Source organism: Ambystoma mexicanum, chromosome 9, assembly GCF_040938575.1.
Source record: "Ambystoma mexicanum isolate Mex_15411 chromosome 9, UKY_AmexF1_1, whole genome shotgun sequence".
Classification (NCBI taxonomy): Eukaryota; Metazoa; Chordata; class Amphibia; order Caudata; family Ambystomatidae; genus Ambystoma; species Ambystoma mexicanum.
In genome coordinates, this window is record NC_090931.1 from 1,429,130,218 (window position 1) to 1,429,418,575 (window position 288,358).

Consider the following 288,358-nt stretch of genomic DNA (forward strand, 5'->3'; position numbering starts at 1 on the left):
AGAAGAAGTAGTGAAGAGACATTTTGACAACGAATGTGAACCTGGCTGAGGGATGTCCACAGGGGATCGTTGGCGAAAAGAACAGTAAGACCGATAAGTGATATGTTTCTGAGTGAAAGGCCATAGTGAACCCGACTGAGGGAGGCTATTGTTGCAAGAAGGATCAGAGCCCCGCTGAGGGGGATCCAAGAGGCGAAGAGCAGTCGCCCAAAGATTGCAAAAGGAACTTTTTGTTTGTTTATTGTTTTTTGGTACAGCCCGCCTTCTAAGGCAAGAGACTTTTGTAAGAAAGAGAATTGGCCTCGTAAGGTCCTGAAATCAGCTGAGAGGAACTGTGACCTTGTGCTGGTGAGGCCCAGGAGTGTGCTGTTCTCAAAGGTCCTGCCTTGTCCCGTGCTAAAAACATGGGGAAGGGGGACTTATGGCTATAACATCCTGACTTATCATCAGTGAACACTTCTTTCTTTTCTTGAGAACATTATCCCACATTATTTTGTAACTTAGTTGTAAGGATTGGCAATATTTTTTTTCATTATCGGCCCTTTTATTTGACAAGACGCCACTAGGACTTCTTTATTATTATTTGATGGTCGTGGCTTGCTCCCATCTTGGATTTAGGTTTAGATTAGGCATTTTTCTCACCCATTTATACAGTTTAATAAACACCCTTGAACTGTGATATCGTGTGTCTGTCTTTACTGTTGCCACCGTGCGTTCCTTACAGTTACAGTTCTCTATTGATTGATAGGTGTGGTGAGCGGTTGTCTAGCTGCTGTGTAAATGCCTATGTTTTCCTCATGATCCTCTAGGCACTATTCCTACCTTTAATTTACCCCAATTTGCTATTGGTCCCTGTTTGATTAGTCAGGCTTGTGGGCTTCGCTGACATTCCAGGTGGTGTTCCTCATCCACGTGAGGATCGTCTTTGAGTTACCTTATATAATACTATCAAGGGTGTGTGACAGCGTGACAATGTGACAATGTGGAGACTATCTGTTCACTGTCTGTTACGTGCCTGAATGTTATAGTCCGCAAGATCTTGATCCCAAATACAGGAAGTAAACATAGGAAAATGTTGATGTATGGCCTTTCCTCCAATGGTGACTCTCTGCTTGGTTACCTAGGAGACAAGCGTCTTGGAAGGAGAGGAAAAAAACCACGGTTACAGCTGGGCGTACTGAAGAGAGAGGCAGTGAAGTGAAAAAAGGGAAATCCGCAGTTGAAATAGTTGTGTGTTGGTGCCGTTGCGCCTTATTAAGAGTTTCCAGTTGAATGTTTACAAGCGAACAATATCGCTCACCAAAAGCCAGCGCTGAGGAGCGGGTGCTGTGGCCGCCGGCTGCAGCGTAGCAGGAGGCTTGAAATGGACGAAGGGGTCGTTGTCCCAAGAGAGCACTGAGGAGCTGAATGGGTCGCGACGCAGGAGAGGAGCTGTAACGGGGAAAGTGACAGCGAACCTGCCCAATTGAACGTAAGAAGAGGTTGACGATGGGTCATTAGCTGTGCCGCAATTAATTCACGAGAGAAGGAACTCTGGTCGTAATCGGAACGAGAAGCTTGCCGACGAGAAGGAAGTTACGGGCTGTAAGGATCTCAGTGAGTTCGGGAGCAACATTGAAACCTCCGTCTACAACAGTGAAGGTGACACCTGCTAACCGATTAGAGGCAACGTGCGGCAGAGCGAGTCGGGGATACTGTTATAGTGAGGGATAACTGTTACCCTAACAATGAGCCTATGAGAGGGCAGTTGCGAATTAAAGAAGGACTTTAAGTAGTCAAGCTTTCTAGAACTACCCGAACAAACTAAAGAGAATGAAAGAAAGAGGTTGTTTACTTACGAACTAACCAAATAACCAAGGATGTGCTCTGAGGGGTTGAGAGTTCACTCCTTCTGTTGAGGGGAGACAAGACCTTTGAGAGACCCTATAAGGAAACAAGTAAGAAGAAGGGAGAAAGAGACACTACTATTCCAAGAATTGAGAACTCAGTGTCAAGAGTGAGAAAGCCAAAGGTAGAAAGTATCTTCTCGCACATTAGAAAGTTTGTCAAAGAACAGAAAAGACATACAAAACCATCAGTGACCAATACTTGCCAGCATGAATCCAGAGGTTGCCGGGACCTAAAGAAGACGTATCCTTTGTGTTTGTTAGCCGATCCTCTGCACACCAGGCCACTCCACATCAGAACATTTCCCACATTCCCCCAACATCTCCTCCCAAGCTTCGAGGCTCAAATGACTCGGTGAACCCAAAGGGCCGAAAACACCGTACCAGCTTTGGTGTACGGGCTCGATTACAACCCTTTCTGCATTGGCAATTGCCTTGGAGAACATACAGCAGAAAGGGCGGCGTTACGTCTTCACGTCGGTCACGTGATCCAGTGTGGCGTTCCTCACGTGACCTTGGTGGACGTCACATGACCCAGAGATGTCACATGACCCAGGGACACACAGTATAAAGGTCTGAGAGACAGAACGCTCATTGCTTCTCAGCTGGCTTCAGACCCTGTTTGGCGTTACTACTTGCTCCTTGTTACCTCGATCACGGAACTCTACCTCGGACTCCCTCGGATACCCCTTTGTACCTTTGCTTGGAACTGTTTACCTGATTGTATTGTGATTGCCTGGTACTTAACCTCGTTCCCTCTTGACAGCAGCATCGGTGTTCCAGAGGTTCCGTGGATCTGGGAAGACATCTCTCACCTGTGGCCTCAAAGGTCGCACAGCGGGTTTCTATTAGGTCCCCTGTGCGTCACTTGGGGACAGAGGTCTCATCGGTCTACACGACACTCAAGTCAGAACAGACTGAGAAGCCGCTTAGTCGTGTTTGACGATGCAGGGATCCACGGAAGAACCCATAGCTGCCTTAGTCCAGGCAATTACAGTATTAAGGGCAGATATGGCCGCCGCGAACACGGTGATCCACCAAAGGTTAGATTCCATACAGAGTGTTCAGCATTCCCTTCCTGCAGACCCTGAGTTTGGAGATGCTAGCTCCTCCACTACACCCCCTCCCTTGGTTACTTCTACAGTCCCAACTCCGGTGATCCTCCCAACCCCTTCCCCCCTGGCTGCTCCTGAACGCTATCAAGGTGACCCCAAGAAGTTCAGAACCTTTGTTAATCAGTGCAAGTTACATTTCTTATGCAGACCTCTGGCCTTTCCTACTTCCACTGCTAAAGCCGCCTTCGCCCTTTCCCATTTAGCCGGGACAGCTGCCGCTTGGGCTAATCCCCTGCTGGAGAATAATAGCCCAGTCCTTTATGACTTTGATCTGTTGGTTCTAGAAATGTCTCGAGTATTTGATACCCGACACAAGTCACAGTCTAGGGATTTGGAGTTGTTAGAATTGACTCAGGGTAGAAGGACTTTGATAGACTACATCACCCGGTTCAATCAACTAGTTGCTGAAACATCATGGCCAGAAAACAAGCAGGCGGTGGTCTTTTATAGGGGGTTGAGTAACATCATGAAAGATGCTTTAGCAGTGATCCCTTCTATGCCTACTCAGTATCAGGAATTGGTTGATCTCGCCCTGCAGGTAGATGCACGACGATCGGAGCGTAGAGCCGAATTGGGGGTCTCTTCCCATCTTACTCTTGCTAGTGCTCCTGCTTCTAGTACAGAAGAACCTATGCAAGTGGGAGGGTTACGTAGTCCTATTACAACATCTGAGAGGGAACGTAGAAGGGTGGATAATGCATGCTTTTATTGTGGCACCACTGGACATTTTGTGAAAGAGTGTCCTCGACGTCCCAAGAAGAGCCAGGTTTTTCGGACGGCTCGACCTTAGATCCGGAGAACAGGTCGAGTGTCCCGTCATCATCTCCGGGTACCCCTCTTGCCTTTGCTCGTGTTCAACCCATCTCTGTAAAGGCTACTCTATGTCCCTCTACAGGCCTTCTTCATGCAGTCAATATCATCATTGATTCTGGTGCTACTGGTAACTACATAGATATTGGGCCTCATTACGACCCAGGCGGTAAGTTACCGCCTGGGCCGTCACTTTACCGCCATGGCGTAAACTACGTTTACGCCATGGCGGTAAGGGATTTACCGCCCCATTCCGACCTTGGCGGGGCGGTAAATCCCCAATCCCCATTTACCCTTCCCCATTCCCATTTTTGCCCCATAGGGCATAATGGGAGTGGGGAAGGCGTTAATTACGCCACCGTAAATTACGGTGGCGTAATTAACACCAAGTTCCCTTACCGCCATGGTTTTTTACACCTGCTAAAAGCAGGTGTAAAAACCGCCATGGCGGAAAGGGAACTCGGAATTGGCGGAAAGGGGTTGGCGCAGCTAACGCTGCCGCAAACCCCTTTCCGCCAGGGTCGTAATGAGGCCCATTGACTTGGCCCATTCCCTCAACCTACCTCTAGTGGTAAAAACACGACCGGAACATGTTCAAGCCGTAGACGGCTCTGCGTTAGTTTCTGGTCCTGTTAGACACCAAACTGCACCTCTCTTGTTGACCATACAAGAAATTCACACAGAGACCTTAAGTTTTGATTTGATTACCACACCTCAATTCGGTATCATATTAGGGATTCCATGGTTACGTGAACACAATCCACTGATCAATTGGCAGTCAGGCACTGTGCTCTTCGAGTCCGAGGTCTGTCAAAATTATTGTCTCCCGGTCCATCAAGCCCCTGACACACCTTCTCGGGCCTTGGGAGCCTTAGCTCAACTCACACTGACTGTTGACGATCCAGAGATTGTGCATTCACATACTGTTGGGGGGTTGGTGTCTGGGATTCCGCCTGAGTACAAAGCATTCGAATCAGTTTTCGATCGTGGCTCTTCCGAGGTACTTCCTCCACATAGACCATATGACTGCCCAATCGAATTACTCCCTGATTCCACTATTCCTTCGGGCAGGATCTATTCTTTGTCCCCTTTGGAGGAACAAGCGTTGAAAGAGTATGTACAGAACGCCCTTCGTTTAGGACACATCCGCCCATCCACTTCACCAGCGGCAAGCCCTATTTTCTTTGTAGCCAAGAAGGAGGGGGATTTACGTCCTTGTGTGGATTATCGGCGTCTTAACGCTATCACAAAGAAGGATAGATATCCAATCTCGTTAATCACCCCACTTCTAGATCACTTAACACATGCTTCTATTTTCACCAAGCTTGACCTACGCGGCGCATACAATTTAGTACGCGTTCGCGAGGGAGACGAGTGGAAAACTGCTTTCTGTACTCGTTACGGCTTGTACGAATATCTAGTCATGCCCTTTGGCCTTTGTAATGCCCCGGCCACATTCCAACGATTCATGAATGACATATTCAGGGATATTCTGGATGTATACTTGGTTGTGTACTTGGACGACATCTTAATCTTTTCTCGTGATCTTGATGACCATGTAAAGCATGCCCGAGAAGTATTATCCCGTTTGAGAGAACATTCCTTATTCGCCAAACCTGAGAAATGTCAGTTTCATAAAACTTCTGTTGAGTTTCTGGGTTTCCACATCACCCCTGGGGCGTTATCCATGAACGAATCTAAGGTCAAAGCAGTATTAGATTGGCCAGTACCTCAAACACTCAAGTCCTTGCAGGCCTTTTTGGGATTCGCCAACTTTTATAGACGTTTCATTTCTTCCTTTTCCACAATTGTTGCCACGCTCACGGCTCTGACCAGTCCTCAGGTACCCTATCGTTGGCAGAGGGAACATCAGGAGGCTTTTGAGGCTTTGAAAACTGCCTTTACTACCGCACCGGTACTCCAGCATCCCAATCCTGATCTTCCGTTCATAGTTGAGGCGGATGCCTCTTCCTTTGCCCTCGGTGCGGTACTATCTCAAACATGTCCTACAACAGGCAAGTTACACCCAGTGGCATACCATTCCCGTAAGTTTTCCAGTACTGAGTCTCATTACATCGTTACGGAGAAGGAACTCTTGGCTGTCATGGATGCCTTCCGTGTTTGGCGTCATCATCTTCTGGGGGCTAAACACCCCATCACAGTATACTCAGATCATCGGAATTTACAGGATCTGGCTTCACTGAAGTGCATTAATAGCAGACAGGTCCGATGGCATCTTTTCTTTTCCGCTTTTGATTTTCATATTATGCATCGTCCTGGCACTTCACATGGGAAAGCAGATGCCTTGTCACGTTCCCCAGGGGGGGTCCAGTTGCCTACCTTCCCTGACACTGTTCTCGGAAAGAGTCATGTGATTTGTCTCTGTACACCCTCATTGTCATTATTAGACTCAGTCCGATCTTGGACTAGCCATCATTCCGATCAGTTGCGAGAATGGGATCCAGTGTACTCTGATGGATTACCTTTCGTACATGAACCTCTGTTCCTTCCCACACCTGACACTCGTAACCTGGCCCTTGAGTGGTCTCATGATGCCCCCTTTAATGCCCATTCCGGTCAAGAGCGCACTTTAGATCTTCTCAAGCGTTGGTGTTGGTGGCCCTCTATGAAGCGCGATGTAGAATGTTATGTCAAATCATGCGCAGTATGTGCTCAGGCTAAACATCAAAGGGGTCGACCGGTTGGGTTGTTGCTTCCGCTTCCGGTACCTCCCAGGCCCTGGCATACATTGACTATGGATTTCGTTACCGATCTCCCCAAGTCGAAAGGCTTTGATTCCATCTGGGTAGTGGTGGACACGTTCACTAAAATGGCTCGTTTTGTTCCTTGTAAAGGCATTCCTTCGGCCCCGGTCTTGGCGGACTTGTTTTTTGAACATGTCTTCATGTTATTCGGCCTCCCTTCGGTCATTATATCCGATCGGGGATCACAGTTCACCTCTCGGTTCTGGAGATCGTTAACGAAATTGTTGGGAATTGATACTAGGTATTCTTCGGCCTATCATCCTGAGACCGATGGGCAGACCGAAAGGACGAATCAATCCATGGAACAGTACCTTCGCTGCCTTATATTGCAACATCAGACCTCCTGGTTGGCCGTTTTACGGCTTGTGGAGTTCGTGTACAATAATGCGGCTCATTCAGCTACTGGTTATTCCCCTTTTTACGCCCTCTACGGCCAACATCCCAAGGTCTTGCCGGTCCCTGATGCTTCTAGCTCTTCGAATCCTGCGGCCACAACATGTCTTAGGGATCTATCTGCTGTACATGCTAGTACTGTGGTTCATCTCACTGAAGCGAAGGCTTCGATGAAGGCCCGTGTGGATGGCAAACGTCGAGCTGCTCCCCCTCTGGTGGTGGGTTCTAGGGTCTGGTTGTCTTCACGTCATCTTCGCCTAGTGGGTTGCCGGAAGTTGCTACCTTGTTTTTGCGGCCCGTATGTGATCTCTCAGGTTGTGAATCCGGTGGCTTTTCGTCTAGTGCTTCCCAGTTCTTGGCGTATCCATCCTGTGTTTCATGTCTCCCTCCTCAAACCTTGTCCTGATTCCGTCCGTCTTCGAACCCCTGTTGCGCCGGTGTCCTTGACCTCTCCTGATGTTTTTGAGGTGTCGGCCATTTTGGGGTCCAGATGGTTTAGGGGTAGGCTCCAGTATCTGGTAGATTGGAAGGGTTACGGCCCGGAGGAGCGTTCATGGGTTTCCGCCTCAGATCTGAACGCCCCTCGGTTAGTAGCCCGCTTCCATAAGGATCATCCGTCCTGCCCACGGGGTCGTGGGCCGTTGGGGGGGGCTATGTTAGCCGATCCTCTGCACACCAGGCCACTCCACATCAGAACATTGCCCACATTCCCCCAACATCTCCTCCCAAGCTTTGAGGCTCAAATGACTCGGTGAACCCAAAGGGCCGAAAACACCGTACCAGCTTTGGTGTACGGGCTCGATTACAACCCTTTCTGCATTGGCAATTGCCTTGGAGAACATACAGCAGAAAGGGCGGCGTTACGTCTTCACATCGGTCACGTGATCCAGTGTGGCGTTCCTCACGTGACCTTGGTGGACGTCACATGACCCAGAGATGTCACATGACCCAGGGACACACAGTATAAAGGTCTGAGAGACAGAACGCTCATTGCTTCTTAGCTGGCTTCAGACCCTGTTTGGCGTTACTACTTGCTCCTTGTTACCTCGATCACGGAACTCTACCTCGGACTCCCTCGGATACCCCTTTGTACCTTTGCTTGGAACTGTTTACCTGATTGTATTGTGATTGCCTGGTACTTAACCTCGTTCCCTCTTGACAGCAGCATCAGTGTTCCAGAGGTTCTGTGGATCTGGGAAGACATCTCTCACCTGTGGCCTCAAAGGTCGCACAGCGGGTTTCTATTAGGTCCCCTGTGCGTCACTTGGGGACAGAGGTCTCATCGGTCTACACGACACTCAAGTCAGAACAGTGTTAAGCCTGAAAAGAAAGAAAGAGAGTTATTAATAAAAGAAGTGGATTCTCCTTGAAATCCATACATCTACTTATTGGCTCAGAGTATTTATTCACAAACTAAGCAAACAGTGACATTTGGTGTCAGAAGTGGGATTGTGAGAGCGCCATGGAGGACCTTATTAAAACCTTAACTGAGGGCCAACAACTATTACAACAGGCCCTACAAATGCAAACCCAACAAGCTCAAGCTGACAGACTCGCATTCCAACAAGCGTTACAAATGCAGCAGGCCCAACTTTTGGAAGTCACTAATGCCAGAAACAACACTCAAGTTCCCACCTCAGTGTTACAAAAATATTCGACTTGTGAAGACCCGGCTCATTTTTTTGTAAACTTTGAAAGAGTAGCTCGTAATGCACAGTGGCCCGCCGAGAGATGGTGCCATTACATCACACCATTAATGACCGGCGAAATGCAGTGTGCATACCAAGCGGCGAATCCCGCAGGTGATGCCAGTTATGGAGACATGAAGAAAGTGGTGTTGGAGCGAATGGGTCATGACGAGGAGACATATCGAATAAAATTCCGAGATGTTAAATTACTTGGAGAGGAAACGCCGAGGCAAATGTTTTACAGAGTAAAAGAATTAGCCGAAAAGTTGTTACAACCTAATATGTCTTCCCCGACAGAAATAACTGAAAAAGTGATTTTGGAACAGTTCATTGAAGCACTTCCTGGTCCAGTACAAAGGTGGGTTAGACAACACCATCGTCTAACACTATCTGAAGCTGTGGAGGTAGCCTCTGCTTATCAGAAGGCTGGACAGGGTAAAGCTTGGTCCTACACAACAAATACGAGACCTCATACGTTTGCGAATAAAGTTATGACACAACCAAGGTGGCCACATTCGATGCTGAGGAAACCCGAAGGGGAGATTATACGCTCCAGACCCAACAGTGAAGGTCCTAGCAACTATCGTCAGTCACCAACAGCTGTCCGAGACCACAGTGTTTCGATTGTGGGGAGTGGGGCCACTTTGCCAGGTTCTGCCCGAAGAAACCAAAGACGGAACCAATGGACGTAGGTGTTCTTGAGTCCATTAAGGAGGCTGACACCTATGAACAAACACCGGGAAGGCAGTCACAATATCTGTATACTTGTGATGCAGAGGTGGAGGGGAAACACACCACGGCCTTGGTCGATTCAGGAAGTCTACAGACCGCCATAACAACCGATCTGGTAGGTGAAAATTATTGTTCATCTGGGGAGATACCTATTCGATGTGTCCACGGGGACATAAAGGCCTATACTTCAAAGAAGGTTCAGATAAAGATGGCCGGGGAAACTGTGAATGTTAGAGCTGCGGTGTTACCTGTTTTACCCAAACCTTTATTAATTGGGACGGATATACCAACATTTTCTAAATTAGTCCACGAAATAGAGAAGAGCTGGTTGGAAACGGCCCCTTTCCATAAAGAAGAAATACTTACGCCAATGGTTAAGACCCAGAAAAGTAGGAAGATAAAAAGGGCGTTAAAACAGGAATGGAAGGAAAAAAATATTTGTCTGATCGCAGTTGACTGGAGGCTAGATGAGGATGGAGATAGCTTTAGGTCAGCCCAGAACTTAGATCCATTGTTGCAATACGCCAGAGAGAGGGCATTAGAGGACCCACCTGGGCAAGGTCCACACTTTATGAAAGAAAATGGGTTGTTGTACAGAGTAACCAAATCCCGGAACGGCGAGGATCTAAAACAACTGGTGATACCCAAGAAATTCTACAAGACTGTCCTAGAAGTCGCCCACGTACAAGTTGGAGAAGGTCATCTGGGAACGGAAAAGACTACTAAGAAGATTCTGGACAGATTCTATTGGCCAGGAGTGTACAATCAAGTGGTTAAATTTTGTCAATCATGTGAGGAGTGCCAAAAGAAGAATAGGGCCAATGTAAAAAAAGCACTGCTACAACCGATGCCTCTCGTTGTAGAGCCCTTCAGCCGGATAGGAGTCGATATTATGGGGCCTCTAGAACCAACAAAGAGGGGCCATAAGTATATTCTGGTAGTAGTAGACTATGCAACCAGATATCCGGAGGCATTTCCATTAAAAGCCACGAATACACAACAGATATGTGATGTGCTTATTCCCTTTATCGGACGAGTTGGAATTCCCCGAGAAATCATCACCGATCGTGGTTCCAATTTCATGTCCAATGTCCTTGAACAAGTATGTGCGACGCTAAAAATTGAACACCTAAAAACAGCGGTTTACCACCCACAAACAGATGGTTTAGTTGAACGCTATAACCAGACTATCAAACAAATGTTAAAGAAGACAACTGTTCCTGGAAATAAAGATTGGGATAGAATCCTACCATGGATACTGATGACTTTAAGGAACACTCCTCAATCCTCAACAGGATTTTCACCGTTTGAGCTGTTGTTCGGAAGACCGGTCCGGACTCTGCTGGACATTCTAAAAGAGAATTGGGAGGAACAATCAGAGCAGGAGATAACCCTAACAGAATATGCGTCTCAGCTACAGGAAAGGATTGAGAAATTACAGGCTATAGCTAGAGACAATCTACTTCAAGCTCCATTAAATCAGGAAAGACATTATAATCAGAAATCACAATTAAGAACCTTCAACGTGGGGGAACAAGTATTAGTGCTATTGCCTACATCAGAGAACAAGATGTTAGCGGCTTGGACAGGGCCGTATGAAATACAAGAGGTCCTAGGCCCTTTGACGTATAAAGTGAGACAACCCGGGAGAAGGATACCCTGTCAGAAGTATCATGTGAACTTACTTAAAAGATGGATACCTCCCAGCCAAACCGTCGCCATGATAACACTAGATGTGGCCCCAGAAGAACATTTTCCAAAATTCAAAGAGAAGATAGGTCTAGAAGGCCTGAATATTAATCCGGAGCTAACAAATACCCAGAAAAGGGAATTATCCCATTTGTTGCAAGGCTTTTCGGAGATATTCTCCTCACTGCCCGGAAAGACTATGTTAACTCACCACCAAATCGTTACCAAACCGGAGACAATAATAAGACTCAGACCATATCGAATTCCGGAAGCAAAAATAAAGGCCTTCAATCAAGAGGTACAGGAAATGCTAGAGTTAGGAATCATTGAGCCATCCCATAGTGAATGGAGCTCTCCTGTAGTACTAGTTCCGAAACCAGATGGCAGTGTAAGATTTTGCATGGACTTTAGGAAACTAAATGAAATATCTAAATTCGACGCCTACCCCATGCCAAGGATCGAAGATTTATTAAATAATCTAGGAAAAGCCAAGTTCCTGACTACCATTGACTTAACCAAAGGTTATTGGCAGATCCCATTATCACCTTCAGATAAGGAAAAGACAGCATTTGCCACTCCTACGGGGTTGTACCAATTCACAGTGTTACCCTTCGGTTTACATGGAGCACCAGCAACGTTTCAGCGATTAATGAACTACCTCACAAGAGGTCATGAACAATATGTCGGAGCTTATCTAGATGACATTATAATTTATAGTAACACCTGGTCAGATCATCTACAACATTTAGAAAGTATGTTTAAAACCCTAAAACAAGCTGGTCTACACATAAATCCCAAGAAAACCCATATGGCTACATATCACACTAAATACCTAGGATATTATGTAGGTCAAGGTATAATCAAGCCCCAGGAGGAGAAGATAAGCGCTATTAAGCAGTTAAAATTCCCGGGAACTCCAAAGCAAGTTAGAGCCTTCTTGGGATTTGTGGGTTATTATAGGAGGTTTATCCCACATTTTTCTACATTAGCCGCTCCTCTAACAAATTTGTTAAAGAAAACCTCTCTCACGGAAAAGAATTGGCAAACCAAGGAGACTCTGCAAGCTTTCAATGGACTAAAAGAGGCCCTGACCACTAAGCCTGTTTTACACTGTCCCGATTTTGAGGCCCCGTTCTTCCTTCAGACTGATGCGTCAGGTACAGGCATTGGGGCAGTGTTGTTCCAAAATCAAGGAGAGGAAGAAAGGCCAATACTGTTCATTAGTCGGAAACTCTTACCGCATGAGTTGAGTTACCCCACAATAGAAAAAGAGTGCTTGGCAGTCAAGTGGGCCATTGATGCCCTTCGGTATTACCTATTGGGAAGAGAATTTACTTTAATAACAGACCATGCCCCCTTAGTCTGGCTTGCCCGTAATAAAGACTCAAATCAGAGGATACTCAGATGGTTCCTTTCCCTCCAGCCCTTCTCTTTCAAAACTGTTCATAAACCTGGAAAACTACTGACACAAGCTGATTTCTTATCCAGGGCTGAAACCCTTCCCGAGCGTAAGGGCTTAGTAGAGGGGGTGTGACAGCGTGACAATGTGACAATGTGGAGACTATCTGTTCACTGTCTGTTACGTGCCTGAATGTTATAGTCCGCAAGATCTTGATCCCAAATACAGGAAGTAAACATAGGAAAATGTTGATGTATGGCCTTTCCTCTAATGGTGACTCTCTGCTTGGTTACCTAGGAGACAAGCGTCTTGGAAGGAGAGGAAAAAAACGACGGTTACAGCTGGGCGTACTGAAGAGAGAGGCAGTGAAGTGAAAAAAGGGAAATCTGCAGTTGAAATAGTTGTGTGTTGGTGCCGTTGCGCCTTATTAAGAGTTTCCAGTTGAATGTTTACAAGCGAACAATATCGCTCACCAAAAGCCAGTGCTGAGGAGCGGGTGCTGTGGCCGCCGGCTGCAGCGTAGCAGGAGGCTTGAAATGGACGAAGGGGTCGTTGTCCCAAGAGAGCACTGAGGAGCTGAATGGGTCGCGACGCAGGAGAGGAGCTGTAACAGGGAAAGTGACAGCGAACCTGCCCAATTGAACGTAAGAAGAGGTTGACGATGGGTCATTAGCTGTGCCGCAATTAATTCACGAGAGAAGGAACTCCGGTCGTAATCGGAACGAGAAGCTTGCCGACGAGAAGGAAGTTACGGGCTGTAAGGATCTCAGTGAGTTCGGGAGCAACATTGAAACCTCCGTCTACAACAGTGAAGGTGACACCTGCTAACCGATTAGAGGCAACGTGCGGCAGAGTGAGTCGGGGATACTGTTATAGTGAGGGATAACTGTTACCCTAACAATGAGCCTATGAGAGGGCAGTTGCCAATTAAAGAAGGACTTTAAGTAGTCAAGCTTTCTAGAACTACCCGAACGAACTAAAGAGAATGAAAGAAAGAGGTTGTTTACTTACGAACTAACCAAATAACCAAGGATGTGCTCTGAGGGGTTGAGAGTTCACTCCTTCTGTTGAGGGGAGACAAGACCTTTGAGAGACCCTATAAGGAAACACGTAAGAAGAAGGGAGAAAGAGACACTACTATTCCAAGAATTGAGAACTCAGTGTCAAGAGTGAGAAAGCCAAAGGTAGAAAGTATCTTCTCGCACATTAGAAAGTTTGTCAAAGAACAGAAAAGACATACAAAACCATCAGTGACCAATACTTGCCAGCATGAATCCAGAGGTTGCCGGGACCTAAAGAAGACGTATCCTTTGTGTTAAGCCTGAAAAGAAAGAAAGAGAGTTATTAATAAAAGAAGTGGATTCTCCTTGAAATCCATACATCTACTTATTGGCTCAGAGTATTTATTCACAAACTCAGCAAACAGTGACAGGGTGTCACTTCGGATGCCATCCAAACCACGTCATAGATGATCATAGAAGCCCCACAACTGCCTGCGAGTGAAACGTGGGAGGGGCTAATTGGAGTTTTTAACACTGTGTGCCAGTGGAAAACTGCCTCTGGGAAAAACATAGAGTTAGATTGGCCAGAGCCGTCAGGTGTTATTAGGGACCAATGGGAAAGCAGAGGAGGCAGAGAACAAGGAAGGCTGGCTGCCAGAGTATAAAAGACTTGCACTCACAAGCAAGGATTAAGGGTGTTTGGGTGAGGTGTGGAGGAGAGAGATCTTGGAACGAGAGGCCCGGTGGAGGGCGGAGGTTGGAGCGGAGTGCGGAGGAGTAGCTGGAGTTAAAGGATGAAAGTGCAAGCTTCAGAGAGCGGAATGGTTGTTGTGAGAGTGGACGTTGGAGTGAGTGGTAATACAGAGAGAGTGGGAGATAGGAGTGAGTGAGAGTAGAAGGTGAAAATAGTGGAAGGCTAGATTGATACAGAGAGAGAGGGAGTGAAAGAGATAGGAGACAGATGTAGGGGGAGAATAGGAGACAGCAGCAGGGAAGGGAGAGAGAGGGAAGAGCGAAGGGAGGAAGAGAGAGAGAGGAAGCAATAGGAAGGAGAGGGAGAAGGGCAGAGAGTGAGAAAGATTGGAGGGACGTGTAGGCTGAGAGAGACAGTGGGAGCAGTATGAGAGAAAGAAAGACGAGAGTGAGAAACACTGGAGGAGGGAGTAGCAGGAGGTTGAGAGAGGCAGAGGGAAGAAAAGAAGCTAGGACGCAGAGGGCGACAGGAGACGGAGGGAGAAGGAGGAGAACGAGAAAGAAAGGAGGATGGACAAGAGTAGGAAGAGGGAAGAGAGACAATGAGGTGAGTGAGAGCGAGAGTGACAGAGTCAGAAGGCACCATCTTGAAGGGAATTTGTTATACCGTGGGACAGCATCAGAGTAGGAATTCCTTATGAAATCCTGGAGCAGTAAAGCAGATGTAGGCCCTCATGGGAAGCCCAGGATAGAGCCAGACAGGGTTACAGGTCATTTGGTCGAAAATAAATGGTCGACAGGACAAATGGTCGATGCAATTTGGTCAAAAGACAAATGGTCGAATTTTTTATTTTTTGTATTTTCACATTTTTTTATTTCTTTTGTGGGGTCCCCTCAACTCCTTTTTTGCTACAAAAACCCTTTTTTTCCTAAACGAAAACCTGAAAAATATATACATAAATAAAATAAAAAATTCGACCATTTGTCTTTCGACCAAATTGCGTCGACCATTTGTCTGTCGACCGTTTGTCTGTCGACCAAATGACTGGACAGCGCCAGACAGTAGGGATTGACTATCGCTAGTCTTGCATGCCAACCGGCTGGGAAATAGCTAAACCTGGGATAGGGTCAAAGGAGCCCATGGGGGTGGAGAAGTAGACCAGGCACCCCCTTAATCTGGCCTTCCTGCAGTTCATCATCCCCCAAATTATGAAATCTAAAAATAAAATCTCGACACTGCCTAACCGAATCCTTGAATTATTGAAGCCATCTGTGGCCCCAGTCCCCAGCTCTTATTATACTCTGGGTGCTGCTGCCTTCAGAAGACATACAGGCTATATGGTCATTAGTTTATGTTCTAGAAAATTGCAGCCATGAACCTGATTGTGAATCAAGAAAACATATAATTGGTAAATGCTGCTAAACCATTTTTTACGGCTAATGCATGTCTTGAACGCAGTAGGGATGAAGGTGAATGTAGGCTATGTGTTTGCCTTGCCAGCATCACAGAGATAGCCCACCAGCTTTACAGATTGTTAATGCGGTGTGGGAGTGGGCGTTGGTTACAATGATTGTCTTGTAATTCAAGATAGACATACATGCCCTTAGCACTTGAGGTTTTAAAAGTCATTGGGCCTCATTACAAGTTGGGCGGTGTGGGTAAAATGCAGCGGTATTACTGTATACCGTCGCATTACCGCACCGCCCAATTATAACTTTGGCTGAAAGGTGGAGGATTCGCCTCCAGCTATGAGTTGGAGGTAAATCCGCCAGCTTTTTGCCAAAAGTCCCCCACAAAGTCCTCTGGGCTCCAATTAATGGGGACTGACACCACCTACCGCCGCTTGTAATCCGGCGGAAATACCCCCGGACCAAGTGTCAGTAATGGTAATACAGTTCGGTGATATGTCGGCGGATTTACTGCCGAGATACCACCAAGCTTATAATGAGGCCCATTGACTTGCCATGCCACATTACTTTCCTGACATGTGACATTCCTCTTACCAGTTTTTAATTTCTGACTGCAATATGTTTATGGTTTTCCAAGCAAACATGCATTTTCAAATGACTTTATCTTTCAGGGCAATGATGTTCTCTACCAACTATTAGTCCCCGGCAAGGGGGGTTCGGCAGCACCCCAGCCAATGAGGAGGCTTGGAACGGGAGCGTTACCAGACGGAAATCCCTCCGTCCTGAGCCTCCTTAGGGCTGGAGGCCGCCATCTTCCCCGCTGGGAAAAGGTAAGTGCTTAACCCCCCACCACCTCCCTTTTTCCTCAGATTTTTCATCCTCCCTCTCCTGCCCCACTAACCTCCTTCATTTTGGTCCTGATTGGGGAGCAGACGCGCAGTGAACACTTCTATCCCCTGCGCGTCCGCTCCTGATCCACGACACACAGCCATGGAAAGGGAGAAGGGACTACGTGAATTAAGCTCACTGCTTAATTCAAAACCCCGTTTTTTTAGGCAAGTAAAAACAAATTCTGAATAGGTCAAATCCATGCTAATGACAGCTGAGTTCCAGGAATGCTTTCACTGGATGTAACAGTGAAGTGTGACTAGAAGGGCCACCATCAGGCATGCCTTTCCCAAAGGACACATAAGTGATTTGGGGCAGTGTCAGGGGTCTACATCAGTGCTTTAAGTGGGATAGGAAATCGATGGCAAGCGGGCTCTAGAAAGGGGGTGTGAACAAATCGTGCTGGGCATAGCCTAAAGGTGGAGGTAGAGGGGTTGTGGTTGGCTACGAAGGACCCCGTGCATCTTCAGACAGCTGATCCTGAAATCATCCATGAGAGCGCCCGTGAGAAAGCACCAATGTAAGCTACTTGCTGCTTTGCATAAAATCAAAGAGCATTTTAGGAACATAAGATTGAACACACATTTTTAAATGTGACCTATCCATGAAAGGGATTCAAGCCTGCTGACCCGCCAACTTAAAGCCCTGTCGGCACCTGATGTTGAGGTAGCTCAGGAGGTTGGGTGACTGTTGGTGAGATGTTATATGTGCAGAGCTATGTTTTTTTGCCACTTGCATCTGAAAAAATTAGCTTTTGATCACGGGAGCGGTTGAGCTCAGTCGTTTCCTCATATTCTGCAGAAAGTAGGGGTCTTTCTGCCCATTGTAAAATACAAATACAAATACAAAATTAGTAAAAATCCAAAGTTGACACCTATGTTTATCGCCATTGTGTTTTGGCACCGTGCGCACATTCCTCGCGCTGCAAATTGTATGTTGTGCATTGCTCTCTGACCCTGCGTAATATAACTATTAAGAACGAGCGCCGCAGGCGGGGATTCCCCGTGCACACGAGCTGCGGTTGCAGCCTCGCCTGTCTGCCGGCCGTGGCTTCAGCACACAGCGGGCGGAGTTGTGTTTTCGCTCCCCTCTCCTTCCTGGTTCCCCTTTCGCTATGAGTTGGGGTGCGGTCAAGGCGCCGGTACCCCGGCAGGCGGCGCCGGTGGCGGGTGAGAGCACGAGGAACGGCGCTGAGTTCGTCAGTCGAGGTGTCGTCTCAAATCACGGGGACTTCCTCTTAATTCTGCCACTTCCAGCACTCTCGGTGCCAGACGTCACCTCACCCACGCCCTCACATGCTTTTAACAATCCCGCGGTTTCTGCATCGGCTTAGTGCAGGAACGCCGGGCACCAGTGTGGCAGCGCTCCCTCTGCGGCCGGATCGCTGATTCTGTGCCCGCCTGGCATGGCACCTCCTGAAGACACAGGTACATTCTGCTCCTTTCAAAGCTTCTCCCCTCGGGGGCATTGATGCGTGCAGGTGGGCCAGGTAACACCGTGCCAGTGGGGGCGCATGTTGTATCCCGATCTTGAGAAGTTCTTTGACACGTCACTGCTGTCAGGTTCAAAGTCCAGCTGGTACGGTTGACCTTAACCTAGACTACAAATCCCAGAGTGCCTCAATTTCGGTTAGCCAAAGACAGAAAAAAAAAGTGGTATGGTATCCGAGTGGCACAGATGGCGCGTGCAGTGCAAATTCTGTAGTGTCTTTGATATGTACGTGCAACCTGCAGTAACAGGTTCAGCCCTTCAGACTTTCCAAGTCAGCTAATACTATATAGCGCCTAAATGCGGGAGAGTTCTGACATGAAGCACTATACAAAAGGGATATGTTAGTGTTATCTGGACAGCTCATTTTGTAAGATATATTAATTTAATTATTAATATGGTTTGTAGTTCTTCAAAAGTAAGTAGACCGGTTGGGTCAGTGGATTCGAATGTCTACTTTTCACAGCTAAGACCCACACTGAAGGTCAGAACTAGAGCTTAGGTGCACCAGGGTTTTGTGCCCTGAAATAAATGCATGCATTAATAAATAAATAAATAATTTTGAATTCCCGGTCAAGCGGTCCAATGTTAGGTGTGAGTAGTGCAGACCATGAGTAGTGCAGACCGTCCTGGCTCGTTCTATGCATATTCTGGAACCTGCATTTATAAAAACCGACTAAGACAACGTTGGCGAGACAAAAAGACAGGCTTGTTAGACTCACTAACAGCTGCCATGGGTCAACTTGAGATGTCAGGGGGAATTGAATGGAAAAAAAGTCACTTAATTTAAAAATGATCACTGAGTTTTTTGTGAGTCCATAAAATGTTGCATTACCCTGTGTAGTAAGGTGTTGATAAATTTGTGGTGCTCAACCAGGGTGAAAGATAAACCCGATTGGGACATTACACACTGTGATGTTAATCATTTATCATTATTCTTAGTTCTTCTTTTTAGGCGGGAAAAACAAAAACAAATGAGCAATATTGTCATACGGGTATCCGGTTAAATTCGCGAAAACATATTTTCAAAATACCATTTTGTCAAAAACAATTTGCTGGAAAAAAACTTTTTGAATGTAATATTTTTTATTTAATATGTTTTTTTTTGTTTCGTAAGTAAAAAAAATTGTCAATACAAAAACCGGGGGGTTGGGGAGGGAACCCCGCATTAAAATGTTTCTTTTTTTTAAAAAAACATTCAGAATTTTTTTTTCAGGCAAATTTGTGCCGACAAAATGGCATTGCGAAAATATGGCATTCGAAAATGTCACTATAAACCTGTCATACGTTGTGATCTATTTACAACCTTTTGCAGTTAAAGAGGCCTACCAGAGAGAAAACTGCAGGATATTAAGACATTAAGACCTACAGCGGTGCGTGGGGTTGGTGAGGCTTTGGGCAGGCTCTATGGTAGGATGTTCATGTTTCTGGGGGTTGAATCCCTGGTGTGACAAACAAAAGGCCGACCTTGCAGATTTCTGATTGAAAAGTCTGAACCGGCCTTTTGTTTGCAGCCCACTGGCAGTCCCTTTGGAAGGAGGGGGGTCCCCGTCACACCCCTCCCTCCCTGCGTGGCCCCAACCCCTTGCCCAGTTCATGCCTACCACCCCACTTACCTGAGGAAGCTCGAGCAGCTGCGGCACCACTCTTCTGGCTCCCGCTCCAGCCTTCTGTATGTAGGGATTTAGGGGGCGTGATGTAAGAGGATTCAATTCAGCACTACAGCTAAGTCAACGCCTAGTCTAGAATACTGAATGAAAACCCTTATTGATATATCTTTATGTCCAGTTCATGCGTTCTGGATGACTACCCCTATATAACACCCCTCTGTTGGAATCCCCCTGACCCCACTGAGCCAAGAAGTAGTTCTGTTTTGCAAGTTAAAAGGTTTATTTGATAATTTAAACAATAGATATATATATCACACCTTATAATAAATTAATAATTGAATATCACACTTAATCTGATATGATAAAGATTAACAACTGAGAATCTGGCACTAGCACACTTCTTTATAATCACTAAGGAGTTGACATGAAATGGATAAGGTAGCACACTGGTAAATAGGGACAGAAGAATAATGTGGTAGAGAATGCTTTATAGAGTTCAAATGGATGCAATGTTGAATGAAAGGCAGTACAGAAAATACTCAATATGATTTCAACAAAACAATGTAATCACTTTTCTCTGGCAATCCACTCCCCCCCCCTTTATGCAATGCAAGGAAATGGAAGGAAGGCACACAGTTCTCAGAAATGCAATCAAATGTGATTCAGTTCACCCCAGCAAGCTTAGACTACAGAAGTTGAAAACACAGGCCCAAAATGCTTTTATATGTGCTGGCAATGAAGTGAAAAATATATGCTAAAAATGCTTTTAATTCCCTCTAGAGGTTCAGGGTGAGTGAAATATACTTAATATTAGTCCAGGCTCACTCTTGCAATGATTCAGGGATGATTAGCAGGTTAAACGAATTTCTGGCCAATGAAAGTAAGGAAGCTGCTGTTTTCACACGTGGAGGAATTTGCAAATCGCGGCAGATTTTTCCGAGTGCGCCGGGCGCGATTATAGAGGAACTACAAGGACAGCCTAGGATCTCAGCTTCCAGATGAAAGTTACTGCAAGTCTCTAAGACAAACGGTCGCGGAGATATGAGCGATATGGTAAAGGTCGTTTTTCAGATTTGAAATTTTAAAGTTCAAAGTGACAAGTGACAGTTTTGCAAAATGACAAGGTACAACTTCTAGGAGACAGTTCTGGTTAGATTAAAATAGATTGAATTATATTATTTTAACTAAGAGATGGGTTCTGCACAGTTCTACTAGGTACTCACAATATATTTTAAAATAGAATGGGCCTCGCCACGGATCTGGTCAGGTTTTGGACTGGACTCCGGTTCAGCTCTCTGGTTCTGCTAAGAGCGGTCTGGGTCAGCTCTGCTCTGCTGGTCTGGTCTGGGTCTCTGGTTCTGATCAGGTCTGTGGGTCCGGATACAGCGGTCTCCGGTTCAGCTGGTCTCTCTCTGGATACAACACTGCTTTCTGTCAAATGGCAAGAGTTCTTGCAAAGAATTCAAACAGCTCGCCTGGCTGTGATAGTGGCAATGATTTGAGGCCTGCTAAAGAGGGATTTAGCTTGTAGTTGACCTCTCTGCTACAAAGTCTGAAGTAAAGTCTTGGTCTCTGAAGGTGGATAGATTGAAGCCTCTATGTTGGCTTTCTGGAGCTTGATGGAGGTAAAGTATGGATTTTTCCAGCAGAGCGTCCCGCAGCAGATGGAAACGAAGGTCCCTATCTGTCCTGTCTGTCTGCTTTTATCTGTTTTTAAAATGGGTGTGTGTGCAGCATCACTAGACCCTACCTCTCTCTCAGCTTCTAATTGGTCAAATTTCCCTTTCTCACTTGATTGGGAAACTGAAGTGTGTGTCAGTGTCACGACCTCTCACACAACTCACACAACTCTTGCCTCTTCACACCCCTCCTCCTCATCAGGCGCTTCTCGCCGTCGTGTTTCCCATTTACACCATCAGCAGGGAAAACACGGCAGGCGGAATACCATGTTGGGCGGACCTGTTACTTTTCGCCCTTTTCCACGTTGGCGACTGCCATGGCGCCTCCTGCACAGCCGGCAACGTCAGGAGAACAGGAAGTGCCGGCAGCCCCAATCGCTGACCGCGTTGCGCTCCACGCAACGTACGCGAGCAGTCACGTGATGCATCACGTGATATCACTCGCCACTTCAAAAGCAGCCGGCAAACAAGACTCTTTGCTTCACAGCTACTTCAACTGCCACGGAGGACTGTCACGCATCACCCTTGCTCTTGTTTTCTTCGACCTTGGAACTCTTTTCGGACTTGCTATTGGATTACCCTTGGATTTGGCGTGCTCTCTGATTTTCCGGACACTTGACCCTTGCTGTACCCTGGACTTGCTTCTGGATTGCCCTTCTGTTTTGTAACCTTCGGGTTGCTTCAAGCTTTGCTACAGACCCTGCCATACTCCACGAGGTACTGGGAAGGAGTGCCTACATCATCATTCCAGCCTGCCGTGGATTCCTCTGCGTAGGTTCACTACCTACATTCCATTCTATTAGGTAAGCTGGTGTCACTGCATCTTGTTTCAACACATGCTATTAATTACCCATTGCCATTGTCATACTAGAGTATTCCTGATTATAACTTTTGCATTACAGCATTCAGGGGTCCTTCCGGCATCCTCAATACCAGGCTGACGACAACACTCCAACACTCCTTCCTGTGGCCTCAAAGATTGCTAGGGCAGTGTTTATATTCTGCTCGAGCGGTATTTGGGGACGGAGGCATTTAATAACTGCACGACCATCAAGTCGGACCCATCAAGTTAGAACAGACTGTGAAGCCTTATGGTCGTCCAGTTATGGATGTTTCAGCCGGGGATCCTGTGACTGCTTTAATGCAAGCAGTGACATCGCTTAGGTCAGATATGGCAGCTGCTACCACTGCCCTCCGTACTGATTTAGCCTCTGCCACCACTGCCCTGAACCATCGTCTTGATGCTATGCAAAGCACCCGACACCCCTTACCTGCTGACGCTGAGTTCGGCGATGTTGCCTCATCCCAAAACACGGTCCCCATCACCCCACCTACTTTGCCAGCCCCGTCAGTGGTGGTTCAGACTCCATTTCCTCTAGCAGCCCCTGAGAGGTACCAGGGAGATCCTTTGAAATATCGCACTTTTATAAATCAGTGCAAATTACATTTCTTATGTCGACCTCAAGCTTTTTCTGATCCAGTCTCTAAAGCGGCTTTTCTTCTCTCCCATTTGTCGGGTGTGGCAGCCACATGGGCTAATCCGTTTTTAGAGAGCAACCACCCCGCTCTGTACGATTTCGAATTGTTGACTCAAGAAATGGCCAAGGTTTTTGACACAAGGTATAAAGCCCAATCCAGAGACTTGGAGCTCTTAGATCTCACTCAAGGTCGGTCTACTCTCATTGAGTATATTACCAAGTTTAATCAACTCGCCACCGAGACCTCATGGCCAGAAAATAAGAAGGCAGTAATCTATTATCGAGGTCTGTGTGGTTCCATGAAGGATGCTTTGTCTGTAGTGCCCTCCCTTCCCTCACTTTTTCTTGATCTGGTAGATTTAACCTTACAAATCGACGCCAGGCGGGCAGAACGTAAGGGGGAAGTAGGGATATCCCAGACCTCACCTTCAGTCTCATCTAGCACCTTACCTGAACCTATGCAGATCGGCGGGGTACGCAGTCCTATTACACATGCCGAACGAGAGCGCAGGAGGGCAGACAATGCTTGTTACTACTGCGGACTCAATGGGCATTTTGTAAAGGAGTGTCCACGACGACCAAGAAACAAAGCTCCGGGTTTTCCGAAGACTCGCCCTTGAGATCAGGGGTTGGGGCGAGTCCTATACCTAATACCTCTGATATTGCTTTTGGTCCCATTCGTCCTGTGGTGGTGCAAGCTTCATTAAATCTAGCTGCAGGAGTTTCCCATGCAATACAAATAGTGATCGACTCTGGTGCTACTGGTTGCTATATAGACATAGCGCTAGCCAATGCTCTAAACCTACCTCTGGTCCAAAAGAAACACCCTGAACCGGTTCATGCAGTAGATGGGACATCTCTAGCCTCTGGACCGATCTTACACCAAACTGCCCCTCTGGAAGTAGTCATACAGGAGGTCCATAGAGAAACCATGTCTTTTGACCTCATAGCTACGCCTCAGTTTGGTGTTATCTTGGGTATTCCGTGGCTAAAAAGGCATAACCCATTGATCAACTGGGGAACAGGTCAGGTACTTTTTGAATCCGAAACATGTCAATACTATTGCTTGCTTGAGACACCTCGGGTTTCCAGTCCCGCAGACATCCTAGGGGTAGTCGCTTCATTAGACATAGAAGACAGGCCCGAGTCCCCAGACACACACATAATAGGGGCAGTCACGAATAACATACCTCCTGAGTATCATGAATTTCGGGCAGTGTTTGACAAAGGATCTGCAGAAGATCTTCCTCCACATCGATCTTACGACTGCCCCATTGATTTGATCCCAGACGCCCCTATCCCAAAGGGGCGGATATACTCCTTAACCCAAACAGAGGAGCGAGTCCTTCAGGATTACATACAGCAGGCTCTGCGCCTAGGTCATATACGCCCATCAACCTCTCCAGCTGCAAGTCCCATCTTCTTTGTGCCAAAGAAGGAAGGGGATCTCCGTCCCTGCATTGATTATAGGCGTTTGAACGCCATCACAGTAAAAAACCGCTATCCTATTCCTCTCATTACCCCGTTGTTGGACAAACTTACTCATGCCACAGTTTACACCAAGTTAGATTTACGGGGTGCATACAATCTCATACGCATGCGAGAGGGAGATGAATGGAAGACGGCTTTCTGCTCACGACAAGGGCTGTTTGAGTATACAGTTATGCCGTTTGGTCTCTGTAATGCTCCTGCTACGTTCCAGCGCTTCATGGATGACATATTTGGCGATATCCTGAACGCATACGTAGTAGTGTATTTAGATGACATATTAGTCTTCTCTTCCTCTCTCGAGGAACACATCAAACATGTCAAGGAAGTGTTGTTACGTCTTCAAGCCAATGCACTATTTGCTAAACCTGAAAAGTGTATTTTCCATACCAACCAAGTTGAGTTCTTGGGGTTCCATATCTCTCCAGGAGGTCTCTCCATGAATCAGTCTAAAGTTCGGGCAATAAACGATTGGCCGATTCCAACCACACTCAAACAATTACAGTCGTTTTTGGGTTTTGCCAACTTTTACCGACGATTCATAGCTGGGTTTTCTTCTATTGTAGCACCACTCACTGCGCTCACTAGCCCTTCAGTCCCCTATGTCTGGTCTGAAAAACAACAAAAAGCTTTTGATTCATTGAAAACTATGTTCACCACTGCTCCGGTGTTACAACATCCCGACCCCGAACTTCCGTTTGTCCTTGAGGCAGACGCATCCTCTTATGCACTTGGAGCTGTACTGTCCCAGCCATGTCCTGCTACTGGTCGGTTACATCCGGTGGCATTTCACTCTCGCAAATTCACAACAAGCGAATTACACTACACAGTCACAGAAAAAGAATTATTAGCCATTAAGGACGCCTTACAGACCTGGAGGCATCACCTTCTGGGAGCAAAACACCAGACGGTGGTGTTCTCCGACCATAAGAATCTCCAAGACCTTGCCTCCTTGAAATGTACCAATAGTCGACAAGTACGTTGGCATCTTTTTTTTGCCGCGTTCGACTTCGTGGTCAAACATAGACCTGGTGTAGGGCATGGGAAAGCAGACGCCCTTTCCCGTTCCCCTGGGGGGGATGTTCTACCATCCTTCCCTGAAACCTTGTTGAGTGAATCTCACGTGGTTTGTGTTTGCACACCATCACCTACATTGCAGTCCACCATACGACAATGGGTCTCCCGATATCCACAGTCACTAACAGAATGGGATCCCGTTATGCAGGATGGGCTGCCCTTTGTACATGGGAAGCTTTTTCTTCCCACAAGTGAAACCAGGAATTTGGCGTTGGAATGGTCTCATGATGCTGCCATAAATGGTCACCCCGGACAGCATCGTACCCTAGAATTACTCAAACGATGGTGTTGGTGGCCGGCTATGAAACGAGACGTACAGAATTATGTTAATACCTGTTCGATCTGTGCTCAGGTCAAGTCACGTAGGGGCCGGCCTTTGGGTCTTCTTCTTCCTCTCCCGGTTCCTCCACGTCCCTGGCACACGGTCTCAATGGACTTGATTACTGATTTGCCACGCACACAGGGTTTCGATACAATATGGGTTGTTGTCGATTCCTATACCAAAATGGCTCGTTTTGTACCTTGTAAGGGAGTACCCTCAGCCCCGGTTTTAGCCAAGTATTTTTTCAAGTCTGTCTTCTGTCTCTTTGGTTTGCCCCATGTTTTGGTGTCCGATCGAGGCACACAGTTTACCTCTCGTTTCTGGCGGGCCCTCACTTCTCTGTTAGGGATTGATGCTCGTTATTCCTCTGCTTACCATCCAGAGAGTGACGGGCAAACTGAGAGGGTTAACCAATCATTGGAGCAATACCTACGTTGCCTAACGTTACAATATCAGGACACTTGGCTTAATTTATTGCATCTTGCCGAATTTGCTTATAACAATTCTTTGCATTCTGCTACTGGTTTTTCACCATTCTTTGCTCTTTATGGCCAACATCCTCGTACCCTTCCTCTGCCAGATTACTCCTCTTCTGATACCCCCGCTGCCTCGGCCTGCACTAGGGATTTAGTCTCAATCCATGCCCAGACATTGATCCATTTACGTGAGGCCCAATCTTCCATGAAATCCACTGCTGACAGGAAGAGGGCGGATGCTCCTGCGTACAAGGTGGGGGACAAGGTTTGGCTCTCCACTCGTCATTTACACATTCCTGGCTGTCGCAAACTTCTCCCTCGTTTTGTGGGTCCTTACAAGGTGGCCAAAGTTCTGAACCCGGTGGCTATGCGTCTGGCTGTACCTCCTGCTTGGCGTATCCACCCGGTTTTCCATGTCTCCCTGCTTAAGCCTTGCCCTGGTCCAACCCGATTGGTAGCCCCTCCTGCTCCGGTCTCGGTCTCTTCCCCTGATGTCTTTGAAGTTCAGGGAATACTGGGTTCCCGTATACACAGGGGTGGGCTACAGTATCTGGTGGACTGGCGGGGTTATGGCCCAGAGGATCGCTCCTGGGTTGCTGCTCGAGATGTTCACGCTTCTCGCCTGGTGGCCAAGTTTCATCGGGAACATCCTTCCAGCCCACGCGGTCGTGGGCCTTTGAGGGGGGGCTCTGTCACGACCTCTCACACAACTCACACAACTCTTGCCTCTTCACACCCCTCCTCCTCATCAGGCGCTTCTCGCCGTCGTGTTTCCCATTTACACCATCAGCAGGGAAAACACGGCAGGCGGAATACCATGTTGGGCGGACCTGTTACTTTTCGCCCTTTTCCACGTTGGCGACTGCCATGGCGCCTCCTGCACAGCCGGCAACGTCAGGAGAACAGGAAGTGCCGGCAGCCCCAATCGCTGACCGCGTTGCGCTCCACGCAACGTACGCGAGCAGTCACGTGATGCATCACGTGATATCACTCGCCACTTCAAAAGCAGCCGGCAAACAAGACTCTTTGCTTCACAGCTACTTCAACTGCCACGGAGGACTGTCACGCATCACCCTTGCTCTTGTTTTCTTCGACCTTGGAACTCTTTTCGGACTTGCTATTGGATTACCCTTGGATTTGGCGTGCTCTCTGATTTTCCGGACACTTGACCCTTGCTGTACCCTGGACTTGCTTCTGGATTGCCCTTCTGTTTTGTAACCTTCGGGTTGCTTCAAGCTTTGCTACAGACCCTGCCATACTCCACGAGGTACTGGGAAGGAGTGCCTACATCATCATTCCAGCCTGCCGTGGATTCCTCTGCGTAGGTTCACTACCTACATTCCATTCTATTAGGTAAGCTGGTGTCACTGCATCTTGTTTCAACACATGCTATTAATTACCCATTGCCATTGTCATACTAGAGTATTCCTGATTATAACTTTTGCATTACAGCATTCAGGGGTCCTTCCGGCATCCTCAATACCAGGCTGACGACAACACTCCAACACTCCTTCCTGTGGCCTCAAAGATTGCTAGGGCAGTGTTTATATTCTGCTCGAGCGGTATTTGGGGACGGAGGCATTTAATAACTGCACGACCATCAAGTCGGACCCATCAAGTTAGAACAGTCAGCGTGATGTCATTTTATGGCTTGCAGAGAGGACACTCCCCTGTCAAATTGCACACAATCTATATTTGATCAAAAAAACATATTTGCACAGGTACACATTTGTTTAAAATTACATGCACCCATCACATATCACAGGAGGTATACCCTGTCCAAATCTGCTCTTCCTGGGGGCTTGCATTCAGAAATGGCAATATTTTGCACTTTTTAACTGGTTTGCAATATCGGACATTAACCCAAACTTACACACATGTGCGCAAGGAGTATGGACATTAATTGATGAAGTGTCTGATTTTTAACATGCAGACATTTTAAGTAATATCCTCTTAACTGCTAGCTTGCCCCCAGATCATACCACCGGTTCTAAAAACCTCTTAAAATGTGGGCAGAAAAATCACAAGAATTATGGTATCATTTATAATATTTTCACATGTCCGCTCTATGAATGATCCATCTTTTTAGAGTTATGTTCTGGCCCCAAAGGGGTGTGGTTTCCCCCCAGCACAAGGTTGAATTTCTGGTTTTTCCAGTTCTGCCAAGCCAGCTTGCTCTCACAGGCAGTGCCCCTCCCCTGTCCTTCCAGGAGGAAGCTACATTTACGACTCCCACCAATAAAACATTTGCCTGAGTCAGGACAGGGCTTTGTTCCATTTCCTGCAGAGCCCAGGTAATTCAATCAGAGAAGTGTCATATCCCTTTTGGTGGGATCAGCAAAAAGGCAGCTAGGCCTGGGAACACAGCTGTTGTGCAAGTCTCAACTCCTGTCGGGGGTAGCTGGTGGGCAGAATTCAGTTCCTTAAGCCAGGCCCCATCTAATGTCACTTTTAGTTACCCAGTTTTCTGCATTCAAATAAAATTAACAATTTTTTTACATATGCAGCTAGAATGCTGATTCTAAGTTTAAAACTATGACATTTAAACAATTTCAACCTATGTGACACTCAAAGTAGGTCACTCATTTCTTTTAAACATTTAGATTTTTAGTGTCTTTCAGTCCAAATTTACTTAAACTGCTGAAATCCACAGCTCAGCCAGTCTTGTTATAAACCTTCAAGTCACTTCAGAATATAACTTTACATTGGATCCACCTCTCAGTAAGTCTTTCTTTGGCCTGTTTTGGGTTCATTTATTCAGTTTTACACAAAAAAGTAAAATCTGGTGTTGTTTTAAAACGCCGGCTTTTGGATAGTGGTGAGTACTGGTAATGCACCCATTTTTGGGATTTAAGAAGTGAATTCCCCACAATTCTAGGTTGCTTTTGGCAATCAGCATTGCCATTCCCAATGGTTTCAGGCTACTGTATGGGTAGTCCAATGGTGGTTTTAGGCAGTGCCCTTCTGTGCCTATAACATCGGCAAAAATGGGTGGCAGCCTATTCTTCATGCATTTCCCTGGGCATTTTCTGGGAAGCTCTGGCCATCATGATGTTTTCAATGCCAGTACTGCACAGTTTTTGAGGTAGGGCTCGGATGCATGGGTAAAAACATCCCACAGTGACCCGCGTTACTTCATTTCGAAAGGTCTTAGACCCACAATGTATTGCTGCTAGAGTTACCTTGCTGCCCAGCAAGCTTTCCCTTTTCACATCCACATAACGCTGGAAATACACTAAAGATGTTCTCAGTAGGAGCCAAAAGCAGCATGATAGGTATCGGCCATCAAGCGGGAACTATTCATGGGGAACAATGAGCTATTACAGAGCATTACGCAAATGACCTTCCACCTGAGCTGCAAAGAATTCATTCTCGTCCATAACATATGATTGCCAATGATTTAAAGGTCTTCTAGGTGACTCTGAATGCTCCATTGGACAGTTTCCTCAACACACAAGAGTGAATGCCCTGATGAGGCACCGGTAATCGTCAATTACACCTTGTCCTACTCCTCTTGCCCCCAGCCACCACTTCTGAGAGAGGTCTCGCTTGCTTATCCATGTCCCGTCTGTGTTGCCTGGCCTTTCATTTGTTGCTTCTTCCTCTGAAATGGAGCAGAAAGAATGCATTCCACCTCGCCATGATACTCCTGCTTTGCAGAAGTCTCACAGGCTGATGCCACAGGCCAACCGGGAGGGCGAAGATGGCATGCGCCCGGCACGGGTGTTGCTAGGTCTGGAAAAGATCTGGGGCTACGCTAATGTCGGGATTGTCAGCACTCGGGGCTAGTTAGGCTTTTGGTTGTAGACCCTGAGATTCGATCCGGGGCTACAACCAAAAGACCCGGGGATATAGCCCCCTCTGCCCCCCCTAGCAACGCCTCTCGTATGCGGACTGGGACTAGGAAGCGTGGCACTAGGAGTAATGACGATGGACTGCAAGGAATCGCAGCAATACCACCAAGTCCATCCTCCTTTTCCCACCCATGCCCCAAATGTTGAGGGACACTGGCACATTGGAAACCCAAAGAAACAACCAGATCACAGAGAAGTTCTCTCAAAAATGGTATAGTTTAAAAATATTGTCATAATAAAACAAATATACAAATCTTTAACAGAAAAAGTTCCAGGGTAAAGTGAGCAGCACCTTTGCTCCGAAGTCCTTCTTTCTAAGACCTTGCAGGCATCCATTTTGTAGCCAGAGTCAGGGAAAGCTGTTTCTTGAAGCCCCTTCCGGGGAGCTCGCGCTTCTTACTCCTGTTAGGGCAAATAATCTAAACACATACACGTTCGCAGGAGCCAGTCCTTGAAGTGCTCTTCTAATACAGCAAACAACTCCTTCTCGGCCGAATGAAAGTCATCTGCTGAAAAGGGGTTGTTTGCTGCATTAGGAAAGCATTCATAGTGCTGCGCTGTCCTGTTGCTTTAGTTAAACAGGCTGTTTTCGCCTCTCTCTTTGAAAGGGACTCGCTTGGCCCACTTGTGAAGGGATAGGCCTTTGAACAGAGTGACCTAGGCTTGAGTCCCAGCCAGTCTTTTTTTTCTGGTGCACCACATTAAAAAAAAATATATAATATTCGATGCCCCAGAAAAAAACAGACTGGGCCTCAAATCCAGGTGGCGTGGCTGAAGGGGCTAACCATTCACCACTGGGCCACACGAGTCCCTAGGAAGCACAGGGCTCTTTGCCGTGTTGTGTTTCAATAGAGCAAACAGTTCTGTGAAAGGAACGAAACCGCATGAGTCCCTTAGAAAGGGGCTTGTGTGGTTCTAGTGCTTTAGCTGTGAAAAGGCAATCACAGCACTGTGAGTGTTGCACAACTAAAGGAACTTGACCACACGAGTCCCTTTGAAACTGACTCGTGTGGTCTATTTCCTTAGCTGCAATCATAGGGCTCTTTCCTGTGCTGTAACAGTACTGTGATTGCCATTTCACATAGGTATTTTAAAATGGAGTCTGTCTGACTATACCAGGACAGGGCAAGGAAAATAAGGCCTGGTTCTCTTTAATCGGTACTTTTCTTTCTTTTTCACCTGGATTCACTTACAATTGCCTTTCAGTCTAACTTCTTTTAAACCTCCATCACTCAAAGGAAAACAAATTGCAGTGCGGATACTGAAGACTAGTGACACAGAGGAGAGAGTGGCCTACCACCATTATGATTCCCTTCCTGGATCCAATCAGCCCCTTGGAGCCATGTAGGAGACTGCCGCCAAACACTGGCAATATATCCTTATAATTGGTTTTTTTATAATGCGCTTACTACCCAGAGGTTTCTAAGCGTGGACCCGGGGATCGAACCTCTGTTGCTCCACATCGATGCTTCTGGTTTGTGTGCGCTTTACAAATGTCTAAATAATTAAATAAATAAATAAATACATTGTCTTGCTTCCAAGGAGCGCACGTTGCTGCTGAGCTATACTCCCGACCCAAAGGTGGGTCTCACCTGATATGCTATCAGGTGAGACCCAGAGCGGGCGCATTGCAGAGGGGCAACCTTCAGCCATAGTGCTCCACTCTCCACGTTATAAATGCCATATCATATCATATCTTTCTGAAATGATGTAATCAATCTGGCGTCCTCACCGAGCAGGGTCCCAGAGACGTGTAGCATCAGCTGGGAGAGAGACATCTTGCGTTAAAACTCACGACTAAGACGAGGAGGAACATGAGGGCCTTGTCAAAGAGGTACTTCTGTATGACACCTGTTGGCCTGGGGAGTCAAAGCGCCAAGGTAGCTGTTACTTTCAAGTTAACTAGGCTCCTCTAGTCACCAAGCAGAATCTAAATAGTTCCCAGCAATTCTAATACCTGTAATGACAGAATATGGGCCTCATTACGAGTATGGCAGTGTGGGGAAAAAGCGGCGGTAACGTAATTACCGCCACTGTTCACGCTCCGTCATACTACGAGGCTGGCCCTGGAGTGGGGGATTTACCTCCAGCATCGTGCTGGAGGTAAATTCTCGCACAGTCCGCTGAAAACTCTCAAAATTCGGCATAATTGCCACCACAGTAATTCCGCCGGTGGTAATTCCTCTGAAATCCCCAATGGAATCCTATGGACTCCGAATTAATGGGGACAAATTAATGGTCTCCAACTAATGGGGACCAGATTACAAGTGGCTAGCCCCACTTGTAATCTGGCGGTAAATCTGCTTGACCAAGTGGCGGTAACGGTAATTCCATTGGGTGGTATTCCAGCAGATTTACAGCCAGGAATACCGCCCAACTCGTAGTGAGGCCCTCTAGTCTTTCCATGCTAGCACTCCCTGGAGCAAAGCACTCATAATTTGGGACTTTTAAATGATAGCAGGGATTGCAACATGGAAGGTGCCTGGTTTGCATGCTGTACACTCTGCAGGCAAGAATTGTTTAGCTATGTATTGACCTGTATTGGAAAGGGAACACTACTCTCAGAAGAGGCTGTGCCCGCGGTTGCTGCTTTACTAAACAACCATAAACGAATCAGCACATGCCTAGGAGCCATAAAGACAGCACTGTTCAAAGGGCAGCGCCGTGTGTACTTTGCTCTGGTATTCATAGAGCGCCAGGGGACCACTCCGGTGGTGATAGTGTGCGGTACAAACATCCATTAACATTAAGATAGCCAGGTGAGCTGTGTCACAATATAGAAAAATAAGTCTTGCCCCCGAACAGGAAAGACAATTTGCTGCACAATTCATGTGGGTCGACTATTGTTTCGCAGCATGTCGCTGCTTCTTCAAGGACTTGATGAAGATGCAATAGGTTCTGAAAGCGCTACTATCCCCTGTGCGAGATGCACTGCTTATGTAATGGTTACACTTCGTATAAGTCTGAGTTTGGGGTAATTGTATATCTAGGGAGCAAGCACATACCAACGAGCTGGTGTCAGGGCGCTAATACCAACCTCTCCCGCCCCTCCGCAGTACCAGTAAACCATTTCCCTGTCGGCGACATTCCTCTGGTCTGCCTTGGCTCAGGTGTCCAGGAGCAGGGGTCTAATTGGAATCCTAGTGCTAAAAAGCAGGCGCCAGCCTTATAGGCACTGTGAAATTCTGGCTAACTCAAGGCCTTGACCGCTGAGGATCTTAGGAAAGGGGCAGTGTGTGTAATGAATGCATGTGGGAGTCCTAAAGAATAGGCCTGGGGGGGCAACACGCTATGGCCATACATGTTACTCTTATGGTCACCGAGAGCCAGTGGAAAGCACTCCCCTTTGGATAATGACTCCCCCCTGCCGACTTTAAAAAGGTGTAAAATCCGTGCATTCTGAACCCAAAGATATTGCACACCTCATGCTCTCACTGCCGCTTTGCAGTGCTATTATTATGATAGGATGGGTTATTTATAACGTGCTTAACACACAGAGGCTTCTAAGCGCGGACCCAGGGATCAAACCTGTGTTTCTCCATGTCGTCTTGCTTCCAAGGCGAGCACATTGCCCCTGAGCTATCCTCCCGAGATGGTATTTATTGAGCGCTGGCCTAGCTTTGAGAAGCAACAAAGCGCTGTACAGAGGTGTACAACAATACAGATCCACAATGGAGCGCTTTACAGAGGTCACAACAGAACAGATATACAGCGGGGGAAGGTGGTCGGAGGATACAGAGGGGCACAGAGCAGAGATACCAGGTGGCGGGGACGACAGGGGCGGGCGGCTTCTAGCAAGTCAGGTGGCACGAGAGGTGACGTGATGGCCTAGGTGTTGAGGAGGAACGATTCCATTGGTGATCCATCCCCTTCCCGCGTTCAGCCGTTATGGCATTGCTTAGTTAATGTTGTTCCAAATTGATGTTTCATGAGTTGCGCCCGTTCCTTGTTAGAAGTTGAGATAGTCTAGTGGGCGAATTTGTGGATAGGCAGTGTTATGGGGGTAGGATTCTGTTGTAGCTCAGTTTAACAGGAAGTGCAGACAGGCGCAGGTATGATCAGCAGGAAGGTTGAAAGGGAGAAAGGATAGCTCAGGGGCAACACATTTGTCTTGGAAGCGAGACAACGGCCACAATACAGGTTCCAATCCCGATCCTGCGCTTAGGAACCCCTGGCTGGTATTAAGCGCATTATAAATGAACAATCACATTTTTAAAAGTATTAGATAAAGGTCTTTGTTGTTCAAGCATCAGTTCTATGAAAGTCTTTTAGGCCCTTTCCAGTCACGTAGACACAAGGAGACACCAATCGGCCGCCTGACTCATACCAGCTTAGCCCCCAGCTGACATCCACATGGAAAATTCCCTCAAACACTCTCCCAAAATTGTCTGGGGTGCTAATACATTCACCCACATTCCAACCTCACTCACTGTGGCCAGGACAAACACCCAAGACACGACATATCTTGCCCCCTCGCACAGTATCTCCCATGCACACACTCAGGCCATGCATGGTGAGGCATACACCTCCTCTCCTTCTTCACGCCTATCTTCGTCATCGTGCGGATTTACTCTTATCCTATGGTGTGCGGTTTTAAACCTACGCCGATGACACCCAGCTGATCTTTCACATTAACGCCCCTGAATCCGATCCTCCGAGCAAATTACGATCATTCTTGGCGTCTATTGGGGAATGGATGGCGCGAAATTGGCTGACGTTAAACGCAGAGAAGACAGAGATTCTGATGATTGGCTCCCAGCCGGATAACGACCTCTGGAACTCTGACTTCTGGCCCGATTCCTTGGGCCCATGCCCTGTGGCCTGCACTTCAGTAAAAAAGTGTGGGAATTCAATTGCAATCGTCTGGCTCCAGAGAAGCACAGATTGCTTCTGTTTGCAATGATGGGTTTCTCAAACTCAAACTTTAAAAAAAGGTTTGACCTTTTATTCCTGTACATCTTCTGCCCCGCATAGTACCAGCCTCAATAATGGGATCACCTGACTACTGCAATGGTATTCACCTAGGGCAGCTGGAGTTGTTACTACACCGTCTGCAGACATTGCAAATGCTCCGAGACTTACTCATCCTCTGCCTCTACTTCGCCAGCTCCACTGGCTCCCGATTAAGCAGCACATCGAATTTAAGATTCTATACAGTGTGCAGTGAGCTGGCCAACACCCTGGCCCTTCTTTTCTTGAACATAAACTCTTACGCTGTTCTCCTTCTAGAACTTTGCGTTCGGGTTCTCAAGTTTTGTTCACTGTTCCTAGATTTCATAGGACTCGGGCTGAGGGTGTTCTTTCTCAGTGTTGGCTCTGAAGCTGTGGAACGCTTTCCCATCTCAGCTGTGAGAGCTGTCGGACAATTTTTCTTTTCGTAAAGCTTTAAAAACATTACTTTTTGTTTAAATTCGGGTTGGGGATCTTCGGCGGTCTGCCTAGGTAGGCGAGACCTCCTGACAACGTTGTTGTTTTGAGGTTTTTCTTGAAGGCACATGGACTGCATGAGGATCTCATGACTTGACCCTTTAAATTGAAAGTTGGCATACTCTTTTGCATGCGCTGCACCCATACTGGTTGGGCTCAGGTGTGGCGTGTGGACAGAACTTGTAGGTCCCTTGGGGTCTTACTCAAGTAAGCCTTGAACATGAAGATTTTCTATTTGGTCCTCCATTCCTACAGAAGCCCGCACTTTCCACTCTTTCGGGGTGGGTTTGATATGGTCCTATTGTGATTTACACAGAGTCTGGAAGCCAGATTGTGAATTTGATGTCATTTCATGGCGGGCTGATAACCTATGTTACAGCAGTTTCCGCTGATACAACGGTAATGCTTTTTTAAAGCTAAATCCAGTACTTTGACTGGAGTAACACAAGGACCATCCTTGGGATGAAGAAATGGAAGTAAGTGTTTGAATACTCCCTATGCGTTTAGGGTTCTTCCCAGAATTTGGGCCACTCGAAAGCATTATCCAGTCTATAATGTGTCTCAGAAATAAGATCTCCGGTTTGAACCCATACATACAGAAAAATGTTCTCGTTCAACCACATGTGATGGTATGAGGAAAGGATGGAAACCCTGTCTGTGTTGGTGCTGGATTCTTGAAGTTTTCACGAATGCCGTGGTGATATGGGTGAATGATGAGTCTTGACACTTGATTGTACGCGTAGTCTTGATTTAATGGGCAAAGAATTGCCACGGTTTTGGGAGCACCTGTAGAGCTATTCACATGGGGAAAGCCAACAGGTGTTTCGACCAAACGGTCTTTCTCAAGGCTATGCTGTAAGAGATTGTAGTTATGGGCCTTGATTAAGGAAGCTGGATAGCCACTGTGTGGCCACAGAGGCTTCTGGATACATGATGTTGACCTGGTATGTGTTCCATTCGGAAGCAAATGTGTGTGTTCACAGCCCAAATCTGAATGTTGCCTATCAACTCATCTGGCAGCCACACGTAGATGTTAAAGAGGACCGTTGGCGGTGGCCAGACATGCAGTACTCTGCATATAACATTTACGGTTGACGAGATCCTCAGGCCAATTCTGACTCATTGGCTTTGCTCGGAAATGTACGAATGGATCCAGTTTAGTCAATTACGTACACAAATCTATGAGTATTTGATGAGCCATGTCTAAGACTGGAGCCATGTCATGCAAGATCTGGACTCAGAGTTGCCTACTTTGAGAGCTCGTAGGAGGCCACCTCCCACCTGTAAGGTAGGGTGGTTTTCATGCCCCTAAATAGACGGAAAGCTGCATTTGTTCGCAGGAACCCTGAGATCTAACAGATTCAGTGCTTTCACCCATCATGGGCAGCCACGGTATCGTGAGCCTAAGTTCGAACCAAAGAGAACCAGGCTGTGGGCCTGATCTAAATATCAGAATACAAGATGAAGAAGGTTTGTGCAGCGAGAGTAATGGGGCAAGTCGCTGCAGAGATCTCAACAGCGGACTGTGCATTACATCCCTGATGACCCCCACTTTCTTCTCGAGCCATTGCCTACATATATACTGTTCTGGCAGTCTGTGCTCCTCAAGCCCATTCTTCCTTGGAGCCCATGTTCCCACACGCCAGCAGGAAAGGATGGCTGTCTTTGTTCTCAGAAGCTCCCTCTGGACCTCACTGAACTAGCGGAATGTGGCTGTTCGCACACCAATGGCCTACCCTCTGCTTATCTCCTGCACAGCCTCCTTGGTTCCCTGGAGCCATGCTAGTGGAGTGTTGGAGCGTTGCAAGTCAACATACCATAGCTTTCAATGGGATAGCACAGGCTCATATTAGTGAGGTTCCGAAATTGCGCAGTAGCAGTGATAGACAGAAGGGGACCCATACAGAACTTTGAATTGGGCAATGCCAGTGCATTATTTATTTATTTATACATTTGCATAGCGCACTTAACCTGTGGGCGTCTAGGCGCTGGTTACAGCTTAGTATGTTACCAAACAGTTAGCAGGACAAGGGCTGTGTTACGTTGGGTTCCTGGCCAAGCATGACACTGACACCAGTGTAGGAACAGGAAACATCTTTGCTGAGTTCCAGCTCTGGGTACAGGGTACAGGATTCAATTCAGGCCCCATCAGGTAAGTTACATGGACAGAACATCCACCGCCATCCTCTCTCGCCATCTTCTCAACTGCACATTCACAGAACATAACATTCTCACACACAGCATTCCATGTCAGTCACTCACAGCATTCCATGCATGCATCGTGCAGGGAAAGACAAGACACAACAGGCTGCTATTGAAATAGGTGAGTTTTCAGGTTCTTGCGGAACACGCTGTAGCAGGGCTCGGATCTCAAGGTAGGGGAAAGGCAGTTCCAAAGCTTAGCCAGAGAGACGGCTTCTCAGCAGTACTGCTGTACTTTGAGGGGGAATTGCCCGCACTTTTCAATAGTACCGCTTTTGGATTGTGATCACACCCAATTTACATATAGGTTTTTCCCTTCACAGCAGGCTGAAAAATAATGGGTTGAAAGACTGCCCAGAGCATTTTTCAGTCGTTATGATTCATTCACGCGTTTCTATCGTACTCTGGTGTTGCATAAGTCACCCTATGTGTCACGAGTATGCTCAGTCATGAGTATCAAGCCTGCTGGGGCTAGACTCCCGCACTTCCCCCTCACTGATGACACTGAATGAGGCGAAAACAAGTCGGATGTTGCTTGCAGTCTTGTGCTGAAGTGATGCAACCTAGGATATGATATGATAGGTTATTTATAACACGCTTATTATCCAGAGGTTTCTAAGCGGGGACCCGGGGATCGAACCTGTGGTGCTCCGTGTGGACTTGCTTCCAAGGCGAGCACGTCGCCTCTGAGCTATCTTCCCGAGACAAGAGGTTCAGACGGGTCTGCCTCTTTTCGGATAGGAACAAGCTTGATTTAAACCCAGGTTTCCCCCCTTCTGCAATGTCATGACAACTATGGCTTGGAAGGTTGTCGGTTATAGTGTTACTACCTATCAGTCTTCAGTATTGATTAATCAGACCCCCCCCCCCCTCAACGTAGAGTGATTTTGCAATCAATAGAAAATCTGAAAAATCTGCCTTTTAAAAAAGAAAAACATGAAAACAGACTTTTTTGCAGCAACACCCATGAAAACAGCAATTTTTGACAAAAATTGCGTTTTTCGAAAAACCCAAAGTGCCAGAGGTCAGAAGGGAGGGATGTACATTAGGCCAGAGGCCAGAGAGGGAGTGATGGGCCAGAGGCCAGAGAGGGATGGATGTACATTGGGCCAGATGCCAGAGAGGGAGTGATGGGCCAGAGAGGGACTGATGGGCCAGAGGCCAGAGAGGGAGGGATGTACATTGGTCCAGAGAGGGATTGATAGGCAAAATACCAGAGAGGGATTGATGGGCCAGAGACCAGAGAGGGATTGATGGGCCAGAGGCCAGAGAGGGAGGGATGTACATTGGGCCAGAGAGGGAGTGATGGGCCAGAGACCAGAGATGGGGGGATGTACAATGGGTCAGAGACCAGAGAGGGAGTGATGGGCCAGAGACCAGAGAGGGAGGGATGTACATTGGGCCAGAGAGGGATTGATAGGCCAAAGACCAGAGCGGGATTAATGGGCCAGAGACCAGAGAGGGATTGATGGGCCAGAGGCCAGAGAGGGAGGTATGTACATTGGGCCAGAGAGGGAGTGATGGGCCAGAGACCAGAGAGGGGGTGATGGGCCAGAGACCAAAGAGGGAGTGATGGGCCAGAGACCAGAGAGGGATTGATGGGCCAGAAACCAGAGAGGGATGGATGTACATTGGGCCAGAGAGGGAGTGATGGGCCAGAGACCAGAGATGGGGGATGTACATTGGGCCAGAGACCAGAGAGGGGGTGATGGGCCAGAGACCAGAGATGGAGGGATGTACATTGGGCCAGAGACCAGAGAGGGGGTGATGGGCCAGAGACCAAAGAGGAAGTGATGGCCCAGAGAGGTAACCGTGGATCAGAGAAGCAGCATTGTGTCAGTGGTCGCGGGGGTGGCGTGCTGGGGGAGTGATGGACTAGGGAGGGAGTAACTGGAAAAAAGAAGCAGCGAGCAGCAGATTGGGGGGCGGCAGATAGGCAGGAGAGGGCAATAGTCTAGTGGAAAGGATGTGAGGTATAGAAGGAGCGAGAGATTGGGGAAACGAGGGGAAGACTGGAGGCAAAGAAATACTGAGAAAGCAGGAAGGGCTGGAGAGTGCAAGCGGATGTGGATAAAGAAATACAGAGAAAGCAGGAAGGACTGAGGAGTGCAAGCGGATGTGGATAAAGAAATACAGAGAAAGCAGGAAGGACTGAGGAGTGAAAGCAGATGTGGATAAAGAAATACTGAGAAAGCAGGAAGGACTGAGGAGTGCAAGCGGATGTGGATAAAGAAATACTGAGAAAGCAGGAAGGACTGAGGAGTGCAAGCGGATGTGGATAAAGAAATACAGAGAAAGCAGGAAGGACTGAGGAGTGCAAGCGGATGTGGATAAAGAAATACAGAGAAAGCAGGAAGGACTGAGGAGTGCAAGCGGATGTGGATAAAGAAATACAGAGAAAGCAGGAAGGACTGAGGAGTGCAAGCGGATGTGGATAAAGAAATAGAGAGAAAGCAGGAAGGAATGAGGAGTGCAAGCGGATGTGGATAAAGAAATACTGAGAAAGCAGGAAGGACTGAGGAGTGCAAGCGGATGTGGATAAAGAAATACTGAGAAAGCAGGAAGGACTGAGGAATGCAAGCGGGTGTGGATGAAGAAATACAGAGAAAGCAGGAAGGACTGGAGAGTGCAAGCGGTTGTGGATAAAGAAATACAGAGAAAGCAGGAAGGACTGAGGAGTGGAAGCGGATGTGGATAAAGAAATACTGAGAAAGCAGGAAGGGCTGAGGAGTGCAAGCGGATGTGGATAAACAAATACTGAGAAAGCAGGAAGGACTGAGGAGTGCAAGCGGATGTGGATAAAGAAATACTGAGAAAGCAGGAAGTACTGGAGAGTGCAAGCGGATGTGGATAAAGTGTGGAATGAGTTGGGAGCCTGATTGGGAGTGTGGCAGTGGATGGGGAGTTTCAGTTGTGACTTGGAAGTGTGTCAATGCAAGTGAGTACATGCATGACGGGCAGAGTGTACGTTGTGATGGAGAATTGGTGAGTGTGAGCGGTGTGGGCGACTGGGGATGGGAGAACATAGAAAATGAATATTGTTACCATTGCAAGTAGATACACACATCAAAAAAAAATGATAGAGCAACAATAAACACTGTTCTGCTATGCCTCGCACATCTGGGACTCTTTCATTAAATTAATATCAGAGACAACATCCACATCGTGCAGATAATGACAACCTGGCTCTCTTCCAGCCTCACACACACTGCCTCTTTCTTGCACCCTGCCTCTCTTACCCTCCCCCCTACCCCCAGTCAATACAAATGTGCTGCAAACATGTAGCAACAAATATAATTTCTTGCTGCAAATATGTGTTTTTCTAATGCTACAAAATGTTTCATTTCATGCCTCAATGTCATGGAGGGTCTGCTTAATGTAAATGGGAGTGTACCAGCACTTTCTTGAAGAACTGCTGTTCACGCACTTATATATTTATTGATTTTACATTTGCAGGAGTGCACATAACCCTGGGGTGTCTAGGCGCTAGTTACAGGCAGTTAGCATCTAAGCGCTAGGTACAGGCAATTAGTGATCTTTAAGGGACACTGATTGAACAGTAGAGTCTTTAATGGTTTCCGGAACACACCGTGAGAGGGTTGTGCCTTCAGGGCGGAAGGAAGCGAGTTCCAGAGGGCGGCAGAGACAGGAAAGCTGGATCCTCTGGCTTTGGCGCGCTTGAACCTGGGAACGGTCATGCGGCAGGTTCGGACTGGCTTATAGGGCAATAGGCCCATGACCGAACCAAAAACACAAAATGGTGGTATGGGCCGGGTTTTTGGTCAAAGTGGGACACTTTTTCGACCAATGTGGACCAGTTTAATGAATTACTTCACTACGCGGCTAATAGTTTTTACCAGTTTTGATGAATAAATATTCTTTAAAATGCACAATTTGCATCACATTTTATAAAAAATTCTCCCCCTTGTGGACTACTCAAACAGTGTCACAAAAGGAATGAATAGCCATTTGCAACTGTGGCCACTTTTTTATTGGTGCCCGAGACAATTTGATGGCCCAGTCCTACCCGGTCAGGCGGTTGCAGTAGGCAGTGCGTGTTGGTCTGGTGGGGGATGGTCTGGCAAGTCTCTGGGCCAGGTAGTTGGGGGCAGTGTTTGAGAGGCAGTGATGTGTAATGGTGAGGATTTTGAACTTTTTTCTTTCTCTGATGGGGAGGCAGTGTGCCTCTTTCCTTGCAGCTGATCTGTGGCCATGTTGGTTGAGGGCAAGGGCTACGTGGAAGGCCGGCTTCCGGTAGGTTAGATATACCTTTGTGGCAGTGTCAGCACTTAGCGCCTGTGACGCTCCATCTTTACCAGCTCGCTACTAGCATGACTCAGCAGGCGTCTTTACTTTTAATGTTCGATCACCCCTCAGAAGTGCTGGTATTCATTTAATTGGGTGGTGCCCCCTTTTTAGGAGTGCCAGACCAATGGAGAATAGTGACAGCGCTTCTCTGCAGCCAATCACCTTCCAGCCTGCTTGCTAATATAGGAGTGGGAAGAAAGGGGTGCCCAGCCAACACGAGACACGCAGCAGCACCCCTCCTTACCACAGCACCCCACCAAATCCAACCTGTGCTCAAAGACCGTTGGGCCAGGTGGCACACGGCATTTAGGAGCAAGCAGCACGAGGTTCACACAAATACACACGTACCACTCAACAAACACACACACACACACACACATTGGTTTGTTGAAAAGCAACATTAACTAGAGGTTCCGTTAAGGCCTAGGTCTTCTCGCAATATACACGAAATACATCCTAAACATTGTACTAATATATGCAGTAAAACGCCCTCCAGCACCTAGAGACATTAACCCCGTGAATAATGGTCTCCCCCTGGATCTCCTGTCTTTTTAAGGACTCCCCAACTTTTTCCTATGGCCAATCTGGCAGTGTTTGGCCTTTTTCCTATGGCCAATCTGGCGGTGTCTGGCCTTTTTCCTATGGCAAATCTGGCGGTGTCTGGCCTTTTTCCTATGGCAAATCTGGTGGTGTCTGGCCTTTTTCCTATGGCCAATCTGGCAGTGTCTGGCCTTTTTCCTATGGCCAATCTGGCGATGTCTGGCCTTTTTCCTATGGCCAATCTGGCAGTGTCTGGCCTTTTTCCTATGGCCAATCTGGCAGTGTCTGGCCTTTTTCCTATGGCCAATCTGGCGATGTCTGGCCTTTTTCCTATGGCCAATCTTGCAGTGTCTGGCCTTTTTCCTATGGCCAGTCTGGCAGTGTCTGGCCTTTTTCCTATGGCCAGTCTGGCAGTGTCTGGCCTTTTTCCTAGGGCCAGTCTGGCAGTGCCTGGCCTATTGGACTCCATTTTCTGTTCCCAACTTTTGAACTTGAACTTCCTCTTCTTCTTGGCTCACCAGACCTCCCTGCCACCTCAACCATCCGAACGCAAAGCGCCCCTCCCCCCCCTTTACCCTTGTGCCTAGACGCATTTCACCCGGACACTTCAAAGGCCTTAACAAACGTTTACTTAAAAACAACCTTGGAAAATCGTCCTGATAGGCCACATTTTCCAGGATCTGATCACAAATTACAACAACAAATAACTCTGCACGGTGTGCATGCGTTCCCTCTGCAAAACAAAAATATAGTGCTGATTGGAACACAAATCATAGTCTGGGCGCTACGGATTGAGGCCTGAAGATGAAAGTGTCAGAGGGGGATATCTTGAATGAGTGCGAGTCCCTATTAAACACTTAGATTAACACTACAAACTTTAGGAATGCCAAGCAATGCACACGCAACACTTAACAATTGTTGTGCAAACGGATGGCTTTATTGTGTGTGTCTGGGAAAGAGTGTGGGGCAAAAGCCTATAGGGTTTAGGGAAATGTCTACAAACAATATTATATGATAGGTTATTTATAAGGCGCTTAATAACCAAAGGTGTCTAAGCATGGACCCAGGGATTGAACCTGTGGTGCTTTGTGTTGTCTTGCTTCCAAGGCGAGCACGTTGCCCCTGAGCTATCCTCCCGAGACAATAAGGATGTTCTGAAAGCAAACAGTGTCAGGGATGGTGAACGCAAAGTGGGTCTCTCTCCGGGTGCCCATCACCTTCAAAGATGACTTAAGAGTCCTTGTGCCTCCTTGGATACCCTATTTCAGAAAACAATCTGCAAAAGATGTGGCCAGCCGAACGTTCCAAATCCTAGCCTTAACAAGTCGTTTTGCCTCCTGCCTACCCTTATATTTCAACACAAATATTCCCAGTCTTGGCCCAAAAAAAGAGTTCACAAATTCCAATCTCTAATGTACAGCACAACTCTAACAAAACTGATACTAAGTCCTTGGAGGGCTCTTCCAGGGTGCACACAGAGTTTCCCCAGGCTTTACGTCAGCCTCTGGTTTCTCCTGCTTGCACTGGATTTCCTGTAACACTCCTTTTAGAATTTGTTTCTCAGCATTCATGCTAGATCTCTCCCAGGCCTTGGGTTTCTCAAAATTCCCAGTGCGTTTCTAACAGACCTTTCATTTTTCAGGATTTGACAGTGAGTCTCTCCCAGACCTTGGGTTTATCAGCATTCACTTGAGCTCTCTCCCAGACCTTGGGTTTATCAGCATTCACTTGAGCTCTCTCCCAGACCTTGGGTTTATCAGCATTCACTTGAGCTCTCTCCCAGACCTTGGGTTTATCCGCATTCACTTGAGCTCTCTCCCAGACTTTGGGTTTATCAGCATTCAGATTAGGTCTCTCCCAGACCTTGGGGTTATCAGCATTCAGATTAGGTCTCTCCCAGACCTTGGGTTTATCCACATTCACTTGAGCTCTCTCCCAGACCTTGGGTTTATCAGCATTCACTTGAGCTCTCTCCCAGACTTTGGGTTTATCAGCATTCACTTGAGCTCTCTCCCAGACCTTGGGTTTATCAGCATTCACTTGAGCTCTCTCCCAGACCTTGGGTTTATCAGCATTCACTTGAGCTCTCTCCCAGACCTTGGGTTTATCAGCATTCACTTGAGCTCTCTCCCAGACCTTGGGTTTATCCGCATTCACTTGAGCTCTCTCCCAGACTTTGGGTTTATCAGCATTCAGATTAGGTCTCTCCCAGACCTTGGGCTTATCAGCATTCAGATTAGGTCTCTCCCAGACCTTGGGTTTATCAGCATTCACTTGAGCTCTCTCCCAGACCTTCGGTTTATCAGCATTCACTTGAGCTCTCTCCCAGACTTTGGGTTTATCAGCATTCAGATTAGGTCTCTCCCAGACCTTGGGTTTATCAGCATTCAGATTAGGTCTCTCCCAGACCTTGGGTTTATCCGCATTCACTTGAGCTCTTTCCCAGACCTTCGGTTTATCAGCATTCACTTGAGCTCTCTCCCAGACTTTGGGTTTATCAGCATTCACTTGAGCTCTCTCCCAGACCTTGGGTTTATCCGCATTCACTTGAGCTCTCTCTAAGACCTTGGGTTTCTTAAGCATTTATATGAAGTCTCTCCTAGAGCTTGGTTCTTTTAGCATTCCCAATAAAATGTTCTTTCCTGGTCATCCACCACCTCCCTTCGTATCTTTTCCTCCTTCTAATCTCTCTATTTCTTCCGCAGCACGCAAACTTGGCCTGTACTTGGACTCTAATCTTACTTTTGCTCATCACATTTCTCTCACTTCTCGTTCTTGCCGCTTTCACCTTTATAATATTCGTAAAGTTCCTCCTTTCCTTATTTTTCAAGCCACTAAACTTCTCATTTCCTCTTTAATCTTTTCACGTCTCTTCTATTGCTCCCCCACTCTCTTTGGCCTCCCATGCTCCCATCTTGCTCCCTTGAAATCAATCTATAACTCTTCTGGTTGTTTACTCTGTCTTCTCTCCTATCGAGATTCTATCTCCTCTTCTCTGACCTCACTTCGCTGGTTACCCTTTCGCTCTCAACTCTAATTTTAATTTCTCTGCATAGTTTTTAAATCTCTCCATCTGCTTGCTCCTGACTACCTTGCTGCACTCTTACCTTTCTATTCTCCATCTCGTTCCCTTTGCTCTTCTTCTGTCTTCAGACTGAGAGTCCCTCCTCCTCCATGTGCTCAGTCCCGGTCCCGATCATTTCAGCTTCTCGCTCCTTTAAACTGGAATGCTCTCCTACTGTCCATCCGCTCGATCACTGACTATTCTCTCTTTTGTCTTTCTTTAAAAACTCATCTTCTTCATTGCCCCTGATTGCCCGCTACCAGTAAGAATTGATGTTCAGATCTATCTATCACTATTATGTACTTGTATCCTGTGATAATGTGAAGCGCTTTGGCTTAAGGCGCTATATAAAAAACAATAAAAATACAAATACAAAATGTATTTCTCCCTGCCACCAGCCAGGGTTCTTTTCAGGCAGATGACATGATGTCACCCTCTTGCCAGGGTCTCTTGTCTTTAGGAAGCACTCTGCCTTCATCAGGCTTCCTTCTGCTTGGCTCTGTAACATTTTTCTGGACTGCCTTTCTCTCCGCAGCATACCATCCTGTGCGGAGGTTTCTGGGTCAGTCCTCTCATAAGTAACATCTGTAGGCTGACCAAGATAGGAACGACATCTTTCCAGTTTGGTGTAGCATGGTGCTTGCACCAGCTAATTGGGATGGAGGTCCCATGAGTGACTATTGGTCATCCAGGTTCTGGAAGCCTAGCTGGAAGGATGCCTCTCACCTGTTCCCCCTCTTTCCTACTAGCCTGATACATATTGAATACCCTATTCCTTAATACTCACACGTCCCGGTTGTCCTTGGGTCCTTCCTGCCTTCATCAGATGAACACAGAAGGGTGCACATTAACTTCCCCCCACGTTTCCACTATTTTCTATATTCTTATAGTTTCTCCCAGCACATGAAATTAGGTGGCAGGGGGGGGGGGGGGGGGGGAGGGGGTTTTGGGGTTGGCACACTGCTGAAGCCAAGTTATCAGTGTATAAGCAATCCACATTTCAACAAGCAGACACTTTCTATAGACACTGGAAACTAAATACAGAAACAGCCAAAGCCTCATATATTTGTTGCACCAGTCGAAACGGTTATATATGTCCTGCAATGCACAGCTATTTTTTTGTTACGGTGGGTAGTATGACTAATCGAAATTGAAGACCCCAACTTCCATTATTCGTTTAAAAGGGTTTCTTACTGAAGCACTAGAAGACATGTTTCACATTTAAAATTCTGTACATTTTTATGTTCCCATAATGCTCTTTGCTTTCATGCAAATCACCAGGATTGGGTTCTATGAAGAGATACTGGATTGAGTGATCTGGCCTGGTGCCCATCCCCTCGGACTTGCTCCCTCCTCCCCATGGCCCTGCCCCTCCAAGGATGAGAGGGTTCCTCCAGTTCATTTTTTTTCCATTTCCAGCACTGGTTTCTCTGGGGTTTTACTACTTGTCTCAACCCTGGGGATTGGCTGGGCCCATCAGGGGTTTGTTTATTGGCTTTTGATCTGTTCCTAGTTTGCGTTTACAGTTCCCGATGACCAAATAGGCAAACTAGGCACTGGCCTATGGACCCCCCTTTCTTTTAGGGGCCCGCACCAATGGATCAAAAGAATATTGATTTGATCTTGAAAGAAACTTACAATCCAGCTTTCTTAAATTGTTTCCAAAAGATAGAATAAAAATGAATTAACTCAACATTTCCGCTGCCTTGGGGCCTCCAAATTCTCGTATCTGACTCTCTCTGCATCGTCTCATTAGGTGATTTTCGTCAGCTGTTCGTTCTGTCTCTTTAAATGCTCCTCGTGGCGCTGCTGCCAGCTGGAATCCTGCGGATGCCTTTGGAGGCGTCCCCAGCATTCCAGCGGCAGTGGAATGAACGCGTCACTTGATGAATTTGTTCCGGGCATGCGCATTTCATGCCGTGTTTGCTCATTGCCGGGAAAGAATTCACAACAAGGGGAAGGGTGATGCAGTTTGCTCAGGATATATTCAAGTTACTAGAGAGTAGCCATACAAGGATGCCTGCAGAATTTGTACCTGGGTTTCTAAGAAATCCTTGATTGTACCTTCTGGCAGAGCCGGCACTAGGGGGGGGGCGAGCCGGGAGACCGCCCGGGGCGCCACACCCCCCAGGGCGCCTTTTGCCCCCGCCACGCCAGTTCCGGGGAGTCTTTCAAGGGCTCCCCCGAGCAGGCGTAGTGGCAGGCGCCTCATTGACATTGAATGAACACGCGGCGGCCGGCTCATTCAATGGCAATGGGGTGCTAACGCGCCCTATTTAACCTCCTCGCCTGGGCGAGGAGGTTAAAAAAAAAAAAAGTTCCCCCCCAGGCCCCGCCTCCTTCCGCTCCGCCCCCTGTTAACCAGGGGGGGTGCCAATTCGCCCAGGGCGCTGCTGCCCTTAAGGCCAGCCCTGCCTTCTAGAGTGTTGTGAAAGCAGGGATCTGCAACATTCCTGAGGGTGTAGTACTTACCTTTGGTGGGAGTTGGGAGCCTGTGGAGTCCCACTCCTTCCAGCCTGTGGGAGACATATTGTGTGGCAGCTGGAACAAGCTACTTCATAGCGGCACCTCCAAACTTGCCAACAAGACCCATACAAATCTGTAGGTGCTTATCCAGTCCTGGTTTTTTCTTTGCATTCTGGGATTTGTAGTTCCACTTTTCCTATTCTAAAACTCAGACTACAAGTCCCAGAAATGGGACTGGATAAGCACCTACAGACTGGAAAGGGCCATGCTGGGAAGTATGCACCTCCCCCTCACAGGTCAAGTTGGTGAGGTCACTCAACTCACCAGAAAGCCCTAAATCTGGTGCCTTAAATATGTAATTTTGGCGAGAGTGTAAAATTAAATTCCAAGTTATGCAACTACGTCATAAAGTTTGATATCCTCATGTAATTCTGTTGAGTAGATGGATGAAAGAATAAGGGCCAATTAATTGTACATTATTACACCCACGTGGTAGGTATTTAAATAGCATGCCACCTGTGGCGACGAAGGGACAGCACAACAGTAATTACTTGTAGGTATTTACAAGGGATCAAGGTTCATATATGCGTGTGTGTGCGTGTGTGCGTGTATATGTGTGTATAAACTAGGCATGACAAAGCAAAAACGTGGGAAGATGATGAGTGTGTTCAAAGAAAAAAGGCCAGTAGATTTATAAGTGATACCATGTATTTTTGTTGGATGATGTTGGATGATGTTGGATAATAGGTGCGGTGAAGCACATTATAAAGTGTGTTTATCAGTGTGTTATGTTATGTTATTTCAACTTATAAAGCGCACGGTCGCCCAGGGGCATCATGGCGCTAGAGAGGAAGACTGCTTGGTGAAGGAAAAACTAGCAGAGAGGCCAGAGACTAGAATAGATTAGTTTTCAAGGCTCTTCTAAAGCATAAGTGGTTGGAAGTGGCCTTAAGTGGCGGAGGGAGACTGTTCCAAAGTTTGGATGTGTGTGTGTGTGGTGCACAGAAAGTGTAATAAAAAAGTGATATGAACAATTGCTGCAGAAACTAGATGAAGAGAGAAACGTGTGTTGGTGGTATGATAACAAGTGTACAAAGAATAAAGTACTGGACGTAGACAAAGATTTCACAAGTCTAAAGAGCACCATCAATTTAGGAGGGTGATATGCCAATATGTGTTGATGGATTGAGGATAAATCTATTCTGCACTGTTATTATAGAGATATTAATTGGGGATATCTTTGCAAAATGAGTACAATTTAAAAAGATTAACATACGCTCTGGTGCATTTGGAGGTTTCCATGACAACGGGTGCGCTCCATGCGGCAACAGACGCGTCAGGACCCCCTGCGCCCAGCAGAACTACCGCTCGATTAAGAGGCACACTGGACACAAACGCAGAACATCTGTATCGATCCAACAGAAGCTAGGGACATTTACTGTGAATTTCTGCCGGATCTGTTACCTTGTCTAATGCGGTCTTGAAATATAAACATGCCCGGTATCCATCAACGATAGGATGATTGGAAAATAGTGAAGCCGATACACACAGATGAATAGGAGGCAGATGTGATGCCATAGTACAACAAAGAGTGAAAATATGATGAATGTTCATTTTATTCTCTAAAAACACAGAGTCCGTCCTGAAGATCGACCATGGGGCCTCATTACAAGTTGTAACAACGGTACCAGTAAGCTTGCCGGTATCGTTTTTACCGTCCCGGCAAACTACGAGTTCTGCTCACGGGTGTCTTTTCGCTCGCCAGATCTCATGTGGCGGGCGGACCGGCACCCGCGAGCAGAGCATGTCGGATGCACCGATACCATTCTGAATGGCGCCAGTGCATCCGGCCCCCCCTCATTCCCATTGAGCCCTTTTAGGCTCAATGGGAATGGGGAGCATTTATTACCGGCACCCGGGAATGGCCAATTACAGGGTCCGGCAGGGCCATAATGACCCGGTAATTGCCCATTCCCGGATGCCGGAAAAATGTGCACGTTCAGCGCCGCCTGCCGGTTTTACCGGCAAGGCTACGACCGAACTTGTAATGAGGCCCCATGTATCTGAAAATGCATCGGCTTTGACTCCTGCACTAAACAAATCAAAAATTCTAAAGAGAAATATCAGACTACAAAACACTTAAAGGACTACTGAATTTCTTTTGACAACTCAATTCTACAAAATGTAACTATTGCAACCTTTTGAAGTAGTATTTACTACATAATAGGCGTCTCCAGGCTGAAGTCAATGTTTCACTGAGCACTTTTCCCTTTCAGTTTTTGGAGGTCTTAACATAAAGTTGAGATGGATATTTTGAGGTAGAGTTGCTTTGCTTCTTTGCGGTTGACCACATCACAAATGTTCTAGGATTCAATTACACCCCAACGCAAAGCAGGATGTTATGAGGGAAAATGGCTAAGATGGATGCCAAAGGGAAAATGGTGGCATCAGCGAAAGTGACTGGATAGTGCAAAATATGTCAATTTCCCAAAGATGCCAGTGAAAGTATGAGGTGCTTGAAGCAGCATCCAAAAGATGTAAATCCAACATTGTCTGTAATAAAGGCAGAACCTGTAGTGATTTATCAGAGGGACAGTGTTCAAGTTCACAAACTTATAATGAAGTGCAATTAGTATTTATAGGAAATTAAGAATACTTGGGGAAGAATGCAACAGACCTCAAAAAGAATGCATAATATCATCCGGTAACACATGTTAATGTTGAATGGTTCAAAGGGTGGTAAGTAGTAAAACATAGGCAAACAACATGAAAAGCCTATGTATTCATCCTCATTTGTCATGTCCATTGAAAAGCATTACAGACCCTCATTCAAAGCCCCTATTTGAAGCTTATTTTAAAGCTCTTATTTTAATGACAATAGTTTCGGCTTAAAGGTAGCACTTTCACCGCCACATAATACCCAAAACTAAAAATGACAAGACTCGGGTATTGTAACTAATATCCAGATCCTTGCCCTCACTGCAATAACTATCGAGGCAACTCTCTGATACATCAATATCAAGGCAACAAAAAGTCTGCTGTACACCTAGACCAGTAATCATCGACCTTTTATTCAACAATTGTGTTAAAAAGGATTTAAAACCAAAATGGTTTGTCTAGTGCCATGGGGTATAGAAATATAACATTGTCGTGCTTCAATTCATCCATCTGATATTCTACACAATCTCACCACAAGCCCAAATGTGGTTCAGTCATCAAATAAAACATTCTGCAAGTGTTTGCAGTAACACAGATTTTATAGTGTTTCGACAAGTGTTTCAGTCCTCTAAGAGCTTCTAATCATATAGCTGTGATTCTTGGGACCTTCTTCAGGGCATGAACACATTATAGCCATAATAAGTGCTTCCCGCGTTGGCAAAACACATCTCGTGTTTGCCTCGGGCTATGTTATTTTCCGAAGTGTTGAGTCCATCATGCTAGCCTGTAGTATTTGCTCATAGTTGCCTCGATAGTTATTGCACCGTGGGCAAGATTCGCTGAATTAGTTACAATAACCGAGTCTTGACATTTCTTTTGTGTTTAGGGCCCTGGGGAGTCAGGCAAAAAATAATAGCTACATTTTCCTTCATGGTTCAAAAGGTGAAAAAAATTATCTAGAGGGTAGGAGTAAATGGAAGTGGTGAGAGTTGGATCCCTGATATTTCCTCCTCATTCTAGTATGACAGAAATCCCTCTTGAAGTGTTAAGATGTGGGAAGGTGAATAATAAACGACTTACGGCATGGTTAAAATGAGCAGAAAAGATACTGTTAGACAATGAGTCTCCAGTACCGTACAGAAACTGATCTGAGCCGCAAACGACCGTCTGAGCTTGCAAATACTTCCCAAAGAGATAACTAGCTGCATCAGAAAAAAGAGCATGTCAGGCCCACTTAGGCTCGATAGGACAGGAGTGGTGAACTGGGGTGTCCGACCCAGCCCTTTAAAACGAGGTAGCAATACTGTGAGATGGATGGAGATGCAGAATATACTCAAACGTCAATAATCAAACTAACTCAGGAAGTTGGCAAAGTATAACTGTTTTAATATCAATTATCTAAAACAGGGAGTTACAACGAACATCCACAAATTTGCTCGATCTTCACACTCAATGCATTTCATGAAAAAAACTACTTTTATACCAAAAACTCATCATCGTTGTTGTCAACCTACGTTGCAAACTACAAAAACCTACTTGGGAAAGTGATAGGATTACAGGGAACATCTAGGTACACGTTCCATACTTGTTGGGAAGGTGATTGGGTCTCTAACATAAGGTGGGGCAACTAAGACCTCCCTTAGTGCAAGTCGCTACAAACGTCATCAAATACACGATGTCTCATTGGTTATACAAACTATAGGTCTCTTTATTACGTGGACCTCTATAATTGGTTGGCACCCATGTACCCCTCTGTAATATTCCACATGCCCAAGCAGCACGCAGGCTAACATCCAGGTGTTGGTGGGCTGGTCATAACCATAGCTTCCCACCAATTAGCCTGTTCATCCATCATCACCCTTGCAGTTTGCCAATCAATTAAGCTTTGAATTTAGCCTTGAAAATGTTCTCTGAGCCCGAGAATATGAGGCAGTATAGGCACACTCTGTCTTCTTGGTTTCGATACAGCTCGTCCCAGTGTCTATTTTCATCCAACCACGTGACTGGAGACCAGGTTTTTGAGTCTTTCTGCATTTAAAATACTATTAAATGATGAACCTCTGACGTCTTCAATGTTCTCACTCCTCATCTAAGACAGGAGTTTTGTTCTTTCAGACGTTCTGGAACTACTGTGCGGACATTCGGGTCCAAGGTAGCCTTGACTTCTTGGTGTTGAGCCAGCCAAACCCTTCCTTGGTTCACCTCCATGGTTACGTTTTCGATTTATAACTGCAATACACTGAAAACCTTCCTTTTCACTGGATCTAGCTCTGCTAAAGTGCGTTGTGGAATCATCCGTAGTTCAGAAGTTTCCTATGCATATACGTTGGCGCATCGCCGCAATCTATTCACTATATAGCTAGCCTATAAGAATACTTTGTCTGCTTGCATTAAGGCTTATGTAAAATTGTAAAACGACTTGATATCTTCATCATTATTTCTGTTAGCATGAGCATTTTCATCTCGAGCCCGAAATGGTGCTCACCTTTGTCATCTCCTCTTCAGAGAGCCTATAGAATGTTTATGTTCTCTCGTCTCTGCATCTCTTCTGGGTGCGTCAGCTCTATTCTTTATGACGTCAGCAATCTTCTCTTTTGCTCAGTTTTCACACTTCTTCCGGGATTTCATTCAAATGGCCACCATATTGTCGTGTATGCATGTATGGCTTTCTCAATGGGAATCTTACTTCCAGGATTCTCTTTGGTATTGGTACTCTCGCTGGTATTGCATGTGTTTCACACACTGGCTCCCAACATATAGGCTACATGGGGGAGTAGCTTTGCGTGGGGGTACTTGGCTCCACCTCTACAGTGGCGTCTATCATTGAGTGTGAGGCACAGAGGCAGAAAGGGGGTGTTCAGAGCCCAGACTCACCCTGATGCACGGTTCGACAAGCAACCACACTGGGCAAAGAAACAATGGAGCTGGCAGGCAGGAAGAGACGTGCAACAGTGAAGAACTTGGCTGAAGGCAGCATCAGTGATGGAACACGCAAACTAAGCAACGATGGACCAAGTATTTCAATGGATTCACAGCAGGCGTCTCAGATTCAAGATTAATGATGTTGCAAGGAAAATGGCATGGACAGAGAGACAGCTACTAACCATCTTCATGTGGATGGCTGGACTAGTGCAAAGAAACTGAGACAGAGTTAACTCTTGGTGTATCTGTAAAGAGCACCGAAGACCCTGGACACTGTGCCCTGTGACAAGACTGGCCCTTGCCCTGATTCCTGACCGATAGGGAAGGACTCAAGCGCAGGTGGAAAAATCAACAATGGGCAGTGATATGATTAGATAGGTTATTTATAACGCGCTTAACACCCAAAGGTTTCTAAGCGCGGACCCAGGAATCAAACCTGTCTTGGTCCGCGTAGTCTTGCTTCCAAGGTGAGCACGTTGCCCCTCAGCTATCCTCCCGAGACCCACAAAAACTGTGAAAGCATTTCAAAAGTCGAAGCTATTGTGATAAATAGATTTGCTGGATGAATGAAGAAGGACAGACCAACTTTTCAGAGCCGAAAAGAAGCATTGGAGTGTCTGCACCTTGCTGGGAATTTGTCTAGAGTGCCTTTGTGTGATCTTAGTCAAATGGCTGTGTAAGGGAGATGCTGTGTTCAAGAGGAAAGGTAAAGAGGGAGAATAACATAACAGGAAGAACAAGAACGTCAGGGAAAAATAAGGAGTCTTTAGATGTACATGAGTTAATGGCAAGCACAGAAACCTGGAGGAGCAGGAACTGGACCTTTTGGAGTCCTACGTCTGTTTTTGTTATTGCTTTATTCCATATTTCGTTGTGAAAGAGTGAGATGTTTGGTATCTTGCATTTGGAGTGAAAGAAAGTGTGATGCTAATGAAAATAGAATGTACTTTGAGAGAGAGGTCTACTCGTAGAGAGCGATCAGTCTGGAAGCATTTTCATAAGGTTTAAAGAATTTATAATGAAGGCAATTCCATTGGAATGGACCGTGTGTTTTTGCATTATTTCAACACGGTTTCATAAAAATATAAAAAAGCAATCTGCAGCTTCTCAAGACGCAACGAGGGCACACAGGGGCAGGTATTGCACGGTGCCCTATGCTTGGGAAAGGGGCCCGGCTTCTGCTTGTGTGGGGTGCACAAAGTAACCGAGGTTATCATCAAAGACCAGCACGTGAAGCCCCACTCTGGGTGTGGGCGTGTCTGTGTCTCAACTCTTTAGTATCATTTTTTTAATTATGGCATTTATTGGGCACAGATCTGGCTGGTACAGAGTGAAAGCGGCAGATCGCAAGGGATCAAAACAAGAGAGCGTGGAGCTAAATATGGGGGAGGGTCAGGACAAGGAATTTGGCAACAAGGGTTTTAGGAGCAACCAGGGGAGGAAACAGTGGGGAGCAGATTCCAGAGTCTCGGGTTAGGATGGTAGTGAGGGGGTGTGCACTTAGATGTTGAGGAGGAGCCATTCCTTGAAGGGGAGGGTCTTGAGCTCCTTCCTGAATTGTAGAAGTGAGGGCGCGTCTTCGGCTGATCTGGAGTAGGTTCTAGAGTGTCCGGGTGTAAACCGAGAAGGCCTGTCTTCTGATTCTTCCCTTCCTGCATCAGTGGAGTTCAGGTCTGCACGTGTCCTTACTTCTGGTGAATCGTAGTCCGCAGGGCATGCTTAGTTCCTCAGAGAGATTGCGTGGGGACTTGAGGGTGACGGCCTTGTAACTGATGCAGCAGAAACATCTGCCTTATAATCTGTGCCCCACACAACTGTCTCAGAGAGGGTCAGGAGGATTACCAAACATAATTTGTCCTCATGCATCTTCAGCTGCCCTTTGATCACTGATGAGAAATGGTCGGGAGAGAAATCCCACCAATGTAAGCTACTGGCTGCTTTGCATAAAGTAAAAGAGCATTCTGGAAACTTTACAATGGCCACCATTGTATATGTTTGAGAAATATGTCTGTGACTGTGATTAAAACCTGCAACCCGTCTGAGCACATAACGCACCCTGGCTGTGCTGCTCATTTCATCCGTGAGAACACCCTAAGGGTGAAATGTTTGCAAAAGTCACATGTACTAATTTGGAGACCAGCAGCTTTTTTGGGTCAGACGTTGGCTGTCCTGCTTGGAGGGGGAACAGCTTCTGGTTTCTCTGCACGTATGGATTTCACAGCTTGTTCTAATATAAACTAGCGCAAGTGTCCTGCGCACGCTTCCAGGCACATGAAGTGCTTTAAGCGGGAGTAGAAATCGGGGAGCTGGGGGTACTAAGAGGAGTGTGTGGCTGGCTGTGGCCCAAGTGCTGGGCTTGGCCTTAACTGCAGTCAGGTGGATTAATCAAGGGACGCCTATCCCAAACAATACATATCTTTGAGAGGGGGCGTGCATAATGGTAATGCAAGTACCATTTACATAAATAAATAAATAAATAAATAAATAAATAAATAAATAAATAAATAAATACATGCAGAGTCAGTTACAGAAAGCAATTGGGCGTTTCAGTTTAAGAAAATCGCTTAAGTTTGTAGAAGTTTATTGTTATTTAGCCTTTTGTTAGAGAAGTTGGAAACATCTTGTTATCAAGAGGAACAGTGCAGATAATGTCCTACGCTACAAACAGCAAAGGACCTTGGCGGTTAATAAATACTAGCTCACCTGTGTAGATCCTGCGGTGTTTTTTGCATTAAAAACTATTTTTCAAGGTTCGCCCAAATAACACGGTATTCCAACTTCTCTAAAAAGAAGCTACAAAGTAAACCATTGAGTTTAGCCCGTGGCAGCCGAAGCAGGGTCCTCAGCTTGTGAGGTAGCACTCTCAGAATGAAATCCCCACCGCCTGTCACAGACTGTTAGCAGCCGCAGACTGCATAAGTGCATGTGCAGTTCTCATCAGCTCACAGGTGGGGATTTTCCCCCGCCTTGCACAATCTTGAGGAGCCAGCTTTGTTGCCACAGGCTGCCCATAATCACTGAGGGCTGCAGCCAGAGAGGACCAAGAAGCAATGCAGACAGAGCCGTACTCCCCACCCCTGCACAATGCTGCGACTCCTCCCCTGTGTCTGGCTGTAGACTGAGTGACCTGACTCTTGCGAATAGGTCTGAAGCACGATTATTTGCCCGGTTCAAAGGGAATTTGCACTGCTGATAATTGACTTTGCACTGCCGACACAAACCCTGATTCATGTAACTGTGCAAAGTGTTTTTTTTGCCGTGCAAAGTCCGTGCAAAGTCAGCGCATAGTCAAACCCTGAATCATGGAACCGTACAAAGTGTATTTTTGCAGTGCAAAGTCCGGGCAAAGTCAGCGCATAGTCATTTTTGCAGTTCAAAATGACTTTGCCCAGACTTTGCATGGAAAAAGACTGCCTACCGTAGTATTTTCATAAAATGTTGGTGGTATGGAACCGAGCCTGGCTAGCCCTGGCCCACTTAAAACCCTGTCCTTAGGAAAATACTGCTGGGTGTTTATTCGTGGGGTGCGAAGACTGTCTTGAATAGCTGGTGCCTTCCCAGTCTCTGCTAAACATGAGTCCTTCATCTTGATCTTTTTCCTGAAAACAATTAATTAAAATGGCTGTCGCTCGGAACAGTTTCACCCCAGGTCACCATCGCCCAACCGACAGTCTTCCTCAATTAGAAACAATTTTTTTTTAAAACATATTTTTATTGTTTCTGAAAAGTAACATCATAACATCAAATCCTCGAACTCACCCTCCCCCCCCCCCTCCGCACCCCCCAGAAGAGTGGGATCACATGCTATCTATTTCCTGGGAGAATTATGTACTAAAAATGTCTGAGATTTTGATATTGTGCGGGCACCATTGATCCATATAGTCCGAACTTAAATACTCCATCACCGCCCCCCATTCCTTCGTAAAAGAGTTCTTCTGGACGTGGAGGTGGTGTGTAATCTTTTCCATTGTCATTTGGGACCACACTTTTTGCAGCCAGGTAAACACTAAGGGCTGATCCTGTTTTTTCCAATTTTGGGCAATTGTGGCCCAAGCTGCAATAACTAAGCCCATGAAACTTCTCCATTGTGCTTTATGGAGTCTTTTGGCCTGTGGGTCCTTCATTCCGCATAACCAGACCCTTTCCCCCATTAGTGCTGCATCCGGAAATATTTTTGTCATCTCCGATTGGACTTCCCTCCAGAAACCCTTCACACCCTGACAGTCCCACCACATATGCCTCCATGTGCCCCTTTACGTGCACCCTCTCCAGCAGTAATCAGACATTTCCGGGTACATTGATTTGATCCGTTCTGGGGTGTAGTGCCACTGGGTGATGATTTTGAGCCACATTTCCCTTGTTTGGACGGCCCGGGTGAGATTCGGGATACCGACCCACAGATCCTCCCACTGTTGTCTTGAGATGACCTCCCCCAGCGTGCCCTCCCATCTTTGCATGTATGACCATTTAATTTCTTCTTCTGGCGCGTTCATGAAGTGGTATAATGTTGACACCAGTTTTCTGTTGCCCGAATTGGATATTATATAACTTTCAAATGGTGTTAGATCTCTCGTGGCTGCCTGAAAAATCTCTGGAGTAATGAGCCAGTGCTTTATTTGCTCATGTTTATATCTGTCTGCATCCGTCAGTTTCCACATTTGTTTGCACTCCGCAAATGACCTTAGTTCTTTGTCCTGGAACATTTCTCCGATTTTTCTACACCCAGCCTCCTCCCATTTTTCAAATCTCCCTAATTCGCATCCTGGAGGGAACAGTGGGTTTCGGCATATTGGCGTAAAGGGGGCCAAAGGGGTGGTCCTGATTCCTTTCCTGGTTTGTGCATCCCAAGCCTCAATGGTAGTTTTCAGGACCTCACTAATTCGGAGATTCGGGTGTCTGTGCTGTTTGTGTTTCCACAACAGGTCCTGCAAGGGAGTCCTAGCCCCTGCCCTGTCCTGTAGTACCCAGGTGTTGCAGTGGTCCTCTGCCAGCCATTCTCTCAGGATCCAGAGTTGTGCCGCTTGGTAATATTTTTGAAAGTGCGGAAGAGCTAGGCCCCCTGCCTTGATAGGTGCCGTGAGGATGGCCCTGGCCACCCTGGGGGGTTTTCTGTTCCACACAAATAGCGAAATGGCCTTGGACAGTGCTTTGAAGAAAGAGTTTGGGACTTTAACAGGAAGGGCATGAAAGTAATAAAGCACCCTGGGAAGAATGTTCATTTTAACCGACTGTACTCTGCCCCACCATGAGACCCTAAGTGGGGACCATCTGTCTAGGTCCTTCTTTACATTATCCAGCAGTTTGGGATAATTATTTGTATAGATCCGGTCTACCCGGCTCGTGAGCGTCACCCCTAGGTACTTAATGCCTTCTTCTGATATTTTTAGATCTAGCTTTCCCGCCACTTTGCCCAAAGACCCCCTATCTCCCACCAAGAGCAAGAGTTCAGATTTTTTCCTATTTATTTTTAGACCTGACAGCCCCCCGAATTCTTCCAGGTCTTTTAAGGTCTGTACTAAGGAGTTCTCGGGATCTTCCAGAGCCAGCAGGATATCGTCTGCGTATGCAGTAACCTTGTGTTGCCTGCCCGCCATCTCTATCCCCCGTACTCCAGCCGTTTCCCTGATTTTAATTAGGAGGGGTTCTAAGAAGATAGCGTATAGGAGGGGGGATAGGGGACATCCCTGTTTCGTACCTCTTGTTATCTCGACCTTATCTGTTACTTCCCCATGTATTGCTATTCTTATTGATGGGGAGTTGTAGTTGGCCTTTACCATGTTGATAAATTAGTCCCCAAACCCCATGTGTTTCAGCGTTCGAAAGAGGAAGGACCATTCCACCCGGTCGAAAGCCTTTTCGGCGTCTAGGGAGAGTAACACTGATGGGGTGTGAGTGAAGCCTATTTTCCTTCTTAAGTTATCATGAGTTTGTCTACCGGGAATAAAACCTGATTGATCAGTGTTAATAAGGGATGGAAGGAGGGGTGACAGTCTGGCGGCAAGTATTTTGGTGTATATTTTTGCATCCAGATTAATCAGGGCTATTGGGCGATACGAGCCTGGGAGGGTTGGGTCTTTGCCTGTTTTGTGGAACACTAGTACTTTCGCCTCATTCATGGATGGGGTTATATTGCCGCTGTCCTTGAATGTGTTGAACAGCCTAGTTAGTATCGGGACTAGAATGTCCGCATATTTTGTGTAGAAGGGGGCCGTGAAGTCATCTGGACCTGGTGCCTTATTGTTCGGGAGGCCCTTTATTGCCCTGTGGACTTCTTCTTCTGAAATCCTGCGTCTAGGAGCTTTTTGTTCTCTTCCGTTATTGCTTGGATAGGGAGAGAATGCAGAAACCTATCTTGTTCTTGTTCGTTCGGGTGCTCCGTCGCATATAGGTCTTGGTAGAAGGCTTTGAAGGCCTCCCCTATGCCCCTGTTGCATGTTTGGGTCTCTCCTTTGGCATCCATCACTTTCAGTATTGCCAATGTATTTTGTTTCCCTTTGAGTTGTTGTGCAAGAGATCTGTCCGCCTTGTTGGCCTTGATGTAGTAGCGTTGCTTTAAGTACAATAGGGATTTCTCTGCTTTTTGATTTCGAAGCATATCTAATTGACCCTGCACGTGCCTCAGCGCCTTCTTGAGGCTTCTATTGGGATGATCTACCATTTCCTCATGAATGTCCGCTATCTTCTTTTCCAATGTCATCTCCCACTCATAGGTCTGCTTGTCTTTGGTAGCTTTTAGGGTTATTATATGCCCTCGTGTAACTGCCTTAAATGCTTCCCAAACAGACACCAACGGTACCTCTCCATTGTCATTTAGATCGAAGTATTCGCTAATTTTTCCCCCCACAGTCCCGTCCAGCACTCTGTCCCCCAGAATGTCTGGAGGCATTCTCCATCTCCATAGGCCCCTTTCTCTGCCTGGGATCTGAAGGTCCAGGCATAATGAGGCATGATCTGAAATGGTAATAGCTCCCAATTCTATGCCCTGGATCATCCCCAGCAGACCCACCGACGCCCAGAAGTAGTCAATCCTTGACATCGTGTTATGCACGTATGAATAATACGTGAACCCGCTGGCCTGACCCTTCTTTTCCCTCCAGACATCATGTAGTGCCATCTTCCATCTTTTGTTTCAATTGTTTGGATGGGGCTCCCTGAGCATGACTTCCCCCTGCGCTCCTATCCAGCTTAGGTTGCCAGGCTAGGTTTAGGTCTCCACCCAGTATTATCTCCCCCCTCGCGAATCCCTCTAGTTTCCCCAGGGTGTCTCTCAAAAAACCATCTTGTCTCGTATTTGGTGCATATAAAGTCACTAGGGTAGTCCTAAAACCATCTAACGTGAGGTTTGCAAAAGCAAACCTCCCCTCCTGTCCACCTGTGTGTCTACGAGGATTGCCCCAAAGCCCCCCCTCACTGCAATCATCACCCCTGCTCTTTTTTCTCCCGCATTCGCCTGCACCCATATCTTGTACCCTTTCAGGAAAATCTTCTTTTTATCTTGCGCTTTAACATGAGTATCCTGAAAGAGCAGAATATCCGCCTTCTCCCTTCTAGCCAGTCCCTCCATTTTTTTCCTCTTCACTGGCGAATTTAGCCCCCTTACGTTTAGTGACAATATTCTAAACTTCCCCATCTCGTCTACTGTGTTGCAACTATCTGCCTTTCTGTTGTTTGTGATCCCACCCCGCCCCCCGAGTCTCTCCCCTCCCTTCCCCCCAACCCATTCAACTTTCCCCCAACTAATACCAGAAACTCAACTTTGATCCCGAGGAGGGCCCAGGCTCCTAAGGTTGCTAGGGCGTTACGCCTATCGCTCCTTGCCCTCTCATGACTCAGGACTAACTGTGCGGGGAGTCCTAAACCCCACATCGTTCACAGACCCAGATAGTGTACCCGCCGGAACCTCTGCCTGGCCGTCACCTTTATGGTATCCGTGATGCGTTCTAGCCCGTCCACACCCGCCTTCTCCGTTATGAACAACATCCCCTCCATGTTCCTTATAGAAACAAAAAACCTATTTCTCACCCGCGGGGTGCCTTGCTTTTCCCCCACCTTTATGATTTTTCATGTTTTTTACCACCTCCCATCCCCGAGGCCCCTTGTGCCGTGCTCCCCTTGACCTATCCCCTCTTACGCCGCCCTCCTCCGCATGCAGGCCCATTGTTTGGAGTCCTTCCTCACAGGTAGTCACTCGTCTCTGTTTTCTCTCCCACTCAAACAGAAGGCCGAATGGGAACGTCCACTTGTATCTGATCTCTTTCGCCACCAGTTCTTTCACTAGAGGGGCCATCTCCCTTCTTTTTAGGAGTGTCGCCGAGGCCAGGTCTTGATATAATTGGATTTCCACCCCATTCATCCTTATGTGGTCCAGCTGCCTTGTCTTCCTTAGTATCCGTTCTTTTTGCGGGTATGATGACAGGGCAGCTAGCACGTCCCTTGGCCGCTCTCCTGGGGCCCCCGTTCTTTTCGGACCCACCCTGTGGACTCTGTCAATCCCAATTATCTCCGCGTCCTGCTCCTCTAATATGTCCCGAAAGACTTCTTGCACCGCACTCTTCAGGTCTTTGTCCAGCACAGATTCCGGCATATATTTTATGCGGATATTGGACTTGCGGGAGCGGTTTTCGAGATCCTCACATTGAATTTCCAGGTTGTGAGTCAGCCTAACCAGATTTTCCTGTGCTTCACTGTAGTGTTTCGCCTCCTCTTCCGCATTTTGTACAATTCTTTCAAGGATGTCCGTCCGTTCCTCCAGCTGGGCCACCTCAACCCTTAGCTCTTGGACCGCCTGCTTCATGTCGCTCCTCATTGAGGTAAACTGTTCCTGGACCGTGGACGTGAATTTGTCCTGCAGCTCCACAAACCAGGCCCGCATTTCGTCCTTTGTTGGCTGCAGAGAGCTCTGGTTAGGGGAGGTGATATCTGGTACGGGTTCTTCACCCGGTCGGTCCTTTGAGGTCATTGTTGCATCCGTGGACCACATTTGTAACAGGTTAGGATCCTGTCTGAGGGGTTGCGATGCGGTCTGTGCCGGTCCCCCCTTCCCTTTAGCCCTTGACATCTTTGCTGGTCGTGGGTTGGGGCCCGCTCTGGCTTCCCTGTGGTGGATGTAGGAACAGAAATGTCGTCTATTGGAGGGGAGCAACTTCACTCTGTTCTGGGCTTTCACCCCGGAGGACCGGTCCCCAGTGGGGGCGGGGGGGCGTGCTTAGTGCCGCCTCGATGTGGGGTTTCAGTGCTGCCCCCCCTGTACCGTCTCCAGGGAGGCCCTTGTCCCCGGAGAGACTTAGCTCAATTGCCCCTGATGCAGTTTCCCCCCCCCTGCACAGCGCCCCCCCGACGACAAACAAGGGCGGCGGATGGGTGCGTTCCTGATACTGAAGCGGTGCTTGAAGGCCTGCCAAGGAGCGCGCACGCTGGGGAGAGGTGGAGTGCTATATCTGCGCACTCACCTCTGCTCCCGTACTCGCCGACTCTGCTGCCTCTGCTCCTCTGCTCCGGTCCTCAGCTGGGCTCCTCCCCCACGCGGCCATCACCACCGCTATAGAGATCGGGGGGGACCCACAGCGGCGTCCCTCTGTTGTGTGTCCCCCGTGGAGGGGCGGTGTGGAGCGGCAGTCCTCCCGCGGCCTGCGCCCCGGCCCCTGCTGACTCTGCCAGTGGGAGAGAGCCGACACGCTCCTCCGCTCTGCCCCCAGACGACAATCGCGGGTCCGCCGCCTCCGGATCCGTTATGTTTTTGGATGCACCCTCGGCGCAAGCTGAGTGCCTTGTGACGGCTTCGGGCCCCCGGGTGCCGTTCTCCTTCTTTCCCAGCGCCTTAGACCAACACCGCAACCTGGCAGAGTTTCGTCGGTGGGGGAGGGGCCGCTGCCTCTCATCGGTGTTTCTTGCGGCTAGACTCATTTTTCCCCGCCGATTCACAGACGGCCCTGCTCGCATCTCCTCACGGGCGTTCCAGCGTCTAGCTGAGTATGTGCCACATGGAAATCTTCATTTTATGGTGCTTTTTTGTTGGCGGCCAGGCAGAGCGCGACTCAAACGCGACTCCCTCTACAGGCGGCCATCTTGGTAGTCAATTAGAAACAATTTTGAAATGTTTTTACTAGGTCCGTATTGCCCAAATCCTCACGGGCGTACGCATTGTATTACAAATTATTTTAAAACGAAATGTTTTTCTTATATTTAATTGAATTCTTTTCAAGCGAAGTTTTCAAACTACAGATCTCACCTGGCGCACCAAAGCCATTGAATATCCCAGGTCTTCTTTAATTTCCGCCTGTTGGGGCCACGCGGGTCACTTTGACCCTCACAAGCATCATATTGCTCATTATGGGTTATTGTTTCACAAAAACACGGTTCCTGTTTCATAAGTGATGAGTTCAACACACTTGTGTGGTTCAACACAACCTTTTCTCCAAATGCTGAAAAAAATTATATAAAGCCACACAGAGCCTTAAATGAAGTAGAAAAGGGACACTACCCAGAGGTAGAAGTGGACCAAAAAAAGTAGTGGAACTGTGGTCTCGGCAGGAGAGAGGGCAGGCGGGAGCATAGTGCAGCATGTGACCAGGTGGTGCAGCCGGGGCATTGCAATAGTCTAAGTGACTAGTAACTAAGACTCCTATTACAACTTTACACATGCACAGGGACATGCATGGACACATCCTGTGCATAGAATGGTGAATATGGTCCTAAAATGTACAGGAATGGTAAACAGATACAAACAAAAGTAGAGGAACGCCGCTCCCGAACGTTCCCGCTCACTTCGATCACTGACACTACCTGCCATTAAGGAGAGGTAGAAGTGAAGAGAAGATGACAAACGTATAGAATGACTTTGAAGCTGCTGTACCGCCACTCAAGGAAGTCAAGCCCGTGCACTCAGCAGAGTGGAGGAACAACTTAATTAGGAAAGGTCTGAAATAGAGACAAATAAATATGTACACCTCAAAAGGACCCTAAAGATCAAAACGTCTTTTGCCAAATGCGGCGCTTTTAGGTATCCGTGTCAATTTGCCTTTTAAATGCCCTTTTGCCCTTTCTTGCCCACAAGCCAACATCTCCTTAGGGACGAGACCCCTCACAGGGGTGATTCTCAAGACACACAGGCCACTCATCCTGGAAATTAGGCAAGAAGGATCAGAGGCGATGCTAGAGGGTGGGGGGCTGAGGGGGCTATAGCCCCGGGTCTTTTGGTTGTAGCCCCGGATAGAAGCTCAGGGGTTACAACAAAAAAGGCTAGCTAGACCCCAGTCCTGACAGTCTCAAAATTAGCATAGCCCTAGATCTTTTCCAGAGCTAGCAACACCCCTGAGAAGGATCACAACCCACCCCCGCCCATGCCTGTTTATCTGCCCTGGCCTTATCCTCTCTGGGGACATCCTGGGGAGATCCTCCAGCAGGGATGGAACCTCTGGAGTGAATGTCAAAGTTGGGCCACCATTGTGGGTGCAGAAGTGGCTTTTTCTATGTACCGTGTTCATGACTCGGAGCTAGAAACGCCAGGCCAGGGCCGTATGGAGCTAGGCACACCCTGGACAGCACTGGTGGGGGGCGGGGGGCATTCTTTCCTTTCCCACCAAGCCACGAGATTCATAGGCTAGCCTGTCGGGGGGCAGCTACCAACTCCAGCCCCGTTGTCTCTCTTGTAAGAAGCTGTCACCTCAAAGATATACATGGCCCTTTCCAGGGGGCAGTTTATTTAACACATCAACTCACTGTGGGTCCTTTTAAGATCCCCACAGTGCAAAAGGAAGGTGTATAATATGATATGATAGGTTATTTAATACCCAGAGGACCCGGGGATTGAAGCTGTGTTGCTTCGTGTCGTCTTGCTTCCAAGGCGAGCACGTGCCCCTGAGCTATCCTCCCAAGCCGTTTCCATTTTACTTTACTCCCCAGGGCCATTTACAGCTGCTTAGAGGTGCAAGGGGGACCCAACATTTCCGTCATGCCATCCTCCTCCACCTTCACTGGGTGCCTGGGGTTTTTCATGCAGCAGTAAAAAGAATTCAGTCTTAGGAGACCTGCCTGTTTTTAGAACATGCTCATTTGAGGCAGATTCCCTTGTAAATAATTTGCAGGCACCATTTACATGTTTTACAAGAAAAGCAACGATGAATAGAATGTGTGCCTGTTTCCCCACTTCACCCTTGCACTCCACTTTCTAAAAGTAGAAAATGCCACGCAGAGCACTGGAAAGTGTGTGCTAAGGTTGTCCGACCCCTGCATTCAATTGGCAATGTTTTCAAAATAACCCTCATTGTGTTAGTAGCCATTTTTTAAAAAGTATTTATTTATTTATAACGCGCCGAACAGCCCACGGGCATCAGGGCGCACATCAACACATAGGACAACAAAGAGGACAGGAGAGGCAGTGCTTAAAGTGGGCCGGGGCCTGCCGGGGCCGGGCCACGGCAGTCTCCAAAAAGTGGGACTGAGCCGGGGCCCCTGTCCAACCGCAACATTGGCGGAATGCATTATCCCGTTGCGGCCGCAGCCGCGACGGGAGATGCGCCTGCCATGAAGTCAGGCGAGCCGACAGAAGTGGCAGCCAGCCACAGCGACGCTGTGACTGGCTGCCACTTCTGTCAGTCATAGTAACTGCCTTTGGTGACCACCTCCCGCGAGGTCACCAGAGGCAGTTACTGTCCCTTTGTTTCCCCAGGTCGCCGAGGCGTCTTTAACCCTCGGCGAACCTGGGGATTCCTTGACGTTTAGAAAAGATGGCTTTGAAAGTACACATTTCAAGCCATCTTTTATAAAGCTTTGTCGACGGACAATTTTGTCCGTAGTCAAAGCTTTATAAAAGATGGCTTGAATTGTGTACTTTCAAAGCCATCTTTTATAAACCCGAAATCTTTAAAAAAAAAAGATGGCCTGAAAACTAGGCAAACCGTAGGTTATGCACACAAATATATATAAATGTTATATATTTGTGTGCGTACCTTACTATGGTTTGTGTACTTTGCAAGCCATCTTTTATGAACGTAGAAATATGTTACATATCTCTATGTTTAGAAAAGATGGCTTGCATAGTACACAAACCATAGTAAGGTACGCACACAAATATATAACATTTATATATATTTGTGTGTATACCCTACGATTTGCGTACTTTTTAGGCCAGGCCCCTCCCACAAGCCACGCCCCCAAATGAGGCCCCCCCCCTCGATTTCTTACCCCACTTAAAGCCCTGAGGAGAGGGCAAGAAAAGGGTGCGTGTGGCAATTATCTAAATAGTGCAGTCTTTGCGTTTTTTCCTGAAGCTTAGGAGATTCTCTTCCTGTCTCAGGTTTCCCGGAAGGGAGTTCCACAGCTGAGCTGCACAGACTGGGAATTAAGTAGATCTCACTGGGTCACCTTTAGCAGTTGCTCCAATATCAACATTGGCAATCATCTCTCACACATGTCATTCCATGGCCAGTCCCGTAGTGTTTACACCCATTGTTCCAAGCACAGACGGGAAGATATCCAGCTAGTGGCCAGTGGGCAGTTCTATGCTATCCACATAAGCACCCACGGGAAACTCCCACAGTGCTGGCTACACGCGTGTGTTCATAAACTATTGCCAATTACCATATAAGAGACGCTCACTGGGATGTAAAGCCACTTTCGTAGTTGTGGCTCCTGCTTTAAAGGTTTCCACTGAGTTTTGTAGTTAGGCACTCAGTGAAAGTAGGCCGTGTATTATTCTCATCTGCATCCCTGTGCATAGCCGCAAGTATTTGACCTCAGCTGTTCCCTGAACTCCACTGTGTACCACTGTATCGAACCCAACCCCCTGCTGAACCCAACTCCACCTAAACTCTAGCTCTAAGTTGGGCCCAACTACAATTGAATCGCCCTACGCTGCTCCAGCGGCTAATCATTTGGTTTGACCCTCTATCTTGCCTCTCACAGTGCAAAACCGCTGTAATATATTCTTCCTCCGTCCCAATATAGCCCGGTTCTGCAATTGGCTGCATTCGTGATGTCAGCTCTGATGTCCTGGGTGTTAGTCTTAGCAGTGCGCGGAGGTGGCGCGAGTTATGGTTGCTAATCTTACCATAACTGGCAAATTTCTGTGGGTTTTCGGTTTTACTTGTAACCATGACATCCAGTTAACAATGTTTTGTTCCCTGAATTGCATAGCTTTTTATTAGTGCAACTTAATCATTACGTCCCTTTAACAATGTTTTTTCACTGTATTTCACAGGTTTTTATTAGTGCAACCTTAATGTCCCTTTAACAAAGTTTCTTCTGTGAATTTCATACGTTTTTATGAGTGAAAATGTTTCATGATGTTACATCACTGGATTTAAGTTATTAATAATTCCTCTTTTAGCATATATGAAAGAACTGTAAACCTCCTTCAACAAACATATTTTTGCAGCGCATACTGATATGTGTCGTTATCAGCAGCTCATGCTGGGGATGCAAGTCATGGTTGAATTGCCTAGTGCATGAGGCTCAACCATGACCTCAGCCCCACCAAACCACCCCCATTATCCACTGCACCTGCCCTGCATTCTAGTTCAGTGTCCACTTTACCCTCATAATGGGACCAATGGTCAGTGCTCTTGGCTTGCAGCCATGGCCAGTTTCCACAATCCATGGGGCCTGGGCTTCGGCCATGCCTCATTCTCCAATAGGCAAATCAGAGTAGACATGTGTCCTTGGCGAGGGCCAGGCCCACTGCCCAGGCAGCAAAGTTATATCACTATTTTTTGTAATTACTTTTTGACACTTTCAAAAAAGTAAAACACAGTACAGATTTGCAAAAGCATGCTTTCAGGTCCTTGCAGATGCTACTCGTGCAAGTTTGCTGCAATCCCGTCCCGCACTTCGGGCTGCAGCCGCAAGCAGAATATTTATTTTTTCACATTTAAACCTAGTGCTTTGGCCATGCAGCATTCCCCAATAAGTAAATCAAGTAGGCATTCATCCTTGCCGAGTGCCAGGCCCACTGTCCATGCACCAAAGTTATATCACTATTTGTATTGTACTTACATTTGGACACTTTGGAAAAATAAAACACAAGACAGATTTGCAAAAGCATGCTTTCAGGTCCCTGCTGATGCTCCTCACGCAGGTTTGTTGTAATCCAGTGCAGCACTTCAAGCTGTAGCCACAAGCAGAATATTTGTTCCCATTCAAACCTAGGGCTTCGGCCATGCTGCATTCCCCAGCAGGCAAATCAGAGTACCCATTTGTCCTTGCTAAGGGCCAGGACCATTGCCCAGGCACCAAAGTTATATCACAATGCTTTGTACTTACATTTTGACACTTTAGAAATATAAAACAGGACAGATTTGCAAAAGCATGCTTTGACGTTGTTGCTGAGGCTCCTCGCAAATGTTTGCAGCAATCCTGTCCAGTACGTTTGGGCTGTAGCCATGAGCAGACTTTCATTTCCCATTCAGACCTATCCAGTTTTTGAAAAACTTTACCACAAAGTAGGTCCTTGGTGCCATGCCCACTTTAACCTCATTGCTGGTCCCTCGTGGTGATGGCCAGTAGCCAGATTGCCCATGGCCACACGCTATATACATCAGTCACCAAAGGTATATAACCATTTTTTGTACCTACATTATGACACTTTTCAAAAAATAAAACACAGACACATTTGCAAAACCATATTCTCAGGTCCTTGCCAACGCGTCTTGCACAAGTTTGCTGCAAATCCGTCCATGTTTCATTTTTTGAAAAGTGTCAAAATGTCTGTACTTAAAATAGTCATATAACAGCACCCACTTGCAAAATCCATTCAGGCTTTGCACAAACATTCAACGTTGGGTCTATAATCTTTCTGAAAACTTGTGTGCACTTCGCCAAACGGCAACAAAGTTATAAGCCATCTAAAAATGTTGAGATCCCCCCGCTGATATTTTCCCCCTCTTGACAAAATCCCACCAGACTTTGCAAAAACATTCAAATCTGGGTCTAAACTCTTTTTGCAAACCTTTGTGCAGTTCGTCAAATGGCACCAGATTTATAAGCCTTTCAAATATGTTGGGACTCCCCCTCTAATTTCGGTCTCTCTTGGCAAAACAGCACCAAACTTTACAGAACCATTCCAGGTCAGGTCTACAATGATATTGCAAAATTTCATTGAGTGGCGCCAAAGTTATAAGCCATCCAAAAACTGCTTTTCACCAACCCTTTATTTCAGAAATAGGCATGGATGCCCCCGAACATCCGAGATGCTCGCGAACATCACAGGACTGTCCCAGAACATCTGTAGTATTTGCGGACTTTGGAGATGGAAAAACACCCGGTTTTTGGCTTTTTATGGCTATATCCCATCCCATCCTCATCACTCCTCACCTCACCAGAGATTGTTTCATTAGTTCGACAAGTGCAATGTTGTGTTTCTAATTATGTTTTTACCGCAATGTCTGCGGACAACGGTGGCTGTCCATGAATCCAACATGGCAACCATTTCAAAATATCTGACGCAGCTCATGTTTTTTACCATCCAACCAGCGGGCGGGTCCGATTTCTGTGGACATCACGCCGGTCCTCACTGGTCCAGAGGGGTGTCCGCAGACCGGACCCAGATATCACTAATGTTTTTTAACATACTTTTTGGCAATTATTTTAAAAACTATTGAACGGATTTACAACAAATTTACAAAAACATGCTTTCGGGGCCATGCCGCAGCTCCTGGTGCAAATTTGGTGAAAATCCATCCAGCGGTTTGGGCTGTGGGCGTGAGCAACACATTATTTCCATTGCATCTATGAGAATATCCACATATTTTGGGATGCCCCCTATACCTTTGCCCCCCCTGGATGAACCCATACCAAACTTTGCAGAATCATTTCAAGAGGGACATATACTTCTTTCGCAAAGTTTGGTGAGGGTTCATCTAGGGAGGGTGAAGTTATAAGCCACCCCAAAAGGGCTCTTGCAGATGTTTCTCAAACTCTTACTAAGCAACCCATGCACATACAATTCTGAAGCAATGTCATTAATTCTACCAAACTTTCTTTTTTTAAATTATTTTTTGGGTTCCCTGGAATGTGAAGACCTTTTGAAGAAGAGGAATCCACGCTATGGCTCCATCAAACCTCCAGAGGAGGACGGTCATGCGGCCAGTGACCAGAACAACCTGGATCAAACCATCAGCATCCCAGATGCGGGGATGGTGAGTGACTTCCGAGATGCCTACAGCTCGGTCTGACATTTTCTTCAAGTGTATCAGGATAGGCATTTATAATTCATCTACCGCCTAAATATCTTGCACACCTTAATGCATTGCCATGTTAAGTAACACCCTAGTGCCACATTATACATACTTCACAAATGTTTCAATCAATATGTCAATATTTCTTTCACCATTTAATGGCATATATCTTATGTATATAATTCTCTAAGGAAATCTGTGCATTGGGGACTGGGCAGGAGAACCGTCCCATACCCACAGACATCCATACCCACAGGCATCCATACTCACATACATCCATACCCTGAGACCCAGCCCCTCCTCAGCAAATTCATTGTGAGTTTCTCCCATACCCAGCAAGGCGCACTCAAAGAAAGGAAGGAGGGCCCTCAGACCACAATGGAGTCACTGTTGTCACAGCAATTTTATCCTCGCACTGTAATCCTGACTCTGTTATAAGTATATATGGTTCTTAGCTACAAACTCTTTAATGTGGGGTGAGTGTTGTGGAAAATGTAATGCACACCAAGCCCTTGTGCTTTATGCACTTAGTGATTCAAGCATAAAACCCTTTATCACAGACATATCTATCAAACATAACGATCTGTATTAGTTCCCATTCCCAAAATGGCCTTTGATTTTATGCAAAGCAGCCAAGAGCCTTCCTGGTGCTACTTATTTGTTCCAATCCCCTTTCTTATAGGGGTAGCTTGAAAGAATACATTGGGAGTGTACCAGACTGTGCATCTTGGAATTATCACCTTCTATCAGAAAAGAATGTATGTGGTTATTTTAGGTTTTGATATTGTGCTCAGTAAGAAAAGTTTGACATTCTTATTATGACTCCAATATATACTGAAAGTGATCACTAGAAATGAACATTGCACAATTTTAAAAAGAGAAAAGGGCCAGTTTACAGTGTTAGGGCCTCATTACACGGTAGGCGGTAAGGGCACCGGTACCGGTAAACCCTTACCGCCTTACTACGAGGTCCCTTTGCGGGACCCGACCTTAACGGCTGGTTTTACCAGCCGTTAAGGAACGGGCCTTCAAAGGGACCTTGGTGCTAATTACGGTACCGCAATTTGCGGTACCACAATTAGCGTCTTCCCCATTCCCATTGAGCCCTGGTGAATGGTGAATTACCGCCCCCGCTCACCTTGGAGTAGGGCGGTAATTCCGCCATCCACCAAGGCCGACACGGTTAAATACCGGCAGCAACCATGGCGCTAATAGCGCCATGGTTACCGGCTACCATGTAATGAGGCCCTTGGTATAAATAAATATGTTCCTTTTTAATAGCTTCTTTTTCTGAGAATGCACACTATTTTTTCAAAATGTCCTTTCTTGTTGGAAAGAGTCACACTCAGATTAAAATCAATGATCTGTTACTTCTGTGATTCAGGGAGCACCCGGGTCCTTTTATCCCTTACTAGGTCTTTCATAACCTCAAGACTCCCCCGCAGAGTCAATCACCATGCCATCATTACCGCCGCGTGGGCAATGTGCACTCAGCGTGATGGCAACATTCCTGAAGAACACACACAATGACAATATTTGCCTCCCAGGATCAGGCTGGTCATCACCTTGAGGATGTCTCTGTCACTGCTACTCTCATTCTACTTTTAACCATACAAATACCTCCGCACTCAGATCCACCCCTACAAGATATATGTTTTTTTCTCTGGTTGAACTGCTGTCAGCAACAGCTGGCGTCGCTCTAGCAAATGGGCACCTTACAGCGTGACTCTCGCCACCGGAACAGATAGAAAAAGCAAGCGAGACAGGGCAGACACATAGAGTGAGACAGTGAGAGAGAGAAACAGAGAGAGAAACAGAGTCCTAAGATAGAGAGAGCGAGCGAGTGTGCGCGTGCGAGCAAGAGGTTGTTCTAATCGGCAATAGCAGTTTTTGCCACAGTAGAATTCATCGAAGGAGAATTCATCGAAGGAGAATTCATCGCAATTATTTCATCGGATTCTGCCCAAAATATATGTGGGGGTGGGTGTAGGCAAATACAAAATGTAAGAGGGTTAAGGGGGAGGGGTGCGGGAGTCTCCCCCGGATATAATTGGGCAAAATCCATCGATAAAAAAAAAGAAATTCAATGAATTCTATTCGATAAAATCAGATAGCACCATGTAAATTAGCAGATGATAGACCAGGTACAGCTAGCTCAAATTAATACCATTAGTAATACCTCATTATTATCCCATCTCAATAAACTAAAGTCACAAATCTAATGGTGTTTCAGTTTTTAAAATAAAGTTTATTTGGGGGATTTAGGTAACACAGAATGAAGGACAAGAAGTACACACACGGTAAATTGCATGCTGATAAGTGTATTGCATAGAATGACTAGTGAGCCATTACTATTGAGCATTTTCCAAATCCTATCAAGAAATCTATAACTAAGGCAATATAAATACACAAAAAGGAGATCATTTTCTATAAATTAGTAATTTGGCAGCAGGGAGCCGTTACGTATGCACAGCAACGTAAGCAGCTCCCAGCTGTCAAACGTTTGTCAGTTGCACTGGGGGGTGCAAGTGCAAAGGGAAAGTGAGTAAACCCTGCCTGGCATGCTGATATGATAGGCAGTGTTTGCTTTTCATTATGAGTGCTGCTTGCCATGTGCTCATGGTAAGCAGTTTCACAAATACAAATAAACTCTGCCTGACATGCATGTATGTCGGGCAGGGTTTAATTGTAATTGTGAGTGCTGCTTGCCAATTTTCACATGGCAGGAAGCAGAGGCGTTGCTAGGTGATGGCTGAGGGGGCTATAGCCCCAGGTCTTTTGGTTGTAGCCCTGGATATAAGCTCAGGGGTAACAACCAAAAGGCTAGTTAGCCCCGAGTCCGAACAGTTCTGACATTAGAATAGCCCCAGATCTTTTCCAGACCTAGCAACAGTCCTGTCAGGAAGTGTGTACAATGGGTCCCTGTGGGGTCTGTCTGCTTTATGCTGGTGCATAACTGGCGGACCACATAGGGATCTCCAGCATTTGCACTGGCATGTAAATCCATTGTTTTGGTGGAGCGGAAAGTATCAGCGGAAATGCAAGTTGTGTTTTGCCCCTCCTCTCTGCTATAGAAATGCTTGAAAATGAGCTGTGGGATGAATGCAAGGCGTTAAGCGCTTACTCAAGGCTTTTACGCCCTGCATTCGTGTTATTGCTCGCATGAACATGAGCCCCAAAGAAGTCCCACTTTTGCCCGTCTTCAGAAACATGACTATGTGCAGGATCGCAACAGCTTTTCCCCACCCCACTGGCCTTACCCTCCGCATGAAGGGTCTTATTTTAGTTTGTTTTGTAGCACTGAGTACCATTTCCTGCTGCAGTCGAGCAGAATTCTCGATAACGGCCACTAGGGCGGAGACATTACTCAACAGGACAAAGTCTGGATGTGGATTCAGCTGGATCCTGAGGGGATATCGATTATATATTATATAATTCACATCTCAGTGATAGTTTAGTAACATTTCAACACTGTGTTCTACTTTTAATCACCTCACCTCATAACCTTCTCAACATAATCCTAATAACCTCTTGAAAGCATAACATTAAATGTGAAACTAAGTGTCATATTGTAATTCTTAAGTCCTATTATTAACACCATGACTATCTTCTCAGCCACCTCTTCATAACAGCTCAATAGCATTCTATTACAAATGACCTCTGCACTCCTGGTACCTAATACTGCTGTGTTTCCCTCCTCTACACCCAGCCTGGCTTTAGCTTCTGGAAGCTCTGGGCCTTCACCGGTCCTGGCTTCCTCATGAGTATCGCTTACCTGGATCCAGGCAACGTGGAGTCCGACCTGCAGAGTGGGGCCGTTGCCGGCTTTAAGGTAAGCTGGTGTTCCTGCATTGCACCGATACGCAGGGTCCTGCACTGCTCTGGTGCACCCTAGGTGGCTCCTGCGCTGCACTGAGACTTACCAGGAGGGCACTGCACTGGCACACACAATGGATGGATCCTGCAATGAGTACTGTATGATGAGTGCATTTAGGCTTTATGAAGAGCTGCACAAGGCTTCTTGTTTTAGTGTTGCAGTACAGCTAGGAGGGAGATGACGTGTGTGGTGTGAAGGGACACACCACTTGAATGTGGTGTTTGGTTATTTAACCACCCATTGACTGCCCATAGGCCTTGCTAATCCCTTTGGCCAGCCCCATCGACTACCTGTCCCTCCAAAACACATCTTCCTGCGATCTCTTTGAGATAGATTTATCACGCAGTAATGTTATGTTATGTTATTTTGCATTCGTATAGCGCCTTATGTACCATTGGTATGATCTCAAGGAGCTGGTAGGTTGAACGCACTAGGGAACCGCAGTTCAAGTCAGTTGAGAGAGTCGTAAAGTGATTGGGCGCACTAGGTATGTGTGCAGCCGGTGTGGTTGTTGCATGATAGCTGCTTCGTAGCGGTAGGTGTGGTGCTGAGGAGATCAGTTGAATGTGTTCAGTCTGGAGGGTGGACATCCAGACTGAGTTCTGGCTGCGTTAGGCCTGAGGAGACGCCTACGCTAGCCGGTGTGTGCTAGCTGGCTGTGTTTTATTAGGATGATGGGTGGTTTGATGGGCCATGTTAGTATGAGAACAGCTTTGCCGAATGTGTCATAGTACTGCTGTGTTCTAGTTGAATGGTGGTGTATAGGAGAGAGTAAGCGTAGTAGTGTGATATTGTGGTAATCAGTAAAGTGTATGCAATCAGGCACAATCTACCTACTATATTTAACTTTTAACAGTGACGAATTTAGTGTACATTCAATGTTGTTGGTGATACTATCTTAATTCAACTCTAATACAGTGACTCTAATAGGGGATGCTTCTAGTTTGAACTTTAACACAGTGACGCTATTGGCGCACACTCAATGATGTTGGGAATACCGTCTAGGTTCAACATTAACACAGAGATGCTACAAGGGTGCGCTTTCTAAGTTCAGCTTTAACACAGAGACGCTAATAGGGCACACTTTCAAACGTTGGCCTGCCAATGTTGTTTCTACACAGCCTGCTGAATGTTAATGGATTAACGGCAGTTGTAAAAGCACTAATGGTGTAATAAAAATGTCTTAACCAAGTGTACCTTCCACTGCTCGATTTATAGCTTTTCCTTGCACTGAAGCCTGTTAAAAACAGGCATGGACAGAGCCACTAGGTTTGGTTTTTTTTGTTTAGATATTAAATATGCATTTGTCGAGCTCTGCTACCATATGCCTGGATAGTCACACCATTCCCCAGAGGTTGCCATTTTATGGCCAGGAAGTACCATTATGGCAGTGCCTGGCAAACGCCCATTGCATGCCTACACAAAAGCCACAACTGTTGGCTTTGCCAATGCTTGTTTTAAGGGTCGATTGAGTCTGGGTTTTATGAAGAGCTGATTGAGTCTAAGCTTCATCAAGATATAAGTGGTGATAAGCTTTCACAAGAGTTAATTAAATGAGCTTCATCAAGTTGTGGGTCAGGATGGGCTGAGTGGGATTGGGCTCAGTGGGATTGGGCCTTTTGCACATGGATTGGCAAGGATTGAGTCGTATCCCGTTGTTTCCACGAAGTAAATTACTTCAATGTAATTTACTTTGTGGAAATGACTTCGAAAATACCACAAATTGTATATGTATTTGTGGGATAAGGGGTAAAAGGAAAAGGGTGTGTGGAGGGGTTTGGGAAGAGGGTGTTGCGTGGTAGTGAAGGGGAACGAGGGCATGAAGGGATCCCCCCACCCCCTCCAAAACAAATTGAAGTCTGTTTTCAAAGTAATTTCAACGAAGTAAAGTACATCCAAGTGATCTAGGTTGTTGAAATGACATGGAACCGGATTGAGGTCATACACTCTCAGACCGTCCGTCCAGAGAGGTTATATTTCCTGTCGTGACATGGACCTTTTATGCAATATCCTGTAATATGGAATAGGGGGCCACTTCTTTTAACGCAATCTTCCGTGGTGCCTTCCGCGGGCTGCTCGCATGGCATCCTTTCCTGGAATGTCACCAAGGCCAGAGGTCATCTGATCTCATTTCTTGTGAAGCCACTGTAGCCCTGCTGTTTTCGGGCACACCAGAATACACTTGCCCTGAGGTCTCAGCAGTGAGGGGGTGCTGCTGTGCCAGTGCCGCCGGGAGATTTAAGTATGCAGGGCTGTGCCACTAGGCTGTGCAACAATGGCAGGACAAGGCACAGGCTCGTGTGATTCCTCCATCTGTGGAGTAAGATACAGGCCAGTGGGAGTTGCAGTGGCCATGATGTGACATATGTATAGTGGCTTACACCTACAACGATCAGATGTTCGCATACATGGCATAGCAGGAATATGCCAGCAGTACTTGGCTATTAACGCTGGAAACATGAATTAGAATGCGAGCAACTTTTAATAGCATTCCTTCAGGGAGGGAACTCTGCCCTGACCCCTGGACCTGACAGTGAAGGTAGCCCACGTTTTCCTTGATGCTGAGATGCCCCACTTCCTTGCCCGAGGTGCTGAAGCAAACTGGGTCTGACTTCTGCAGCACTGGCAGTGCTCCCTCTGTGGTAGACAGTTCGGATAAACAGTGTGATATTGGGCAAACTGGCTCTTCAAAATACAGTACTGCCCGGCAGTGATAGGACTAAGGGATTTAGGTATGTTGGGTGCCCTTTAACCGTATTTATGCACAATACACTCACCCTGCGTGCAAGTCTCTTGACGAATGCAGATTCGGATGACCAGTGCGGGATGGCTTTGCTTAACCGAATACCTACAGTGTGCTTTGCAGCAGGAAGCTACCTTGGGTATGCTCTCCACTGCATTCCTCCCTCTAGAAATAGACTGGCCAGGGGTGACTGCCCAGTGCTGCCTGACAATAAATAACTGTCCCCAAGAAACATCGCCACGCAGGGCAGTATTGTTCCGTTTTGCTGGAGTTGCAACAAGTAACAGTTCTCAGGCAACACTGCCATGCAGGGCAGTATTGTTCCTTTTCTCTGGGGTTGCAACAAGCAACTGTCCTCGGGAACTGCCACCATTCAGGACAGTATTGTTCCTTTTTGCTGGAGTTGCGATAGGTAACAGTCCCCAGGAAACACTGCCATGCAGGGCAGTATTGTTCCTTTTCTCTGGGGTTGCAACAAGCAACTGTCCTCGGGAACTGCCACCATTCAGGACAGTATTGTTCCTTTTTGCTGGAGTTGCGATAGGTAACAGTCCCCAGGAAACACTGCCATGCAGGGCAGTATTGTTCCTTTTCACTGAAGTTGCGATAGGTAACAGTCCCCAGGAAACACTGCCACGCAGGGCAGTATTGTTCCATTTCTATTGAGTTGCAATAAGAAAAAGTCATCAGGAAAATACTAACACGCAGGGCAGTATTGTTCCTTTTCTCTGAAGTTGCAATAGGTAACAGTCCTCAGGAAACACTACAATGCAAGGCAGTATTGTTCCTTTTCTCTGAAGTTGCAATAGGTAACAGTCCCCAGGAAACACTGCAATGCAAGGCAGTATTGTTCCTTTTCACTGAAGTTGCGATAGGTAACAGTCCCCAGGAAACACTGCCATGCAGGGCAGTATTGTTCCATTTCTATTGAGTTGCAATAAGAAAAAGTCATCAGAAAAATACTAACACGCAGGGCAGTATTGTTCCTTTTCTCTGAAGTTGCAATAGGTAACAGTCCCCAAGAAACACTGCAATGCAAGGCAGTATTGGTCCTTTTCTCTGAAGTTGCAATAGGTAACAGTCCCCAGGAAACACTGCAATACCAGGCCGTATTGTTCCTTTTCTCTGAAGTTGCAATAAGTAACAGTCCCCAGGAAACACTGCAATACCAGGCAGTATTGTTCCTTTTCTCTGAGGTTGCAATAAGTAACAGTCCCCAGGAAACACTGCAATACCAGGCAGTATTGTTCCTTTTCTCTGAGGTTGCAATAAGTAACAGTCCCCAGGAAACACTGCAATACCAGGCAGTATTGTTCCTTTTCTCTGAGGTTGCAATAAGTAACAGTCCCCAGGAAACACTGCAATACCAGGCAGTATTGTTCCAGTCCCCAGGAAACACTGCAATACCAGGCAGTATTGTTCCTTTTCTCTGAGGTTGCAATAAGTAACAGTCCCCAGGAAACACTGCAATACCAGGCAGTATTGTTCCAGTCCCCAGGAAACACTGCAATACCAGGCAGTATTGTTCCTTTTCTCTGAGGTTGCAATAAGTAACAGTCCCCAGGAAACACTGCAATACCAGGCAGTATTGTTCCTTTTCTCTGAGGTTGCAATAAGTAACAGTCCCCAGGAAACACTGCAATACCAGGCAGTATTGTTCCTTTTCTCTGAGGTTGCAATAAGTAACAGTCCCCAGGAAACACTGCAATACCAGGCAGTATTGTTCCTTTTCTCTGAGGTTGCAATAAGTAACAGTCCCCAGGAAACACTGCAATACCAGGCAGTATTGTTCCTTTTCTCTGAGGTTGCAATAAGTAACAGTCCCCAGGAAACACTGCAATACCAGGCAGTATTGTTCCAGTCCCCAGGAAACACTGCAATACCAGGCAGTATTGTTCCTTTTCTCTGAGGTTGCAATAAGTAACAGTCCCCAGGAAACACTGCAATACCAGGCAGTATTATTCCAGTCCCCAGGAAACACTGCAATACCAGGCAGTATTGTTCCTTTTCTCTGGAGTTGCAATAAGTAACGTTCCCCAGGAACCATGCAGCATTTCTCCTCTTCTCCGGAGTTGCAATAACTCCAAACTTGGCCTGCCACCATACAGGAAATAGTGCACGTGGGATCCTTTGTTTAGTGTACATCCTCTGAAAATCTGACATTTCTGCATGTGACTGTGAAAGCTGCAGCATGACTAGTGCATGAAACCTACAACATACCACCTCTAGTCCATTGTGGCATAATGTTGGCTGTAAGCCACACCAGAGATTGGCATAGTCACATGTCCCCTGTGATCGGATTGCAGCCTGAGAGGGAACCGGAAGGTGTTGTGCTATTGTTTTCTGTGGGCAGTGAGTGGTGCAGCGGGGTGGAGGGGTGCCAGCCAAGCTTCTTCCTGGGTGCTTGACATGTCTTCTTCTGCCACTTCCTCAGCTCGTGTGGGTGCTGCTCTGGTCTACAATCTTGGGACTGCTCTGCCAGCGGCTGGCGGTGCGCCTCGGTGTCGTAACTGGAAAAGACTTGGGCCAGACCTGCTACACCTACTACCCAAAGGTAAGCAAGGGAACAGTATGCCAGCCTTGCCTTGGTATATCTCTTTGGCATGTGATGATTATCCTGCAAAGCAGGAACACTTCAGCCTGATGAACCGCAAGAAAACCGAATGATGCCAAAGGCACAAGTGTGTTAAGTGCAAGGCAGAGGTGCATGTGTTAAGTGCAAGGTAGAGGTGCATGTGTTAAGTGCAAGGTAGAGGTGCATGTGCTAAATGCAAGGTAGAGGTGCATCTGTTAAGTGCAAAGTAGAGGTGCATGTGTTAAGTGCAAGGTAGAGGTGCATCTGTTAAGTGCAAGGTAGAGGTGCATCTGTTAAGTGCAAGGTAGAGGTGCATGTGTTAAGTGCAAGGTAGAGGTGCATCTGTTAAGTGCAAAGTAGAGGTGCATGTGTTAAGTGCAAGGTAGAGGTGCATCTGTTAAGTGCAAGGTAGAGGTGCATCTGTTAAGTGCAAGGTAGAGGTGCATGTGTTAAGTGCAAGGTAGAGGTGCATGTGCTAAGTGCAAGGTAGAGGTGCATCTGTTAAGTGCAAAGTAGAGGTGCATGTGTTAAGTGCAAGGTAGAGGTGCATGTGTTAAGTGCAAGGTAGAGGTGCATCTGTTATGTGCAAGGTAGAGGTGCATACTTAGTTTCCAGACCACAGGAATAGCTCTACGCAATGTCGCACAGGTGACTCAGACCAGCAATGAGGCCAAGACCCAGATAGTTATGCTTCTAGTGCTCTCTTTATTTAGGTTCTACAAATTATGTGTCAGGAGGGTAATATCAAGGTTAAGGTGAAAGTTCAAATGTAACTCTTGGACGGGCATTATAACCTGTGGATTTTGGGATAGCAGATGAAAGTACAGTTCCAAGCCAAAACAAAGATCCTAGGCTGCCTTTGGGTGGGAGTAGGAAACTTGGGTAACTTGGGTATTGGGACAATGACAAAGTTAAGTCCCAAATCAAGACAAAGTTCCTGGGCAAAACAAAGTTCCTGTCGCAAGCAAGTTTCAAGTCTGGAAGTAGGCGTCCTCCAGCCTGTCACCCCAAAGACCCCAAATGTCTCTTGGTGTGGGCTTATGGGTTCACAAACGCTGCTTCATTTAACTCACATTACAGATTTACATAGGGTACCGTACCAAAAAGCCTTGTTTGTCTCATAGATTGTGTCCTTCTTTTCAACAGCGGAGCATTCTTTGTCCTGAATCTAGGGGCCTCCACTCGTATGACCTTAAGGGGTTTACCAAACTCCTATCTTCAACCCTGACCAAGGTCCTCTCTCTCTCTCTCTCACTGGGAAATGACAAGCCCACTGGCTGCCTGTCCGCGAACGTGTCTTCTTTAAAACACTTGCCCTTACCCATAAGTGCAACCATCACATAGCCCCTTCCTACCTATCTCAAAGAGTAAACATACCCCTCTCCTCCAGACCTACAAGAACACCCTACGCTAACATGATGCTTGTACCCAAAGTGAAGCGCGTCAGAGGGGGTGGCATAATCTTCCCTTTCATCGCTGCTAGGTCCCGCTCGCCCTCAGATCTGAACCCTCACACCTTCAATTTCACAAGGCTATCAAAACTAGGCTATTTTCCTAAACCCCATCTAAACCAACAGCGTCTCCATGCTAGGCCGTGATGTGCTTTCATGTATTAACAGCTAAATGTTCTGTGCTATGCCACGATATGCTATACACCCTGTAACCGTACGTATAGCCATATTGCCTTCCACATAACAGATCATGTACTTATGTATGCACACCGACCTGCAACTGTAACTAAACCAATTCCATGTAACAGCGCCACGATGCCTGTGGGCTGTTTGTGCACTTTATAAATGCAAACAAATAAATAAATAATCTCTCTCTTTGATGTACCACCAACCTCTCATGCCTCCTTATGCCCCTAGGTCCTGCCTGGGGCTACACTGGCACACCAAAGCCTTCCTGTGCGGGCTAGCTCTGCCCTTTGATCGTTTTCTGGACGGTCCCTCCTAGCAACCTGCTGACCTTCTCCTTAAGCTTCATTATAAGCACGTGGACATTAGAAGACTTTGCCAACAATACCTCGCTATCCTCCTACACAAGATGTTCACACATGTGTTTCTGGCCCCTCGTCTCCACAAAATGTCCCTCTGGCACCCCCTGGCCATTCTCCTCTTTTCCCTTTCTCCCTTCAGGTCTCTCATCGCCCTCCTCTTCCTGTCTGTCGTTGCTGTCCTCCTCCCATCAATCTCACAGGTACTCAAGATCCTCCCAAATGGCCTCTCTGGTCTCTTCCCTTGGCTAGTCCCACGACTCAATATACTTTAGACGGTTACATGTCTTTATACCGAAGTAATTTATAAAGAATGCACATATATCGAATATTCTATATTGAAAAATGTTATAGTGGATGCAATTTTTTTGTTTTTGGGGGGTTCCCTCCAAATCCCTATTTCCCTCCCCTAAAAACCCATCCCAACTGTTTCCCAAAAATATGTAACACTTTACCCCCCCAAATGCATTCACTATAACATTTTTCAATATAAAATATTCGATATATGTTCATTCTATATAAAAGATTCCATATAAACACTGTATACCCTTTAGACCAGGTTCCTCCTCTCAATGCTCTGTCTCCTACACCAAACTCTCTAAACCAATCTCCTCCACAAGATGCTCCCCACCCATCCCTCCACCCCAGACTTCCTTGCCAGATGTGTTCCCTCCTCCAATCACTTTCACGCCTTCCTCGTCTCTTCTTCTACTCTTCTACATCTCCTTCCTTCTCCATCTCGCCAACCTTTGGTCTCTCAATTTTTCTCTGGTTGACAACCACCACCAAAACTCAGATCTGCAGCGCCAATAATCTATACACTGAATTAATGATGTTGTGGTCTTTTAAAAGAAGTAATACCCTCCCCTGGGTGGGTGTCTGTTGAATGCTCGGTACCTATGTTCTTAAATTACTCAGGCTTGCTGATTGGTTGCTGGAAATGATCTTGGCTGAAGACACTGAGTGGTTGGGAGCCCTGGGCAAACTTATAAAAGGACTTTCTGCCATCTTGCAATTCACAAGTGGACCTTGGGGATAGCTAGTCTCCAGCCCATTTGCCTTTATAATGGCCAAGCCTTTCAGCGTGCCTTCCGTTGTGTGTGAGGTTTGTGATGTGTAAACATGAGAGGAGCAGTGGCGTAACACAAAATGTGGGAGCCCCTCTGCGAGCCATGCTGAGGGCCCCCCCCCATCTCAGCAACAAATCACGGTTGTGCCACACTCTGGGCTGGCCTAGATTATCACGCTTGCACAATACGCATGAACGTGCTGCTGAAGGGTATGCCGCACACTGTACTAGGAGAAAGATAAAAATATGTGTTTTAATGCAACATACAGCACACTTTCTGAGAATAATTGGCCAAAAAGCCAGAGTGTTTGCAATTGTTTTGTAGGGTAACACCAATCCAATAGATGCAAGTCACCAACAGTGCACAGGAACATTAATTCTTTGCTATTAAAAATGCCATGCCACATTGAAAACATGTCCCACTGGCTGCACACTGTAGACCAGTGTAGACGCGGTATGAAATTACAGTAAAGCATGCCAGGCCACATGTATACAGACCTAGACTGGATGCACAAAAATGGCAGTCGAAGCAATAACACTCATCAAGAAGAGAGCACACATTGAAGCCCGGGTCTCTGCTGCCTCTAACAACACGGCCAAACTCTTTAAAATCTTCATGGAACTGGTCAATCCTGTTGCGATCTCCACCTCTCCTGTTCCCTCCCAGGCCCTCTGTATGGCTCTGGCCTCTCACATCTCAGCTAAAACTAAGGATATCCTGTCCACTATCTCCTCTTCCTCTCCCTCTTCCTCTCTCGGCCCCCCTTTGGCCATCTCTACCTCTCCTCCTCCTTTCTCCTCTTTCTCTCTGACAACATCTGAGTAGGTTTCTAGACAAGTCCGATCCCTGAAAGTGTCGTCCAAACAGGTGCTCCCCTGCTCCTCCAGAACCATCAAGGGCCATATTGACACCCTCGCGGCACCTTGGCCAATTTCTGTAATCACTCTTTCACCACTGTAACGTTCCCCTCTCCCCTTAAGCACTCCCTTGTGCACCCACTCCTCAAGAAGCAGTCTGCCAATCCTACCTGTCTTGCAAACTATCGCCCAATCTCCATCACACCTTTCCTAGGAAAACTCTTGGAAAAAAGCTGGCCATCTCCCAGCTTACTCTTCACGTTGAATCTGTTGGTTGTCTCCATGACCATAAGTCTATCTCCAGAGCTGCCAGAGGCACGGAAACATCTCTCCTGAATACCTGTGATGATCTGCTCTCTATCCTTGATTCCAGCATTCCGTCTGTCCTAATCCCCTGTGATCTTTCCTCGACTTTCGACACAGTCAACCACGCCATCCTGATCAATCGACTACGTGAGAACCTAGGCATCACGGATCAGGCTCTGGAGTTGCTGACCTCCTTCCTCTTGGACTGCCCCTCCCAGGTCCAACTTGGTCCCTTTTTTTTCCATCACCTCTCTCTCTCTTCCTGTGGCATTCCCCAGGGCTCCATCCTCTCACCCTGGTTTTTCAACCTCTAGTTGGCCCCTTTGGCCCACCTGATCTCTACCTTCTCCTCTAACTTTCAGTGTTATGCGAATGGCACTTAGCTTTCCTTCAGGCTCCTCTCATCTCTTGCTCATTCCTGATTGTCTATCCGTGATTCAGGATTGGTGGACCTCCAACGATATCGACCTTAGTGCCATTCTCATTGGGACCCCTGCCCCTGCTTTCCCTCTCTCACTCTGGCCACCCACCTTGGGCCCTCTTCCTTCGCCTTCCTGCGAGGCAAAAAACCTTTTGTGTCATCTTCGACTCTACTCTCTCTTTCTCTCCTCGCATCTCGGACGTCGCCAAGAGGTCCCACTACCTACCAGCTGCTCCTCCTCAAAGGGACTCTTCCCTTTCTCACTTTCCCCCAGAAGCTCACTGTCTCCAGAGCCCTGTTTCTCTCTAGGCTGGACTACTGCAACAGCCTCTTTCTCAAGCTGCCTTCCTCTACTCTCCGCCCTCTGCAACTTATCCAGAACAGGACAGCGAGACTTGTCCTTGGCCACAAGCCCAGGGATCATATCTCTACAGCCCTGAAATCTCTCCACTGGCTCTTGGTGGTTGCAAGAATAAAGTTCAAGGCCCTTTTCATTGTCCACAAGGCTTTCTGGGGTCAGGCCCACACTACAACCAACACTCTCTTCCAAAATACCTTTTTCTCTAGCCCTTCCACCGGCTACCTCCAACTCTCTAAGGGCTAGATGCTTCTTCAGGCAGAGAGTGGGGGTGGTAGATCTCTCTCCTCTGCAGAGGCCTCCCTCTGGAATGGCCTCCCTGCCCCTCTCAAACTTTAGTGGACCACCTGATGTTCCGGAAGCAGCTCAAAACTTTCCTCTTCTCCTATGCTTTTGCTCTCTCCCTCCCCTGCTGACCTACCTGACCTACCTGTCTGCTGTACCAACTGGTTGCTTGGCTACCCTCAGAGTCTCACTGAGTCCAGGCTCTTTCTTGATCAGTCACCCTTGCACTGCCGATGGCCTACCATGCACATAGGGACTGTAACTGTAACCCTACAGTCCCGTGTTCTCCTTGCACTACCCAGAGCTGCACTGTCCTGGCTGCACTTACTCAGAGCATTACAACCCTGTTTTCCCCGCCCTTCTTCCTTGCACTCCCCCCTCCCTTTCCCCTTGCATTTCTCATTTTCCCACTTGCACAATTTAAATGACACAAGGCCTAATAAGATCATTTGTCTTATCACTCCCTCTATCTTCACGCCATTGCTTGTCGCGCCAAGAATCACTTGTGGACAGGCGTGTTATAATAGACTTCTATCATATCATTTTATCACAGATGCTCAAAAAAATATACAATGCTGCAGTAAGAAATGGCAAGACTGGCAGCACCCAAATGCCAATCTAGCCAGGTAATTATACTTAGCAGGACTGCTTTATAAGAAATGTGCAGTTAAAAAAAAGTCATACCAAATTGAGGAATAACTAGACTGACTGCACCAAAATGCCCCTCTAGCCACTAATACCACATATCATGTCTGCTTAGCCTGGACATGGACAACCATCATGATTTATCGCACAATCCCACCTCCCACACATGCCCTCTCCCTCCCATGCCCTACCCCAACCTCCAAAATCAGCTCATTGGACCAGAATTACCTTAACGTCCCTCCTCCTTGTCCTAGAGCTTACGTTTGAGGCTCCTGGCCTCATAGGTAAGTACTGGGATGAGAAAGAGTGGGATTAGGAGTAATGAAGATACAGGTAGCTAAGTCAGGCATTGCCTCCATGTACCTCTACCTCATCCCAGTGCTTGTGTATGAGGCACGTACTGCCTCATACACAATTACAGGGACAAGGAAGAATAGGGCTAGGAGTAATGACGATTACCAATAAGTAATTAAGGCATTAAACACAAGTAGGGTCTTAACAATATTCAGTTGACTGGGCTGCAGCACTCGCCCCCAGTAATTTTGGGCTATGTTGACTCAACCTGGCTGACCTTCAGAGCAGTTGCCGGACAGAACAGGACACCGATGTTAAACGGCACCTGGGTTAACAGGGGCCAAGCAGTTACTAACATAAAGCATTTCACTGTTAGTACCTGCATTCAAATGCCAAATCATTTAGGCAATTGATATTGTGATGTGTGTTTAGCACTTTCATGGCAGGGAAGTGACTGGAAGTGTAGAAAGGGAACAGGAGACCGTTCATTCTCACAACAGTTCATAAGTGGGTGCTTTCACACTTAAAGGAGAGAGTTAACTGCTTGTAACATTGAAGCTGCACTAGAATAGTCTCATTAAAATGTGTAAAGAAGTTGGATGCCCCCACACAAAAAAGTTTGCCTCCCCCACCACCCGTGAAGTTAGCACCTCCCCCAGCCTTTGAAGCATCAGCCCCCTGAAATGTAGGTTTTGTTGCGCCACTGAGCATAAGCACAAACACCATTCACCATATACACGCATGCACACCAGCCATCCTTACATTTAAGTGTGCACTCTTTCACCATGCAGGCACCCCCAGGCAGCCACCCATACATTTAAGTGTGCACCCTTTCACTGTACACGCACACACGCACACCCAGTCACCCATACATTTGTGTGCACCCTTTCACCATACACATACACGTCATGGGGTTGAGGGGAGCCCTATCACTTCAAAAAGAAATTGGGCCTCAGTATAAGTTTGCCGGTCTGGTAACAACGGTACCGGTAAGCTTGCCGGTAATGTTCTTACCAGACCAGCAAACTATGAGTTGTGCCAGCGGGTGCCTTACCGCCCGCCAGGTCTGACCTGGCGGGCGTTCCGGCACCCGTGAGCAGAGCATGTCGGGTGCACCGACACCATTATGAATGCTGGTGCTGGTGCATCCGATCTCCTCATTCCCATTGAACCCTATGGGGATCAAATGGGAATGGGGAGCATTTTTTTCCACCGCCCGCAAATGGGCAATTACCAGGTCCGGCGGGGCCGTAATGACCCGGTAATTGCCCATTCGCGTATGCTGGAAAAAAGCGCAAGTTTGGCGGCAGCCTGGCGGTTTTACCAGCAAGGCTACAGCCAAACTTGTAATGAGGCTGATTGTTTCTTTTTGAAGTCACTCTGACTTCATAAAGACATTATTTCTGTTACAGAAATAATTTCTTTATGAAGGCAAAGTGATTTAAAAAAGAAATAAAAAAAAAATATTTTGAAAAAAATATTTTCTTTCATTTTTTTTCAAGTGGGGGCCCCCATCCAGGACATGTGCTTGCGGGGCCCCCCGCACCGCAGGGGCTGCGGGTGCCCCTGTTACGCCAGTGGTCCCCCCAACATTTGTGGCATGCCTTTTTGTCCCCCCCATCTTTTGGTGGGAGGGCTGGGGGGCCGCATTGTGGATGCTGCATTCTTTGATCATGTAATAGAACAGCTCGAGCATGGGTGAGGTGCCCAGCCAGGCTCACGCTGTCTCATTACATAATGCTGAGCTCAGCTCAGCTGCGTGCATGTTTGTTGGAGGCAGGGTCGGATTGGCCCCTCGGCCTTCGTCCCATGGCCGGGCCGAAATTGTCCAGTGGCCGGGCCGAAATCGTCCCTGGGGAGTGGGGGCCAGTTTCTGACCATGCCGGTGCCAGATTGAGAGAAAAAAAAAGTTTTTTGTTTAAAAATATATTTTTTTTCTTTCCAAAAAGCCTTTCCTCCTTATTAGGTCGATAAATAAGTACCAACACAGGTAGAGTGATATTGTATGCATATGTGTTCCATAAAAAAAGAGCTTAAGCGTAAGTGCTATATAATAACATATTATCATTTGGCCTTGGAAGTCTGCTTGGATTCACAGTAATTTAGTGTACTTTGAAACAATGCTATTTGATGCCACTTCCTGTTTTGTCAAGGGGTGAAAGGTTGTGTTGCATCGCTTCCCGGGTTGTCACTTTGGGGTGGGGTCAATTGACATCACTTCTGGTGATGTCATCAGAGGTCAAGGGTCGTGAGGCAAGGGGTGGGCCACTTTTTTGACGCGAGGGGTGGGCCACTTTTTTTTGGGTGACCGGCCATATTTCTTGTCCCAGTCCGACCCTGGTTGGAGGGCTGAGATGCGGGCTGACCCTAGTGGAGAGGCACATTTAGACATTCACATTTGGGGTCACTGGCAAATCCATCATTGCAAGAGTGAGTGGTGAGGTGAGCCACGAAATGCAGTGCATGTAATAGTTTCACTCACACCCCCAAACCGCCCATCCCTGCCCCAATCTACTTTTTTGGTAACATTAGTGGCAGATGGCATTTTTACACATAAAAGAAAAACTGGATCGTTGCAGATAAAGGGAACACATCTATCAGAGCTCTGTCCGGCCCTCTGGGGCAAAATACATGGAAACCTCCTAATTTTCATATGGATTGCACCAACAGAAGTGACTTCACAAAAACAACATTCTACGGAGCATCATTCATCTTTGATACCTGGAGGCACTATGGAAGTGACTTTAGAATAAGTAACCATAAGTAAGCCAAGTGGCAAATAACTTTGTGGTGCAAAATACATACATTGCACTATTGTTATATATGGAGCAACTCTATAATCATTAGGCTTTTCTATTATAATAGCATGATATATTGACATAAGCTTTGAAGTGAATCAGAATCACGTACAGAGCTTCAGGTAAGATACAATGGGCTTCATTACGAGGAATGCGGTAGTGGGATAACGGGGCCGGTAGAGCTGCCGGCCCCGTTAACCCCCTACGCCCCATTACGAGGTCTCCTCGAAGGACCCGCTAAACCAGGCGTCCTTAGCGGGTCCCGCAAGCGGACCAGGATGCTAGCAACGGGCCCGTCATTAACGGGCCCGTTGTTAGCATCATCCCCATTCCCATTGAGCCCTATGGGAGCTCAATGGGAATGGGGATGTACTGGGGTCGGCTTCCCTGAATGGGGCAATACCGGGCCCTCCAAGGTTGGAATGGCCCAGTAATTCCCCATTCAGGGAACCCGGACCCGGTACCTGGAATGGAGGTAGCCATGTCGGTAAGAACGGCATGGCTACCTCCATTCTCGTAATGAGGCCCAATGTGATTAAATGAATTGCCCAGGATCACACTCTTTGGTTAAATGGTGAAACTGGGATATGGACAATTTAAGCAACTGTGCTCATCTTCACAGGCTTAGTTGATGTAGATATTTAATAAGATTTTGCTTTACATTTCATGTGCTTAAATAATTATTTCTGGCATTGCCTCGGAAGCAAACCACATTACATAATAAGCTAGCATTTCATAGTAAACTAACTGTACACTGTGATGTTGGAAATGCATCGGAGGGACAGGGCCTCCGTATCCTTATCATTTACTGCTTTTTATCGTGTGTTCTGTCGTGTTTTCTGCACAGGAGTTCATGTGGGGCTCCTGGTGGTGCAGCTTTCTCCTTTGGTTTTGGTGAACAGACCCATGGGATACCCTTATGGCACCCATGGGTAGGGGTACAACCCTGTGCCCTAGTGTATGTTTTTGGGCACCTGTGTGTGGCCCACAGAGCAGGGTACGGGCTGGTGGCAGCTCTGTGCTGAATTGACTGGTGCCCTGAGCATCCTCCATTTTGGGATGCCCAGGCCCTGTCATTGGAATCGGTAGATTCCTGATGGAGACAAAATGGCCCCTGTGGCCTCTTGGCTCCCATCGCCTGTTACCTTGATCTTCCCGAAGTCCCGGGAAGGCCTGACGCTGGCCTCCCCCCTGACTGGCTGTTGGGTGGAAGTTCCATATATGGTAGTATGGGGAAGTGCTGACCAGACTGGCTGGAGCCTTCTCAATGACCGTATGTTGTGGGCACACCTGTGGGTGGGACCTGGGTGAATGGAGTGTGTGACGAATATGCATTCTATGTTGTGGGTGTCTAGCATCTGGTGTTTGACACAATCACTGAGAAACCGGTATGAATGCAGTGTGAAGTGTTGAATGGCTGGGTACTTGTCCCAATACACATAACTTGTTGTGAGTGTCTGGAGAGAAGTGAATGGCCTGAATGCACCGTGTGCCTGATTGGCTGCTTGCCTGAATGCCCTTAGTCATGATTGGATGCTTGAGTATGACCCAGCGGAATAAAAGGGAGATCAACAGTATATCTGGGGACCTCTCACTGCTAGGAATCATGTTCAGAAGCTGAAGTCCACTACAAAGAGTAACTGTAGTAACTGAAAATTGACCTTGAAGCCCTGCTGGACGAGAAGAATTGCTGTTGCTCTCCTTGATAATCTGAAAGCTGCTGTGCCTCCAAGGACTGACCCAGAGAGGACCTGGTAAGGCGCCCTCTCCCCAAGCTACGAGGGACCATCGTGCACCAGCCGATCTTTGCCAAAGCTCCCTGGTAGACAGGCCTTCAACCGGCTGCCTACCCGAGACGGGGACTGCTGCGGAATCCCAAGGAGAAGCGCCTGGACTGTTATCCGCCACTGTCGACGACCAGAGCCGCCATCCTCCCGTTTGCCTAAGAACTTTCGAGTCCAAGGACGCTCTCATCAGCATTGTCGCTGCTGTATCCTGCTGGAGAAGGCCTGACTGTCGATGCGCCAAGGAGCATCCACTGGTGGGTTTCCCGCCACCCAAACACCACAGAGACGCAGACGGCTCGATGCCCTTGCTGGGCCACAGTTCTTCAAACTCGTTGCGGTCCAGAACTATCGACACCGAGGTGCCCCGCACACCTCTTCCTTGCAGGACATTTACGCTTCCCCATCAACGAGCACCGCTAGGAACAAAGCTGCCACTTCACCGTCGTAGCTCACCCTGTTCTCCGTCAGACGTTCGACGACCCGTGACTCCTGCCTTAAAGGGAGGGCACTCAAGAAGGGCCGTCAATTCCCCGACGAGGAACGCTACAACGCCAGGTACTTTGGGGTTGCAGAACTATTGGGAAGTCTATTGTGAACAATATATGGACTGGGTTTATATCTTTCTTCTACAGGTTGCCCAGGTGGTGGATCTCCACACCGAGCTGTGTTTAACGGTAGTAACCAGTATTTCTGCCAATTGTTCGTATCAAATGCTTTCCTCTTTTCTCTACTGTTGGTTTCCTTCATGGCTTGATTTGTGTGTCATTTAACCGTACAGTTTATGCACTTTAAAGAGATCTAAAAGTAACTGTGGTACCACGTACAATTGTATATATTTGCCATTGTTGATTTTCTGAGCACAAAGTGAGTTATCGTGATATTGTATATAACCTTGAATATTAATTATATAAAGACTGTGATTTAACCGATACAGTGTGTGGACATTCCTTTGTGGGTGCTTGGGGACTACACTGTACTTAAGAACCAGCCCGCATCACCTTCCTGAGAAGCTAGGCCTTGATTTCTTGGCCACGTACCAATATTGAGAATCTTGGCAGGGGTCCTCTCTGCCTCTCCTCTACCAGATAGAGAGCGGAAGTACAGACACCCCCCTCCGGTCCCTCACATACACTATATACATTGGGCCTCATTACGGGTCTGGTGGTAACCCTGCCGGTGATACCAACAGGTTGCCGCCAGACCCAAAAAAAATGGCCGGCGCCTGGCTTGACAGTGACACTGGGGTATTACAACCCCCGGTGGCCGGTAAATCAGGCGCCAGTAGTTCTGTTAATCCCCATTCCCAAATGGGGAACATGGAAGCATCAGCACCGCTAATAACAGTGCTGGTGCTTCCATGCCGGTCTGCTTACCATGGCCGCTGTGTCCGGCAGAGTCAGACCTGCCGGGCACAGTGATTCCGGCAAGCAGACTTGTAGTATGCCGGTCTGGAAACAATGGTGCTGGTAAGTTTACTGCCACTGTTGTTTCCGGCCGGGCATGCTCGTAATGAGGCCCATAGTCATAGAAATATGTTGAGGAATGACAGCATGGCTTTAGTTTTATTCTCCCCATCGTGAATGAAGTCACAATAGCATCATGCAGATAAATGTGAGCCTAACAAATCCCCCTTGGGTGTTAAAGCCGTAGGGCCTCATTACAAGTTTGGAGGTAGCCATGCCTGTAATACAGGCAGGCTACCTCCTAACTTGTGAAGAAATCCGGCACCCGCGAATGGGCAATTACCGGGTCATTCTGAGTTTGGTGGACCCGGTAATTGCCCATTTGTGGGTGCCGATAATAAGGGACTCCCCATTCGGCCCCATAGAGCTAAATGGGAGTGGGGAGGGTGGTAGCACCGGTACCGTTAATAACGGTACCAGTGCCACCATCATGTTCTGCTCGTGGGTGCCGGTACGGCCACCAGGTCAGACCTGGTGGCTGCAAGGCCACCCACGAGCAGAACTCGTAGTATGGCGGTACGGTATTAACGGTGCCGGTAGCGATACCGGAGCCGTTGTTGCCTTGCCGCCATACTTGTAATGAGGCCCATAGTCATTAATTCATAAAGCATGCAGCATTCTGCACCCTTATAACTTCTGATCCCCCCCTTCACATTTCTAAAGGGACAGTGCCTAATGGCTCGCAGTGTAATGCTCTGTTGACACAGAGCAACGTGAGGACCCTCTGCTTCCCAGAACTCCTTGGGACATTGTCCAGACAGTGGGATACCTGTACGGTTCGGAATGGGTAAGTTATCCTGTTGCCAGGACAATAAGCGTGCTGAGCAGGAATTGCTTGGCACACATTGGGCCTCATTACGAGGTGGGCGGTAAGGGATTACCGGCACCGGTAAGGGCACCGGTGCCGGTAATCCCTTACCGCCCTTCTACGAGTTCCCTTTGCGGGTCCTCCCTTAATGCCTGTTTTTTCCAGGCGTTAAGGACGGGACCCGCAAAGGGACTTTGGAGCTAAAAAGGTACCGCAATTTGCGGTACCGTTATTAGCACCTTCCCCATTCCCATTGAGCCCTATGGGGGCTCAAATGGGAATGGGGAAGGGCCCTGGTGAATGGGGAATTACTGCCCCCGCCAATCTTGGAATGGGGCGGTAATAGCTCCATTCACCAGGGCGGAGTCGGTAAGGGTTTGGAGGCAGCCATGGCGCTATTAGCGCCATGGTTACCTCCAAACTCCTAATGAGGCCCATTGTCCTACCAGTGGGCCACCTTTTTCTGTTGGGCACCGTCTTTGAGGTGCCGAACAGGAGTGGCTTCCCACTGACAAATGTCCCAGTCGGACCTCCCGCTCTGTAATGAGTCCGAATGTTGCAATAAATTAATGAAATCAAAATAAGCAACATAATGTGCTGTGTTTAAAATCTTGCAGGCATCCATTTTGTATTATGTCCATATGCTTGTTTGAGTCAGTGCCCTGGTGGCAATAATCAAACACCAGGTCCCTTCAGCCTGCTTGCATGCCCTCTTTAGGTAGAGAGGGCACAGGCTTTTTTTTTACTGTTGTCAATGCAGTGAATTCTAAAGACCAACTGTAGTGTTATATGTTTCAGAAGACTGGAGTGTCGTTAGAATTGAATTTTAAAGATACACCACCAGTCTCATGAAAGTTATAACAGAGCGTCAGCAATGGACTCTTGTGGTGTAGTATGCTATTATCCCTCAGAGCCACCGTCCACCCTTCCTCCAATCTGCCCCTTTCTTTCAGTTGTCATGTCCCCCCCAGCATTTTCAGCAAAGTTACTCCACTGCTTCTAGAGCTCTGCAATGATCCATCCCCTCTTTTCACTTGCCCACAGTCGGCACTTCCGCGACCCTCCATTTTGTCGCTACATCCCTTCTTGCATCCACCAGTCCCGTGTGTATGAGGTTTTTGTCTCCTCCCGTGTTCACGTCGTCCCCAAGAATCTGAAGGAGGGTTCGTTTGGGGCATCAGGGTATCTCGTCCCCCACCAACCACTGGAAATTTAAAATGTTTACACGTGAACGCCCAAAAGACACGGTTTAAGGGATGAAACAAGATATGTGCCCAAGTCCTAGATCAGGTAATCCTGTCAGTGTACAGTGGGTTCACACATGGCTGGAAAATTCCATGTTTAAAACTGTGACCTGACAGCGCCTCTCCTTCCCTAGTACGAGGTAGAATGAGTAGGCTGGTATCTCTACATTAAGGTGTACTAATATACTAACTAGCGCCTAGATACCAAAGGGTTCAGTGCGCTGCAACGAATACACAAATAAATATATTTTACTTGAATGGATGTATGATGGCTATTTCACAGTGGTGCAATAAGAGAGCCACAGTAAGTATTTATACAGTAACTATTGTCTGATAGCGTCATGAAGACGCTAGATCCAGATTGCAAGAAGACTACTATACACGTTACACCTTTGTTTGATGAGTTAAATATGTTCTCTTCTATACAGTTATTGTCCTCTAGATTTCACAATACGTACTGTATAGTTCCTCGATATTGTGCCCTGGTTCACAATCATCAAACATTAATTACACAAGCATTCAAGTGCCATTGCTGCTTCATATTATGTACTGGAGTAGTTCAGAGTGCGGTTTCCCCCTCTGTTCTAACCCTGCTTCCCTATTTCACAGGGTAAAAGGAGGGCGCTGTGTTTGTATTTTTAGGGCTGTTCCAGCCCCCGTTCCTTTTGCTTGAGTCTTATCCTGTCTATGTTGTATATTTTTGTATTTGAGGTAGTTCTTGAAGATGAGCGTGCTGAACTAAACGATACCTGTTTCTTTTATATCAGCTGCTCTGCCCCTCCCTCTCTTCTATACCCCTCTTTGTTACCAGAAGCCTTGATGCCTTTGGGTTTTTTCGTGCTTTGTAAATGCATAAATAAATAAGTAATAAATTAGCATTGACATCTCAGAGCACATGAACTGTTAAATCGGTAGTACTGACCCCTGAATATTGCAATCGAGCCTGACAGGTGGTTCACAAGCTGATGCTGGTAAACTAGTTCAGCCGGTTAAGCACTTGCTGCTGCGATTTAGATGTGATCTGCAGGTCACAGGTTCAAATCCTGACAAGGCCAACTCAGCCTTTCATCCTTGCAAAGTCAATAATTGAGAGCCAACTTCGGTTGGCATGAGTGGTGTATGTAAATATGTTCGTAAGTACGCTAGATAAATATCAAATTATTGTCATTGAGAACCAGCTTCACAAAAATATTGGTTAGTTTTCAAAATGATAATAAAGCAGAGAAAGGCATTTTTACAGCCGATTGCCTGGACTAAAATGATTTTTAAAATAAGTGAAGGAAGTGTGTTTATTCCTTTGTCATGAATGGCCTCCGGTGCAGGCTGTACTGGCCAGTGAAAGCCTGCTCGCCTAAGGTAATGGTGCGAGTGAAGGGAGGACCATTGGGCTGGGTTCCCTTATAGACTGGTGCTGCCCAACCTGAGGTGTTTCTCATGCAGCCAAGGCACAATAATCGCAGAGGAGGTCTATACATGACCACATTACATTACATTAGCACACAAGAAAAACGTTTCTTTAAAAAGGTTTTGGTATAAGGAAAAGATGCTCACGGGTGAGTGTCCTCCCATTATAGATAAACTGACACAAAGCAAAATGGCCGCCATTGAAAAAAGAGCCCATTTCTATTTCCATGACAGGATTGATGCACACAAGGTGGCGCAATGGATCGCCTCGCATATGTCTGTCTGTAGTTCTCACCTCACACGTCTCAGATTCATACCAGGCACTTGCGACATGCAGGCTGTGTGTGTGTGATGGACTCTCAGCCAGCCCCTCATTGTGTACATACATGTCAGGCATGTTCCTGATTCCGAGGTATGCACTGGATGTCCGGATCACTGACTCCTTGTGGGTGGGGCACTGGGGTCCCGTATCTATGAAGGGCCACTGATCACAGCTGCAGTGATGGGCTTTATGGGCCAGTGATGGGCTTTTAAGCATTTCGATTTTGCTTTCTAGTCTGGGTGTTTGTGTTTTGGCCAGAGGAATGCTGCTAGGGACTTGAAAAGGCCTCTGGCAACATTGCGCATTCCTCTGCACCTGGCGTGTGACTTTGAGACACGCCCTACTATTGCAAGGGCAGGCACAGTTCAAAGTGCCCAGTGAATCAGGGTGCTTGTCCCACCTCCAACACGCAACCTACCTGCATTCTGAGGGTGCACTGCACTGAAGCTGCGAATCTACGTGCACACAGGCATGTGCCTACATATACTGGCTTTTGTCTATCAGTGTACCTACAGTATGTGAGATTCTACACCTGGCGTTTGCCCTAAGCATGAGTTGTTCCCATAGTGCTTGCCGAAGATCACACAGCTGCACCTTAATGTATTTTGTCCATTTCCTTGTGCCAGTAGATGTTCTCCATTAGGCTACAGGTGAGGCAGCTTCAGAGATTCTAGGTTTGTGGATGGCAACAGGGAAAGAGAGGCACCGCTTAAACGTTTTGGGGGATTTAAGTAAGTGCCCTAGATGGAGTTAGAGAGGCAGATCGTGGAGTTTTTCTTCTGCACTTATCAGATCTACCCTATCTGACAAACCACCCACTGGCCTCTGCGGGATTCATTTATTATTTATTGCACTTACTATTTATTCTGCTCTCTCCTTGTGCCGCACTCTCAACTTCTCCCCTCCCCTCGCACTTTCCTCCTTTTTCCGTGCACTTGCGCGTTCTTAATGTCACTGGGCCTAGTACGATCGTTTGTTTTTATTTCTCCCTTGTTCCATTCCCTTTGCTTGGTCGCGTTCTGAAACACCTGTGTATGAGCGCGATATAAATGAAATATCATATCATATCATAAAGTGTCCCCACTCCCTTTTCTTCAGGTTCCCCGGCTGCTGCTCTGGATTCTGATAGAGATCGCCATCATCGGTTCCGACATGCAGGAAGTGATCGGGACAGCCATCGCCTTCAACTTACTGTCAGCTGGACGGTAAATCCCTTTCCGGTATTTTCTCCTGACCCGGTTGTGATTTTCTGAAAGAACACCTGGGTGCGTATATTACTACCTGAGATACCGGGGGCGGGGGAGGAGGGGCTGTGTGTGGATAACGAGATCCTTGACAAAGGCCACAGCAATCCCGGCCTTTCTTTTCACAAGCCATACTCATCTGTTACTTTAGTCCTTTGTAATTGATTTAAATGAACCAAGACTACAGCTCCCAGAATGCAACTGTAAAACAATAGGACCATAGGGGATTACTGACAGCCGAGTGTGAAATTGCTCAGTCGAAATTTCCCTTGCGAAATTCTCCTGGAGGTTGGTAGTATAAACGGGTGACAGCATGACCAACAGTGTTATCCCAGCGACAGCTCCATAAGGTGTGCTGGATATAATAAAAGTATAAAAGATAGCTCAGCTAGTTAAGCGCTCCCAGCTGAGGTGTGTGTGTGTGGGATCTGCAGGTTTGAATCCTGGCAAGGTCATCTTTCCCAGGTCGATCAAGCGAGTGCCAATTTCGGTTGGGTAATAATTGTATACAGCGAATTTGCGGCAGCAGCGCCCCAGGCAGTGAAAGAAAAATGTTGCGCCCCCTAGGAGCCCTTGGTCAATGCGGGGGGGGGGGCACATTTTATTTAACTCCCCACTCTCACACCGAAGCAAATGTTAATCACTGGAATAGGGTGCCGATGTGAAAGCATCAGCACCCTATTCTAATGAAAACGGCCCCGCTCCCACGCCGGAGCAGGGAGGTAATCAAAAGCATCAGCACCCTATTGTTATTAAATGCACCCCGCTCCCGCGCTGGAAAGCCTGACGCCAGCACAAGAGCGGGCACATTCTATTTGAAAAGGGCACCTGCTGCACCTTCTCCCACCATACCATCTCGGGAGAGCCCTTTGAAATACTCCCCCGAGTTGGTGGGCATGGCGGGGAGCTAGCCCCCGGGAAGGTTGCCTGTGCAGCCCCGCCCTAAGGCCAGCCCTAATTGTATACAGAAATGTTCTATGTAACGTGCATTGGCGAAAGTGCTTTATACATATCCTATTATTAATATTATGGTGACATGAGTGTCCTTGAGAGAGGTTAGGAGTTTGATTGGTAACTTTTAAGAGTCAAAAAAGAGGACACGCTCAAGGCAATTTCAGAGATAGAAAGACCTGGGTCACGATGGGAACAGATGAGGAAGAGACTGGCAAGTGGAGAAGTGTGAAGGGCACGCCAGGTAGATGCCAGTGCTACTGGTTGGCATGAGGGGAAGGAAGCAGAAGTCCCTGGTAAAGAAAGGAAAAAACACGCCCCACATTAGGGCCACTTTAGGGTTCTTTGCCCGTCCCACCCTTCACATGATACTTCCGCCCCCATGGTGCTGGATGGAGCAGGCATCCAGTGTGTGCCATACTGGCGATCAGACAGTCTGAGTAGTGCCTCATGGGAGATCGCTGCGCGCCTGTGGGAGGTCAAGCACTGCAGCAGCACTGCAGAAGGGAGGAGCTGACGTGACTGACTGACCAACTACATCGCAGTTTAAGTGCGTCACCGACTTGGTTGGTCAGAGGATCAAATAAATCCAAGAATGACAAACTCTTTAAAAGCTAAATGTTCTCATTGAAGGAACAGCACTCTGCTTTAAATTGCTGTGTGTGGTCCCTTTGGCTCCTATTCCTGGAGATACCAACATGCACCATTACACAGAATGGTGCATCGGCGTTTGCGGATGCTGTGCTAGTTCAAATCCTTTAACACAATCAACTCTAGCATCTTGCTGGTCCTTTCTTAGTTTTAACGTGGATGTAAGAAAAGCAACGCCATATTGGAGTAGGAGGAGGGGTCACTTTGAGTTATAACTCTTTGCCTGCAACTGCTTTATGGGGATCAAATGGCATTCTCTTGTTGCTAGTTAATACCAAGTATTGAAAAATAAAAGACTTACTCGAGGCTGTGGCGCTGCCCGATGACGGGCACGCACGCGGCGGCGTGACGTTGCACGTCGCCGCGTGCAACATAAATAAACGGGGCGTTTCCCAGCCGCGCAGAGCGACCGGGAAGCCCGAACAGTAAGGACGCGTGTGAGGTGTCGTCCTTGCTAGCTGGGGGCTACGGGACCGCATGGGGGCATGGTCGACCCCTCAACAGTGGCGACGGGTGGGGGAAACGATGCCCGGACCCGGCGGTGACTATTAATCATAATTTTTCACCGAAACAAGGTGGATGCAACACTTCATTTCTTTGCCGTGGGTAGTGCGTTACCCACGCGGCTGGCGGTCATTTTGGCAAACAAGCTGTGGGACTTCACGAGGCTCCGGTTTCGGCTCGGAAGCGGCCCCAAGCTTAATTTTTGGAACTCCTGACAGCAGGAAGGCATACCTGCAAGAATATATGCCTAATTTCAATTTTGGCTTTTCCTTGGGTTTACTACGTCGAGTGAAAGCAAGAAAGAAGGCTTTGGGCCTAGGATCTACATGACCCACACATTTTTCTTCTTCTAATTTTTGGAACATTTGAAGGCTGAACAGTTCATCCTCATCTCTTTCATCATCAGGCTGATGGATACACTCTCAGAGGCCACCTATTTTTATTTTTATCGCTACATTGATATTAACTCACTTGTGCTTGGGAGCACATATTGAAGTACCGGTGCTAACCTCAGATTGTCGTGCAGATGTGATGTTCTGAACTGAGGTGGTAATGACTCTACTTAAACAGTCACATGAATTTGTTGTATGCCGTTGTTTCCTTGTTTGATCCATCTAGGTGTGTGGATTTATGAATGAGCAACACATGGGCACACATAAGATGGTGATTTAAAATAATACTTATGAAGTACAATGACACAAATACAACATTGCACAAGAGAACACACACTGTTATTGTGAGACCCCATGGGCCCATTGAGTCGCCTTCAGTTTTTAAAGTTTAGAGGTAGGATTTCCCCTGACCATCACATTGCTACCTTTTCAAAGGTCCACACCCCAGAGCAGGTGGCACGAAGAGGATCGCAAATACAGCAAAGTGTTTTCGCATATCTACCAAGTGGTATTTTTTTAGTGCATTTTGGCCCTCAACTTTGATTGTAGAAATAAGAAGGAACTTTATATGTAGTGTAATTGACACTTGCTTTACATTGTTATTTTCTTCCATGACTTTATTTCGCAGGAAAATCTCTTGAAAAATAAAAAGTATGAATATAAATATCACAATATAAACATATTGTCTATGCTACAGTTTCTAAAAAATGTATTTCAAAAGTTATGAAATTATATGCATAGACTAGAAACAAAGAAATGCATATCAGAGTAAAAAACATATCTAACCTAGTGAGAAAAAGCCAATCGTTGCCATGAATACGTTATAATAATAACTTTCCAACACATTAAACAAAGAAAATACATAAATAAAATATTCACATCCCTGAATTAAAACAGATGATATGCGACAACTTCAGGTATTTCAATCTCTACATCCAGGCCTTACATAAGTACTTTGCTATCATCATGGCAGAGGTGGGGTCCTTAGCATATGATTACCGTCCTCTTTCTCACTATATTCAAAAAGGCACCACTCAATATCTTCTAGTGTTTCATAAAGGACTTAGAAAGAGGAGTAATGTTTCATTGGAGCAAGGGCAAAAAGCACACTGTCCAAAAACCTTTGGGACCAGATTACAGAACCTTTGCGTCAGTGCAAGGGCAAAGATGCTCGGTTTAGCACTAGGGAAACATGTGCATTTAAAGTATATATATTTTGCACTAAGGCAATGTTTGCCTTTGTGACAAAAACATTGGGACCATATTAAAAAAAGCTTTGTACCATGACAAGTGCATGTTTGCCTGGCATTAGCACTACAGAAACGTTTGCCATTGGCCAGAAAACTAATCTTTCATTGCATTCTTGCACTATGGCAAAGTTTGCCCAAGTGCTAAGTCAGAATGGTATTAGCACTAGTGCAAACTTTGCCCAGATGCAAATATGCATTGAAAGTATATTTTGTTTGCACTAGGGGAATTTTGCACCTGCACCAGAGCAACGTTTCTGTAATCTGGCCCTTGATTGCCATTTCACTGTGCATCTAGCCAATGAGAGATTGCAGAGACGAAACATTACATACAAAGGAAGCTGCATAACATCCTGAATTCAATGAAAGTCGTTTTTAGGGCCTCCACTTTCCTTACATATCAGGGATCTTTTGGTGCACGGATGGTCTGTAGCACAAGAAACCATATCCCATGTGGAGGTCAATCTTCTCCTTTACTGACCTCACATGCTCGAGCCATGCCCAAATGGGACCACCTCAGGATTCAATGACATCCCATAGCGCCGGGGTCAGAAAAGAAAACCGGACACAAAGTTATCATATTTTTGGTTAAAGACTTTTATTTAAAGGCAAGGGGGATGGGAACATGCCTCTATGACCCTGTTCTAAAAAGTAGTTTCCCGACCTAAAAACCAAAAACTATGGATCCGTCTGTGTCAGGATGTCAATAACTGAAAAGTCGCCCTTGTGTCCAAAACGTCCTATTCTGACCCTCACACTACAACTACAACACTAAAGTGTGAATGGAAATGTCTTCAACCTGATGTTGGCTCTGCCCAGTGCCTATTAGAGTAACAGCACCTATTGAAGTACCGACACCTAAGAAAACCTGGACAGTAAGGTACCCATTAAGAAAACCATATCTACAGTCGAGACAGAATGACGGTTGTCAGAATGGAATACCCAAAGAAGCCAAGAAAATAATGAAGGAAGATGAATGGTGACGTCATAAGAAATCGGACTGACGCACATATAGAAGATATAATGACCCGAAAATAATGACAAAGAGACGAAATACCATGGATAAGTGACATCATGAGCCTAAGGTGAAGAAGTTGTTGTCAAGATGAAGAAACTTATCCCATATACAAGATAAAGATATTCAGTCAGTTTAAACGTGAACAGATGCAAGAAACGGCAAGAAGCAAAGAAATCGTGAAGCTTGCTTATGCTTAGATGTAAAATAGACTGCGGTTTGCGCCAACATACACATATATATACCTCAAAAGCACTTTATACATGAGTACAACTCCACTACGTACATGAGCAGAATTGAACAAAGGTTACTAAAGGTCTCAAGAGGAGAGTTTTGCAGCAAACAAATCAAGAATTAAGACAGAGCGAAACTCAGCCGAAGGTAACCATGCCAAGAAGCCATGGTCGTATCTGGTTGGAAAAGGCTGACAGTGGATACAATTAAGGAGACAAGAACCGAGTATCCTGTTCAGAAAGGTCAATATAAGCTACAGATTGGAGAAGACTGGCAGAATTAAATCAAATACACGAAAATACATGAAGAAGAGGCAGATTTCACTGTGTCCTAGTCACGTGACAAGGCAGACTGGAAGAGTAAGACTTTCACACCTACACATGGACCTCTGCCAAACCCATACTCCTTAACAGTTCTCAGACCAAGAAGCAGACTCGAGGCCAAACTACAAAACAGTAATTGACGCATGATCACTGAGGTGATGATTGATTGTAACCTAATTGGCAGGAAGCTGGGGTGCAGACGAACTCCCTGCACCTGGCTGGTTGTTCTGCACGCTGCTAGACGAAACAGGACAAGTATGAATGGGGCTGATGCCAACCCAATCATAGTGGACCGTGTAATCTAGGGTCCTATAGAGAGTAGAGCCAATGTGACGTCATACTTTCAGTGACGTTCATAGTGGCCATTTTGAAGTAAGTGCTTAGTTGCCCCACCTGACTTGTATTGTCCAATACCCTCTCCCCGTAACCATATACAGATATAGTACCTATGATAAAGTTACCTTTCTATAACCAATCACGTTGCATGTTAGGTTTTTAAGATTGCACGTCAGTGATGACGAGTTTTTGCTAAAAATACTGTGTTTTTTCTAAAATTAAGTTGGAGTTGGAAGAGAGAGAGAAAATTGAGCGGTTGATGATGTTAATTGAACTCCCCGTTTTATGTACTTGTCATTAAATGGACTCCTTTTGCCAAACTATTGAGTTGTCATAGTTATTCGATGCATGAGTACGAATCTGCATCCCCATCTATCTCGAAGGTACTGCTACTCATCTTAAAGGACTGTTTGGAGATCCCCAGTCAGAGTGCTGGCTGGAGACCATCCAGTTCACCTCAATGGAAATGTTCTCCAAGATAAAAGACCTTGGACCCAGAGGGTGGTTACCTTCCCCTGGATTCTTGAAATGGGATGGGAATGTCTCTCTTACTAACAGTTCCCTTGTGTCTCTTCTTGACTCAGAATGTTCCTGTAAGGCAACAGGTTCTGAAACAGTCATTCCTCAACACAAGTAGTTCTAGCAAAACACTGTTTGTCTTTAGTATGCCTTGTAGCTTTGCAACTCTCCTGGTATACTCCCTTGCCAGGACTCTTCATGCAATTGCAACTGCCTGGTGTACTCACCTGCCAGGACTTCTTATGCATTTCAAGTGCCTGCTATCCTTCTCTTGCCAGGACTTCTTATGCATTTTACAGTTCCTTTGTATCACCAAAATTGCATATGCCGTGGTGTGTTTAGTATATTTGTCTGTGGTAATATTTGTTCAAACTTTGTCCCACACTTGCATCTCATGCATTTGTATGTTATTGGGGCCTGACTCAGTACTTTGCCTTTTCTACAGTGAAACAATCTTCTTATTGGGACTAGAAGTGTACTTTGTCTTTTCTGCATTCAAACCAACATCTGCTAGTTTCTGTATCAGCAATCTCATAACATTCGAATTGTTGTTGGCGCGGTTGCCAGAATGCCCTGGGGTCCCCACATGCTTTTGACTGACTCACTGCTTCTCTCCAGTGTCTCTGGTACTGCTCGCACTTCTGCAGCGTGGCTCTGCTGCTCGCTTGCCACTCTGGATGGTGCAGATGTCCTTCTTCGTGACTTCACGGTCACACTCCTGCTTCCCCTCAAGCCCCATCTGGAGGATGCCGTGCATCCAGGAACTCACTTGTGGCTCCCTGCGACTCCCCAGCACTTCCTGCCATTGATCTGCCTTTCTCCTTCTGCCTCTGTGGACGCCTCTGCTCTGCAACACTGATACATGTCTCCCGCACTCAAAAGCCTTCTCATAGGAGTTGATGTCTTCTTCTGCACTACCACACTCAGTAATGCTGTTGCCATCTTTAAATGTCCCGCGCACAGGTATTTCTGTAGAACAACTAGTCTGCACATTGAGCTTCAGGCTTCTGTTACCTTGTACCAACTCCTTCATTCTCCTCGTCTCAGTACTTCAGGAATTATCGTAGTTGGAGTCCATAAATGTCATCGGCTATACAGCATTTAAGTTGTTTTTCTCCTTAGTTTTAAATGAGTGGACATCTTCATGTAAGAGGATTCAATCCCGCACTACAGCTAAGTCAATGCCTAGCCCAGAATACTGAATGAAAACCCTTATTGATATATCTTTATGTCCAGTTCATGCGTTCTGGATGACTACCCCTATATAACACCCCTCTCTTGGAATCCCCCTGACCCCACTGAGCCAAGAAGTAGTTCTGTTATGCAAGTTAAAAGATTTATTTGATAATTTAAACAATAGATATATATATCACACCTTATAATAAATTAATAATTGAATATCACACTTCTGAGATGATAAATATTAACAACGGAGAATCTGGCACTAGCACACTTCTTTATAATCACTAAGGAGTTGACATGAAAATGGATAAGGTAGCACACTGGTAAATAGGTACAGAAGTATAATGTGGTAGAGAATGCTTTATAGGGTTCAAGGAAATGCAAGGTTGAATGAATGAAAGGCAGGATAGAAAATACTCAATATGATTTCAACAAAACAATGTAATCACTTTCTTGGACAATTCACCCCCCCCCCCTTTATGCAATGCAAGGAAATAGAAGGAAGGCACACAGTTCTCAGAAATGCAATCAACTGTAATTCAGTTCACCCCAGCAAGCTTAGACAACAGAAGTTTAAAACACAGCCCAAAATGCTTCTAAATGTACTGGCGATGAATGAGAAATATGCTGGAATGCTTTTAATTCCCTTTCAGAGGTTCAGGGTGAGTGATAGCTACTCTCTATGAATTCAGGATCACCTTAACAATGCTTTAGTAGTAACTAGCAGGTAAACAAAGTTTTTGGCAAGGAAAAGCAAAACTGCTGTCTTTTTACACGTGGAGAAATTTGCAAATCGCGGCAAAATTCGCGAATGCGCCGGGCACTATTACAGAGGAACTACAAGGACTATCACTAGGATCTCAGCTTCCAGATGAAAGTTACTGCAAGTCTCTAAGACAAACGGTCGCGGAGATATGAGCGATTTTGTGAAGGTCGTTTTTCAGATTTGCAACTTTAAAAGCTCAAAATGACAAGTGACAGATTTTGCAGCTAGAATGACAGGTGACAGATTTGGAGCTATCAGGCAGTTCTACTTAGGTTAAATAGATTGAATTAGATGAATTTAAACTAAGAGCTTTGGTTTGGTACAGTTTGGCGGTACTCACAAGAGATTCAAACAGGAAGGCGGCTTTGTCACGATCTGGTCAGGTTTTCTTCACTCGCCACGGACGGTCTCTCCGCACAGCGGTCTGGTCCTGCTAACATGGGTCTGGGTCAGCTCTGCTCTCTCTCTGGGTACAGCACTGCTTCAGGATTTTGGATATTGAGGGATTTGAAGTCTCTAGTTTGGCTTTCTGGAGGTTGATGAAGGGAGAGTATGGATTTTTCCGGCAGAGCTTCCAGCTGCAGATGGAAGTGAAGGTCCCTACCTGTCCTGTCTGTCTGCTTTTATGTGTTTTGAGAGTGGGTGTGTATGCAGCATCACTAGACCCTACCCCTCTCCACTTGCCATTGGTCAAATTTCCATTTCTCACTTGATTGGGGAACTGACTGTGAGTCAGAGCGATGTCATTTTATGGCTTGCAGAGAGGACACTCCCCTGTCAAATTGCTCACAATCTATATTTGATAACAAAAGACATATTTGCACCGGTAAACATTGATTTAAAATTACATGCATCCACCCCATTTCACACGAGGTATACCCTGTCCAAACTCTGCTCTTCCTGGGGGCTTGCATTCAGAAATGGCACATATTTCACTTTTTAACTGACTTTGCAATTTCTGACATCAACCCAATTTTACACACATGTGCGCAAGGAGTATGGACATTGACTGATGAAGTGTCAGATTTTTAACATGCATACATTTAGAGTAATATCCTCTTTTCCGCTAAAACCCCCCTGAACATACCACCGGGTCCTAATACGTCTTAAAACGTGGGCAGAAAAATCACAAGAATTATGGTGTCATTTATACAATTTTCACATGTCCGCTCTATGAATGATCCATCTTTTTAAAGTTATGTTCTGGCCCCCAAAGGGGTGTGGTTTCCCAGGTCACATGGTGGAAATACTGGTTTTTCCAGTTCTGCCAAGCCAGCTTGCTCTCACAGGCAGTGCCCCTCCCAGCTTCTGCCAAGAGGAAGCTCCATTTACGACCCCCGCCAATAAAACATTTGCCTGAGTCAGGACAGGGTTTTGTTCAGAGCTCCTGTATTCTGTGGGGGCCCGCCCCCCTTAATTCAATTATCAGAGAGATGGCATATCCTTAGTGTGGCCAGCAAAAGGCAGATAGGCCTGGGAACACAACTGTGACTCAAGTTTCACTCCTGATGGGGGTAGTTGCCAGGCAAAATTCAGTTCCTTAAGCCAGTTTTTTCAGCTAACTGTCATGTTTTTTTTTGTTGCTTTTTAAATTAACTTGCAATTTTACACATGCAGCTAGAATGCTGATTGTAAGTGCAAAACTATGACATTTCAACAGTTACAAAGGCATGTGACACCAAACATAGGTCACTCATTTAATCTAAACATTTTCGATTTTAGTGTCTTTAAATCCAGTGCAACTTAAACTGCTGACTCCATAGCAGTTTTGTTATAAGCATTGTTCTGGGCTCTTCATTTCCCAGATTTTGTAGGCACACAAAACTCCATTCTGCCAAATGTCTGCTGGTGTTCAGTGAATATTTTGCACATGTTGCAATGTTTGAAAATAGGCATTTTGAGCCTGCCTTCAGAGAAACACAGGGTGGTTTTAAAACGCCGGCTTTTGGATAGTGGTGAGTACTGGTACTGCACCCATTTTTGGGATTTAAGAAATGAATTCCCCACAATTCTAGGTTGCATTTGGCAATCAGCATTGCCATTCCCAATGGTTTCAGACTACTGTGCGGGTAGTCCAATGGTGGTTTTAGGCAGTGCCCTTCTGTGCCCATAACATTGGCCAAAAATGGGTGGCAGCCTATTCTTCATGCACTTCCCTGGGCATTTTCTGGGAAGCTCTGGCCATCATGATGTTTTCCATGTCAGTACTGCACAGTTTTGAGGTAGGGCTCGCATGCATGGGTAAATACATCCCACATTCATATGAAGGTGTATTAGAAGCAAAAAGGGTTGTATTGGAACTTTGTGTGTCTAGGTCAAAGATTGGGTTTTGACCCAAGGAATAGTGAGAAGATGCTTGTTTACTCTGTTTACAACCAACACCTGATAATATGCCATTAAGGCTTTGGGTATTAGAGGGACTTCCTCATGGAAAAGGGAGTATACCACATCTTGTCCAATGTAGTTATGGAATCTCCCCAGTAGTTGTCTCCTCCCTTGTGATCCTCCCTCATATAACAGCCCCCAGGGTCAGGATAAGGTAGCAGCTGCAGTCCCCTGGCAACATGAGAGGAGGTCATCTGTGGGGAATCCATGATGACTAATGTTGCTGGTTCTTTCAGCACCAATTGGAAAACAGGAAAGTAGGTACGCATTGCCCTGTTCTCTTCCTTTCCTGTGTTCCACTGTAAAACAATAGGGTTGTAAATCTAAGAACCAGCACATGACTCTTGCATTAGTGTCTTTGCGGAAGCTCATCCATGTTAATGGGGCATGGTCAGTGATTAGCCTGAATTTCCTGCTTGTTAGATTGTATTTGAGGTAGGTTATAGCCGACTTTGTTTCTAAGGCCTCTAACTCCAGAGTTGTGTAATGTTTCTCCCTTGGGAATAATTGTCCACTTAAATGCTGGATTGGATGCTCAATGCCATCGTTATCTTATGAAAGAGCTGCCCCCAGGATAATTTTCGCAGCGTCTGTTTGTACGATGAATTGCTAGTTGAAATCTGCCACTTTCAACACAGGCTCGCTACACAACATGTGCTTAAATTGTCAAAACACAATTGATCTTCCTCTCACCATTAAGCATTTTTGAGTTTATCCGTAAGGCAAGACGTGCTGGATGACAAATTAGTGATAACACGTCTGTCGACTAAACTCAAAAAGGCTCTCTGATTTTTCTTTGTATTGGGACTTGCGTTGGGACATGCATTTTGTTTTAACTGCCTTTCTCCGTTTTGGGATTGACCAGCCATTTCCCTATGAAAAATCCAAGATTCTTGACAGCTGATTTAGCTAAATGGCATTTCTTTGAATTTTCTGTGAGCCCAGCTTTTCTTAGTGCCCTGATAACTAAATATAGGTGATAAACATGCTCTCTCCAGGATTTGCTGATGATGATGACATCATCGACGTAGGCTCCACAGAAAGTGTCATAGGGCTGGAGAATTTGATCTATTAACCTTTGAAAGGTAGCTGGTTCCCCATGGAAACCAAAATGTAGCACTTTAAACTGAAAAAGACCAATGGGAGTAGAGAATGCTGTTTTTTCCCTATCTTCTGGATTAACAGGGACTTGCCAGTACTCTTTTGTCAGATCAGTCGTGGAGAGGAAAACGGCAGACCCCAGTCAATCAATAAGATCATCATTTCTGGGCATGGGGTTGCTATCAAATTGGGAGACCACGTTTACCTCCCCGAAATCAATGTAGAACTTCCACGATTGATCTGGCTTGGCGACTAACACGATTGGGGATGACCATGGGCTCTGAGAGTGCTCGATAATATCAGCCCCTAGCATACTTTCTATTTCCTCTACAATGTTGTTCTTTCTGGCTTCAGGTATCCGATATGGTTTTAATTGGATCACCTTCCCTGGGGGTGTACAGATATAATGGTACATTCTCTTTTCCCAGCCAGGTTCAGCTTTGAAAACATCAGGGGACTGTTCTAGGAGGTCCATTAGATCTTCCTTTTGATTTTGAGCTAAATCGGCATGAATCAGAGTATTCGTATTGGTTCCATCAGAAAACAAGTTGGTTAATACCTCAGTAGTGTCTTCAATGGGGTCTTCTCTCCTTTTGTTAAAAATATTCACGTGATAGATGTGAGTCTTCATCTTTCTGTCTGGTTGCGAGATTCTGTAATTATAAGGCCCTGTCTGCTCTATTATTTTGTATAGGCCGTGCCACTTAGAGAGCAATTTGTTTTCAGGTGAAGGAAGGAGAACTAGAACCTTTTGCCCGATAAAAAAGGATCTTAGTATAGTACAGCTTTTCAGTCATGATATCCTTTTTGATGTTCTTGGGTCTTAATCATGTTGGCTTGTACTATAGATCTAGCTGCCACCATTTGTTCTTTTAGTCTTTGGGCCGTTTGGTATAGTGGCAAAGTAGCTTTCAAACATTCCTCCCAGGTTTCACACAGCATATCAAGGACATCTTGTGGTTCTCTCCCATATTAAAGTTCAAATAGGGGGATCCATTTCAGGATTGTAGGGTCTTTCTAGTGGCAAAAAGGGCAGAATGGGTCATTACATTCCAATGTTTTCAATCAGCTTCAACCAGTTTCTTTAAAATATGCTTTAAAGTCTTGTTGAACCATTCCACAAAATCATCAGTTTGAGGGTGATATATAGAAATATGCAACATTTTAATCTGGAGAAACCCAACTCTTAAAAAAAAAAATGGAATTAAATGCTTGATATTGTGTCGGTGTGTGTTATTCCGTAAAGTAAAGGCTTAATGGTAAGAGGTTGCATAGTCTAAAATAACCAGTATGTATCAGTTTCCCAACTTTGATGGCTCAAGGGGGTCCAACTATATCCATACCTATGCGTGGAAAAGGTATATTAATGATGGGCAGAGGTTGTAATGGAGCTGGAGGGGGCATTTGGATACTGATCTCTGGCATAGGGAGTAAGTGAGCACAAGTTATTGACATCTGCATAAATCATGGGCCAATAGAACCAATTCAGGACCTGTGCTTGAGTTTTGGTTGTCCCTAGATGTCTGCCTGTCAGGTGGGAATGAGCAATTTCTAGTACAATTTTCTTGTGGCTTTTGGGCACCATAATTTGTAATCTAGAAGTACCATCTGGCCCACTATGCCCTCAATATAACAACCTGGGTCTTAAGAAAAAAATGGCCCACCATTCTTCATCCCCTCCTCTTTGGGTAAGACCTGAAGAAAAGGCTCAGCAAGCAAGGGGTCGTTCCTTTGGGCAAAGGCTAAATCAGGGATAACTTCAGTCTCTTCTCCTGATATTTGAGGTGGGACTGCCTCTGGTATAATGTGAAACTCTATATCTGCCTCCCCAAAACCCTTGGTCCCTCTTTCGGTTTTGTCAGAGGTCTTAACTTCCTGGGGTTTGGGAAACAGAGCCTTTTCCAGAATCCCTTGGGCTATTCTCTACCCTGCTTTCACTTGATGTGCCACTTTGTCATTATTTTGCATCAAGATGTGTATGTCCACTCTATAGACAGGGCCTATGATGCCTGGTAACACGTCCAAGCCACGCCGGCAGGCTTAACCCGACATAGAGGCAAGACTAATGTAGGTTCCAAAAGGGAGAATGAGGACTAATTCAGTAGGTATTAATACTTGTTTGCCAGGTTGGATCAGTTCTTCCCTGCTACTGCACAAGTCAAATCCAATAGAGTGTCCTGTGGAAATTGATTGATCGGAAGCTCAGTTACCGAGTTTCTCAAATTGAAGGGTTCCCCAGTTTATGTCAACTGAGCCCGATCCCACAACTGACACCATATCTGAAGGGTCAGAAATGAAAGCCAGACACAACGTTGCCATGTTTCTGTTTAAAGACTTGTATCTAAATGAAAAGGGGTTGGGAAAATGCCTCTCTGACCCTATTCTGAAGAGGTGTTTCCCTACCTATAAACCAAAAACTAAGGATCTGTCTGTGTCAGGATGTCAGTAACTGAAAAGCCGTCCTTGTGTCCAAAAAGTCCTATCCTGACCCTCACACTACAAACAAAACAATAAAGTGTGAAAGGAAATGTCTTCAACCTGATACTGGCAAAAAGATAATCACAACTAAACATTAAAAATGATCCAATGGAAATGTTCTCCAAGGGAAAAGACCATGGACCCAGAGGGTGGTTTCCTTCCCCTGAATTCTGGAAATGGGATGGCAATGTCTCCCTTACCAATAGCTCCTTTGTGTCTATCCTTGATTCACAATGCTCCTGTTAGGCAACACGTTCTGCAACAGTCTTTCTTCAACACAAGTATTTCCATTAACTAGCAAAACACTGTCCTTCTTTAGTATTCATTGTAGCTTTGCACCTCGTCTGGTATACTCCCCTGCCAGGACTCTTTGTGCAATTCGAACTGCTTGGTGTACTGTCCTGCCAGGTCTTCTTTTGTGTTTTTTATTGACTGGTATATTCCCTTGCCAGGACTCCTTATGCATTTCATTTGCCTGGTATCCTTCTCTTGCAAGGACTTCTTATGTGTTTCACAGTTCCTCTATAATCACCAGAATTGCATACACTGTGTTGTGTTATCTGTCTGCGGTATTATTTGTTCAAACTTTGCCCCACACTTGCATCTCATGCATTTGTATCTTATTGGGGCTTGACTCTGTACTTTGACTTTTCTACATTCAAACAATCTTCTTATTGGGGCTTGAAACGGCTCTTTGTCTTTTCTGCATTCTAACCAACTTCTGGTGGCTTCTGTATCAGCAATCTCATAACATTCATATTGTAGTTGGCGCGGTTGCCGGAACGCCCCGGTGTCCCCACTTGCTTTGGGCTGACTCGCCGGTTCTATCCAGCATCTCCGGTCCTGCTTGCGCTTCTGTAGCGTGGCTCTGCCGCTTGCTTCCCACTGTGGATGTTGCAGACGTCCTTCCGGCCTCATTCGTGGCTCTGTGATGTAACAAAGTACTTAAATCCTCCGCTGGTATTCTTTTTCCTGTCCACGAGTCAAGCCCTCCTGTGTTTCCTGATGATGCTGTGTCGTCACCGGCGACCAGCCACCAACTCTACCAATAAGCCTCCATTCCACAGAGGACCACTCCTCTCCCGCCTCCATCCATGGGTTCAGGTGATTAACCGTTGGTAATGAACATGGGACATATGTATACAGAGGAGTGCTTTGTGTGTATGGTACATAACTAACTAGGTCTACCCTGACAGTGGGAATGGGCCAAGGGTTGCTGGAGAGCTCTGTGTGATTAGCTGGTGGAAGAGCTGTAGAGTTTGGATGGGGTTAGTGTGTGTGGGAGAGAGGGGTGCTGGCTGGTGTTCACCTGAAGTGTGTGAACGGCTTGTCATTGCGTGTAGTATAAGGTGGAGAGTAGAATGATGAATATGTTAGTTTAAGCAGGTGTCTGCAACCTTTCGCCCTCCAAATGTTTTAGACTACAACTCCCATTGGCCCTAGCCATCAGAGTCAATGATGAGGGTTCAGTGGAGTTGTAGTCCAGAACATCTGAAGAGCAACAGGTTAAAAACCTGTGTGCTTTAAAGAATTTTTATTGAGATAAATATGACGTTAACTATGTATTATTACTCGCACAAAATGGTGATGCAAACTACCATTCAACCATAATACACTAAATAACTGAACCCCTCCCAAGGTTCCTTGCAAGGGACTCTTGGAAGAGGTCCAATCAAAGCCCACGAGATACCGCTTCAGAGACTTCCGCATTGAGGTTCTTAGGCCGTCATGAGGTACTAGAAATGCCCTCACTGTGTTACCCTGAGGTTTCTCGTGCATAACTAAGATGCGACTAATTTCTCGTTCGTCCTTTTCGTGTTGTATATTTCTTTGAAAGTTTCCCTTACATACCGTAATGACATGTTTATGCGTATAAGTCTTTTGGGTCTTATTACTTACGTATTTGTTTATTCAATCATGAATAGTCGGTGCTGTTGGATTGAGTTATTTTGTACTCGTTGGAGTTTTGGTAAACGTGACGTAAAGCAAATAACTATGATAGTGATGAAGTCCTAAAGGTTATGCACAGGTTTCTGCAGCAGGTGCTGTAACCCACTGAGTTGTGTTAGCAGAAAAACACGCACAGGTCTCAAGGTGAACAGAGCCCCATTGCACAGGTTTGGGGAGGGTATGGGGTCAGGCCCCGTGAGCAGCCTGCCCGGCGTATAGCTCAGGGGCGGGCGAGTCTAGCTAAAAGATAACAGGGTTTCAGACAAGCCAATGGATTTCTTTAATCGTACCAGCACCGCTCCATCCTCCCCGGTGCATTCTGGGAAATGAAGTAGGCGGTGAATAACAGACAATGACACTCACGCTTAGCAGGAAAGGGCCTTCAGCATTTACCATGCAAAGCAAAGTGTTCTCACTTTGGAATGAGCAGACTTCTATTCATGCCAGCCTGGAACAGGGTCACATCCACGTTTGAGACATGTGTCCCTTAGAGCTCATTAGGAGAGTATAGCGTAGTCCAGACATACGTGTGGTACACTGTGCATGCCAGGTCAGACCAGAAGAGCGATAATCCCTTCCATTTTCCAATAATTACCCGTGTCTCATATGCCAAATGCAGGCTTCGAGGAGCTACGAGGTGGCCCTGCTATGCAGGAAACACCTTCAACTCTGTCCCCATGCACCACTGTGTCAGTCGAAGTCAGCCACCCCGGCCCCTCCGGCTCCTACATTTAAAGGATTGCTACCTGCATCTGCTATATGATTGCACTCATGTATTATGGACAAGCCATGACGTGGCTTATCACGTATCCCCTGCACCCTTGTGCACTTCCCAATATGAATCTGCAATGCATATCTTGCGGGTAAGGCTCGGTACACATACCGTGACACTATATTGCATGTTGACGGTATCGTATATCTTGTTTCAAGTCCACGTGTCTCATATTGTTCATAGATTCCATGCAAGCAAGAGGGCAGGCACAGAACACTGGGCAGGGGTCTAAGCCGCAGGATCACAGACATGGCATTTTTGTACAACAAGCCTTGGGGAATTGTTTGAGAAATGTGAAAGAAGTGTCAACTTGCAACAAAATATGATACACTTTCCAAAGGTGTTCTGGTGCCTGATATGTGAAGTCATTGAAAACAACATGGTCAACAGGCTATGTGTTGCATCGACTGTTGGGCCGTGTGCAAGAGCCCATGGGTAGTTGCTATGAAACATCTCCTGCACTATGGCAGAACGGGCGCCCGTTGTTCTTTTTAATGTCTTACAGCCAGCCACATAGAAGCAGCTTCCACATTACTTCTAGGCGCTAGTGCACTCAGTGCTGGAAATTGAATTTTTTTGCCGGGAGAATACTCTCATCCTTGGAGGGGCGGGGCTGTGGAGAGGAGGGGGCGGGGGCGAGGGGCCTGGCCCTTGGCCAGGTCACGCAATACAGTATCATAGTTCACTTCATAGAACCCAAACCTGGGCGATTTGCATAAAAACAAAGAGCATTGTGGGAATAAGAGCCACCCTTTTTAATTTGACACGTCTTATAGTGATTCAACAAGAAACACTTTTGAGTGAATAATGTTAGTTGGGCTCTGCAGTTTCGATTGGTCACACTACTCACCCTAAGAAAAAGATGTCTGTATACCGCAGGGCATATACCACAAGTATGTGTGGGTTTGGCTGTTTCTGTATCCTGTTTCCTGTGTCAAATCTACTTTTGCTCGTTGACGCAAACCCTGATTCATAGAACAGTACCAAGTGTATTTTTCCTGTGCAAACTCATTTTCTTCTGCAAAAAATGACTATACGCTGGCTTTGCCCGGACTTTGCACTGTAAAAGTACACCATGCACGGTTCCATGAATCAGGGTTTGTGTTGGCAGTGCAAAGACACTTTCCAGCAGCACAAATTCACTTTGAACCGGGCAAATATTCAATGAATCGGGGCCAAAGTGTCTGTGTGTTGAAAGGAGGGTTGCTCATGTATGTGATCATTGGCGTAACTTGTTCTGGGGCCGGACTGCGGTCCAGAGTATCCTGCCTGTTGAATGGCGGGTCTCACGTCTGTGAGATAACGCTGCGTCAGAGCACGCCTGTGAGTGTTGTAGTCAAGCCTGTGGCCGTGGGGACAGAGTGGTGCGTTTCCTGCACCGAGTGCACTGAAAACATTGCCGCACTCCTCCTCTACACAAGTGCAAGGCATGAAGCGAGAAGGCTCCTGAGATTGTCAGGTGAAAGAGAGCCTTCAGTCCCTACTTGACACCCTGCGTTCTGTGTTGTGTGTCTTAATTCAGATTGCGCATAGAGTACACTGCTTCTTGCACACAATAACCGAATTATCTTGACTGTTATTCTAAGCAACTCTGCCCCTCCCCGCCACCCCCTGCGTGGCAGCCGGCCCTGTTGAGCAATCAGAATTAGTAGCAAGCGAAAATGAAAACATGGTTTTCCCAGAATGTTGCAAGTGTGCACGAGGCAATGCCAGCTGATGCGCCGTCAGCTGGCGGGTGTTACCCAACAGCAGGTGCCAGGTCACATGAACTGGGCGAATGGAGGGCAAAGTAGCACCAATATTTGAACAGGCCAAAAAGTGCAAAATGTGGTTCTGGCACCCACGATGCTGGGTCTGCACTGTGGTTGCACCGTTCACTGCCATTGTTGCACAGTTCTTTGCCATTGTTGCACAGTTCTTTGCCATTGTTGCCGGTGCAAATGTCGTTTCAAGTCACCCCTGGACTGGGCTAAATTGCCAGGGCAGTGTTGCACTTTGTGCCAGGGGAGGGGCAGAGCTGGCCCGCATGTGCTCATGACTCCCTCTTATTTGCAGGATTCCTTTGTGGGGCGGTGTGCTGATAACCATCATCGACACCGTCTTCTTCCTCTTCCTGGACAACTATGGTGAGTATTTGGCAAAAGTGGCAACCAGCGGCAACTCAAGAACACAGAACTCACAAGCTGTCCTTTCATACACACCCGCAGGGCCTCACTTGCTGTAAAATACCGGCCCTCACATGCTTCAATGGAGTCTCACTCATGTCCCCATCAGTGGCAACAGACACATAGTCTCACCCATTTCCAAGTCACTGACACTAGCTCCTATGTTACAAGGTATTCGCATGGAAGGGGTATGCAATCTTTGGCTCTCCAGATGTTTTGGACTACAACTCCGACAGACCCTAGTCATCATAGTCAGTAATGAGAGGTCATGGAATTCGTAGTCCAGAAGGTCTGCAGAGCCACAGGTTAAAGACCTGTGATATAGCATACCATCTGCCTCTCATCCTCTTTGCACACATGCAAGCTTCATGGCAGACTAACACCTGCCGGCATTTGTTATCCCTATGGATACATTCCCATGATATGATATGATATGATATGATAGTTTATTTATATAGCGCCTATACACAATGTGTTTCAAAGCGCTTCAAGGAGGGAGGGGACATAGGAAAAATACAGTTACATTCAGCAAAAGTCCTTGAAACAATACAGAATGTGAAAAAAACTATCATAATAGGCCTGTCGACATTTCTGATAGTGCAAGTGCATAGAACGAATAAGGCAAGAGGTAATGGAAAGGAAGGAAAACAGAGCAAGCAGTAACATTACTAAGTCTGACGACAATTTACGCAGTGCAGGTGGTAACAAGAGGTGGGGTCGGAGGGGGGGCAAGTGGAAGGAGGGGGGAAGGAGAACAAGACACGCTACTGAGCAAAAAGTCAGTGACAAATTGAAAAGTAGGGGAGGGGGGAGGGGGAGATCAACAGGGGGGGGACAGACAAGCTGCTATCAAGAGTCACGGGACAGATGATAGGAGTAAGTGCTAGGAGGCGGAGTCTAAGAGGGGGGAGAAAAGGAGGGGGGAGTAGGAGGGAAGTTGAAGAGGATGGAAATGAGGAGGGGGTGGCGCGCAGAGCAAGAGGGGGGGCAAGCAGGGTGAGGGCACACAGATACTCACGGGGGGGCAAACAGAATCTCAGGGGGGGCAAACAGACACTCACGGGGGGCAGGGGGGTGTAAACAGATACTCACGGGGGGCAGGGGCAGACAGATACTCACAGGGGGCAGGGGGGGCACATAGAAACTCACGGGGGCAGGGGGGCACACAGATACTCACGGGGGGCAAGGGGGGCACACAGATACTCACGGGGGCCAGGGGGGGCACATAGATAGTCACAGGGGGCAGGGGGCACACAGATACTCACGGGGGGCAGGGGGGGCACACAGGTACTCACGGGGGGCAGGGAAATTCAAAACTGCAATGTTCAGCCAGTGGGCCTGCATCACTGTTCTCATCCGAGGCCGTTCCTGCTATGGGCACTGTGGAAGAAGTGCCCACCTTTTTATCCCTTGAAAGGCCCTCAAGGCACCAAACCATTAAGTAGCTCCTCCCACATTTTTCCCGCTCTTTTCTGAGCTTGCATGGTGAAGATTTTGAAAGTATAGAGGGATGGTTTTCTGTAGTGGGTGGGGGCTGGGTAGTTTGCTCTTGTAACTTTCATTAGCACCCTTGTAGGGGGAGCCAGCCAATCAGGTGGCTAGGAACGTGGGCTTGAACCGGTGGTGAAAGCCCATGTTCCATACCGCTTGATGGCCAGCTCCCCCTGCTGCCATATTCCCCCACCCTCCGTCCCCTGATTATTATATATTTTTTATTACCACCCGTCCACTTACCTTATTTCGGCTGCAGCGGCACTTGCCACTGCACCTTCTGCTCTGCTCCTGATGGCCGTTATGGAAAGTGAAGACTTCCCTTTACAAGGTGGCCATTTTGGAACAATCTTTTCGTTTCACGAAAGGGACACCGTGAGGCACCCCATTCATGGAGCGAAAATACTGTAAATTAGCCCGGACGGCTGCTAAGGGCCTTATGCACCTGTTGCACGGCAATCACTGGGGGTAACAGCCCAGGGCTCACGTTCACTGCCCTCACTTCCCTCGGGCTGTTAACTCGTGCCCCGGGCTGTTACCCCCTGGTAAGGCCCGTGGAACAGGTACATAACGTCACATTGAAACCCTTTAGTGTGTTGTAAATTGTAGTGCGCCTTCCACCCAAAAGTGTAGCCGACCATTACGTGTTTGCTTCGAAGTTTCATGCTGTGGATTTTACTTCTGTGAGATGTGTTAAATGTACCTCTTGGTGGCAAGTCACCTTCAAATCTTTTGGCCTACAACTCCCATCAGCCCCAGCTAGCATAGTGAGTGGCAGGGGTTCATGGAAGCTGTAGGCCGTAACATGTGGATGGTGATGGATTGCCTACCTAGCTCTTTTGCACTCTTCCAGTGGCATATGGTTGCATGTGGTGCATTGAGTGTGTGCTGTGTGTGGAGTGTCAAGTAGGTTGTGTTGATCAGGAGAGTGTCATGCACTTCTAGATTTGACGTGTGATCATCTGATGGGGAACGTTTTCTTGATAAGTTGTATTGTCTGTTGCTAGGTTGTGTGTCTCCTACACTTGTGAGCATGTACAGTAATTGCCGAACCTACAACTTGCCTTGATGCAATCCTGTTTGCAAGTTGTGTGTAACTCTCTGCATCGTCCACAAGGCCTTCTGGGGCATGGGGCCTCAATACCTTCAACTCTCTCTCCCTAAATACCTTCCTTCTCGAACTCTTCGCTCATCTACCTCAAACTTCCTCAGGGTCAGTCACTTCTCTAAGCAACGTGTTGGTGGTAGATCTCTTTCTTCGGCTGGGGCCTCCCTCTGGAACAGCCTCCCTGAAACTTGAGGAGAATCATTACCGGTTCCGGAAGCACCACACAACCTTTCTCTTTGCTTCTGCTTTTTCTCCTCCTCTCCCTTGCAGACTTCCTGGCTGACATTGAAACTGCACTGGTTCCTGCACCCTCTGATCTCAGGCTCATGTCCCCTCCCCCACCAGTCGCACTCCTACACTGCCTTCCCGGCAACCCCCGCACATGGGGACTGTTTTCCGTATCCCTACAGTCCCATTACCAGCACTTGTCACCTGATGTCTGCACTTATCCTTGCACTTGCCACCGGCTGGCCGTACTTATACTTATTGTTTATTTTGTTTTTCTTCTTATCCCATGTACTGCACTGTCCTCTCCCCCTTGCCCCCTGTACTTCTACTCCCTCCGCTTCCCATGCACTTGTGCAATCTGAATGACACCTGGCCTAGTAGGATCGCTGTCTGTCTTCCCTCTGTTCCCCCTCCCTTGCCTCGTCGCGCCTTGAAACACTTGTGTATAGGCACGTTATAAATGCCATATCATATCATATAACGTGTGCAGATTGTCATTAGTTGTGCGCATTGAGCTTGAGGTTGGGTCATATCATATGTTGGTTGGTTCAGGTCTGGGGTAAGTGTGTCGTAGCGTTGACTTACGTCCCTGGGGGTTTCCTACCTGGACCAGTGTGTTTTACCATCCTGTCATTCCAATAATGTCTTAGGGGTACAGGCTACTTTAAACCAGGCAATAGGACATTTATAAAGTGCAGTGTTTTAAGTAGACCATTGGCTCTGACAGATCTCTTGTTTGTTAGGGGGGAAGGAGGGTGTGTGTGTGTGTGAGAGAGAGAGAGAGAGAGAGAGAAAGAGAGAGAGAGAGAGAGAGAGTTGCTTTCTTCAAAACCAGTGTCTTGTGTCCTCTGCTCGGTCCTCCGGGTTGTCAGTTGTACAGGAATTGGTTGCCAGTGGTGAACTGTGGTAAGAGAGCTTGAATGGATATGGTGGGTTGTTGAGGAAGGGTATCTAGGTAGCGCATGACGTTTCACAACGTGTGGAGGGCTCTGGTGGCTTTGTGAGTTGTGTGGGTGCTGTTATCCTGTCTGTGTGATCTGGAGAGAGTGATGAGTGCAAGGTTTGCTGATACGAGGTGTCTGGAGGTTAATCGTGCATGCTTGCACACAGTGTTGCTGCATTGCGTGAGTGGTGACTCTTCCCTAAGTAGAAGGGGTTGTGATGGTCCTTGTGGGTGACTCTCAGATGTTCCCCTGGTGATGATGGCCGGGTAAGCAGTTATGCCATTTTACCTGGTCATGGGAGGATAGCTCAGCGGCAACATGCTCGCCTTGGAAGCAAGCTGTCACGGAGCAAGACTGGTTTGATTCCCCGATCCGCGCTTAGAAACCTCTGGGTATTAAGTGTGTTATAAATAACCTATCATATCATATCGCTCCCCCGATGAACATGTTGGCTAAAAAAACGAATAAAAAATATGGGGCGGTGGGTAAGGGTAAATAAGGCATAGGGGGTGTGGGAAATAGGGACTAGATAATAGGGAAGGGGTACTTGTGGGCGGGAAAACAAAAATAAAAAAATACAAACATTTTAAGAGTTTTTTCAGCTGAAAATAAACCTGACAAACTAAGAACACAGAAGGGACATGCGTGCATGAGGGTTGAGTTTAGGGGACGTTTGAAGGGATAATGATCTCATGGTGATGTAACTCTGACTTGTGGGCCTCAGGCACTCACCCATGTGCAGTGGGGTCATTGTTTCTCAATATATACTTCAGTGGCGTTTCACTACTTGCCACTTCACTGGCCCACTGTTCTTCAGTGGCGTCTCATTTATGCATACGGTGTCTCGTACACTTCAATGGAGTCTCACTCCTTACACACACATAAGAAAATGGGGCCGTACTGGACACACAGATGAACACACACACACAACATATTACGAGTTGGCACAGCGTCATGGCCTACATTTAGCGCTATGACAGCAGTGCAATGACTTTGAGTCAACCTGCAATGCCTTGATGTGTGATTGATTTTGCTTGAAATATTGTTTAGCTTCATTTAGAAATGTATGACATCAGTAATAACAGACAGCTTATTGGCATCACACTCAGTCTACGCACCAATGGCCCTTTACACATTAAATGCATCACACTCCTCCCATCACTCCCTCATACACCGGAGTAGGGTCTCACTCATGCCCACGTAATCAGGCTCATCACTTTAATGGAGTCTCACTCACTTGCTTATCACTGGCCGTATGCATTTCAGAGGAGCCGCACTCATTCGAACACGGCTCGCTCCTTTCACATCAATGGGGTCTTCCACCTCTCCCCCGATCCTTGCAGTAATGGGTATTGGAGTAGTGTGCCTATTACAGATTATCCCGGCCACTTTAGCTCAACCTTATCTCATGGATGTTATTTTTACGATTATCTTTGATCCGGATATTGGATCCAATGGACCTACAAACCATTTCCCCCTACCCTAGATAAGTGCAGCAAATTGCCCTAACTTGGGTCCTACTCTCTACTATTTATTTAGATCATCCTGGTTGTTAACGGCTGAAGGACTCGCTTAAATCCTCCCCTGTAGAAGTTGTGTTGGCACCACAAAGCCATGTGAACAGCCAGGCTACGCCGACCGATTCCCACATCGCAGAACAGAGTAGAACCACCAGGATCAAAGACTTCCTAAACTCGATTACCTGGTTTTTAACACTGTGTGACTTCTTGATTTCCATCAATCTACCTTCCAGCAAGAAACTTGCTTCAGAGGGTACCTTCAAGTCAAGAAGACTCTTCTACCCAACTGGGTCTGCCAAAATCCTAGAAGACAACCTTCTGGATTACCAACATGGACCATGAGTCCAAGGCCCTCCTTGAAGACCTGACCTCAATCCTCATGAGAACTATGGTCACTCTTGCCCCTGGAAAGTTGTTCACGGCATGCACTGTACCCTACAGTGTGGCAAGGATTTCCTCCCTAGAATTTGGGGCAGCAGTGGGCGTTTCTGGGTTTGTTTGTTTGTTTGTTTGTTTGTTCACTTTTATTGCGCACCAGACCCGTAAGTAACCGGGCGCAGTAAGTAAGGGTGGTTCTCATTGATTAGGGTTTGCCCCCACTACGTATCGCGGAGAAGGATTTTCCGCATTCCATTTTACTGATCGTGTTTTGTCGTCCATGTCTACTTCCTTCTAGGTCTCAGGAAGCTGGAAGCCTTCTTTGCGTTGCTGATCACCATCATGGCTCTGACATTTGGCTACGAGGTAAAGACGGCAATAACTCACACCGGCTAAATGGGGGCACATTTCCAAAGGGATGGATGCAGGAACCCACCACCAAAGGAAGGAAATAAGAAACATCACACGTGAATTGACGTAGGGACACATTTTCTGGTGACCTCCACTTTTACCAGATCACTGAATTATATGTGATATGTTTGGCCTTGAAGTGGTGGATTTATCCCCAGGTGCTGGAGGTGAACACTCCAATTTTAAGCCAAAAATCGCCCCATCAAAAGTGACCTGCAGAATGTATTCATTGGTAATAGTGTTACTAGAGCATGCCAGGAAGTAGGCCTTCCCATGAGGGGAGAAGGAGAACATGGTTTTCCTGGAGGTGGGCAATGGAAGGAGCCTTCCTCTCCACTGGAATGTGGACATGGTGTTTATGCTGCAGGAAAGCCTCGGATGCGTGGTCTTCTAATACGATTCTCCTTGTCCATCCAGGTGGAGGTGATACAAGGTAGTATGCCCCAGGGTCTAAACTTCCATGTCTTCTCTCCCCAGTATGTGGTGGTGAAGCCGGACCAGGCAGAGGTTATGAAGGGTATGTTCATCCCATACTGCCCTGGCTGTGGATCGGCAGAGCTTCTACAGGCTGTTGGCATCATTGGAGCAATCATCATGCCACACAACATCTACCTCCATTCCTCGCTCGTTAAGGTAAGGAGTCAATATGGTAATCACATTATTCGTAGGGGTTGGGAAGCGAGTGGCATGGGCTCACAGTGAAAGATTCATGGGTGAGAGCCTTGAAACTGGAGCGCCAGGTTGTCTATGTATGAAGAGCGCGCGTGTCCGGACATCGCGTCACAAAATCTGCTGTGCTCGCCCCATACCCCGGGAGTTCCCATGTAACTTTCCACAGCTACTTACCGGGGAGTGCTGAGGTTCTGGCCCCGGTTGCAGGTTTTGCTGCGCTGTCCTCATACCTGTGAACTGTTATGATCTAGCCTGAGTTGCAACATCTGGTGTGCTGTCTCCATAGCCGTGAACTTCCAGGATGCGGCCCACAGATCTAGAATTCTGTGTGCTATTTCCAGCCTGTGAATTCTCACAGAGTGGTGAGTCTCAGGAGTTGGCCTACTATCTCCATAACAGAGCACTCTCTGTTTAGCCCCGGTGTCCAAACATGACAGTTTGTGCCTCACAGTTCCATGGCTTTTTACTGCCAGAGTCGATCGGCAGGAACAGAATTTTGCAGCCCTGTCTCTGAAGTAAGATCTTATAAACTTCCTCTATAAACTATAAGCCCAGGTGCTTTCTCTGTGCCCATGAACTTTCAGCATCCGCCAGTTGTCCCAGTATGGGCGGTGCTATCTCCGTACCTGCAGTCTAACATGAAGAATACACATTTTCGGATCTATGTGCTGACTGCGACCCCCATAATTGTGACGGCTGAAAATACCAAAATCAATTTCTTTTTTTTAAACCCCTTTACACCACATACATATGCAGCGGGCGACCCCCTGCAGGCCCCCATATCACTATGATATCATGTTAATACCCACCTATATATGTGGTGTAAGGGGGGGGGGTCTAAAAAAAAATAAAGTCGGAATTTCGCCCATCGGAGTTATGAGGGGGTGACATTTTGAGCCATTACCAAATTTTCTGGTAACATGAAAACTCTCAAGGTTTGACCGCTGCTCTCATGATTTCCTCTAGACGGGTTCAGCCCTGACTGTCTAAGTTTTCTGGAATCAGTGTGAATCTAGATCCTTCTTCCTGTCGTCCTCTTTCCTGGCAAGATCCCACGCTATCCTCTGGGCTCTGCTATGATGTTCATCACTCACTGAATCTCCCGGTCTGACCTCAATCCACAAAATCCCTGCCATCTTCCTACTTTGGCGTGTCATCCTGGCTGGAGTCTGTCGGCAATTTCTACACTAGTTTCACACTCAAAGTATGGCCTTTGATTACTTATATGAATTCAAGAAATGTCAATGGGATTGTTATGAATCAGGGGATCTGCAAAGGAACCTGCATTCCAGGAGGCTTGGCCAATCCTTCTGCATCCAGGTCCTCGGTGGACAATATCCGGGCAACTTCTTGAGCAATAGCCAATGCTTAAAATTCTATATTTTTATCCTTACTATTGCTAACTGTGCCCAAACCCCTGTACTTAAACCGTTCTCTGGACTGCATGTGTAACATCTGGACATGGCATTTATGAATGATTTTTCAGTGACCTCAGATCAAAGGTCATTCATACAACATCACAGATCACGTGAGGCTTTTTTCGTGCCCTAAATCATAAAGGTGTCTCTGCAATTTATCAAAGTCTCTACAACTTATAAACTTATAGGAAAAGGTATAGCAGCCATATTGAATGCTCTCTTGAGAGTTCAATGTACAAACCCCAGCCCCTCCCGAAGAGAGGCGAGTTACGTCTTTATTTCTCTATCTGCTCCCATGGGCGGCCATCTTGTCTAGTCCTAGCTATCAGCTGTTTGTGCAGTGAAGAGCAAGTGATGCTGACAGAGGCAACATAGCATACCATAAAGTGGATGTTATCTAGAAATGAATAGTTCTCCCCTTAATAAAAAATGGTTTTTGCTCACATTTCAAACTGAAATTGTCAGCCAAGACATCTACCTAAGTACCCGTTCTGGCCCTGGGGTCCCAAGTTATAGCCCGAGGCTGGGCCCTGGTGCTGTTACCAGCCGGTGAAGCCTCCAGAAGTGGTACTTATTGCTATTAGCACCACGGATTTCCAATGACGAAACCTGGGTTGCTAATAGCAATGTATTTTGTGTGAATGAACGGGTAGCCATTCAAACAAAACACTTAACCAAGATGGCCGCCGTGCATCTCGAAGACAGGACTCCATACGGAGCCCCTTTTCCATTTCCATTGAGGCCGGGGAAGACACAGAGCGGCGGCTGGGCGCCGCCACCGAAGGAATCAGGTAAGTGGGGTAAAGGGTGGGAAGAGCTCTAAAGAAAACAGAGGGGAATTCAGGGGACTGTGGGAAGATGTCAGGGTGGGGGAAGTAGCCATCAGGCTGCTTGGAACGTGGGCTTAGGTCGTGGTATTCAATCTGCGATCCAAGAAACCTGATTGGTTGGCGTCCCTGCCCCAGGTGCTAATATATAAACACAGGCTAGAACTCTTTAGAAAACTCTCTGATAGATTGCAAATGAGAAATCTTGCTTAAGTAAAGTGTTCCTCGGAAATGCATATCAAACGGTGTATTTGATAAGGTGCTCCTAATTTGAATGATAAATGGGATAAAGGACCCCAACAGTACATAATCAGGATATTGCAAGTCACTGGTGTCTCGCATTTTCATATACAGGCCAGGAGAACTTTAACAAAGCACGTGACAGCACGCTGACGAGCAGTATCCTTGAAGCGCGGAGCCTTAAACTAGCATTTTCCTATGTTACGCTGTAAGGCATTCAGAAAGAAACCTTGATAAAGGGAAAGGTATTAGAGAAGAGCCTTTGAAACCATAGTAGCGGTGAGGTGTCAAGCACATAACATTGTCCTAGAAATCTTGAATTAAACTAAAAACAGAAAAGGGGGGAATTGAATGAATGGGAGGGAGGGCAGACATTAAAACGCTGGTGTTAGGAGTTGTGGCGTCCAGCCCTTGTGTGTACACAAGTAGAACACTCTGAAATAAGGCCACATTTGAAATTCTAAATCAAAGTAAATGGTGGAACAAAGCTGTAGTGTTGGGAACTATGGGAGCCTGAGGTGGCTTGAAAGCAAAGGGAAGACTCTGAAATGAAATAGATGCTTGAAACCCAGTATAAGAAAGCAGTGGCACACGCAAACTAAAAGAACCCAAGTGTCGACAACTGTGGAAGAAAGGAAGGGAAGTGTAGCTCTTTATAGAGTGGCAACCACTTTAGGAAAACGACTTGGGCCTCATTAGGAAGTCCCCGGGCTGGTGAAATTGCTGGAAAAATTGCTGGTAATACCGGCATCAGCATTTTTACCGGACCTTGGAAACCCGAGTTTGCTGGCGGGAACTCTGATCCACTGGCAGGGCTGACCTGCTGGTAGATCAGGCCCCTACCGGCAAAGAAATATCAGAACCACCAGTGCCGGTCATTACGGCAATCCCATTGCATGTAGTCCTATAGGATTTCATGGAATAGGAACTTTCCGCCGTCTCTGCCGCCCGTAATATCCTGGTCATACCGGGATAGCATGCGGCGGAAACGTTTAGGCATTTTTGCCGGTGTCCCGCCTGTAATTCCGGCGGCATACTAGCAAAACTGTAATGAGGGCCGAGGTGGGGACCTATCGAGGCGATATGCCCCGAGGTGGCAGGCCCACCCTATAGGTAACTTCCTGCCGCCCAAGTGAAGAGCCTGAGTGCAGCGAGGGTCCCTTAACGAGGGTGGCGGGCCGTTACCTACAGGATGGGCCCAGCCATCGAGAGGCATATCGCCACTAGCACCCATGGAGATCACTACACAGGTACTAATGTTTTTATTTTGTAAAAATGAAAGAAAACCTTACCTCTATCTCCCGTCCGATGCAGCAGAGTGCCTTCATCCAGGAAGCCCATCTTCAATGTTGATGACTTATGTCATCAACATTGAAGAGAGGACTGCCTGGTTGAAGGCACTGTGCGACGCCGTGCTGCGAGATAAAGGTAGGTTTTTCTTTTTTTTAACAAAATAAAAACATCACACCATTAGCACCCGTGTAGTGATCTACATGGGTGCAAATGGGATGGGGAAGAAGGGGTCCGGGAAGGGAAGCGCCCCGACGCTAATGACATTTCTCAGAATGCGGGCTGTCCATTGTGAATAAAGCCCGCATGCCGATCATTTTCATTGGCTACGGGCACCTCCCAGACTGCTAATGAAATATAATGGCCCAATGGAAGATGAGGCGATTGAGGCAATCATTGAATGTCCAACGAAAAACACCTGGAGTCACGTGCAGTAAGGAATGAACTTTGATTCTTCAATAATTCCACCTATGATATGTTAAATTGGGGTTTCTGTTTTCAATTGTGTTGCATTTTGGTCCTCATACCCCCATCTATTGTCCGTTAAAGCCCAGTATAAAATCACTGGAATCAAGCCTCCATTTTAACATTGATGGATATAATATGATATGATATGATATGGCATTTATAGCGCGCAGATACATAATGGTGGACTGTCAAAGTAGTAAGATTACTACTGTAAAGGTTATTTAGAATGTCTCTATACAAATTAGATTTGATTGTGAAGATGAATGGTAGAATGGTGTGTTAGTGATATACACATAGGAGAAATGTTTACACAAAAATGTGCTATTTGCACAAAAGAAACTTTTGTTCACAAAAATATATGTTGATTGGAAATTAATTGTTGTCTTATAATTGTTCAAAAATGATGTATTTTATGAAATTGTAACAGAATAAAATGATATATTTTTAATAAGAACACATTCTCTGGTCCTCAGCATGCGCTTTCTGAAACACATTTATTGAATTTTTCAGCACATAGGGCAACCTCTCTGTTTAGTATATATGGAACTCATCCCAGATGCCCATGTAGGGGTCCCCACCTTTGTTTTTGGATTTATAACAAGCCTATACACAAGTGTTTTAAGGCGCAACGAGGCAAGGGAGGGGAAACAGTGGGAAGACAGACAACGATCCTACTAGGCCAGGTATCATTCAGGTCGCCCAAGTGCATGGGAAGGGGGAAAGAGAATAGTGCGGGGGGGGGGAGAGGAAGGTGCAGTGCATGGGATATAAGAATAAATAAGATGAATAAAAGCGGCCAGATGGTGGCAAGGTGAGAGCAGACATAAGTGCTGGTAGGGGGACTGTAGGGATACAGAAAACAGTCCCTAGGTGCGGGGGTTGCCAGGGAGGCTGGGCAGGTGTGCAAAAGGCGGGGCCTGGCCCCAAGATCAGAAAGGGTGGCCAGGTAACCAGTGCAGTTTCAGACAGAATTTCAGCAGGGGAGAGAGGCAGCGAACGCAGAAGCAAAGAGGAAGGTTTTGAGGTGTTTCCGGAACCGGAGATGGTTCTCCTCGAGTTTCATGGTGGCAGGAAGGCTGTTCCAGAGTTAGGCCCCTGCCAAAGAGCGAGATCTGCCACCATCTCGTTGCTTGGAGAAGCGACTGACCCTGAGGGAGTTGGAGGCAGATGAGCGAAGAGCCCGAGAAGGAAGGTATTTGGGAAGAGAGAGTTGAAGGTATTGCGGCCCCATGCCCCAGAAGGCCTTGTGGACAATGCAGAGGGTTTTTAACTTAATTCTTGCAGCCACTGGGAGCCAGTGCAGAGATTTCAATCCTGGAGAGAAACGATCACTGGGCTTGAGGCCAAGGACAAGTCTCGCAGTCCTGTTTTGGATAAGTTGCAGAGGGCAGAGAGTAAAGGCAGGCAGGTTTAGATAGAGGCTGTTGCAATAGTCCAGCCTAGAGAGAACCAGGGCTCTGGAGACGGTGAGCTTCTGGGGGAAGGAGAGGAAAGGAAGAATACCTCTGAGGAGGTGCAGCTGATAGTGTGACTTCTTAGAGACGTCATAGATGTGAGGAGAGAAGGAGAGTGTGGAGTGGAAGATGACCCCAAGGTTTTTAGCCTCACAGGTGGGAGCAGGAAGAGGACCAAGAGAGGTCAGCCAGATACTCTGTTCCCCCACCCATATTGAGGCTGACATGCTCTCCTCCTCCAATTCTCTGGTGGTAGTCTCTGCCGCCAACCCCAAATTCCTAGTGTCACAAACCCTTATCGCCTCTGTGCGCAGTCTAGGATGTAATGGTTAAAATTCAAAAATCCAGTCAGCGCTGACCTGTAATAACCTATTACAGCCAGTTCTGACGTAACGATCCCATGAGCACACAGCTGTAGTCGTCCTCCGTACTGACTCTACCACCAACTGGACCATAGCCACACTCTACTTGGCAGAACTGCCTAATTGTTGCGTCTGGACCTGTGATCAAACAGGCCAGACAGACCAGTGCAGGAAGCACCCAGCATACGCTTAGCAGTTACCTTTGTGGGCTGGCTCACAGGCACATGGTACAGCCCAGGGGGGTGCTGGAGGCACCCAACACACTCTAATCATTGCAGGGATCATCCTGTGAGCTGTGGTCACACGGCCAGACCTCAGCTGCCGGGAGCTCCCGGACAAACAGCTTGTCTGGGATCACCCAGAGGAACGGTGGCCTGAGAGCACCCAGGTTACATGGGCAGCAGGACTGTGATCACACGGTGTGGGCCTGCAGGTAGGGTGACCACATTTTTTTAAAAAACCGGGACAGGCCATAGATATAGAAGTAGGACTAATGTACACACAAATAAAACGGTAGTCCTACTTCTATGTCGCTGGCCTGTTGCGTGGTGCGGGGTGTGCTCACAGGCACACTCCTCTCATTGGAGGAGAGCGGCTGGGGAGGGAAAGGGGGAGAAAAAGGGGGCGTGAAAAGCATCACGCCCTCATTCACACACAGGAAGAGTCGCGCTGGGCCAGATTTCGGGATTTCAAAATCGGGTCACAGCAAAACCCAGGACAGTAGCCACTCACCCTTCCAATCCAGGGGCGGAGTTTATAAAATGACCCTACCTGCAGGCCCTATGAAATGAGACACATAGTCAAAGTGTCATTACGTGGAGTCTGCCGCCGTTCTGAGGCACGTGCGTGCGGAAGCTCCTTTTATTTCCAACCGGTCATGACGTTGCCATGACACATCCTTAAAGGGGCAATACATGTTCTTCAAAGGGAAACACCACACTAATCACCTTCCTGCCCACCATCCTCTCATTAGCTGGCAGCGAGGGGAGGTGGGCGCTCCGTGCCGACAGTGCATTCACTGGAGACATTGTGATGCAAAAACTTGTTTGTGATCAATTATTTCATGGAAATTCGTACTTCATGTTCTTATTGTTGGGGAGGTTTCGCTTCAGAACTTGCGCAGTAAGGAAAGTTTGCACGGGACATTCCACTGATAGTAAACCATTAGCTGGAGTGCTCGAGAACGGCATCTTCCCCTGACTGGAAAAGATGCCGTCCCCTGCACTAGGTAAACATACGTTATGTGCCGTGACTCGCAAGTCACGTGTACGTACGTCTCATCTCGAAGAATGATGGTACTTGGAGTGAGAGAATGCCGCAAGTTAGTGCAGGGTGATCCATACATATTATTGGTTAAGCGTGTTCACGAATACTTAGAGGATGAATTAAGGTATGCCTCTACAGGCACGCTGGTTTCAACATGTGCAACAATTGCCTAGATCACCTCATCTTTGTTTGTGATGTACAGATAGAAGTCACATCGTGGTAGAGAATATACCTAGCCATATTGTGCCACTATGGCCAATCGAATCAAAAATGTCGAATGTCAAAAAAGTCGAATCAAAAATGTCGAAAATAAAAATGTCGAATAATTTTTTTTTTTGATCTTTTTTTTTTGGCTCTAGTTTATATTAAAAAAATAGGTAAAAACAATCGGAAAAAAAGTCATAAAAAAGCAATTCGACATTATTTTTTTCGACATTTTTATTTCGACTTTTTGACTTTCGAAATTTTTGATTTCGAAATTATGTGTATAAACCGCCAACGACACTTGCATCTATGCATTAATGTGTCATCATTTTGTACCATGGACTATACATTTACATTTAGACCAAAATGCTCCATGCCGCCATGGGACTTTGAATCTGTTGAGCATAAGTAAGCCCATAAAAAACACATTGATGCAATAACGATGCATTAAATTCCCAATGAATCGCTCCTGTGGTGTCTTATAGGACCAGAGATGGAAACAGGTACGTAAGAAAAGACCCTAGTTCTCAGGTTGAGGCAGTATGTAGAGTACACTTGGATGACCGTGCATAGTGTTATCAGGCGAATCACATGACAAATATTTAAACACATTAACCACATCATGAAATACGTGTACATGTACATAGGTATCTCTACACATCCTGTGAATAGAAGTGGTTATCACATGGAATACATGTGTGTCTGCTTCAGATAGCATTTTCACAGGGTAGCCAGCGTCTGCCAAGATGTAGGTTCATTCAGGCCTACGATATCAGTTTTCAGTCTAAATATCCATTGTTGTCTCTTCTGAACAGGTTGTTATGTAGGTTACCACCTCTTGTTGAAATTATGACCTTCTCTATAATTGTTCACTTGAAATCATTTGGACCATGTTGCTCCTTTACAAAATGTTCTACCATTGGAGTGGATATTCTCTTAGTCCTAATGCAAGAGCGATGTTCTGCCACCCTAGTTCGAAATGGGCGGGTGGTCATCCCTACATATCGCTGAGCACACAGGAAGGTAATGAGATAGATCACATTCTTTATGTTGCAGTTTGTTAAATCTCGCTGGATCCAAGGGTATTTCCACCCTTCATATCTATGGTTTTTGACCTTGTGGTGCTGGCGCATGTACTACAGGAACCACAAGCGGTATGTCCTGGTGGTTTACGTTGGTTCCAGATAGTCTCTCGTATTGGACTGATTGGTTCTCTGTAGGTGTGGATCAAGGCATCTTTGAGGTTCCTTCCTCTTTTCATCGCAAAGCGTGGTGTTGTTAAGGTAGTTTCGCCTACATTCAGAATAGGCCACAGTTTTAGTACCTCTTTCTTTATTTTATTGAACATTGGCTAGTAGGTAAAGACAGCTGTGATTTTATCTTCTGAGTCAATTTTCTCATGTTGTTCCAGCGTAGAGTCCCTCGGGATATTTCTGGCTCTTTTTCTCGCCCATTTGATAGCTCATCTTGGGTATCCTGGATACTGGAGTTTTTTGGTCAGTAGGTCTGATTGTTGATCAAAATCTGCAGTGCTAGTACAGTTCCTGTGGTATCTTAACAATTGACCAAAAGGCAGGTTTTATTTTAAGCTGGCTGGATGGAAACTTGAAAAGCTCAATAAAGAATTCCTGTCCGTAGGTTTATTGAGCAGACTGGTTGTAATCATGTCATTCTTTATTTCTAATCGTAAATCTAAGAAATGAACCACGGTCTGGCTATGTGTTTCTGTGAATGTCAAATATGGGTTCTGTTAATTCAGTCAAGAGAAGAAGGCCAGTAGGTCTTGTTCCATCCCCTTAAATATCATCAATATATCATCAATGTATCTAGCCCAGAGGTCAATGTGACCATTCCATGGATTTGAGTCAGGGTAGATGGATTGTTCTTCAAATTCTGATACGTGCAGGTTAGCTAAACTTAGTGCGAAGATTGCACCCATCGCGGTACCTGAAATCTGTTCATAGAAGGTTTCTTCATACAAAAATTAGTTTTTGGTAAGGGCAATCTCTGCAAGTTGCATTATGAAATTTATTGGAGTTCTTACAGGAGGTTGTGCTGTTCGTATTACCTTTTTGACAGCCTGAAGAGTTGCCATATGTGGAATTGTAGTGTAGAGTGCTTCGATGTCCAATGTCACTAGTATATGTTGTCGTGAGTCAAATGGGCGTTCTTTCAGGAGATTGAGTACTGCCGTGGTATCCTTCAGATGAGATCTAATTTTGCAAACCATTGGTCTAGGGATGTGTTTCAACAATTGTCTCTAGAAGAACATGAACATAAACACGATTCTCAACCAGACTGCATTCTCTTAAACAAAGCCAAATTTTCAAACATTCAGGCTTCATCACAACATGGTTTACTATAGTGCTTTAGGCCACCGGCTACAGCATTCAAGCACTGTAAATAACAAATACTAATATTATCTGACCACAGCGTTCTGTGATCCGGGCAACTCACTTTAACTTCCATGTGCCTTGGTCATGGCTTTAAGCTCCTAAAGCTTCAATCGAGCGAGTGCACTGCCGCGGTTCCTGCCACCCCAACCGCAACAAAATCAGCTTTGTTAAAAATGTATTTCCCATGCTGGGGATTCGAGCTGAAGCTGTGCTGGTGATAAGCATTGCACTGTGTTATTTTGTCGGTGCTGGATTTTCTTTGTTTCATTCAATAGACTGCGTGTCAAGCAGTCTATTGAATGAAACAAAGGAAATCCAGCACCTAGGAAATAGCAGTGTGATGTGAGACTGGCTTGTCACTGGCAGGGCTCTGATTTGAACCCCCAGCATGGGAAACTTAAAAAAAGGTTCAATAGGCTGCTTGACACTGCCCACAACTAGCCTTATGTTTCAAGCAGTCTATTGAAGGAAACAAAGGAAATCCAGTATCTGAAAAATAGCACAGTGTGTGCTGTTTCGTTGGTGCTGGATTTCTTTTGTTTCAATAGACTGCTTGACACATAATGCCCGCTAGGGGCTTTATGTGTCAAGCAGTCTATTTAACTGATCCAAAGAAATCCAGCCCTACGAAATAGCACAGTGTGTGCTGCTTCGTAGGTGCTGGATTTATTGTGTGTCATTCAATAGTCTGCTTGACACATAAAGCCCATTATGGGCATTATGTGTCAGGCAGTCTACTGAATCTTTTTTTTTTCTTTTCCTGTGGTTCTCCCACTTGACTCCAGTATGCATTTTGAGACATTATCTGAAAACATGATACCCAACACTCTGCAACCTGCAGGTGAAGGGGTCAAAAAAATCCCCTGAAATGGGAGCAAGTTTGCTGGAAAGACATCATGGTGGGGGCAAGGGCCTGACTCACTTTCCTGTCCATAGCTATGCTGAATAACAGGATTTGTGAAGGAGTCGGATCATTTGCACATGAAGAGTAACAACTCCCAGATCGAACAGCAGGCAAAGAACCCAAAGAGAATCCTCAGCTCCCAGAGATAGGCGTCTGACCAACAATGAGCCCAGGAAGAGGCACATAGGCACTCCAACCCTCAAAACCTCACATCTGAGGCAGTGGTAGAAGTGCACTGAAATAAGTAGGGAAGGGGAGAGGGTAGGTGGAAGCATAGTGCAACATGTGACCAGGTGGTGCGGCCGGGGCATTGCAATAGTCTAAGTGACTAGTAACAAAGTACTTTACACTTGCACAGGGACATGGATGGACACATCCTCTGCATAGAATGCTGAATATGGTCCTAAAATGTAGAGGAATGGTAAACAGAAAAATATAAAAGTAGTGGAACACTACTCCCGACCGTTCCCGCTCACTTCGATCACTGATCTGAGGTCCCAGTAGCCATCTTAGTATTCAGATCAAAGGGGCAAGGTGGACACGTATTGTGCATCAACGTGCAGGAACTAGCTGTGTGGGTTCCAGATGGGGATATAGGACCAATAACACATATCCCTAATTTCAGATGTCACGCTGCACTGCAATACTCACTATAATGTTTGTTTGCTGCTAATGCAATAGACAGAGTTAGAAATGCTGTTCTACATATCCATGCCCACAGGACGGCTGCCAAAACACAAATGCAAATCATAATCGCTGCACAATAGACATGGCCCTGGTGGCCCTTACTCATTTCTATATTGAGATCTGTAATGTGCTACAGGTAGCAAGGCCTTTCACTGTGAGTGATGTTCTGTAGGTGCTGGATTTCTTTTGTTTCATTCAATAGACTGCTTGACACATAAAGCCCACCGGCCCATGCTATTGTGTTAGTTGCACTGATATGCACAGCACACTTCAGGCCACACCCATCATTTAGGCCACCCCCCTCTATTTTGCTCCCCATTTAATCAGAGACGTCATTTCACCAAAATGCCAGGGGTAGCGGAAGTGACATCACACGACGCTTGACCCCTGATGACATCATAGGAAGTGATGTCATTTGACCTCACCCCGAAGTGATATCGCGGGAAACAATGGAACACAACCTTTCACCCGTTGACAAAACAGAAGTGACATCACATAGCATTGTAGACTACGAAAAATATGGTTACGATATCACTATAATGTGATGTACATTTCATGCAAGAATGGATCGCCATATGTAGCGTTAAGATCAGTGTGTATAGGCCCATATGATGAAATTACTGTGAATGCAAGCAGACGTCCGTGACCAAATGATAATGATGTGTAAAAATATACACCGGATATCATCCAACCTTGTGTATAGGCGCGTTACAAATGCCATATCATATCATACCTGTGACGGTACTCATTTATTGACCTCAGAAGCATGAAAGGCTGAGTTGAGGCGTTTAAGAACAGACTAAATCAGTGACTCATCCCCTGAAGTGTGCCTGAAATAAACCTTTAATTTCTTATTTTTCTTATTTTTTTTTAAAGGGCCTGAATATGAAAGCCAGCCACTCCAGGAGCTTGCATTACAAAAAAGGGAAGAAAAAAAAAAAGTTTTTTTTTTCTTTGTTTTTTTTTTATTTATTTTTTTACAGAGGTCGCAAGGGAGAGCACAGAGGTCGCAAGGGAGACCTCAGAGGTCGCAGTTGCGACCTCTGGCGACCCCCAAATGACGTCCCTGCATTTAATGCGACTCTGGCCTCGATTCCCTGGCAAATCAGGGAACGCTTTGAAACATCCTGAATAGAAGTATTAGATTCAAACATGAAAACATGCGGGACGCAACAGCCCGGGCATGCAAGTGACGTGAGTGGCCGTGGGAACCTGAATCATGAGCCTGACACAGAATTGCATGCAGTGTGTGTTGGCACAGCCACAGCGTGACTCGCCCGGAGCTGCGCCAGCATCCTCTCCGAGCCTGCCCCGGTGGTTTCCCAGGTGTAGCTACATCTAGCGACCGGGTAAAGGTCACAGTGATTCACAGCTCATTTACTGAATCCGCTGCTGTACCCGATAGCTGGAGTTTTCACAATTTCACAATAGGGCCACGGTATTTGTCAAACACTGTGCAGTGGGTGCCCTCTGCTGGCCTTAAGCAGGACTGCAGCGGTATGTTCTATTTTCAGAGGACTTGGGCAGAGATCCACGAAAATAATGTTTTATTTGTTAATGTTAAAGGTACCTACGTGGTCTCTAATTGACAACTCACTGAAATCACGAAACGTTGATGACAGGCTTCATTATAAAACATTGGCTCCGCGGTACTCGCTTGATCACCCTGGTAAGCACGGAAGGCCGATCTCACCGGCCAGTGAATGACCTGTAGTTACCACGCATTTTTTGCTGTCGTCTCCTTACGCCTCCTCTGCGCCAGTGGTTTCCAAACCTTTGATGCTGCCTGTTAGATCCTTTCCCTGTTTGCCTGTATGTGTGGGTGGAGCTCTGGCATGACGGAATGCCCTGCAGGCGCTAGAGCAGGTGCTGAGAATGTTATGGTTTGTCTGTGGAGTTCCACCCAGAGCAGTTGGAGACATGTAGCCCGGGTGGTGGGAGCCAGTGGGGTCTCCTGGAGATACTTGACAGCTTGAATGTAACCTGATAACTATGCATCCCCTGCACTTGGGGACTGTTTTCTGTATCCCTACACTCCCACTACCAGCACTTGACACCTGATGTCTGCACTTACCCTTGCACTTGCCACCAGCTGGCCGCACTTCTTTTACTTTTTGCATTATTTATTCTATTTATTTATTTCTTCACTGTCAATCCCATGTACTACACTGCCCCCTCCCGCTCCCTCATTGCACTTTTCCCTTCCCCCCTCCCTGCACTTGCGCAATCTCAATGTCACCTGGCCTAGTAAAATCGTTGTCTCTGTCTTCCCTCTGTTCCCCCACCCTTGCCTCGTTGCGCCTTGAAACACTTGTGTATAGGCGCGTTATAAATGCCATATCACATCATATCTTAATAAAGAGCCGTGGTCTTACCATGCTGCCTACTGAAGCACTTCATTACACCGCCCACCCCTAAAACACTGCTGTCCTTGAGACACAAATGCCACAGTTGCTTATATTTTCTATTAAACACAATTCATTATCAGATGCTCCAGGGTTTCCACATTTTTTGGGGTGGAGCCCAGCCTGATTTTCATATGGTCTTTCCCCTTCTGTAATGGCTTGGCAGGCGAAGAACGGTGGTCTGGAGGGTCGCCCAGAGCAATGCCAGTGCTTAAGATTCATTCTAAACCTTCCAGCCATCACCTCTTTGTTTTTGCTGGGGTTTCCACATAGCAAGTACTCTTGCAATACCGACGGTTTACACTTTCAATCCCCCCAATTTTCCTATTAAACAAAATCTCTCTTGTGAGAAGGATATTTAAACGACACCTTAGAAGGTCACGATATTTTGGGGTGGGGAATTTAACCATACATTTCGTAGTTCATTAACTCACCCCCGCTCCACAGACAGTAGTTCTTTGGACTTTAGACCACTGCACTGATCCATAGTGGTAATGCAATCTCGGAGCAACAGCTTCTTTCTCACACTCATTGGATTACACAGTAACAAATTTACGGACACATCCTTATCCCACATGAGGACTTCCACCTTATTTCTCCACTCTTCAAATGGTCCTTTTACCACCCTATTATCCAAGGCCAAGATCTTAAACGGTTTCTCAACATTCTCTAAGGCACATTTCCAATACAGTGATACCGTCTTCCAAGCTACCAATGACTCCAAGGACTGGAGCCTCAGTTCAAACCTGATTCTGCACATTGGGAGATCATTTGGCAGGCGTAATATCTTACGCCAAAAATGACCCTCCAATTTCTCCCAACAGTCACATGAGAGGCGGAGAACCGCCTCAGCTCCATAAGTTAGGGTCTGTGCCACCTTTTGTTTGTAGAAAAAAATGATGGAAATTAATGTAAATTTACCAAACTTCTGGTGCAGCACCCTACCCTGTTTCACCATAGGAATCCTTCTCTGCCATAGATATGCATAGTGAGCAGCCTCACCAGCGATTCTATTGACAGTGACCCTCAAATAGACTATTGAATCCACCGTCTCTAGGGGAGTTCCTCCCACCCTCCAGGTAAAGGTCTCTTTCTTCACCCTTCTTGCCTTCTACATCGGGAGCACATTAGATTTGCTTGCATTGATTTTCATACCATTGCTCTTAAGATATGATTCAAACACTCGGAGACGGCGCTGAAGGCCTATGGGAGTGCAATCAAGAAAGATCAGGTCATCCGCGAAGAGAATCCACGGTACATGGGCTCTGTTTACTGACAGTGGAAAGGCATGTACATTCTCCTGGGACAATCCCAAGTTGGATATATATGGGCAAAACAGTAGCGGCGCAAAGGCACACCCCTGTTTCAGTCCCCGGAAGGTGGAGATTTTACTGGATAGCGTTCCCCTTGCACAGAGCCTAATTCGCACCGAGGTGTCAGTATAAAGTGCTTCAATTGCTTCTACGAGATCCCCCGGGCAACCCCACAAACACAGTTTTGCCCACAGATGGCTCCTAAGAACACTATCGAACGCCTGTTCGAGGTCCATAAAGGCCAAGAACAGCATCAATCCCTTCTCAAAACTCTTTTCCTTAAGTAAATTCAATAGGGAGAGGTTTAAGGAGGTGCCCACTCCCCTCACAAAACCCGTTTACCTAGGGTCCAAAATACCACTCCTATCTGCCCATATCTTCAATACGCGCAGGAGAAGGATTGCAAAAAGCTTTCCCAACGCATCCAAAAGGACGATAGTTTTTAGGATCAGTCCTATTGCCCTTTTTAAAAATGGGCACGATTAAAGCCTCCTTCCAAGACTCGGGGATAGGGCTGTTAGTCATAATTAGTCATAATTTGTCTAAACATTTGCCCAGTTGTCTTTTTTTTTTTATTCGTAGTTCGAAATCCCATCGGGACCAGCCGCACGGGAGGCGCTGAGTTTTCCAATGATAAGGCTTACATCATGACCATCCAGAAGAAAATTCCACCCCCCCCTATCCCTGACTTTAGGGATAGTTGAACCCTCACCCGGCTCAGAAAACAAGGACTGATAGTGGATAACCCAGTCTCTCTCCGCCACCATCACCAAGGACTTCTCATGGCGGAACACCCCACCATTGTTGATTAGTTCTCATGTAGATGTAGAGTCCTTCTTACAGAGCGCTTGTAGCATGCACTCAGCATTGTGCTGAAGACGCAAGTGTTGAGTGCTTCTACACCGGTTTTTATAGGTCTGACAGACTTTTCTTACCCTTTCTTTTTTCTCAGAGCCAGAGTCTCCCCTTATTTGTTTCAATGCTCTACGCATAACTTTTCTTTTTATAACTAAATCACCGTCATAGACATGTTTTTTTGACCACAGCAAATCTCCTTTCTGTACTCCTGGCTTAGAAAACTCTTTAAGGAGCCCCCTATAATCAATATTCTAGGGGTCAATCAACAATTGACTATTATAACCTCTATCAATCCTCCTGACCTCATACTCTTTCAATCTTAGGCGAATCCCACAACTCCTTAATTCAACCTCTTCCATTACATCCTTCCGATCCTTGACTCGTCCATCCCCAAAACTTATGGTCAGTAAATCGTAATCACTTATGGACTGGGGACTCACCACAAAGGTCTCAATACTCTCCTTGAGATTGTTGGAGATAAAACAATAGTCAATGCAAGATGTCAATGATCCATTCCTCCATGTCGGGCGACCAGGGATATCTCCCTCCGTTTGACCATTTACCAGGTGCATTTCTCTCAACTTCATACTTCTCGTCCAATTCTTCTCTCTTTCATTCCATTCCTTCTTATCACACACTTTCCCTGTCTTGTCCAACAGTTTGATATTAAGGTCACCACACAGCACTATCTTAACTCCCTCCACTTCACAAATAGCCTCATCAATCAGATTAGTTACAGCCTTCATAAAATCGCGTTCCTTCCCCACATTGACTCGCCAATAAATGTTAATCAAAACACAATGAAAGATCCACACCATCCTGTTAATTTTTTAAGTAGATTGCTTGGACATAAGGATTCAGGCATTTGGTTGCCATCACTGACCAACCCAAATCGTTCTTCATCATCATCAATAATCCAGAAAATGGGCGGCCCAACAACACTTTTGGTGCCGGGTTTAGAGACACCACATACCCATCACACTGAGGAGGCTCCCTTAACCAGGTTTCTTGGAACACGAGGATATCAAAATCCACCAAAGCCAGCATCCCACCCCCAAACAGGCTTCGGAACCCTCTAGTGTTCCAACAGCCTATCCTCTAAGGTTCGACTTGTTTTCCCCCACAGTCTAACATCCTCCGGGACAGCTTGATGCCCCGGCCAATCATGGCCAGGGTGGTGTAGCAGCAGAGGGTGAAGTTAGAGCCTTCAGCTTTCCATGATTCGCGACTGTAAACTTCTGAGAATGTACATCTTTCTTGAGGATCACCTGAACCCCCTCTTTAAATTGCCTTCTGGATCCTTCGTTACCACTTTCATTCCTCTTTCCTGCATCCTGAGTTGAATTTCCAAAATTCGGTGCCCTTGTAGAGGTCGCCAATTTCCAGTTCATTGTCAATTGAGCATAGAAGTCTGTTAGATCAAATCCGAGGGGTAAGAATGTATCTCTGATGCCAGCAAGGAGTCCTTTTTGCCTTGGGAGGAGAGATGCAGTATAATCCAGTCTGTCTTTTTTTCTTCAACGAACTCCACTATCTTAATATCCCCCGTCACGAATTTGAAGTTTGGGGCTATGGTATTAACCAACCGCACAACATTTCCTCTGTTCAACAAGAACATCTTTGAATCACTCTTAATCCTTTCCAAACAAACATTCGGGCTCAGTTCTTCCATTTTTTGTGACGGGCGGAGATTTTCCATCCCCCCACCCTCCTGACAACCTCCCATCTCAGTTCCTTGTCTGCGACATTGGATTTACCGAATCTTACAGCCTTATTCCTATTTGTGGCCCCCAAACCACCTCTTCTCATTTCCTTCAGGGACCTCAAACCGAGATCCTTTTCATCAATAGGTCTTTGGCTGGTGCAGACCAAGTTCTCCTTAGTTTTAAGGAGGAGATTAAGCAAGGCCATCCTTCTTTGTTCAAGAGTTTTGAAGAGTCCCAGCTCATTATCCGACTTATTCACACCCTTTTTAAAGAGAGCAGAGGCTTCACCAGGCTTCAGCTTTTCTTCTGTATTATGGTCCAGCGGCAGAGTTTTTGCAGGAACTGTAGCCGGCAACAACATTTCCTTTGACGCTTGATCTACCCGGTGAAAACCTGTAACCCTTGATTTCGAAAGGCCTTCCATTAGTTCCCATTCAGAGTTACTAACGTCTTTCCATTCGGCATCTTCATCAGCTCTCTCCAGTTCTTCCACTAACAGGCTCAGCTCCCCTGTGGAGGTATCAGGTAGGGGGGCAGATCTCTCCCAGGTTTCTTCACAGCCGGAAGGCTAAGCGGCATAGGAGGTGATCTAATATTCCTAAGGAAGGCTCGAGAGCCCTTCGCCTTCCTTTTTGCATTCAATGGCATGTTTTTTTGACTTTTAAGCCGCTTTTAATTTTTGCTTTCCCAGGGGCATACCCACAGCACTATCCAAGCCATCCTTCAAAGGACTTTCCTCCGTTACCCCCCATCTATCCTGGATATCAGTACATCCCTCATATCGGGTTCCATCAGAGGCAACAGTCCATTATTCGTTATGTTGATTGCGCCCTTGCTTTGCGGAAACACACAGTCATCATCAGCAGGCTCCAAACCCACCACTCCTCTCCTTACCTGCTGCTGAGTTTTTGCACAATGCAGTGAGGAAGATCTTAATTTCTCCATTCCTTTCAATGACTTCCCGCGGCGCGCCACCTCTGTGCCACCTCAAGCCAACTCCTGCTAACTCCACTTATCTCCACTTCGCCTCTCCAGGCCAGCTCTCAAAAAATGGCAGTTTCCGCCCTCAGGCAGATAGGCAGCCAAACGGACACGCAGTCCACGCAGTCCAGCCCAGCCCACTCACAGTGTCCTCCTCCCCTCCCCTTTCATATAACAGGGGTTGAAGGTTATTGTAAGGACCGTAGCAGCAGCAGTCGGCAGCAGTCATGCCAGCAACGAGGCAAGTGTGCTGATTCCTGGCACTCGGCACCAGCCTCTCACTGCCGCTCCACTTTCAACTAAACTGGCTGGCAGCAGTTTCAAAATTCAGAAAAAGTCCAGCCTTAACAGCACCAATTCTGCAGGTACCTCTGCAAGCCCCTGCTAGTTTTCTGACAGACGCTACCGTTGCAGTTTCTGAGATTCCACTAGAAGAAAGGCCCTCGTAACGTGGGTAACGTGGAATCGTCAAGCCGCACTGAGAGAAACAGAGACTCAGACGATATTCCATTAGCTCCATCTTAGTGTAGGGACGATTAACCCTGAATGATCGTTCTGTTCTATCCAGTGTGCAATAAACCCTAAATGCTGTGTTCATCTCCCTATAGAATCGGCCCTGTGACGTTGCTAATTTCATTGCCATGTACAAATGATGCTTTATGGACCCTAATTTGCATAGTGCTTTATGAATTGGTGTAGTCTTTTAAGCGCTTTAAAAGTGAACTGACCCCAGTGGGGGTCGAACTCTGCGAGAGGTGAGAGAACTAGGTTTCCTTGTCGTTACCTCTTATACCTGAGCTGCACCCAGACACCATGACATGCTCGTCCTCTCTGCCATGTATAGTCGGCCTAATGTATGCTGTTCCCTAATGGATTGGCTCTATGGAACCACCAGTCCATATGTCCCATAGAGCGGACCATAAGGGAACTCTGGGCTCTGCATCCTAGGCCCTGCTGCCCTGGACTAGGAGAGTTTGTCCTGTTCATTATCACCCAGGCTGCGGGTGACCTCCCTTCAGCGCCGGCATCCTTGTCCTTCCAGAAATCCCATCTACCCAGGGCACTGCTGTCATTGGGCAGGATCTGGCAAAAAATGTCTCCCCGGATCCCAGATACGCATCCCCAATTCTGGTGAATCCATTTGCACTCCTGCGTGCACTTTACATTTGTTTTCGAATGCTGCGGAGTGTGTTTATTCCATTTCTTAACTGAGTGCTCTTCAATCCTTTTCCTGGCATACCCATTCTAGTTCTATTCTCTCTTCATTCCACATTCTACAAGACACAACAGAGTGTTCATATCGGGCCGGGATTTGAACCGTGGTCGCTGGGTTGAAGAGACACTTCACCACAAGACTACTTGTGTTTCTGAGCAAGAGTGCTCTGAAGTCCCATCTCAGTGTTGCACTGGCCAGAAAATATTGATGCAGCATTGGCCGTAGGTTGAAGATTTTAGAGTGAGGTGTTTCAATATTTGCAGAAGGTATGACTTTTAGTGGGAAAAATAATTAGGCCTAATCTTTTACATGTTATTGTTTGAATAGGAAATATTGTGGAAATTATAAACTGTGTGTGAGTTTATGTGGCCATTCTTGTCTAGTTCTTTTAGGAAACATATTATGAATTTGTATCAGAGCTAACTGTGGGGTTTTTGTTTTGTACTTTTGTCCTTTTCTCTTTTTTGACATATGTGAAGAATAGTCCCACGCAGTTGCCAGTGAGATAAAATAACCTTCATTACAGGTCATGAAGTACAGACCCCCGGCTCAACCTTACACCTGGCTGGCTAGTGCAAACAATAATAGAATCAACATTAAGAGTGAACATTCTCTGGCCACAGGCAGGCTATGACACCCTGCTCAGAACTATCTTATACTGTGACATTCCACATAGAACTATATTACATCATGCACAATGAACACCCTGCTCTCTGTGAATAGCAAGCATGGCCATAACTATTTACATACAGTGAGACAACTTCATAACATTATGTAATTAATTGATGCAGTTTGTTTCGTAAAGGTTGAAATTTTTTTAACCACATACAATAAAAATGTAGCAAGTGAATTGATGTGCATTTTATTTAGCGTTTAAAAGGTGTGCGCATTTTAAACTTTGCTGACAACATTATAAGAAATTCTGCTATTTCCCAGGTGTTTGTGCTTCATCTTCGAAGGGGCTAAGAGGCAAACGTTTATAGGAGTGATAAAAAAAATGGCACCCACGGCACCTGCGCTATGTGGGATCCACCAATAAAAAAAGTCATTTTCCCCCGCTGACACAGAGAAAGGATAGACTATGCCAACTGCTTCCCTTCCCCTGTGGGCTCCCCAGACTAATATCCCACTCCTGAGGGGGCAAGGGAACAGGGTGGGCATTTCTGGGCTCTGTCTTAGTCCCTATTTCACTATGCTCCACAAATGTAACTCGCTGTCAGACCCTGTTTCTTTTCAATGCCACCACCTTAAATTTCTCTTTATGCCGCACTCTCTTCCATGCTCCTGTGCATTAAACTTCATTGAATGATTGATTCAACAAACCTCGTTGATTGAGGTAAAGACTGCGTTTGAAAACAGGAGCGCAGCTGAACAGTCATCTGTAATTTGTTTTCCATTGCAGGAAAAGCAGGCAGTTTCCTAGCGCTTTGCTGGAAGTTGGCAGTATTTCATTTGTGACTAAATATTCTTGTAATTAACATCTTTTGACTGCAAGGAGCTGGCCAATCCTGCTGCAGTCTCTACATCTGTCCCCTCCCAGGCCCTCTGCATGGCTTTTGCTTCTCATTTCATCTCTAAAACCTGTCCTCTCTCTCTTCCTCTCCCCCCTCCTCCCTCTACTCCCTGCTCTTCCTCTGGCCCTTCTTCGGTCACCTCTCCTCCCTCCTTCTCTGCCTTTCCCCCGTTCTCCCCCCTATGAGGTTTCTAGACAAGTCTGACCTATGAAAGTCTCGTCAAAACAGGTTCACCCCTGTTCCTCCAAAACCATCAAGGACCACATTGACACCATGGCTCCTGCCCTGGCTGACTTCTGCAACCGCTCCTTCACTACTGGAGTCTTCCCATCCCCCTGAAGCACTCCCTTGTGCACCCTCTTCTTAAGAACACCTCTGCCGACCTGTCCTGCCCGGCTAACTATCATCCAATCTCCATCACTCCTTTCCTGGGCAAACACCTGGAAAAGCTGGCCATCTCCCAGCTTAATCTTCACACTGAACCTGTTGGTTGTCTCCATGACCATCAGTCTGGCTTCAGAGCTGCCAGAAGCATGGAAACTGCTCTACTGAACATCTGTGAAGACCTGCTCTCCAACCTTGATTCCAACACCCCTGTGTCCTCATCTTACTTGATCTCATTTCTGCCTTTGACATGGTCAACCATGCCATCCTGCTCAACCGTCGCCGTGATAACCTGGGTATCACCGATCAGGCCCTGGCTTGTCTGACTTCTTTCCTCTCCGATCAACCCTCCCAGGTCATACTTGGGTCCTTCCTCTCCTCTATCTTTCTCTCTACCTGTGGTGTTCCCCAGTGGTCTAACCTCTCTCCCTGGCACTTCTTGGCCACCGCGTTGCTGCTCTCTGCCCCAACAGTGCTATGCGGATGGCACTCGGCTCATTTTCAGGCTCCCTTCAGCCACCTATTCTCCATCTCTCATATCTGACTGTCTGTCTGCTATCCAGTAGTGGTGTGCTGCCAATGATCTCGGCCTTAATGCCAGTAAGACTGAGATTCTCCTCATCGGCACACCTGCTCCCTCCTTTCCTGCCAATTTTTGGCCAGCGTCTCTTGACACTCTTCCTGCTCTCACCTGTGAGGCTAAAAACCTCGGGGTCATCTTCGACTCCACACTCTCCTTCTCTCCTCACATCTCTGATGTCTCTAAGAAGTCACACTACCAGCTGCACCTCCTCAGAGGTATTCTTCCTTTCCTCTCCTTAACACAGAAGCTCACTGTATCCAGAGCTCCGGTTCTCTCTATGCTGCACTACTGAAACAGCCTCTTTCTAAATCTACCTGCCTCTACTCTCCGCCCTCTGCAACTCATCCAAAACAGGACTGCGAGACTTGTCCATGGCCTCAAGCTCAGGGATCTTATCCCTCCAGGACTGAAATCTCTGTACTGGCTCCCAGTGGCTGTGAGGTTTAGGTTAAAAACCCTCTGCATTGTTCACAAGGCCGCCTGGGGCCTGGGGGCTCAATACCTTCAACTCTCTCTTCCTAAATGTTTATTTATTTTATTTTATTTTTTTGAATTTGTAAAGCGTGCTACAGCCCAAGGCATTGAGGCACTGTTGCATGATTATGTCTTAGAGACAGAATTTAGGCTTAGCTCGTGGTTACAGTGAGCGGAGGCCTAGTTTGGTACCGTACAGTCACGTATATACAGGAAGTTTGTAGCAGCAACCGTTCAGTATTACAGTTAAACAAACAATACAGATCTTCCTTCTCGAGCTCTTCGCTCATCCGCCTCCAACTCCCTCAGGGTCAGTCGCTTGTCCAAGCAACCAGTTGGTGGCAGATCTCTTTTTTCGGCAGGGGCCTCCCTCTGGAACAGCCTCCCTGCCCCCCTGAAACTTGAGGAGAATCATCTCCGGTTCCGAAAGCACCTCAAGACTGTCCGCTTTGCTTCTGCTTTCTCTCCTCCTCTCCCCTGCTGAATTCCTGGCTGAAACTGTAACTACACTGGTCACCTGGCTACTCTCTGTTCTCAGGCCCAGGTCCCCTCCCGGCCAATTGCACACTTGCACTGCCCCCTGGCAACCCTTGCACCCGGGGGCTGTTTCTGTATCCCTACAGCCCCTTAGCAGCACTTAACACCTGATGTTTGCACTTACCCTAGCGCTTGCCACCAGCTGGCCACACTTCTTATTTATTGCTTTAATTATTTTAATGCGTATCCTATGTACTGCTCTGCTCCTCCCTCTTTCCCCTTGCACTTTTCCCCTTCTCCCCATCCCTGCACATGCACAATCTCAATGTCACCTGGCCTAGTAAGATCGTTGTTTCTGTCTTCCCATCTTCAAGGGAACTACAGTTCCCAGGTGCCCTAGCACGCTACTTCCAGAAACGACAGGCGATTCAGCGCTGGCTCTTCAGGAGCAAAGCCGGTCTTCGCCGGTCCCACCGTGACTCGGCTGCAAGGCCATTTCTGCTTTTAAAACCTCTACTGCGGATCATAGCGGTAAGCACAACAAAAATCATCGTCTTTGATGACGCTTCGCATAAATAATTTGGCGCTCATTGACGCTCTAAAAAGGACAATATTAGACAGGCATAATGATAATGCACCTGAGAAGGGAGACTTGAGTGGACCACTACCTCCCATCATTAAGCTGGTAAGATAGCTCAGCGGGTTGAGCGCTCGCTGCTGCGATCTGAGCGTGATCTGCAGATTGCAGGTTCGAATCCCGGCAAGGCCAACTCAGCCTTTCATCCTTCCGAGGTCGATACATGAGTACCAATGTCGGTTGGGTGATATTGTATGTAAATATGTGCTCTGTAAAGCGCTTTGGATTAAGGCGCTATATAAATAACACATCATTATCATTATCATGCCTTACGCAGGGCTGGACATCCCCCAGTAGGCCTCTGGCCGTAGGGCATCTTTGGAGCAGAAGGATACACATACACAAGCACATCGCATGATTCCGCCTACGCGTGTGTGGTTTGCCTTGAATTGGCTGCCTGCAGTGCCAGCTGCCACCACCGACCGAGGCAGGCGCTGCAAATAAAAATGTCTTACCTGCAGGCGTGGGCCCACGCCTGCGCATGAAGGCCTCCTGGACTGGGCACCGGAACCGCACATGCCCTGCAATGCACACATTGGCAGCGCAGCGGCAGGTCATCAGGGCGGGCTGCAGCCGGCCCGGGCTGCGTGAGGCATCCTTGCTTGGCAAGATCCATGTCGAATGATTGTTGACTAAGGTACACAAGATGCTGAATGATTTCCCGATATCATGAAGGAGCCTTTGATATGAATGGTTCCTACTGGAAGGACACCTGGGTGCTGCGAGGGGTGCATGAACATGAAGACTTCCACACACCCCATAAACCATTTCAGAGATGCGACGGCCGCACTGTCTGCAGTCCGCTCCAAGACACAGGTGAGGGATGGAAGCAAGCAGCAGTGACATCAGACAGGCATACATGTACCCGGTCAAGGCCAGAGAGGACATGCCAGAAACGGCGCACAGTGACTCTGTGTCACGTACTACAAGTGTGCACTGCTACACCGCACTTCAGGTGTGTAGGGCTTGGAGGTTGAGGTGCTTCTTTGGTGGGCACCAGTGATTATCCGCCTATCCCTCTTACCATCACTGATCCCCCCCTCCCCACACAAGCAGACTGCTCCAGGAGTGACAGCCCCTCGAGGGCAGGGCGGCCTGGGAGCCGAGCAGTGAGTAATCTCAGGGGAGATGGCTTTATCTGTGCCACTTCCTGTTCAGTTCCCCCTAAACCCCCCTGTCTGATGAGCTCATCAGAACTGATCAATAATTCACAGAGGTAATATGAATATCCCGTGGGGGCCGGGCCCGCCCCACCGTGCACGTGAGTTTGAAAGGCGCCACCACCTGACCCGGGTACAGGGGAGGGGGCGAGGGGCGCGTGGCCATTGTGGGGGGTATTGCCTTTGGCTGTGAAGGCCTGCACCATGGGGTATAATCACTCATCACCGGAGGCCTGCCCTGCTAGGGGGCCCAGGGCGAGCCGGGGAATTGCCCCCATCCTTCCAGCAATGTCGGGATATTCCTTCCTCTGCTATCAGGTCGCCCCCTGCCTAGCGGGGCACTCCTGGGGACGGGGGCATCATTATGCACTAACTAGCAGGGTAGCTCCGGGCAGCACAGTGCGCCCGTAACCATACTCCACACTTCCAGCACAGGGAGTGGCTTTCTTTTTAATAACACCAAAATCTGTTTTTCATATATAGCGCACTGCACATGGTTTGCATCTTCAAAGCACTCTAAATAACAAACAATCCTCCCGGGTGTACAGTACCACAGTCTTCTTTCATTGACCTGAGAATGGTGAAAGGCTGGGTTTCCACCTCTGGGATTCAGAGCTGCGTCCTGTGCCTTGCAACAGGCGTTGACTCCCAACTATCAAGTTCGGTCCTAGGGTTGGCAAAAGAGACAGGAGGTTGGAGGACGAGAGGTCATTATTCGCTGACCCTCACTTGCTTCTGCTCCGGTAGCACTTTTGCCTCCTCCTTTGCTCTCCTCTCCAGGTTTACCTGCCCTCCTCTCTTCTGGACCTCCCAGCTGCCCCCCACCCCCTGTCTATCTCCTTCCAGACCTGTCTCTGCAGCCAACCCGCCGTCTCGTAGTCGCCTCTTCTTCTTCCTCAGTCCTCAGCTATGTCCATTCCTCTTCCCATTCTCTGTATCCTCTCCTTTAAAGTTTGCCAGCTCTCGAGTCGGTTTCTTTCCCCGTTTGTCACTCCTTCCTTCTTTCACCCGCAGCGTGCCCCTCTCCCATTGTATCTTCTGCTAACCGATCCAGCTTCAGCCGAGGAGAAATACCCCATCCCACCCCATACCTTTCCACCATCAGTTTAGCGCCACACCCTTCCTCACACCTTTGAGGTAAGAGAATTAACCATCTGCACATATTTAAAATGTGAGGAAACTGCTCAAATGAAAAGTCCCTGTCTGACAACGTTGCCGTGGTAACAGAATATCTGCGTATTGCTTAAACAGTGTTTGAAGTAAGGCATATCGGTGGGTTAACGTGCCTGCGCGTGGCTCTGGGGGGTCTGTTACTAAGTTACATAGCCTAATTTAAAGTGTGCAATAGGCAATTTCGTTTGTGGGGTTTGCTAGCAACCTGTATAACGTGTTTGTTTATATTTCAAATAATTCATTTAAAATGATAACGATACCTGAGTGGGGAACTTCTCGGAGAATGCTGGAAGGTGTTCATGTAACTCACGAGTAGATGCACTTGCTGCAGAGATCTGTGTATATTGTGTGGCTCCTGTGTTTGAAACTTTCATCCTTCTGAGATGGGTATACTTGCTGCTTTTCAATCCAGTGACGAATCATTGAGCCACTGACTCCACCCATCACCAGTGCTCCAGAAGAACTGCATTGCATTGTTGTACCGCATTCAAGCTGACTCGTCTGATTCGAGACACCAACTTTAGCCATTGCCTACCCCTTCTTCACCTGATTCGAGCCGATCACCACTACAGGACCGCACCACATCGCTGGACTGTCTTGAGCCAAATCGACTGTCTCGAAACCCTCGATCCATCAGGAACAAGAGACTCAAAATGTCTCAAAGCCAATTTGCGCCATTGCAAAGTCCCTAGAAGCCTGACCTGGTGCTGTTGAGCCCCAAGAACAAGCATTAAAATCATTTTAAGTTGTTCCGTCCCCTAGCCTGCCTTAAGGTGCCCTGGTAAACATTATAAAGTTTGCACATTCGGTGTCTTCTCCTACAAGGGTGGGTTATAGCGTTTTTGATCAGTGTGTTTGTAGTTTCATTTTAACTAAAGGATCCTGTTGTAATATAAAGTTGGCTGGACTTTCTTTCATCTTGGTACTGTAGTACTGTTGTTGTTTGGAGTGCTTCTGTGTTAGCTCACAGAGTATAGCCTACCCTCTGCCCGTGCTACCTTAATGAGACGAAGGAGATACACCCGTCTGGCTGTGCTTGTGTCACCTCTATGGTTGGGATTATTGCTGGTTTAGTAGTAGCGTGGGGCTGAGTAGGAGATGTATCCATTACCCATTCATGGACTCGGGCAGAGCAATCATCTTTTTGTCTCACTAGCCTGTTGGAGAAACTTCTGGTTTTCATATAGGTAATTATGCTGCGTGTTTCTTGGCCTCAAGTTCCTCATCAGGGCCTTAAAAAACGTGCTGCATTTTGGTGGTTCACTCTACTCTCTCTTGTATTCTCCACAGACCAGAAACGTGGATCGATCCAGGAAGCCAGAAGTGAAAGAGGCCAACATGTACTTCATGATCGAGTCCACCATTGCTCTCTTTGTGTCCTTCCTCATCAATCTCTTCGTCATGGCCGTCTTCGCGGAGGCCTTTTACAATAAATCCAACCAGGAGGCGGTAAGTCAACCTTTCTGTTCCTTCTATTGCCATCTCCGGCCGCACTGCGTGATTGGGTGGCCTAGGGGGAAGGGACACTGGCTACAAGGCATATTCTGAACATTCTAAACAAGTTCTAGGAAGATTCCCCTACCATGACAGCCTTCAACATGGGGAAGGAGGTGCATTTTCTTCTCAAGTTTTGACATAAAACCATGCTTAGGTGTCCATTCATGAGCAGGCCGCTTGGGTAATCCAGATTTTCCACCAGGCAACAGCCAGTCATTGCATGAGGTTCAGGTGTGGATGGGTGAGGTCTAGCTGAGATGACATTTGGTCTCGCCTACTCACCCCTCACCCACATGTCATGGTGGCTAGCAGATGAAAATGACCATGAAATAAAGGCGCATTTCTATTTGTGACAATGTCATTTCATTTCTAATCCAGTAATAAGTGTGAGTCCAGTCAATGGCGCCCATTCATATGTCTTTTCAAAAACTGTTTTGCAGTCAGAGAAAGTCACACGGAGGACATATTTATAACAAGAGCTCTGCTATCGCTCTCTCTAGCCAGAGCTAAAAGAAATCCCAAATTGTGAAAATAAGTACACCAAAGCGAAAGGCAACAGAAAAAGGGGAGGTGATCTTAGTTTCCAAAATAATGAGATATACCGTGCTGCTGATGTCCAGGGAACATCACATTCTGACGTGAGAACACGTTTCTAGTGTCCTGTAAGCAATTTCAGGTGACAGGGGCTAACCGTCCTATAGCGAGGTCAGGAGATTTCCTGACCCGGTGGTGCTTTGCCAAATGTTTACCATTTTCATAGTCCCCCCCCCACAAAAAATGTAATGATCTCCTGTAACGTGAAGTTAAGTGGGGTATTAAATCGAGGGGGGTCTCAGGAAAAGGGGTGTGGTCAAAGAATGATGGGCGTGGCCTAAAAGAGGGGTTGGAGGCTTGGTCAAGAGCTACCTCTCCTAAACAATACGCCACGAGGCCCTGCAAGCATGTATTTTGGGGTCAGCATTGTCTCGGGTGGTCTTCCCTGTATACTGTAAATAAAGCTCCCTCTGGTTCAGTTTATAAACAAATGTTATTTGTAAATAAATGTCTCACTCAATATACACGTATTTCAATCAGTGAGTAAATCACCTTTATTCTGTAAACATAATGACCCAGGCCCTTCTCCTAGGTGCTCATTGAGGACTTAAACTCCCATGCTGGCTGCCTGTCCCGTGATAATCTGCCGCTATTAACCCCTTGATGTGCATTTTTTAGGTTTAAAAAGGGGTGCAGATTTTGAACTTTGCTGACGATAAATCCTCTGAGTGGAAGAGGCAAATGTTCATGGGGTGACTAAATACCTGCCCTGCACCCTCCTAATCCTCCCGTCGCTGGGCCGTCCTCTTTCACTGCGGTAGGAGGGATGCACCAGAAAAAAAGTCTATTTCCAAAACTGTCTGTTCGCTAAAGCAATCGTTTTGGCTTATTGGTGGCCTAATAACCCAAACAAAAAGAATGCCATGCAATGGCGTCACACCATTGAGCAGATCGGGCTCTAGCCCCCTCCTGAAATGTTGGGCTTTGCTGACTCGACCTGGCTCCAAAGGAGGCGCCAGCCCCTGGCCACTTTGAGGCAGAAGGCCTCTTTCGATGTGTCGCCGGCCCGTAGCACTCGTTAAAGAGCAGCATCCGCATCAAACATGCAGAGCACAAAAACCTATCCATGCTATATGAACAGACTCACTTTGATAAAGCCAAAGTCTTAACTTCTGGTCTCAGCTTTTAGATAGCCCACCTCTCCAGAGATTAGCATAGCATTATGAAAGTAAACAACCTCTGAATTGGGGTGAAAGGTAAGACTAGTGGCCAAAGGGAAGGTGAAATAGCTTTTCAGCTTCCTAGCTGGGCTCAGGGAATTCGGAGGGAAATGGGAGCAGGGATGGCTGAAGATGTGTCAGGGCTGGTGGGGTCCCATTTCTTTTTGAAGTTTGGGGCACCCATTACTGATTGGAACAATGGTCCAAGGCACCTGTGGAGTGCTTACATCAATAATGAAGTCAAAATAATGCAGCAAGGAGGTTTAAAGCTGCAGATTATCAGTAGGTTTCTGTGTCATAAGACTGCCAACATGGGGGTAGCTACTTGGGGGCCCATTTCAACTGTAAAAGGTGAAAGGCCCAGATGCCATCCCTCAGTGGGGAGACCGAAAGTGCAATGAGTTTATTGCCCTCACTCACTATCCACTTTCAAAACGGTCATCCAGCCCCTGCCAGGTTGACCGCCAGAGCCGTGGTCAGACCGAAAAGGACACAAACGTTAAATGGTGCGTGGCTTCGCTGTTAACAAAGGCCCTGCAATTACTAACATAAAACATTTTACTTTTAGCACCTGCATTCATATGCATACATTTTTAGGTACTTGAAATCGTGATGTGGGGTTAGGATTTGCATGCTAAGGGAGTGATTAGAAGGGAAGTGGTGACATGAGACATCTCATTCTCACAGCAGTCTTTAAGTGTGACGTTTCAGAAATGAAGGCGAGAGGTAGCTGCTTGTAACATTGAAGCTTCACCAGAATAGTCTCATTCAAAATGTGGAAAGATGTTAGGTGCCCCCACACAAGGAAGTTTGCCCCTCCCTCACAGCCTCTGGCGTTAGCGCCTCTCCCAACATTTGAAGTGTTAGTCTCCACCCCCATCCCCCCACCCCCCTGACATTTTAGCCTAGGTGCACCTCTGATGCCATAAACCCACCCCTTAATGAAGTGGTCCCCAGTGCGGCTAAATTTAGGGGTGGGGCTGAACACACATTCACATAAAACACTTTCAGACATGCATTCATCCACCAGTTACACAACTCATAAATGCATGCATACATAAAACCAAACACAGCATTGACACACACACCAACATGCACACATGCATTCATACATACACATATACATATTAATTTAATTTAAATACACATATATACACATTTAATTTAAAATAAAAATCAAACACTTACCTTACCTCCATATGCCCTTCAAAAGCATCCACGCAGCTGACACGTAGACATGCAGCCTGACAGGAGAGAACTCCTCTCCCATCAGTCAGCATGGTCACACTGACAACATGAACACACTGACTGACAAGATAGAACTCCTCTCCTGTCAGTCAGCGTGGTCATGCTGAGCAACGTGAACACACTGACTGACAAGAGAGAACTCCTCTCCTGTCTGTCAGCATGATCACGCTGACATGAACATACTGACTGACAGGAGAGGAGTCCTCTCCCATCAGTCAGTGTGGTCACACTGACAACATGAACACACTGACTGACAAGAGAGAACTCCTCTCCCATCAGTCAGCCTGGTCACGCTGAGCAACGTGAACCCACTGACTGACAGGAGACGAGCCCTCTCTTGTCATTCAGCATGTCCACGTTGTCAGCTGAATAACGGGAGGCACTTCTGAGCCCTGCTGTCTCCCACTATTTTGCTGTTTGTTGCGGAGCCAAACGGCTTTGCAAAAAACAGCAAAATCATTGCAGGGGCAGAGAGCAGACAGCACGGTCCCCCATGTAAATAAAGGACACAGGAGACTGTGCTGCCTTCTCATTAGGAAAGGGGGCCGCAAGGCCACCCACAAGCGCGAGGCCCGGGACAGTTTGCCCCCCATGTACCACCCTTGTGACGGCCCTGAGAGGAGGTGCAAAATAGAACCAATGTAAGCTACTTTGCATAAAATCAAAGGGCATTTTGGGAACATAAGAATTTGCATGTATGTTCGATATGACATATCTGTGACAATGATTCAAGCCTGCAACCCTTCTGAGAACATACTGCCTGACTGCTACGTTGATGTATGATAACAACGTGACAGTAAAATGACTGGAAAGCATGAGCCATGTATGCAGATTTAGACAGCTACACCCTTTGGGAGTCATGTGCTGGCTTTCCTGCATGCTGCTTTCCGGCACATCACCGACAGACTTGCGCGGCAGCTCAATGCTGCGTGTTTGCATGGGGGACTGAGGGAGGCTGTTGTAATGTAAGTCAGTCTTGTATTGCATCTCTGGCCAGGAATGCATGCTGATGGAATGTTGATGTATGCATGATAGACAGCGCAGGAGAATGCTGAGTGAATGTGCGTGTGAGTGTTCTATGAATGTCAGTTGGGGGCCTGAGCTGGGAGTGAAAGTATGGCCGATGGGGCTGTTCCCATGTCCACATGCGTCTACCTGAACCTGTGATGTACATACTGCAAGTAACTGGAACCTATACAAATGTATATATGTACAATAAAGCCTTCCTGGACTAAAGTACATGGCTCCACAGCTGGTCTGTGTACTTAAGGTCAGAGCCCTACCTTACAACATAACATAGGCCCATCTCAGAGGACGTTTCAGAGACTGCTGGGACAACGCCTTCATTTTTAATCATTAATACCTGTTAAACTGACCATTTCAAGCTTTTAGTTCCGGGGTCAAAAAAAGTGAAAAAGGCCAATTAATTAAGCAATATGCCCTGAGCAGCCGAGGCATTACCGACTCAGGTAATGCCCCAGGGCCCATAGTTATAGGCCCCGGGGCATTACCAGAGTCGGTAATGCCCCCGCTGCGAGGAGCATATAGCTATTAGTACCCCGGCCCGCAAGATCTGCGTGACTGGGGCACTAAAAGCATTTTTTTCTGTCCCGAAACGCTGCAGCTCTTCGAGACAGAAAAAATAATAATAATAAAACAGCCAAGAAAATGGCTGCCGGGAAAAGGAAATCCGTTTTCCCTTTCCATGGCGGCCATTGGGAGCGGATGCGCTGGGAACAGAAATGTTCTCAGCGCGTCCGTTCCCGAAAAACAACAGAGAAGAAGGTATGTGGCACACCTAATAACCCAAACAAAAAGAATGCCATGCAATGGCGTCACACCATTGAGCAGATCAGGCTCTTGCCCCCTCCTGAAATGTTGAGCTTTGTTGACTCGACCTGGCTCCATGGGCGGCGCCAGCCCCTGGCCACTTTGAGGCAGAAGGCCTCTTTCCATGTGTCGCCTGCCCGTAGCACTCGTTAAAGCAGCATCAGCATCAAACATGCAGAGCACAAAAACCTATCCATGCGATATGAACAGACTCACTTTGATAAAGCCAAAGTTTTAACTTCTGTTCTCAGCTTTTAGATGGCTCACCTCTCCAGAGATTTGCATAGCATTATGAAAGTAAACAGCCTCTGAATTGGGGTGAAAGGTAAGACTAGTGGCCAAAGGGAAGGTGAAATAGCTTTTCAGCTTCCTAGCTGGGCTCAGGGAATTCGGAGGGAAATGGGAGCAGGGATGGCTGAAGATGTGTCAGGGCTGGTGGGGTCCCATTTCTTTTTGATGTTTGGACACCCATTACTGATTGGAACAATGGTCCAAGGCACCTGTGGAGTGCTTACATCAATAATGAAGTCAAAATAATGCAGCAAGGAGGTTTAAAGCTGCAGATTATCAGTAGGTTTCTGTGTCATAAGACTGCCAACATGGGGGTAGCTACTTGGGGGCCCATTTCAACTGTAAAAGGTGAAAGGCCCAGATGCCATCCCTCAGTGGGGAGACCGAAAGTGCAATGAGTTTATTGGCCTCACTCATTATCCACTTTCAAAACGGTCATCCAGCCCCTGCCGGGTTGACCGCCAGAGCCGTGGTCAGACCGAAAAGGACACAAACGTTAAATGGTGCGTGGCTTCGCTGTTAACAAAGGCCCTGCAATTACTAACATAAAACATTTTACTTTTAGCACCTGCATTCATATGCATACATTTTTAGGTACTTGAAATCGTGATGTGGGGTTAGGACTTGCATGCTAAGGGAGTGATTAGAAGGGAAGTGGTGACATGAGACATCTCATTCTCACAGCAGTCTTTAAGTGTGACGTTTCAGAAATGAAGGCGAGAGGTAGCTGCTTGTAACATTGAAGCTTCACCAGAATAGTCTCATTCAAAATGTGGAAAGATGTTAGGTGCCCCCACACAAGGAAGTTTGCCCCTCCCTCACAGCCTCTGACGTTAGCGCCTCTCCCAACATTTGAAGTGTTAGTCTCCACCCCCATCCCCCCACCCCCCTGACATTTTAGCCTAGGTGCACCTCTGATGCCATAAACCCACCCCTTAATGAAGTGGTCCCCAGTGCGGCTAAATTTAGGGGTGGGGCTGAACACACATTCACATAAAACACTTTCAGACATGCATTCATCCACCAGTTACACAACTCATAAATGCATGCATACATAAAACCAAACACAGCATTGACACACACACCAACATGCACACATGCATTCATACATACACATATACATATTAATTTAATTTAAATACACATATATACATATTTAATTTAAAATAAAAATCAAACACTTACCTTACCTCCATATGCCCTTCAAAAGCATCCACGCAGCTGACACGTAGACATGCAGCCTGACAGGAGAGAACTCCTCTCCCATCAGTCAGCATGGTCACACTGACAACATGAACACACTGACTGACAAGATAGAACTCCTCTCCTGTCAGTCAGCGTGGTCATGCTGAGCAACGTGAACACACTGACTGACAAGAGAGAACTCCTCTCCTGTCAGTCAGCATGATCACGCTGACATGAACATACTGACTGACAGGAGAGGAGTCCTCTCCCATCAGTCAGTGTGGTCACACTGACAACATGAACACACTGACTGACAAGAGAGAACTCCTCTCCCATCAGTCAGCCTGGTCACGCTGAGCAACGCAAACCCACTGACTGACAGGAGACGAGCCCTCTCTTGTCATTCAGCATGTCCACGTTGTCAGCTGAATAACGGGAGGCACTTCTGAGCCCTGCTGTCTCCCACTATTTTGCTGTTTGTTGCGGAGCCAAACGGCTTTGCAAAAAACAGCAAAATCATTGCAGGGGCAGAGAGCAGACAGCACGGTCCCCCGTGTAAATAAAGGACACAGGAGACTGTGCTGCCTTCTCATTAGGAAAGGGGGCCGCAAGGCCACCCACAAGCGCGAGGCCCGGGGCAGTTTGCCCCCCATGTACCACCCTTGTGACGGCCCTGAGAGGAGGTGCAAAATAGAACCAATGTAAGCTACTTTGCATAAAATCAAAGGGCATTTTGGGAACATAAGAATTTGCATGTATGTTCGATATGACATATCTGTGACAATGATTCAAGCCTGCAACCCTTCTGAGAACATACTGCCTGACTGCTACGTTGATGTATGATAACAACGTGACAGTAAAATGACTGGAAAGCATGAGCCATGTATGCAGATTTAGACAGCTACACCCTTTGGGAGTCATGTGCTGGCTTTCCTGCATGCTGCTTTCCGGCACATCACCGACAGACTTGCGCGGCAGCTCAATGCTGCGTGTTTGCATGGGGGACTGAGGGAGGCTGTTGTAATGTAAGTCAGTCTTGTATTGCATCTCTGGCCAGGAGTGCATGCTGATGGAATGTTGATGTATGCATGATAGACAGCGCAGGAGAATGCTGAGTGAATGTGCGTGTGAGTGTTCTATGAATGTCAGTTGGGGGCCTGAGCTGGGAGTGAAAGTATGGCCGATGGGGCTGTTCCCATGTCCACATGCGTCTACCTGAACCTGTGATGTACATACTGCAAGTAACTGGAACCTATACAAATGTATATATGTACAATAAAGCCTTCCTGGACTAAAGTACATGGCTCCACAGCTGGTCTGTGTACTTAAGGTCAGAGCCCTACCTTACAACATAACATAGGCCCATCTCAGAGGACGTTTCAGAGACTGCTGGGACAACGCCTTCATTTTTAATCATTAATACCTGTTAAACTGACCATTTCAAGCTTTTAGTTCCGGGGTCAAAAAAAGTGAAAAAGGCCAATTAATTAAGCAATATGCCCTGAGCACCCGAGGCATTACCGACTCAGGTAATGCCCCAGGGCCCATAGTTATAGGCCCCGGGGCATTACCAGAGTCGGTAATGCCCCCGCTGCGAGGAGCATATAGCTATTAGTACCCCGGCCCGCAAGATCTGCGTGACTGGGGCACTAAAAGCATTTTTTTCTGTCCCGAAACGCTGCAGCTCTTCGAGACAGAAAAAATAATAATAATAAAACAGCCAAGAAAATGGCTGCCGGGAAAAGGAAAAGGAAATCCGTTTTCCCTTTCCATGGCGGCCATTGGGAGCGGATGCGCTGGGAACAGAAATGTTCTCAGCGCGTCCGTTCCCGAAAAACAACAGAGAAGAAGGTAAGTCGGGTAGGAAGGGCCGAAGGGAGGGAGGGAGGAATGCAGAGGAAAAAAAAACAAAGAAAAAAAAACGTACCTGAGTCCCCGGCGGGGGACGATGGAAGCTTCCAGCCGTGTGGAGGCTCGGAGCGGGGATGTCCCTGCTTCGAGTCACCACACAGCTGGAGGCTGCCTTCGTCCCCCACTGGAGACAAAGCAGGCAGAAGGTAAGCGGGGGTGGAAGAGCGGGGAGGAAAAAAAAACATAACTGAATTCCCAGCGGGGGACGAAGGCGGCCTCCAGCCGTGTGGAGGCTCGGAGCGTCGATGCCCCGTTTTGAGTCTCCTGATTAGCTGAGGGGCTGCCACGCCCCCTCACCGAGGACAAAGGCATGGGATCCGAGGGATTCCTGGCCGGGTAATGCCCCAGCAAGGGCAAATCAGAATGGTACTTTCATTCTAATTGCGCCCTCGCCGGATACTAATACTCGTTAATGACTGCAAATACAGCAGACGATAATGCTGTTAGCATACAGTGTGGAATTTTATTGGCTGTTTTACTTTGTTTCGGGGAGGGCAGCGGGTTCTTGTGCTCTGGCACTTGTTGCCTGTGTATCATGGTGGCCCTGTCTGTGTTCAGTTGCACAAAGCAGATGCTTAAAAGTTTTTTTATAATATATATAATATATCGTGGGTAGTGGTTGAGCTATATATGCAGACTTGTATTGCTATATCAGTGAAGGAAACAAAACACAAATGTTTCATTTAATAACATTAAGGAGCAAAGTCAAGTTTCTCTCAATGTCGACTTCGGAATATAAACATTCATAACACCACATTTCTATTAAGACATGTACAGCTTGGGCAAAAATATGCAATCCCTTTTCATTTCACCATGTTTCTACGTGAGATATGGACTTTGTGTGTTATCCAATGTTTTTCCAACAAATAGTCCAGCTGGTGCAATAAGACCCCATGTGGAAGCCAGATACCCTCCCCCCCTCACAGCCCCCATTCACATAAACTTATCCAAGTCAAGACTTGGGTCCTCATTATGATCTTGGCGGTAATTCGTCTGAAAACCTGCAGAATGACCAACACAACCATGTACCCTTACCGCCGCTCGACCCTGTGGATTGACCAAGAGATTGTGAGTGGTGGTCAATCGCTACTCGTGTAATCCACAGGGCTCCATGGGGATTTTTTCAGATTTACAGTAAGCGGTAATTCCGCCACAGATAATCTGCCCATTTTTGTAGGTGGAGAATTTACCTCCAGCTATATTGTGGAGGTAAAGCCACAAAACTCGTAGCATGGCTGCGCGGAAAAGTCGTGGTAAAATGGTGGTAATTTCATTACCGCCATTTTACGAACATTTTAACACCGTTTTTACCCGTGCCGCTGTATTTTTTATTGAGGCACTTTATTTTTGTGCTCTCTTTATTTTTGGATTCTTTATTTTGCCGCATTTCGTGTGGTTATTCTTCATTTGGACTCACTTTAATTTCCACTTGACATTTAGAGCCACATCACGGGTTTGGTGGGAAATTGGAGGTAAATCTGCTTATTTATCACGAAATTAATTTACCGTTACAGCCGCTAGATACTGTGGCACTAGTTGCGGTGGAAATCCCTGTTTGTTGAGTCTATAGGACTCTATGATGGAGATTTTCAATTAATTTACCGTGAGCAATAGTAGCAAGCAGTCCTGCATTGACCACCTAGACTACAATAGGGCAGTGCGGTAATGCAGCGGTAAAGTAGCGGTAATGAAATTACTGCAACTTTCCCACCGTTTTCATGCACCAGTTGCAAATGCGTGTTATTACCTCCGCGCCACCCCCAACTCAATGGTACTGATTCTAATGAAACTCAGAAATACAGCAGTGACGCCTCCAACATGAGTTTCATAGTAATAGTAAAAACAGGCGGTATTTTGAATACCAAAAACGAGCAATAGGCCAACTGACATTGAAGGGGTCAAAGCGGGGAGGGGGAGCACTGCCATATACTGTGTGATCTTTGAATAACTTCAAGAACATTCCAAAAACTCCTCAAGTAATCATGTGGCAATAATGATTAGATTGACATGTTAAAACGACTCTATTAAGTTTGTCACTTGGCGTTTATTCAATTTCTTTCGTGGTCTTTATACATATCCAAAAATAAAGATCATTTTTATAAACGTTTGTGATCCAGCACTGTGGCTTCATTCTTTTTTTCAAACGCTCAACGCAAGCTCCTCCTTCCGGAGTATTTTGTAGCATTCTGTAATGCAAAAAAACCCAAAACATACATAGCTATTTTACAATGTGTTTCACTCTTGTGCTCGGGTACTGAATAAGCCCGCATGATATTGTTCGCCCGACCCCTGAGTCACCGGATTTTGGGGTACAGTGACGTTCAGCAGATGCTTCGAACCTTTAACAAGTTCGGGGAAGCGATGTGTTTTGTTTGTTCCTTCATGTTTTGTTTTAGAGCCCAGTGGGGTGAGTCCCGGCCTTCTACAGGGCAGTGCATCTTTTAAAAATGCCCAGCACCCCCAGCCAGACTTGCTTCGGTTCTCAGCAGCAGAAAGCAGGGCCCTGTCACTATCACGGGAGTAAACATAGAAGAAAGATTAGATGAAGAAAGACTAGCTCCCGCTAGAGACGCTAAAACATTGCATGAGGGAGCCTTTCTAGGTTAGAAATCGGCGTGATCGTGGCAGTGACAGGCCCTCACTTTCTGCTGCACTTCACTGTGGGGGGCCTGACCTCGCCCGAAGTTGGGGAGTTAGAATACGGGGTTTGGGGGAGGAGTGGTAGAGCTTGATTTTACTCCCACAGTTGAGGTGGGGGGTTCATTCATTTTTTCTTCTTTTTTCTGAAAATAACAAATTTGGTACAGTGCAGTTCGTAAATTGTAAGTGAGAACATGTCTTGTTCAGTTCAATCTGGGATAACTCACCAATAAAGTTTATTTGAAAAAAAAAAGAACATATATGTTCCTGCAGTTCATGCTGGTCCTCCTGAATATTTCGGGAGACCCACGCACCCCCGTATATTCGTGGGTCATCCCCATTTTGAGACACTGACCTGCAAATATTTGTGGATGCCTTTGCACCCAGGCCTAGTAGTGAACTGCACAATCACACAGCACTAAACCTCTCATGCAAATCACCAGGTAACCCAAAATGACTCCCCTTCATCCCCCAGGCAAAAAGCCAGATTTACAGAAATCCGAAACAATGGCCATGTGACATGCCAGGCCTCGCCGTGCATCACCCACTGCTGTGCCCACATCTCTGGGTCAACCAATGTCTCCGTGAGGCCGTGCAACAGCCCCCGGCCCAAGTTCATGGAGTCAGGCAGGAACACTCAGACATGGCTGCCATGCAGGTGAAATGACCCCCTCACTCTCCTTCAATCCTTCACATGTCCACACGTCGCTCCATCCCCACAACCCACCTCCTACCATGATGTGAAATGAAGACAGCACTGTCACTCCCATGCCCTGAGGTGTGTGGTGGAAGATAGAAGGCGCTGAGAGTAAATGCATGGCTAATGCACCATAGTGGGATTATATGTCTGTGTGTTACGTCGCCCTGAGTGCATATGATTGAGCACTACAGGTGAGGATAGGTAACCACACCTGCCCTGGCCCCTCTCCCCTAGTTGTGACAGCATGTAGTGACCCACAGCTGAGCGCATCTTTGGACCTCTGCCCCCATAGAGTTGGGATGTCGCCTCCTAGTGGCTCAGTTCCAATAACATCATACCAGCTGCATGTTGCAAAATATTGAAAACAGGCATTCAGTGTCCATGCCTAGACCGTAGCCTAGAGATCATAGGGTGACCTGGAGGATGAACAGGAATTGTTCAAGTTTCGCAGCCTAAAGGGCAACCTAGGGCGAGTTTGCTTGATTTGTAGTTCAAATTTGTTTGTTGGTTGTTAGGGGCTGCGGTCTATGGTGTTGACACTAAGGCTGCCCACTGTTAAGTATTATGTCAAAGTGAAAAAAGTCACCAAATGGTGATCTGCGCCCTTAATTATGAAAAAATATTCAAGGTGGAGCCATTTTGATATTTGCAATTGTTGTAATTCAGCAATGTGTAGTTTCTCCAGCAACATTAAAGGCTCTTTACTTTCACTTACAATATATTTCAACAGAAAATAAGCATCTTATTAATTGAACTGATTTTCTTCAAGGTTAGATCCACATAATTAGAGAGAAATAGAGTTGTTGTTGCAAGTTTTCAGAGGGTTTCAATACAGTTTGTTGTTCCTCTGATTCCACCGTGTGAAATATGACAATTTGAAGTGTATCTGTATTCCTTGTTTGCTCCCTCAACACGTGTTTCTCCAGATTATATAGTCTGGTTCCTCAGGAGGGTTTATAGGTTAAATATTTGAAGTATATGGTGTTGTGCTAGATAATAGCAAATTCAAAAACATCCAGTGGCTCTTGTGTCCTTCCTTTTTAATATAGGTTAGGTACTGACAGTGTTCAGGTATATGTGGTTCAAGTCCTAGTATTTCCTGGTAGGTTGATCTTTCTATTAATGTTGTTGATCCTTATTTGCGTTTGGCCCTTCTCTGGCCTGTTTGCCGTTCCGCCTTTTGACTCTTTCCTTAATTGGAAGTGTGACGGGCATAGTATATTCTTGAAGTTTCGTGCTTTGCGGTATGTAATATTTGGATTGTCTGGCAGGTGTGGTCTGAGATCTTCATCTGTTATAAGGATTGGCCAGTATTTTGATAGAATTTCTCGAACTATTGATACTTCCGAGTTGAATGTTGTGATGAATCTAATGTCTGGGTCGTTTGATTTTTTGATTCTAGGTTTGTTTTGTAGTAGCTCGGCTCTTGGTCTGAGTAGTGTTTTTTGATAGGCTTTTTTAAGATTTGAGTTGTGGTATCCTCTTTCACAAAATTTTTGTTTGGCTCTGGTTACATGTTTTTCAAATTCTTCTGTAGTTGTGCAGTTCCTTTTGATTCTAAGGAATTCTCCATAAGGAATATTTGATATGGTGTGATGGGAGTGATTGCTCTTAGCATGAAGCGTACTGTTGCCTGCCGTCGGCTTGACATAAAGTGTTGTCTGTATAATGTCATTTGCTACATACAGTTCCAGGTCAAGAAATTGAATTCTCTCTGTGCTTTCTTGTATGGTTAACTTTAAGTTGTATGGGTTATTGTTGAGGTACTGATGGTATTCCCTTAGTTGTCTTGATGTTCCATTCCAAATCAACAGAATATCATCGATGTATAGACCCCAAAATATGATGTTGTTGTTTTGCGTGAAGGCCGGGTGTTGCCAGGCATGTTGTAGTTCATAATGGGCTACATAGAGGTTGGCATATGCTGGTGCAAATTTGGCCCCCATCGCCATGCCTTGTTTTTGTTTATAGATCTTGTTGTTGAATAAAAAGATATTGTTGTTTAATACAAAATCAAGCATTTCAAGGACCATTCCATTTTGTTGCTAATAGGAGATTGAGTATGTTTTCAAAAAATATTCAGTTGTCTCGATGCCCCTATTGTGTAGTATACTGGTGTAGAGTGAAGAAACATCGAGGGTGACCAGTTTGAAGTATTGTATTGTATTGTATTGTTTATTTGATAATGCGCACAAAACCCAGGGGTAGCCGGGCGCAGCAGGTACAAGGTTACTTAAACTTGGGTTACATACAGAGTATAGGCAAGAAACAACATAACAGTACAGTAAGACAGATCAATACTTGCCGTGTGGCAGAAGAAAAAGAAAACTAGCATATTGTAGTTTTGAGGGAGTGTGCAGGTCTGAGAACAGAAGTCATTTTGGACAACGGTATCATGGTCATTGGGTGCCTCAGGAGTTAGTTGTCGTTTGTCCAGAGCCAGTTTTTTACCTTGCATCTAAAATTGGAGTAGGGTAAGTTGGCTCTTAGTGCAGTGGGTAATGCGTTCCAGGCCTGGGCAGCTTTGACAGGGAAACTTGCTCCGCCCGCTTTGGAGCGTCTGAATCTAGGGGTTTCGAGCAGGTAGTGGTTAGTAGCCCTGGTATGGTGTCTAGATGATTTTCTAGTTAGTCTGGCTGAGATGTAGGGGGGAGCAGTGTTGTTGAGCCCTTTATGGGTAAGCGATAGTGTCTTGAGCAGGACTCTGTCACTGATTTTGAGCCAGTGGTGGTCTTTCCTAACGTTTGAGATATGTGCTTTGCGGGGTATGTCAAGGGCAGCTCTAAGAGCGTTGTTTTGAAGGATTTGCATTTTATTTATGATGGATTTGTTGGCCACTGCATAGAGGGCATTGCAATAGTCTAGTTTGGACATGACTAACGCATTGGCAAGCATGATGCAGTTGGTTTTAGAGAGGTAAGGTCTGCAGGTCCTGATTAGTTTGCAGGTGTACGCTGTAGAGGATGCCAGGGTGTTGACTTGTTTTTTGAGGGATAGAGTGGAATCGAGGTAAAAGCCCAAGGTTTTTACCTCGGTAGCCACCTTAATTGTATTGCCATCTATGTTAAAGTTACGATAGTTGGGGCTCAGTTTTTTTAGGTTGGAGTCGGAACCCAGTATTAGTATCTCAGTTTTGTCGTCATTTAGGCAGAGGCCGTGGGAGGCCATCCATGCCTGAATGAGGAGGTAGATTTTGTTTACTAGAGCTGTATCTTCGACAAAGTTGCCTGATAGAGGTATGAGAATCTGCGTATCGTCTGCATAATTCGTGTAGGTTACCCCTAGTTTGTCAAGTTTGTCGAAGAGAGGCTTAGTAAAGATATTGTACATAGTCGGGGAGACACATGAGCCTTGTGGGACCCCACAAGTGATCTGGATTGGGTCCGCTGCTGCTACAGGGGAGAACACTCTCATTGAACGGTTGGCTAGGAAGGATTGTACCCATGCTATAGCTTCACTTGAGAAGTGAGCGGCAGACGCTAGATGGTTGCATAATACTGCGTGATCCACCAGGTCAAAGGCCGCTGACAGGTCAAGGAGGAGGAGCATAGCTGTATTACCTTTGTCCTTCAGCTCGTCAATTTGTGTCTTAAGGTCGATGAGGGCTGTTTCAGTACCGTGCAGTGGTCTGAAGCCAGATTGCCGTGTACCTAACAGTTGGTACGTCTCCAAGTGGTTTTGGATTTGGAGGTAGGCTACTCTATCAATGATTTTAAGGAGGAATGGGACCGTAGTAATAGGCCTGTAGTTAGTGGGGATAGCTGGGTCAAGTGTCTGTTTTTTGAGGAGGGGGAGAACCCAGGATCCTTTAAGGTTGGTGGGTACAGTGCTCGTGTTAAAGGAGGCATTGATAAGTTTCGAGATGAAGGGTGCTAGATCTCTAGCTGCATCCTTAATGATTTGCGCAGGGCAACTGTCGCCTTGGCAATTTGACGGTTTAAGGGACAGAATGACCTTTTCCGTTTCCAGTATAGAGATGTTGGTGAACCTGAAGGGTTTATCATTGTTTTGGTGGGGTGTGCAGGGTAGCTCCTTCAATGGGGTGGTGTGGGTACCGTGAGGGTGCAAGGAGGCTTTTTTCTCAGCAATTTTAGATTGAAGGGTTATGATTTTATTTGCAAGAGCATTTTGGATGCTAGTGCACCAGGATTTGTCCTTGGGGACATTGTCTGTGGGGGCAATAGGGTTTTCCAATTCACGAAGAATAGTGAAGAGCTCTTTGGAGTTAGAATTGGCTTTACTGATTCTAGGATTGAATGAGTCTTTTTTCGTTTGAATGATTTCCTTTTTGTATTTTTTGGCAAAGTTGGCAAGTGTGGTTTTATTGTCGGCAGAGGGAGTATGCCTCCAGATAGCTTGAAGTTTGCGTTTTTGGATACGCATTTCTTTGAGATGGGGGGTAAACCAGGAGTTGAGGTGAGTTTCCCGTTTACTTTTGTGGAGTTTGGTAGGGGCAATCAGGTCTAGCGCTTTGGTCATGGCGTTGTTAAATGATTCGACTAACTCACTGGGGTTGGAATCATTTGGACTAGCTATGAGAGTTGGTAGGAGGAGTGGGAGTAGTTTTTCAGCTGTGATTTCTTTTTTACTTCTTGTTGGCATGGGGGGTGCTATTTTATTCTTATTGGGTTTGGGAGGTTCGATGTTGGCTGTGAAGCAAATAAGATGATGGTCAGTCCATATTTGAGGTAGGATACTGGAGATGGTGATGTTGCAGTTGTGGTTGGCTATCCAGTCTAGCGTGCGGCCTTTTATATGTGTAGGAGCTAGGACATTTTGGGTAATGTCGTGATTGGCTAGAATAGATTGGATTGCTTGTGCTTGTTTGTCTTCAGCGTCATTAAAGCCTAAGTTAAAGTCGCCTAGTAGAAGGAGCTGAGTGGAGTCTTTGATGCTGTAAGTGAGGAGGCTAGATAAGTCTTCCTCAAAATTGCCTAGTGGGCCTGGTGGTCTGTACACAAGAAGTATTGTTAGTGTGCTGTTGTTTGAGATAGGTATTTTAGCTGAGAGAAGTTTGCATGATGTGAGAGCTGGGTGTGGGGTGAGTCTGGCAGCTAGATGTGTTTTGGTTATGATGGCTAGGCCACCTCCTCTAGCGTTGGGACGGTCGACTCTAAGGATATTGAAGTTATCTGGTATGGCAGTCGAGAGGGCAGGGCCAGCTGCATCATGGAGCCAGGTTTCAGTGACAGCAAGGATATCTAAATTGTCCGAAGACAGTATATCTGCTATTTCGGTGTTGTGTGCTATAATGGACCTAGCATTAATGAGGGCTCCTGATAGTGTTGGATTTATCTTGTTATCTTTGGCAGTTCTGGGATTGGGGTGGTTGTGTCTCCTCTGTTTGTAGTATGGGTAATCAAGTGGTTGAGGACGATTTATCGTCGCAAGGTCTGGGAGGTTAGGATTGATGGTAGTGGGGGTGCGCGTGGATACTGGTGGGTTGGTTCTCTTATTTTTGATGTCATAAAGTCGTGGGAGCCTAGCTCTGAGTCGCAGGTTTCTCTCATGCAAGTTGCAGGGTGTAGAGTTGGTGAGGGCCATTATGATGGTGATGGTTAGGAGAGTCCAGGCTATGGTCCCACGTGGGTGTGAGACGCAGGTAGTAGTGTGCATATTGTGGGAGCGATGAGATAATGCTTGTATTTGGTGAGTTTGGAGGGGATTGGGGTGCAAATGTGCTATCAGTCTAGGTTGGTAGATCCTGTTAGTATCTGTAAGGCGGATATGCTACAGCAAGGGTTCAGGCTTGGGATGTCCTAATCGTGGCTAATAATGCCAATGTAGTGGGGCATGGCACTTAGAAATTGACAAAGGCATGAGGCACACACAATTTAAGAGTAGTCTGAAAGCGACCATAAGGCACAACACAATTTAAAAGTGGTCTAAAAGCGACCATAAGGCACAACGCAATTTAAAAGTGGTCTAAAAGCGACCATAAGGCACATCACAATTTAAGAGTAGTCTGAAAGCGACCATAAGGCACAATTTAAAAGTGGTCTAAAAGCGACCATAAGGCACAACACAATTTGAGAGTGGTCTAAAAGCGACCATAAGGCCCATCACAATTTAAGAGTAGTCTGAAAGCGACCATAAGGCACAGTTAAAAAGTGGTCTAAAAGCGACCATAAGGCACAGTTAAAAAGTGGTCTGAAAGCGACCATAAGGCACAACACAATTTGAGAGTGGTCTAAAAGCGACCATAAGGCACAGTTAAAAAGTGGTCTAAAAGCGACCATAAGGCACAGTTAAAAAGTGGTCTGAAAGCGACATTGGGAAGTTGTCTTCCCAATGTACTGATGTCAATTGTTGGATGATATGTTTCGTATTCTGTATATAGGAGGATAGGCTTGCCGCCAGGGGCTGAAGATGTTTATCAATACATTCTGAAATTGGTTCTGTTAAAGAGCCTATACCATTAATAATTGGTCTAGTTGGTGGTAGGTCCAGGTAAGGCTTATGGATTTTTGGTATAAAATATGCTGTGGCTGTGATTGGGTAGTTTGGTGTCATGTAGTTCCTTTCATCTTCAGTCAGAAGTCCTTGCTCGCACCAAACATTATTCATTAGTTGCCAGTCTTCTATAAGTGTTGGTATTGGATTTTCCTGTATTTCCTCATAAAATTCTGTGTCTTGAAGGTGGATGTTGGCCATTGTGATGTAATCCTTGGCAGTGAGTAGGACTATTTTTCCTCCCTTGTCTGCTGGTTTGAGGATAATGTCCTGGCTATTTTTTAGTTCTCTTATGGCTTTCATTTCCATGTTTGTTAGGTTCTATTTCATTCTTTTATCCTGTTTTTTGTGCTGATTCAAGTAATGATGTCTATGGTCATCAGTGACAAGTTTTTGAAAGATGTCTATTGAGCTTGTCATTGGAAGATTCGGATTAAAAGTTGATTTGGATTTGAGTTTAGTTTCAAATGCCAGTCCAAGGTCTAAGTTGAGTTCTAGTGCTAGAGTTTCTATTGATTTAACTTCAGAGTCATCTTGTAGGCTCATCAGCGTGATGGTATGTTCTGCCATTGTTGTTGTCAGAGTTGAAGATGGGGGTGTTATTTGCTTAGGTTTGTGGGGTTTATTGGAATACAGTTTTTTCAATTTAAGTTTTCTGCAAAATTTGAAAAGATCCACATTTGTGTGGAAATAGTCCAGTTTGCTTGATGGACTGAAGGAGAGGCCTTTGTTTAGTGCCTTAATTAGGTCGATGGAAAGGTTCAGTCCTGTTACGTTCATGACTATGTTGTCCATATTTGGAGGATGAACAGCACTGCCATGGCCAGCATGGTACTTGTGATGGGCGCAGCATCTGAACCGCCTGACGAAAACATCATGTCCTGTCGTGAGACAAATAATGTCGCAGAAAATGTAGATGAATTGAAACCATGGACACCAGTTTATCTGAGCAGACATCTTATTTCCATCACAAGAATCGAACGCCCGAAAGCCCTTCCACCTTAACGCCAACAAGACCCTATCAGACAGACTCTCAACACACACTATACCCTCAAGAAGACCCACCCGGTGCAGGTGTCCCACAGTTCCTCCTCGGAGGTTTGTTCACACACTGTCTTGCAGTTGAGCTTCTTTTGAAATCCTGCACCGGCCTGCTGTATTCATTCGGGCAAATGACATCTTGAGAAAAGCTAGACCGCTCACTCGGTTTCTTCTGAGTGATCCTCAGACTCTCCATGATCTTCTTCGTCAAAATACTGGTTTTGAACTCAGAGGCAAGATACTTAGCATTCTCTTGTATCTTAGGTTGGTCAAGTACATTGAAGTGCCTAACATTGCAACCGAGTAGCTTTGCTGTATCTACAAGGTGGGGGGGAGGATTTGGTATTTTAGGAGGGGTTGAATGTATCAAGGCAGTGGAATATGGCGTACCCTAAGAATAGTCGTCCCCAATCCCATAGGGGGCTTCCCTTCCCATGTCATCATCCCTCGGTGCACCACCCCGAGGGGGACTATTGTACTGTGGAGGCACCACCCTGGACCCATTGGAAAGGTCTCCCCATAGGGAAGAAGGGAGGACATACTCCGATTCGTCACAATGGATACTGATAACTGTTTGGTAATGGTGGAGTGAAGGACGTCAGCCTTGTATTAAGTAGGATTTTGTGGCGCAAGGGTATTCTGGGTCGTAGTGGGTGAGTGTCACGTGAATGTTGCCCAGAGTTATATTGCTCAAGGTGGGTTCTTGAGTAGTGGGGCTATTCGCTCTCTTGGTGATGAAAACGTTGCTAATTGTCTTACATTTTTTGTGGAACCAGGGATTACATGGTCGAGCAAAAGGTTGCAGCAGTGTTTGACTGCCATAGCCTCCTGCTAGAGGCTGCTGTGATCATCTGGAATAATATGCAGCTTTAGCTTCCGTTATGTGTGCCAGTAGGTACTATATATTGCCTTTAAGGTGAGCAGGTCCTCGTGCTTAAGTGTTTTGTGCCAGAGTTTTTCTTGTGTTCGGATGGGGCGGAATTCCCCTTTCCCTTACTAGCCGTGGAAAGTATGTGTAAGGTGAATAGGGATGGCAGCCTGATCTGTCCAGTCAAGTGGGTTCCGGTTGAGGCATTTTACCAGGGGAGATGCAGAGAAGATGAGGGTGTATGCATCTTTCCCCTGATGTGGTTGGGATTCAATATATGTTGTTTTCTGTTCATGGATTCCCAGAGGTGATAGACTCCCTCATGCTTTGGGTTGCTTTGGTTCCTGGTAAATTGAGATCACCAAGAAAGGCGTTTGTTGAGTGTGTGCTGGACACCGATGTGAGGGGATCAGAGACCCACACCTGTTAGATGTTTGATAAAAGAGATGGAAAGAACTTTCACACATGCTTCATATCAAGCCTATTTCTCCAAGAGGAAAAAACCAACACAACATGGCCTATTGGGAATAAGAAATAGAGCTTAAATGAAATAAAATTATATTTTATTTATATCGCGCTCGTACACAAGTGTTTCAGAGTGCGAAAGGAAGAGCGCTCTTTCTATTTCCATTGAGACAGTGGCGTGAACTAGGGGACTCAACGAGGAGTGCAGTGGATAGACGGCAATAAGCAGTGGTCGAATTGGGCGGGAGCGGTGCTCCTCTATTTCTTTTAATTAAGTTTTACTGTTCCTATACTTTTATTTTAAAAAGAAAGCATTCCGGAAAGGTTTCGTTTTAAAATAAAAATGTTGGAAGAAGTTGCAACTTGCACTTTCAGTGCAGTGCACTGAACGTACCCCTAAACAGCAGGCATATGTGTTTTGGGGTTTATATTGTGCGTTGGAGGGGGCGTGGTGATGGGGTTAGTGGGGAGCAGTGAAGGGCAGTAGGGAACATAGTTGCACTACTTCTTTTCGCACATTTCGACCACTGGCAATAAGGGAACAGCAGGAAAATATGTGAAGATGAGCAGGCAGGTAATTGCAAAACCCTGACAGTGAGAGGTTCTCAGCAGTCAGAAAGATTGGATTGCTAATTATAATGCCAGATGCAGCCCGCATTCTACACTTTCTGATTGGTGTAGATGCACCTTCCAAGTACTAATTATATGATACCCTATAAAGAAATTAAAACGACAGTAATAGCATCTGTGATGAACAAGGAGAAAACCCACAGAGACTCGGCACGGCCACAAGATATCGCTATATTTATTTATTTATTTATTTATACATTTATAAAGCGTGCAAAACCAAACAGGCATCAAGGTGCTAAAGCTTAGGGCAGAGGGTAGGGGGGAGAGGCGGGAAGGGGGCGGGGGGAACAGATAGGTAGTAGGAGGGAGGGATGATGTTACAGTAACAATGTTTTTGAAGTCCTCGATCGTAGGGGCAGATGTGTCTTCTCCTAAGGATCAAAGTCAGTTAAACAAGCACGTTTTCAATTGTTTTCTGAAAGGCCATTAGCGAGGGTCTGCCCGCAGGTGGGTGGAGGAGGTTGTTTCAAAGGCGAGCTGCTCTGACCGGGAAGCTAGAGCCACCAGGTCTGCTGCGTTTGAAACGTGCGGTGGACAGTAGGTTACAGTGGGACCATCATGTGGGTCTGGAGGACTTGGTCTTAGAGTTTTTGATATGAAGGTTCTTGATTTAGAAGATAGTCACAAACGTCTTGTCTTTTCCTTCCAGCATGACATGTGCCTGAACAGCACCAGCCCCCATGATGGGGTCTTCCCAGCCAACAATGAGACCCTCTCAGTGGACATCTACAATGGGGTAGGTACTTGCGGTTGGAAGACGAAAGAAGAATCAAACACCCTCTTCAAGTGAATCCACAGCAGCAAAAGAATATCTAATGCTCTGTGTGGGTCATCCCCTGGGCTATGGGGGTCACACCACCTCTCAGTGGGTCACCACCTTTCTCTTTGCTTTACCTTTTCATCCTGGATAATCGTCTCTTGTCTCTCTCTGTGAATTACTATTGTCTCTCTGGGTCTCCCTTTTCCTTTGACGTTCACTCTTACACAGTTGCCCAATCTATCTGTGATCCCCTCTTATCTGTTTATTACCCCTTTTGCTTGGTGACTTTTTTCTTTTCTTGTCACTTCTTCTCTCTCGCTCCTTGTGTTGATACATCTCTCTCATGGTCACCCAATCTAACTGGTCACATCTCTTCTCTGTTAGTGACCTCTTCTTTATGCTGGTCACCCCATCCCTCTGCTGGTCAGTTCCCAGATCTCTTGGAGATCTGGAGATCATCTCCTCTCTCAGATGGTCACTTTGGTGGTCTCTTCTCTTCTTGCAGGTCCCCTTTTCTCTTACTCCAGGCCACCTACCTCACAGTAGGAAATATATTGACTCTGTTGGTGACCTTTGTTTTCCCAGATTCTGTTTTTCCTGCACTCGTCTCTTCTTCTCTCTGCTGGTCACTCATTCTCTGTGATCCCCTATTATCTATCCATCGCAGAGTCTTTCTGCGATCACCTGGGATCTGTGGTGGCCTTTTGGGCCTGTTCACATCTTCTTGCTCCTTTGCGTCTCTTTTCTGTGCTGGTCACGTCTTCCCTCTGGTAATCGCTTCCCTCTCATCTCTCTGAAGTTCATCTCTTCTCTCTACAGGGCACCTCGTTTCTCTGCTGGTCACCACTTCTCCTTGTTGGTAACTATTCCCCACTCTGCTGGTCACACGTTCGCTCTGGCCACTTTCATTATCTGGCCATCTTCCTTTTGCTTGTCCCATTTTCTGACTGTGGGTCACTTCATTCCTCTGCAGTCACCTCCCACCTCTGTTATTCCCCTTTTCTCTGTGCTGGTCATCTCTTCTCTCTGTTGTTCATTTCTTTTTTGGGCTTATCACCACATATCTTTAGAGGTCCTCTCCAATCTCTGTTCACCTTTTCCCGTTGCTGGTCACCTCTTCTCTCTGGACATCTCTCCTTAGTACTCATCTCTTTTCTCTGAAGGTCATCTCTTATTTCTGCAGGTCACAGCTTCTCTCTACAGTCCCCGCTCTGGTTACCTGTTCTCTCGCTTGTGGGCACCTCTTTTGTCTCTGCTGGCTACCCCTTTCCTACATGGTCCTAGTCTTCTATCTGATGGTTCCCTGTTTTCTCTCTGTAGGCCTCCACGTCACTTTGAATTCCCCTTTGTGCGGTATCCCTCTGCTTCTCTCACTGCGGTGAACCTCTTCTCTCTAGTGACCTCTTCTCTCTGTTGGCCCGTCTTCTCGCTTCTCACCTGTGTTCACACCTGTGGTCACCTGTGCACTCTCTGTTGATTGCTGCTTCTCTCACTTGCTCACGTCTTCTATCTAGTCTCACTACTCTCTGGGCACCTTGTCTCGGGAGGATAGCTCAGGGGCAACGTGCTCGCCTTGGAAGCAAGTCCACACAGAGCAACACAGGTTCGATCCCCGGGTCCGTGCGTAGAAACCTCTGGGTATTAGGCGCGTTATAAATAACTTATCATAGGATATCATATCACCTCTTTTCACTGTTGGCCACCTCACCCCTCAGGTCACTGCTTCTCTGTATCTTGCTCAGGTAATCTCAGTCTGTTGGTTATGTCATCTCTCTCTGTTGCATGTCTCTTCACTCTGCCTCCTTCTGTCTCTGGGGTCTCTTGTCTCTCTGTGGTTCATTTCTTCACACTCTGCTGGTGACACTCTTCTGGTCACACTCTTGTGCTCACACTCTGCTGGGGACACATTCTCATAGCACTGATCCATCTATTGTATCATTTTCAGCTGCTATTCTTCTGGATCACTTCTTCTATTTGATTCGATTTACAACAGGTGCACAACCACACTGCGACACAAACAAGGATTTGAGGTGAATACAAATGTAATGGAGATGAAAACAGCTGACACGTGTTTCGACCACAAGGTCTTCTTCCAGGCTGATAAACACCTAACAAATATCACAATAGTTTGATATCCATAACACATAAATAAAAGAAAAAGTACAATGCGGTTGAATGCACCAGAAACAAAAATAATTCGGGGCATAAGGGTGAGGGAGGAAACGCAAGGTGGACCAAATAGATAGGTTGACAATATTACAATATAACAGATTTGCTATTCATGAGTTAAGGTCAACAAAATTACAAAATTGCAAAGAATACCTATATCACATGTAACGTTACATGGCAGGGAGACAGAAAAAGATACAGACACATATCGAAAGAACAATTAAATCCATTATCACAAGATAAAAATGAACATAGTCTGCCTTACATGATACAACTCTATTGAAAGGGTGACTCCACCATTATATCATTATTCTTAGTGATTGACCGTATGATCGAGCCTAATGGGTGACAGCAGAACCAAGGTAACCAAAAATCATGCTCAATCGTGCAGTTAGTATCCCGTGACTATGCAAATGCAGTTGATTACATTAAGAAAGGTGCATTTTGATAAGAAAAGTGTCGGCCGCAGTTAACTAATGTTTGTAACGTTAAAGGAACGACGTAATGAATTCTCAATGGCAGCCTACCTTTACTGTATTCAGATCCCCCACTTTGAGAACTTAATGTGTACTAGAATTAAAAACACAAAGGCTTTTGCTCAATTCAATGCCACCAACACTAACTAATTTAAAAGTGAATCCCTCTACACGCACGCAGCCGAACTAGGCATACCTGGTTTCTATGAATTATTTGGACCGCAAGTGCGGACATCCCAAATCTGATAGAGGTCCAGGAGGGTCTGGAAAGGAACAAGAAAGGAAAAGTGAACAATTACCCGTCACTCATGTCAATACAGCCCCAGAAGTCATAAATAAGCCAATTGGCAAATCCCTTTCTCTTTGGTTCAGCTTGCGGGTCTTTCAGCCACTACCAACCAACCCCAGCTAATGTTGTTCTCGCTTCTATCCCCCACTGCAGGGTGTTATCCTCGGGTGCGTTTTTGGCCCGGTTGCCCTCTACATCTGGGCGGTTGGAATCCTAGCTGCGGGTCAAAGTTCAACCATGACCGGTACCTATGCTGGACAGTTTGTCATGGAGGTAAGCGTCAACCGTCTTTCAATGCATTTCCTTAGCTTTTATTTTTCTCAAGCCAGGACTGTGCAGCAGTTTCCTTTGTCCGACCATGTAGCCCAATCGAAGGACTGTTTTATTTTCTCCAATCATGTGACAGAATGCCACCTGCGAGAATGCACTGCCCACACCTCCCATGACCATAGCGGCCATTTTAGTAAACGTGCGTCCTGGTCAACTGATGAAAATCCTTATTTTTTGTAACACCCCGGGTTACTGCTTTGGTATCCCGGGGTGCTAATGGCGTAACCCTCCGTTCCAAGGGTTGGAGAGGGGGGTAACATCCTGGTACCCTCATTGTAGGCCCTGGCTAACGCCATTTTATTACAATGCTTAGAACAGGGGATAATCCGGAACCTTGCCCATGCCACGCTGAATCTGTCTTTGTGCTCTTGTAGTCAGTGTGTGACCTTTCCATAACAGTACATGTTATGTTTTTATCGCATAGTTGGCGTTTTATCCGCACTGAGCAAACACTAATGATTAGTACGGATAGTAGTGGGGGGTGGGGGGGATTTATGAATACACATTCGCCTTAGTGAGGTGTCATTATTCCCCTATTTTTTGTGCTTTACTAAAAGGTGAACATTCTTTGTGTGCCTTTGGTTCTCACCATGAGTTTGGCGGTAGTGGTACAAGTAGGCAGAAATACTGATACTGCCTGTTTTCCAACTGCCATCCATGGGTAGTAAGAAAACCTTGTGTTTTGTTTGAGTGGCGGTATTGCTGCCACTTTCTACGGCGGCAATGGCGCTAGAGGTATTAGCCTATGTAGTAATACTGCCACTTTTGGACTTCAGAATGGGGAGTAACAAGCACCCATAATCAGGCAGTGCATTACCATTGCCACTCGCAGTAATGGTCATTCACTTCGGCGGTATTAGCACCACTTATACCGTCAAACTCATAGCGGGTCCCTTAGAAGCAATTGGTGCCCTCTGCTATCAATGGGCCTCATTACACGGATGGCGGTATTAGCACATGGACCAAGGTGCTATTAGCACCTTGGTCCATGCCGGTAAAATACCGGCACCGCCTTGGTGGAAAGGGGAATTACCGCCCCATTCCAAGGTTGGCGGGGCGGTAATTCCCCCTTCCACCACTGCCCTTCCCCATTTTTGCCCCATAGGGCATAATGGGAATGGGGAAGGTGCTAATTACGGCACCGCAATTTTGCGGTGCCGTAATTAGCACAAGGTCCCTTAGCGGGTTGGTTTTTAACGCCTGCAAAAAGCAGGCGTTAAAGCACCAACCCGCTAAGGGACCTCGTAGTAAGGCGGTAATGGTTAACGGTCACCGTTACCATTAACGGTGACCGTTAACCATTACCACCTTCCGTGTAATGAGGCCCAATGTAATAGAAGGAGTCCCACATGTCCAAGGCTTGACAGAACAGTGATTGTTTTCCCCTGCTTTGAAGTGTGTGTGCCTTTTTTGTGTTAGATACTTAAGTCATTGTTATCACGTGTACTGGCTTGAACGTTATTGCTGTCGTTTAGTCATGACACGAAGCTTATTGGGGGATGTGAGGTTGCACTCGGCTTTGCCAATCATTATTTGCCTTTCTGTTAGCCATTTGTTTGCCAGTGTATTCTAATGCATTCTAAATTTGCCTTTTCAAATAATTGTTTACGTTTCTGCTAGCCATAATATTCTAGATGAGGTGCTTTGTTGCTCAGGCTTCTGGCCAGACAGCTCAAACTAAAATTACTTGCAGAGAACAGTAAAGACATCTCATCTTCATCCATTCTGTTCGTGTGGGAGAGATAGAGTGGCAATGTCGCAAACGCCTGTTCTGACACCTGTTCTGCTCGTACTCCACACTCCTTCACTAACCCATGCCTTCTATTCACACCCACTTTCAAATTCGAGCCATTTGCATCCGTTTGCTTCGGTGAGGGATGTTTATCAACCCACGTTTCCGGAGCAGGACAATACACCGCAGCACTTTTGGACAGCAGCCATTTTGGCACCTTGGCCAAACTGGTCCTTTTGACGTGTCCTGTTGCCTGTGGCCAGCAGGGTGCAGGCACCTAGCAACGCTGTATGTTGCCCAAATACACTGCCATCCTAAACACTACATTTATTAGTGTTCAGGATGAGGGAAGCAATGCTACGTTCGTCAGAATGCCACGTCCAAACCGGATGTGCTACTCACATTTGGGAATGACTTGTGAGCTCAGGCAGTAAATGGACCACACTGATCTAATTCGTGTCAGCGTCAAAATTACATGGGCAAGATTTTCAGTTCTGTCACTAGATGTCGCTGTTTGCACATATTACAAACCACAGACTGCGGGCTGACAACGAAAGTTGAAATGCATAGTGTCCTAATGGTTAAGAGGATAGCTTGATGGGTTAAGCCAGTGGTGCACAACATGTGGCCCTTCAGGACATTATTTATGGCCCTCCAAGTCACATGAGCTTAACAATTAAGTGTTAAATGGCCTAAACTCAGCCAGTCACTAAGTCTGTCATGTCAGGTTTGGTCTTTGTATCAAGATGCATGTACAGTTTCACTTCTATTCAAAAACAGAATTTCAGTCCCATAGTACAAATAGGTAGAAGTGGTAATGCCATTAAAAAGCTATGCATCACGTGTTACAGTACACAAGTAATGAACAATACACATTTAAACTCATTTAAAACAAAATGTATCTCAAATTGGCATACCAATGACCCTACCAACCTGCTCATTACCATGGAGTGTTCGGCCCACTCGATGGGACATGTGTACAACCTTCGGCCGTCCAGCGATACACATTGTGCTCCCCTGGGTTAAGCACTTGTTACAGAGATCTGTGTTCACGTTCCAGATCACAGTTACAAACCCCAAACAGGCAGACTGTTAATATCACCTGTATCAAAATCTAATCAAGACCTGGGGTTTTTGAACCTGGTAGGGATAGAAATAAGGGAGAATAAAATGAAAGGCAAATACCCACGAACGCAAGATAATGACCCAAATAATGACTATACTCTAATATGGCTTAGCTGAGGGGGTAGTGTAGGTAGACCATTTCCTTACATGTTGCTTGCGGATAGAAGTTAAAGTCCCGCTAGAGGATGGAGTTCAGTGTCCTGAAGAATGCAACTAATAACTGTCGCAGAAACCGGTCGACGCTTCTTTAAGAAAATTGCCTGTTATTTACTTTAGGAAATTCCTTGATTAATTAAGTTGTGTGTTTTAATTGGATGTCATCGTGGGTAATAAGGATAAGGGGAGGTGCCCAGAAATGGGATAGCAAGGAAGTTGTATGAACCTTTGTTTTCAGGGTCGCCCATGACCATATATTTTTTCTGTTGGGGTGCTTTTCACTTTTGGTGTTTTAGGTTAGTAGTTAGGGCAGTGAATGTAAGAGTCTCTTTTCTATCACATAATATAATTGCAAAGTTTAGCAGGTGTCACATCTAGAAGGAATTGTGAAGTTTAGCATGTACCACATCTAGACAGAATTAGGAAGTTAAGCATGCACCACATCTAGACAGAATTAGGAAGTTAAGCATGCACCACATCTAGACAGAATTAGGAAGTTAAGCATGCACCACATCTAGACAGAATAAGGAAGTTAAGCATGCACCACATCTAGACAGAATTGGGAAGTTAAGCATGCACCACATCTAGACAGAATTAGGAAGTTAAGTTAAGCATGCACCACATCTAGACAGAATTGTGAAGAGAAGCATGCACCACATCTAGATGGATTTGTGAAAATTAGCAGGTGATAAATCTAGATGGAATTGTGAAGTTTAGCATGTACCACATCTAGATGGATTTGTGAAAATTAGCAGGTGATAAATCTAGATAGAATTGTGAAGTTTAGCATACACCACATCTAGATAGAATTGTGAAGTTTAGCATACACCACATCTAGATAGAATTGTGAAGTTTAGCATACACCACATCTAGATAGAATTGTGAAGTTTAGCATACACCACATCTAGATAGAATTGTGAAGTTTAGCATACACCACATCTAGATAGAATTGTGAAGTTTAGCATGTGCCACATCTAGATGGAATTGTGAAGTTTAGCAGGTGTCACATCTAGATAGAATTGTGAAGTTTAGCATGTGCCACATCTATAAGGAATTGTGAAGTTTAGCATACACCACATCTAGATGGAATTGTGAAGTTTAGCATACACCACATCTAGATAGAATTGTGAAGTTTAGCATGTGCCACATCTAGATGGAATTGTGAAGTTTAGCAGGTGTCACATCTAGATAGAATTGTGAAGTTTAGCATACACCACATCTAGATAGAATTGTGAAGTTTAGCATACACCACATCTAGATGGAATTGTGAAGTTTAGCATGTACCACATCTAGATAGAATTGTGAAGTTTAGCATACACCACATCTAGATAGAATTGTGAAGTTTAGCATGTGCCACATCTAGATGGAATTGTGAAGTTTAGCAGGTGTCACATCTAGATAGAATTGTGAAGTTTAGCATACACCACATCTAGAAGGAATTGTGAAGTTTAGCATACACCACATCTAGATAGAATTGTGAAGTTTAGCATGTGCCACATCTAGATGGAATTGTGAAGTTTAGCAGGTGTCACATCTATAAGGAATTGTGAATTTAGCATGTGCCACATCTAGATGGAATTGTGAAGTTTAGCAGGTGTCACATCTATAAGGAATTGTGAAGTTTAGCATGTGCCACATCTAGATGGAATTGTGAAGTTTAGCAGGTGTCACATCTAGATAGAATTGTGAGGTTTGGCATGTGCCACATCTATAAGGAATTTTGAAGTTTAGCATGCACCACATCTAGATGGATTTGTGAGGTTTGGCAGGTGCCACATCTATAAGGAATTGTGAAGTTTAGCATGCACCACATCTAGATGGATTTGTGAGGTTTGGCAGGTGCCACATCTATAAGGAATTGTGAAGTTTAGCATACACCACATCTAGATAGAATTGTGAAGTTTAGCATGTGCCACATCTAGATGGAATTGTGAAGTTTAGCATACACCACATCTAGATAGAATTGTGAAGTTTAGCATGTGCCACATCTATAAGGAATTGTGAAGTTTAGCATACACCACATCTAGAAGGAATTGTGAAGTTTAGCATGTGCCACATCTATAAGGAATTGTGAAGTTTAGCATACACCACATCTAGATAGAATTGTGAAGTTTAGCATGTGCCACATCTATAAGGAATTGTGAAGTTTAGCATACACCACATCTAGAAGGAATTGTGAAGTTTAGCATGTGCCACATCTATAAGGAATTGTGAAGTTTAGCATACACCACATCTAGATAGAATTGTGAAGTTTAGCATATGCCACATCTATAAGGAATTGTGAAGATTAGCATACACCACATCTAGAAGGAATTGTGAAGTTTAGCATGTGCCACATCTATAAGGAATTGTGAAGTTTAGCATACACCACATCTAGATAGAATTGTGAAGTTTAGCATGTGCCACATCTATAAGGAATTGTGAAGTTTAGCATACACCACATCTAGAAGGAATTGTGAAGTTTAGCATGTGCCACATCTAGATGGAATTGTGAAGTTTAGCATACACCACATCTAGATAGAATTGTGAAGTTTAGCATGTGCCACATCTATAAGGAATTGTGAAGTTTAGCATACACCACATCTAGAAGGAATTGTGAAGTTTAGCATGTGCCACATCTATAAGGAATTGTGAAGTTTAGCATGTGCCACATCTAGATGGAATTGTGAAGTTTAGCAGGTGTCACATCTATAAGGAATTGTGAAGTTTAGCATGTGCCACATCTAGATGGAATTGTGAAGTTTAGCAGGTGTCACATCTAGATGGATTTGTGAGGTTTGGCATGTGCCACATCTATAAGGAATTGTGAAGTTTAGCATGCACCACATCTAGATAGAATTGTGAAGTTTAGCATGTGCCACATCTAGATGGAATTGTGAAGTTTAGCATACACCACATCTAGATAGAATTGTGAAGTTTAGCATGTGCCACATCTATAAGGAATTGTGAAGTTTAGCATACACCACATCTAGATAGAATTGTGAAGTTTAGCATGTGCCACATCTAGATGGAATTGTGAAGTTTAGCATACACCACATCTAGATAGAATTGTGAAGTTTAGCATGTGCCACATCTATAAGGAATTGTGAAGTTTAGCATACACCACATCTAGAAGGAATTGTGAAGTTTAGCATGTGCCACATCTATAAGGAATTGTGAAGTTTAGCATACACCACATCTAGATAGAATTGTGAAGTTTAGCATGTGCCACATCTAGATGGAATTGTGAAGTTTAGCAGGTGTCACATCTAGATAGAATTGTGAAGTTTAGCATACACCACATCTAGAAGGAATGGTCAAGTTTAGCATGTACCACATCTAGATGGATTTGTGAGGTTTGGCATGTGTCACATCTAGATAGAATTGTGAAGTTTAGCATGTGCCACATCTAGATGGATTTGTGAGGTTTAGCAGGTGTCACATCTAGATAGAATTGTGAAGTTTAGCATGTGCCACATCTAGAAGGAATTGTGAAGTTTAGCATGTGCCACATCTATAAGGAATTGTGAAGTTTAGCATACACCACATCTAGATAGAATTGTGAAGTTTAGCATGTGCCACATCTAGATGGAATTGTGAAGTTTAGCATACACCACATCTAGATAGAATTGTGAAGTTTAGCATGTGCCACATCTAGATGGAATTGTGAAGTTTAGCATGTGTCACATCTATAAGGAATTGTGAAGTTTAGCATGTGCCACATCTAGAAGGAATTGTGAAGTTTAGCATGTGCCACATCTAGATGGATTTGTGAGGTTTAGCAGGTGCCACATCTATAAGGAATTGTGAAGTTTAGCATGTGCCACATCTATAAGGAATTGTGAAGTTTAGCATACACCACATCTAGATAGAATTGTGAAGTTTAGCATGTGCCACATCTAGATGGAATTGTGAAGTTTAGCATACACCACATCTAGATAGAATTGTGAAGTTTAGCATGTGCCACATCTAGATGGAATTGTGAAGTTTAGCATGTGTCACATCTATAAGGAATTGTGAAGTTTAGCATGTGCCACATCTAGAAGGAATTGTGAAGTTTAGCATGTGCCACATCTAGATGGATTTGTGAGGTTTAGCAGGTGCCACATCTATAAGGAATTGTGAAGTTTAGCATGTACCACATCTATAAGGAATTGTGAAGTTTAGCATGTGCCACATCTAGATGGATTTGTGAGGTTTAGCAGGTGCCACATCTATAAGGAATTGTGAAGTTTAGCATGTGCCACATCTATAAGGAATTGTGAAGTTTAGCATACACCACATCTAGATAGAATTGTGAAGTTTAGCATGTGCCACATCTAGATGGAATTGTGAAGTTTAGCATACACCACATCTAGATAGAATTGTGAAGTTTAGCATGTGCCACATCTATAAGGAATTGTGAAGTTTAGCATACACCACATCTAGAAGGAATTGTGAAGTTTAGCATGTGCCACATCTATAAGGAATTGTGAAGTTTAGCATACACCACATCTAGATAGAATTGTGAAGTTTAGCATGTGCCACATCTAGATGGAATTGTGAAGTTTAGCAGGTGTCACATCTAGATAGAATTGTGAAGTTTAGCATACACCACATCTAGAAGGAATGGTCAAGTTTAGCATGTACCACATCTAGATGGATTTGTGAGGTTTGGCATGTGTCACATCTAGATAGAATTGTGAAGTTTAGCATGTGCCACATCTAGATGGATTTGTGAGGTTTAGCAGGTGTCACATCTAGATAGAATTGTGAAGTTTAGCATACACCACATCTAGAAGGAATTGTGAAGTTTAGCATGTGCCACATCTATAAGGAATTGTGAAGTTTAGCATACACCACATCTAGATAGAATTGTGAAGTTTAGCATGTGCCACATCTAGATGGAATTGTGAAGTTTAGCATACACCACATCTAGATAGAATTGTGAAGTTTAGCATGTGCCACATCTAGATGGAATTGTGAAGTTTAGCATGTGTCACATCTATAAGGAATTGTAAAGTTTAGCATGTGCCACATCTAGAAGGAATTGTGAAGTTTAGCATGTGCCACATCTAGATGGATTTGTGAGGTTTAGCAGGTGCCACATCTATAAGGAATTGTGAAGTTTAGCATGTGCCACATCTATAAGGAATTGTGAAGTTTAGCATGTGCCACATCTAGATGGAATTGTGAAGTTTAGCATACACCACATCTAGATAGAATTGTGAAGTTTAGCATGTGCCACATCTAGATGGAATTGTGAAGTTTAGCATACACCACATCTAGATAGAATTGTGAAGTTTAGCATGTGCCACATCTAGATGGAATTGTGAAGTTTAGCATGTGTCACATCTATAAGGAATTGTGAAGTTTAGCATGTGCCACATCTAGAAGGAATTGTGAAGTTTAGCATGTGCCACATCTAGATGGATTTGTGAGGTTTAGCAGGTGCCACATCTATAAGGAATTGTGAAGTTTAGCATGTACCACATCTATAAGGAATTGTGAAGTTTAGCATGTGCCACATCTAGATGGATTTGTGAGGTTTAGCAGGTGCCACATCTATAAGGAATTGTGAAGTTTAGCATGTACCACATCTATAAGGAATTGTGAAGTTTAGCATGTGCCACATCTATAAGGAATTGTGAAGTTTAGCATGTACCACATCTAGATGGAATTCTGAAGTTTAGCGTGTACCACATCTAGATGGATTTGTGAGGTTTAGCAGGTGTCACATCTTGATAGAATTGTGAAGTTTAGCATGTACCACATCTAGATGGAATTGTGAAGTTTGACATGTGTCACAACTAGATAGAATTGTGAAGTTTAGCATGTATCGCATCTAGATGGATTTGTGAAGTTTAGCAGGCGTCACAACTAGATAGAATTGTGAAGTTTAGCATGTACCACATCTAGATAGAATTGTGAAGTTTAGCAGGCACCACATCTAGAAGGAATTGTGAAGTTTAGCATGTGCCACATCTAGATATAATTGTGAAGTTTAGCATGTACCACATCTAGATAGAATTGTGAAGTTTAGCATGTACCACATCTAGATGGAATTGTGAAGTTGAGCATGCACCACATCTAGATAGAATTGTGAAGTTTGACATGCACCACATCTAGATAGAATTGTGAAGTTTAGCATGTACCACATCTAGATAGAATTGTGAAGTTTAGCATACACCACATCTAGAAGGAATTGTGAAGTTTAGCATGCACCACATCTAGATGGATTTGTGAGGTTTGGCATGTGTCACATCTAGATAGAATTGTGAAGTTTAGCATACACCACATCTAGAAGGAATTGTGAAGTTTAGCATGTGCCACATCTATAAGGAATTGTGAAGTTTAGCATGTACCACATCTAGATGGAATTGTGAAGTTTGACATGTGTCACATCTTGATAGAATTGTGAAGTTTAGCATACGTCACATCTTGATAGAATTGTAAAGTTTTGAAGGTGTCACATCTAGATAGAATTGCAAATGTTCTCACTGTCTACCATTTTGTAAAACCTAGGCCTTTCTCCCACTATCTAGAAATTCTCAAACCTAGTTGTGTCTGTCATTGTCTACTAATTTGTGAAACCCAGGCCTTTTTTTATTGCCTACCATTTGAGAAGCAGTAGGAAATGACTAGGAAGCATAGACCCAGTGGGAAACAAGAATCCCAGGGAAGAACCCACGACCCCTACTACATCTTCCTAACCAGAGGGTGCCCACATACCACTAGTCCTCAGAGGAAGCTTAGCTAGGTAAGGTTCCCAAACAGGATGGCCAGGGAGGGTAAAGAAGCCTCTAACCTATAGTTTGCCAACACAGGGTGGGGGAAACACGCCTACATCAGCCAAGTACACATGCCACTCCTCAACATCCCTACCAACTAGGCGGCCAGACAGCAATCCCAATAACACAGGATAATAACAGATGTTGAGCGCAGGAACACAAAGACAAAGAGGTAAGGAAAACCTGCTAACCCAACTCTAAAACCTTAACTTTCTGCTTACATTTCTCATACAGAAACTCACACAACCACTTCTCTGCACAGCAACCCGCGCGTACTTCACCACATTGCAACAGACCAACAACACATAACCCGGCACAACAGCACATGGGAAGTTGCACCGACCTGAAAACCGCACTTAAGCTTAGCGAACGGTGCAAGCCGAACAGAAGCAGCCAACAGGACATCAACAACTCTCACTTTCCTATTCCCACAGCACCCTACTAAACCCCCAATCACTCCCTTTTTTCACACCCTCCTATTTAGTTCAGCCAGTGACGTTGTACGGTACAAATACCTTTAACATTAACATTAACGTGTGCGGACTAGGGAAAGAGTGGGATGCAGGAGACAGTGGGGTTCTTTGGCAGCTCACTTTTAATTTGAATAGTATGATAAACTGAACTTTTTTTGTGTTAAGGAATATGGTTCCAAGGTGAGGGCCGTTTATACTTTTAGGCCCTATATAGGAGTAGTGTACTATTCTGTGCACCCTACTTCTTGCAAAGTGCTCTTGCCTACACTAAGTACACATTCAAATGCAAAACAAAGACACATGAAATAAAGATGGTGGCTAATATGCAACAACAGCGACACCCATTGGCGATACTGAAAATCTGGGCTTATGCATTTTAAGATCGGTGGCTTTAGAGTTAGTCATCTCATGCAATGTGTGAGTAGGACAATTAAACCAGGTCACGTGTGAATAGGACATTCAGTCCCGGTTTTGACTTTGCTTTTTGATATAGGTAGCGTTGCTTTACTCAAGTGTACAGCTATGAGTGTGTGAGCTGTGAAGTGTACGCTTTCCATTCATGAGAAAGTCATCCAGTTATTTTATTTTATTTGGACTCTGGGACTTATAGTTTTCAATTTAAAATAAGAAAGACATAATTAGAATTCCAAGAATCTAACGAATAAAGCAGGATTTAATTGAAGTCCTTCCTTCCTTCCATTCTTCCCTTTTTCTTTCTTTCCTTCCTTCCTTCCTTCCTTCCTTCCTTCCTTCCTTCCTTCCTTCCTTCCTTCCTTCCTTCCTTCCTTCCTTCCTTCCTTCCTTCCTTCCTTCCTTCCTTCCTTCCTTCCTCCCTTCTTCCTTCCCTCCCTCCCTTCCTTCTTTACTCCCTTCCTTCTTTCCTTCCTTTCCTCCCTTCCTTCCTTCCCTCACCCCCTCTCCTCCCTTCCTCTCCCTCTCTTGCCCTCCACGTCCTTCCCCTATCTTCCCATTCACTCTCTTCTCTTCTCCTTTACCCTTCTCTTCTCCTTTCCCCTTCCCCTCTCTTCTCTTCTCCTTCTCCCCTCCCCTCTCTTCTCTTCTTCTTTCCTCTTACTTCTCCCCTTTCTTCTCTTTCCCCCTTCTCCTCTATTCCCCTTTCCCCTTCCTTCTCCTCTCCCTCGCTTCTCATTTCCTCTTCCTTCTACCCTCCCCTCCCTTCTCTTCTCCTTTCCCTTCCTTCTCCCTTCTCCTCTCTTCTCCTTTCCCTTTGCTTCCCCCCTCTTCTCTCCTTTCCCCTTCCTTATCTTCTTTCCCTGTCTCCTCTTTTGATTTCCCCTTCCTTCTCCCCTCCCCTCTCTTCCCTTCTCGTCTCCTTTCCTCTTCCTTCTCCCCATCCTCTCTTCGCTTCTCCTTCCCCTTCCTTCTCCCGTCCCCTCTCTTCTCCTTTCCCTTTCCTTCTCCTCTACCCTCTTCTCTTTTCCTTTCCCCTTCCTTCTCCCCTCCCTTCTCTTCTCCTTTCCTCTTCCTTCTCCCTCCCCTTCCTTCTCCCCTCTCCTCTCTTCTCCTTTTCCCTTCCTTCTCCCCCTCTTCTCTTCTCCTTTCTCTTCCTTCTCCCCTATCCTCTCTTCTCCTTTCCCTTTGCTTCTCGCATTCCCTCTCTTCTCTCATTTCCTCTTCCTTCTCCCTGTCTTTTCTTCTCCTTTCCCCTTCCCTACCTCCCTTCCCCCTCCCCTCTTCTAATTTCCCCTTCCTTCTCCCCTCCCCTCTTCTCTTCTCCTTTCCTCTTACTTCTCCCCTCTCCTCTCTTTTCTTCTCCTTTCCCCTTTCTTCTCCTCTCCCTTCTCTTCTCCATTCCTCTTCCCTCTCCCTACCCTTCGTTCTCCCCTCTCCTCTCTTCTGCTTTCCTCTTCCTTCTACCCTGACCCTCTCTTCTCCTTTCCCCTTCCTTCGCCTCTCCCTTGCTTCTCCTTTCCTCTTCCTTCTACCCTCCCCTCTCTGCTCTTCTCCTTTCCCTTCCTTCTCCTCTCTTCTCCTTTCCCTTTGCTTCTACCCTCCCCTCTCTTCTCTTCTTTCCCCTTCCTTATCTCCCTTCCCCCTCTCGTCTTCGAATTTCCCCTTCCTTCTCCTCTCTCTTCGCTTCTCTTTTCCTCTTCCTTCTCCCCTCCCCTCTCTTCTCCTTTCCCCTCCTTCTCCCCTCCCCTCTCTTCTCCTTTCCCATCCTTCTCCCCACCCTCTTCTCTTTTCCTTTCTCCTTCCTTCTCCTCTCCCTTCTCTTCTACTTTCCTCTTCCTTCTCCCCTCTCCTCTCTTCTCTTCTCTTTTCCCTTTCCTTCTCTCCCCTCTTCTCTTCTGTTTTCCTCTTCATTCTACCCCAACCCTCTCTTCTCCTTTCCCCTTCCTTCTCCCATCTCCTCTCTTCTCCTTTCCTCTTCCTTCTCCCTCCCCTTTCTTCTCTCCTCTCCTCTCCTCTCTTCTCTTCTCTTCTCCTTTCCCCTTCCTTCCCCCATGCCTCTAAATTATCCTCTGACATCTGACATGCGAGAAATGGATACCTCTGAATTGCTGACACAGCACTCCTGACATAATTCTGCCCTGATGGCATGTGGCCAAGTCTGTCGAGGTCTCCCATGTCCCCATTACTCTAGCAAACAATCAGAAAGGATCATTACAAGTTTGGTGGTAACTCGATGGTGAATCCACAGAGATTCCACCAAACTGTAATACCATCACTGCTGCATGGTTTGGCGGTATTACCACTGGATTACCATTGATGGTGGCGGTGTTAGTCCCCATTTAATTGGAGTCCATAGGGTAGTGTTTACTGGGTTTTGAAGTCATGTTTTACTATGTTTTTTAATGTGTGACTCTCTTTCCGCTTCACCAGGGTTTTCTAAAGCTGAAGTGGTCTCGCTTCTACCGGGTGCTCTTCACCCGCTCCTGCGCCATCGTGCCCACCATACTTGTGGCTGCTTTTCAGGACATGAACCACCTGACAGAGCTTAACGACCTGCTCAACGTGCTGCAGAGCATCCTGGTGAGTACGTGGAGCGATGTGTGCATTGCCTGTCAAGGCGGGCACAGTCTGTCGCGCCCAGTTTCTTGTCGTTAGCTGGAGTCCGCACGCTGGAGCCTCCACTCAGGTTCACCTGGGTCATTCACTTCTTCAGGTTTAACAGGGCCTAATACACAAGGTAACACCCACCGGTCCACCCGCCACCTTTCAGTCACACGCACCACCTGACATTCATGGAACACTCAAGCAAAACAAAAGAGTTCATGGTTGGAAGGTTTAGAATTCATCTTAACCTCTGCCAATCCTCTGGGCAACCCTCCAGGCCACCAGTCTTCAGCCTGTCAAGCCATTACAGAAAGCGGGAAGACTGTATGCAAATCGGGCCTGGTCCCTCCTCAAAAGAGGGAGTCCAGCCCAACCTGCTTGGTCACATCCCTCCTGCACGAGACCACAAGCAACTCCAGACATGTTTCAGCCTCAATGGGCATCATCAGTGAGGTATAGCCTGGGTGATTAAACCCAGCAGGCATGTGGCCCACGTCTGGGCATGCTCCTCCCACTCGGGGTGACTACAGAAAAACAAAAGAGGTGATGGCTTTAAGGCTTAGAATTAATCTTAACCTTTGTCATCACTCCAGACCATCGTTCTTCACCTTCCAAGTCATTTCAGAAAAGGGAAAGACCATATGCAAAATCGGATTGGTCTCACCCCAAAAAGGTGCAGTCCAGTCCAAACTTCTAGGTCACAACCCTTCTGCATGAGGCCACAAGCTACACCCAACATGTTCTGGCCTAACTGGGCATCATCAGTGAGGTCTAGCTTGGGCTTCTATGCCCAGCGGGCACGAGAGACACATCTGGGCATACTCGTCCCACTCAAGGTGACTTTGGCAATACGAAAGAGGTGACGCCCCAATCCGGATACAACAATAGCAATTATAATAGCAATTAACAGGAGTTCTACCACTACCGCCAATCCCATATGCACACCCTCAGACGCCAGTGGTAGCCCGTGAACAAATGGAACAATCGATCTCTCCTGTAAACCTCAACAAATGGTTCGGTGACGGCAGGGGTACTACAGATGCACCAATTAGTAAACAAGAGGTATGAGGCGCTATTAGATCAATGAGTAGAGTTAAAGCTTCCGGTTGTGACGAGTTGCCAGCAGAGCTTTGTAGTGTATATGACGACCTATTGATCCAGAAAGTAATGGCAGTATTTGGTTCATACACAACAAATGAAGCTAATGCCGCCATCTGTGGTTGTCTCGGGAGGATAGCTTAGGGGTAAACCGCTCGCCTTGAAAGTAAGACGACACAGAGCAACACTGGTTTGATCCCCGGGTCTGCACTTAGAAACCTCTGGGTATCAAGCGCGTTATAAATAGCCTATCGCATCATATCATAACCAGTCTAGTAGCTTCCCTAGCCTATCCCCAAATTCCTGTAATTTATCCCTCCAGGAATTATATTCAAAGCAGTGCAGGGACTCTAACCTTTTCAAATGCTTTTGTGCTAGCTGATCTAATAGGTTCTCAAGGGCAGACTGAGGTCCCCGATGCCCATCTAATAATCTTATTTTTTCCCTCAAGTCCTTTCAAAGTACACTGAACCGGCCCCCTGACTTGAGACTGAGCAACCCCTTACATGTGGTTTAAAGGCTTCCCATTCCATCGATCTAGTCGCAGTCGTCCTCTCGTTAGTCTCAGAGTATTCAACAATATCTCCCTGCAACCCTTCCCTGAACCACCCTCAAGTCACCCAGCTACCTTGCAGAGAAACTCAGCATCTCCAGTGGACAGCGCACCACCAGAAGCCAGGACACGCGCATACTTGAAATCTGCTGCTGCAAAACGGAAAAGGCCAGAAAACAAGCATTCTCTGCATACGCCCCATGACTATGGAGCCCTCTCCCTGTTGGCATCAGACTCGCCCCCACACTCCTACAATTCAGAAAAGAACTCAAGACCCACCTCTTCAAGGAATCTCTCCTCCTAAACACCTAGGCCATCACATCGCCCCTCGTGCCACCTGACTTGCTAGACGCCGCCTGCCCCACACCTCCCCTCCACCAGCTACAGCTGTACCCCTCCTCTGTGTCCCTCTGTATCCCACCCTCCGCTGTATATCTGTACTGTTCTTACCTCCGAAAAGCGCTCCGTTATGCCTCTGTACTGTTGTATAGCTCTATAAAGCACGCTGTTGCTTCTCGGAGCTAGCTCCGCACTCAATAAATACAATACTAATGATAATATTAATAACCATGCATCCTGGAGGGATCCAGTTCATTGCCTCCACAATGGAATAATACGTTGTGCCCGGCTCCAACAATATTGTACTTCTAATGGGGAATGGTCGGCTATCACTCCCACTAGATGCTGCATCTCACAAAACAAATTATAAAGCAATTGGTCTCTGAAAACATAATCCAACTGGGATTCTACATCGTGAACCGCTGAGTGATATGAACATTGCATATCCTGGGCATTCATCTCCAGACGTCAGCTAGTCCGAGTTGTTGCATAACATCCCGCTGCACGGGCAGAGAGTTCCCTAGTAGTCTAAACTGGACTTGCACAATGTAGTATTTTATTCAATGAACAACTGCAATCTCCTGCTCACAGCACCAGGCCCTAAGCACAGTGCACAGTTTTATCCTGATTGGGTGCTTATGCGTTCACCATTCATATCATTGTTCTGTTCAGTAACCCAACAGGTTTTATGTATCGCCCTCAGGATCTGGAATTCACTTACGCAACTCTAAAGGTACCACACCTGAGACTCAGATGAGGACAACTCTTACATACTTTGAATAAGAGGTACCATAGAGTAGCCCCATCTTGATAGTAAACCTGGTCAGCTCATCAAATGTGTGTCTTGCAGAAACTCTAGTTGGATTGTCTAATGCCTCACAAACCAAGCAAACCGAAATATTTGACTTAACTGTTCACTCCACTAACACCTGGGTCTTTCTCCTGGCCTCAAGGCTCTTTCCTGTCCATGCAGTGTTATGCTTTCCCTCCCTGTTGTCACAGATGGCCCCAATAACAAACCACCTCCCAGGCTTTTTGTTCAGCAGTGGGCCTAATGGCTGGCTGTCTCTCATCCCTCGACCGCAGGGTGATATTAGAGATCGGTAACCCCTACTGTCCGAAGAGCTATCTGACCGCTGATGAGGGCCTCAAGGCAAAAGCCTTTTCTATCTGAACTTCCTCAGAGAACTATAAGTTCCTGTCCAATGATTTGTGCCTGGCAGATACCCTGGGCATCACCCTCACTGCTCCTTCAATGGGCCAACACTCCGTTCCCTGATCTGATCTACCACTTGCCCTCTTCTCTGTCGCCTCTCCTTAATCTTACCCCTGTCCCTATCTCCCCTCATCCTCCTTCATTTTCTCGGTCTACGGTCCCACCGATGGTCCTCTCTCTATTCTTTCTCTCTCGCTCTTCTCTTGCGCTCTATCTCTTGTAAGAGGATTCAATTCAGCACTACAGCTAAGTCAGCGCCTAGTCTAGAATACTGGATGAAAACCCTTATTGATATATCTTTATGTCCAGTTCATGCGTTCTGGATGACTACCCCTGTATAACACCCCTCTCTTGGAATCCTCCTGACCCCACTGAGCCAAGAAGTAGTTCTGTTTTGCAAGTTAAAAGGTTTATTTGATAATTTAAACAATAGATATATATATCACACTTTATAATAAATTAATAATTGGATATCACACTTAGTCTGATCAGTAATCAATAATGGATAGTCTGGCACTAGCACACTTCTTTATAATCAATGATGAGTGGTTATAGGATGGATAAGATAGCAACAATACTTTTATGGTTTCAAATGGATGCAATGTGGAACGAAATGCAGTACAGAAAATAACTTGATAAGATTTCAGCAAAAGACAATGTAATCACTTTCTTGGACAATTCACCCCCCCTTTATGCAATGCAAGGAAATGGAAGTAACCCACACAGTTTTCAGAAATGCAATCCAATATAATTCAGTTCAATTCCCCCCCAGCACGCTTCAAGAAAACAGATAGGAGTTTGGAAAACACAGGCAAAAGTGCTTTGAATGTGATGGCAATTCAGTGAAAAGTATGCTAAAATGCTTTTAATTCCCTCTAGAGGTTCAGGGTGAGTAGTATCTAGTTAATATTAGTCCAGGCTCACTCTAGCAATGATTCCGGAATGATTGGCAGGTTAAACAAATTTCTGGCAAATGGAAGGCAAACAGCAGCAGATTTTTACACGTGAAGAAATTTGCAAATCGCGGCAAAATTCGCGAATGCGCCGGGCGCTATTACAGAGGAACTACAAGGACTATCACTATCGTTTTGGGGTCCTAGGAAAGCCTGGGATCTCAGCTTCCAGATGAAAGTTACTGCAAGTCTCTAAGACAAACGGTCGCGGAGATATGAGCGATTTTGTGAAGGTCGTTTTTCAGATTTGCAACTTTAAAGTTCAAAGTGACAAGTGACAGTTTGCAACTAGAAATGACAGGTGACATCTTTGCAAATGACAGGTGACAGTTAGGAGGCAGTTCTACTTAGATTAAATAGATTGAATTATATTATTTTAACTAAGAGATTGGTTCTGAACAGTTCTACTATGTACTCACAATATATTTAGAAATATGCCTCGTCACGGATCTGGTCAGGTTTTGGACTGGACTCCGGTTCAGCTTTCTGGTTCTGCTAACATCGGTCTGGGCCAGCTCTGCTCTCTCTATGGGTACAGCACTGCTTCTGGATTCTGGAGATTGAGGGATTTGAAGTCTCTGTTTATCTTGGAGTCTAAGTGTTGGCTCTTTGAAGGTTGATGGAGGTAAGTAGGGATTTTTCCGGCAGAGCGTCCCGCTGCAGATGGAAATGAATGTCCCTACCTAAGTTTCAGTGGTCCATTTATATGTTCTGCAAGTGGGTGTGTGTGTTGGTCATAACTAAACTTGCCCCTCTCACTTGTCATTGGTCCAGCTTTCATTTCTCCCCTGATTGGGGGAGCTAAGTTGTGTCAGAGTGATGTCAGCCATTTATGATCTCTTGAAAAAACTCCCCTGTCATCTGTGCACCCAAATCTATATATGATCAAAATACATATTTCACAGTTACACAGTTGTTTGAAATTACATACCCACGTCACATATCACATGAGGTATACTCTGTCCCAAATCTGCTGTTTCTAAGAGCTTGCATTGAGAAATGGCACATATTTCACTTTTTAACGGATTTTGCAATTTCTGACATTGACCCAAATTGACACACATGTGCGCAAGGAGTATGGTCATTAATAGATGAAGTGTCAGATTTCTAACGTGCATACATTTAGAGTAATATCCTCTTTTCCGCTAAAACCCCCCTGAACATACCACCGGGTCCTACCACGTCTTAAAACGTGGGCAGAAAAATCACAAGAATTATGGTATAATTTATACAATTTTCACATGTCCACTCTATGAATAATCCATCTTTTTAAAGTTATGTTCTGGCCCCAAAGGGGTGTGGTTTCCCTCCAGCACAAGGTTGAATTTCTGGTTTTTCCAGTTCTGCCAAGCCAGCTTGCTCTCACAGGCAGTGCCCCTCCCCTGTCCTTCAGGAGGAAGCCACTTTTTACGACATCTGTAATAAAACATTTGCCTGAGTCAGGACAGGGCTTTGTTCAGAGCTCCTGTATTCTGTGGGGGCTCCCCTTAATTCAATTATCAGAGAGATGGCATATCCTTAGTGTGGCCAGCAAAAGGCAGATAGGCCTGGGAACACAGCTGTGACTCAAGTTTCACTCCTGATGGGGGTAGTTGCCAGGCAAATTCAGTTCCTTAAGCCATTTTTTTTAGCTACATGTCATTTCTGTTCCCCAGTTTCTGCATTCAAATAAAACTAAACATTTTTACATATGCAGCTAGAATGCTGATTCTAAGTTTACAACTATGACATTTAAACAATTGCAGCCTATGTGACACTCAAAAGTAGGTCACTCATTTCTTTTAAACATTGAGATTTTTAGTGTCTTTCAGTCCACATTTACTTAAACTGCTGAAATCCACAGCTCAGCCAGTCTTGTTATAAACCTTCAAGTCACTTCAGAATATAACTTTACATTGGATCCACCTCTCAGTAAGTCTTTCTTTGGCCTGTTTTGGGTTCATTCAGTTTTACACCCAAAAAGTCTGGTGGTTTTAAAACGCCGGCTTTTGGATAGTGGTGAGTACTGGTACTGCACCCATTTTTGGGATTTAAGAAATGAATTCCCCACAATTCTAGGTGGCTTTTGGCAATCAGCATTGCCATTCCCAATGGTTTCAGACTACTGTGCGGGTAGTCCAATGGTGGTTTTAGGCAGTGCCTTCTGTGCCCATAACATCGGCAAAAATGGGTGGCAGCCTATTCTTCATGCACTTCCCTGGGCATTTCCTGGGAAGCTCTGGCCATCATGATGTTTTCAATACTGCACAGTTTTTTAGGTAGGGCTCGGATGCATGGGTAAATACATGCCACAAGCCCCCCTCTTTCGATGGCCATTCGGTTTCACTGATGGGACCCGCAAGATCTGGGATGTAGTTCTCATCTTCTTCCGGTAGATGGCACAGTTCAGCATCTTTTTCCTCCATCCGGTACTGATCGATCGGTTCTCCTCACCGGTCCTGATGGGAATATTGGGCGGTACCCCGGGCCCATTGCGTCTCTGCTCCCGGTCTCCGGATCGTCCTCCTTGGCCCGTCTCCAGGTTTTCTTTGTCCTAGGACGACAAAGGAAGAGCGGCAATACCTACTCATAGACGTTTTTCCACCACTGTTGAGATAGTGGGGCAGCATATGCATTTCATCATAACGAAACATTACATTTTTATTTTGAAAAAAAAACAGTATAACTAAGAGACAGTTTCATGCAAATCACAATATTTTAGAGACTAGATGTGGTATGTTTTATGGTTGGAACTGAATTAGTCTGAGACAGTACCCGCTAGGATTCCAGAGGATTCCTCCAGTTGTTGCAGAGTGTGCCTGGGATGGCAACATTTCAACTGGTTTATGTGTACCCACTTGTCCTCCCCCTCTGCCAAACCGCCTTTGGGGATGTGGATTTTGTAGGCCACAGGGGAGATTTTGTCGATGATCTCAAAGGGTCCTTTCCATGTAGGCAAAAATGTTCGTTGTTTTGCCTGGTTTCTTTGGAAGTTGTATAGATAGACCCGGTCTCCCACCTGATATTCCTTCCTGGAAGTTTTCAGGTCATAATGGGTCTTCATGCTATCAGCTGATCTTTCTAGATTCCGCTGAGCATAAGCAAAAGCATGTTGAAGGTGTTTCCTTAAATTCTCCACATACTCATGAGTTGTGGAGGCATTTATCAGTGTCTGCTCTTGGGTCCTGTAGAGCAAATGCTGGGGAAGCACCATCTTGCGTCCAGTCATCAACTCAAATGGTGACATTTTGGTTGCAGATGAAGGGGTAGATCTGATAGCCATTAGGACCAGAGGTAATCGGATATCCCAACTTGGCCCAGAATCTGCCACAAACTTCTTTAAGATGCTCACAATTGTCCGGTTGTAGCGTTCCACTGCCCCAGAAGAAGCTGGTCTATAAGCAATATGCAGCTTTCTCTTGACCCCCAGTATCTCCCACATCTTTGTCATTACTTCACTGGTGAAATGACTACCCCTGTCTGACTCAATCCTTTGAGGTAGACCAAAACGGGAAAAGATGTGGTTAATCATCAAGGCAGCTGCAGTTTCTGCCTTGCAATTTGGGGCTGGGAGACATTCCGCCCACTTGGTAAACAAGCATGTCACAGTCAACATGTACTTATTCCCCCTAGCAGAGCGAATCACAGGGCCTACAAAGTCGATTTGTAAATCTGACCATGGGAGTGTCATTCCCCTCTTTTGTAAAGGCGCCCGGTGTGTGAGGGATGTCGGCTGAAATTGTGCACACACAAGACAACCCTTCAAGTATTGGTCGAGGTCCTGCCCCATGTGTGGCCAGTATGCAACCTCTCTTAAGATTTCCAATGTTGTGTTAAACCCCCTATGACCGGCGGTGGCCGCATCATGGGCGTGACTTAACATCAGGCTTCGGAATGAGGTAGGAACCACCCACTGATCGTGCCAGCTTTGGATTTCCTTACCAACAAACCGTCTTGGATCCGGAACATTTTTGGACATTTCATCAACACTCTTAGGTCCTCTTTCCCAATGTAATCGGTATCCGTCAGGGGAAAGTTCTCAGGGTCCTCAAGGTGCTGGTAAAATTTACCAATAATTGGATCCCCCTTCTGAGCAGTAATCAAATCAGCATCAGGGGTCTCCTTACTCCATTGTGCAATTGAAAGGTCGCTGTGAGCATTCGTCTGGGACCTAGTGATAGCAGTGACCTGGATTTCCCCCAATAGGGACTCAATCTCAATTGGATCCCCTTGGTTGGCCCCGGTCTTGGCCAACTGATCAGCAAAGTCATTTCCAGTTTTGTCTGGTCCCTCTACTTTGGAATGACCCTTGATCTTTTTCCAGTAGATGGTCATCCCATTCGATGTGACCAGATCATCAATGTTTTGGATCAACTTCCCATGTTTCAAGGGTTTGTTGTTAGCACATAACATGCCTCTGGTTTTCCAATTAACCAGGTGCTCCACGAACCCGTTCCGTACATAATCCAAATCTGTGATTATGACCAGTTCGTGGAGTTGATGCTGGACAGCAGTGAGGATGGCCTGATGCACAGCCATCAATCCTGCCACCTGACTACTTCGGGGACCAAGTTTGTATCCAGCGGAGGGTTCTGGGGACTCATTCACCCATGCATTCCCTACGCCGGCCACCAGTTCTTTCTCCCCGTTGTTGTCAACATGGTAAGAGCATCCATCCACATAGACAGTGGGCATTCCCTCACACTTGTCCTCTTCAAAGACTTTGTGTGGGGAATTAAGGTATGCCTCCATGTTGTCCTTGATTTTTAGACTTTCGTCCTCGAGACAGTTTTCTCTGGCACAATCATGCAAGTCAGCCAGACCTTGCGCGAGGGGACTCTTCTTGTTTTGGCCATATCGGACCTCCACAGGAAAGCCTTGCATTGACAGAATCCAGGAAGTAATTCGGGAATTACTCACATTTCCGGCCCGGATTCTGTCACTTTGGAGATATTGCAGAGGCTGGTGTGGAGTCTCCACTATGATGTGTTCCCCCTGGATAAACGGGCGGTAATTCTTCAATGCCCACACCGTCGCCAGGAGTGCCTTCTCACAATCGTTGAATTTTTCCTCCACAGAGGATAAAGTTTTGCTCGCATAGGAGATTACTTTGTTGACCTTGTCATGCTTTTGGTATAATACGGCCGTCAAGCACGTATTAGAGAACCCCGTCTCCAGGAAGAACTCCTTGTTTCTGACAGGGTAAGCTAGGCAAGGCGCTTGTGAGAGGCTTCTTTTGAGTTGTTTTACTGCCTCGGCTTGTTCTGGACCCCATTCCCACTTGACCCCCCCCTTCAGGAGATGAATCAGGGGTCGGGTGATCTCTGCGTAGCCCTCAATGAACTTTCTGCTGTAATTAGTCAGTCCAAGGAGGCTCCTTAGTTCCCGCAGAGTTGTGGGGTCTTTCAGTTTCTGAAGTGCTTCCACTTTCTTTTTCTGGGGACAGAGGCCCTGAGGAGTAATCTCATGCCCCAAGAAATTAACACGGGTTCTACACCACTGTGCTTTCTGAAAGGAAAGTTTTGCTCCGGCGGCCCTCAACTGTGTCAGAACATAACGGATCTCCGCTATGTGTTCCTCCACAGATGAACTTTTGATGAGGACATCATCTACATAAGCCAGGTTACCTCTCGCACCCAGGTCGGGCATGGCCTTATGTAGGAAAATGTTGAATTCATTGCCGGAGTTGAGGTATCCGAAGGGAGTCCGGGTCCATGTGTACTGCTGGCCCCCAAAGGTAAAAGCCAGTTTGTATTGGTCCTCCGTGCTGACAGGCACGGTCCAGTATCCATTGGTCAGGTCTATTGCAGTGAATACCTGTGACCCCTGAATCTGGGCCAGCCCTTGGTCAATGTAGGGAAGAGGCCATCGGGAAGTATGGACCCGTTTGTTGAGCTCCCTGAGGTCGGCACAGAGTCTCCACTGGCCGTTTGGCTTCAATATTCCCAGCACCGGATTATTGAAGGTGCTGTGGACTGGACGGATTATTCCCCGGGACTCAAGGTTCTTAATTATTTCAGTAAGGGACTCCATTGATGCGAGAGGCAAACGATATTGCTTCACAAACACACGAGTCATGCCAGGGTCCGTGGGGATTGTTGTGGTGTGGATGTCGGTGCGACCACAGTCATATGAGTCTACCGCAAAGAGGTCTTGGAAATCCAAGAAAACTTGTTTCAACTTTTGCTTTTGTTCCAGAGTCACACAGGCATCAGCTAGGTTGACTCTCTCTTCCACCATCTGCCTGAAGCCTGGGAAGACTTCTGGTTTGGCTATTTCAGCGGCCTCCTCCAGCTGGGTGGAGAAGTCCCTGGTCAGAGTGCTGATTTGGACCGGAGGCTTCAGGTGGGAAAGGCAGCCCTCATGGACCTGGAAAATCACCTCATCCCTCCTGAATTCACAAGTCACATCTTCCTTACCATAGGGGCAGGAAGAGTACACCAGGAAGGTCCCCCCATGCCGGGTAAAAATCCTGTCTGGTGTTGTATTGTCCTCACTGTCACTGTCAACGCAGTCCTTGGGGATTGGCCCTAACAGTTCATTACCTAAATCAATGGAAAAATGTTGGTCATCAACCGCCATTCCAATAATGGTGCCTGCGGCTAGAGTAATACTCTTTAAGTCGCTGTTATCCACCTCTATTGGAATGGTGTCATGTTCTATGTTGACTAATGGAGTTGGGTTTACCCCCAACCCTTGCTGTTGGAGAGAAGCATTTAGATGTATGTAAGCATCAGGGATTTTCAACTCTTGTCCCCTTTTAACTTTCACTTCCAGGGAGAATTGTCGGGTCCTTTCTGGGATGGTGACTTCCTCTTTAACCTGAATTTCAACTGCATAAGGTAGCAATTGAGCTGACCTAAATGCTTTTTCTGGATCATCAAAGCCCATGGGATTATCCGCTAATCGGGACCAAGCTTTGAAGGTTATTAGGTCCAAACTAATGGCAAAGCGATTGAGAATGTCACTGCCTAAGTAAAAGGTGGCAGGGACGTCTCGCACGACCCAACAATTGTGGACTATGCTCTTGTTGCCAATGGAGATTTTGAGCATACACCTGCTTGGCAGGAGATGTTTGGAATTAGGTGCTTCCAGGTCCATTTCCCATTTGTCTATCAGTTTGAAGGTGGGAATGGCTGGATCTTTTGGGACTTGGCGAAACATGGCTTCGCTGATGAAGCTCTTACCATTGTTCACGCACACTCGAGCGAGAACAGAGTCCTTCCCATCATTTAACTGAACAGGGATGAACAACTGCTCTCCAATTTGCTGAATATCAGCCAGGCTTTGAGCTGATTTCACATCTTTCTGGACTATAGGAGTGGGAGTTTCTGATTGTGGATTAGTAAAGAATTTCAGGGTGTTTCCTTCCAGCGTGGAATACCACTTTAGACTGGAAGGAAGGTTGATTTTCAGAAATAGAGAGGACCCCCCATCACCAGTCTGCTGTCCTACTGCTATTACTGTCACGTCTGGGATCTGGTTGTTCTGGAAGTGAAATTCTACTTGGTCAGATTTTTGTTCAACCATGTGGCAGGTGCCGTTTAAACTAACATGGTTGACACTCTGTTTTAATTTTATGGGTCGGCTAGTCTGGGTCCAGAGGACCTTGTTTACGCAATCTATTAGGGGTGACAACCTTCTCAGGAGGTCATTCCCTAGTAAACAAGGGGTACCCTCTGGGGTCACAACTATGACCGGGTGTTTCAACTTGTGTCGCCCGATTTTAATGTCCAAGTCTGCAGTCCCCTCAACGGGAATTTCCTTCCCGTCAAAGTTCTGCAGTTGTCCAGGAAGAGAGGTGAGAGGAATTTGGTAATTCTCTCCCCTTCCTGCATTCAGTTCATCAAAGGCCCTTCTGGACAGAAGGGTAGCTTGAGATCCAGTGTCCACCAGTGCCAAAATTGTACCCTGTCCCTGTACTTGTACCGGGGCATAGTATCTTCCCTCCTTCTCCTCAAGGGGGCACAGATAATGCACATTTTTGGACAACTGGTGGGCTAACTTTCTGGTTTTGGACATGGTGAGAGAAGAATTTTGGGCAGAATTCTGTGGAGAGCCTTGGGAATCTGAAAGAAAAATTTGGCAACTGGAGATCAGAGCCATTGTGGGTTCCCCTGGTTCCGGTTCTGGGCTGCCCCCCCTTTTTGGAGGCAGTCACCAGGATGGGTTTGAACCAGGGGATTTTCTTGCTGTTGGTTCTGGGATGAGATGGTGGGCGGCGGTAGCTCAGTCTCCACATCTCCCCAGTCTGGATTTGCGTCCCTAGGGACCCATTTTTCTTTGGGAGGAGTTCCCCCCTCTCTGAAGGAGAAGATCCTTTTCCCAGGATCCTCTGAGGATCCCTCTCCCTCAAATTGGAAGATCTGTACTTCCTCCTCAAACTGAGTCTGTTTGGGTCTTTTGTTTCTCCTACCCCCCCTCTGCTCCTTAGGAGGCAGACTTTCAGGGGCAAGAGATTTTGTTTCCGGTTCCTGGGTTTCCAGGGGCTGTTTACAAGTGAGGAGGGAAGCTTCCTCCAAGGCTTTACACCCCCCTTCCCCTTGTGCCTCCTCCCTGGGAACCGGTGTGCTGCCCCGTCATTGTTCTGGAGCACCAGATCCAGAGTTGGGTGCGTTCTGCGCCGGCACGCCCATCTGAGGGTTCTGCTGAGCCCTCAGTATGTGACCCAGATCCCGCGCCATGTTTTGAACCTGGCGCTCTAACTGGGAAACCCGCTCAGGTTGATACGGGGCCCTGTTTTCTCCCCTGGGCTGATCCCGGGAAGGGTAACTATCCCTTCTTTGGTAGTACCCCTGATTGGGAAGATTTGGGTACCCCTCCACCCTTGGCCTCCCCTCTCCCGGATTCAGTGGTCTGGGCTCAGGGAATTGGGGAAAGAAGGATGGATGGTTTTGGGACTGAAAGTCGGGTGGATATCTGGGGAAAAAGTTCTGCCCAGGGTTTGGTAAATTTCTGCCCTCCTGTGGGAAGTTTGGAGGGAAGTTCCCTGGGTGCGGTGCTCGGTTGGATCCTCCCCCTTGGGCTGGGGGAGTCCACACATAACCCAGGATTGGACTGTTACCTTTGTAGCGAGGACTTACATAGTCAGGAGAGCGAGGGACCCCATTGGGGCTGCCTCCCTGGCTCCCTGTCTGTGACTGGCCCGAGGACCTTCTGGGCCTAGCATTATTAGGTGCAGGTAGGTTTTTAGGCCCCCCCATCTCCAAATCTAAAACGGGGGTGACCTTTACCTCTGCCACCTTTGCAGCAGCAGGGGTGCTGTTGGCTTTGGGGTTTTTCTGGGCATTACTTTTGCTATCTACCGGTTTCTGCACCTCATAGATCCGGGTAGCCTGTTCGATGACCCAGTCTAAAGATCTTTTCTCGTGAAAATCCCTCACGAGCTGGGTCATTATGTATTTGGGCAAGGCATGGAACAACGTATTAATAAATTCTCTGCTATCCGTGCGCACCCTTCTTGTGGTCTGTGCAAAAGCACGCTTTATCTCCTGCACAAATTCTTGTGGGGCCTGATCCTCCCCACATTGTAAATTGTAGGCTGCCTTGCGAGCCACTTGAGGATTTCTGTGAACAGAAAAATGTTTCAAGATGGCCGCCTTATAGGTGGACCATCTTAAATGATTTTGGTCCTCCAGCCCCGCAAAGAAACTGGAGTATTCCGGGGAGAAGGTCCACTTTACATATTGAATACAGCTTTGGCTGTCCTTCAAATGGAAAGTCTCCATCATTTGCTCAAACAGCTCTAAGTGCTCCCAAACAGAATACTTAGCGTTCTTATGGTAAGGCGTGATGACGCTCCTGATTGCCTTGATCTGTTTTAAGGGGTCCTTAAGCAAGGCCCTTTTTGCCTTATTGGCCTTTTTGGTTCGGGTAACCCTTGTCCATTCGTCCTCGGACTCAGAGGCACTGCTCCCAGAGGTTCCCGTCTGTTCTTCCAGGTTTTCCCGGATTCTGTGAGCCTGGGAATGGCTGGCAGAATGTGGGGACCTGGTCTCCTGTGTCCTGCACAGTTCAGAGGAGTCTTCAGATTCCTCCTTGCTGCCAGGATTTGATGGGTACCCCCTCCACTGACCTAACTGGGCAGAGGTTTTCAGGATGCCCTTAATGGGCCTACTCTCCTGGGGTTCCCCATTAAATTGCACTGTGCTTGGGTGCCCATACCCGGATGCCTGCCCCTCCATTCCTGGGTGGTACTGGCCTATGAGCCCCATGCTTCTAGCTGGATAGTAGTCTGCCATCCCTGTGGCCCTGTGCTCACGTGCGCCAGGGGACATGGGGGTGGCAGAGTCCAGGGACTGAGAGGTATGAGGGCCTCTGGTACTAGGGCTCCTGAGGTTATGCTCCGGAGTTTCCATTTCCCAGCGAACCTCATCTCTATCCGCCCCTGCTCCCTGTTGCAATGCAAGAGCCTGCATTTGTGCCTTCAGTTCCTCAGTTAAGGCCTTACTAGACTCTATCAGTCTCTCCTGCATCGCTACCTGTTGCTGGAGCCTCTCATTGTGCTGGCAGAGAGCCTCATTCTCTCTCTGTGTTTCCTGATTGGTCCTGGAGCACTGGGCCAGTCTTTGCTGCAGGAGGGTTACCTCCTGAGCGGTGTCCCTATTGGCCTGCTCCTTTCTTGCTAGAGCATCCTCCACCCTTCTGGTGTGCTCTACCAAGTTCCGGTGTTCTTTTTGGAGGTCACCCAGTCCCTGGTGGGCCAGGTGATTTTCTTCCATTTTTCTTTTTAAATGGCAGACTTCCTGGCCTAAGGCGTCTCTTTCCTGACTAAGAGCCTGCATTTGTGCCGCCAGTTCGTCCCTTTGCCGTTGAAAGGCACCAGCATTTTGGCGCTCCTCATCAAACTCTGCCTGGGTATCCAGGTCTTTCAGAATCAGTTTATTGCTCTCCTCTTTCTCTCTATCTAGCTGGCTTTGCAGGGTGACTACCTGCTCCGCGCATGCCCTGTTGAAATTGATCTGTTGCTCCAACTTTTTCTGGTTCTGCAGTAAGGAGTCCAAACTGTCTTGGTGCTCCTTCTGCAGGGCCAGAAATCTGGTATCCTGGTCTGTCTTTTCCTGTTGTAGGATGCCCATATCCTCTTTTATTTTAATGATGTACTGCCTACTATCATCTTCTGACTCCTGGCTCCTCTGCAGCCTCTGCTCAGAAGAGACCAGGTCAGATTGGACCTTCTCTAACGCCATCTGTTGCCTATTTGCCAGATTTTGGCTTTCAGCACATCTATCCTGCATGTCTCCCATATATAGGTACAGGTATGCCGCTATCCTAACAATCTTGTCGTGTTCCTCTTTGGCCTTCGGGGCCATGTATAGTTCACTCAGGGCCACATGTAGGGGACCCTGATCTCTATATATATCTGACCCTGTTTCAGTGACCTGTTGCGTGATGGCCTGCAACCAGACTGTTTGGTCCTGGTGAGTCCACTCACCTCTCACAAATATCTTATGTAAGAAGTGCTCTCTGGCTATTTTCATGTCTACTAAGGTCGTCATTCTAGAGATTGGTCTCTGTCCTGACTTACAGAAGTTTGTATTTTATTCTTGCAAAACAGACCGTTTCCTAGAGCGTTCCTTTGAGGAGTGCTTTACAGCGTAACACAGCGTGGTGATCCGACCGGATATGTGTATCTGGTCAGCTGGCACGCTGTATTAATCTGCACAAATGGTAAATCTAACCCAAACATCCCGGACGAGCCCCCAATTTGTAAGAGGATTCAATTCAGCACTACAGCTAAGTCAGCGCCTAGTCTAGAATACTGGATGAAAACCCTTATTGATATATCTTTATGTCCAGTTCATGCGTTCTGGATGACTACCCCTGTATAACACCCCTCTCTTGGAATCCTCCTGACCCCACTGAGCCAAGAAGTAGTTCTGTTTTGCAAGTTAAAAGGTTTATTTGATAATTTAAACAATAGATATATACATCACACTTTATAATAAATTAATCATTGGATATCACACTTAGTCTGATCAGTAATCAATAATGGATAGTCTAGCACTAGCACACTTCTTTATAATCAATGATGAGTGGTTATAGGATGGATAAGATAGCAACAATACTTTTATGGTTTCAAATGGATGCAATGTGGAACGAAATGCAGTACAGAAAATAACTTGATGAGATTTCAGCAAAAGACAATGTAATCACTTTCTTGGACAATTCACCCCCCCCCCCTTTATGCAATGCAAGGAAATGGAAGTAACCCACACAGTTTTCAGAAATGCAATCCAATATAATTCAGTTCAATTCCCCCCCAGCACGCTTCAAGAAAACAGATAGGAGTTTGGAAAACACAGGCAAAAGTGCTTTGAATGTGATGGCAATTCAGTGAAAAGTATGCTAAAATGCTTTTAATTCCCTCTAGAGGTTCCGGGTGAGTGGTATCTAGTTAATATTAGTCCAGGCTCACTCTAGCAATGATTCCGGAATGATTGGCAGGTTAAACAAATTTCTGGCAAATGGAAGGCAAACAGCAGCAGATTTTTACTCGTGAAGAAATTTGCAAATCGCGGCAAAATTCGCGAATGCGCCGGGCGCTATTACAGAGGAACTACAAGGACTATCACTATCGTTTTGGGGTCCTAGGAAAGCCTAGGATCTCAGCTTCCAGATGAAAGTTACTGCAGGTCGCAGAGATATGAGCGATTTTGTGAAGGTCGTTTTTCAGATTTGCAACTTTAAAGTTCAAAGTGACAAGTGACAGTTTGCAACTAGAAATGACAGGTGACAGCTTTGCAAATGACAGGTGACAGTTAGGAGGCAGTTCTACTTAGATTAAATAGATTGAATTATATTATTTTAACTAAGAGATTGGTTCTGAACAGTTCTACTATGTACTCACAATATATTTAGAAATATGCCTCGTCACGGATCTGGTCAGGTTTTGGACTGGACTCCGGTTCAGCTTTCTGGTTCTGCTAACATCGGTCTGGGTCAGCTCTGCTCTCTCTCTGGGTACAGCACTGCTTCTGGATTCTGGAGATTGAGGGATTTGAAGTCTCTGTTTATCTTGGAGTCTAAGTGTTGGCTCTTTGAAGGTTGATGGAGGTAAGTAGGGATTTTTCCGGCAGAGCGTCCCGCTGCAGATGGAAATGAATGTCCCTACCTAAGTTTCAGTGGTCCATTTATATGTTCTGCAAGTGGGTGTGTGTGTTGGTCATAACTAAACTTGCCCCTCTCACTTGTCATTGGTCCAGCTTTCATTTCTCCCCTGATTGGGGGAGCTAAGTTGTGTCAGAGTGATGTCAGCCATTTATGATCTCTTGAAAAAACTCCCCTGTCATCTGTGCACCCAAATCTATATATGATCAAAATACATATTTCACAGTTACACAGTTGTTTGAAATTACATACCCACTTCACATATCACATGAGGTATACTCTGTCCCAAATCTGCTGTTTCTAAGAGCTTGCATTGAGAAATGGCACATATTTCACTTTTTAACGGATTTTGCAATTTCTGACATTGACCCAAATTGACACACATGTGCGCAAGGAGTATGGTCATTAATAGATGAAGTGTCAGATTTTTAACGTACATACATTTAGAGTAATATCCTCTTTTCCGCTAAAACCCCCCTGAACATACCACCGGGTCCTACCACGTCTTAAAACGTGGGCAGAAAAATCACAAGAATTATGGTATCATTTATAAAATTTTCACATGTCCGCTCTATGAATGATCCATCTTTTTAAAGTTATGTTCTGGCCCCAAAGGGGTGTGGTTTCCCTCCAGCACAAGGTTGAATTTCTGGTTTTTCCAGTTCTGCCAAGCCAGCTTGCTCTCACAGGCAGTGCCCCTCCCCTGTCCTTCAGGAGGAAGCCACTTTTTACGACATCTGTAATAAAACATTTGCCTGAGTCAGGACAGGGCTTTGTTCAGAGCTCCTGTATTCTGTGGGGGCTCCCCTTAATTCAATTATCAGAGAGATGGCATATCCTTAGTGTGGCCAGCAAAAGGCAGATAGGCCTGGGAACACAGCTGTGACTCAAGTTTCACTCCTGATGGGGGTAGTTGCCAGGCAAATTCAGTTCCTTAAGCCATTTTTTTTAGCTACATGTCATTTCTGTTCCCCAGTTTCTGCATTCAAATAAAACTAAACATTTTTACATATGCAGCTAGAATGCTGATTCTAAGTTTACAACTATGACATTTAAACAATTGCAGCCTATGTGACACTCAAAAGTAGGTCACTCATTTCTTTTAAACATTGAGATTTTTAGTGTCTTTCAGTCCACATTTACTTAAACTGCTGAAATCCACAGCTCAGCCAGTCTTGTTATAAACCTTCAAGTCACTTCAGAATATAACTTTACATTGGATCCACCTCTCAGTAAGTCTTTCTTTGGCCTGTTTTGGGTTCATTCAGTTTTACACCAAAAAAGTCTGGTGGTTTTAAAACGCCGGCTTTTGGATAGTGGTGAGTACTGGTACTGCACCCATTTTTGGGATTTAAGAAATGAATTCCCCACAATTCTAGGTGGCTTTTGGCAATCAGCATTGCCATTCCCAATGGTTTCAGACTACTGTGCGGGTAGTCCAATGGTGGTTTTAGGCAGTGCCTTCTGTGCCCATAACATCGGCAAAAATGGGTGGCAGCCTATTCTTCATGCACTTCCCTGGGCATTTCCTGGGAAGCTCTGGCCATCATGATGTTTTCAATACTGCACAGTTTTTTAGGTAGGGCTCGGATGCATGGGTAAATACATCCCACACTCTTTCCAATGTTCCTCATACTCCAGTCTACCTCCACCCTCCAACATGACTCCCTAGCACTACTTCTCCCTCTGCAATGCTACTACTCGCTCTTCTCCAAAGCATGACTAGTGTACCCTCTCCACACCACTACTAGACTCCCCTCTGTACCCTCTCCACACTACAGCACTTTGCTTTTCAAACTACTACTCTCTGCCCTCTCCACACTACTACTCGCTCTCCTCACCAAACTACTACACTTAATTCTCCAGACTACTGCTCCCCTCTCCACACTACTACTCTCTGCCCTCTCCACACTACTACTCTCTGCCCTCTCCACACTACTACTCCCTCTCCTCACCAAACTACTACACTTAATTCTCCAGACTACTACTCCCCTCTCCACACTACTACTCTCTGCCCTCTCCACACTACTACTCCCTCTCCTCACCAAACTACTACACTTAATTCTCCAGACTACTACTCCCCTCTCCACACTACTACTCTCTGCCCTCTCCACACTACTACTCCCTCTCCTCACTAAACTACTACACTTAATTCTCCAGACTACTGCTCCCCTCTCCACACTACTACTCTCTGCCCTCTCCACACTACTACTCTCTGCCCTCTCCACACTACTACTCTCTCCCCTCTCCACACAACTACTCTCTGCCCTCTCCACACTACTACTCTCTCCCCTCTCCACACTACTATTCTCTCTATTCTCCATACTACTACACTCCCCTCTGCACCCTTCTCTTACATTCACTCCTCCTTTCACTTCTCTAGGCGCCTTCTCATTCACTCCCTTCTCGCTCCTTCCTCTCTACTCACACACATGCACTTCCAGTACCACTTCCTCTCACAAACCAATACTGCATCTGGCATATGACCTGTAGAATCCTCCTCCATACTCCTTTGCTCCGCCCGTCATCTCTTGGTCCACCTTCTGCCTCCTCTGACCTCACCCAAACAACCCACAACTTCCTGTCTCCCAGTTCTCCCCTGATACTTCCCCCTTTCTCCCCATTGGTCATCCCTCCACATAGATTCCCAGGACCAATCTTCCCCTACTCTGCCTGCCCGGGATGTGATACAAACAACAGAGGGTCAAAGAAGGGGGTCTAAGCCCTGCCTCTTTCTCAGGCATGGGTCCGCCGCATTTTGGAAATGGCGCATGTCATTGGTAGGTCATTGAAGCCCAAGATCCAGACCATTGTTGGCTTATCTGTTCGCTCGTTTGGCTGGGGAGCCGTCCCGTGGTTCTCTCCCAGATAAGCGCAGTGCGGGACGAGTCCCAGTTGTTGTGTGGACCTTGTCGCCCTGACAGTTTGCTTGCCTGAATGGGGCCCGTACCATAGCTCTCTCCCAGGAAAGCGCAATGTCCACAGAGCACTCGGTGTGCACGCGGTCCTCCATCGCATCTGGTTCTTGCGCCTGCTCTCCTCCGCTAAGCTGCTGATTGCTGTTTCCTGGGTCCCTGAGTGACTTCTTCTCAAAATGGCGCCAGTAGCTGTTTTGAGGCTCTCGAACCCTCGGGGAAACTTTGGTTCGACTAGTAAAGTTGCTTCTCCTCACAAGGGATGCACGGCGATGTAGTTTCTCTAAAACAATAGGAAAAGACTGCCAGCCTCATGCGAGGAAGGTAAGATGTGACGGTCAGTGGCACTGTGGGCAAGCAAGCTGGCCCTATACGAAGGTACAGGGATTGGGGTCTCTCAACTGAAACCTTCCCTCTCTGGGGTAGCACTGCCTCTGGTTTCCACCCTGGCAGGCCTACCACCCGAGGCTTACTGACCTTGTCACACTACTCTGAACGCATTTCTAGCCCCCATTCCAGGGCCTCTGATCGGAATTTGTTTGTGCTGATGTTTCCTGGATAGTTTTTGCTTTACTATAAAAGGTTTTGTGATGAATTTGAAATGACAAACAGATGTGAATATATGGCTGACACCGTGACATTATTTATCACAATAACATATGTTATCCCAGTGCTTGTATTCCCCCCAAAAGGGTTTAAGTGTGACAGAGCGGGCCCCAGGTCTGCCAGCGCCCTGTGCGAGATTTGTGCGCCCGCCCCCCACCCAGCCCGCCACAAATGCAGAACAACAGGGGGCTCAGTTCTGTTGTTCGGCTGACGCTAGAACAGCCGAACAATAGGACGGAGCCCCCCTGCTGTTCTTGTAAAGTGTGTTGAAGGGCGCCTTGCCTCCAGCTCAGTGTCATGCAAGCAGCGCCTATTAAAGAGTCACTAGGTGATTCTTTAATAGGCGCTGTTTACATGATACTGAGCTGGAGGCAAGGCGCCCTGAGCCGTGGGGGTGCCCTTGTGTGGCCGCACCCGCTGAGCGCACCTTGAGCCAGCGCTGAGTGTGAATTAAGAATCACCTGCTGCTGTGAGAGGCTAACGGCATACTCTCCTCTGTCTCCACAGCTGCCCTTCGCCCTCTTCCCGATCCTGACCTTCACCAGCATGCGGCCTCTGATGCGAGACTTCACCAATGGAGTGTAAGTGGTGTAGGGACGGTGGATTGAAAGAAGAGGGTGAGGCAATCATGGATGGAAGAGAAGGGTATTGGACAGGAGGGTTGGGAAAGGTGTTAGGGAACAGAAGGAGTGAAAGAGAGGCTAGGCAATAGTAGAGTGGAACAAACGGAGTAGGGAATATGAGTCTTAATAATAATAATAATTCCTACCCTCGTACCTTCGTTCCCTACCCTCCTCTTGAAAGAGAGAATTGAAAGGGGGCAGGGAACAGAAGTAAAAGAGGAGTGTAGGGAATAGGGGTCAGAACAGGAGGGTGTAAAGAGTGGGGCAAGGAATGGGAGGCCGGGAAGAGGGGGTAGGGAACAGGATGGAGAGAGCGGGTTATTGGGCAGTAGAGGAGGGTAGGACTGAAAGAGTGAGTATGGAACGGAGTATTGGAAGAAGCGGGTAGGAAACAGGAGGATGGAAAGATGGAGCTAGGGAACAAGAGGAGAGAAGGAGAGGGTTTGGGGAGAAGCCCGTCTTGTTAGTAGAGAGCAGATCCATCACACGTCCATGGGCACGGTAATGGACCTCGGTATTTTCTGCAATAACACGAAACAGAAAGAAAAACATAGTCCCTGAAGTTTACATAGAAATAAGACAAAAGCTGGGACCAAATCCATTGCTCCAGTTACCCCGCCCACACAGCAGATACAACCACACCTGCCAGGCGGCAAGGTGGGCAGGGAACAGGGGCTCAGGGGAAGGCATCCCAACCTGAGGAGTGGGTACATATACAGCCATCCGTAGGGCGGGGTGGCCATGGCACAGAAGTGAAGGCTGAGGGACAGGGGAAGAGATGGGAGGCAAGCAGCAGGCATGCTAACAAGTTTGATTTAACGCTATTTCATGTAATTGAGGCTTCATTTATTTTTTATGACCGTACTTAAAGAATCTTTCATTGCAATTATTTTTTTTCTATGAAGATCTTTTGTCATTATGCGGCATGTTTTCCTATGTTTTCAACTAAATCATTTTTGAACAAAGAATTTTGGCGAAATTGTTGCAAGAAAGAAAATCCATTGAGATCCTTAACACTAAAATGATGAGATGAAAGTGAGATGGGGGTACTGCCTCAACGCATTGACAACCACCATGGATCGGTATGGCCTGCCAGTTACCGTAGAGTGCCCTGCCCAGTGTCCCTCCTGACTAACTCCCTTTACAGCCCACCCCCGGTCCAGCTCATTGGCAGAGCCAGTGGGGAGTGCCCCCCTCCTGCATCCCCTCCTGGGGCCCAGTGCGCCCCCCATGCTTCCGCTGGCACCATATTAGCCACCCCGGCACCAAAGGTTGTCTCCTCTACTGTCCAGCTCTCTCTGCCATGTTAGCCACCCCGCCACTCTAAATAGCCCGCCGGCAAGAAATGCTGGGGTTACAGGACTGTTCCCCCATGTAAGCATCTCATGTAGGCCCCTAACTCTTGCAGATGTGCATGGCTCCACTGTTCCCCAAAGCCGAGAAGGCACTCAAACAATGACCACAATTAAATTGAAACGCCCAAAAGATGTATTAATGCTCCATACAAGTGACTTGGCCCTCTAGCCTACTGGGCTACTGGAAAATACTGTGAGTTATTGAGCAGAAACCAAGCAATGGGTAAAAGTGCGATCTCAGGAGGATAGCTCAGGGGCAACGCGCTCGCCTTGGAAGTAAGACGACGCTGAGCAGTCCGCGCTTAGGAACCTCTGGGCATTAAGCGCATTATAAATAACCGTTTACATTTACAGGAAAAGCAAGCGTAAGAACCAGCCAATGCCAGTCCACCTTTTGAGTGCCCCTCCCCCAGGGGTAGGGAGGAATAGGGTGCCATCATAAGACAGATATAGCTTGAATCGGGGGTCCCAGCTGGGGACGTGGGAGGCAGATCATTTACTGTCACTCCCCAGCAAATAAGGACATATATAGAATCCTTGAGGCAAAAGGAGGCTACTTTTAAGGGTTTGGGTATGTTTGACAGAATTTTGTTTAATCGCGGCAAACTGACCGCTATTTATTTGCTCCGGGCCCAACGTAAACACACATGCGTTTTTCTTTTGGGGGGGTTCCCTCGCCTCCAATTTTAAGGAAGCTGGGGACACCCCTGCCCCCTCAAAAGTGCAAAATATCAAACATGGGAAGCAGGGGACACCAGCGCAACCCCCGCTCTCCATGGTTGGTATTTTGCAATATAGTCGATCAAATTGCCCCGAAGGCCAAATTATGGAAAATTCGACCAAATTGGTCATTAGGTCAATCGTTTTAGGTCAAATAGGCTAATACCACTTTTTTTAAGAGCATATATATACATCATAGGGGGTTCAAATGATTAATATGAATGGATCTAGCACACAACCAAGCACAGTTATTAGGGCCTTCTATTTAAAGCCTCATTTTAAAAGCATGGAGTAATGCTTTTACGCCTTGATTTACCTCTCTGCCCAATTTTCTGTAGTCACAAGACGGAGGAGGGGCACGGAGCAGGTATACGAACTCTGCCGTGCATTCTGCTCTGTTTTGCCAGTGCATTTTGTTTTACGCCGAAATGACATTTTCATGGAGGTTCAAAACAAATGGATTCCTCCCTATGGAATCCTCCTTGGTTTGCACCTGGTCAAAACTAGACGGATTCCATAGGAAGAACAAACAATGAAATCCAGGTCTGTTAGACTTACTTTTTTGCAATGACAAGCATATTAACCTGGCTATTCTTGCCCTCCAACCTACACTAACTATCCGTCCGAGAATACCTTACTCATGTGTGCGCTGGTGGACCACTTATCTAGGGTTAGGGGATAGAAGAAGAGCGACTAGCCCTAAATTCAAATAGTAATGTGAAATATGTCCTATGTAAAGCGCTTTAGATTAAAGTGCTATAAAAAAAACGAATTATTATAAATTTAAGGAAGCCAGATTCTGAGACTAATTTGCTACCTATACAAAATTATTATAAAATCAGGAAAACACCGGCATGGGAGCACAGAAGGGAGTCAGAACACTTTTATTTCTGCCTAGTCACTAAGGAGACTAGTTGCTAATTAGACATCCCTCATATCTATGACCATAAGGTATTCCAGGAGCGATGGTGGCGGTTGGAGGGCAAGAATATCTACATTTATATAGAGCACAGGTAGTGTAGCCCAGTGGCAACGTGCTAGTCTCCAAGACGACGCAGAGCAACACGGGTTCAAATCCCCCGTCTGCGCTTAGAAACCTCTTTGGTATTAAGCGCGTTATAATTATAATTATATGCGTGTAATTGCAAAAGTAGGTCTAATAGACCTGGACTTTATTGTGTGTCCTTGCTGTGGGGCTTTGGTTTAGGTCTCGTGACCCCTGTTTTGTCCCATGATAAATGTATAAGATTCCATAGGAACCCAGTAAAGTGTATTTTCAGGCGGCGTTTACTTATTCACAAGACAGAGGGGAAAATTAAAGCGTAACAGCGAGTTTGCCTCACTTTCATTCGTTCCTCCTCCCCTTCTGCCTTGCAAGTCTTTAAAATTGCATGCAAGGTAGCCCACAGTACGTGAGTGCCAGCGGTGGTGCTCCCGTGCATGCAAGTAGCAGTTGATTTTTGCCCGGGGAAATCTCAGTAACGCCGCTGTAGCGAGAGAAATACAGGCTCATAGCCAGGACTCCAAAACCCAGGGAACTGATGACAGGATCAGAGACACACAAAGGCTAGAACAGACAGACCAGAAGAGCAGAATATGACCAAGCACGTGCACAGGGTGACCTGGGCCTTGTGGAATATTAGACCCAGAGTGAAGGAGGGGCCACACATGCCTGACTTGTATGAAATTAGGGCGTCATTTTGCACTGAGCGGGGTGCAAAATGGAAGCATAAAGGCAAGATGAATTGCTTTGACGCTTCCATTTTGCGCCCCAGGAAATGTTCATGATCTTCCAATGTGTACGCAGAGCACGAGGAGGCGTTTGCATCTCCGCTTTGCTTTCCTCCTCTGTCTTGTAAGAGCACCCAGTTTTATGCCACCATGAGATTTTCCTGCAGTCATAAAGCCAATGGATCACTATGGAAATGAGCAGGTGGATTACAAAGGAATCCATGAGTAAACGCCACCAGCAAAGCTTAATTTGCAGGCAGCGTTTACTTTTTATACAAAGCGTCGGATAAACGTGAAGAGTAAAGGCCATTTCACCTTGTTTTACTCTTCACATTTACACTCCACTTTCCATGGAGGAGACCCAACAGTACGTAAGTGCTAACGTTGGCGGTCCCTTGCATGCAATTTGCAATTCTTTTAAAATTACCTCTTAGGGTGTTCATAAAGGTGCTGGTAAACATGTTTCATCTGGGTTGTATAAGGACATTCTTCATGAGGAAATCTGAATGTAGCCCTATGAAGCCTAGCATGCAATATGCACTTCCCGTCATTTAACTTTAACCATCCCAATAAAATATTACTGCATGGCAGCCAGTCAGGTGCGGCTTATCTTCAGCAGGGCTTCGTCATGCTGCAGCCGTAATCAGCTGGGTGGGGCTTGCACAAGAGGTCAACCTCCACACTAGACCGGGTAAGAAAGCAACACAATGTGGACGCCCTGCGACTCTGTTACTGCGACTCTGTCAAAGACTAAAAAAGTCAAATGCACAATTGCTGCAATTCTTTATGGGAATCAGGTTGGAGCAGTGCAAAGTGTCTTTTTGCCGTGCAAAGTGACTTTGCATGGCAAAAAGACATGTTGCCCTGTTCCATGAATTGTTTGTTGGCAGTGCAAAGTCACTTTGCACCAGTGAAAAGTACTTTGCACCATGGAAAATATTCCATGAATCGGGCCCTAAATCTATGCAAGCTCTGCGTTATGACAAGACATTCTAACTTCACACTGCATGTTTTGGGGATGTTGTGGTAGCATTGTTCATTGTTTATTCCCCTCTCCGTGAGCTTTGTTGTACTGCATTTTTTGGGGCGGTCCTGATAAGTGCAATGTGCTACAAAGTTTCAGCGGGCGGCTTATAGCATAAAAAGTCCAATGTAAAACATAGGAGAAATTCAAACTTAAAACAAAGGCTCGTCTGCATGTACATGTTCATTGGAAGCGGCAAGCCGCAAATTAAAAAAGGCTAACCCGGCTAATGGTGCAAAATATGCAAAGATGCAAACATTCTGCTGTGTGCAAAACTCTGCAATATGGTGGGATGCAAAGCCACATAATACCCGTTTTACTGGTGATATAAAAGCATGGTTCTACATGTATGCCCCTGGCTGCAAAGATTGCAGTTGACCTTAAGAAAGCAAGTTAGTCTTGCGAAACACGCGCTGGTCATTCGGTTACGCAAACTTTCTTTCCAATACATGTTGGATGGGTTGGAAGACCCATAATACTATACCTTCTTTAAAATAACTCTGTTGGATGTCAAAGAAACTTTCTTACTGAATGTGGCCATGTATTATTGTAATAATGATATGAAGTGCAGGAGCTCTCGTAAGCTGCCGTGCACGTTTGCACACCTGACCGCCCCCTATCCCATGGCTTCCCGGGTCCTGTGCCCTGATCTCAACTGGATCCACACACTGCACTGTTCCATGGAAAGCACCTGATGTTTGAGATGCTCGAACAACAACGCATGTAGTATTCCGCGGATCTTTCCAGGTAGGTCTGTGCAATAGCCAACACCTACAACAAAAAATCAAAAATGGTTTGGTTTCACCATCCAGACAAACTGTTCTTCAAAAATGAGTGCTTAAAATTCCTAATCACTAAATACACTCGCCTCCAGATAGATCTAGATGGACATTTCATGTTCAATTAGATTGTCTGCTGGACAGTGCATTGATGCAGTGTGTTCTTGTGTTTATTTTTAGACAGGAAGTAGCCTCAGCTGAACAATGGCAGGCTTCCTGTCATCAGTCTGCTCTTGATACTTTGTAACCTTTGCAGCAGAGGGTCAAAGATGCATTCTGAAAGGACTCCCTCAGGAGTCAATTGGCGTAGTCATTTTGGGGGTCAATTCATATTTAATTGTTTTTTTTATAATACCGTACCGAGTTTGGTTGCGCAGATCCGGGATTCGAACCTCTGTTGCTCTGCGTGGTCTTGGAAGCGTGTTGCCCCTGTGCTATCCTCCTGTGAATCCTTACTATTCACCAAGGTACCACTGATGATTACTTCAATGTATAATTTATTGTGTGTACATATTATGCATGTAACCACTCCTTTAGGCTCACATGGGCTGTTCGCAGGTTCTTCTCCACCCAATCGTTTTGGACTTACTCTGTCGCACCCGTGTAGGAATAGGTTCAAAACAGATTTTCTCACCAATTAAATGCAATACGTTCGAATTTTAATTTCACACAGTTCATCAGTCTGATGAGTTATGCACTGAAATCTTACCTTGCAATTTTATGAATTATATTATGTAAATTCATTCTAAGCAAACCATGCATTAGGAGTTCTTCATAAAATAATGCTCATATGCACTGTTTTAAAAAAAAATGAAAATGGGTATGTCTTTGCGATAGGGTTTAGACCTCTGTCATGAAAACCTATAGCTTTAGTTATCTTAATCACCTATTTTCAAGTACCACTTTTGCAAATTGCAAAATTGTGTTTCAATCACACGGAAAATGGTATTTCCAGTCAACAACACATTTCAAATTCTGTTAATGTCAAAATATATGATGGGATTCAGAAATATTTCTCAAAATCCATTCATTCAAAGCGTTTTATGACATCGGTCAACAGGGTCATTAGGTTGCCACCTCCGTTGGGAAGGGACAACGTCAAAGGCTACATGGAAACCTTGCTCGGCAGATCTGCTAATCCCAACACAAATAGATCCCAACACAAATAGATCCCCACCCCGAAGAAAAAGACATTCAGAGGCCCCCTTCTGAGGAGAAACTAGTGTCCAGCTGGAGCAGACACAGTGGGCCTCCTTACGGCAGTGCGAGAAAAACAGCAGTGATTACCCCTGCATCACCGCCGCATTTCCGCACCACTGTACTGCAACTTCAGGTGGTGAGGAGGAAAAACCTCTAGCAAAATGTTGGAGGTAATTCCGCCGCCTAACAGCCAAAAGTCGGCATAAGTACCGCTGGTGTAATTCTGCTGAAATCCAAACCGAGTCCTATGGACTCCATAAATGGGGACTAACACCGCCTGCCACCGCTGGTAATTTGGTGGTAATTCCACTGGGCCAAGTAATTCCATTTGGCGGTTTTCCGGCAGATTTACCATCGGAATACTGCCATACTTGTAATGATGCCCTGTAAAAGTTATTTAAATATGTTTGCTCATCTCAATCAATCAATTAATCAATCTATTTATTTGTATAGCGCTCAATCACTCATCCTGGCGCTCAAACAACTGATAGGATAGATGTAAGCAAAACCCAAGTGTCAGAGGAGGTAAGTATCTCTGAGCTTTATCGAAAGAGAAACGTTTAAGATGCTTTTTGAAAGATAGGAAATCCTCAATTTTTCTCAAATTTTCAGGCAACGAATTCCAAAGCCTGGGGCCAGCCACTGAAAAGGCCCGGTCACCCAAACGTTCTTTCTTGTACTTGGGTATCTGAAGGAGTGCTGCATTTGAGGATCTCAAAGAACGCACTGGACTATATCTAACCAGTTTCTCCTGGATGGCTAAGCATCCATTTCCACCTAGCTTCTACCGGGAGTCAATGGAGAGATTGTCTAGCCTTCGTTACTCCTCTGTCAGAAGAAAAAATACCACCTGCAGGGAAGAAGTTTGCAAAGACTACTCACCAGCAGGGAGAAAATAGCCAAAAGTTGCTCTATCAAGTCTGATTTGAAATGTTGTTTATTCAGTTAATATACATAATTAATATCAATAATATTATTATCCCATGAATTTAATAATATTTTAGTGTTCATGTGGGCAGTCTGGCATTCCCACCTATGCAATAGCACTATAATAATTATGTAAATAATAATATGAATATACTTCTGTATTTGCAGAACTTCAGGCTCACTTTGGAGACTTTTTGGAGCTTTTAAAGCTTGTATTTGCCCTTCCCCTCCACCCAGCCATTCCTGTCTACCCCGGCACTACAGCGCTCCTGGTGGCTAAGCAGGGTCATGTGACTCAGGCCTCAGCTCCGTACTTCCCAGGGCTTTTGGGGGAGCCTTGGTTAAGCAACCAGCGAAGGGCAGCGATTCGAACTGAAGATGGAAATGGCTAAAAAAAAAAGGTTTTTAAAAACCCCTTTTTAGGTTACCACTTGTGGAGGTGGTATACCTCTATGGGGATTTTCAGAAATGCCATGAGCAGGGGTGGGATCTTTCGACAGCAGTATATCTCCAAACAAAACCGCCCGCTTCTGATTGACGCCCTATGGGGTATATGTATTGGTTGAACATTCCCATGCTGGTTGTTCTTCGGGTGGGGAGGTTCTGCCTATTATGTGTTCCTGAGAGCCGCCTGATATTGCCACTCCTGGGTGATAGTAACTGTGTCGTTCTATTGGTTCCCCCTCTCCGCAGTGTTGGAAAAGTGGTGGCCAGCCTCATCATCGCTCTGATCCTCACCATCAACATGTACTTTGTGGTGGTTTACATCCAGCAGCTCGACAGCATCGCCTACTACATCCCCATCGCCTTCATCCTCTTCTTCTACCTCATCTTCAACATCTACCTGGTACGGGCTGTGGATGGGGCGGAGAAGTGCCAGACACGTTTTTATGCAATGGCCCAGGTGTTCTCCAGTTGTGCACAAGGAGACTATCTCTCCTACAAGCCTCACAGATACTGTGACAGTAGCATGCAATAGAGGTTGTGCATGTTTGCCCCAGTATCTGCATGTGTGTTTCTGTGTGCCTTTGTGCTGCATGTGTTTATTTCTATGTGTGTCCTCAAGGCATTTCAGCAAAACTAAATTCATCCCACTTCATCCATCTAAACAGGGGGCCGTCCAAGGGTGTTTTAATGACACGCACCTTGATAGATTCACACCTCAGTTGACTCAATTCTTCTGCACACATGCTTCATTATTGACAGCAATCTCTCCTTCCGGTAACATATCAACGAAAAAGCCCAAAATCAACTAGTACGCCTATGTAAACAATACACCCTTTCCTTCTACCTGAGGAGTTCAGAACCACAGTCCAGACTCTGATAATCTCATAACTCGATAGAGGGAATTCCCTCCTCACTGATGTCTCAGCCGCAAACCTAGCCCTCCTTTGAGCCGGTCCACACACCACTGCACGTCTCAGAACGGGAACTAAGAGATGGTCCTACATCTCGCCCACCCTGAGTGAATTACACTGGCTACCCATCCCAGCCAGGATACTCTTCAAAACTGATTCCATCGCATATAAGGCATCGGCTGCCTGAAGACCAGCCTACCAAGCCACAAAATGCATGTGCTCCGGTGGGTCGTGCCCTTCTAGAAGCCAGACTATTTCGAGGCATGAGTCTAAATTGGTACTCAAAGAGAAAGCCCAGGCAACTCACCTTCTCTAGTTACATCCCTTCTTACAGGAACACCATCCCGGCTCCAGTCATGACCACAGCAATGCTACTGAAGTTCAGGAAGGACCTCAAGACCCGGATCTTCAGGGAATACCTCATTATTATTATTTAATCATTTCTAAAGAACACCTACTCCATCGAGGGCATCGTGGCGCTACTGGTAAGAGGGCTGGGCAAGATCGAACAGACAAACAAAAGAAGGAAAAGGAGCTAAAAAAGAAAAGTCTTCGAGGCACGGCAGAACATAGCACGCAGGGCCAACAGGAAAGAGTTCCATAGCCTGGCCGCCACCACCGAGAAGGCACGCCCTCCAGATCTTGAGTGGTGAACACGCGGGACTTGGAGCAAGAGGAGGGAAGCTGAGCGGAGAGAGGGAGAGGAGACATAAGGAAGGAATATTTGCGTAGAAACTAAGGGCTAAGGCCATAGAAGGCACAGTGCACCAAACAGAGTGATTTATAATCCACATGCATGGCTTCTGGCAGCCGATGCAAAGAGCACAAACAAGGGGGGTTCTGGGAGTGTCTCTACTACCGGCCTATATCCCGGGTTAGAGTCTCAACCAGAGTCTTTAGCTCACCATCCTTGCACAGAAGAGAAATGTTCACTACATATCAGTATTTGTCCTGCCCAAGGGCAGTCCAGCACCGAAATGCCTGGCAATTCTCTTCTGAACAAGAGTACCAACAGAAACCCAAGACACGTGTTTCGGCCTGGTTGGGCATCGTCAGTGAGGTGGAGCTGTGCCTCTCTAAGAACAGTGAGCAAAGGTTCCACGTCTGGATTACCCTTGTAACTTAGAGTGAAAATCCAAAGCTACTTAATATGCACAAACAAGGGGGGTTCTGGGAGTGTCTCTACTACCGGCCTTAGGACCTGCTATACCTAGATATAAACCACCCCAGTGATATGGGATAGCCAAGCTACTTTAACCGGTAACCTCTCCTTAGTGAACCTCTGGTAACCCCAAAAAGTACGTGTAAAGTGCCCCATTAGTTCATAGCTACATTTTCTCTATATCCAAATGCAATACAAATTAGGTCATATCCCAAGCCCTTCATCAACCAATGAAGCACTCTTGTTTTCCTGCATTTATAGAGGCACCACAGTGGCTTATTAAATGTACTGATCAACACATTGGGATTTACGTCTATAATAATAAAAGCAAGCAAAATAAAATCAAGGAAAAGCCAAACATTTTAGGGGAATCTGGACCAGCTTCTCGAATATCTGGACACTACGAGTTCTCAATCAGGGTTACCGGAAGCACTGTATTATAATTGGTTACTTATAACTCTCATAATACCCAGAGGTTTTTAAGCACGGACCCAGGGATCGAACTTGCTCCGCGTCGTCATGCTTCCAAGGCAAGCGTATTGCCCCTGAGCTATCGTCGTGAGACAAATAAGCTCATCAAAGAGTCAGGTGACGAGTGCCAGGGTGGCCATAGAGATGAAGAATTAGGGGAGCATTATAGGTTGATTCAGAAGACGCGAACAGAACTTCGAACCGCGGAGGAAACAGCGCGGGATCACAGAGAAGTGGAAGTCGTATTCTCTAAGTGAGGAACACCGCTGAAGAGTCAACCAGTCCCACTCAGTGCGATGAGCTCTTCATATATGGCAAGACCGTAAACGAGATTCGATCTTCTGAGCCCACGGGCCATTGTCCGAGATTGTAGATTCATGCTTTGGGCAACTAGCACGTCTAGGTTGCCCGCCGTTGGCCCAGTAAGGCTCGTAACCAGTTTGTTAATGGGATCTTTTGGGTAACTCCCCAAACCTATAGTCATTATTTCTATTTCCTTCAGTTAGTTCTGTTCCAAACACAGGTGGTCTGCAGCCAGGCACAGTAATGGGGATTTAAAGGTCAGACGAGGTTTCCTGCAATCGATACGGCGCTCTGGAGGGCATCACCATACCAAAGGATCTTTGGTTCATATCTGTGAATGATGTGACTGAGAAGACTTGCGTGTGCACTCAGGCACATGGGTGACAGATTCAATCTTGCGAGACCTCAAAAGACACCTCAGGCAACACATAAGAGCCTTAGACCTCCCTTTGCACCATGGACCGCAGGGGAGGGGCAACCCACTCGGAAAGAGTCGCCCGACCAGCCGCCTGTCCCAGGGACGTGCAAGTTGCACGGCATAAGTTGCATAACTGCCGGGCTATTATGCAAGTATATGCAAAAAAGGAGGAGCATACTCGTCCTTGGCACTTAAGGGGTTAAGGGTGAGGACCATGCAAAAATGTCAAGGTTAGATAAAGAAATGCTCCTCATCCATGGACTGAAGGAGGCCATTCACTACGCAGTCACCTGTGCCATCCCGGCCCCATGACCATCCCCAATCCTAATTGATGCAACAGCCATGGCATCAAGATCAAGCTGGCAGCTAAGATGCCACAGGTATGAACGGAACCCTTCCAGAAAGGGAAGGACAGGTGCCAATTCTACCGCCAATTCATGGTTGGCAAAAGGGCAAGCAAAGACATTGGGAAAATGATGTGTGTGATATGATATGTGTGTTGGCGGGTATCATAAATCCAAGCGGTGTCAACACCAGGCCGACATGGAGATGAGTTCAACAGAGGTTCATTTAGGGATAGTTACAAGGCTTGGCCAAAATAAATGATCACCTTGGAACCACTTCCCAGATTCCTGAGAAAATTCCCATAAGTAACTAACACCGGGAATCAATGGGGGCCCTCACCTGGGGTAACAATAGTATTCAGCAACAACATCACAGAATATCCTAGGAGGGCTTTTCCTTGGGCTACAAACACATTCAGAATGTCCTAATCCTATATTGGGGGGCCAGGAGGGTTTTCCCTTCACTGGGTATTTCCCCACTTCCCATGCACTCACAGTAGTGAAGGTTTGAGTGCCCTTTACAGCTTTTTGGCTCGCTGCCCATAGGTTCAGGTCCACTGCTTCTCATTGAAGTTTAGGGATTGGTGATATAATAATAATAATTTGTTTTTTATATAGCACTTTCATCTAAAGCTCTTTACATAGGACATATTTACATACGTTATCACCCAATCGAAATTATCGCCCTCGGAAGGATGAAAGGCTAAGCTGGCCTTGCTGGGCTTTGAACCGGAAGCCTGCAGATCAAACACAGATCACTCAACGAGCGTTTACCCGCTTGTTCAGGTCCACTGCTTCTCATTGAAGTCTAGGGATTGGTGATATAATAATAATAATTTGTTTTTTATATAGCACTTTCATCTAAAGCTCTTTACATAGGACATATTTACATACGTTATCACCCAATCGAAATTATCGCCCTCGGAAGGATGAAAGGCTAAGCTGGCCTTGCTGGGCTTTGAACCGGAAGCCTGCAGATCAAACACAGATCACTCAACGAGCGTTTACCCGCTGAGCCATCTCGCCTGATACTAGATGGGCCCTACAGTTCCCCTCTAGGTACTGGCCAGCTGTGCTCCTACTCATGTTGAATCAGGGTGCCTCATTCACCTACCTGTCTAAGGGTCCCCGATAGGTCTCCACTCCTCCTCTTCCATCTTCCTCTTCCATCTTGCTCATTGCCCTCTCCTCCACTTGCTCATGTGGTCTCCAGTCTTCTCATTGACACTCAATTCCTTCATGTAATCCTTCACCTCTCCTCTACTGCCACCTCCGAGCTCCACCTGAATACCCTCCTCTGACTCCCCCTTGATGTCTTCTGCAAAGCTTCTCTAGAATACACTCCTCCTCCCCCTTCATGTCCCCTCCAACCTCCTCTTGATTGCACTCCTCTGCCTTCGTATCACCCTCAACTTCCTCTACACGTGTTCCTCCGTTCACCTCCTGCTTTAACTCTCCCTCCAGCCACCTCAATCCTTCTGATCTTCCTTTTCAGAACCTCCTTACTCTGGCCGCTCCCTTCTCCTTGCTCCTGCTCCACTGAATCCCCTCCTGTCCAGTTTCTTGGTGTACACTTGCCAATGCATGTTATCTGCAGTGGCAGATGATTGATTGCGGAAAGGAACATCCAAAGGATACAATTTGAAATTGAGTATCAAGGAAATTTCTTAAACCTGATACATTTTTAATATGACTTAAATCACGATTTAATCAGCACTTACTGCGAAAAATTACATAGCAGGAAAAGAGTTTTTTAAGAACACATCTATCAAAAACAATTCATTTTCTTCAAACGTGCAACCATTCAAACACATACAACCATCATTCGTCAATTCACTCATTCAAACCACCAATGAATAGAAAATCGAAAATCTATAAAAAAATCATGACAATTAATTCATCAAGTAATTTTATAGAAAGAATGTGAAATCAATGTCGCCACACTGAATAGAAAAAGTGGCCGACAAAATGGGATGGGTCCAAGAGATCTTCAACCACAACCTCATTCCAAATTCCTCTCTGCAGTGGCAGAGCCAGGTGGGTGCAGGGGGGCAGCAGCTCACCTCTGGTACCCAGTGTGCCCCCCAGCCTCCCGCTGGTGCTCTATTATCTGCTTGTGTCCCTAGCACCGAAAGCGGCCTCCTCTACTGGTTGTTTGGATACAGTGCACAGGTGTCCCGGAGAAGCTTGCGGTGCAGTTCTCCCTTTTCAGGCAAGACTCTGTGAGCGCTTCTTCCCTGGCAGCCCAAGTACAAGGCTGTCATGTTTTATGATTGCGATCCAAGAACCCCTCATTACAAGTTTGCCGGTAGTCCGGCGGTAAATCTGCTGGAATACCGGAAAACGGAATGCCTGTTACCAGCACTTGGTCTGCCGGAATTACGGGCAGATTACCCGCAGATAACAAGTGCTGATATGGGCAGTAAATCCCCATTCCACGGAGTCCCGCAGGGATTTTGCCACAATTACTGTGCCGGTAATAAAGGCCGTTATTTCCCAGCCGGGGAGAGATTCACTGCCAGCTATTAGCTAGAGGTAAATCCTTAACTCCTATTGGCAAAGTTGTAGTTGGCCGGTCCAGTAAAAGTGCTGGTAAACGTTATTAACGGCACTTTTACAATGTACCGGGCAACTCGGAATGAGGCTGCATGTCAGGGAGTGGTTGTGCCACAGGGGTGCTGGTGTTTTGGATGAAAAGTGTGTGATCGGAGCTCCTCTTTAAAGGACAGAGCTATGTCCCTGCTCAATGCAATGAGTCCCCGTCAACAGACTGGGACATGGAGGGGTGGGCCGCGGGATCCTCCCTGCACAGTCTCCGGGCCCAGCACCTCGTAGCAGGAGGCGGCACCCGGCCACTGCCGTTACGCCATCCTTTACCCCAAAAGTCAGGCAGGGGGCTACACAGCTTAAACAGTGTGAGTTAGTGTGTGTGGGCCTGTGTGTCTATCACTGCGTAGCTCTATGTTGGTGTGTGTTTGACTGCGACTGTGTGTGTGTCTTGAATTTATTTATTTATTTATTTATTTATATAGCGCACCTAACCCAATGCTATCTGGGCACATTACTTAAGGAGTACAATAAGGTTACAAACATACAGAATTCCTTGCATTAACATCATGTATTTGTGAATTTGTATCTGTATTTTTGATTGTGTCAGGCCCTTTATGAATGTATGTTTTATTTATGGCAAATCTTGGATGTCGTTCTCACAGTAATGACATAAGCAGGATGTAATTCAGATAAGGTAGGGAGTCACTTGGTAGCGTGCCTGTGCAGTAGGTCTGATGGAGCGTAAAGGCGGGTGTTGGTGGTGTAGGGCAAAGAGACATAGCTCGGGGGCCGAGACCAAGGAACAGACTGACATAAAGTGTGTATTAACCACGTAGACCCTTTGTTTATGTATTGAAGCATCAGTGTATTTTCTGCAGTAGTGAGTGCATCCACATCTGGTCATCTTTCCATTGCCCTGTCTTCCCATTGTCGGTATATGTCCCGGTGTTGGTGAATTTGCCCCAGTCTCTACTGTCATTGTTGCTTATGCTTCATTCTAGGTCTTATGTCCACATGTGTGTAGATGTTTCACAGAGTACACTGTTGCACTGGGGTAATACATTGAGGCTTTTCTTGGGTGTCTCGCACAAAAGCCAAGCTTGTTCATCTAGGATACCTTATGATATGATATGATATTTCATTTATAGCGCGCCCATACACAAGTCTTTCAGGGCGCGACGAGGCAAGGGAGGGGAGCAAGGGAGGACAAGAGAATTAACTTACTAGACCTAGTGACTTTGAGATCACGCAGGTGCAGGGGAGAGGGAAGGGGGAGAAGTACAACCTTGCTGAAGTTGACATAGCCTTCAGGATTCTCTCAGTTGAGTGAAGATTTGTAGGGTGCCAATGTGATACTCTCAGTTGAGTGAAGATTTGTAGGGTGCCAATGTGATTCTCTCAGTCGAGTGAAGATTTGTAGGGTGCCAATGTGTTACTCTCAGTTGAGTGAAGATTTGTAGGGTGCCAATGTGATTCTCTCAGTTGAGTGAAGATTTGTAGGGTGCCAATGTGATTCTCTCAGTCGAGTGAAGATTTGTAGTGTGCCAATGTGTTACTCTCAGTTGAGTGAAGATTTGTAGTGTGCCAATGTGTTACTCTCAGTTGAGTGAAGATTTGTAGGGTGCCAATGTGCCTATGTGATTCTCTAAGTCGAGTGAAGATTTGTAGGGTGCCAATGTGCCAATTTGATTCTCTCAGTCGAGTGAAGATTTGTAGGGTGCCAATGTGCCAATGTGATTCTCTCAGTCGAGTGAAGATTTGTAGGGTGCCAATGTGCCAATGTGATTCTCTCAGTCGAGTGAAGATTTGTAGGGTACCAATGTGATGCCGCGTTCTCAGTCATCAGGCGGCCATTGTCTGGAATCTGTTGTCTAATCCTCTTCCTTCTTTTTGTCCCTTTCTCTTCTTCCAGCTCTGGATCTGCTTCCTCGCGCATGGTGCCACCTTCCTCTCCTTTGGCCGCCACACCCAGTTCATATACGGACTCCTGGAAGATGAGGCACCGGCACACATGGAGAACGGCGTTGCCCAGGCAACCTAATCCGCCAGGGATAGATCCTGCAGGCCACTGTCCCATTACCCAACTAAACCACTGTGTCCCCAATGACATGTTGGTGGTGTGATTACGGGGGACAATCCAAGGGGGAGATGTTACTTCTTCGGCAATGCCCGCTCTCACGCGAGGTACCGACTGGATTATGGGCCTGACACAAGACATTGCCCCACTCCACCCGCTTCTCAGGAGCTGAGCTGCTATGAGCCATGCAAGGGAATACAAGCTGAAGACATTGCAAGCGGGTACCCGACTTCTAGAGGACCAAAGCATTTCACAGGCCAAAAATGAACTCTGTAGAGCAATCATTTCATATGACTATTATAATGGCGTGTCCTTTTGTTTCGTGCTTGCGGCCACGTTTTTCTTTTTATTATTTATTTTCAGGTATACAAAATATATACAAGATAAATCAAATCTCATTAATTTACATTGAGCGTTAGAACAATTCAATCAATTAGTCATAAAGAACTATTTACAATACAATTGAATACATTCAATAACTTACTGCCACGGTTATGTGGCTTCAAACCGCTGTCAACCTATTGGCATAAATGTAACCTGTTGGGAGTTCTGCCCCAGCTACAGGCCAGGGCAGAGACACACTATTCTCTAGAGATGTAGCTGTGCTAGAGAATTTAGAACTCCACAGGAGACATGCAGCCCTTCCAACTCTAGGGGACCCCCCACCGTCCCCCCATCCTCTATGAATAGCCCCACAGCCCGTTCATGCGTTGCCACCTAGCGGTCAGTTTAGGTAACTCTTGTTAGCCCCCTTCTCCATTCGGGGGGTTTGGTTGCAGTCCTTTCATTGGATCTATGTGATTATTGCGACGGCCGAAAATGGCAACTTTTTTGAACCCTTTACACCACATATATATGCAGGGGGAGACCCCCCGCAGCCCACCCCACCCCATATTAATATTATACTCTAAACCCCCCCTGTGGTGTTGGGGGGGGGGGTTCAAAAAAAGTAAAAATTTTCTTCCGTCGCAATTCCCAGGTCGACATTTTTGTACGATTCCCTTTCATTTGAATTCATCTTTTAAATTTCATCTTTTGCTGAAAAGTGTTCAGAGGTCACATGCCCTAAGTCAATGGCTCCAAGGTGGAAATCCATTTCTCAGGGCCTGCCTTTTCATTCAGTGCCTTCGGTGTGGGAAGCCTCTAGCGTGTGCAGGAAAAGTGAGATGACTGATGGTAGTGATGGACTTCATTCTCAACTGGCCCCCTTCACACTAGACCAGGTGGAAACGTTGAGCGGAGAGTCGATCGGTCCTGGGCATAAAGGTACTACGCCCCCAGCTGGCGGTTGCTCGAGGGACCATATATTCTGGACCTTCAGGCATGTAGGCGTCCTGCAAGGCCGTATCGTGCGTTTACTGCGAAATACCGAATGCAAAAATGCCAAACTTATTTTTTCAGATTTCATTGCAAGTATATGTGGGAGGGTGGGTTAGGATAATTAATTAGCTAAAGGGGAGTATGGGTGGGCACAGGGTGTCCCACACGCACATTTTTGCATTCAGTGTTTAACTTTCCCAGTGAGCACAGAGATCCAAGCAATGCATATGGTCAGTGTGGTATCGAAAAGGGGATTAAAGCATGGGTGTAGGACAACGGGGGGTATAGGGGGTCAGATCCCCCCACAATTTTAAGGGAGGGATATAATGGCATATGTCCCCCCAGAATCTTTTGTTGTGCACAACAGTGCACTGCCACTGTATGCTGCTGCTGCACACAATTCCTGGCTCAGCCAGGAATGGCTGCCAGTGCCGCGTACAGGGCCGTCACGAGGGGGGAAAGAGGGGGAAACTGCCCCAGGCCCCGCACTTGGGGGGGGGGGGGTGCTTGTGGTGCATTCAATGACTGACTGTCATTCCATACCTATAGAGGCCCAAGGAACTATGTTTCATGGAGCTTTGCTGCTATTGTACGGTGGCCCATCTTTTGGCTTGACAGCTTTATATCCCTGATAACTAGGGCGGTAGCAAGTCAAAGACTTCGAGATCTTGTATACAGTGACTGAGGTGACACATAACACACACAAAAAAATGCACACACATACACACGCGCGCGCTGTGATTGACCCGCAGGATGGCGTAGATTATACTAATCGATTATGGAACATCCTTTACAGAAGGAGAAGTGACTCCTATTATGCTAAAGAACCAGTAAAAACATGCCTGCTTCTGGCCTTCCACACCACGCTCAGAATTAGTGTTGCCGACCTTCCAAAACTCTTAACAGGATGGGATGTACTCTTGCCAACCTTCCAACCCACACTCAGGTTTAAGGCGCATTTCTCCTCTTATAAAGCACACTTGAAATGGTTAAAATATAAACTCCTGTGCAAGCACTATTAGAACAAAGGAAATCGACATCGGTTTGAGATACCCCTGGACACAAAAGGACTTGACCAATTGCAATTCGAAGAATGTCATCTATTTCATAACCTGCCCATGCAACCTGCACTATATAGGGATGACTACACGCCCCATCAGGACCAGGCTGGCTAAACATCGTTCATGTATTCGGACAAAAAAACTAACAGCACCGATGGTGGAACACTTTGCCAGTAAAAACCATGCTCCTGATAATTTCACCTGGTCTATCATTGAGAGAGTTAACACTCCATCAAGAGGAGGAAACCTTCACGATCTACTGTATCGCCGTGAGCAGCAATGGATATTTAGATTAAAAACAGACGCCAAAGGTTTAAACGAACCTACATCCTGGCAAACGCTTGCAATGTTATAAAGAGTAACAATGTGTGGGCATTCAACTGACTATGCCATCAACCTGGCAACGGACAAGGGAGGTGTGATTCAGTCGATATGCCATCACCTGTATGTGTTCACACAATAGGACAATCATGTTGTCAACCCCCAGTACTATCTAGTATCATTTACTGAAGTATGATGTGTCAAACTTGAATTTTGAATTTCAAACCCTGGATCCCGGAGTTTGCAATTTAAGATTTAAGATTTAAGTACTTATGTCTATCTAGATATCTCTGAGTCTTTCTGTAGGCACTGTTGGAATGTATTGACTGAGTCTCCTGGTTCAACTCTGTCATCTGTCTACCACCCCATGGGGACTTATAAGGCCATACTCCCCCCAGTTTTTGACCCAACAGTACACTTTATCTCACGCTGGCGAGACCGACATCCACTCATCCACCTATATGGATGCCGGTTCATAACAACATGTATTACTTCACTGGCCACGGCACCCGAACGAGGTAGTCTGCAGCATCTTAGCCGTGTGAACACACAAATAGGTCGGTCCTCTTTCGAAACTTCCGAATACTTAAAAACACTGAGGCGCATTCACTCATACACACTACAATTCCCACAATTCCATTATAGCCTGCGATACGCGCGTCAGCTCCTCCCCTTGCAGGGCCGCACGGAGCCATGCACGCACAGAATGCGACGCACGCGATCAGTAAACATCACGTGATCTAGATCACGAGCTATTTTTCGGCTGCCGGCTCACCGAGGTTCCTGTCTCGGAACCGTGACCTGCACTGCAAACAAGTCGCTCACCCATCGGAGGCACACTGCACCCGAACAAGCACTAAATAACCAGGTAAAAACCCTGAATTTAATCACAAGGGTCACGCTCGATTTCGTTTTTGCTTAAATGCGGCTAGGAAGAGCCCGCTTACCCATAACGCATTGTTGACCTGTGCATACTTATTGCAGTTTTCTATTGTATTCCATCTAGTGTGGTGCCCCTTTTGGTTGAATTTCTTCACCTGAACTAACACGCAAAAACATTTTCAAATGACTCGCAAGCACAACTAAGGGGCCAACAGGTTAGTTCAGCCCCACATCTTAAAAGCATTTGTTAAACGGTCACTAATTTTGAATTTTTAGTGTTATCAACAGTCACTCACCAGTTTAGCAGGATGTGTTCATTGTATAGACTTGCATTAGGGTAAAATGCCCCTGTGTCTGGCACTTACCAGGTATGGTATATCTGTACCTTATAAACACACATAACTAGAGATGTGTTGGTACTTCCTGTTCCCTGGGAACTCTGCCTGAAGCAATTGAAGAGGCTGCTTAAGTTATGTCATAAAAATGGATACCTTGACCTAGTTAATGACCCTAATCATATTTCGGTCCACATCTAGGCACCCTGTGCAGAAGTCTGATTCACAGTGGCATCTGCAGTAGGACTGAAGCCTACAATCACACATCTAGGACCCTCCTAAGAAGAGAAGACACCAAATAATTGGGGGGTAAGACACTCGCCACACCAGGTGAAAAACAGACAAATGATGTAGCCACAATATCACTCATCATCGTGTCGTGTCTTCTCTCTCCTTCCCCTCCACTTTTCTCCCCTCCGTCCCCTCCCGTTCTGTATCCATACAGACTGGTCCGCCTACATGTAAGGAAGCTATTTCTAGCCCTAAAAACACCAACAGCAACATAAATGGTTAAGCTGTTTTTAGCCCTGATGAAAGTGGTCTACTACCACTGAAACCGGTCGGCTCATCACAACACTGTACCTGCATACTTGAACGCAATATGTCAGAATACAGTACAATCAACCCTAATGAAGATAAGGACTGATCAAGGATCATTACTGTGTAAAAAAAACACACAGAAATATAGGGAAAACTTTCTATATTAACAACAGCAAGACAAAAGAAAAAAACAAAGCAGAAATAAAAAAAGAAGCTGACGCGAGGACTGTACGTCCCAGATATACGAAATATACCCACCTCCCAGAAAATACATTAATCAGGGATAAGTGGGGGTCTTTTAAAGAAAGAACCTGCCCTCAAGGGAAAACCTAATAAAGTCAATGGTGCTTCATCTCGAGGACAGCCTTTTATGACAAAACAACAGAAGTGTTTCTAAAACCTTTTTGTTTTTTAAGGAACTATTATAAATAAAATTGCCCAAATCCTAACGTGAAGATAAAATATAAACTTTCCATCTTTGAATCCACTATAACATGGAAAAATGATATGTTCTGCATGAAACCACTACAAATGAGCATTTAGAAAGCCAACAGATTTGGCTTTTGTGTAGCCATGGGATAGGCATTTGGCATGCACTGCCTGAATGGTGATACTTGATCATGATACAACAACGGCTGCAAAATGGTGTGAACACCTGGCCAAATGATACCAGTGCTTGGCAAACGCCTATCATACCTACACACAATCCAAAACTGTTGTCTTTGAGAACTATTGTTTTTTATATGACTTCAGTGCAAGGAAGAGATGCAAGGACACACACACTACATATATATCAAATGCAATAAACAGAAAGTCCACAGACACACTGCGCCAGGAAAGTGCGAACATTGACTGCGGCCTGGATTTATTCAGAGAGATCAGAACAGCCTGACACGTGTTTCAAGCTCACAAATGGCTCTTCATCCGAGCCTTGTGGTGCAATTAAGAATTCACACTGATAAAGGCATTTAATTGCCTGTGATGCTGACAACTCTGCCGTCCAGTCTTGCCTTCTCTATCGCTACTCAGCAATTTACTGCATCCACGAAGCATCAGAGTTGTCAACATCACAGGCAATTACATGCCTTTATCTGTGTGAATTCTTAATTGCACCACAAGGCTCGGATGAAGAGCCATTTGTGAGCTCGAAACACGTGTCAGGCTGTTCTGATCTCTCTGAATAAATCCAGGCCGCAGTCAATGTTCGCACTTTCTTGGCGCAGTGTGTCTGTAGACTTTCTGTTTATTGCTCCTGTACCGTGGCAGTACATTGGCAGTGTACCACACCTCACAGACATCCGCTGCCTGGTGCTATACTTTAAATTTATTGTACAAGCGCTGTGGACACTTTCGACTTATACTGCCAAACTTCTCTTTGATATAAATCAAGTGGCTGAAGGCACACTTGATTACGACATGTTCCTATTACACCAGTAGCACAATTACAGCTGCAATTATTATTTGTATTTCTATTATTATTATTAGGGTATTTATTGAGCACAGACCGTGCTTCAGCAAGCAACAAAGCCCTTTACAAGTCTTAGTAGAAAGTACACACTGAGGAAAGCAGAGATTCAACGGATCGGGGAGCGAAGAATGGGGATGGGAGAGGTTAGGCAGTTTGCCAGCAATGGATATGCAAGCAAAGAGGGGAGGAAAGAGGAGGGAGCAGATTCCCCCAGCCTCAGGATAGGTGGGGAGATGAGCCAATAACTCTCAGAAGACTACTTAGAAATTACACTGTAAGGCCCTCTACTGCACAAGGTTTGGTGTTACTGTTTGATAGAGATTGCTCAAAGAGTTCTCATGAGGGTATGTTTTCGTTGGAAAGATGCAGGTAGTGGGTTGGTATGGCGATAGGGATTATTAGCATGGGGTAGTCAATGGGTGAGTCAATAACCAAACAACACCCACAAGCTGTGTGCCTCTCCTGATATCCTATATGTAATCCAGTGTAATAGTTTTGGCTTGTAGGTGGTGCCTAGGCACCACCTAATAACCAAAACTAATAAGGGGTGCCTCCTACCACTATGAAACAGAGGGAAGAATCCACATATTGCATTAAGAACACTGATATTGAAATTAGCTACAGCCTTTCACCTTTGCAGCAAATCTGAAAATGTAAAATGTGCCTACTTCAAACCTCGCAGGCATCTCACCCTGTGATCCACTCTGGGCACAATCAAACATGTACTGGCCTAAGAATAAATATATTGACAGTCCAATGCCTCTGAAAGACTTATAGGGCTGTTGCAGAGTCTGTCAGTGGTTAATCAGAGGCTGATGTGAGACTGGCAGAGTCTATCCCAACCCTGCTGACCTCTCACAGGCACAGACGCTTTGAGAAATGCCCTAATGTGTCCAGCGGTGGGGGAGCAGGCTTGCCCCCACAATGGGCTCCACAGTGCAGAAAACTTCCCATGGCCATGCTAACCCCTATGGCAATTCCCACCCAGTTCCTGCCTACCCCCACCCAAAACACCTCCTCATTGGAACTCTTTGAGCTAACTTCAAGCGAGCCTTACCGTCAAACTTTGCCCTCAAAGTGTATGCAAGTGGTTTCTCAAATGAGTCTTCTGAGAGTTAATGACTAATTGAAGTTGTAAACACCCTACTGCTGTAATAAAAATGTCTTGACCATGTCTGCCTTCAACCATTTGATTTTAAAGCACCACGTTTCTTTCACTGGAGTCCTGTTAAAAACAAGCAATGGCAAAGCCAACAGTTTTGGCTTGTGTATAATTATTCGGCATTTGCCAGGCACTGCTATTAGATGCTCAGGTACTTGAACCATTTTGCACCTGCTCCCATCAATGGGCAGTTAATACCAATACGCCAGTACCTTTCCCATGCCTACACAAACGCCCACACTTTTAGCATTACCAATGCTTGTTTTGCTTTGCCGTCGATTTACAGGACCATGCATCAAGGGTAAAGCAAATATACTACTTGACTAAACTGAACCACATTGAATATGGGCCGCTGTAGTCAGTAATAACATTTATGGTGCATAGTCAGCCTGGGCATACTTTCTTTTACCTGCTGGGAGTCCTTATATGGTAATAATGGCATATATTGGTGCAGCCTGAATGGACATACATGGGAGCAACCAGAACAAATATATTTTTATATTAGCATATGTTGTGTGCAAAAGTGTCATGACATGCAAAGGAAAATGTTCCTGTGCAAGGTTGGTGACTTGCAACTATTGGGTTTTTTCATGTGCTTCCATACAAAACCAATTGCAAACTGTATGGATTTCTACCCAATTTTGCAAAGAAAGTGCTGCAAATGCATCATTTTAACCCAATGTTTCAAACATTTTCTTGGGAGTGAGACACCCCTCAAAATCCCCTTGTTTGTTTTGGTCTACCTCACTGTGCTTTGTAGATCCCGCTTAATTGATGCAAACATTTAAGCCTCTTCAGTTCAGAAATTCACCAGCTGCCACTTTACATCATCCATCTGTCACTGTTTATGATGTGTGTTTTAATGTGCACACAGTGGCAGGATGCTCGTTAATGCTGGTATGACGCACAACACACTGTCATACCATCCTATATATCTTTATGCATATGATACAAAAGTTAGTCTGGCATAAACCTTTAATCAGTACAGAAATCTACCTTTGCTGTAGTTGATTTGCAGTTGTAATAATTACCCATATTTGGGTTCCTTCACATAAACTGAAGGGGAGATTTCTCACGTCTCCTGTTTGCAGCGGTGCCGCCACTGGCCCAGTGCAAAAAATGGTAAGGGGGCCTCACCCAATTTTTTGCCCCTGGCTTCACCACACCTTGTGACAGTCTGGCCGGGCAGTTGCTTGCAACTTCACTTGCATGCAAAGACAAAGGTTCTGCTCGTGGCGTGCCACGGCCCGGGCCACGCGCCTGTGCATATGACTCCAAGCACTGCCCAGGCGAGAAACAAACTGCACGTGCCCCTGCGCAGTGCACTGCTGCACTGCCTCCGTTGTCCAGTCACAGTGCTGCTGACTACTGTCGTCGAAGCGAGCACGGAGCATGGGCGAGCAGGCTGGCTGAGGCAGCAATGCCTTGTGCTGAGTCTCAGGATGGGCAGGGATGGTCACATCCTATTTGCTTTAGTAGCAGCGAACAGCGAAATGCAAGTGGTTCCAGTCTCACTTGCTGCTTGCTGGACTGTCTGCCAGCCTGCCTGCGCCTGATCAATCCGATTGGGCGCTTGAGAATCAATTACTCTGACTGTTTGAGACCACGAGTTTGCTGCTAACCTTACGGTAGTGTGTCTGTGTGAACAGTGTGTGTGTTCCCCACAAATTTAGCAACAAACTTTCTACGCCATCACTCCTTGAATGAAATGGTTCCGTTATTTTCAGAGCTTGCCTGTTTGCCTTGCCGGTTCTGTCGTGTGTCAGGAATATTGTCGCTGCCTCTTAAATTAATTACCTCCTTAATTTATTTGCAGGATTATTGAAAGCTGGCTGCTACCTGCTGGTGGCATGGTTTGATAGCCTAGATATAATGAAGATATTTGTTTAAGGGGCACGGGGTGAATATGCATGCTGGTTGCAACTGGGACCATGAAAACATTGAATAGGCATCCAGGCACAAATGCACCCATCACCAACCTGCACATCTGTACACTCATCCTCCCATCATCTAACAGTGCATTGTTAGATTTAAAGCTGATGTGCCTCACCTCGTGCCTTCTTGGAAGGGTGCATTGGGATGCCAGATAGTGTTGTGTAAGAATCAAGTCTTTGCTGATATCATTTCTTTTTCTACAGCGAGACAGCCCTTCCTATGTGGGGTCTCTTGCTGCACTTATCAAGCGTTTCCTCTTCATTGTGGAGTGTTCAAATCCATGTTCTTTCCAACATGCTCAGCTGCATTTAAAAACAAATGCTGACAAAGCCAAGGGCAAGGAGACAAGAATAGATGCAAAGGACACAAGGGTACTATTGAGGGTTATGTTTGTTATGTTACCTGAACTTGTAGAGCGCACGGTCGCCCTAGGGCATCATGGCGCTGGTGAGGAAGCTATCAAACAGGAAGCACAGTAATGGTCAGAGAGCTAAAATAAAGTCGTTTTCAGTGCTTTCCTGAAAGCCAAATGGTTGGAGATAGACTTGAGTGGCAGTGGGAGGGAGTTCCACAGCCTTGCCGCAGCAATGGAAAAGGCTCTGCCACCGAGTCTTTCCCGGTTATACTTAGGAACCACCAAGAGATTGGTGTTCAGGGAACGAAGGTTGCGTTCCGGGATATAACGGACAAATTTAGTTTGGAGAAACTCAGCACCTAGGCCCTGGATTGCTCGGTGGACAATACACAGTGACTTGAACTTAACTCGCTGGGCCACTGGGAGCCAGTGGAGTTGGCGGAGCACTGGCGAGATATGAGCTCCATAGGGGGAACCTGTGGCCAGTCTAGCTGCCAGGTTCTGTATACGTTGGAGACGTTGAAGAAGGCCCGTCGGCTGGGCGAGGTATAAGGAATTGCAATAGTCCAACCGTGAGAGGACTAATGCAGCTACCACAGGAGGGCGCATAGACTCTGGGATCATAGGAAGGACCCTCTTAAGTACCCTAATCTGGTGGTGGGCGGATTGGCAGACCGTAGAGACCTGATTTGTCATGGACAGGGAGGTGGAAAGAATGACTCCTAAGTTCATTACTTTGTCCACTGGACAGGGCAGGGGGCCCAGTGAAGTAGGCCAAAAAGCAGGGGTCCATAATGACGGGCAGGGAGGACAGCCCACCAACATCACCTCAGTCTTGTCGCCATTAAGCTTGAGCCAATTTTGGTCCATCCAGACCCCGACTGATGCCAAACAGTCATGAAGAGAAGCTGAGACCTTGATATGATCTTGATCCAAGCGGATCAGGATTTGGGTATCATCCGCGTAGGAATAGCAGTTAAGTCCATACGAGCGGATAAGGCAGACCAGCGCCCATATGTAGATATTGAATAGGATAGGGGAAAGAGGATCCCTGGGGGACACCACAGGTGAGGGCACAAGGGACAGAAAGAAAAGGGGGCATAGCAAGGGTCTGAGTGCGGTCTGCAAGAAAAGAGGTAAACCAAGCCAGGACTGATCCAGAGATCCCGATTTGTGCTAGACGTGAGAGGAGAATAGGATGGTCCACCGTATCAAATGCGGCGGACAGATCCAGCAGAATCAAAGCTCCAACAGGGTGGACTGGTCATAGATGACCAGGCTGGAGGCAGAGGCTTTGATTCGCTGCAATAGCTGGCAGTGTAAGAGGATAGATACAAGGTGTGTCTGGACATAGAACATTAATGCTGTGAGATTGCAGAGGTCTTTTTGCGAGCTCTATGATAAGGGCTCTACAATAAGGGCTGTCAATCTGTGTAATGTGCCCTGAGAACCCCAGGCATAGACTTGAACAGCACTAGAAGGAGAGAGAAATTCCTGGGGAGTCTCAGGTTTGGGTGGGGTAGCAGGTAAAATGATCCTGGGAAATTGAATATATATATATATGTATATATATATATATATGTAAATTCAATTTCCCAGGATCATCTTATATGCTACCCCTATATTTATATATATATATATTAGCATTGTGCCAGGTGTGTTGAGGTAGTTCCTTGTATTGGCCGATAATGTTTTAGGTGAGAGAAAGTAGGGACGGGTCTCAGGTATGGACTCGTAGTGTGTGAATTGACTGCAGGAGGTGGGGTGCTCGCAGATGTTGGCCGGAATGTTTCCGAGGTGAGCTTGAACTGTTGTCAGGAATGGACGGGCCCGTGGAGACAGGAGCATGGAGGTTGCCATGAGTGTCTTTCAGGAATGGGCAGGTAGTATGCAAAAAGAGAGAGGAGGGAAGGGCCCTCAGGCGTGGGATGGCAAATAGTGTGAATGGTGGACAAAAGGTGCACGATGGATACTCAGAAATGAGTAGGTGGGGAGCAAGGTGCTCTGGATGGACCTAAAATATACCTTTCAGTTGAAGCTAGGCTGTGTAGGTTGTAGGCTGAACAGATATGGGAAGAGGTAGGCCTGGCGGTTCTAGGCAGGTCGATATGGGTAGAGGTAGCCCTGTAGCAGAGAGTCTGGTGTGGGCAGATGAGGGCCTTCCGCAGAGATTCTGATGTGGGCAGCAGTGCAGGCCTGCATTAGAGATTCTGATTTTGGCAGAAGTAGGCCTCCAGCAGGGATTCTGATGTTGATAGAGGTAAACCCTGCAGCAGGTATTCTGGTGTGGACAGAGGTATACCTCCAGCAGGGAAGCTGGTGTGGACAGAGGTAGCCCTGCAGCGGGGATTCTGGTGTGGACAGAGGTATCCCTGTAGCAGGGATTCAGGTGTGGTCAGAGGTCAGTGGTTGTTCATTGGATAGGTGGACAAGTGTTTAATTTAGATCCACCTTTAAAAATATAGAAACTGCTTTTTATTTCTTCTACATTTGCCTATGTGACTTCCGGCCTTCTGTGTACCAGTTTTCTTCTATCCTGCCTCTTCTTCTCACGCCCCTCTGCACATGGGTGGGGTGACGGGTCGGCTGCCTAAAAGGAGAATGGTCATACTCATACTGTAACCAACCATGGCCCCATGCCACATCAGGGATCGGGTCACGGTGACCCGGTCACCCTGCAGCTACCCTGAAATGTAATAGGCGAACTGCAGCACAGTGTGGGCATTAGAGGAGGTGTGGTATTCGGATGATTACTGAAAAGCTTAGCACTGGCCACTGTCGTAAGAGGTGCTCTGTGGGACTTTTCAACACCTGTGAAACTGCCAAGGCAAAGAGGCCAGCCGGTAATCTCCCGGCAGTCCACTGGTTTGCACCCCTTACATTCTTTGGTGTGCATGTGCACCACATGTCAAAAGGCTGCCTCCAGCCCCTAACTGATGTGCATGCATAAAGGGGGCCTAGAAAATGTCCAGGCTTCGAAGGCTCAGAACTGCCCATGTCTCTTATTCTAACCACTAATGGTCAACAATGGGAATCGCCAATGGTGGAAATTTGGGAGAGAATTGGAGGTTACCCACCTTTGTAATCAAGGCACATTGGTGGAAGGGAACTTCTAGCTGGAGCGATGTTGAAAAGAATACATTTTAGGACTAGAAACTCTTTTTAAGTATCTTAAATGGGGAATGCGTGTTGCTGGAGGTCGGAAGTACTATCAGCGCTTTCATCGGTGCCGCTAAGGGTCTTTTTGGGGTCTTTAGCGGTATGGCGGTAGGGTCATTACCGGCATGGCGCTGTGCTCGTGTCCGCGTACTCGTAATGGCATGCAATTAGCGGCCTCTTGCCAAGGCGGACACGTTAATAGCGCCATGCCGGTAAGGGCAGTATTCTACCGCGTTCCGTGTAATGAGGCCCAATGAGTGGAAGCAGCTCTTTCAATCAATCTGCTGAGTATCATGGAAGCCCATCACAGCCGCAGGTGCAGAAGCAAAAGGTTTATGGAAGGAATGATGCTCACCCCCACAGGGTGTGGTCATAGGTACCACCCTGGTGCTTTATGGCGGAGGGGGGCTTCAGGAGTAACCCAATCAACTGCAGTGCAGGTGACACCTGTGTGCAACCAAGGCAAGGTGGAGGAGACCAGTGACTTGCCCATGCAAATGCAGACCCCAAGCCCCCCAGGATCCAGAGAAGCAAGCCCACGGCCAACACCACGATCCAGTAGCCATGGCCAGTCTGGCGACAAGACCATGGCAGGGTGCTGGAGCACACAGGTGCCCTCACCTGATGGCCGAGACATACACCAAGGTGCAGCAGCCACCCCACGAGCTGGACACACTGGCCATGACCTGGCCACCATCAGGCAGTGCCAGGAGGATATTACAGCGCTGGTTGGCCAGCATGTAGATGAGGCAGCCCGTCTGAGGGAGGATTTCAGGGAGAATGCTAGGCAGTCGAGGGAGGGCATGGAAGCCTGCACCCACAGGCTCTGCGAGGAGATGGCACAACTGAGGCAGGTCCTCACCTGCATAGCAGACGCGATGGACCGACAGTACCCACCACCACCACAGGAACAACCAGGCACCTCCTCCTCTGCAAGTTCAAGGCAGACAAGCCCTCGCCGCCGCTCCTTGCGCACCATGAGGCGCACACCCTCCCAACCTCCTAATGTTGGTGGTGGGCATGAGAAGTAGGGCCAGCAGGATCTAGCTGGCACATGTGCAGCAGGACACCAACGTTGTGCAAGCCACACATGGGGGTTTTGTGGGGGGAGGGGGGAAAGGGTGGTTGCATATTCGGGGCCATGCACTTTTTCTTCTCAAAATATGTTTAATACACTGGTGACAAGTTAAGACACAGGCTTGGACTTCATCATTGTGTATGTGCACTTTATTGGGGACAGGGCCCATTGGGCGCTTCACTACAAACGCCAGTGCACTAATACCCAAATCCATCCAACAGAGTTGAACCATGTGTCTCAGAATATTTGGCTGATCAGATGCTGACGCACATCGCATCCCTCCTGGGCATCGCCTCTTGCATGACCTGCAGCCCCGTCCCCTCCCTCCTCATCCCCATCATCATCCTCATCAGGTGGTTGCATTTCGACGTCAGGAGGCAGTGGCACATTCCGTCTGATACACATATTGTGCAGCATGACACATGCCATTGTGATCTTGGCCACCTTCTCATGGCCGTACAGGAGAGCCCCACCCGACCTGCTTAGGCACCGGAACCGTGTCTTCAAAAGGCCAAATATCTGCTCAATCACGACGCGGGTATGGGTATGTGCACGATTGTATTCTTCTTCGTGCCTGTTCTGTGGGTTACATACAGGGGTAAGGAGCCACCTCTTCAGGGGATAGCCAGCATCACCTGCATGGGTGGAACAATGGGGACTTGTTACTGTTCACCTCAAGTGCAACCTTTACATATCACACTAATCCAGTTTGCATTGTGATTGGCATCCACGAATCCCAGCATGCATGGAGACGATCTGTGAAACTGCAATGTGAGAAGGTGAGCTAGTCCCTGCAAGTGGACATGCACCATGCATGTCTCTGCCAGTAATTGCCATGTCCTGGGTGTGGACAGGTCTTAGGTGTTCCTGGGCCCAGGCAAAATTGGTACCACACTGCTAGTGTACTGCCATTCTGAAATCGATGTCGCCATGCTGTGAAGCGTCACTTCAGTCGTGGTGTGGGGTGTGGTTCAGTACAATGGCTAGAGGTGATCCCTTTGCATGCACTCAAGGGCGCATAGCTGTAGTGAGGTTGTGCAGTGCAAATTTTCTAATCGCATATTGGTGCCATGTTGCTGATTTGTGTCATATGGGGTGTGGTATGATGTGCAATGTGCATGTGGATGGATGTGTCATGTTTGGCATCTTGGATTGTTTTCAATGTTGTGCTGTTTCAAATTGCATGTTGTTTTGTTTCTGGTCAATTGTGGCCTGCCTTGGTGGACATTGGCCTACATCTGTATGTCCATTTGTTCTACAGACGACAGTCCCCACCCAGTTGGAGTATGCATCTCTTCCCCCCCCCAAATCACACCCAGTTGGAGTATGCATCTCTTCCCCCCCCCCAATCACACCCAGTTGGAGTATGCATCTCTTCCCCCTCCCAATCACACCCAGTTGGAGTATGCATCTCCCCCTCCCAATCACACCCAGTTGGAGTATGCATCTCCCCCTCCCAATCACACCCAGTTGGAGTATGCATCTCTTTTCCCCCCAATCACACCCATTTGGAGTATGCATCTCTCCCCCCACAATCACACCCAGTTGGAGTATGCATCTCTTCCCCCCAATCACACCCAGTTGGAGTATGCATTTCTCCCCCCCCCCAATCACAACCAACATCACACTGCCATGTGCTTGCCCTGCTACTCACCAAGTAGCCACGAATGTTGTCCGGCTTGTCGCTCCATGTAGCGTGGTATTGTTGAGTTCCGCAGGACCATTGAATCATGGGTTGATCCGGGATATCGGGCACAACAATGTGTGATTATCTTGTTTGAGTCACATACCATTTGGACATTGATGGAGTGGAATTGCTTTCTGTTTCGGTAGACTGCTTCATTGTAATGTGGGACCACCAATTCCACATGGGTGCAGTTGATGGCCCCGATGCAACTTGGGATGCCTGCCAGTGTATAGAAGCCAACTTTGGTGTGGGAGATCTCCTGGGCAGTTCGTGGCAGGGATATGTGTTCACTTGTGTGCTTGAGGAGGGCATCGAGCACCTGAGTCAGCGTGCATGAGAATACTGGTTGTGAGATGCCATGCATCTGCCCTACTGTATGTTGGTAGGTGCCTGTGGCCAGGAAGTGGAGCACAGTTACCACCTTCAGTAGAGGAGGGATGGCAGTTTGGATGTCTATGAGGCTCACAATGTCATCATGTGTCATGTCCACGATGCTGGTGATGGTATCCCGGTCCAGACGGTACAGGGTGTGTATCTGCTCAGGGGTTAGGTTGAATGGACTGGCTCGGATCCTGGGGATTGCTGGCTGCCTCTGTGGTATTACTAGGTGCACTGGTGGGGTTTGCTGCGCCTGTCTTGCCCTCCTCCTCCTCCTCCTGCGTCTCCTCTGTGCTGCCTGTTGTTGTTGGTGCTGCAATGCAATCATGTCCTCCAGCCCATGTAATGCTGCTAGCATTGGAACCATCTTGGTGTGGGAAGGGGTGTGGTGTGCTCCTTTTGTGCTGCCACAGTCACCATTGCCTCCAACTGTGCTGACTGTGTCCACCTGTGGCAGGTTGAAACACTGCTCATTTCTCTTAGCGGGTGATTCGCGATGCCGGTATTTACGCCATGCCGGTATGGCCTTTTTGGGGCTGTTCCATGCCGCTATTAGCATGTCCGCATGGCTTGTGATGGTGTGCTAATAGCGTATGCCGCTATTTACGGGATGAGGGGTCGCGCACCCAGGCACTAGCCGCTATTAGTGGCACCGTTCTTAGCGGTGCCGCTAATTGCGGTTGGCCGGGTCGTAATTGGGAAGGGTTTTTAACGATACCGGTATTCCCTTACCGGTATCGTTACTGTTCTTTACTCAAAGTTATGTCAGGTTAAACATTGACTCTTCAACAAATTAAATAATTTGACAGATGCTTCTCCACTCTGGGGCCTTGTTCCATCTTGGATTCTCAGAGTCTTTACTTGACCTTCGGAGGGTCACACACAGCAGTGTTCCCTCAACCCCAACTTCTAGCCTCTTCTCATGGTCAGGGTCCTCTAGAGGCACTGTGCAACATCAGAGGCTACCTAGACAACACAGTATAGAGGCTTTTGACAAACTCTTCATTGTATCAGCCAGGCACTCCTCTGAGACCCTTCACCAGTCCCTTGAATTCTAGGGGGTTGTTTTCCTCACAGGCTACACTAGTCTTTTGGTAATCCCAGGCCATGATTTCTTCAGAGACTTCACCAGCCCAATGCTTGGTCAGGCAAGCATTTTGCTGTGTGGTTTTCCCAGCATATTGTTTTTGCAGACACATGTTGATTCAGCCACTTTGCAGCCTCTCAGCTTTGCCGTTCCTTCAGAGGATTTTCCATCCGATTCGCTCATTGTGTTGCCCGTGTTGGTTTCCTCCACAGCTGATAGGCTTAAGGGGTTTCAGCCTGTCAGAGGCGTAGCTAGGATTGTGTAACAAGTGGGGCCTGGAGCTAGTGTAGTAGGACCCACCCTAAGGGGAGCCTGCAGAGGGATGTGCATTTGTTCTAAATGTGCAGGAGTAACAAAGTATAGATAGGGAGCCCAAACCATTCAAGGGGATTCATTAGAAGAGCCAAGTCACCAACAATGCACAGAAGAAGTTTCCAAGGCAGTTTCATGGTGTAGTACCTTCCCCCTACACCAACCTCTCCTTCAAATAATAACACTCAATTTAGCTTTGTTACACCCATAAACGCCAGTTAAACATCTCATGCCCCTGTTAAAAGTTGTTCATGGTCCAATGACCATCCTCGGACCCCAGCCCTACGCGCGCGCGCGCACACACACACAGACACACACACACACACACACACATATTCATCCACCAGCTACATACCCATACAGCTTCTCTGTCATCAACACAGGCACCCAGAACATTTATACTACATTCTCATTCACACCCGTTCCCTCACCATCGTACACCGTTCACACTGCATTAATTCATGCAAATGCACTTACAGACACCCCCTCGCATACATACATATGTATCTACACACACACGTACTTACACACACCCTTGCAAGCATGCACACATATATTCATACTTACATACAATCCTGGCACACATGCATACACACAAAAAAATACACTTTTTCTTCCATTACCCGTTTCCGCTCCAGATTCGCCGCATCGTCGCCTCCTCAGCTGCTGCGTAGGCCTCTGGCTCCTGCACAGACAGAAACCAGGAAGCAAAGATAGCTTCCTGGTTCCTTGACTTGCACGCAGCAGAGTCCATTCTCCGGCTCATCTGCAGAATGCGTGGATTTCCCGGAGAGCAAACACTACTGCTCAGGCTGCACAGTGGCATTTACACATTTTGAGTGGCCTTGCCCCTCAGGCCCTACCCTGTCTACGTCTCTGCAGCCCGTCCACCTTTCTCTGCATTCTCTGACAGTTCTCTCATCCAGAGGTCACCTGGTGCTTTGGTACTGGCCCTTGCCGTGTCTCCTTCAGAGGACAAACCAGCCAGAGTGTCATTTTTGGAATAAGAGCGTTAATATTATTAAGGTATGCCAAAGGGGGAAGAACGCGGTGAAGGAAGCAGAGAAACAGGGAGCTAATACGGGAGGGGGAGAGTGGGCAATTGGCAGCAAGGGACCATGGGAGGAAACAGTGAGGAGTAGGTTGCAGATTCTCAGGTAGGGTAGGGAGTGGAGGGTGTGTGGACCTAGGTGTTAAGGAGGAGCCTTTCTTTGAAGAGGAGAATCTGGAGCTCCTTCCTGAACTGCAAAAGTGAGGGGTGAGTCTGATGTTGACGAGGAGGAGGTTCCAGATTCTTGGGGCATAACCTCTGGCATTGCTCCGGGCAACCCTCCAGACCATCGTTCTTCGCCTGCCAAGCCATTACAAAAGGGGAAAGACCATATGCAAATCAGGCTTGGTCCCACCCCTAAAGGGTCAGACCAGCCCGAACTGCTTGGTCACATCCCTTCTGCAGGAGACCACAAGCATCACCAGACATGCTTCAGCCTTGTTGGGCCTCATCAGTGAGGAGTAACTTGGGTCTCTAGGCCCAGCAGGCACGGGACCCACGCCTGGGCATACCCGTCCCACTCGGGGTGATTATCGCAAAACAAAAGAGGTGATGGCCGGAAGGTTTGAAATAAATCTTAACCTCTGGCATTGCTAGGGGGGCAACCCTCCAGACCATCGTTCTTCGCCTGCCAAGCCAACACAAAAGGGGAAAGACCATATGCAAATGTTACCGATTCTTAGCTCTAAAAGGTGCGTGCATTTTATAATTAGCCACCAGTGATGCAATAGGAACATATATTATTTTGGCAAATGTTTATTTGACCTGCGCACGTTCTTCAACTGTGAAAGACAAGTTGAATGCAATTCAAATATTTAACTTATGGAAATGTTCATTTCCTATGAAGTAAATGGCCCCCCAATAATTTTTTTAGGAGTCGATCCCTGCCCCTGTTCATTGGTTAACTTGTAAGCCTTGCTCGTGCAAACATTGTTTACGCTCACAAGGGGTGTTCTGAACCTAACATCCAGGTCCAGACCAGGAAGGATTCCAGCAGGAAAGAGAAGAAAAGCAAAGCGTTTTGTTTTTGCCATTGGACTTTGGATTAGGACATTAATCATTTAGCTGCGACGAGAAACAACATTTTGATAAGTGTGTCCTTCTCGGCCAGTGCTGGGGCAAGCGTTGGTATGGCTCTTGCAGCATATTTGATCAGGAGTTAGACTGTTTGTTCTTTGCAGAGTGAAGCAATCAATGCTACTTTGATCCCCTGCTTTGTCTGTGGCCCCATATTCCAGATCCTCCCCCTGAGTGGGAATTGAATTTGGGGTTTGCGGCCACCTTACCGGAGCGTCTCATTCTGAGGGTAGAACCCCAACCACTCGCCTCTCCTGCTTCCTCCTCCTTCACTGCTCTCCTCTGCTCTCTTGCTCCCCATGCCCCAGCCACCCGCTGCGCCTGCTTCCGTGCAGCGTCATTTCCTCCCAAGCCCATGTCCTGTCTGCCTCGGTGGCGCAGACCTAGGGGTATTTTCCCGCTCTCCCCATTCTCTTTGTGGGCAAGGGCACGGGCCACTCCAGCTTTTCATTGCACGGGGACACCCCATGACACCTGCTTTTTGTTCATGCTGGATTGTGGCAATCTTTACCACAGTATCTTAACGGCTATAGAGTGACCCACTCCTGAATTTCAAGGCGGTTCACTCTCCAGGAATCGTTTTGATCCTAAGACTGCCTGCGACCTTGAGACTGTGGGGGTCATTACAACTTCCCCAGTCCGGAAAAAATGCCGTTAATAACAGCACTGCATAATTAGAAGTAGCTGCATCGAAGAGCTCATGTTCCACAAATGTGGAATTTGACGGGGGGAGCTTTTATGTGTTGACATAGTCATAGGTAGCTCCCTGCTGCCAAATGTTCATCATTTGCACGGCGGGGTGCAAATGTGCAGGGTAAAAGGCGGCATACACGTGTGTACACCACCTTTGGCCCTGTACTTTTGCACTGCGCCATGCAAAGTGAGTAAATGCTGCCTGGCATGCTGGCATTGCAGGCAGCGTTTATTTTTAATTGTGAGCGCCGCTTGCCATGCTCGCATAGCAAGCAGCATTCACAATTACAATCAAACGCTGCCCGACAGCATGCCGAAATTAGGGATGTGGTCAGCCCCCTACCACATAGTCAGTAAGCACATTCGCAGTGACAAGTCTTAAAAGGCCTGTCATAACAAATTAAATATTTACATTTCCTCCCACTTTTTAAGGTGGAAATGTAAAATAGAAATGCTCATGCCAAGCATTTTGTAGCGTGCTTAGTGCATTTATTATCACTGCGAGATTGTTGTGTGAGCCATGGAACCTGAGAAACATGTGGGTTCCAGGTTTGACGGTTTAACTGGACTTTCAGGAGGGGAGCTAGACCTGGGTAGACGTTATCCTTCTGCTCTCCTCTTCATCACTTATTCTATACTCTGTAACTAATAAACCAAGTTTCCTTTCTATAACTCCTGCCTGATTCGTGCTTGGAGTGTAACTTTCCTGAGGAATTGCGATACTTCATTTTGAGGACAAGTGGTTTAGAAATGAACCCCACTGAAGACGAGGCCAGAGGCGTAGACAGGGTAGGGCCTGAGCAGGCAAGGCCCACCCAATTTCTGTAAATGCTCACTCAGCAGCACTGGGTGAGCCTTTACAGATGTTAATGTCACTGCCATGGGCCAAACTACATGAGCTTCAGGCCCCACTTTTTAGACACATTCAACAACGAAAAAGGCCATACTGTTGTGGCTGTGGTTGTGCCCGTGGGCTAACGTACCGGTAAGAGGGCAAGAGGAACTAATATTAACACAAGGTACTAGTACGTATGTAGGTTGGCCTATAGGAAGGTGTGAATGAATTAAGGTCCTGCCCCTGGTCCAAACCTAAGTACCCCATTTGGGGTAATAGCATCTACATATAATTAGTATCCATCATAATACAACACATCAAGGATAGTCATGCAAATTATTGTAAGTTAAAGACAAGACTTTATGTGCAAACATCCGTACAAATACAATCAATAAAACATTTACGAGGTTACATACATATAAAAACATTCCTTCTTAGTATAAATCAGAATGCAAAATTGCTAAACAAAATTGCTAAACAGAAATCATGAATGTTAGTTGAAAAGAAAAGAAGAAAAAATGGAAGAATCAATGAGACATAAACAAAAGTAAAGGAAATATTTCTCCCAATGTAGAGACATCAAAACTGGAAAAAGGTAACAAATACTTTTTTCAATATTATATGATCATAATAAGTATCAATAACACCCCAGTGGGAATATTTGTTCATACACCAATGGGGTGGGGTCTGCCCACTTTTTAGACAACCCTGGCTACGCCAATGGACGAGGCCCTTTGAAGAGGTGAAATTAAAGAAGAAATGAAGGTCCAGTCAACAGATGATGCGCCATGATGTCCAGAGGCGCCAACATGGCGACCTGTAGTTCACAGGAACTTCCTGTTGTCACGTGCAGGGCTGAAAGGAGTTTGTCCTCATTGCCACGGAGGCAAAGAGGACATTGGCCCCAAACAGCCTGTTTTGTGGTTTCGAGGAGTTGGGCGGCATTAAGGAGATCAAGTAAGTTGCGGCTACTGGACAGGGCACAGAATTACGGCCCAATAAAAGCTAAGGAGTTGCGGGCCGTTTGAGCGCAGCATAGTGGCACTGGCAGTGCGACTTGATGCCAGAGCAGATTAAAAACATGGCACACGCTGTCGGTGCACAACGTGACGGAGGGGCAAGCGGATAAAGTGGTGTCCGTGGTTTTTGGCACTGGTGTGACGGGGACTGTTAGGAAGAAACCTGTGCAGTTCCCTTAGGGACCACTGCAAAAGGCTTAGGACTACAGGTGTTGGCAGTAAACCCAATACCACCCAGATTTACCTGGTAGCTGTGGCTGAGCAGCCAGACTTCTCTCAAGAAGAGTTAGACAGTATATAGAGTATACAAAATAGGTACAAAGATACAGTAGCACAAGCAAACACTGACCAGAGCTTTGGTATAAAAGTATATAATTACTTATTTAAAAACACACTTGTAAAATACACTAACACGGCAAGCAAGTTCAAACACAGTCACTATCAATATATATATATACATCCCTGATTACTTATTGAACAATTCTTAGTTAAAACACCACTTATTTGCAGACAAAGGTGAGCGCTTAACCTAAGATGGCACTCCAATAAGTTAGTTAAAAAGGGAGGGAAAAGGCAGAATTAGGAAAGCACACAATACCAACACTTTTAAAAGAACCACAGCAACTCAGGAAAGGCAGAGTCTACTGTAGAGCAAGAAAGTTCATAGGCCAGGCCCACTCTTGGAGAGAGCAAGGCGGAATGTGTCCAAGATCACACAGTTGAATTATACTTAAAAGTCTTTGCAGATAGTTCAAAAAGAGTTGGATCAGTTCAGAGAAAGTTAGTTAGCAGGTCCCAGGTCACCCCAGGATATAGAGTCAAGGATTTACGGGACACCTTGAACAGTCTGTTGCAATGGAGACCAGGCGGGACACAGTACCTGAAATGGTGAGAAACCTCCAGCGGGGGCAGTTGTTCCTGGCAGTGGGTGAAAGTCAGTACTTCTTCCAGGGGAAGAGAAGATCTCGACGTGGAGGAAAGCTGGAGGTCGTTGCACTGCCAGGGAAAAAACCAGCCGCAGAGTTTCCCGGTTAAAAGGTACTACCCTTTTATTCGCGGTAGTGGTGGAGCGTGGCTATCCGGCCGCCGGGGTGCTTGGCACGGGTGATTAGACCACAAGACGATCCAGGAAGGCCGAAACGAGGACGAACTGGTTATCCCCACCAGTTCAGAGGAAGAAGACTCTCCGGGAAGAAGATCTGGTCGTCGGGAAGTGGTGAGGTGGTTCAGCAGGGCTCCACCGGTGGCGTCGTCGTTGCAGGTCGGCTCAGCTTCTCCCTCTTCGGATTCTTTGGTCCTGTGGAGACTTCTGAAGTTCCAGTCCCCAAAGCCCTGCTTTTATGCAGAAAACCCACATTCATCAGTCCTAGCTGTCACTCAAACAAGCTAAGTGGTGAGTCGGGCGGCTCACCACTGGGCCAATCACACAAGAGTGAGACTTGAGTTGCCGAGCAACTCAGTCTAGGGTGCCTAAACCACCTCCTACACATCCTGTAGACCCAGACAAAGTGACACCACTTTTGGTGGCTTCTGTGCAGAAGCCCGCCAAAAGTGGAACAAAGGGCTCGACTTGGGTTGGAGTTACAGAGGCGAACACAAACGCCATATTAAAACCGAGTCCTGGCAAAAAGACCCAACCGGGGAATAAATATTAAATAAATAACCCGGCGGTATCTTTAACATTGCACCAAAAAAGTGGTGCGTTTAAAATGAATGGGAAAATCCCATGGGAAATATTCCGGTGGAATATTTCGCGTGGTAACCACTGCCACCAGCCAGAAAATCGATGAGGGGGGACCGCACAGTGCCCCCTCGAAAAACAAACCTAGGGGCAATCTAATTACCCCTACCAGTACTTCCACAATATGATGGTTTGTTCACAATTTAAGACCAGTAAAGTCAATGGTGTCTTTACATGCCCTGGGAGACAGTAGTCAGCCCCAGGGTATGGAGTCTATGTTTGGGGGTCACTAAGACACCCCTGTGTTACTACACTGAGGGTGCTGTGTAACACACTTACCAAAAACACATGAAACCCTATGGAGTAAAAGACCCCATAGCCCATAAAACACATTACAAAGTCAAAGGATATCTCAAATCATGTCTAAGAGTGGGAGAAAAAGAGTCTCACTCTTAGCAGGAGAAAAAAATAAACCCCAAAAATCCAGCAAAGCTGCTGGGGGACTCCCTAGGTTTGGGAAATTAGCCTATACAGAGAATTCACCCTAACGGGGACCCCGGGGGTGTGGGTGGCCCCGCACATGTCCTTGGAGGGGGTCCATCATACTAAAAATAAATAAAAACATAGAAAAAAGAAATAGTTTTATTTTTGAAGTCACTCTACCTTCATAAAAGAAATCATTTCTGTTCCGGGTTTGGTCCTTTAACGGAAAATATTTCTTCTCGTCAGAGTGACTTAAAAAAGAAACCATTTCTTTTTTGAAGTAATGGGACTCCCCTCAACCCCATGACACAGAGGGCTCCCGATCCTCTGCAGATGACGGGAACAAGCATTCCTGGCTGCTGCAGGGAGCTGACGGTCTCCTTCCCTGGACCAATGGATTCAAGGAAACAAAATTTATTTTCTTTAAATGTGTGTGCGTGCATGTAAGTGTGTGTGTGTGTGTGTGTATATATATATATGTATATAATGGAATGTGCATTAATGAGTGAGTGCATGATGCAGCTTGGGTATGCCTGTGTCAGTGTATGGTGAAATGGTGCATACTTAAATGTATGGGTGGCTAGGTGAGCGTATGTGTGCGTGTATGGTGAATGGTGTGTGGGCTTGTGTTCAGGGGCGCAACAAAACCTACATTTCGCGGGGGGCTAACCCTTTAAATGTTTGGGAGAGGTGCTAACTTCATGGGCAGTGGGGGAGTGGCAAACGTGTTTGCGTGGGCGAATCTAACGCCTTTACGCATTCTAATGAGACCATTCTAGTGCAGATTCAATGTTACAAGCAGTTAACTCTCTCCTTTAAGTCTGAAAGCATCCACTTATGGACTGCTGTGAGAATGACGGGTATCCTGTCCCCTCCCTGCCTTTCCAATCATTCCCCTGGCATGCAAGTACTAAACCCACATCATGATTTCAACTGCCTAAAAATGAACAGTGAAATGCTTTACGCTAGTAATTGCTGGGCCTTTGTTAACGGCAAAGCACAGGCGCGTTTAACATCTGTGTCCTGTTCTGTCCGGCAACAGCTTTATACGTCAGCTAGGTCGAGTCAACATAGCCCAGAATTTTAGGTGGTGGGGTAGAGGACTGAAGCCCAGTCAGATCAATGGTATTGTGCCACTGCTTGCGTTTAATGCCATGATTACTTATTGTAATCTTCATTACTCTTAGCCCCACTCTTCCTCGTCCCATTACTTGTTTATGAGGCACTTTGCCTCACACACAAGTACTGGGATGAGGTAGCGGGACATGGAGGTAATGCCTGGATTAGTTACCTGTAATCTTCATTACTCCTAGCCCCCCTCTTCCTCATCCTAGTACTTGCCTATGAGGCAAGGGGCCTCACACGTCAGCGCTGGAACAAGGAAGAGGGACGTGGAGGTAATTCTGGGCCTATGTGCTAATTTTGGGGTTGGGGCAGGGGGTGGGAGTGAGAGAGGATGTATGGGGTGGGATGGGGATTGTGAGATAAATCGTAATGGTAATCCATCTCCAGCTTAAGCAGGCATGATATGTGGTATTAGTGGCTAGAGAGGCCTTTTGGTGCAGCCAGTCTAGTCATTTCTTAGCTTGGCTTGACTTTGTTTAACTGGGCATCTCTGATAAAGCAGTTCTGCTAAGTGTAATTACCTGGCTAGACTGGTATTTGGGTTCTGCTAGTCTAGGTATGTCTAAATGTGGCCTGCATGCTTTAATGTAATATATTATGTGTCTAGACTGGGTCTATAATGGGCAGCCAGTTAGACATGTATTCATTGTGTCATTGCATTTTTTATATCAAAGCCTTAAAATTAAGCATTAGTGTTCCTGTGCACTGTTGGTTACTTGCATGTATTGGATTTTTTTGGACTGGTGTTACCCTATAAAAGAACTGCAAACGCTGTGGCCTTTTAGCAAATTTTTCTATGAACGTGTGCTATATAATGCATTCAAGCACACACACATATATATACATATATATATATATATATATATATTACATGGCCACGTTAGTGGCCATGTAGTAATGGTTAAGTTGCTGTTTCCATAGGAAGAGCACTTTTTGGGCGGCTTATAACTTCGCTCTCCCTGGACGGATCCTCACCAAACTTTGCAAAAAAAAGTATATGGGTCACTCTGAATTTTTTTGCAAAGTTTGGTGAGGATTCGTCCAGGGGGGGCAAAGTTATAGGGGGGGTCCCAAAACTTTTTTTTTCCCATAGACTGAATGGGAAAAAACTTTGCGCACGGCCACAGGCCAAACCGCTGGACGGATTTACACCAAATTTGCGTCAGGAGCGGGGGGCTTGGTCCCGAAAGCGTGCTTTTGCAAATTTGGTGTAAATCCGTCCAGTAGATTTTTATAAAATGACCAAAACGTCAGGCAAAAAAATTAGTGATATCTGTGTTCGCTTCGCGGACAGCACCCCGATTGGCCCATGGGCTTGCGTCATGTCCACGGACATGCGACGTGTTCGCCGATTGGACGGCGAGGGGCGTGGAGCGCGTCAGATTTTCTGTGGAGCCCGCCATCTTGTATTCGCCGTCGATCGCGTACAGCGCGGTGAAACGTGGATAAAAAATTGTATTTAGTGCCGTGTGTTGGTGTGTAAGAGTGTTTGGGGAGGGTCGGGGAGTATGAGATAGGTTCAATGTTTTTTTTTATGTGCTAGACGTTTTTGTTGCGTTTGCTTTGTCCGCGGAGAACACGGCTGTTCTGACATTTTGTAAATAAACTAAATGGTGGGGTGTTTAGAGGACGGAGTATGTGCCATTTTTGTTCGCAAGGAAGGTAAAAATGAGCTATGAACACTCGCGGTGTACTTAATTGTTCGTAAATACACAAACTGGGGGTGTCCTCAGGACGCGGTCCGTATTGTAATCTGTCTAGTTGAATGTGTTCTAAGAACACTCGCGGTGTCCCAAAATGGTTGCAATTACACAAAATGGGGGTGTTCTGAGAACGTTGTTTGTATTGTTCGTTGTCAGGGTGAAAGTGTTTTAAGACCACTCCTTTTGTCTGCTAATAGTACAATTTCCTATGGGCGTCAACCGACATTTTGTCCACTAAAGAAACGATAAATCCGGCTGGTGTGCGCCGACATTATGTGATAATCCTATGACTGGCGCTATTGACCTGGCTGACTTGCTTTTGCGACCCTAAATCATATCTCCCGCCCCTAAGCCTGATATTATCAAAGCATTCATATTCCCCGCCTCTCTCCGTGACGTTACAGGGTGCGTCATCAAACGCGCCCAGTCCTCTGTAGTCCTAAGTGACTTTACACAGAACCCGGAAGACAACACATATTATGTCACAACACAGCGCGCCACAATTCAGAATATGAAACAGTGATTTAAAAGCAAACAGCAAGATTGTAAATTTTGTAAAGTACATTTATTTGACATCAAATGTTTAGAGAATATTCAGCAATTTGCATTTGTCTTTGTTGTCGATCCGCAAAAGTTCATGTTGAGGCACGCGATGTTCCTTTGCGGTACAGAGGGTGTTAGATCAGCTTACAACTCAGTGCGCCACAATTCGGAATATGAAACTGTGGTTTAAAAGTAAACAGCAGGATTGTACATTTGGTAAAGTACATTTATTTCACATGAAATGTTTAGTGAATATTCAGCGATTTGCTATCGTCTCTGCTGTCGATCAGCAAAAGTTTATTTTGAGCCACGCGTTGTTCCTTTGCGGTAGATAGGCTGTTGGTTTATGATAAAAGCAGTAAATGGTCGCTCTGATAATCGGAAGGTTGCTCCAACAACGAGCCATTAGACCACCCTATTGGTTGGTATGTTGTTTGTAGCCGCTAGTACTGTGTAAGGGCATATTGGTCCTTGGCGATTGTCCCATAAAATGGTGAGGGTCATGAAGTTGCATATTTGGACCTGCACCTGGCAGTTGAAGACCCCATCCGCTGGAGTCTGTAAATCGTGACATAGGCAAAATGGGGCCACATACCTGTTTTAAAAAACATAAATTAGTCTCACCAGCCGATCTTCATTAAAAATCATCATTTTATTTATTAGGGCGTGAAACTATTTGCTATCGAAGATAGTGCAACGGAGTATGTTCATAATAAAATAATAATATCTTCCCATTCATATAGCGCTAAGAACCGTGAGGTATCTAAGCGGTGCTTATTATTAACCACGGTGTGTGGTGCTCAGATGAAAGGCTGAGTTTGGCCTTGCCGGGATTCGAACTTGCGTTAGCAAGGTGTGCACGGATGTCAAAGCGAGCGTTGTACTTGCTGTGCCACTTGACAGGCTACAGTGAAGTGGCACAGCGAGTAGAGCGCTTGACCGCCTATAGACCGGTTACATTATTTCTATTAACCCACCCTGTGTCGTCTGCCTTTTTCAGAGCCCTCTAAACGACAGGGGATCAATTTGGCGGTGATAGTGCGTGGTAGAAAACATTATGCCACTTTCAACGAACAAGTTCAACTTGAGCGGTCTTTAATGCTACGCTATTGTAATTATATTTGGTATAAAATAATCTAAAGGGTTACTTACAGTACAATTGCAATTTCCATTGTCTAGAGTAGTGCAGTCCCAAAATACGACTCCGCGTGTGCGAACGATCTTTCGCATAGTGATATAATATATAAAAGTGGTTTCGTTTCAGAAATTTCATCCTTATCTTCTCTTACGTTTTAGCAACACTCCTTCAAGAGAAGTCTTTCATCACAATCTCTGTCTGTCAAGGTCAAAACACAATACAACCTTATAGTCCGCTTCGTGAGCCTCTCCGGGGCCCGAGAAAAAAATGGAAGCAGCTGACCTTCACTGTGAACGAGCATAAATTCTTACTTTGAAACATTCTGTGTAAAGACATCTGTGAGAAGTTGGTTTTTGCACACCATGTTTGTATATTGTTTGCGTGATATTAAAAAAAGTTTGTTTAAGGGACGTTATGGTTCTAAGTACAGCCGAAAGACCCCTGAAAATCGCAAGTTATGGTAAGCTATGAAAAATAACTCGCGCCACCAACGTGCACTGCTAAGACTAACACCCAGGACATCAAAGATGACATCGCAAATGTCATTGATGAAATCACTGATGACATCACATGTGTATGTACTTTTCATGGAATTTGTGTACTAGGTATTTTTATTATAATGTTGCGAAAAAAGTGTCAAGGATATTGCAATAAATATCATACCGTTATTAGTGCTTTGAACGATGCATTGATATAAATAGCATTGTATCATCGGATTCTATCTAGTATACTGAGCTACTAATGGAGAAACATAGCATTGTGTGCAGAGTACAAGATGAAAGTATAATATTTGTAATGTTAATATGTTGAATAATGAAATGATAATTGTCCTGAAATGTTCGAAAATTCACAAAATGGGGGTGTTCTGAGGACGTTATTCGTATTGTGTGATTGCTTAGCTGTATGCAATGAGGGAATGGCACAGAGAGTAAAGTGGACGCCGTCCGCGGACACCGCGGCTGTTCGTGGACAGGGCATGCTACATCCGGGTTTTTCCAGGAAATCCAACATGGAAAGAAGACTGTACCGATCAGCCAATCAGATGTCGAGGTTGTGGATTTGTGTTGAAAGAGACTGTGTGTAGTGAAGATGACAGAAGTGGAGAAAGTCAGGGTGTTGGTGCTCGGAGATATGTTTGTGCATGGTTTACAACAGTACGCTCAATGCAGGCATGTTGCAAAGAACTTTGATGTGAAAGGGGTGGAGGTGGTGTGGAGCACTGTGCCTGATTGCAATGTACAGGGAATTGTACAAGTTTGTGAGGATATGGCCACGATGAACAGTCCGCATGTGGTAGTTTTGCACTATGGTGCTTTCCATTTGGGCAACGTCAGTGCCCCTACTTTGTTGGCTGATTTGGAACGCTTGGTTCAAGCCGTAATGAAGATCCTTCCAAATGCGAAAGTAATTTTTTCTGGATTACTACCTAGGGCAATATGGGACAATAGTTCAGTTTTTTGTCCTCAGCAAAACATTGCTAGGTGTGTCATCACCCGAGGCATGTGTGCCTTCATGCTTAGAGCTCGTATGTTCTTCTGTAATAATGAGAATATTGATGCCAGTAATGCTGTTAATTTTAAAGAAGATGGCATTTCTTTATCTTTTACGGGAAATGCCTTTCTATTTTGGAATGTAAGGGTTGCTTTGGAGAAGGTTATGTGAAGATTTTAGGAGTAAAGTGAGAAAAAAAAACAAGAAAAAAATACAAAATAACAGGTGTCTGTCAAGCATCTGTTAAAAAAACAAAAAACGACTCTTTTCAGAGCCAACTTCAAAGGGGAAATGGGGCACACTATTTAAATTTACATTCACCACGCTCAGATTTTCTATATGTCCGCGGACATGGCGGTAGTCCGGGGACATGAAAATCACTACGAAGGGGTTAGTATGTTCTATGTTACATGTATATGAAGTCAGGGATATTATGATTAAGTTGTGCTACTAAAAACCTATGAAATGCAGTGAAAAAACTTTGTTAAAGGGACATTATGGTTCAAAGTAAAACCGAAAAACCCCTGAAATTCGGCAGTTATGGTAACATAAGCAACCATAACTCGCGCCACCGTGCACTGCTAACACTAACACCCAGGACATCAAAGATGACATCACAAATGTCATTGATGACATCACTGATGATATCACATGGCTGACTCTCCCTTTTTATCCTTTACTGACATATCGAAGCCACATAGTTTTCTTCAGTAACAGGCAGGAAGTAGACATTGAAAAGGTACTATATTTGTAGACTTAGGGTCAAGTCACATCATATGAAACATATACATAGCGGAAGACACAGGCTTGAAAGAGAGCAATCCTTTCTGTGCATGAAGATAATCATTAGGGTTATCAGCACTTTCTCATAGTTTTATTTTTATTACTCTACCTTCCCTGTATATGCTCATATTTGTATACATTATACTCACTCTCCTTTCCTTTGGGTGCAGTCACATCATGTGATACACATACATATGGTAAGTAGCAGCTTTGAAACAGAGCAATAGTTTCTCTGCATAAAGACAATCAGTTAGGTTATGAACTCTTTCTGCTACTATTTCTGCTTTTTTGTTTACTTCACTGTCCCTGTATATACTCATATTTGTATGGGTTTGTTGTCTCTTTGTGTTTTGTCTGTAATAATTATGTATTAAGTGGGTTTTATTATCTACTTATTACATGTTTCACAGTACGCAAAACTCTAATAAGAAAGCAGTTATTTCAGTATTCAACATGGCAAGATTATGAATATGGCACCTTCATCATGTATGCTGCACACACTGCCTATGTTTCTGCATGAGTAGCTTACGATACTGGATAGAACTTTATAATAGAATGCTATTTATATCAATGCATTGCTTAATGCACTAATTAGCTCATGATATTTATCCCAATGATCCTTGACAGTTTTTGGTCAGCATTATAAGAATCCCTTGTACAGAGTTTTTATGAAAAGTAAATGCACATGTGATGTCATCAGTGATGTCATCAATGACAACGTAACCATAACGTCCCTTTAACAAAGTTTTTTTACTGAATATATATATATATATATATATATATATATATATATGATTCTCCTACTACAGTGTGCAGCTTACCCCTGAAGCAGCACGCTTGTGCGTAATCCGCAAGCATGGTGATCTAGGCCGGCCCAGAGTGTCGCGCGACCCGTGATTTGTTGCCAAGCAGGGGGTGGGCCCCCAGCTTGGCTCACAGGAGGCCCCCCAAATTTGGTGTTACGCTACTGGTTTCTGGGGCTTTGTTTGAAGGAGTTCCATTTTGTCCATTGGTCCTCTTCCTTGTAAGCAAATAAATGCTTCTTTTGTGCGGACATCAGTTATTAGGACATTAAACTGTGAGTTCATTGGTGCCAAATTAGGATTTTCAAAACAGTGTAGAAATACCCCCACCTCTACCCTGAATATAAGCAAGCAACCATCCCAACCCATGCTCTGGCCAAGCACATTTTATAGCACTTGCTTTTTATAAGGAATTGCAAAAAGTCATACGATTAACAACCCGTTTTTAATACATAACATCTCAGCAGGTAAGACGTTATTAAATCGCCAGGCTTTTGAGTTGAGTTTTCTGATGAAGGTTTTCAGCCGAAGAACTCATTGAAAAATATGGGGGGTGGGGAATAGGGACTAGATAACAAGGAAAGGGAGCTTGGGATGAACCGCCCCAAAATATATATTTTAAAAAATGTCTTGAGATTTATTCAGCTGAAAATCTTCGCCAAAAAAATCTGCTGAAAGAATCCTGGTGATCTAAGACCATAGAACCATCTCAGCAACTGTCTCTTAACCTGCTGAGCTTCCCTGGTAACTTTCTACTGTAGAGCGTATCTATGGATCCCTTAATGTATCAAAAATCACTGTATTACCAACAGTATTTTGGGTGCAACACTGCCAGGGAAGTAATTTCAAGTGGAATTGATGTACAGTGTGGAGTTTGGAAAAAATCCACCTGAAAGAAATTGCCCCGTTTTTAAACTATTATTTTGAACATTTCCTTTGAGCGGAGTTCAAACGGCAAATCCACCCCCTTAGAACTCCACGCATCCTACAAACTCCACCCCCAGCCTTTCGCTTGTGGTATCCCCCTTTAAATTTGTTCCATTTCCACCACTGGGTGGTCTGGTGTATTGAAGTACACGGTTGTAGTGGTCACCTGGTCGAGATGTTCAGCTCTGGGACTGTTTGCATTCTGTTTCTACACTGGTCAAAACAAGGGAGGTGTGCAGGGGATACACGAGAGACTATACTGTAAGCAGGAGGGGCGGGGTGACTCTCTTCTGATGGGCTGTGGACTGAAGCACTATTGGACTTGCAGTCAGGGGCATACCGAGGGCGGGGTAGGAGCACGACCGGGACTTTTGTCAGTGGGACACCGCTCCAGTTCGGCACCTAAATGAGGGGGCCCAACGGGAAAGGTGTCCCTCTGGCAGGACATTGTGTGCTGAGCAATTCCTGCTCAGCACGTTCATTGTCCTGGCAGCAGGACCCCCTTACTGTTTCCAAACGGGAGAGGTGTCCCACTGCCAAGGATCTCCGGGCAGCAGCAGAGGGGCACTCTCATCGCTCTGTGTTAACAGAGCATTTCAATGTGAGCCATTAGGGAACTGTGGGAGGGAGAGGAGACTATTAGCCGAGCCTTTTGTCCCTTTAGAAATGTGCATTAGAGGGAGTGATCAGCAGTGAGAAGGGTGCATAATTCTGCAGGATTTATGAAATAAGGACTATGGCTTTACCCAAGGGGGACTTGTTAGGCTCACATTAATCTGCATGATGCTATTGTGACTTTGCATGCAGGATGGGGAGAATTAAACTAAAACCATCCTCCTATTGCTCAACATATTTCTATGATGATATATAGAGTGTAAAGTTAATTATGAAAGGATAGTTTCTAATACAATGTGCTTTGCTTCCAAGGTATTGCTATAAAGTATTATTTAAGCACATGAAATGCAAAGTAAAACCTTAATAAATATCTATATCAACTAAACATGTGAAGATGTGCTCAGTTGCTTAAATTGTCCACATCCCAGTTTCACCATTGAACCAAAGTGTGTGATCCCGGGCGGGTCATTTAATCACACTGCATCTTATTTGCAGCTCTGTAAGTGTTTTACTTCAGAGCTTATGTTAATATATCATGCTGTTATTTTAAAAAAAAGCCTGACTATAGAGCTGCTCTATATATAACAATAGTGCAATGTAGGTATTTTGCACCACAAATCTATTTGCCACTTGTCTTACTTATGGCAATTTATTTTAAAATCACTTCCATGGTGCCTCCAAGTATCAAAGACTGATGATCCTCCTTGCAATGTCCTTTTCAGTTAAGTCGTTTCTGTTGGTGCAATCCATATGCAAATGAAGAGGTCTGTATGTATTTTGCCACAGAGCCCCTGGACAGAGCTCCAATTGATGAGCTCCCTGCATCTGTAATGATTCTGCGGTTATTTTGATTGTTATGTGTTAAAATGCAATCTGCCATTAAAGTTACTAAAAAAAGTAGATTGCGGCAGGGGTGGGCGGTTTGTGGGTGTGAATAAGACCATTTTGAATTGTGTTCAATGCCTTTGGGGGGAAAGTAGCAGGACTCTTTGTGTGGCTTGCACCCCCCCACGCAATGCGGGATACTCCCTGTTACGGTGTGTGCCTGCACTGTGTCAGGTGACAGTCGTATCACCGCTGTTAATAAAAGTAGAGATCTTCCCGCCATCGGACATCGTGCTACTGAAGAACCTGCAACACTCTGTGGAGCTGGAAACACTGGTGGAGCTGACCTTGTACCACAACCCAGTAGCAATCACCGTGGGAGATGAGATGGAGCCCTACCAGCGGGCTGAGAGGTACAACTTCAGAAAAGATGACTGGAACCACTACAGGGAAGAGCTGAACAGCAAGGTCACACCAAACCCGCTGAGCACCAAGGAAGTCATCGACACTGCTGTGGAAGACTTCACGACAGCAGTCCAGGAGGCAATCAAGAGTAGCGTTCGAAGCAGAAGACAACCCGATGTTCCATCTACGACCTACCGATAGTGATATCTATGTCCGCTCCGCGGTCACACTTCACTGTTCGCTCCGCGGACAAGATACCAATTGGCCAGGGGTGGCGTCATGACCGCGGACACGCGACATCTTTGCCGATTGGCTGCAGCGAGCCGTGATGTGGGTAAGATTGTGTGGATGCATCCGACATCTTGGATCCGAAGACAGCGTGGTCTCCACCAGAGGCGAAATGCTGTTTCGGAAACTGTTTTGAATCTCCTGCAGTGCGTGGGGAGGTTCACAGAGTAAGAGATGGGTTAAATACTGTGCTTGTTTGGGCGGCAGGTGTCAATGATATATTCGCCATGCGAAATGATGTTTTCGAACCTATTTTTATCTCCTACAGTGCTTGCAGAGGTTCAGAGAGTAAGAGATGGGTGAAATACTGCACTTGTTTGGGCGGCAGGTGTTAATGATGTATTCTCTATGCACGCCTTGTTCGGGATGTTTGTGCGTTCAGAAAATGAGGGGTCTAATAAGGGTAGTATTTCAGTCCGTGCTGTGTACAGGCACCTTGAAACTGTTCTAAGGACATGCGTGCTGTTAGCGAACATTGAAATTGTGTACATGTCGTTATTACATTATTTTCTACTAGGGGTGTCCTATTGATTAGTACGCCGCCATGGGTGTGACATGCTGCGGTGGTTGTGGCCAGGGACTAGAGTCTTGGATGCATGGCCGTAGGCAAAAGGCCATACTTCCAAGACTGTAGGCCCTGGCCACAACCACTGCAGCATGTCACAGCAATGGATACACCTGTAGTACTGATTATCGATTACATGGTTGTGGGGAGTGTGTACAGTTTTGGTTGCATGGCCAAAGGCCATGCACACAAGAACAAAGTTATAAGCACTGGAGGTATTAGCCACTGCACACCCAAACATTGTAATATCTATGGACATACAGCTAGGAGTCTAGCCTCTGGCAAGAACAAGTGAAGCATTCCACACCTATCGATACAACCATACTACCACACATCACTCAGGTGGTTGTGGGCAGGATGTAGAGTTTTGGGTGCATGGTTGCAGGCCGTAGGTCGTACGCCATACTCCTAAAACTCTAGGCCCTGGCCAGAACCACCACATCATATTACATCATTGCATACACCCGTACTATTGCTTAGCAGTCAGATGGTTCTGGGGAGGGTATACAGTCTTGGGTGCATGGCCGAAGGCCATGCAACCAAGAACAACCTTATAAGCAGTGAAGTTGTAACCCAATGTACACCCACACATTCAAATATCTATGCACATACATCCAAATCTCTAGGTCCTGCCCACACCCACTGCAGCATATTAGACAGGCACGTTCGTGGTTGTGAACTTATGGTGAAGTTGCTGTTTACAATTTTTGAGTGCCTTATAACTGTGCTCCCCTTGGACGAATCCTCACCAAAGTTTGCAAAAAAATATATCAGACACTCTGAATTTGTTTTGAAAGTTTGGTGATGTTTGGTCCGGGGGGGGGGGGAGTTATAAGGGTGGGGGGGTTCTCAAAACGTCTCTTTTCCCCTTAGACTGAAGCGAACATGTGGCGCTTTCCCTGATTGGTTGTGGAACAGCGTGAAGTACGTCAGCTTTTTCCGGTGCCCCCGTTATCTTTTATTCATGTTTTGGTGTATGCTTTGATGGGGGTTGGGATGGGATGCGGGAGCACAAACTGAAAAAGTGGAGTTTTCTTGTCACCAAAGTCATACATTTAAATGGAAGTTAGTGCTCACTGTACCAGTACCAACTAGTGCATGTGGGTTAAAATGTTTTTGGAATAATATTGCCATCAGACTGGCGTCCTAAGATTTGAAAACTAAGGCCACCATCTGCACTGTTTGCTGAAAACAGCGATTCTGGAGGTGTATGGGAGTAGCGGTTCTCATAATTGGATTTCAATATGTTGTTGCAAAGTAAGAATGTATTTGCCTTCTGAGTGAAGGTCACATGAGTTGCTTTTTTGGTTGGACGCTCAATACGCCCACGCAACCGAGTGAATGTAAAAGGGGCAATTGTTTTTTGACCTTGAGCGACAGGGAAATCTTAAAAGAAAGTCAATGAATGAAAGGGTAAAAAAAAATAGCAATTGATAAGGTTATGTTTTAAAAAATTTGTAAGGGACATGCAATATCAGTCCACGAAGATTCTTCGATGCAAATACATTGGTGTCTGACTTGCACAAAAAGAATGGAGGCAGTAAATATTATGTAAGTTTACTTTTGCCCACTCTACAGCGACCCGCGCTTTCATTTTAAATTACCGACAATCTAATTGTGCCAATATAACGGACGTATTATCTTTCTGCACTGTTACATCTTTCCTGTAATATTGCAGAGTGCACAGGTTTGCATTTGTAGGGTATGACTACACTCATCCTTTTTTAGCATTAATATTTCTTGTTTGAAACTTTATGTTTGCTCACACAGCTTTGTGTATTACTTTGCACGTTCTTTTGGTCTTCTTTGAAATCAAGAAACGTCATTTTTTTTTATTTGTCCATTCATTTTCCATTGATAACTGAATGATCGTCTTCCTGTGTAGTCGACATTTTTTTTAATCTTACGGTGCATGCAGAATCTCGGCGTTTGTAGCCTGTTACTATAGTAACACATGGTCAATAGTAACATTTCACTAAACTGTCATGTTTGACCACTTCTATTTGTGTATTACTTTGCTAATTTTTTGTGTATTTTTAGAAATTTTTTGGTAGAGGTTGGTTATTGACACGTATTTTCTGTTACGTTTCCCGCCCAGGTACATCTTGCCGTACTGTCCGTGCCATGGTTTCCAGATGCCGAGTGAGGGCTTTTTCGGACGGCAAATACAACTGCTCATGAGCGGTTGCCTGTCCATAACAATTATGTGGGATGACACCCTAAGCCCGCTTTGCCCGTACGCTGAACTCGCTATTCGGAGCAACATCACATCATTTATGGTGCTATAGGCTCAAGGTCATGCGCCTTCTTGGAAATCACTGTGGAAACAAAGCGGCTGCTTTAACCAAGAAACCATAATTTTTATATGGGAAAAAACCACTGTGTTCCTCATGTTTAACATTTGCAATGCCGCCCTTAGAACCATTGTTATCATTGCATTGAAAATCGGATTACTCCGATGGTCTCTGACAGTTTGTGTTAAATAAACCTACTTTACGAACTCTAAAATGTTCACGTTTTCTTTTACAATCCAGTCTATTATTTCAAAATGTAAGTTATTAGGTTGTACGTCACTGTATGTTTACTTACAGGTTCTGCGTCACGTCACATACTTGTGCTTTTTGCAGCCTACCATGGAAAGGGAAGAGGGGCTGTGTATGAAACAACCACCTTCCCTTTCTATGGTGGCCATCTTGAAAAAGGATTTTGTTTTGTAATCCGACCCGCCTAAACCGCCCGGATTAAAACAAGTACTCCTCCTTTTTAGTAGCACACGTTACTGCTGTGCAAATTTAGACCATTACTGGCAAAGATTATTGCATTTATGTATTTTACTGAGAACTATGCAGTAGTTGCAGTGTATGCAAAAAAAAGTTTCCATTTATTTACACTGTGAAAGGTCTCTATTAACGCAATATTTACTTTGTTAACAGGTGGATTTATTTTTTGGTACGGCAGGTAATAAGGCAATTTGCGAACGGCAATGACCAAAGAGGCAACACACGGTAATATGTGTCGGTACATATACGGCGACAAATTTTGTGCGTTTGTTATTTGCAAGGTAGCGGCACTGTTTCTCATGCTTCTTCATTACAGCAGTGCTGCTGTTTCTTGGGGAGGAGGGATTGCTTTAGCTGATGTAATTTTCAGGTAAGTACAACTTGTGGTAAAGATATATAATGTGTAGTGCATTGGTAATCGCTGCATACCAATACATGTTGGCGTTGTGTAAGGGAAATGTTGAAGGTGGACGTTCCTACATCAACATAAAATCTATTTCCACACTGTCCACGAGGCACAGAGCTTACTGTTAAGTGTGTACTGATTCTGGGATATGTCACCGTGCTGAACGCCAGCATATTGTCATGTGGCATTCTTCGCAAGGTGTATACTGTTTAGCAAAAGACCCTTGCTAAAGGGACGTTATGGTTACGTTGCCCTACTGAAAATCTGTGACATTCAGTACAAATTATTTTTATTAACAAGACATTACACTTAAATTGACCTACTAAAAACATGTAAAATTCATTCAAAAAAACTTTGTTAAGGGGACGTTATGGTTAAGTAGCACTAATAAAAACCTGGGCAATTCACTAAAAACACTTTACAAACGTGCCATTATAGTTCAAAGTAAAACCGAAAAACCCCTGAAATTCGCCAATTATGGTAGGCTAAGCACCCATACCTGCCCGCACCACTGTGCACTGCTAGCACTAACACCCAGGACATGAAAGATGGCATCACAAATATCATTGATGACATCACTGACGATATCACATGTGTAGCCCCTTTGTTTTTGATCACTGCCAAATATATATATGTATATTCAGTAAAAAAAACTTTGTTAAAGGGACTTTATGGTTCAGAGTAAAACCGAAAAACCCCTCACATTCGCTAGTTATGGTAAGCTAAGCAACCATAACTCGCACCACCTACGTGCATTGCTGGGACTAACACCCAGGACATCAAAGATGACATGACAATTGTCATTGATGACATCACTGATGACATCACATGTCTGGCTCCCTATTTTTTCCTTTAGTGATATATCTTAGCCAGTAATACTTAGGAACAAAAAAATCGAAACTTACTATATTTGCTGAGAGAAGCAGAGACTGTGGAGAGAAACTGCCCCGGAGAGTGTGCAGAAAGGGGCAAGCCCTGCCATTATGGGTGAAGAAGATCAGAATGATGGGGCAGGACTACCATCCATGTCGAGGCTATCGGAGCGAGGAGCACAGAAGTACCTTGTGCACCTTGTGAGGCCCACAAGAGCTTCACCAGCTGTTCGTTCCCTGAGTTTGACGTTATGGGAGCTTCCGCTACTCTCGGCCCAAAGTGGGACATATGGGTAGAAAGGTTAGAAATGTACTTTGCTACCACCAAAGAAACTGATGATACAGCTATGAGGGCCATGCTCATGTCCTACGCGGGCAGCAAGGTACATCAAATCTTCAAGACTTTGCGGCACTGTTACGACTTGTGCAGTGCGGCTAAAGAAACTTTGCAGGAATACTTTCGCCTGCTAGTTAAAAGAGATTATGAGAGGTTTTGCCTGAGGCAGGCCCACCATGAACCATCAGAGTCATTGGATGCGTATCACGCACGGCTATGCCGGCTGGCCATGACATGCTGGTTGGGTGATTAGACTGACAAAATACGGGCCCCGATCCTTCAACACGGCTGGTCGGCAGCACTGCACCACCAAATATTGAAGGAACCGGACATACCGTTGCACAGGATACTAGAGCTGGGAAGGACTCGGGAAATATCCGCATCCCGGGCGACGCAGATGGAGGAGGCGTCAAAAGGTGATGGACCGAAGATGGTGCAAGTAGTATCGTCGAGGGGGTTGCCGAGATCCCACAGAATGTACGGGAGGCAGAGCAGGCAGAACACTCTGAAGTCTACGGACAAGAGGCAGAAGCCATGCAATGCCTGCGGTGGACCGGCGCATCACGATCAAACCTGCACTGCAGTGGGTGCCACATGCAGGCGATGTGGCATGGTCAATCATTATGCCCTGATGTGTCGGGTGCCCTGGCAAACTGCACAGGTGTCCCAACTGCCCCGATGAGGCCTCGGTATCGGCAAGTGGGCCCGGTGGACGATGACTCGAGGCAAGGTGCCACTGTCCTATCAAGAATGGAAGGGGTAGGCGACATTGAGGGAGCCTTTTTCATCTCTGCTATATGCCTAGACTTCAGCCATCCATGCAGGAAGCACAGATGCTCGATCGCCATCCTGAAAGCAAAGATGTCAATCCTTATGGACACTGGCACTTCGGTCAACGTGATGCCTGCAACAGAGTTCAGAAAGCTCAGTCCTGCGCCGACTCTGCAAAGTCCTAAAACATGCATCTTCACGTATGGTGGGTCATCGCCTCTACTGCTGGATGGGTCCTTCGTTGCTACAGCACGCCACGAAGATGTCCAGATTGATGCCATGTTCTCTGTTACGCCGGTAGCCAAAGAAACTTTACTCAGCTGCGCTACGGCAGAAGACCTGGGGCTGGTACATTTTGCCTTCCAGGTTTACCACCAGGACATCGGATGCCTCCTAGAGCAGTTTCCCGGCCTGTTCGAAGGAGTAGGCTGCCTGAAAGGACATGAAGTCTGGATGCACGTTGACCCTACAATTCAGACAGTGGCGCTGCACCACAGGCGAATACAACTTAATCTGGAGAGCACTGGCGTAATTGAGAGGGTTGAGGGACCCACTCCCTGGGTGTTGCTGATTGTTGTGGCAGCCAAGCCAAAGAGTTACTCACCTGAAGAATCACACTGTGCTGGCACCGAGTTACTCACCTGCAGAATCACACTGTGCTGGCACCGGCCAACGAGAATGTGGACAGGCGTTGAGCCTGCTCTCACAGAATTCCTGCTGGCCTACCGCACCACAATGCACTCCATCACTGGGGTATCTTCAGCTGAGGCGCTCTTTGGACAAAAGGTCAGGTTGTCAAATCCAGAGCACGAGATCTGACAGCCAAATGTGATAGAGTTGCCGAAATAAGGAGCCGGCACGAGCAGTCAAATGCTAAGGAGCTGATACGCTGGGGATTGGTGGAACAACCCCTGGCAGTTGGGGATCAGGTGCTGGCCAGGCCAAAAACCCTACGCAAAAGTTGTTTGCCCCACTATCCAGTTCTGTGGAGGGTCACAGCAGGGCAAGAGACCATGGTTACTGTGACTCAAGAAGGCACTTCACTCACCCGCAACTGCAGCTGGTTCCGCCGCATCAGGGGCACACCGAGGATGGAGGGCCTTGTGGATGCGGGCAGGGACCAGCCCCAAGACGACGAGGATGGAAGCTCAGCGTAGGCAGAAGAGGCCCAGAGCGACAATGGCCGAGAGGCGGAGGACATCAGAAACCGCGGCTCTAACCCAGCGAGGTACCCACAGCACGCCAGCTGCTGACCCCCAGAGACTCAGAGACTATGTACTGGAGTGAACGACAGGGATCCGCAAGTATAAAGAGTGATGTGGTTCCATGATGTTCAGTGTTGTTAATGTTCTTGTTATAAGGGGAGTGTTATGTAGCCCCCGAGTGCATTGGGGAACGGTCATGCAAGCATACGGCCTCCACTCGCACACACACACAAGGAGACACGGGACGCGCTGCTGGTCTCTGCGCGTCCCGGCGCGAACTGCCGCATGCGTGGCCGAGAACGAGGCCCACGCATGCGCGATAGTGGCGCTAAGACGTCACATCCCTTCTTTTTTCCCAACAACAGAATACAGCAAAACTTGGATGCATAACACGTAACAGTAGAACATAACAGTACCCAACTATGGTGAGCGGGTGACCTCAAACGTAACTCACCCCTCGCTCAGTCCCCTGAGTCCATGACATAGTCTTTCAGATGAGCTGGAAGCCTCCGGCTCCCGCGCACGGGATATCTCGATGTGACCGTTGGCAAAACCCGGCCAGCCTCCGGTGTGGGGCCAGGATCCAATGAGGGGACGCCGTCCTGGTCCTCTGGTGTTCCCTCCTGACTCGAAGGGTTATTCGTTACCTGCGGTTCCGCTGGGACATCCACTTTCTTGAAAAAGGATCGATTTCGGGTAACGGTACCCCATTCACTGGCTGCGGTCACCATCGTGCCCTTCACGTGAGTCACTGTCCATGGGCGTGGTTCAAACGGTAGAGACAACTTTCCTTCTGGATGTCTGTTCTTTACTAGTATGGAATCTCCAACTCTTACTTCTCTTTCTTGCAGTCCTCTACGGTCACTCTCCTTCTGGTTGCGCACCGCTCGGTCCTCACAAACTTTGTCGTTATCTATGACCCCCGGCCTCCTGTCTTCCATTTCTGGCAACATCCCCCTCGGGCACCGCCCAAAGAGCACCTCAGCGGGGGCAACCCCTGTGGATTGATGGGGGGTCGAGCGATACACTGGAAGGAACTCCACCACTCTTTGGACCAGATCCTCACCCATGCTGGCCGAGATCCGCGTTACCTTGTTGAGCGTTCTCATCATCCGTTCGGCTTCGCCATTGGCTCGCGGCCATAGCGGGGAGACTCTCCTGTGCCTTATCCCCCTTTCGCGTAGATACTGCGCAAACTGGCTGCCGGTGAACGGTGGCCCATTGTCTGAGCAGATGATCTCTGGGAATCCATGTGCCGCGAACATCTTGTCCAATGCCTCCGTGGTGAACTCAGTCGCAGTCGATTCAACCACCTCTACTTCCGGGTACCGTGACCATTGGTCGACGGCCACCAAAAAGTACCGTCCACGACCCGTCGACCCAAAGTCCACATGGACCGTACCCCATGGCTTTTCGCTGCGCTCCATCGAACTGATGGGTGGCGCTTTGTCGCCCGGTGTCGCCGCCTGGCAGACCAGACACCTCTTCACAAAGCTTTCCACTCTCCCTTCTAGATCGGGAAACCAGACCTTTGGCCTTAGCCTGGCCTTCGTCTTGACGACGCCCTGGTGTCCAATGTGCGCCAGCTCCAGCACGCGCATCCTTAGTTCCCGCGGAATGACGATTTGCTGTCCCCTGAGAAGCAGTCCATCCTCGGAAATCGACAACTCATCTCTCACTCTCCAGAGCACCTGTAAGTCCCTCTGTGCTTCCTCCTGGCGCCTTGAGTTGTTCCGTAACACTTCCCTCCAGTCCCCACTCCTCACCGCTGCCTTGATGATGCGGAAGACTTCATCATTGGAGGACTCCGTCGCTACGGTCAGCCTCGAGAGCGCCATGGGAAGTGCATTTTCTACCACTTGACACAGCAGACCCTTACAGTCCACTTCTCCATTTTCCACTTCGGCGTCGTCTTTGTTAGGGTGACGCAACAAATAGTCTGCGGGGTTGTTGGTTCCGGGCCTATACACAAGCTTTACCCCATATTCCATTAGAGCCAGCATCCACCTCTCGATCCGGGGCGGCGGCTTCGATGATGCGCCCGCCAGTATTGGCAGCAAAGGCTTGTGGTCGGTGACCACCACGACTGGCTTGCCCAAAATGTACAGGCGGAAGTGCCGACAGCCCCATAGGATGGCCAGTGCTTCCCTTTCGATCTGAGAATATCTCATCTCCATGTTGGACAGCGCTTTGCTGGCATATGCAATGGGTCTCATCTCGCCACGCTCATCCGGTTGCAGCAACACCGCACCTACCCCCACGGGGCTGGCATCTACCACCACTTCGACTCCACGGCCGGGTTGAAGTACGCCATGGTGTCTGTGTCTGACAAAGCATTCTTGAGGGCCTGAAACGCCTCTTGTTCTCGGGATTCCCATTTCCATACCGCGTCATTTCGTGTCAGGGCCCTGAGAGGCTCCGCTATCGACGCTAACCCCCTGATGAACCGCCCACAGTAAGTCACCATTCCTAGGAAGCTCCTTACTTCCGTGGGGGATTGTGGTGCTGCAGCCTCCTTTATGTCTCTGACTTTTGCCGGGTCTGGTGACACGCCTGCAGCCTGAAAGATGAAACCGAAGAATCCTATCCGGTCTTTGAAAAATTCGCATTTCTGGCGATGTAAAGTGAGACCCAGTTCTTTCAACCTCCTTAACGTACCTTCCAACCTTCTCAGGTGCTCCGCCTCCGAGTCTGCGAACACTAAAATGTCATCACTCATGTTTATAACGCCTGGAAGTCCGGCCAGTGCCCCCCTTATCGTGTTCTGAAAGACTTCAGCGGCCGAGGAGATGCCAAAACTTAATCGCTTAAATTGGTAGAGGCCTTCATGTGTCGTGAAGGTTGTAATAAATCTGGAGTCCGGGTGAAGTTCCAATTGGTGATAGCCGGCCCGTAGATATAGCTTTGAGAACACTCGTGCCCCTTGGAGTTCCCCCACAATGTCATCAAGTGTCGGTGTTAAGTGCCTCTCCCTCTTAATCGCGGCATTGGGGAGGCGCATATCCACGCAGATCCTTACTGCTCCTGGTTGCTTAGGTTTGGGAGTGACCACTATAGGCGATACCCAGGGTGTGGGCCCCTCCACCCTTTCAATGATATCCATGCTGATGAGCGACCTCAGTTCTTCTTCAACCTTCTCCCTGAGATGAAACAGGATTCTCCTATGCTTGAGGGCCACTGGTCTAATAGTGTCGTCGATGTGTAGCCTTATCGGGGGCGCTTTCAACTTCCCGACCCCTTCAAATATGTTCGCATACTTGTCGAGCAAGCCCACAATGTCCACTTGATACACCTCCCATGCAAAATGCACCAAATCGAGTGCACAGCTGAGCAACGAATGGGGACTCACGTCTGTGACAAAGAATCGCGCTCTGATGACCCTGTCACCCTTCGCGACTGGCGTGATAAACACCCCTTTGATAGGCAGTGGGGCATCCCCACCAAAAGTGAATATCTTTGCTGCCGAACTGTCCAGTGGGGGAGGACCTGGTAACTTCTGATAGTGGTCCTCAGCCAACACACAAACTGATGCGCCTGTATCAATCAGGACCTGTGTCGGCACCCCTTGAATGTCTACCATGCATTTGGGTTGTCTTTTCTTCTTAGCCACAGAGGCCAGGTTTGAGATGAAGAATACCTCTTCATCGTCCTCTTCCTCCTCCTCTTCGGCCAGCTGCAGTCGCTGTAGTTCTTGTTCCAGTGCCGCAATGCTCCTTAGTCTTCTGGGCCCACTGCTCCTGCTTCGAGCAGGGCCTCTCGGCACCGGACTAGGGACCGGGGCGCGACACATCCGGGCGTAGTGTCCTGGCTTGCCGCACCGGCCGCACAACCTCGACACGGCTGGGCATTCTTCTGCATGGGGCAGGTCGTACCCACAAGCCGGACACATCGACTCCGAATCGGGAGGATGACGAGTCTCTTGCCTTTTTTGTCCCCACTTGTCCTTTGTGCCGGGCCGTCTACCTATGGCAAATGCATCTTCGGACGTGCTTGGGTGCCTTGCAGCATCCATCTTGGCTCCTCTCGCATCCGCCAGCTCATATATTCTGCCGCTATCCAGGATCTGCAGCAGAGTCCACCCCGGTTCCCGTAGCACTTGCCTTCTTAATTTTCCGGAGTTGCAGCCTTGGATGAGTTGGTTTCGTATCATTAACTCGTCATTGTCCCACCGACACGTGGTGGCCATCGACCTCAACATGGCGCAGAACTGATCAAGGGATTCTCCTTCTCTCTGCTTCTCACCACAAAACAGGAACCTCTCGTAGTCAGCATTTGAAAGAGGAATGAAGTGGTTCTCCAGCGCAGTTTTGACAGTATTGTACGTCACCACCTGCAGGTTGCATGATTCGAAAATGCGTAAGACATCCAGCCCCGCAGAGTATAACAGCGTAGCCCTCTTCGCATTATCATCGGTGATGCCAGTTGCAGTAAAGTACATCTCGAGTTTCTTAATCCATAGCAACCACCTGGGCCCCAGTTTGGACGGGGGGCCAGACACATCAAACTCTTGCATTGGTAGCAGAGCCCCTTGTTGTGGCAGGACTGTACCTGCCGCAGTTCCTTCCTCCCCATCGCTTTCCGCCATGATTACAGGTCGCACAGGCACCTCCTGGTGGTATAGAGGCCGCAAACCTTACTTGGGGTTCTTGAAGCTGCTGCCAGACGGTTGCCCACTGTGTCTCGTCTCGTGTTTCTTTCCTGGAGGCGTCAGCGATCCAGAGGGAAAGAGAAAAAATCGTCCCCAGGTGTTGGGGACAACCAACGTTCCAAAAATTTCGCTAATCAGCTGTACAGCGGCGCACGAGCACCTGTTCAGGCCGCTACCGCTGCACGTGACTCATGGGATCATCCGCGTCGGGTCCGTGTCTCGCTGCGACACACCGCACTGCCGAACACTCTCTCTCACAGCTGCAGTGCGTATATGCACGACGTTGCCGTGGCGATCGTTCCCCTCGTCGCCAGTTGTTATGTAGCCCCCGAGTGCATTGGGGAACGGTCATGCAAGCATACGGCCTCCACTCGCACACACACACAAGGAGACACGGGACGCGCTGCTGGTCTCTGCGCGTCCCGGCGCGAACTGCCGCACGGGCGCAGTTTATTGGCACTGCGCATGCGTGGCCGAGAACGAGGCCCACACATGCGCGATAGTGGCGCTAAGACGTCACAGGGAGGTTGAAGGGGATGTTACGGTGCATGCCTGCACTGTGTCAGGTGACAGCCGCATCACTGCTGTTAATAAAAGGGGAGGTCTTCCCGCCAATCAGGTAGACACTCCCACAAACCTGTGGAGTCAGCTTGCGTCTTCATTGCACAGCATGGAGCCCCGGACAGTGCATAACACTCGACTGCTTGTAGTCCTTACGTTTTGTGTTGCTCTATGAATAACATACTACAGAGAAATACATCCCGCTTAACTTCATGTAACGAGCAATATCGCTGTTGCTTGCAGACTGGATCCTGGCTCGTAGCATTTGGAGATTCCAGTTGAACACATATTTTTGCAACAGTTTAAATAACAGAGCTATCGTATTTGCTCTAAGAAGGTGACGCTTTGCTTACTGTGCATATCAGCATTTGCTCTGTTTGTACTCCTCAAGCCAATTACCGCGGGTTTCCCCATGTGGTTTTCCTGTTTATAAACTTCAAGAAATGCTCGCGTGACTTCCGCTGCTGGGGAAGCTTCTTCCTCTTGCGAGAGGAAATCCCTTGAACTTGCCCGCCCCTTGACTTGACTATGGGTCTGCTGCGCACTCCCCCACCGGAAACGATTTCTTGTCTGATGGGCAGGGGAACTTGTGTTAGTGTCATTGTAGGGAACAATGATCACCCTTCAATACAACACAAATATCCACAAAAAAGCACTATGACAGGCACAGTCACACTCCAGCTCCCACCATATCAGGAGATCACACCCCCGACAACAAACACATCACCCTATCTATATGAGACATCACAACACTCGGAGAAAAACATCACCCAGCCTTCACCTGCAAGAAGGTACTACAGCACTGAGAACAGAGAGGACAGCACTAGCCTGTACAAAGGTGCAAAACCAGTCAGAGAGAACAGACACCCCAGCACTCACCTGTTAGAAGGTACTACACCACTCAGAGAAAGCAATCACCCCAGCGTCCACAAGTATGAAGGTACTACACCACACAGAGATGACAACCACCACAGCCCCGGCCTGTAAGAAGGTACTGGACCATTCAGACAGGACAGCCACCACACCATCCACCTGTTTGAAGTTACTACACTACACAGAGATGACACCACCACAGCCCCCACTTGTAAGAAGATACATGTTACCAGGGAAACAGGACGAGCCCCTGCTAAGGAGGAAGGACCCGGGGCAAGGGGAGGGAACGGGAGGCGGGAGGAAGGGGAGAGACGGTGGGAGAAAGGGAACAGTTGGAGGAAGGAGAATAAAGAGAAGGTTGGTCAGAGACATGGCTCCTCTGTGTCGTCTGTAGAAGGCCGATGCAGAGGCCCAGCCGAGGGTGCAACAACTGGTGACGAAGTCTGACGGACCCCAGTTTGCACCAAGTGGAGTGCAGAGGAGGGCGAATGAAGCCCAGCAGAGCCATCAGACATGCAGCACGACGGCACAGCGCCCAGCAGTGAGGAGTGTCAGAGGAGTCCAGCAGAAGGTACCGCACACAGCGATCCGGAGGATCAGCAGAGCAGCAGAAAGGAGGGTGAGCAGAGCCCAGCAGTTACACCCGACTAAAAAGGATGGTCAGGGGTGCCCAGCAGAAGGAACCACAACACAGTGATCAGGAGGATCAGCAGATAGGTTGGCGTCCGGCGGCCAGCACAGCGAAAAAGACTCCAGGAGAGCGAGACCGGCCCAGGGGAGAAGCGGCCTGTGTGCAGAGCCCAGCAGATGAGATGAGCCCAGCCCCACAGCACCCAGCAGACCAGCGACGAGAAGAGCCCACAGAGCAGACTGCGACGCAGGGGAAGGCAGCAAGTGTGCCTGCAGCCCGGAGACCAGCAGTGCAGCGAAGAACGGGCCCAGAAGAGAGCACGAAGGGCAGAAGCACCACGGAAGGACAACCCATCATGCACCAGTGACAGATCACAGCCTACGATGTAGCGGACAGGTGTAACAGAACGCCGGATTGAGACACTGAAAGGGTAAGCAGCCCCGCCCACACCCGACAGAGCATGAGCTTCATGGGGGCAGCCCTGCTTGCACCCACCAGCGCAGTCGACACATGCTAAATAGTACAGCGGACCGAAAGCCCACAGTAAGGCGCTCCAAAGCGCATGAAGCCTGAGTTAGAAAAAAGTAAAAGAGAACATGTTTTGCTTATGGATAAAGTACGAACCAAGGAACGTCCACGCATCTCAGCAGCAGAGGCAAGCAGGACATGTGACACGTGTGGCCACCTGCACCAGCCAGTACAGAGGTGCCATGGGCTAACGACCACGCGGAGCAGCAAGGGATGCTGCGCGCCACCCAAAATAACTACCATGCACCCACACTGGAGCACACACTTCACAGAGTGCCCCACCAACCCAGACTGTGGCCCTCACCAGAAGCCAAGGGGGACAACGAGACACCCCCACTCCCACAATTGGTGTGGAGACTCACCATACTACCACTGGCCCCCTGATGCACCACGTCCAACGGCCGGCAGCACGCCACCAAAGGCAGCATCCCACAGGAAGACCCCATGTCCTTGGTCGAGGAGGAAGAGGCCCCCACAGGAAAACGACATTGCCAGGCCCCAACGTTGCTACAACCACACGCTACGCCGACAGTGACAAAAGCACCGAGACCATACAACCCCATCAACATGGTTGACCAGGCACAGCAAGCTGCTGACGCAGGGGCACGTGCCTTTGCAAACCTAGAGCCTGCTTCCCACGCCATGTTTCTACGATTGCCCAACCCGTTTACCCTCCACCCGCACCACGACCAAGGCCAAAGGTGGAAAGAATGGGTTGAAGAATTTGAGGACTTCATGCAGGCAGTAGGAGACCACAACCCGCCAAACAAGGTGGACATATTCACCAACCTGGCAGGCAAAGAGATCAAAGGGATCATGAAAACGATCCCGGTGCAAGAAAGAAGCACAAACCAATGCCTTCTCACTGCAGTCAATGACAAGCTGATAGTAACCCCCAACAAAGACTTTGAACGCTACGCATTCAATCAACGTGCGTAGCTTCCACATGAGTCCATTGGAGAGTTTGTCATCCGTCTCCAGAAGAAAATCATGTGCTGCAACGTCGCCAACTTCAGTGATGAGGAGGCAATATGGCTGAGGATCATAGAAGGGTGCACTTAGTCAATGCTCAGAAAGCACCTACTCAAAAAGTCCCTGTCCCTACAAGAAATCATTGGCTAGCAAGAATGTACAAGCGAGTGGACATACAGGCAGCCGCCATTGAAAACCCCCAAAAACATGACACCATTGCAGCCCTTATGGTAGGGCAGCGGAATACTCTAGGACTACAGGACCCTGCAGAAGACAAGGATTCAGAAGCCCACAGAACCAAACCCTGAGCGACACACAATGCTACAGGTGCGGATTTGAGTTCCCACACAGACGACCATGCCCGGCCATCGGACAGAGATGCCTGTGATGTGGCCAAGAAAACCACTTCCGGGTGATGTGCAGAGAGAGACTGTCCATAACCCCAGCATAATGATTGGCACCACCACCAAGCCCGGCAGACAACCAGAACAAACAAGAGGGCCCAACGACCGGCCAACACACAGAAGGATCCAGGAACTGCCGCCCAAGAGAGGTACCTGATCCCGCTGGTGGCACAGCCAGAAGTCATAAGGGACATCGAGGTCATGAACGTCGACCCACCCAGGCATCATTCCAATGCATACAACTATCCACCCAGCCCACGCAGGTACGAGCACCTACTCTACCCAGAGTTAAGGCACCCAGGGAGGTACGGACCTGATCAGGAGTATGAAACACGCTCCCAGCCCATCCCGCGAGACGATTGTGAGTCATACGAACATCCTGAGCCTTACAATATGTCGAAACCTGGGGGGGGGACTACCACCCCCATGACAGACACAAGGGAGAATACGGGAGACTGATCAGCACCACATCATATGACACCATGGCACCCAAGGTCACGGTCCGGATTGGAAACCTGCACAAGCCGTTCATTGTGAACACTGAGACCACATTCAACGTCATGAACGAGCAACTTTATCAAACCAGAGGGGAAGCTTACCCCCCTGGGCAACTCCCAAGCTCACATATTCCTGTGGGGAACAGCACAGCCACTACAGCCAAAAGGACAGTCCCACTGTGACCCAGCCTACGTAGACCGCAGAGTACCCACCACCATCCATACAGTACCGAGACCCGCCACAGGGCGCTGCCGTCTCAGCCATCGCATGGCACTAGAGTGTGCCCTCATCGATATCCAGTACGGATCAGTCGAAGTCACCCAGGTGAAGGACTACATGCATGAGCAAGATGCTGGAGAGCCAAGGAAAGGGCAGACTGCAAATGAAAGGCCATAGATCGCCAAAGACAATACAAAAGGAGGGACTCACGAGACTGCGCAGATCCCCTCCTAGTGACAGGGGACACAGGACTGGTGATAAGTACGACGGGGGACCACAGCGAGATGACGCCAAAGGCCTCCCTCTTCCACGAGTTGTACCTAAAGGAACCGGAACCAAAGGAAGAGGCGGTGGCCGAGACGGAGGGAGCAGAGGGCGAAGAGGCATACAAAACACTGCAAGGAGGAAAGGCGGGCGGGACCCGCGAGTCACCTGGCAGGCCTCATCGGACCGTAATGATACCCCAACGGCTGATTGAACAAATGTAGCCCAGGAAGTCTCATGTTAAGTGGGGGGGAGGTGTTACCAGGGAAACAGGACGAGCCCCTGCTAAGGAGGAAGGACCCAGGGCAAGGGGAGGGAACAGGACGCAGAAGAAAGGGGAGGGACGGCGGGAGAAAGGGAACAGTTGGAGGAAGGAGAATCAAGAGAAGGTTGGCCAGAGACATGGCTCCCGTGTCGTCTGTAGAAGGCCCATGCTGAGGGCCAGCCAGAGGTGCAACAATACACCACTCAGAGATGACAAACACCACAGCCCCCACCTGTAAGAATGTACTGCACCACTCAGAGATGACAGCCACCGCAGCCCCCACTTGTAAGAAGGTGCACCACTCAAAGATGACAATCACCACAACCCCCACCTGTAACAAGGCACTGCACCACTCAAGAGAGGACAGCCACCACATCCACCACTTGTAGGAAGGTACACCACTCAGAGATGACAATCACCACAGTCCTCACCTGTAAGAAGGTACACCACCCAGATAGGACAGCCACCACAGTCCCCACCTGTAAGAAAGTACTACACCCCTCTCGTCTGTACGTCGGTTTTACTTCACTCAGAGAACCAACACAGCCCTCACCTGTGGGAAGGTACACCACTCAAAAGCAATCGTCCAAGCCCCCATATGTATTAAGATACAACACCGCTAAGACAACAATCATACCCCAACCCTCACCTGTACAAAGATGGTACACTACTCAGAGATCACAGCCCTCACCTTTAAAGACTTCACCATTGTGAAAAATCGGCTATTTCGAGCTGCAGATTTGCTGAAGACTACAAGTGTCTAAGGACTACAATTCCCTCTGTGCTCCTGTGCTGCTGCTGGACACCAAGCTCCACCTCCTGCTACGCTCGCCTTTGCTTCAAAATCTTCCCCCTGAGCGAAGCGTAGCGGAGTGTGAGCAGAGTGTCTGGTGTCCGGTGTAAGGCGATAAGCAGCCGCCGGTAAGACCTTCTCCTGAGGATCTCAAGAACAGCGGTAAGCGGGGGAAATGTTGAGGAGGCGGGGAACGTAACCATCACAAATATCTAAACATAGCTCCCCCCTGGCTACCATTTCACTGCGGATACCAATGCCCATGCCAACGCCGCCAGAAAGTACCCACTCCCCCAATGGAGGGGGGGGAAGGGGATAACCCCCGTCTGAAGGTAAACAGCAAAGATCTTCCAGTAAACATTAACCTTCGCAGTTCTCTACCCACTGCAGTTTGCCCATTTGACATTGAAGTAGAAGTCAACGCAAGCACAGCGCTATTTATTGACAGCTTACCACATAAACCATCTTTAGAAGGAACGAATAAAGACTGTCCAGTAAGGGCGGCAGGAGCGAGAGGCTGTGCCTGCAGCGACGCGCAGTTCGGCATGGCCCACCTATAGCAATCAAAGGAGCGGCAGCAGTTCACAATGGGGCCAGTCGAAAAAGAAACCCTACAGTATGGAAAAGGGAGGGGTGATACGCTCCCATGATTTCCAGTGCCTAATATTCAACAAACAGTGCCTAATATTCAACAATCAGACCTGGAGGGCCCTGATCAAAACCGGCTGGACCTTAATGGTGGCACACCACTTAACTGTTTAGTTAAATTGAAAATGCTGGCAAAAAGGAAATACAATATGGATTTAGAAGGGCCACCAGCGCCTGTTGGGGAAGATTGTTCAGGTCCTCGGCTAAGGTTGGCAACCCCAACACCTTTGATTGTGATTGGAAAGCTGAAGGAAAAGAGATTGAAGCTCGACCAGAACGACGACCGCCTCGGTAACGAGGGGGGGAATCGTCGACCCAGGCTCAGAAACGAAAAAGCAGTTAAGCAAACAAGCAACCCATTTAGCTACCTGTCACGCGACAATAACATCTGGAAACCGCCCAGACAGGCACTGGCCGATGACTACAAAGGGCGACGTTTTTATTTTAATGCTACTCGCCAAACTAGTAGGTCAGTGGGGGTTGAGGCACCTCACCTCTGACACAAATGAATTTGACTTAACCGACCAAATTCTATTGGAGAAATCGGTGCAGATGGAAAATCTTAAAATAATGGAACCACAAAGAAAATCGGCAAATGACATTTGTGGTCCAAACTATGGTTTCCAGGAAGGCTCTAAACCCTAAATTACGCAAACTTTAAATAGAAATAATATGTCAGAGAAGGCTTTATCAACAAAAGAAGTACCTTTGATGACTACGGATGCAACAAGGGATACTGCTATCGAATTTGGAAATCCTAACGAAACAACATATCCAAATGATAAAGACTTCTACCTAGTCGCAACACTAAGCAACATCTTGGCGCCGTACATGAAGCTAAATGAGTCAATGGAGGAAACTATCAAAGATCATACAACTTTGTTGGCAATGGTCCATACTAAGACAATCTTCATAGAAGTTTTCATAACTGCTATCCTAAAAAACATGGAGAATAGCTCGGCTGGGGTTGCCCAACTGCTCCATAACATTCCCGACCCAATTATTAAAGAAAAAACGGAAAGGAGACTATCCCGATTATTGGTGGGAACCAGTCACCTTGCACCTGAAGGGGACAGAATATTAGATTTGTTTGAGATACATACTAAAAATCCCAATTTTGACGAGCCATGTAACCCTGTCAATGGAGCTTTTAATACAACCTCAAACCCACTTTCAGTTGCCAATATGAGAACGCCAAACACGCACGTCACTGGATGTACAAACAAGAGGCTGATGGCAGAAGTTGGCCCTGTTTCAGGAACGCTGGGGTCGAGTAATTTGACTCATCAATTGAATATTCCAATACCCGTAAAAGGTAAGAGACAAAAATAGAAAGAATTGGACCATTGCATTACTGAATCTCTGTCTCCTAGTGCAAAGCCACTATCGAATCCTCCTGAAGCTCGCCAAGAATTGGAATCGCAATCAAGCACCGTGGCCGAAATTCCTGATCTGAAAACATTCAAAATGTTTGTAAAAAAGACACAAGATCGCAGAACAGAGGCCACCGGACACCGGACATGCAGCCCAAGCATCAAAGACACAGTCCTCCCGGGACAAAAAGAAAATCAATACAAAGGCATCTCTGAAGAAACCAAAAAATCAAGAAAAACCTTCCAAGGCTAGATCAAACAGCAGTCGCTCGTTTATTAAAAATCTGTCATTGCCACAAGGCAGCTGTGTGGAAATAGCAAAATCTAAGACACTCGTCACTGGTAACAATTAAGGAAAAAACTGAGGTTGACGGGAAGAGTGAGTCAGAGGATTCGGGACATGAGGAAACTAGTGAGATCGACCTCATAGACCTTTCCACCTACAGCATCCCTGACAAGGCTAGTTCCCCATCAGACGAAAGTGTGTTAATAAATGACTCAATTGTGAGCGACGAAACAGGAGCCGAGACTTCTGAGAAGGATGAAGACAGTCTGAAAGCGCAATCAAAAATCGTGAGCTCAATTAAGATACCCTCAAATGGGGGAGAGAAAGGCCTAGAGAGGGAAATCCCAGTCACTACATCAAAACAAAATGCTTTGGAGGTGAATAAGGTGAGCGCAAGGGCACAGGATCCAGTGAAAAGACTCCATAAAACAGAGAGACATCGGCCAACTAACAAGGCAGAAAAAGAAGGACATGGCTCTGACATATTACCAAGGAGCAAGATCAGCTTAAAATTGCAGAGTAAAACTAAAACAAGACAAATGTCGAAACACGAAAGTCATCCTGTTGCTAATACAGTTGAAGAAGTCGCAAGCTGGAATGCTGAGGATCTAAGGATAAAGGTGAACTTAAACCTCCCACCAATGGTCAAAACAAAACAAGCACTAAATGCTGATTATAAGGAGAAAGCGGACAATTGTCGATACGAAGGCGAGCGAGAAGACAACTTAAATTTATCTTTGGGCCAAATGCTGCTCCTTGATGATGGCTTGGTTCTAAATAGAGCCAATGTTGTCTGCCTATTACACCACGTACCGACTGTGGGTCTAGTGACATCCAAAGACTTCTCCATAATTGAATTTCCGGAGAAGAGGCGCATGGATAAAGTGATACTCCATCTCGCCTCTAAACTGTCCAAACATCTCTCTATCTAAGACCAATGGGCTTTGATTTAAAGGAAGACATGTCAGTAAGAGCCACAAATGTCCCCGGTCGGCAATTTGATGGCTGCAAGAGGGCGCAAAATAGGAGAAACTCCCGAAGCGAAGTAAGAGAAGGGTTATCAACTGAAGAAGGGAAAGTGAGCGGGGCAATCCAAAACTAAACCCAGAGGGCAATGAAGCTAACTGGAAGTGGCTAGCAAGCCTACTGGCGGAAAAGTTAGCAAAACCATAACGCCGAAAGCCTACGAAAAGAACGGAATGGCCTCTACTTAGTTGGAACACCAGAGGCCATTCCCACTTGTTGTGTGCAAATTAAAATCAATTGCCAGCGGTCGAAGTCATTTGCCTCCAAGAAGTATGGCTGCAAGAGACACCCCTAATAGAAGGGTATTGGGCCTTATTAAGCCCAGCAATGAGAAACCAAACAGGTAGACCTATGAGCGGACTACTTGTAGCCATAAAGAAGGACCTCGACTGGACTTTAATATACACCCACAACCCGACGCCTTTCATTCAGTTGGTTGCAATAAAATGAACAGAACATCACTCCAGTAACCCCAGAATCTTCATTCTTATGAACCTCTACTGGAATCCAGTAGATTCAAGAAACAGAAACTTCAGGGAAGATATTGTGGCATTAATCGGCGAAGTAAGATCAAGATGGGATGACCCTTTAATCATAGTTGTGGGTGACCTGAGCTGCACCTGTTTAGACAGCTCAAACAACCTGATCGCCGGAGACCAAATAACATTTAACAACAAAGAAAAGAGACGAGCTTTGTGGAGGAACATAATGCAATCAAGGGATTGTATAATACTGAACAGTATCATTAAGGGTGACATCCCGGGGAAACCAACCTGGAGGGGCACAACTAGAGACCACATACTAGACTACATATGCGTCTCTACAAATATGAGCGGGATAATAAAAATGATGGAAGTCTGTACCTCTGGAAAGAGTGATCACAACCAAATCAAAATGGTCTGCCAAAATATTAGCCAAGATGAGTTGGAGTTTTTTGTCCCTAAATTGTCAATAAACCCAGGAAGAACCAGATTGAATATCCAGTCAGAAAATATGTCAGACCTGACTAAGAAGCTATCCAGATCAGTAAACATTATGCGGGAGGCTGAAGGTCATCAACGTATAAATTACGTCCATTACTCCAAGAATTTGTGACGATACAAAGAGGGAGCATTGGAAGGACAAAAATGACCCATCGGCATATTTACGACCAGCAGATTGTAAAAAGGAAAAAGCCCTAAGAAAAGCTATTGGGCGCTGTCGAGGACACAAATCAGCTTGAACCTCCAAAAAAATTCATAAACTAAAGCAGAGCTACTGTAATTGGTTGAAGCTACATAAAAAAACTCTGCTGAACCAGGACAACCAACAAATGCTATTAAACATCAAAACAGAAAACACTTTGGGTGTATGGTCTATTATAAATGAAATGGATGCCCCTCAGGAAGCGCTATTGGCAAATCCAATCTCAGCCAATACCTGGCATGCCCACTACACCAAAATGCAAGAGGGGGTTGAGGAGGAGGATCAAATCATAAGCGAATTACCAACCATAGCGTCAAACCGGATCAGTGATGAACATCTATTGGATATAGAGGACTCTATGATAGAACAAATCATAAAGAGACTTAAAAATTCAAGAGCGCCGGACCCTGACGGGCTAACAAATGTTTTATTTTTTAAAAAATCCTATGCTTTGGGCGTCGTTTTTGCACTGTTCATACAAAGGCATTATCAGTCCTCAAGCGTACCCCTTACGTGGAAATCGGCAGTAGTTGTCCCGATCTTTAAAAAAGGAAAAAGGTCTAAGAACTGACCCGGACAACTACCACCTGATATCTCTGCTGGATGTGGCTAGCAAAATATTTGGTAGCATCTTACTAAAAGCTCTTTCCAGATGGAGTAATGAGACAGGTCACCGAGACGTATGGCAATCTGGCTTTGCAAAAGGTATTAGCACCGCTTGTAACATCTTCATGATAAACCTGTTGAATGGCGAAAGAGGAACAAAGAAAGGGATACAAGGTTTACCTGGCATTTATTCACTTGTCCAAAGCTTTTGACTCCATAAGAAGATCAACGCTATGGATCAAACTCGCTAAGTGGCAGTGTCTGAGAGAGATCCTGGATAATATTAAAGTTCTTCACTGTGAGACGCCAGTTAAAATCAAGGTAGACCAAGCTGGCCAGCTGACAGATCCCATCGCAACAAAAGTCGTCTTGAAACAAGGGTGACCGTTGGCACCTGAACATTTCAATTTGTTCCTGTCGGATATTGATGAGGCCTTTTTAGAAATACAGGCATTTCCATCTTAAGATCCCAGACAACAAGATTGGGCAATTTACGCATATTACATCCTGATTATTTAACAACCTGACAATAAACCCAGTAAAATCTCCAATAATGGAGTTTGGCGTCCACGCACGTGGCAGAACAAAGAAAAGCCATTCCTGGTTTCTGAAAGGCCAAAAAAATCATCGTAGTAATGGATTTCATCTATCTAGGAGTATGTGTCAATACCAGTAGAAGTGAAGCCCCACGAAAAGCGATGTTGTGAAAGAAGGAAACAAACCTGGCAGCCCAAAGGAAACTGCTGTTAAAAAAATACTGCCGTTTCACCTTAATCCTGCTGGTAACGTTCTATCGATCTAAAGCAGTACCAATTGTGACCTACGGTGCTGAAACATCGCTTATGCTAACAGAAGATATATGGCCCCTACTAGAAGCCATCTTCTGGAAATCAGTGTTAGGGCTTCCAAAAAGTCTTCCAATACACATTATCAGGAGGGAATTAGCGCTAACTTCATTAAAAGCTATTGCCAGGTGTAAATCATTATCCTTATATCGTGAATGCCTTGAAGAAGTCCCGAAGGGAGGTTTCCAAACCCTAAAGAAGGCTTTGAAGGATCCTAAAAAAATTACGCTAAACGAGTGGCGGGGTATCTGCAAAGGGATCATCCAAGACCTGAATGAATCAGATGCATCACTTGTGAGATTTCCTGACAAGATAAAGAAGAAACTTTATGTTAGAGATTGGATTGAGACCCATGATGCAATACTCAGATACAAAAATCCAGACCACTTCTGGTTTGGTGAGAGAAAGTTGAATATATTACCAAGATACATTCAAAGCTTTCAACAATGGTTTTTTAGAAGCCTATATATGAGATTTCGTTTCAATATCCTACCAATGAACCAAGTCTTAAGCAAAAGAAGCAGACAAGTGAAAGACTTAACATGCAGACTATGCCGGAAAAAGAACGGGGAAGAATCTCTTCGTCACTTGGTTTTGAGGTGCCCGGAGTTGAGGACGGAAAGAGATTGTGAGATGGGAGATAGATTGTCAAAATATGGTGAAAGGCCAGCTAATGACTGGTGGTCGATGCTAATTGAGTGTGAGAAAACACACATAATCTCGGCCTTGACCCAATTCTTGTCATTAATCTTTGAAAAGCTCCATAAAACACTTCCAAGTGGCACTTTGGCACAAGGTACTGTGATGAACAACAAATAGCGCCATCATAAGGTAAGATAATGAAGCGGCCAGTTGCAACTTTGATGGAACTTGTTAGCTATGAATTGTGCTAAGTTCATGTAATGTTTTTACCACTTTTGTAATCATGGCATAGGGTATAGGAAAATTGGCTAAAGGTTTTCTATGTGGGAAACCACTATAAGCAAAAAAACAAAAAAAAGATAAGACACCACAACACTCAGAAAACAACCTCTGCAGCCCTCCCCTGTAAGAACGTACTACTGCACCACTCAGAGAAGTCAACCCAGTCCTCAGCTGAGAAGGCAACCACTCCACCCTTCATGTTTATGAAGAAACTACACCACTCAGAGAAGAGAGCTGCCCCAGCGATCACCTGTAAGAAGGTTTTATTTATGTTATTTTTGCATTTAAATAGCGCCCAAGCCCACAGTGCTGGTACAGAGTCGGTGAGGAGGGAAAAATACAGAGAGTGCAAACTTAAATTGTGCTTAAAAAAGCAGGCAGTACATAAGATACAGTAAGTGCATGGCTAGATCAGGCATACTTATTAAACAGCGACGTTTTAAAAAGTTTTCTGAAGGCAAGGTGAGATGTTTGGTTTTTTATGTGACCAGGGAGAGCGTGCCGAGGGTGGGTGCAGTGACGCAAATCTGGAACTGATAGGATGAGGAGCACAGGAGACACACAGATGCTATAGCTGCAATGTAGGGGATGAGGTAGAAGGGGGGCATTTTGGTGTAGACAATAGTGGATGATACACAAAGTTTTGAAATCAATTCTTGCTTTAACGGGAAGCCAGTGGTGGATATGTGGTCAGAAATTTGTAGACCTAGTGCTGCCCTTAGTGCCTTATTTTGTAGGAGCTGAAGTTTAGCAAGGTTCTTGGAAGAGGTGCCTGAGAAAAGATCATTACAGCAATCAAGCTTACTGCAAATGTGTGTGCGTGTAATAGTCAGGCAGTTCCTGGGTAGATTCATTTTCTACTGAGGGTGACGAGTTTCGCAGTATGCGCAGTGGAGAATGCAAGAGCATTGATATCTCGGGTCATGTTAAGTTCGGCATCAAGGTATTCCATCAGCGTCTTTATAATAATAATCATCCTTTTATAACATGCTTAATACCAGAGATTGGATTCTAAGCGTGCAATCGTGATTCGAACCTGCGTTACGCTGCGTTGTCTTGCTTACTAGACAAACGCATTGCCCCTGAGCTATCCCCCCTCACTTTTACATATTTGGAGACTTGGATGAGTATCCAGTCAATAGAAAAGGAAGAGTACGACGGGTCCAGGGAGTTTAGGCGGTGAGAGGAGCCCATGAGTAGTTGTTTAGTTTTCTCATCGTTAAGGCAGAGATTATGGGTGGCCATCCAGTTCTAAAGGACACTGTATGTTTGGTTGATTGCTTTGACGTCCTGGTCGTAATTCCCTGATATTGGAAGCAAGATTTGCATATTTGCAAAGTGTGTGTAAGGTTTGCCCAAGGAATCAAGGTGATCGAAGAGGGGATTAGTGTAGGTGTTATAGAGGGCGGGAGAGATGCAAGAGCCCTGGGGAACATCACATAGGAGGGGGATGGTGTCGGCAATGGTGGCACCTATCAAAACTCTGGAGGTGTGCTCACCCAGAAAGGATTTAACCCAGAGGCCTGCTTTGCAGGTAAAGAAAAAGTTAGTCACAAGATGCTGGCAAAGGATGTCATGATCAACAAGATCAAAAGTGGCAGAGAGGTCAAGGAGGAGCAGGATGTAAATGTTGCCTGAGTCTCAGAAAGAGTCTAGTTGAATTTTGAAGTCTAAGAGCGTCAGGAACCTGATTAACTGGTCCCCAGTAGCTTGTGGTGTTCAAGATAGGTTAGTACCTGCAAATAAGCGATGTGGTTGAGGATTCTCAGGAGGAAAGGTACTGCGGTTATGGGTTTGTAGTTTGTAGGGAGGGAGGGGTCAAAGGATGGTTTCTTGATGAGGCTATTTTGTGGCAGGTAGGGACATTGTTGACAGTGAACGAGGCATTCACAAAATCAGCTATAGCTTAGATGTGAGGGCAAGTATAGGTTTTGGACACAGACAGCCATTTGCTTTGGACTTCCTGACAAAGACTATCATTTGGTTTATTTAGGTAGGGAAATACCACCTTTGCATAGGGCCAGTTAGGCCTTTTTCCAACCCTCCCTTTTAGTTAATAAAAGTTTACATCCCAAATTCTATTCAGTTGTCTTTGTCTGCTTCATGATGCCTTCACAAAATCTTACTGCTGAGTGAGGAAGAGAAAAGGAGCAAAAAAGGGCTGGAGCTGACCAGAGATTTGAGTGGTTTTATGGAATTTTGAAACATGGGGGATTTAAGATATATTCTATAACATGTGTCTCAAATAACATCCCATTAGCTTGCATTTCAGCATCAATGGCATGAATGCGAGGACATGCTTATTAATCCTGGCCCACAATGAAAATGTGGATATGCAACTGCCAATAACTGGTGCAATGGGAAAGAAGGATTGTGGGAATTGCATCATGG

The 288,358-nt window shown here is 46.5% G+C and overlaps 1 protein-coding gene across 1 annotated transcript; it reads left to right on the forward strand.

The window, feature by feature from the left end:
• The first annotated feature begins 17,714 nt into the window (after positions 1-17,714).
• SLC11A1 (solute carrier family 11 member 1) lies at positions 17,715-227,400 on the forward strand. The gene is made up of 15 exons (XM_069616837.1): positions 17,715-17,896; positions 70,542-70,660; positions 74,409-74,531; positions 79,754-79,873; positions 97,051-97,157; positions 116,058-116,128; positions 122,135-122,202; positions 122,725-122,880; positions 150,607-150,765; positions 172,479-172,565; positions 175,677-175,796; positions 188,933-189,082; positions 210,383-210,456; positions 218,928-219,081; positions 226,753-227,400. The coding sequence occupies exons 1-15, from the start codon at positions 17,875-17,877 to the stop codon at positions 226,879-226,881; spliced, it is 1,659 nt and encodes a 552-aa protein (XP_069472938.1). The 5' UTR covers positions 17,715-17,874; the 3' UTR covers positions 226,882-227,400.
• The last annotated feature ends 60,958 nt before the right edge of the window (positions 227,401-288,358 follow it).

What these genes read in the sequence shown, in the direction of transcription:
- SLC11A1 (XM_069616837.1), top strand. Translation starts at nt 17,875, where the DNA reads ATGGCACCTCCTGAAGACACAG. An exon ending in GCATCCCAGATGCGGGGATG is followed by an intron (nt 70,661 to 74,408) that starts GTGAGTGACTTC and finishes CTCTACACCCAG; the next exon opens with CCTGGCTTTAGCTTCTGGAA. An exon ending in GCTACACCTACTACCCAAAG is followed by an intron (nt 79,874 to 97,050) that starts GTAAGCAAGGGA and finishes CCTTTTCTTCAG; the next exon opens with GTTCCCCGGCTGCTGCTCTG.